The sequence below is a fragment of the Ursus americanus genome, chromosome 10, assembly GCF_024610735.1.
Source record: "Ursus americanus isolate L20-20 chromosome 10, mUrsAme1.1.p, whole genome shotgun sequence".
Taxonomy (NCBI): Eukaryota; Metazoa; Chordata; class Mammalia; order Carnivora; family Ursidae; genus Ursus; species Ursus americanus.
Window position 1 is genome coordinate 866,460 of NC_142136.1, and position 281,192 is coordinate 1,147,651.

The 281,192-nt window shown below is 59.1% G+C and overlaps 4 protein-coding genes across 34 annotated transcripts in view; all 4 read right to left on the minus strand.

Moving 5' to 3' along the window:
• Window positions 1-6,556: 6,556 nt before the first annotated feature.
• Window positions 6,557-19,422, minus strand: F10 (coagulation factor X). Its single transcript, XM_045772961.2, has 8 exons — window positions 19,291-19,422; window positions 17,392-17,552; window positions 13,956-13,980; window positions 12,942-13,055; window positions 11,225-11,356; window positions 10,195-10,448; window positions 7,983-8,100; window positions 6,557-7,164 (listed from the first exon to the last, which is right to left on the minus strand). The coding sequence occupies exons 1-8, from the start codon at window positions 19,358-19,360 to the stop codon at window positions 6,575-6,577; spliced, it is 1,464 nt and encodes a 487-aa protein (XP_045628917.2). The 5' UTR covers window positions 19,361-19,422; the 3' UTR covers window positions 6,557-6,574.
• Window positions 19,423-23,527: 4,105 nt separating this feature from the next.
• F7 (coagulation factor VII) lies at window positions 23,528-34,927 on the minus strand. The gene is made up of 8 exons (XM_045772963.2): window positions 34,810-34,927; window positions 31,943-32,103; window positions 29,474-29,498; window positions 29,277-29,390; window positions 27,455-27,595; window positions 26,543-26,652; window positions 24,633-24,756; window positions 23,528-24,175 (listed from the first exon to the last, which is right to left on the minus strand). Exons 1-8 carry the CDS (start codon window positions 34,877-34,879, stop codon window positions 23,580-23,582), a joined length of 1,341 nt encoding a protein of 446 aa, XP_045628919.2. The 5' UTR covers window positions 34,880-34,927; the 3' UTR covers window positions 23,528-23,579.
• A 2,479-nt stretch (window positions 34,928-37,406) lies between these two features.
• On the minus strand, window positions 37,407-176,973 carry MCF2L (MCF.2 cell line derived transforming sequence like). Of its 21 annotated transcripts, XM_087864963.1 has the most exons (33): window positions 176,917-176,973; window positions 171,180-171,352; window positions 92,424-92,507; window positions 89,470-89,584; window positions 73,290-73,380; window positions 65,436-65,555; window positions 62,941-63,057; window positions 62,316-62,465; window positions 61,316-61,440; window positions 60,123-60,237; window positions 57,047-57,166; window positions 56,588-56,779; window positions 55,986-56,177; window positions 55,329-55,488; window positions 54,619-54,689; window positions 54,344-54,420; window positions 53,780-53,846; window positions 52,605-52,720; window positions 50,987-51,056; window positions 49,904-49,996; window positions 49,712-49,804; window positions 48,718-48,843; window positions 47,639-47,860; window positions 47,287-47,379; window positions 46,240-46,318; window positions 46,020-46,086; window positions 45,147-45,265; window positions 44,841-44,933; window positions 43,755-43,829; window positions 40,451-40,572; window positions 39,352-39,464; window positions 39,162-39,265; window positions 38,495-39,050 (listed from the first exon to the last, which is right to left on the minus strand). In XM_087864963.1, exons 2-33 carry the CDS (start codon window positions 171,346-171,348, stop codon window positions 38,965-38,967), a joined length of 3,636 nt encoding a protein of 1,211 aa, XP_087721089.1. In that variant the 5' UTR covers window positions 171,349-171,352; window positions 176,917-176,973; the 3' UTR covers window positions 38,495-38,964. The 21 variants fall into 21 exon arrangements, with proteins under 21 accessions (XP_087721079.1, XP_087721082.1, XP_087721081.1 ...); XM_087864953.1 differs by lacking the exons at window positions 38,495-39,050; window positions 44,841-44,933 and adding an exon at window positions 37,407-37,867; XM_087864956.1 differs by lacking the exons at window positions 38,495-39,050; window positions 44,841-44,933; window positions 171,180-171,352; window positions 176,917-176,973 and adding exons at window positions 37,407-37,867; window positions 103,784-105,974; window positions 106,619-107,642.
• Window positions 176,974-183,421: 6,448 nt separating this feature from the next.
• Window positions 183,422-281,192, minus strand: part of ATP11A (ATPase phospholipid transporting 11A) — a 128,262-nt gene continuing 30,491 nt past the window's right edge. For 2 of the 11 annotated variants that reach the window (XM_045772943.2, XM_087864968.1), the window contains exons 2-29: window positions 250,526-250,648; window positions 243,832-243,921; window positions 242,995-243,075; window positions 239,669-239,776; window positions 237,348-237,476; window positions 235,102-235,205; window positions 234,559-234,609; window positions 231,766-231,830; window positions 231,042-231,123; window positions 229,814-229,964; window positions 227,046-227,243; window positions 224,057-224,230; window positions 222,546-222,709; window positions 221,194-221,265; window positions 219,875-219,948; window positions 216,374-216,477; window positions 209,589-209,770; window positions 207,255-207,506; window positions 205,998-206,172; window positions 204,293-204,395; window positions 203,999-204,144; window positions 203,191-203,250; window positions 202,326-202,453; window positions 200,737-200,872; window positions 195,080-195,145; window positions 194,303-194,406; window positions 192,517-192,682; window positions 183,422-187,463 (exon numbers count right to left, since the gene is read on the minus strand). In XM_045772943.2, coding sequence (XP_045628899.1) covers window positions 187,248-187,463; window positions 192,517-192,682; window positions 194,303-194,406; window positions 195,080-195,145; window positions 200,737-200,872; window positions 202,326-202,453; window positions 203,191-203,250; window positions 203,999-204,144; window positions 204,293-204,395; window positions 205,998-206,172; window positions 207,255-207,506; window positions 209,589-209,770; window positions 216,374-216,477; window positions 219,875-219,948; window positions 221,194-221,265; window positions 222,546-222,709; window positions 224,057-224,230; window positions 227,046-227,243; window positions 229,814-229,964; window positions 231,042-231,123; window positions 231,766-231,830; window positions 234,559-234,609; window positions 235,102-235,205; window positions 237,348-237,476; window positions 239,669-239,776; window positions 242,995-243,075; window positions 243,832-243,921; window positions 250,526-250,648 — 3,504 coding nt within the window. In that variant the 3' untranslated portion in view covers window positions 183,422-187,247. The other 9 variants (XM_045772950.2, XM_045772949.2, XM_045772947.2 and 6 more) reach the window with 9 other exon arrangements.

Genomic DNA, 281,192 nt, shown 5'->3' on the forward strand with positions numbered 1-281,192 from the left:
CTCGAAGCCGGCAACCGTGTTTGCTCGCGCATCCGCACTGTGCTCAGGGCCTGGTGGGAGGTGATGCCAGCTGGCCCCACGGGGCTGGTGACCACTGCAGGCGCACTGGCACTGGGCTCGGGCTCCCGGTTCCAGTCCAGGCGGGCCTCACCAGCCGCTGCTCCCCTCACGGCCTGGAACAGGTTCTAAGCAAGTGTCACAGGGGGACCAGCCAGCCTCCCAAGTCACATGGTGTCACCTCTGCCGTAGGCACATCCAGATTCCAGCTGAGGGACGAACGTGCCCTGGAGGGCATGTGCGGAGCGTGTGCCGTGGATTTACGGCCAGCAGGCTCTTGACTGCTGGGGCTGCCTCTCCCCGGGCAGTTCCCGGAGCAGGACAGTGTGGCCACCGGGAGGGCCCAGAATCACCGTGTGCTGGGGCTCACGTGGGGGCTGGGACCCTCCCGTCCTGTTCTGCAAGGCACCTTTCTCTCATGACAGGTGTGCGGCAGCTAGCTTAAGCGGGGTTCCCGTACCACCTGGCTGCTCCTTCAAGCCGTGAGTAGTGACCCCAAGAGTTCGGGGTTGGCTGTTACTGCCGCGATGGAAACAGACCTCAGGTTTGGTGCCTTTGTTTGGACGTGGCCTGTGTGCATAGTGAGGCCTCAGCACTCGTCCCTGCTGTTGGCCCGCAGGGCGTCAGAGGATCAGGCCTCGCCTCTGCCCCAGCGGGAGGCAGTCTGGCCCTTGTGAAAGTCCCCTCATCTTGAGTTGTGCTTGAGTGGTCCCAGAACCCTTCTAGGAAGTTCTGTGGGAGAGGAGGGCAGGGCTTTGGTTTCCTGGTGCCCCAGGTCGCAGCTGCAGGCACGCCGGTGGCACGTGAGGTTTGCACTCAGCAGAGCCAGGCTTGCCATGGGAACGGCGCTGCTGCACGAGGGCGGGGGCTGGGGGGTGCCACGGCGCTCCCCACGGGAACACTGCATCCCCCGTGCTCTGGTTTCTACACCAGCAGCCGTTGAAAGCCTTGCCTCCTGACCTCACGGTCGTCTGAAAACCCTGCTGCCCCCTCTGCCGAGACTTACTTCACTCCCCTCCTCGTGCCACCCTCCCTGGTTGCCTGTGTCACACGAGTACGTTGGTTTTTGCCAGGATCCTTTCCAGGGAATGGGCAGGCACATGTGCGGATTGGCCTCCAAATGTTTAGTTCTGGGGTTAAGGTAGACTGTCAGAAATGGAGAACGTACGTGGTATGTGTAAGGATCGCAACATTCCGAGTGCCTGGCTGGCTCGGGAGTGTGCGACTCTTGGATCTTGGGGTTGTGAGTTCGAGCCTCATGTGGGGCGCAGAGATTGCTTCAATAAAAAACAAGAAACATAACACTCAAAAATCTCAACTGTGTTTAAACTCTGTTTCACTCAAGAGAATATTTAAACCAACATTTTTAATCCCTTAAAAAAGTCCCTTGTCCGGCAGGCTGTGGCCACCCGGCGGCACTTGTGCGGTTAGAGCCACCCTCTGCCGCACGACGGGGCGCTTGGCGTGCAGCTGCTCCTGGCAGCCCTGGGGGACCGGCAGGACCGGCAGCCGCGTGCGCTGTCTGGGGAGCAGCCGTGCGCTTCCTCAAGGAAGAGTGAGGGGTCACTCCGAGGCACGCGTCATTTCCAGCTGTCTGCTCTCGTTGGGCCGTGGGACGGTTGGGGCCGGACCACGCTTCCATCTCTGCACGTGTGAGCCGCGCTGCACAAAGGTGGTGGGCAGTGACTGTGCTTCTGTGCTCTCTAGCTTCGCCTCGGACCTGCCTGGGAGAAGCTGCTCTTCCTGTTTAGAGACGGAGGCGCCCCGATGCTGACTGAGCCCCGAGGGCTGGCGGGCTGCTTCAGGAGCGGAGCAAAGAGGCGCAGCCATGAGCCAGCAGCTCCCAGGCCCGGCAGGCAGCTGCCCCGGGCCCAGCCCACGTGAGGCCTGGTGTCGTCTTCTGACCTCTCGTGCTCCTCTAGACGGTATTCCCCACGGGTTTAGGGGCCTGCAGCACCCCCCCCCATGCCCTCGGTGGCTGTGGTGTGGCCACGGGGGACTGGAGAAGCAGCCCCGCCGAGCAGGATCTTCCCAGCTGTCTTTGGCTCTGATGGCCAAGGGCGGGTCTGTGCTCTGTTGCAGAGCTACTCGGGGGAAGTGGCCAGTTTGGCTAAAGCCCTGGGCACAGGGGGAGGTGCGGTGGGACAGGAAGCTAACCCTGGGCGCAGGGGGAGGCGCGGTGGCACGGGAAGCTAACCCTGGGCGCAGGGGGAGGCGCGGTGGCACGGGAAGCTAACCCTGGGCGCAGGGGGAGGCGCGGTGGGGCGGGAAGCTAACCCTGGGCGCAGGGGGAGGCGCGGTGGGGCGGGAAGCTAACCCTGGGCGCAGGGGGAGGCGCGGTGGGGCGGGAAGCTAACCCTGGGTGCAGGGGGAGGCGCGGTGGGACGGGAAGCTGGACAGCTGGCTGGTGCGTGCTGAGCATCCTCCTTGCGCCAGGGTCTGGCCGGGCGCTGGGAGTTGAGCGGGCAGCCAGACAGACGGTCTCAGGCGGCTGGCCATGTGGCACCAGGACCTTGCCAGTCATCCCACACGATGAACCAGGATTCCAGTCAGAGCGCAAGTCAGGGAGCTGCAGAGAAGCCATCCGTCAGACACCAGGAGAACCAGATGCCACGGCGGCAGGGCCAGCGAGGGCATCCCCCTGAAGCTGCTTTCCTACCGAGGTCGGCGTCAGCTCAGGACCCGGAAGGGTGGGAAGTGGGAGCATTTCAGACGGAGGCAAAAGATGGCAGGGAGCAGCCTCACAGTTCTTCAGCCTGCACTGGGGGCACGAAGGGGGCAGAAGCGAGCTGGGCACCTGGTGCTGAGGGTGGCCGTGTGGCCAAGTGCTGGCCGTCAGGATGTGGACAGAAGAGCCAGGCTGCAGCTCTTGAAAGATGACTGGTGTGGCCCTGGGCTGTTTCTTTGACCCTCCCTCCATCCTTTTGCCTGGGACACAGGTGTAATGGCTGGAGCTCTAAGTGCCATTCTGGAATATGAGGTTAAGGGCCACTTTGCGGAAGACTGAGCAGTGATAGCTGAGGTCACGTTCACCTTTCTTTCATTTTATTTTTTTGCTCCTCTTGGTTTCTTGTCATTGTGCCAGCCCCGTGATGCATTTACCAAAAGTGATATATAATGTCCACTTTCCGCTTTTACTGAGGGGATTTCTGGCTGCCTGTCTGACCCACAGCCCTTCCAGAACTGAAATCCCACAGACCCCCTTTGGTTGAGGGTCCTGTGCCTGTTTTGTGTTGCATAAGATTGTGTACCGTGCCGCTAACGGTCTAATGTCACGTGTGGGCCTCTCTTACAAACCATGCTCTCGCTGGCACGACACGGTGAAGGTTCTGATCGGTGGAGGGACGGGACCTGCTGTGTGGACGGTGTGCTGGACGGGGCCGTCCAGGAGAGACAGGCGCATGCCCAGGGGTCAGAAGAGTGTCCCAGCACCACATTCAAAACATCAACAGGGAGAGGTTAAAATAATTTTAATAATGTACTTATCTAACACAGTAGACCCAAATACTATCATTTCAACATGCAATCTTTGCTTAAAGATCATAAATTGAGGTTTATATTCTTCTTTCTGTGTGTGCAGGAGGGTGGGGGCAGGGCAGAGGGGCTGGTGTGCAGAGCTAGTGGGGTGGTGGCGGTTGTCAGAACCTGCTGTCAGGCCGCTACTGGCTGGACCCTGCGCACCCATGGCCGTCTGGGCGTCACTCCAGGAGGACCCCCACGTGTCACTAATGAGAGAGATGGGAGGGTCCTTCCAGGCGAGCTCGGACCTCGCGGGTCACACTGGAGAAAGCCCTGCCTGCCCCAGTGGCCGTGGGAAAGGCCGAGTCAGGTGCAGCAGAACCTCCCCGAGGGCTCTGATGGGCAGGCGAGGAGGCCCAGGAGCAGCACCGCGCGGCCCGCCAGGCTGCCGGCCCGCCGCCGCCAAGAACAGGTCTGCAAATGCAGGCCTGAGGACGTGGGGCTGCTGAGAACCGCCACCGGCCCCACAGCAGGGCACAGATGGGGACTTTGTTGGCTCGATTCAGTGTCTTCACATCTGCTTTTCCTTTGTTTTCCTGTCCAAGGCAAAGAGCTGAGGCGAGGTGTCGAGAGTGCCAGAGCCGGCGGGCCTCGCAGGAGTGAGGTCCTGGGAAACGGGGGTGGCCAGTACGCTGCATGCAGTGCCCCGTGACAACACTCAGGCTGCGCATCGGCGGCTCTGGGCAGGGGACGCAGGCGGGGCGCAGCCGTCATCCGGAGCTCACCCGCCAGGTGCGTGGGGGACACCAACAAGCCCCACCGCCAGGAGAACAGGCAGCGTGATGGGGGCCCCATCGGGGGGAGAAACCTGAGCCCGGCAAGCAGCCTGTAGGGGCTCGGCCGACCCCATGGATACAGAGTGCCAGCCGAGGGCGGCGTTGCCTGGAGCCCAGTGCGGAGGCCAGAGTCGCGGGTGGGGTCCCCGAGGCAGCTTAGCAAGTGTTTCTGTAAAGGGACCGAGTGGACCACAGCCTGGGGCCTTGCACCATGTGACCAGTGCACCCAGGTGGCGTTTTTAAGAACCAAGTGTATCCCCCAACCTGGGAAGCGCTCTCAGCACCGCGGGGGCACCTCACAGCCCATTCTGGGTCCACCCACATGCTCCCCACGTGCACTGACTCCCAGGGGTGCTTTGGCTCCAGAGAAAGCCACCTGTCCTGTCTGTGATAAAAACGTCCTTTCTCAGCGATGCGCTGAGACTCTGAATATCGTGCTTCTCTAGGACATGTCCGCGAGGGTTTGGTGTCCTCGGTGACCTGCCTCGACCAGCAGTCCCTGTGGCGGCCTAGCTGTGAGGCTGCCCCCACACAGAACCCAAACCCACCCGCCCTCCCGACGAGGCAGCTCCATCCTGCCACCGACCTCGGGCTCTGCCTGCAGAAGCCTCTCCGTGCGTGAGGGCGACTGATCCTTCGCAGAATGGGTGGGTGTTACAGAGCAGACAGGCTCATTGGGATTGTCCTGTGACCCCTGCTTCTCTCTCAGGAGCAACACTCATGCCCTGTCTTCTCTCCCTGTGGCTCCTGGGCCCCACCCCAGCTGCTCCTACCCGTGTCCCCAAGGGACACCGACGCTTGGCTGTAGCAGACCAGCCTGGCTGGGTGCTGTGTTCACGAGGTGGCTCCGGGAGCTCCGTCCCCAGGCAGACAGTGACTTGGAGGGAGGTGAGTGGCACTGGGCATGGGGGGTGAGCAGATGAGCCCCATCCTGTCCCACCATCTCCTCCAGAACCTCACTGAACTGAGTCTACTTCTGGATGAGGGAATAAGCCAACCCGGGGAGGCGACAGGCCTCCCCTTTTTCTCTCTCCCACCTCGGTCTCCCCCTCGGATGCACACGTGAGCCCGGTCACCAATCAGTGGCCAACAGTGAGAGATGGGAGTGGTAGCAGCGAAGACATTTTTCACCTGTGGGTCTTCCGCCAGTCCTCTGGGCCCCAAACCACCTTTGGTGTCAGAACCCGTGCAGGGTGCACCGCCGCACAAAGAGCAAGGGGACTGCAGTCCGCGGCGGGCAAGCCTCTCTCCAGGAGGGCCTCTGATCCACGCGGCCCTCGGCTTTCTCTGCTTTCCTCAGACTGGCTCTGGGAAACTGCATAGCCGTTCACATTGATTTTCCGAACCTTGCGATATCTATTGTTTACAAAACACTCTGCCCAGCTTGTGACATTCGGGGGTCTTCGTCCTGGAACTTTGAAACTTTGCTTAGCGAAGTTGCGCAAAGCACACACTGCGGGGCGTTCAGAAAACGCCCTGGCGAGTCTGGTCTGAGGTGACCCGTCGTGTTTTCTAAAGCACTTTGCTTCTCGTGACCGCTTAGCTGGGGGCCCGGAGAGCTGCGCGCGGTGACGCGAAGGGCTTGCCGCGTCGAGGAGACGAGGTCCCTCCCACAGCCCCGTCAGCACACCATGTGGGGTCGCTGAGGGGCCGCGTCCACCCTGATGTAACGCTGGCGGCTGGGGGCAGCCGGCACCTGGGAGCACAGCTGAGTCCAGCGTGAGGCCAGGAGAAGCAGCCGCTAAGTCCACACAGAAGCGTCCCTGCCAGTGAGAGGCTCTTGGAGAGCCTTCCCGTGAGGACGCATTTCCACCCTGTCTCGGGGCTGGGACCCCCGCCCCACCCCAGGGTGAGGCTGCCCGATCCCTGCTCCCAGAACCTAGTTATTCCAAGTGTCCTGAGCCACACGGCAGCCTACGGCAATCAAAACCGGAAAAGCCCACTGTGCACAGGAACGGCCCATGATGGTTTTGGTCATCCCGGGGTCCAGACTCCTATCCTGCAAAGGATAGCATTTCCCTGAGAAGCACCCCCGACCTGGCGGGGGAGAGGCGGGACCTAGTGTTCCAAAGGAAAATTCTCGTCAGCAGAGTGAGAGAAAACCAGCCCAAGGAATCAACACAGATCTCATGACCGCAGGCAGGAGACGTGCTCCAGGCCGCGGCCGTGTGAACACAAATGAGACACGAGCGGCGACCAGCGGGTCTTGAGGGAGAATGCCTTTAATGGGGGTGAGGCGCAGGGTCCCCTGCCGACGCCGGGGCTGTGGACCGGCCTTTCATGGATTTGTCAATCCACTTGAGGAAGTTGGTGACCTTGGTGTAGACCCCATACTTCCCTTTCCGCGCACATCCTTCTCCCCAGCTGACGATGCCGGTGACGAAGTAGGTATCCTTGAACCGGGTGACGTGGGGGCCCCCGCTGTCGCCCTGGCAGGCGTCCTCGGGCTTGGAGTCGTAGCCGGCGCAGAACATGTTCGGGGTGATGCTGAAACTGCTGGACAGCTTGCAGGTGTTCCTGTCCACGTACGGCACCTCCATCATCTTGAGGGTTCTGGACGGCCGGCCCTTCTCGTGGGTCTTCCCGAAGCCGCTGACGATGCCCGTCTTCTGCGTCATGAGCGTGGACTCGGCCCAGTCCTTCTGGGGCAGGCAGGCGGGGGCCACGTTCATGCGGAAGGTGATGGGCGTCTTCAGCTTGACGACGGCGATGTCGAAGTCATAGGTCTCCCTGACGAACCTGTTGTGCCTGACGACCAGCTCCACCTCGTGGGCGACCTCATTGCCCTCCTCCTTGTCCGTGTCCCGTTCACCTGCAGAGTGGCGAGGACACGGTGGGGCTCGGCCCAGAGTGGGCCGGCACGCACGCGCACGCGGCTGTTCAGAGCAGCTATTCGTGGTGTTTATATAAAAAAGTGAAATACGGTCACTAGAAAATCTGAAAAACGAAGGAAAGCATAAAGCAAATAAAAATGACCTCCAATGTCGCTCGCTCTCTAGGGGTGACCCCCAGTCACACTTTATAGCTATGGCCAGCGCCTCAGGCAGATGTTTCCTGAGACTGTCACGCAGCACGGGTACCAGCTCTGGACCCGCCGTCCTCAGAGGGCGGCCGCCAGCTCGAAAGGCGGCCGGTCGGAACTGGGATGCGTGGAGCGTCAATTCTCAGGCAATGAAAACACAAACTCAAAATGTCTCATTAATACTTTTAAAGTTGATTACACATTGAGATAATAATACTTCAGATATATTGGATGAAGGTCTATTACTAAAATTAATTTCACCTGTTAACTCTAAAAACGTATCATAGAGAACTAGCGATCACACGTGTGGTTGCATTCGTGGCTTGCGCTGGGAGAGAAGGACAGACGTTACAAGATGTGACGGGCCACGCTCCGTGCTCAGACTGTTGAGGAGGAGCTCTGGAAGCCTTCCTGGAGGAAGGGACACTGAGGGGAGGCTCGTGGCCCTGGACCCGGACTGGAGCGCATCAGGGAGGACCCCCTGCTCCGTGACATCCCGACCTGCGCCCTCCAGGTTCCGTTGTGTCAGCTAGTGTTTCCAGCTAGCGCCCGAAGATAAGCAAGTGACAGAGTTCCCTGCAGGGCAGGGGGGTCGTGGCGCCACTTACCTACCCTCACCGTGAATTTCTTGGCTTGTTGGACACAGTGAGCCGCTGTGAGGATGTAGTACTCACTCAGGATGGTCCCTCCGCAAAACCCCTCGTTTTCCTCGTTGATGAGCAGAGCCTGCAAGGGGCACACCCGCGTCCGCCAGGTTGGGTCTGCCTTCGCGGAGAGGAGAGGGAGAGCCTCCCTCCCACCTCCCCGCCTGGTCAGGGCCTCCCGCTGCCGCCCTCCCCGTTGGGAACGGGCGCGTCTCCAGCCTGGAACCCGCGGACTCCCGCGTGTCCCACGGGCGTTCAGCCGCAAGGCCTCTCTCCCTGTGGGGCTTGCGGTCGGGCCCTGGCTGCTTCCCAGGTGCCCCCCAGCCACTGCCCGGACACCGCGGGCTCGGGCAGCTCCTGTGCGCGCAGCAGCGCACTCGCGGACCCCACAGACGTTCGCTGAGGCCCCACGGAGTGGCCGGTGCTGGCGCCCAGGGAGGTTGCTGCGGGGCTTCACCGGCTTTCTGCTCCCGGGCTGCAGGCTCCCAGGACAGGGAGCCCTCACACACCCTCCAGCTCTCTGCAGTGTCAGCCGTAGAAGCACGATTTTCACTGTGAAAACCTTTGCTGTGAGAGCAAGACCAGGCAGGCGCCAGTCCTTGGGGAGAAGCTTCCAGCGCCTGGGCAGGTCTTCCCCTTGGGGCCTCAGATGCCCCCATTCAAGGGCAGTGTCCTTGGAATCCACGTGGCTCCCCCCGGGGGTGACTTTCTCCCTGGTGGGATTTGGGAGGGAGGGAGGGAGCACTGGTGGTCGGCAGGCACCACCACTTTCCCACAAAGAGCGGGGCTTGCAAATCTGGAGACGGAGCGCTTTCTGCTTTTCCTGGAGACTTCCATGTCCAGTGAGCAGGGGTTCCTGGCGGGGGGTGTATGCTGGTCAAGGAACAGCCTCAAGTTCTGAAAGAGCCCTTGAAGACCACCGCGACCAGCGGGAAACGGCAATGCTGCTGCCTTTCTCTGCCTGATTGATTAACTCCTAAGCCAGCCTGGGTGACCAGCGAGGGAGAGTCAGTCTTCCCAAAGCTGGACCCCAACTCCTCGCCCTAACATGGAGGGAGGCCACTGGGCTGGGCTGGGGAGCAGGAGCCAGGAGTCCCCTGGACAGGACCCCGATGCCCAGGCGCATCTTCCCCATCCTCGTCGCCTGCAGACCACCGTCTGAAGCCACCGCCATGCCGCCCAGGGTGGGGAGGAGAATTCCTCCCGCGCATCCCATGGGGGCTGCATGTGCTCCCTCTGGGGCCGCCTCGGTGGCACGTGTCACACACCAGCTCCAGTTTGGGTGGCTCGGGTGGGCTCGCGGCTCTTCCTGGTTCTGGACGTGCACACGTCCCAGGACAGATCTGCGGATCTCACATCCTGCACTCGAGGCCCAGGGCCACGTCGGACCCACAACCATCCTCGTGAAGTGTGCTGCGGGCAAGGTGACCGCACGCTGAAGCGCTCCTCCCTGACCTGGTCATTTAGGCAAATGCACGCCTGTCGCGGAGCCCCAAGTTGGGGCAGGCTGAGCTCATTTCTAAAGGTTGTTGGAGTTTTTCTTGTAGGAGAAGATTTTGGCTTTGGGTACTAAACCCTAAAGCCCAAGTTAGGATGGCCAGATAAGACAGAGGACACCCTGTTAAACTTGAATCAGATCAACAGTAAACAGTTTTTAGCATAAATGTGTCCCGCGCAGTCTTCGGGACGCACTCACATTAGAAATTGTCCGTTGTTTATCTGAAGCTCCAAGCATAAGTCCTGTGTCGTTCTTTGCTAAATTGGGCAACCTTAGTCCAAATCAACAAGCGAAGAGGGATTTTTTGCCTTGGCAAACACACGGATACGCTCTTCTCCAAATTACTACCTGCCTTGTCAGGATTTACATGTTTGGTCAAAAATCTTTTTACCAAATTAGAGAATAAGCAAGGGGAGTGACTCTTTCTGCCGGTAGTTGGAGAGCAAGCCGAGGGCTCGGCCACACCGGGCAGCGCTCCCCCTGACGACCTGAGCCTGCGGCCTGAGCTGGGAGAGGTCGCGGACTACCTTCTCTTTCTTCTGTCCTTCACGGGCACACAGATGGGGTTGGACAGAGGGCGGGGAGCGACAGGGCCCACTTCTCATCTCAGGCACCGTCCGCCCCGGAGCCAGCGGGATGTGTCCACTGCCCACGCCCCCAGGCCCACTCCACGGTCACCTGCCAGGGGCACTCGCCGTCCTTGCAGTCCTGCCCGCCCACGATCCGGACCAGGCTGCTGGCATCCTCCTCGGGGCTGGGCTCTGTCTCGTTGAAGGGCAGCAGGAGCAGGGGGCTCTCGGTGGGGGGCAGGTCCCCAGGGTCGTACTGCTCCGGCAGGTCGGCTTCGGCTTCCGAGGGACCCTCGCCGCTGTGGGTGCTCTCCGCTGACCTCTTCCTGCGCCCCATCGTGGTTTTCCCGCAGGGGAAAGGCTCTGAAAGGACACGGGCTGGCTTCAGTAGAGTGAGACCCTCCCTGTCCCACACGCACAGTCTCCCGACCTGACCTGGGGGAGGAGGATGGGAGCAACAGAGGGGACCGCTGAGAGCCGGGGTTACACGATAGAGGCCGTTGTCACAGGCAGGGGGCACGCGCCCTGATCCTGGAGCGCCCGAGGCTCTGCAGCCCGACCAGAGCTGTGGGCCAGGCAGGGGACCAGGCTCTGAGGAGCACATGGGGCCACCGTGAGAAGCAGCTGAAGTTAAGAGAGAGAGGAGTGGCCCCTCAGAGCTCTGGCCCAGGTGGGCCCTGCAGGGGTGAGGACTCCCTGCTTATGTCCCCTCACTAGGCCATGCCGTCTGTGAGCCTACCCGGCCGAGTCAGGGCCCGGCTTTCATCACAGAGAAGGGAGCTGAAGCCCATCGCTTGGGGCTTGCACGACCTACTCATTCTTGGGGGTCCTTGGTTCCCCTTCCAGCTCCTGTCCCCGCCCCCCAGCATCCACGGCCCCGATAGGCAGGCTGCCCTGCACCTGTTCCGACTCCTGGCCTTCCAGGGCAACCGGACGTGCCCAGGTCACAAGCGTGTCATGGCTGTTCAGAGTTGGCTACGAGCCAGGCACTGCCCCATCCCCACAGGCACCGGGGAGTTAGGCAATCCTGCTGGCCCCATTCCTCAGACGGTTCCCAGAAACAGTGGGTCTATTATCCAACCCTGTGGCCCACCCGGGATGCAGGCGGGCCTGCGCACTCTGGCCCACGTGCCTCCTACCTGTGGAGATGCAGGACTTGCCGTTGTCCCCGAGGACGTACCCGCTGGCACAGGAGCACACCACGGAGCTCTGCTCCTCCCTGCAGAACTGCTCACAGTCCCCGTTATCCACACTGCAGAGTTTCCGCGTGGCTGCACGAGACGCATGGGGGCCCTCAGGACAGCCCAGGGAAGCTGAGGCTCCCTTGGCCGGGAGGAAGGACAGCAGCACCAGGGGCCCATCAACCCGCCCGCCAGCCCCACAGTGGACCCGCCAGCTGGAGCCGACGGCCAGAGCCACACAGCCGACGCACCTTCGCCGTGCCCACGCAAACAGCACAGGCACCAAGAGCAGGCTAGGGGGCCGGGGGACCACTCCCCTGTGTACACGCTTCTCCCGCCCCACTGCTCCCCAGACCCTGTGGGGACGGCATGGCGTCTGCAGGGCCCTGGGCGCCAGACTTCCAGAAGGTCCTGCAGAAACCCCAGCACGCCCCGGGAGGGCCCTGGAGGCCGGCGGGTCTCAGGTTCAGCCCTAAGAAGGGCACACGCTCCTCCCCAGAGCCGCGAGCTGGGTGTGCACAGGCCGCCTACACGAGGACGGGCTCTGGGGCTAGGTGCTCAGGCAGTGTGGCCACGGGCCGGTCCACTGAGGCTGGAGGATCCTCTGCAGCATAGAGGGGCCGGGGCACATCTCGGAGACTGGGGTCCGGGCTCCAGCGCAGCAGTGGGAGGGACGGGCGTGGGTGCGCGCTGGACTAAGGCCACCTGGCACGTCCCGGGACGCTCGTGACACCAAGAGGCCGTGGAGCTTCCGGGGGCTTCGAGGTTGGGCCGAGCGTGTCCCCTGGGGCACGGCGCTCTGACTAAGCCAGCGCTGCCGCTGTGGCGGGCACGCACTCCACACCCAGCCCCCAGGTCCCATCACTGACACCGCCACGGCAATTTACGTCACATTCCGCCATTTGGGCTTTGATGACGAAATAATTGCAGTGAGAAGATCAACGTTAGCGCGACTTTAGAAAACACGCACGGGAGCTCGGGGCGGAACCACGCGGTGAGCAGCACAGGCAGCTCTGGCCTCCGGGCGGCAGGATGCGGAACGGACGGTCCCAGCGGGGACCAGCCCAGAGGAATCCAAGCTCAGAGCACGTTCTGCGGATTAACAGGACGTAACCCCAGAGAAATGCGAGTCTTCCCCTTGGGGGGACTGGCTAATACGCATCTAATTTTTATTAAGTTAATCACCATATCAGGAAAACTCTCAGTGACTTTTCCATGTAGAATTCATTAAATGTATCACATTTTTGTAAGTGGACCATCCCGGCCTTTTGGAGTTGACGTTCGCACTCATGGAGGTGAGTGGAAGGTGGAGATTCAGAGCCGCTTCTGGGACCACAGGGATCGGTAGCTGGTGAGGGGGAGGCCACCCTGGGAGAGGAACGGCCCAAACTCGTCTCTGAGTTATGGGCCCTGCACGCCACGAATGTGCCACAGCCTCTCAGAGGAAGAGGCGAGGCTGCGTGTTTCTCGCCGTACCGTAAAACCCAGCAGAGCGTGGGACGCGCTGGGCTCTAACTTGGCTGCTGTCGCTGCTCCTACAGAGGCACAGTGTGCGAGAGCGCAGACTCGAAACCGGAAGGGACCCAGGATGGTCTCCCTAGAGGTCTGGCTCCTTCCCTTGCTCCTGAACCGCCAGGTAAGCCCGCACTGAAGGGACACTGGGAAGAGAACTCACACAATTCGCAGTTTTTGCCTTCATATCCTTCCAGGCAGGTGCACGTGTACTCCCCAAGGCCGTCTCTGCACTGGCCCTCGTTCTGGCAAGGACCGCTCTCACACTGGTCGCCATCTGCAGAGACAGAGTTCGGGAGCCCAAGCTTGCAGGCAGCTCCCATGACCGTGGAAATGGCTTCGCCGTGTTGATCTTGGCACGTGCTATTCAGATAACCTGAATAAACCCGAAATTCTTCCCGTCTCCCTGTAAACATTTCTCCCATCTGGACTTCATTTTACCCCCACCTTTTGTGGCTCTCTGTACGTGATGCTCTTATCTAACTGGGCCATTGATAAGCTTTTCTATTTCTGCTGAGATGTTGGACAGTGTGTTTTCAAGAGAGTGAGGAGCTCTGGGCTGGTGACCGTGTGGGAGGTCAGAGGGTGGGGGATTGCCCGACACTTGTTTCTAGGCTCGGCACTGACAAGACCCGTGTTCGGGGGCCTCTTCCCACATGGTCTGGAGGTAAAATCAGAACACAAAGATCACTGTCCAGGACTAACATGGGACTTCACATTTCTTGGTGTATTTGGACAACCTGATTTAGAGACATGTCCAATTGCCATTTTGAGAAATTTGAAAGGTGTTATCAGAATGAAACATGAGTCATGATTTATACCATTTCACAAGCTGTAAACATTCAGTTTTCTTAGAAGAACTAATCTTTCAGAATCTATTCTTTGTTTCTACCTAATACCTTGCATTAAGAAAATTAGCATCGAGTTGGGTACTTCTCAAGTGAAAGTGAACTAATCAAATCTACATTTAAGTAAGTAACAAAGCAAGAATTAGCATAAAGTTACAAAAAATGATTTCACAGTAACTAAGAAAACGCTCAGAGAGGAAAAGTCTTAGGTGGGTAAGAAGTAAGCAGGAGCAGAAAGGAAATTCAGGAAGAATTTTCAAAACTCAAAAGCGATCTTATTTCAGTGTCTGAATGAACCCCACTCAATATTAAAATAGAAAACATCTCACCTTTGTATTTATTCCAGAATTCAGTCTAAAAGGGGAAAGAAGATTTGAAAATACATTAGGGAAAACAGACATTTCACACAGCCACCACGCCCAGCCTGGACAGGGTGCTTCCCCAAGGGGAGCCTCTCCTGGCACCCTGCGCTCTAGCGACACTCAGTCTAAGAGGAAGATTTCCAGATCTGCCGCGTCTGTACTGGTGGGACTCTGGTCATCCTAGACGCACCAGCTCTGTTCAATGTTGAAACTCTATCTTCAAGTTAATCTCGGAGGGATTATACTGGATTATACTGGAAATGGTTTGCTCTGTTCGCTACACCCAAGCGGATCAATGAATGGTTTTGAGTTAAGATATCTGGGTCAAAATTCAATAAGGGATCAGACGCTTGGTGAATAATCATGTTAAATTGAAACAATGGTTATTGGTAATTAGGTTAAAATAGGGCACCAAAAACCTGTATTACACTAAAAATGTTGATAGTCTTAAAAATCATTTCTGCTGTGTTCCGTAGTTTGAACAGCATACCCACCCCCCCACTTCACGTGCAACTGCAGAGTGTGGTCTTAATGGAAATAGGGTGCGGACAGACGTGATTAAGGTTGGAGAGGAGACCACACGGGCTCAGGGCTGACCCCGAGTGCTCTCAGGAGAGATGCAAAGGGCACGGGAGCTGCACGTGGAGACAGAGCAGAGGTCTCAGGGATGCGTCCACCAGGCAAGGAGGGCCCAGGACCGCTGGCAGCGCCCGACGCTCAGAGAGGGGTGCGGCACTTGCTCTCCCGCAGACCTCCATAAACGAACATTTCCACTTTCACCGTTTGTGGGCCCTGCAGCTGGGCGCCCAGGGAGGCTACGCTTTCACAGGGATCAAGGTCGGAATGACTCAACAGAAGCTCGGGGCACGCGGCTGTTGCTGCCCCCAGCGCACATCGCATGTCTGCTTCATTAGTGGGTAACGGAAAAGAAACATTTCAAACTAAAGACAAGAGTAAAAGTTTCCCTGGGGCTCCTGGGCGGCTCAGTCGGTCAAGCCTCTGACTCTTGATCTCAGCTCAGAGCTTGATCTCAGCGTCCTGAGTTCAAGCCCCACGTTGAGCTCCATGCTTGGAGCCTACTTAAGAAAATATATACACGATTCAGAGTAAACGTCTTCCTAAGGTCCCATACCTCTGAAGTCTGCAACCTTGCACATACTAACAGCGTAAGATAAAGTTGGAATTTTCTGGAATGTTCTTCATGATGATTTGTAATTCTTGAGGTAGCGAGAAGCATATATAAACCGTATTAAACCTTCCTTCCCCGGAGCCCTCTCTTCTTCAGGAAGGTTGTGTATCCTGGGCAGCGGTCCTCACCTGGGCTTGAATAAGACTCGATTCCTTTGTATTTTTAAAGAAATTCTGAGAGGTTTGTTCATTTCGTGTTGATACCTGCTCACACCTTGATTTGGGCTTACGGCCTCCAGACCCGTGAGAGTGAATGCCGGTGGTTCTAAGGCACCCAGTCCAGTCTGTGGGGTTTTGCTACAGAACCCTCAGGAAACTCAGACACTGTCTCTTTAAAATTTCATTGAGAAGACAATCACACAGCAAAAACGACTATTTTGGTGTACGATTCTGTGAAATCCAACACATGCCCGGATTCATGCCACCACCACCACCACGGTCAAGACACAGAGCGGCTCCAGCCCCCCAACATTCACGGCCCGTAGCAGCCGCGTGCCCAGAACCACAAATCTGCTCCTTGTCCTGGCTGAGACTTCTGAGAGCCTCGCACAACCCGGGGAGACGAGCTCCTTCATTCGGCACGACGCCTCCGAAACTCATCCCAGCCACCGTGCGCACCAGTGAGCGGCTTGTCGCATCACTGGGTTGAACGCGGCCACCCAACCAAGGGCGCCGGCATCACTGCTAGTTTGGGGCGATTGTGACTAGATTGCTGTTCACACCCAGGTTTCCGTGTGAGCAAGTTTTCACTTCCCTAGGGTACACGCTCAGGAGTGGGGTTGTGGGGTCAGAGGGCAACAGCGTTGTGAGATGTGGTCCAGCAGCGTCCGGGCCGCTGCACCTGCCCAGCGAGGGTTCTGTCAGTGGTTTCCAGCCTGCAGGTGGGGTCCGCGCTCCTGTAAAGGCCCAGGAGCTCGCCTGTCTGCCGCGCGCACTTGCCCACGTGCGTCCGCCCTTATGACGTGTCTGTTCACGTCTTCTGTTCCGTGCGGCCGGGCGGTCGGTCATTGACATCCTTCTGCTCAGTTGTGCGAGTTCCTTATAGACTCTGCATACAGATCCTTTGTTGGGTGTGTGGTTGGCAAGCGTTTTCTTAGCTAATAGCTTAGATCTTTATTCTTTAAGACTTTTCACAGAGCAAGTCTTAAATTTTTTTTTTTAACGTTTTACTTATTTGAGAGAGAGAGAGCATGGGGAGGCGGGGAGAGGCAGGAGGCAGAGGGAGAGGGACAAGGAGACTCCCAGGACCCTGAGATCATGACCTGTGCCGAAGGCAGACGCTTAACGCTGGAGCCACCGAGGCGCCCCACAAGTCCTAAATCTTGAGTAAGTCTAATTTACCCATTTCCTCTTTAATGGGTTATGCTTTTGTGTTATGTCTAAGAACTTTTGTCTAACTCCATGTCATGACAATTTTCTCCCTGAAGTTTTATGTTTTACCCTTAGATTTATGATCATTTTGAGTCACTCTTTGTACAGTTGTGAGGTTTAGGTCAAAGTTGACCTTTTGTGTATGGAGATGGCAGTTGTCCCAATGCCGTCCCTGGAAATTCTTCCTTCGTTGAGTCGTTGATGAACCTTTGTCAAATGTCAATTGGCCATATTTTTGTGGGTCAATTTATGGACTTTCCAGTCTGTCCCATTGATCTCTGTATCTGTCCCTTTCCCGAAACGCACACCGATGCGTCTATGGCTACATAGCTTTGCAGGGAGTCTCTCAGTCACGTAGTCCGCTTCCTCTTCTTCCTCAGAATTATTTCTGCTACTCCGATTTCCAAGTGCAGAATCAGCTCGTCTCTGTCTGATGGGATGTTTGTTGGCGATGCCTTAACTCTGCCCGTGCAGCTCCTCAGGTGCTCGCGTCGAATTCGGCGGCGGCTGTGCGTGTGGGCACAGACCGCCAGGCTCCGTGTCCCTGTGTGTGGCCAGCCCAGGGAGGCGCCCCTGAGACCGGGAGTCATTTTTTAAATGAACACCTTACGTTTTAGAGTTGGTTTAACAAAACCTCCAGACGGCCTCATGACCCTCCTACCCGGGACCACACCCTGCCCTCAGTCCCCCCACGGCCCCCGCAGGACAGGTGGCGGAGAAGGACTCCCCTCTCCCCACCCCTCACACACGGGGGGCCTGGGGCTGCTCTCTGTCCCTGGCAGGTGCCCGGCCTGCCTCCACCCAGGGGAGCCCTGCTACACGGCACCCGCGCACCAGCCCTTACCGTCTTGGTGGTGTCCTCAAAGACTTCACGGGCCTCCTCGAAGGAGCACGTCTCCTCCATACACTCTCTTTCCAGGTTCCCTTTCTTCATCTCTTCCAAAAATGAGTTTGCCCTGCGGACGCGCCCCAGGACGCTGCTGGCGCGCTCTGGGCTGAGAAACACTGGCGGACAGGCGGGGACATGTTGCCCAGAGGGCCTCAGCGGCTGGCCTGCTCTCACCCCACAGGATCTGCTCACCCCCGAACTGCAAAAGGCCCCCCTTGCTTGCGCCCACCTCCCTCGTGACACCACGAGTGACCAGGCCCCAGACGCCCTTCTGTGCGGAAGTCAACACGCCCCATCCCGCTGCCCCTCAGCCCCTCCGCATGTCCCACAGAGCGTCACGTGGCCACCCAAGCCCTCCCTCACCTCTCCCTGCTCTGGGGGCCTGGGTCTGCTGCCTCCTGGCCCCGCACCTGTGCTGGTCCCACCATCCAGGGCTCCGCTCCCGTTCAGGGGGGAGCAGCGGTGCCCTTGTGAGCACACTTTTAGCAAGTCCCAGGACACACACACAAAACAGCACTTTCAAAAAACAGTACTTATTGCAACATTTTCTACTTGATTTCTGTTCCATTTCACTTAAAAACCCACTGAATTGGTCTGTGACTCTCAAATGAGCCGTGACCTGCCCGCTGAAATGTCTTGGATCCAAAGGCTCGGGGCCCTTCCTTGCTTGGGCTGCGTGTGAGGCTGTGTCTCTCACGCTCTCCCTGCTCCACGGAGGCCCCGAGGCCCCAGGGCACCCTTTCTCACCCTGCGCTCCCCTCTCCGCCTTCCTTCCCGCCCTCACGGAGGCAGCCCTCCAGACGCTCTTCCTGGTCGACCTGCGTCCTGAGCTCGGTCCTCCCCTCTCCGCAGGGCAGGTGGCATGCCTTTGCTCGGAACGCCAACTCCCCACGTGCAGGCTAGACCCCGGACCGGGAGCCAGGCAGCCGAGCTGCAGACACACCTCGCTCACCTACTACTTACGCTGGCAAACGGGGGGCCGCTACCTGCGCCTCAGAGTCACGTTCGTGTCGAGGTTTGTACACCCTAGGTGCTTAATACGCGTTAGCTTCAAGCCCACCTCAGATCGCTTTCCCTTCCAAGGCGACACCAAGCTCAAACTAGCTTGTAGGCCCCCCCATCACCCCAAAGGTCTGCCCCGCTACCAAGCACATGCGTCCCCCCCCCCCCCGCTCCATCTTCTCTCCCCTTCTCACTTCTCACCGCCTCCTTGTCCCCCACACACCGGTCCCCGCTGCCTGCCCTTCAGGCTCTGGCCCTCCCCTCCATCCAGGGCACGAACGGCCCCCGGCCCCCGCCTGCCCCCGGGCTGCTGCTCCCCTGCCCTCTCCTCTGCTTTGCTCTGCTTCCCCCCTTTCTGGGCCTCTTCTTTCGGGACAGCCCAGGGTCCTGGAAGGTGCAGAAGCCCCTCTCTGTCCAGCCTTGAACCAGGCACCAGCTTCCCCGGCCAAGCCAGCCTGAGGGTAGAGGCACCGGCTTCTCTCTCATTCTCTTTCCTCCATGGAACCTCCACTCAGCCTGGGACCCCCTGGCCCTCTCAGTTCGCTTCCCCCCCAGCTTGCTCTGGCTGTGGAGGGGACACGTCTCTCTGTCTCTCTTGGTCTCTCCCTCTTTCTCTGTCCACGAGCTTCTGTGTGTGACCGCCGGTCTGCCGTCTGACTCCCCACCCACAGGAGGGAGGCACGCCTGGCCCTGGGCTCCCCTTGGCTGAGGCCACCAGGCCCAGCCACGTCACACCACAGGGTGTGCACCGCTCTCCCCACCGTGGGGATTTGGGGGCATCACTCTGACCCCCACCATCCCTCCTCCTCCCCGGGGCCATCTCTGTAGTGTGCAGGGTGAGGGGGCGCTTACCACTGCCCCCCGGCAGCAGGAGGCCGGCCAGGGAGGTGCCGAGCAGGACGAGGCACAGTGGGCCCGCCATGGTGTGGCCAAGGACAGCGCGTCCGTCCCGCTGTGACAGGTCTCTGGGGCAAGGTTCAGTCACCCTGGCTCCAGGCAGCTGGTCGTCTTTCTCTTATCACTGCCTCCTGATTGGAGCATGGGCTGCGAGGGGGCCGGGGGCAGGTGACCACACGGGGCCATGGCTGCCTGCCGCTGCGGCCCTGCGGAGGTCCTGGAGAGCCTCGTCCTCGTCAGTGACTGCGTCCGGAGGGGCACATGGAGCGGTTAGGAGACAATGAAAGCGTCATTTCATAGTTTCCAGATGTTCTGTCAGCTCACTTTTCGTCCTTATGACTGTAATGAGAGCCAAGGGTCATTTCCCGACCGTCCTCCGGGAGCAGAGTGTCAGCCCACGGCCGTCTGACACACACGTGCGGCTCTAACCAGGACTGCGGGCCGCAGCTGTACTGCTTGTGGCCTCTGTCTCTAGGTGGTATCTGGCCATGCCACTGAGTGCCACCATCGCAGGGGTCCTGGGACCTGTGTTTCGCCCGTGCGTCAGGCTGGTACCCCCCCGCCAAAGTCCAGGGGCTCCAAGAGACAGGCGTTTCCTTCTGGGCTACTTCTGGGAGGACTGCGCCTGCCCAGCGTGGCCTGTGCCAGCCTGACAAATCAGCCCGAGGGCAGGAGGGGCTGTGCCCAGGCCATCCCTCTCAGTGCCGGGGCTAAGCCGTGCAGGAACCCTGTAGGCGCATATGCATGCCAGGGGCCCAGTGCCCCTGGCGGGGGCTTTGCCTCATGCACCCTACAGGGGCCTTGCGCACCCTACAGGGGCCTCACGCTGTGTCTGTCTCTCACACCAAGGCCAGTCTGGCCACCGGGAGAGGAGGTGAGGACCGGCCACCCCACGGCCAGTCCACAGCCCCTTGGGGGGCAGGGAAGTATGGGGGGCACCTGGCCAGCTCTCTGCCCACCACAAATGGGGGGGTTCACCTGCTTGGCTTTCACCGAGGGGAGGTCCCACAACCAGGGGCTGCGTCCCCTCAGGACAGACGACAGCACCAGGAATAGCTCAGGTCTGTGCCCACGGAAAGCAGCTCCCCCTGTGGCAGTCAGACCAGGGAGGGAGGCGTGCGGGCTGTGCAGTGGGCGCAGGGCCCCTCGATGGGGGGGGCAGAGACAGGGACAGAGAAGGACAGAGACAGACAGAGACAGGGACAGAGACAGAGACAGAGCAATACAGGGACAGAGAAGGACAGAGACAGGCAGAGACAGAGACAGGGACAGAGACAGGGACAGAGACAGAGAGGGACAGAGACAGAGAGGGACAGAGACAGGGACAGAAACAGAGACAGGTTCAGAGACAGAGAGAGACAGGGACAGAGACAGAGAGGGACAGGGACAGAGACAGGGACAGAGACAGAGAGACAGGGACAGGGACAGAGACAGAGAGACAGGGACAGAGGCAGGGACAGGGACAGAGAGAGACAGGGACAGAGACAGAGAGACAGGGACAGAGACAGAGAGGGACAGAGACAGAGAGGGACAGAGACAGGGACAGAGACAGGGACAGAGACAGGGACAGAGACAGAGACAGAGAGAGACAGGGACAGAGACAGAGAGGGACAGGGACAGAGACAGGGACAGAGACAGAGAGACAGGGACAGGAACAGAGACAGAGAGACAGGGACAGAGGCAGGGACAGGGACAGAGAGAGACAGGGACAGAGACAGAGAGACAGAGACAGGGACAGAGACAGGGAGACAGGGATAGAGACAGGGACAGAGACAGGGACAGAGACAGAGACAGGGACAGAGACAGAGACAGAGAGACAGGGACAGGGACAGAGACAGAGAGACAGGGACAGAGGCAGGGACAGGGACAGAGAGAGACAGGGACAGAGACAGAGAGACAGAGACAGGGACAGAGACAGGGAGACAGGGACAGAGACAGGGACAGAGACAGAGACAGGGACAGAGACAGAGACAGAGAGAGACAGGGACAGAGACAGAGACAGGGACAGAGACAGAGACAGAGAGAGACAGGGACAGAGACAGAGACACAGAGGGACAGGGACAGAGACAGGGACAGAGACAGAGCAAGACAGGGACAGATAGAGACAGAGACAGACACAGAGAGAGACAGAGACAGGGACATAGAGGGACAGAGAGACACTGTACCATGAGCCACAGCACCCACCACACCTGACGCATTCTGCAGGGGGCGAGTGACCACCGACGCTCCCGGTCGCCAGGACATCAGCCTCACCATGTCGAGCTTGCTGCTCTGTGTCGAGCGCCTCCAAACGTCTGGCACACAGCAGGTGCTCAGTAAAGCCTGACAGACTGAAGGCGCCAGGGCCAGGGTGGTCTTCTGCAGGGCGGGAGCTGTCACGTGCAGAGCTGGCCCCAGCGGAGGGCCTGCGGGGGGTGACACAGTCCGTCTCTGTGTGCGGTGTTGTCTCTGGCGCGATCAGCATGCTGGGGAGACCGGATCCGGGGTGAGCCCCTCCCTGTCCCAGGCCCCGGGGGTGGGAGAGGACATGAGAGCCATGAGCGGAAAGAGGAGGTGGTCGGTAGCCACCTGCGTACGGGCACGTCAGGTGTGCTGGCCTCTAGCAATTGTCCTGGCGTCGCCGGGCACCCGTGCTGGGGCAGCTCCGGGAAGCAGAGGCCTGCGTCTCCCACTGATGGCTGGGAAACTGAGGTAGAGCCAGCAACTCCAGGACTCCTTTTAGCCCCGTGTGCGTCTTGGTGGGCTCCCGCAGTAGCCCTTCCGCCCATCCTCCCCTTTTCTTTCCAGGAAGAGGGGTGAGCCAGCCCTGATTCTTGACGCGGGAACTCCCTCAGTGTCCGCAGCCTGAGCCGCGGAGCGGAGGACGCCAGAGGCTTGCAGACTGGCTTCCCCGGCCGTGACACGAAGCAGCCCTCCCAGGACTCTCCTATGCGCTCAAGACCCATCCTGGTGACCAGCGTCAAGGCTCCGTTTCGTAGACAAGGAGCCATGGCTCCGAGCGGGAAAGCAGCTTGGCCAAGGGCAGGAGGCAGAGCTGGTCTGGGACACCGTCGTGCACGCCCCCCAAATGCTGAGCCCCGGGCCAGCGGCAGGCTGGGTGGGCGGGTGGGTGGGCGGCCAGCCTCTTGAGTCAAGGCCCGGACGGCGGACACGTCTGCCTCTGGGGGCAGAGGATGGTCTCTGTCCGAACGGCTCTGTGCTGGGGTTCTGAGCGGCCGAGGATGCCGAGTAAGGAATGGGCATGTCCCAATAACCCCTCGACGAAACCAGGTGACGGACATGGTGGCGGAGAGTGTGGCCCCTGGTCCGCCCCGCACTGAACACGGCTTGACTGTTCAGCCCAGCAGGTCCCAGCGCCCAAACGCACCGGTGTGGAGCACTGTTGGCGCTCCAGGCACTGTCGGGGGGAGTGGGTCCCAAGAGGGGGTGAGGCGCCCACGGGATGTGCTCTTATCCACCTGGCTGGGTTCGGGGGCCCCATTTTCGCGTCAGCTCCCCCCGCGGACGGCTTGTTCCTCACTCCTCCGCGGCCTGTGGAATTGGGCTGAGCAGGTTCCACGCGCGCCTGAAGAGCCTGATAAAAATGTCACCGGGTCCTTCCCCCCATCTTGCTCACGGGGCAGGACCGAGGAACCTGGTGCTCCCGGGCCTCTCCTGGCGGACTGTCATCGACCACGGCCTTGGCAGGAAGAGAACACCCAGTTCTGTACGGTTTGGGGAACCCATCAAGGTGCTCCCGGTTTCGAGCACCGGCCTCCGCAGAGGAAGGCTCATCGCAGGGGCACTGTGCACCTGAGTGCCAGGTTGGCCCCGGGACAAGTGCCAGGGCCTCAGCGGGGTGAGCGTGGGCACGCCACGGATGGCGGGCAGTCCCTGATGTGCGCAGGGCATGTGCCATTACCATTTTATGGTAAAAGTGACATATACAGGAAGATCTGGAAGGATAGCCACCAAAGTGGATGGATGGTGCTTCCAGGGTACGTGAGATGAAGCCGACATGCTCGTAGGAAAGAGAGAGGCACGGAGCATAACAGGCGGCCGTCGGCAGCAGCCCACACCGACAGGTGCACGGTGAGGGCCGTCGGAGGAGCGCGAGCGCCCTCGGGAAGCAGCCCCTCCCTTCCCTGGCCGGCGCATGTTTCCCCCAACTCCCGTCCCCTCCCACCCCACCAAGTGCAGAGGTGTTTCCAGATTTGAGAGGGACAGGCAGCAGCTTTATTCCTGGGCCGGCGCTGGCCCTGGGGCTAGGGCAGCGGGGCCCGGAGGAGGCCTGTCAGGGTTGTGCGCGAGCCCATGAGCCTGCGCAGCCACTCGATGTACTGGGAGACCCTGGTGTACACCCCAAAGTGGCCTTCTGCCGCACAGCCCTCCCCCCAGCTGACGATGCCCGTCAGGTACCAGGTGCCCTGGAACTTGGTGGCATGCGGGCCCCCGCTGTCCCCCTGGCAGGCGTCCTTGCTCCCGTCCAGGTAGCCGGCACAGAACATATTCTCGGTGACGATGGGGGAGCCCTCCCGCCTGCGAGACTGCCGCTGGCAGTCCTGGGTCATCACGCGGGGCACGTCGATGGCCATGAGCTGGAGGGCCGTGGCGCCCCTGTCCAGCAGCTGGCCCCAGCCACTGACGGTTGAGAAGCGGACAGAGGCCAGCGTCCTCTCAGAGAAGGCCTTCTCAGGCAGACACAGGGGCACCACGTGGTCGGTGAAGGTCACGGGCCTGCTCAGGTGGAGCAGGGCGATGTCGTGGTTCGTCTTGCGGGGGATGTACTTGTTGGGGATGATGACCCGGGTCACATGCCTCTCCTGCTCCTCACCCTCATCCTCGCTGAGGTTGTGCTCGCCTGCAGGGGACCAGCACTGCTCACATCTTGCCCCACAGCCTCCTTTTGGGGCAGAGGGGCCCTGTGTCCAGCCCCAGGCTGGCGGGAGCAGCACCCCCAGGCAGCCACCCCTGGACTCTGTGCGGAGGGTGCCTGAGGGGGGGCTGTGGGTGGCTGAGGAGGGGTGCTTGATGACCCTCACCCGAGGGGTGCTTGATGACCCTCGCCCGGGGGCGCTCAGCATCCCGTAGTCCAGCAGCAGAGGGTGCCCGCCACAGCCATGGGGCTCTTGGCCCAAGTGAGATGCGAGCAGAGCATCAGCCCCGTGACTTCACGTGTGTGGGACAGAGGCGGGGGGACCGTGGCCACGGTGGGACCCGAGGGCACTGGGGGTCTGCCCGGACACTGCTCATCTGGTTGTGGAAGCTGGTCCTGTTTGCAAACGGCTCTCAGCGGGCAGAGGAACCGCAAAACCTACCCAATACCACGGTCAGGTTTTTCCAGTTACTGAGTTTTTCGAAGCAGTGCGCGGCAGAGACCACCCAGGAAGCGTCGAGCAGGGTGCCCCCGCACAACAGCGCCCCGTTCACCTTCAAGATCGCCTGCACGGGCACAACACGCAGAGGTCACGTCCCTGCCACGCTTCCCCGGGGACCCGCCTCCCCAGCTAGCGACGGCCACGGAGAGCTCACGGGCGCCAGCCTGACCACGGGACGCGGCTGCCGGTTCCCTGCGCCTGCCCAGCATCACCACCCAAGCTGGCCCCAGCATGCCCGGTCTGCGAAGGCCGGCCCAGTGCGGGAGACAGGCAGCGAGCCGCAGCGCCAAGCGCGATTCCCTGCACACAGCGAGCCCTCCCTAAGTGCCTCCGTTTCCTCTTCCTAAAAGCAAGGACGGTGCTGAGCAGGGCCTGAGCGGAGCTCACGGGGGACTTTCCCCTGAGGTGGCGTTTCCACGGCGATGGAAGGAGCTGGAGTCTCCAGCCTGCCGGCCTGCGGACAGACGGGGAGGAGCTGGAAGGCCAAAGGGAGGCCCGGAGAGGGTGAGGCAGGTCGCTGCGTGTTGTGGCGAGACGGATCCACCAGGGAGGACAGACACTGGACACAGGGTCAGTGTGTCGGAGGCCTCATGTCCCGAGCGTGGACAGCAGGACCAAGGGTGCCGAGAACGTGCGCCCTCCTCACCCGAGCCAGCACCTGCCGGGCCTCTAGGAGACCAGTCCTCCCGAGCTGTGAGCTGCGTGAGGGCAGCTGTGTGTGGCTCAGGCCACACCCCTGCCTGTTGAAGGCAGGACACAGGCGCCCGAAAATGCAGCCAGCCTGACTGACAGCGGCTCTGCGCCGCCCCCTGGAGGGGTGGCTGTTACAGCTGCATCTGGGCCTGAATCTCAGTGGGCCTCAGTTTCCCCCCTGGTAGCCTGGGTGAGGTGGCCCTCTCTCCTGGGGGTGGGGGTGAATGGTACAGAGAGGTCCTGGTGCGCGGGTGGGCGTGCGTGCTTGCTGCGGCCCCCCAGACAGCCCTCCCAGGTGCTCTCCGCTGTAAACACAGAAACCCACCCTCATCACCCCTCCCCTGCCTCTTGGAGGCACTGCCAGTTCCAGGCACTCTGTGGAACACGTCCAGCTTGCGTTACCCTTGAACACTGAAACGTGGGGTTCTGCCAGGCTGAGGAGTGGGCCCTAGACCACGCAGGCCCCACGCAGTCCCAGCGGCCCGCCCCCCCATGTGAGGTGGGATGGGGTGGGGGCGGGGCGGCGGGTGGGCGCCGAGGCTCCTGAGGCAGCAGCGAAGCTGGAGGACTGGGGCTGCCTGAACCCGCAACCAGGCCACGGGTGAGCGGTGAGCCTCCAATGTCCCCAACAAGGTTCTCATATGTTAGAAATTCTTTTAACCTCGGGTGTCCCCACATGAAGGGTCCCGAGGATCACTGGGCCGGGCTCAGAAACCCGAGTACGCACATCCCGCCTTGTGAGATGGAGGTTTTGGCCCAGTGGGTCTGGCGGCCTGAGGCTCTGCTTTTCCAACGGGAACCAGGCCCACGGGTGGCCCCACACCCCTGACTGCGCGCAGGGACGGCCTCCTCTGCCGGCAGGAAGACACGTCGTAGTGCAGGAGGCAGACAGCGATGGGGCTTGGGCTGGGCTCAAACCCTGCCTCTGCCATCTGTCCCTGGAGGCCTCTGTTCCCTCATCTGTGGAGGGGAGTGAGGCCAGCAGCACCGCGGGAGAGGTGGGAGGCCAGAGCTGAGCTGACATCCGGACGGACAGAGGGGAGTGGGCAGGCATGGGCTTCAGAACGAGGAATAAGTGCCCTGCGCCAGCCAGGGAGACGGGGCCAGGGCCCTGCGGCTGACCGCCCACTGTCCCTTCGGGGGCCCCGGAGCCTTACCTGCCAGGGACACTCCCCTTTGGGGCACACCTTGCCGCCCACAATTCGGCCTTGGGGGTCGCTGCCATTTCTCTTTTCCAGAATGGGTATTTTTCCACACGGATATTCCACTGTAGAAGACAAGTCATTGGGCCGGGGGTTCATGCCTGACCTTGAGCTCATGAGGGGTGTGCTCTGAGGGCTGCCCGGGCAGGGCCACCCGTGTGGGAGCTGCTGGGCCCACAGAGGCCCGGGGCTGCTCCTGCAGGAACGGAGGTCCCGCCCTCTGGAAGCTAGGCTCTGCTCATTTCCCAGGGGAATGACATGCTGCCTAAGGACACTGACCAGCCCGTGGACAACGGCGCTGCTGTCTGGAGCACACTCTGAACTTTTGTTCTCCCCAGTAGGGTCCCTGTGCCGAGGAGAGACCATTTAGTGGTGGCAGCTGAAATTCAGGCTCTAGCCTGGGTGGGGTCCACCTCGCTCTGGACAGAGAGGCCTCGGGTGTCCCTGCCGTTGGAACTGTAGTCGTTTGAGACTGGTTTGGGGAAATTTCCATTTTCCTAAAGTGCTTGCCTTTCAGACAGACTTGGACTCTGGACCGTGCCTCGGTCACTGCAGAGCTGGGTGCGGCGATGTGGCTCCCTGCAGAGGGACCAGCGGCGGGGCCGGCAGAGCCTCCCTCTGCGCCTCTGGGCCTGCCTCAAACAGGCAGGCGGCCTCAGACCCTCCAGGGAGCTGCTCACAGGCCTCTGTCCTGCCCACGGCCACTGTGGCCTATTCTCGAGTGGGCATGGAGTGGTCAGCACGTAGTAGATATAGCCCACCCTTCTCGTCTCTCACAGACGGCTGTGGCTGTGCAGGAATGGGTGGCTGCTCCTTGGGAAGGAAGCAGAGCACAGCCCCTGGAGCTGGCCCCTGAGGACCCATTACCTGTGGGCACGCAGGACACCCCATCGTCTTGGAGCGCGTACCCCTCGTGGCAGTGGCAGGAGCGCCCGGCCTCGGCATGGTCACTGCAGTACTGCTCACAGCCTCCATTCTCGTTCATACAGACCAGCAGGTCCTTCTTATCTGAGGACAGGAAGTGGAAAGACTGAGAGGGACCTCTGCCGGTCAGGGGGAGGCCAGCCCTTGCTCCGCACGACCGTTGTGCTTAGCCGCGGCTGCAGAGACAGCCAGGTACCAGCCGGCTCTGTGGTTTCATCCAGAAGGGTGACCTGGAGTTGGGTTTGGCCCCACGTCTGAGCAGCTTAGCCATCTGGGACCAAGGACTGGCACATGGGGCCTCCATGCCCCCCTCCCAGCACCTGGTGGGAGCCGGGGATGGCCCAGGGAAAGCAAAAGTGCCCCGGGGACAGAAGTGTCCGCTGGAAGTGGTGACCTGCTGGCAAGAGGCCAGGCAGATGAGATGGCTCTACAGCCAGGCCCTGCTGCCCCCATGAGCTGGCCGGGCCTGACCACTAGCTTGGACAGATGGAGATGGGGAACATTCCTCCTGACTCTGAATGGCAGTGGTACAGTGTGGGAGATGGGGTTAGCTCACTGTGTCTGTCCAGGACCCCAGCAGGAAGGCCTGGCCTGGAAGTGAGTTCACACCAGGGCTCCTGAACATCATGGTCCTGGAGGATTCACACTAGAGCTACTGAGCATGATGGTCCTGGGGGATTCACACCAGGGCTCCTGAAGATCATGGTCCTGGGGGATTCACACCAGGGCCCCTGAGCATCACGGTCCTGGAGGATTCACACCAGGGATCCTGAGCATAAAAGGCCAGGCAAGGACACCAAGGCTTTCCAGCCTCAGATAACTGGCAGAAGCCTCGTTCCTTAGTCTTGCCTTCCCTCTCCCTGGCCTCTGGTTTGCTTAGAGCAGAAGGTGGTTGTGGCCCAGAAGAGTGCTTTGGGTATAAAAATGTACATTTGTGTGGTAAAGGATTGAACTCACCCAAAGAGCTCCTAGGGGGTGACCTCTACACCCTGGCTGGTTAAGTTGGACACTTTTAATTTAATCTGCCTGATAAGAATGTTGTTTCCCTGAGGGCCTTGGGCCACACCGGATGGTCTAACAATGTGATTCATGGTGGGGTCTTGGGCCACATGGTGTCACCTCCACCTCTGGAGGGGCTGGAGACTAAGGTCAGCTACGTCTACATGAGTGAGCCCAATACAGTCTCTGGATGTGGAGGCTCAGTGTGCTTCCTGGGGTGGTGGTGACACTCCCTAAGTCTTGTCACATATTGTTCTTGGAGAACAGAGGATGTCTATGAGACTCCACTGGGAAAGGACAATGGGAGGCTCTTACCTGTCCCTCTGCTGACTTTATTCTGTATCCTTCCACTGTAATGAGCTGTAATTTTGAGTATATCAGCCTTGAGAGAGTTTTACGAGTCCTTCCAGCAAATTGGTGACCCTGAGATGGTCTGAGGAACCCCTGAACTTTGCAATACTTTAATATTTGAAAGGTGAAAAAAATACCTCACAGTTTTGTAATAGCAGGAAGGGAAGATACAATTTTCCCAGCTGTCTCGTCTGGAAGCTGGGCAGTCATGCAGAGCCCTCACTGGGCTCTTTCCAGGTGTATCTGAATCTCCCAGCACTGGGAACCCAAGGGCTTTCTATTTCCCGGAAGTGGATATGGGGCGACCAAGTTTGAGAACTAGCACCTTAGAACCAAGACTGTCATGTTGGCAGGGGACCAGGCCATGCCCGTGAGCTTGCTGGGGACTCTGTCTGCAAACTGTGGGGTTCCTCACTTGTCTCACAGTTCCGGCCCTGGAAATCGTCGAGGCAGAAGCAGATGTAGGACTGGAGCTGGTCCTCGCAGGAGCCTCCGTTCTGGCACGGGTTTGAGGCGCACTGGTCCCCATCTGTGGAGTGCTGCAGTGTTAGTATGCCGAGAAGAAGGGCTGAGGAGAAGGGTGGGATCAAAATGGGCCGTTTACCAACTCACCAGTGTAAGAAATCCAGAACTGCTTCTGAGGGAACAGAGAGGAAGCAGTGTTAGACACGTTCACCAGAAGCAAATACATATGGTATCTGCAGAATGAACTTGGGAGCTGGGGTGAACTGTGGTGGGTTGGGTGCTTCTGACCTGGGGCCCTTTGAAGTGGGCTCTGGAAGCCAGATTTTTTTCCTTTGGAGATGAGGTGAGTTCATCCAGGGGAAGGAAGTTTCTTCCTAATCCTATCCTCTCCACCTCAGATCGCTAAGCCCATCAGAGGTCACAAATTTCCCTCTCCCAATTCAGAATTCCTGAGTTTCTGCCCCAACTCTGCCACCTCCAAGATGTGAACTTGGGACAGGACATATGTGCTCTCTAAGCCTCCATTTCTTCCTCTGGTGATAAGGGGGTCATCCATACACGTGTGACTGGAGGAGAAGGCGGTAATGGATGCAAAGGTGTTCTATGAATGCAAAGGGCTCTGATAAAATTGGTTCCTGAGGAATCTTTTGGCCAAGCAAACTGAAACTCACAGGATCACTCTAAGGATAAAATGAGAACTGTAGGACATGCTTCGAAAAACTAAGTAGTGCCCAAATGCAAGGAGTGACCATCGTCAATGTACCTAGAAAGTGTCATGTTGGGGCGCCTGGGTGGCACAGCGGTTAAGCGTCTGCCTTCGGCTCAGGGCGTGATCCCGGCGTTATGGGATCGAGTCCCACATCAGGCTTCTCTGCTATGAGCCTGCTTCTTCCTCTCCCACTCCCCCTGCTTGTGTTCCCTCTCTCGCTGGCTGTCTATCTCTGTCAAATAAATAAATAAAATCTTTAAAAAAAAAAAAAGAAAGTGTCATGTTAGCCTCTGCCTCAAATAGCCTCACTTCCTGTTGAGTGTAAGGTATGTGTCCCATGACTGTGAGTTGTCCTGTGAGTGTGAGGTGGTGTCCCGTGAGGGTGCAATGTGTGTCCTGTGAGGTGAAGTGTCCTGTGAGTGTGAGGTATGTGTCCCCGTAGTGTGAGGTGTGTGTTTCATGAGCATGAGGTGTGTGTCCTGTGAGCACGAGGTGTGTGTTCTGTGAGTGTGAGTTGTGTGTCCCGTTAGCATGAGGTGTATGTCCTGTGAGTGTGTGACATATCCTCCCTCTGAGTGTGAGGTGTATGTCCCATGAGTGTGAGGTGTGTGTTCTGTGAGTGTGTGAGGTATCCTCTGTGAGGTGTGTGTCCCGTGAGTGTGAGATGTGTGTTCTATGAGTGTGAGGTATCCTGTGAGTGTGAGGTATGTGTCCTGTGAGTGCAAGATGAGTGTCCTGTGAGTGTGAGGTATCCCGTGAGTGTGAGGTATCCTGTATGAGATGTGTGTCCTCTGAGCATGAGGTGAGAGTCCTGTGAGTGTGAGATGTGTGTCCTGTGAACGTGAGGTTAGTGTCCTGTGAGCATGAGATGTGTGTCCTGTGTGAGGTGTGTGTCCAATGAGTGTGAATGTGAGGTATCCTGGGAGTGTGAGGTGTGTGTCCCGGGAGCATGAGGTGTGTGTCCTGTGAGTGTGAGATGTGTGTCCTGTGTGAGGTGTGTGTCCGTGAGTGTGAGGTGTGTGTCCTGTGAGTGTGTGAGGTATCCTCTGTGAGGTACGTGTCCCATGAGTGTGAGGTGTGTGTCCTGTGAGTGTGTGAGGTATCCTCTGTGAGGTGTGTGTCCCATGAGTGTGAGGTGTGTGTCCCATGAGTGTGAGGTGTGTGTGCTATGAGTGTGAATGTGAGGTATCCTGGCAGTGTGAGGTGTGTGTACTGTGAGTGTGACGTGAGTGTCCCACGAGTGTGAGATGTGTGTCCCGTGTGAGGTGAGAGTCCTGTGCGCATGAGACGTCCGGTGAGGGGAAGTGTGGTTTCGTGTCCTCACAATCTGAGGGGTGCTCCCGTTGAAGGGGCTGGAAGGGCTGTGGTACAGCTTGAATGCTCCTCTCTCAGAATGTGAGGAGAGCAACGAGACCACTCTCCGCATCGGGCCTCGGCATGTGGAGGCCGTGGTGGTTCCCTAAGTGTCTCCTCACACAAGTTTTCCTGAGGAGCCGTCCGCAGGCGGTGCTGCCGTGAGGCTCGCCCAGGCCTGGCTCTCCGAGGTCTGCTCTGTCCGCGGTGCCTCCCCAAATCACGGACAGTTTGGGGATCGGGGACCTTCCCTGGGAAGGCAAGGGACACATCGACTGCGGTTTTCACATTGTATTTTCTGATGCAAAGTTGGGGTGCCCGGTGTGGGAGAGGGAGATGCCTCTGGGAGGGGGCGCGGTGGCCAGGGTGTTGTAGGAGCGCCGACTGACCAGAGTGAAGCTGTCCTTCAGAGGGAGGGTGACCCGGACGCGGAGGGCTGTGACTGCCAGAGCCGCCCGTGCGCGCGCTCTGCAGGGAGAGACGCCTCCCCCAAGCCTGGGTGCAGACCTGCACGGCCCCCGGGGCGGGGGGCGCCCCCTGCAGGGCCAGCTCACCGTGCGGTCCGTGTCCTGGAAGATCTCCCTGGCCTCCTCGAAGGAGCACTGCTCCTCCCTGCACTCTCTCTCCAGGGAGCCGGACCTCAGCTCCTCCAGGAACGAGTTGGCGCGCCTTTGCCTGTGCAAGACTCCGTGGGCTTCCTCCTGGGTGAGGAAGACTGAGAGATGGGAGTCCCATGAGCACGGACACCACCCGCGCGTCGTGTGCCGCTGAGTCACGGCAGTCAGGGCTTCCCGGCCGGCACCGGCAGCATGGCACAAGCTTTGTGTGCAGGCGTGGGGAAATACCTTCGTTATATTCTAACCTAATGTACTCATCCCTCCGGCCCAGCCGCCTCCCTTCTAGGAATTTACGCTAAGGAAGCGCTCAGAGGCGGGCACACAGACCTCGCTGGAAGGAGAGCCTGGCCACAGCAGTCCGAGCCAGTCCACGACAGCGTCCCCCGCACCATGAGACACAACGTTTAAGAAGACGTACCATTAAATGAAATGAGAGATAATAAAATCACACATACTGTAAATAAAATGTAAAAATGCACATATATATGCAGATGTAACTTATTGAAAAAAATGTACATAAAAACTTTGGGGATTAAGTTATTCTGTTTCAAAACGTGTATAATCAACTTCTATAGTGCTGGGTCCTAGCAGCCGGACACTGCGTGGCGAGTGGTGGGATGAAGGAGCAGGGGTCCCTCCCGCGGGCTGAGAGAGGTGGAGCGGCAGGGGAGGGGTGGCTCAGGTGGAGGCAGGGCTGCTGTGGCCAGGGAAGGGCCAGGAGGGGCCTGCGGGCACGGTGGTGGGGAGAGGGGTCTCGCGTCTGCATAAAGCCTCATGTTCCTTTTGTGACCCCGGGCCTCCTCCTCAGCTCTCCTGGAGCTCCAGCCTGTCCCTGCGGCTGGCTGTCCCCCTCCCACCCACCCAGACCCTGGCTCTGCTTTGCTACAGCCTCTCCCTCTCGAAGGCATGTTCTTCACCTTCCGCGGACGTGCTTGCCCTGACTTTCAGACCCACTGTGAGCGAAGGCCACTCGGGGCCCTGCTTCGGAGCGGTGCAGGCTCCTCATGGGCCTTTCTTGGTGGCAGGAGGCCTGCTGACGCTGACCGCCCCAACGCTCCCTGTCTGGCCACAGGGGGCCTCCTTGGGTCCTCCTCCCCGAGTCCGAGGTCCCGCTCCTCGGCTGCCAGCCCTTGAGTTTTGGCCTCCTGCAGGTTTGCGTGTTCTGCTCCGAGCCAGCCACCCCACTCGCACGCCAGCTGTGCCCCCAACCACCCGAGCCTCGGGTCTCTGGAGGCCACCTCCCTGCAAACTGAGGGACCCGCACGCACAGTCACCCCCGCCTGGCCTCCCACCTCCGCCCCTCCGGGCCTGCTTTTCCCGTCCTCGCCCCGCCTCGGAGAACCGCTTTGCTGCCTCCCAAGAGTATCTGAGCTCTGGCACCAGCTCTGCCCCGAGCTCGGTGCATCTGCGCCTTCCTGCACCTGCCCCGAGACCCCCTCTCAGGGGCTGTGCGTCCTCGGGGCCCCTCCCCAGGCCCTGGTCTGCTGTGTCCTTCCAGCCTCTCTGGGGACCCCAGTAGCTTCTTGCACATAGCTGTCCCCCATTTTGCTTATGAGGAACAGGGGGTGAATGGGCTTTAGAGCTCACCCAGGGCCACCCAGTTGGGGGTAATGGGACCAGTCTGAACACCTTGGATTTGAGGCTTCTTCAGGACACCCAGGCAGACATGCAGACTGCGTCATCGTAAGAGAGGGCCGGGTGACAGAGACGAGGACATTGAGGTCAGTGACAACTGTAGGAAGCCGAGGCTGGGAAAGCCCATGGGGCCCGGGGAAAGCCACGCCCTGGGGCACGACTGCACCACTGGGGGTGGACTGTGCAGGAGCAGCTGGGCAGTGAGAGAGGCCGGGCAGGGCGGGAGAAAAGCCAAGACTGAGGGGCACGCGCAAGTGGGAAACTGAGTCCCAGAGGCGAGGTAAGTGCAGCCTGGAGACTCGCGGACTCCGCTTCTGGGAAGGAAGGGCTGTGTGGGTCCGATCAGGACCTCCAGCAGGTGGGGAGGCAGGAGGGGGAGGGGCAGCTCCCAGGCCACGTGGCTGAGGGAACCACCTCTCTTCTTTGCAATGACAGCGTTTTGCGAGTGTGTATTCCTAGGGAGCCCGCCTGGTCTGGAAGGAGGGATTAAGGGAAACTCAAGGTTACTGGGGGGGCTCACACCCGCCAGAGGCACCCAGAGAGGGGACGTCTACCCTCTCTACCCTCGGAGGACAGCAAATGTGCACCAGGAAGCCCAGGGAACCAGAGGCAAGTCTGATAACTGTGGGTTATCAGTGAAAGCTGGGCGGGGAGGGGGACGACCCTGGGAAGCACGGTTTTGCTGCCCCAAGGAAGGACAAAGGCAGCCCTGCCCTGCCTGGAGCGGAGGCGCTGTCCTTTGGGCACCTGCAGGTATCGGGTCGGTGCCCCGTCCCACCCAGGCTAGCTGCTGGCGTGGGACAGTGTCTGACCGTGTCGCCACCACAGCCGCCCTGCCGTACTGGCAAGTCTCCATGGGGACCGCTTATAAAGCACGTCCCTTTATCTCCGTATTTAAGCCCCTCGGCGCCATGGTGGCAGGGAGGGTATCTGTGGTCACCACAGTGTCCCCACCCTGTCCCTGGCACTGGCCGACCGAGAACCAGGAGAGCAGAGTGGGAGGGGGGCATCCCACCCTGCACCCCTGAGCTGGGATCCTGGGTGCAGACCACATGGGAGCCGTCGGCAACAGCCGTGTCCACCGTGAGGTGGGCAGTGGGAGGTACGGATGCCAGTGGCCCGGCAGCCCTTCCTACGGGGTTTACAGGGAACCCTCCGCCCTGACCTACCTGCAGCCAGAGACCCCTGCAGGCCGAGGAGAAGGCAGAGGAGGGCCAGCTCGCCCGCCTGGGAAACCATGGTGAGAGTCACACAGCTCTGTCGACATTCCAGGTGGGGGGGCGGGCAAAGTCCTGGCCTCCAAGCAGGGTAGCGGGGTGGGGGAGGGAGCGTTCGCTTCGAGTGGGGCGGCGCCAGATCCCTGCCGGGAAGCGGCAGTACCTCCAGCACAGCTGTGTTTGCGAAGCAGGGGCTCCGTGAGGAGACGTCGCTGTTGGGACGTGTATGGGCCACGTGCACCTCAAGTGCCGCGGGAACCCTGAGGCCCTCGGGACTTCGCACGGCAGCTGATCTCAGAATGAGCGTGGGTGGGAAGCCACGGCACGGCGGTAACTCCGGGAGAGGAGAGAGGGTCTCGGGAGACCACACCGACGCACAGCCTCCTGCACCGGGGCCTGGCTTCCTGGGTGCGCCAGAGAGCCACGTGGGGATGACCAGGGGGAGGGGCACCTGCTGTCCTGGGCCCAGGCCGCCAGCCGGGGCGACCCACCGTCCAGGGTTGGCAGGCGTGGGGGCGTTCTCAGGGTGCCAGTCTTCCCAAGCTGACCTGGACCGTCCTGGGCCCCCCGGCACCGTCGGTTACCCCAACAAGACTGACATGGGCGTCCAGCCTCCAGCGGGCTGGACCCTCTGCAAAATGGTGGAGGCCAGGGACGCCAGCTCTGCTTATCTCTGGCACACGGCCCAGCTGCTTCCCGCGGGGGCCCCGCTCTAAGCCCAAGTGGAAGCATTAGTCCCTAGGGGAGGACATGTTTTGCAGATCGCTTCTGGAATTTCTAATTGTTACTTTCGATAGCTGCTTGGGGGTTTGTTCTTGGTGGGGAGGGGCTTGGCGCGTTCTGCAGGCCCTGAGCGGGGGCCTTCTTGGGATTCCCCCCACGCCACGGATGTAGCAGCAGCTCTCGAATGAGACAGACCACTGGGCATCCGGGCTTCGTTTCCTTCCGGTGCGGGGAGATCCGGTTCACTCCTGAGCCTCCATTCCTGAATCGTGCTGACGTCTCCTCTGAGAGGTGGAGGTGCTGTTGGGCCTGTGGTGTGAGCTGGGCCCTCTAAGACGGCAGGGCCGCGGGCGGGCGGGTGGACAGAGCGCCCCAGGCGTGCTCGCCTGGCCCAGGAGCTGCCTCGTCTCACACTGAGCTCAGGGCCTTCCCAGACTCCAGGCAGCCCCTCCCCGGGGGCTGTTGTGACTCAGGGTTGCACGCCGGGGGCTTACAGCACCAGGAATCTATCCTCTGCCAGCTCTGGAGCCCACAGGTCCTGGAGCAAGGCATCTGTGGCAGGGCCTTGCTCTCTCCGGAGGCCTGGGGAGCACCTGCCTGCCTCTTCCCGCTGGGGGCTCTGGGGGGCCTGCCCGCACAGCACTCTGATCCCGGCCTCGGTAGGCGCATGGCCTCCCAGCGGTGTGTGACCCGTCTCCCTCTCCTTACAGACACAGTCTGTCCTTGGGTCGGGATGGCTTCCAGGCTTCCAGGCAGATGTGAATGTAGGGAATGCTGTCAGCTGGGGTCCGCGCTTCCTCTTGAGCGGAACTGGGGCTGGGGCTGTTCTCAGAGCAGCGTGAGCAGTGTCCGGTTGTGGACTCCGGGGCGCCCGGCTGGGAGGTGCAGGAAAGGGACGCTCCTTCTCTGACCCCCCAAATCTGCGGGGTCAGGTTTTTGGGGACAGCACCTGCCCGGTAGCAGACGTCAGCATGGATTTGGGACAGGTGCTGGACCCAGCCCTCAAGTCCAAGGGTGGCGTGGGTCCTCTAGGGAGGTGGGGGACAGCACAGGCCAGTGGGGGATGTGGCCTTCTGTCCGTGAAAGACGGCCGAGCACAGGCATAGAGCAGTCCTACCCCAGACCCCACGCCGGTGAGCGGAGGCGGAACAGGGCGGCTAGGTGGAGAGGGACCGTCCATGCAGCCCTGTGGGCATGCGGGTGTCAGCGGGCTGGGCTCAGGGAGCAGGAGTGTCTCCCAACCTGGACCCTTCGCTCACGGCCACATGGTCCATTGAGTGAGGCAGGCCCCAAGAGCAGGGCAGGGTTGGATCTTAGCCTGGGGCCGTGCCCGCGAGTCTGAGCGCGGAGGGGCTCCTGGGAGGTCAGTGTTTGCTACATCTCCGTTCTGGGCTTTATGTCCAACCCTTGTGGGATTTGGTTGTACGGTGTCGTTTAGCAATTATTGGTTGCATACGATTTGATCCCCTCCCAACGGGTCGGCATAGCAAGATGCCGGTGCTGTGTGGCCTCGGTGACTCCTCGCTGTGGGCCACGCTTCCCTCCCCACCGCCGTCCCTTCCGTCCCGGCCCTGCCTGGCTCAGGAGTCATCACTTGGACTCTTGTTCCAACATGGTGATTTCACATTTCTTTTGTTACCTTTGCACCGTTGGCACAATACGCGGGTTATTTTATTTCCATCATTCTTGGACAAAATGAAGCGCATGGGACATCCTCTGGGTCATGCTCAGGGCCTGCCCCGTTTCTCACGGGAGCTGCGCGGCCGAGAGCGCAACAAACACGCGGAGCGTGAGGAGTTCTGTGCTTTTACAGACGCAGGCAGACAGCAAGAGGGGCTGATATTTATTCAAACTCCATCCATACAATAAAGAACTCTGATTTTAAAATTTCATTTACATCAGCAGAAAAAAAATAAAGACCTGAAACCGAACAAGAAGAGTTGACGGGAACATGAGGGTTTAAAGTGCCTTAAGAAGAAGGGACCACCAGGGTGGTGATGCGGCCGAGGCGGCGGGGGCGGTCCCTGGACAAGCAGCGCACGGAGTAAACCGTTCTCACCGCTGGACACCGAGGAGAGCTGCTGAGACGCACTGCGCAGGTCGGCCGGCGGGGGCCTCGCGGGCGTGGGGCTCAGGGAGGGCTGTAAAGTGACAGTTTCCAGCATCGCGGAGGCCGCGGGGCGTCCCTGACACGGACACCGACGGACACACACCCACATATGCACACGGATACAAGTATCTGCGCCCACCAGACACAGACAGTGTTTCCAAAGAACAGAATTTGTGTCTGAAACACAAAAAGATAAAACAGAAGAGTTTTCTTTCTGGCTCTGCCTTGGTCTCAGTCACGAACTCCTTACTTCCCGAGGTCAGGGGGTTTTACTGAGCGCGGAGGCGGCCGCGGAGGCAGGCAGACACGCGTGATTTCACGGAGCCCCGTGTGGCTACTGTTTCAGACGGTACCCTGCAAAAACTGCTTGTTTATTCTTCAAAAACAATAAAAAATCTAATTCAGTGAAGCTAGTTAAAAAAATCAAGTTCCCCATTGTTTTGTAGAAAAGAAGCTGAATATTTTAAATTATAGCTTAAATTTTCTTTTGAAAATTAACCTACACAGGTAATGAGCTGTCCTTGGTTTCTACTGCTTCTGTTTGTAGAAACGCTGTTGGATTTGATGGAGGACGTATGTTCACCCTCCTGTTCCCAGGCGGGCCTTGGCGCGGGCTTCGGTCCCCACGAGAGCCCCCAAATCTCCCAGCTCTATAAACACCGTGCGGTAGTGTAAACCCCAGTAACAGAAAATAGTTTTATATCAAATACAGTATCAAATTGTCATTTCATGTAAACACAGTGATTCTTGGTAAAGATTAGCGGCCAAAGTACCACAAAAAATGGCCATGGAATTAATCCCTGCTTTAAAAAAAAACTTGTAAAAGACAAAACAGTCCCCCCACCAAGCTGCTGGGTCAGCGGACTTGTCACTCCCACAACATGCCTATTCCTGCAGGAAGCACCAGACTGGAAACACCCGGAACCAAGCAGAGCGGCTGGGACGGGTTCCTTGCGACGGCTGGCCGCCCTCCGTCCGTCCTGGTTTTCCCGGGAAGCTCAGTGTACCTCGGCCTTCCCATGGAACTGGCTTCTGCACCCTCGTTGGGGGTGGTCCTAGCGTGGAGGCCACAGGGCAGAATCTTCCAGAACCTTCCCTCTGCAGCCCCTGCGTCTGCACCTCGAAGTTCCGTGGGCAGCGGCGGCTCCTCGCTGGGGTCTTGCCAGGGTCCTCCTTCCCCAGGGTCTTAGAGCACCGTCCCCTCACCAAACTAAGCAAGCCCAAGCAAAGGAAAACTTAGAGGCTCGCAGGGTGCTGTCCTGCACGGCCTGGCGCTACCCCTGGAGGTCTGAGAGGGGGGCCCCACAGCTCTCGCTGCAACTGGAGGAGGCGCTCAGCAGGGTGGACCCCGCACTGGACTCTGCAGGAAAACCAGGCAAGAATGGGTGCGGCTTTGCATCTGGACACTCAAGCTCACGGCTGCGGAACCCCGCGGGCTCGGGGTGCGGCCCACACGGGGCAGGGGTCTTACCTGAGCTGCTCAGGCACTGAGCCGAGCCGGACGTGCTGAGGAGTGTGGACAGGCTGCTGGCCGGCACCCAGCTCTCCTTGCTGGAGGTGAGGTTCCTGACATACCTGAAAGGGGCGTGGGCTGGTCAGGGCTCCGGCTGCGTGCCCCCCCCCCGGGCGTCTTGGGTGTGAGCCCACCTCCGGTATCTTACCAAAGGCCCTCGTCACCCTCCTGGACCACCTCCACCACGTCCCCGCTTCTCACAGCAAGCGCCTCTGGGCTTCCCTTCTCGTCGCCCATCACCACCGTGTACCTTCCTGGAACCTGGTGGCGGGGGACGCGGCATATCAAACACAGCTCGGTCTGCCGCCCCAGGCACCGAGTGAGGCCACCGCGGCTGTCCGGCTGTCCGCTGCAAGCCACAGGAGAAGGACAACGAGCGCTTCGTCAGGGCCCTGCTGTTTGTGGGGCTTTTGACAGGACTGTCACCTTAACTGGGGAAGAGCTCCTGGTCGTGAGAAGAGGCCAAGTCTCTCACTGCAGCCGCGTTACAAACCCTAACCAACCCGCGAAGCGCTCCCGACTCACGCCTGGTGGTCCGGCCTCGCTGCAGCAGGCCTCTGCTCCGGCCGGCCTCACACGCTCCGAGACACAGCCCTCAGCCCCAGGGCCTCTGCACCTGCTGCTGCCTCTTCCCGGAACGACCTCCCCTCCTCGGCTCCCGCGTGAGACGGCCGCCGTCCTCACCTAACGTGCCCTGTATTTTACTACCTTTTACTTTGCCTCTTGTGAGAGTGGAGACTTTGTGTCTGGTGTCTAGACAGTGCCTGGCACCCAGCGTACGCACAGCACGTTCACGCGGACGAAGTTCTGTCGCGTGGAGCCCTGGAACTTGGACCAGGGTGGCGCCAGGCACGCACTAAGCATCTGTTGGTATAACCCTGACTCTGACGATTCATACGTGAACGGCTTCTCCTTGCGGCTTGTGTTAGAGAATGGGCCTGTTGAGAAGGCAAACCCGCACTCGAATGGTGGAGTTCTCTAAAGTGAGGGAGAGCCGTGCGCACAGCTTTGCGGACACTGCTGACAGCACTCCCCTTCCCTGGGGGGGTGTGCTCCGTCCCCTCTGCGGGAGAGCCCGTCTGGCAGGGCTCTGATGGTGGAGGCGGGTGGGCACACAGCCACAGCGAGACCCGGCACCCCCCCCCCACGGCCACGAGAGCCACGGCACCACCGTGGTCGCGCTCTGGAGCCCTCCCGCCCAGGGGCCAGCCGTGCCGGACTGACGGCCCGAGGGGACCCAAGGTTACCAGCTTCCTGGGGCCCACTCTGCCTTCCTCCTCTGCGTCCGAGGAATTAATCAGCTCTTCGGCACTGGACCAGCCGTCGTTGTCCTCAGGGGCCTCCAAGGGCTGAGACGTTTTGCTCCAACCTGAGAGGAAACAGGCTCCAGTGAGGACCACCCACTACCACAAGCCTGTCTGAAGGTGGTCTGCACAATGCCCATGACCCTGTAACGTGCCGCCCGGAGGGGCCTGCCCCCTCCCCCGGAGCTGGACACACAGCGGACCTCCGGAATGCCTGCTGACACGCGTGACCCCGCTGTGCACAGTACGGGGCTACAGGGCCCAGAGCACCCACTTCCGTTGCCAGGCCAGCCCAGGCGAAGCAATGACCCCAGCCCCTCAGGGAGGTGACCCTGCAGGCTCTGCCGCGACACCCCCGCCTGCGGTCCCGGGAGCACAGAGACCCCGAATAACCACTAGCTGGAGACGCCAGCGCCCACCCGCGCTGGAGCGAACCCCACCGGAGGGAAGGAGTTTGCCGTTCGCCCTGGAGCGGCAGCACGCATCAGGCCTCCTGGGGAACCCGTCCTCATGGCAGCCGCCCACGCCCCGCGGGCCCCGTACTGGCACCGTCCGGCCCGTGAGGTAAGGGCGCCGTGACCCTCACAGCACAGGCCCGCAGACACCGCATACAGACACAAATCCTGCCTCTGAGCTTCTGCGGCCACGCGGCGAGGCTGGGATTCCAGCCCAGGCCGCTGCCTGCGCGAGCTCCAGCCAGAGCGCGCTGGGCAGCACGTGTGGGGACAGAGCTTCCCGGGGACTTTATAAAATGCGCCCATAGCCCCTCGCTAGTGTTTCCACTGCAGGGCAGCCCTAAAGAATAACACCTATATTTCCCATCTGGAGGAAATTTTGGGGAGAATGCAAGCAAGTTGAGGGGAGACGGGAGATGATGGATTCCCGATTCTGAACACAGTGAGTACCAGCAGTAAAGAGACAGGCGGGAGCCACTCCTGTGGCCTGAGGACCACGGGCACCGCCTGGAGTCGGCGGCACTGTGGCGGGAGGCCAGCGGTTCTGGGAGGGAAGACTGCTCACCGGCTGTGGCCTGGAGGGAAGCGTGCTTTCCCCGAGAACGAAGGGCTCGCTCCCCTCTATGAGGCGGGGCCGCATAGGCACAAGCTGCTGGACAGGCCTGTCCCCGAGGCCTGTGGTGTTTCAAGTTGGCCATGAAACACTTGTGCTAAATGGGCGCCGGGAGTCTCATCATCACAGGAAGGGAGCTGAGGCCTAGAGCTCCCCTCAGCCAGCAGGGCTGAGCCCAGAAGGAAGAGCGTGAGAGCTGCAGAGGTGCCTGGAGCCGCACGAGCCCTGTCCACGCCAGCAGGCCCAGCGTCTGGAGAGCCCCTGAGCCCGGCTGTCTCAGGGCGAGTGGCAGTGGGCTGGCGCCTGTGCAGGGATGGGGCACCGGGGTTTTCCGCTGCAAGCCCCCAGCCATGCGCGCCCTGGCTCGTCTGGGGGTGTGTGTGGTGTGGAAAGGGCAGATGGGGCACAGGCAGTGGGGGGTCTTGGGGTCGTAGCACCAGGCAGCCTGTCTGAGGAGGTCTCCCCATGGCAGCCCACCGCCAGACATGGGGCTCCTGGCAACATAGAGGCAGATGTGTCTGAGAACCCTGAGCACAGAAAGACCACCCTGTTCTGCCTGGAGACTCCTACGGGCCGGACGGCAGCGCCGCCAACAGACCTCGCATGTGATGGGAAACTCCAACCGCTCTGCCCACAGATGCCGCAGAGAAAGGAGGGTGTCTAGGCGCAGAGCAGCCATGGGCCTGTGGTGCTCCCTTCCCTGGGGAAAGCTTCTTTACCAGGCTCGAGCAGCATCCCCGCGTTAAAACCGCGTGACAAGGGCGTCAGGAAGGTACCGAGGGCCAACGCGCCTCAGGCACCGACCGTGGGGCGAGGAGACACGTGTTTGGAACCATAAGTGTTACAAACCCAGACAGACGGCACCCCTTGATCTACGCAGATGTTAGGGCATTTGTAGGACATTACACCAAGGTGGCCATGAACACGCTCCCCTCTGTTCTCCACAAAATAGTCCCTGATATTGACATTGAGCAAAACGAAGGGCAGATGAAGCCTCTCAGGCGGCAAGCGAGGAAGCACTTGCGAGAGTGCCCAGGAGACAGCGGCTCACTGTCGTCTGCCATTCAGTGGGCAACGGGGAGGAGGGGAGCGGACGGGAGGGGGACTGGCCGGGGGCCCCAGGCACCAGGCTCAGGTCACATCTGTGGTGACCTTGCGAAGCCGCCTCATCTTCCAAACCCAGGCGTGGAGACACAAGTTGGCTGAAAGGCGGTAGGAACCGCGGGCAAGTGGCCACAGTGGGGCTCAAGCCCCTTCACCAGCGTCCTGTACAAAGGAAGTCAGCCAGGGCCATGCTCAAGGCCTTAAGTAGAAAACAAGGCTGTCAACGGAGAAGTGACCCCTGTCACAGGCCCCGGGACCCCAGCGGCGGCCTCCGGGCGCTGCCCGCCCACGTGAAGGCGTGGGAAGCTGCTGGCCTCGAGCTGTCACGGGGGGGCAGGTGGAGAGCTGCCGTCTGGGTCCCGGGCGCACAGCCTTGTGCTCGAGGCCGAGGGTGCTGGGTGACCCTGAGTGGTCCTGGGGGTTGTGAGGCCACCCGCACCCCTTGGGAACCTTCACAATTGTTGGAAAATTCACTTTGTGAATCCCTCCCTGCAAACTTCAAACCCTCAGCCTTGGCCAAGGAGGGTCTTTGGATTTTGGGGGGGGGGTGTGCTTTACCCTTGTGATATGAGGAGCAAAAGCTAGAAGCCTGAGGTCCAGTATGGAGCTTGGCTCCACCTGTCTGTACAGCCCGTCATCCTCCCATGAGATGGGGGGTCGGCACGGTCCCATTGACAGCTGTGCTCCCACCAAAAAGCTTCGGGACAACCGGTGACGCAGGGGAGGGGCCGGCGCTTCAGGGGCCTGAGGACGGGGTGCCCCGCAGCCTGCACAGTAGCTCTAACAGCCCACCCCAACCTGCATGCTGACCAGGCATCGGCAGCCTCTAACTGGTGGCCCCTGAGGGGTTCTGTAGGTTCTGGGCAGACCCGGCCAGAGTCCAGCTGAGAAGGGTGCTGTCATCACGGTGTCTGTCGCCAGAGCACCATGCTTTTGGAGAAAACAATGCATTTGCTCCTGGCTAGGAGAGACCTATTTTGTTTTGTGTCCTCGGTGGCGAGAAAAGACAAGGCAGTGTCCCTAACCGGATGGGTAGATGGAGGCCAGCTACGTTCAGAAGGTGGGGCCACTCTACCTCGTAAACCAAACGGCGTTGGGTCGCTCTTTACTTCGTGTCGCTTAGCTCTTTTGTCAGGGCTGGTGGGAGAAGCTGCAGAAGGAGGAAGAGGCAAGAATACAACAGGAGAAAGCGTGAGGAGCTGCACGCAGGGCGTGGAGGGAGCGTGAGGAGCAGAGATCGTGCTGGGATGGGACACAGACACCCACGGGCTCATCTCCACTGGTGCACACAGCAGCTTCCTGCGAACAGAATGAAGCTAGCGGAGGGGTCCCTTGTGCAGGTGACAGGAGAGCCCCGGAGAGCAGGAGGACGTGAGACGGTACCCTCGTTCTAGGGGCCACGCGTCGGTGCGTTTTCTTAATTCTGCACGAAAGTACACAGAGGGTGCATACTTGCTGCGCTCATTAGCCAAGTCTATAGCGCCAGAATGTGCCCTTCCTTTTTTTTTTTTTTTGAAGTTTGAGGCCAACTTAACACTATCTTATAAATTGAAACAAAACTGTCCAATTTTCTGGACCAGTGAAAACCGGCTTTTAGTCGCAGGTGGGGAGTCTTGTAACGATCTTCCGGGACCTTCAGCACGGGCTCCCTAAGCTACCTGCGTGCACTTCCCTCCACGCGGTTCACCGCCAAGCCGCACTGGAAGGCGGTCCCGCTTTTGGAGATTCCCATGCGAGGGAGTCTCTCTGCGCCCTGTGCACTAGCGACCGGCCCTGGAGACAGGCGACACCAGCACTGGAGTGCCGTGCAGAAGGGTGACACCCATGAGCACGAACAGGACCGAGCAGGAAAGGGGAGGGTGGTGCGGGAGGAGTTGCACCAAGAAAAGCAAGTGACAACTCCATTTTCTGAACAAGCCTTCGCTGGAAAAGCCAGCTTCCGCCTTTTTAAACCACAGGCCCCACCGACAGAACGTGGGCTGTGTGTGCCACGGACACGCCAGCGCCAGGAGGACACGCGGTTCAGTGGGGAGAGCTGGGCGGCTGCACGTGGTGATGCCACAGCCGTCTACACGAATGAGCACCACACGAATGGATGACAAACACGCCACCACGGTGAGGGACACGTCCACAGCACGGATGGCAGGCGGGTGCCTTTTACCTTTCTGACCTTTGAGGTTAGCAAAGCCCTGCAGAGTAAAGCGCTTTCTGGAAAGCGCGGAGCTTTCTGAGGTAGAGCTAGTGACCGTGTCATCTACAAAGGAAGAGAGAGGGACGGTGTGGGGGTGGCCGCAGCCCGCGGGGCTCGGAGACACACGTCAGGTCACTCGGGGTGTCCTCTGGGGCACCCCGGCTGCGAGGAAGAGGGCTTCTCTGTGAGGTCCCAGCATGCTGTGCAGGCAGAGGTCTGTGCGTCCCGGACACCTGCTCTGACACCCGTGACACAGATCCCGGCACAGCCACCCACCTCTGCCCTTCTCAGGGGCCTTCGGCAACGGCGTGGAGCTCACGTATCCTTCCAGACTCAGGGGGTCAGTCTTCCTTTCTTCCAACTTCTTGATGTTTCTCGTGTTCCCTTTTGAGGGACTAATGACGTCACACATACCAAAAAAAGAAGTAGAATGTTGCCTGTTAGTTTTGGAAGCCCTCCCTGCGCATGAGGCTGAGCCGTCCCTGGGTCCCACGGGTCCTTCAAGCACTTCTGGGCCACATGCTGGGTGTGGAGTAGGAGGTGGTGGTGGTTTCTCTGAGTTGGGGAGGGCAGTCTCTCTCTTTCCAAACTATCACTCTGCGGATTATGTGCTTAGACCATATCCTGTCCCACCAACGACTAGATGTGGCTTTCAGCAGAAACAGGAGAAATAAAGTAACAGAGCCGCGGAGAACGCATACAGTAACAAAGGAAAGCTAAGGGCAGAGAAGGTACGACGAAGCCAGCGTGAGGCCGGTGTGTCAGCGTGGCTCTGCGCCTCGGCCCCCGACGGTCCCTGTCCCTGAGGCGTGACCGTCACGGAAACATGGCGGCTGTCACCTTCACCAGCAGCACGTCCTGTGCTGACTGTAACAGGAAATAACCCGCAGACGGAAAACAATCAGAGATGGCCACAGCTGGCCTCTGCCAGGGGGTGGGGCCAGAGACACGGGTCCCTGAAGCCGGCCCGCGGGGACGGACCCCCCAGCACGCAACGCCAGAGGACTCTCCCGGGGCCTTCAGGCAAACCCAAAGTGACCCGAACCCCCAGTAAGGACATTCGGGTAACCGGCCGTGAGAACGTGGGGGGCGCGTGCGCACTCCCACTTGCCCACGTCCAGACTGGAGACGCGGGCGCGTTTCTCTCACCTGGTGCTGGACGGCGTGGGCAGAGGCAGGCTCTGGGACTGCTCCAACGCGCGGTGCTGGCTGGCTTCTGCGGGAAGGGACACACGGAGCCGGCTGACCCACTTTACCCCCCACGCGGCAGCACCACCCAGACCTCAGAATGTGGAGGTTGCTTTGGACGTTCGCAAAAATGTGCCTACAGCCAAAGCCAAGAGCAGCTCGTGGCCGCAGCGGCTCCTACCTCTGCAGGCTTGCAGCTGGCTGGTCAGCACTTTGCGGATCTCATTCACCCACGCGGCTTTAATTTCAGGGGTTGGTGCCTGAGGCCGGGAAGGAATGCCAGGAGGTGAGGACACACGTTCCCTAAAGACACCGCTTTACCTCTTACTCTGGAAGGTTCTGCGGAACTTCTTAGGAATGGACAACGAGAGAAAGGAGGCGGCGACAGACGGTCCCCTTGCTTTGAGACGGCCCCACAGGCACAGCACAACGCAGGCGGTGGGCTGACTGCCCGGCCTGCCCCTTCCCACCCTCACTGGCGTCTGACACAGTGGAAACCCTGGGGCACAAACTGCCCTTTGAGAACATGTTTCTCTGGGAAGTGGCTCATGGCATCTTTTTATGACAAGGAAGATGGGAGTCTGAAATTCTGAAGGCAGAGTCTAAACTCTGAGGACGTGAGACGAGCCGGCCGCCATCCTGCCTCAGTACAGCGTGTGCGGCCAGAGGTCAGTGACAGCCGGGCTCTGGAGATGGGGCCTGCAGAAGGCCAGAGTGCCAGCCGCCGTCCCGGCAGCTCCCACGGCCTGGTGCCCGAGCCGGAGCCGGGTGCCATTGCTGCGGGCCTGCCGTGCTGGTGTGCGTGCTGGGGCAGCACACCATGGCCATCGCATGTCCGAGCGTGGAGGCAACCGGAAGAGGCCTGTCCCGTGTGCTGGCCGACCCCATCACAGGGCCCCGGGGACAGGGGGTCACGTCCTCAGGGCTCACTCACAGCCCTACCACCCCCTGCCCTCACCAGCACGGTGGGGGCCATGAGGACAAGGACACACTGGTCATGTGCGTAACATGGCCCAGGCTAGCTGTGCCCCCAGAGCCTGTGTTCCTGGACCTGCCCTTCGTGTACCCTAACTGTGGTTCCCTGTACATCCTCCTGGGTCCAGCTCAGGGCGGTGCCCTTACACGGCCTCTGGGAGATTAAGCTCCACAGAAGCTTCCAGACGCCAGCCCTCGCTAGAGAGACCCGACGAGTCCCCGACGCCCGGCCCGGAAGAGAGTGGGGCCCTACCTGTACGATGTATACCTCCTCCCTGGCATTGTACCAGATCTCAAACTTCCTCACATCGCCCTTCACGGTCTCTGTTATGCCGACGGCTGCCATCTGACCACGCAAAGCAGGGAGACAGAGGTTTGCTAAGCGCGGGATGAAAGCACGCCCCCCCCCCCATCTTTCAAAGGGGTCGGTGCATCGTCAAAATGCTGGAAGCGGTTTTGGGGTGGGGGCTGAGGATGCCAGGGGTCCCAGACTCCCACACCTGAAGATATGAGTGGTGTGCGGCGTGGCCGCAGCTGCTAGAACCTCGACTGGTGGCCCTCTCCCCCCGTAGGGTCAGCAGCTGTGGGGAAGGAGCCTCACTCACGTTCAGGGACTGCTTGTAGCTGTAGGAAGGGGCCTTCTCGTACCCCTCCCCGTTCTCCTCCCTTTTCTTGCAGAAGAGCACGGCCTTCTCGTGCAGGAAGAGGTGCCTCTGCATGGGCTTGAACCTGGCCAGGTCCTTCACCTTGGTGTGGCCCTTCTTGTGGTCCGTCCAGACGCTGAAGGAGCCCTGCATCAGCAGCTTCCCCAGGTCACTCAGGTTCCCCTAAGCCCAGAACGAACGTGGGGCCTTATGTGCATGTCGCCGAGGAGAGGAAACCCGCCTCAGAGGGCTGCGTCCTGCAGGACCCCCGCTACCTAACGTATGGGCAAAGGCAGAACTGTGGAGGCAGGAAAGGGGTTGGGGGTGGCCGGGGGTTGGGGGAGGGTGACAGGCGGAGCACGGGGGCTTTTGAGGTGCGGAGCCCCTCTGTCCGACCCCGTACCGGTGGATACAGGGCACTCATTGCACACCTGCCAAACCCTCGGGTGCACACTCTGGACTCGGGGTGGAGAGGATGGGCCAGCCGAGGCTCACCCCTGTGAATAAGGTACCACCTGCTGGGTGTGGGGACCTGGGGGTGCATGGGGGTGCAGGGGCGTGTGGGAGGTCCTCGTGCCTTCCCCCGTTCTGCTCCAAGTCTAACACTGCTCTAAAAATAAAACCTATTAAATTCAAAAACACAGGGTGAGTGTGAATGGACCTACAGAGAGGCAACAAAGTGAGTGAGCTGACCTAATTCAGGTGCACGAGAAAAGGCAGAGTCTGACCTTCACGCCCGCTGGTCCCCTGTCCCCAGCCCACCAGCGGCGGCAAACACAGATCAGCCCTAGTACCGCCACCCTCGGGGCTTCTGGGCCAACGTGCAGCTTGGAGGGTGAAGGCTCCCTGGTGCTCTGCCGTCTGCGGCTCGCTCCGAGCTGGGGGTCCGTTTGCCCCGGGCCTGCCCCAGACGCCAGCCAGACCCGGGTTCCCGCCAGACTGCAGGGACGCGCATGCACATGGACACTCCCGGGCACAGCTCTGCACTGACGGCAGGAGGATCATCACCAGGCTCCGCAGGGGGACGGGGAGGCCCTTACGTCATAGCCGGTGATGGCAATCAGGTGCATGGAGTCGTTCACAGCCTTGAGGATGCCCAGGATGGAGCTCAGAGCCTCCTGCAGGTCCTCGGCCCCCTCGCAGCTCTTGCTGTATTTTAGCATCTCCTGGGGGACGAGGATGCGTTCACACACCCGCGGGACACGGGACCCTCCGCTCCGGCCCTGGGTGCCTTCGTGGACCCTCAGGACACGTAGCATGGCTTCCTGTGTGCTCGGCCCAGTGTGCAGGCCTCATGGCAGCTCAGAAAGCCACCCCCCATACCCTGCCTGTCCCAGCGGTCCTGCCAGGTGCTGCGGACAGGGATGCCCCCCGAGCCGGACACTCGGCCAGGCTTCCCCAGTGCGAGTGCCCCTCCTGTGGCTCACATCTTCCCGCTCCTAGACCCGTCACTCTTTCCTTTTGAACCCGACACCTCCAAACCCATGACAGCTAAGGGCATCCGTGTGTCCACTGGCTCGCTCACTCGGGACCGAAAAGGAGGCTGGACACAGGCGGCCTTGCAGGGAGGACCGCGTGTGGGCGCACAGCCCAGGGTGTGTGTGTGGAGACCCCTGGAGCATGTGCTCCACGGGGCAGGGTCTGCCCGACTGTTTGCGTCTGTGTCCGCGGCCCCCCGACAATGGCCGGCCCACAGTAGGCGCTCCACAAAGGTCTGCGACGAGCCAGGGCCCCCTCAGAGGGGGAAGGTGGCGCTGGTACGGTGGTGTTTGGGGGCGGCCACAGCGGTGGGCTGGGGAGGGTGCGAGGCTGGGAGGGCATGGTGGGGGCTGGGGGGGGCCAGGTGGGCATGGCAGCGGCACAGAGGGGCTGGCGGCCTGGCGGGCATGGTGGCGGGAGCAGGGGTGGGGGGCAGGCGGGGTGGGACGGGCACAGTGGGGGCGGGGGGTGCAAGGCCGGGAGGGCGTGGCGGCGGGGGGGGGCTGGCAGCGGGGCGGGGGGCTGGGGGGCCGGCCGGCCGGGCGGGCAGCCCACCTTGAGCAGCAGCTGGTACTTGGTGATTCTCTGCACCGGCTTGAGCAGGTAGGAGTCCAGGCTCAGCTTGTGGTCCAGCTTTCTCTGGCACTCCTGCAAGGCCAGAACGCCCACTGAGACCGCCTCACAGTCCCTGTGTGCGAGTGCACTGGGAGGGAGACCGCGCATTCCTCAGGAGGCCCCCAAACACACCTGGAAGAAGGGGCAGTCGGAGCACTGTCTCCACAGGCTCTCGGAGCGCGGCTTGTTCTGACAGTACTTCTCGTAGATCTGGAACTCCTCCATCTGCCCCGGGGACAGAGTGCGTCAGGGGCGCAGCCCATTCCTCTCCTCCATCTCCCACGCCGCGTAACAAACCCACAGGCTTCACTCTGGGGCTTCCTCAGTCCCCTCCTTTACACAGACCAGCACCACACCGCTGGCCTTTTGCCATGAGAATAACGGACTAAAATCAGTGCTAACTTTCTCAAGAAAGAGCTGGGTGCTCAAACGTGCGTGTGCACGGAGCTGCCCGAACGTTTGTTAAAACACAGAATGCCACTGGAGGTTCTGATTCGGCAGGTGTGGGCTGGGACCTGAGAACCTGCATTTCCAGTAAGATCCCAGGATGCTAATGCTGCCGGCCAGGGCACCCGCTTTGAGAACCACTGATCTCCAGCATGACTCCTCCCCCCAGCTCTCAAACAGCACCGAGAAGCATCACCAGCAACCAGACGGAGTCGGAGCAGAGATACGGCTCCTCCTCCTTCCTTCTGACTCTCGACCCCAAGTCATGCTGACGTGTCTTGACCGCCATCTATTACATTGTGAAAATGACTTCAGCTCAGCTACAGTTTCCATGTGGATCAGCTCGCAGCGCATGGAGATGGGCCTGAGAGGAGCGCCCCGTCCTGCTCCCACCGCTTCTCCCAGCCCCGGAAGGAGCTGGATGTCAGCCGTGTCAAGGAGGAAAGGGAGGCGACCCGACCCAGGCCCCCTCGTGCGGGAGGGCTGGTGATCGGGGCAAGGCCAGACGGAGGCAGCAGCTCGAGGAAGTTCGGCTAAGTTCAGCTGCAAGGTCTGACGTGTGCAATCAAGACAGATGCTTTCTAAGTCTGGCTCTTCTGAACCAGTGATGGGGCTTTAGATAAAACGGAGTCAGGCAGACCAGGAGCACGCACTTTGTGATTTCAGTGGGTTAGAAGGAGACCGTGATACGGTGTCACGTCATGATTGTTTTATGCAGTAATTTTAACAAGGAAGGCACGGCAAAGCGCACGTTGAGAAAACACATACCCGTTCCAGGAAACACCTTCCAACCAGCTCTGGGCAGTCTGTGTAGTCTTCCAGCTCCCTCAGGAATATTCTAGACAGAGCAAGTTCGCCTTAGGTCACATGAAGAGCAACCCGGAGGAAACACCAGTCACGTGAATAGACATGATTTCCCAGGTCACGTTTATTTCTAACTCTGGACGGTCAGGACACTGTGAGCAGGGCCCTGCAGCCCAGGCCAGGCACTCTTGGGGGCCCTGCTGCAGCAAACTCGGGTTGGAGCAGACCTGGCCCCTCCACGGGTCGCTTCAGGTCGCTGGTGTTCCCACAGAAGTTAGGACATAAGTCAAGCAGAGAAAGACAACTATCATATCGTTTCTCTCATCTATGGAACATAAGAACTAGGATGATCAGTAGGGGAAGAAAGGGATAAAGAAAGGGGGGGTAATCAGAAGGGGGAATGAAACATGAGAGACTATGGACTCTGAGAAACAAACTGAGGGCTTCAGAGGGGAGGGGGGTGGGGGAATGGGATAGACCGGTGATGGGTAGTAAGGAGGGCACGTATTGCATGGTGCACTGGGTGTTATACGCAACTAATGATTCATCGAACTTTACATCGGAAACCGGGGATGTACTGTATGGTGACTAACATAATATAATAAAAAAACATTAAAAAAAAAAAAAAGAAGTTAGGACAGGGACGAGGAGGCAGGTCCCACTGTGAGAGCCCCGCCCATACCCGGTGAGCTCTGCCCATGCTGTGTGCGCACTGTGGCGCCTGGGCTCGACCCCGCCTCCAGGGAGCGCTCCCCGGGGTCAGTTCACAAGTACTGTAGCTTCGAGCCGCCAGCGGCCCAGCACCGAGGCCTGGCCCGAGCCGAGGACGCTGAGGGACCGGGCCACCGGATCCGTGCCCCCTCCGTGGAGAGGGAGGGATCGGGGGCTCTGGTGGCAGACTGGTGCCTCGTCTATAAGCGAGTGGGTGACAGAGGCTAGTGACCAAGGCTGAGAGCATGTGGTCAGACAGAAGTCCCAATCGCCCCCACAAGCCCAGAAGAGGCTTTCTCAGGACACACGGGTGCGTGCTGTCTGTCCGACTGCCCCCCCGTGCATCCCGCATCACCTCCTCACGTCCTTCCCCACAATGAGGACCCAAGGGTGGGAGGCTGCAGGAGCACTGTTCCTACTTCCCCCAAAGCCATGGCAGCCGCAGACGCCTTTGCAAGGGGAGGAGAGGCAGGGCAGGAAGGTCTGCCGTTGCCTCCTTTTCAAGGACGAGCTTGGGAACAAAACGGGCCTTGCTGAGTGCTGTGGCTTTGGTGCCACCCCAAAGGGCCAAATGTACACACTGAGTGGGGCCAGCCGCTGCCAGCCGGGCAGAAGTGGGGGCCGCTCCTATGTCCTCAAAGCCCCAGTGCTTCCCGGTGGGGGGATGGGCCACCTGTAATGGCCCGGCGGGCGCCTCCCACCTGAGCCCACTGCTCCGCGGCAGCCCCTGAGAGCCTGTCCCCTGGGAGAAGGAAGATATGCTGTCCACCCGCAGGCCGCAGCCCAGGGCCTGTGCGTGGTCCAGCTCCCTGTGGGCGGTGGTCTCGGAGGCAGACCCCACCGCACAGGTGTGGTCAGAGGAGGGCCTGACCTGTTATGAAAGTGGTAAATCTCTTCCATGTTTCCAAACAAAACGTCCTTCTTGTTTTGGAGGCCTGGTGACACGAGGTGCGCCATGAGCGGGTTATCCAGCTCCGCTGCGTAGCCCTGCAGAGGAGGGGGGAGGTTGGGAGGGACGCCGGGCTCTGGGACGGGTGCTGTGGGCTGCGAGCAGGTAGGTGACACCACTCGGGGTTTAGAGAGTGAATCCCCCTTATCTATTCACCGGCCATTTCTGAGATGACAGCGCTGACAACGAGCACCACAGAACGTGAGTGAACCAAGACAGCGCGTCTTTCACGGGTTGTGGGGGTTCCATCCTTTGCCTTTCAACCTCTTAAAACTCATTTAATTGTTATGAAGGAGAGAAATCTTATGCGTGCTCCTTGAAGACTCATTTAAATGTCTACACTCCTGTAACCACCACCCAGACCAAGATCCAGAACATTCCAGTCCCCACAGGCCCCCTACCTTCCTGAACAGCCCCCAAGTCCTCCACTCTGCTCCTCCACCCAGACCAGGCGGCTCAGCTATTCCTTTACGGGAATCACACACAGTCCTGTTTGACTCCTCCTGCTCTTGCCACTCTCCCGGGTCAGCCACGCTCCCGAGTCAGCCACGCTCCCGGGTCAGCCACGCTCCCGGGGTCAGCCACGCTCCGGGGCCAGCCACGCTCCAAGGTCAGCCACGCTCCCAAGTCAGCCACGCTCCCGGGTCAGCCACGCTCCCGGGGTCAGCCACGCTCTGGGGCCAGCCACGCTCCGGGGGTCAGCCACGCTCCCGGGATCAGCCACGCTCCAGGGGTCAGCCACGCTCCCGGGGTCAGCCACGCTCCGGGGGTCAGCCACGCTCCCGGGGTCAGCCACGCTCTGGGGCCAGCCACGCTCCTGGGATCAGCCACGCTCCAGGGTCAGCCACGCTCCCGGGTCAGCCACGCTCCGGGGGTCAGCCACGCTCCAGGGTCAGCCATGCTCTGTTCCTCACTACTGGGAGCAGGTTCCGGAGCAGATGCAGCTGCGTCTCCTTGTCCCCGGTCCCACTGAGGGACACGTGAGTTGTTGCCAGCTTGCGGCCGTCTGAGTAAAGTTGCCACCCTCCTCTCTCTTTGTGTGTGAGGTGAGCTGGTAAATAGGCTCAAAGGGGCGCCGCCCCCCGGCAGAGACTCACCTCCAGGACACACAGCAGCTCCTCCACGTAGACGCGCTCCGTGTCCAAGAGCTCATTCATCACATGCCTGTGAGCAGAGATGCGTTAGAGCCAGAAGGGGCGCAGGCAGAAGACCCCCGGCGCGGGGTGGGTGTGGGAAGAGGAGGGGTCGAGAAAGGGAAGCGGCACCAGCCCGCGGGCGTGGCGCACAGAGGAGCCAGGGGGCCGGTCAGGGGCGGTGGGCACTGCTACACGGCAGTCTCCAGTGAATCCCACGGTCTCATCACCTGGGGCTTGAGCGGGGGGACACAAGCCATTTCAAATCACCAAAATCCTGCCTGAGGATCCAGGGACAAAAGGCTTTTCTAGAGAAAACCAGATTTTCTTGGCTCTGGACGTGGATGTGCCACAGGGACGGACGCACTGCACATCCTCACGCCGTGTGGAGCACGCCGAGTGTGCACTCCGTGACACCCGCGTGCAGCGGACGCGGACGGATCCGGGCCTGTTGATGTGCGGACTCCCCGTGGCCAAAGGCTGAGCTCTGAGGGGTGCGCTTGCCATGTCTGGACCAGAGCCACTCACCTCCTCAAGATGGCCAGGCTTTCCTCCTCCTCCCCCGCGGAGCTGCTCCGGCCCTGCCGGCCCTCGCTCATCTCACTCTGGGGAGGGGAGAGCACGTGGTGCATTAAGCTGAATGTGAGAAGGGCAGCCCTACGTCCCGACTTCAAGGAGCCCAACCTCACTCCCCACTGGGGAGGGATCTGAGGTCCCACGGCACGGGCGGGGCAGAGGGAGCCAGGCGGGGCTGGACCGTGAGGGGAGCAGCCGTGGCAGGGTGGCCTGGATGGCAGCCTCACCTTGGCCCTCCTGTAGGGCCCTCTCCGGAGCGCGCTGCTCTCAGAACTGTTCTCAGAGCCTCTCCGGCTGCCTGGTTTGGGAAGAAATGAAGAAGGAAGGCGTGGCTTCGTATCTCATGCCTGGAGGGGACAGACCGCACCTGGGAGCTGGGAGGCCTGGGACTGTTGCAGGAACCGGAGTGAGCCCCGCACCCCCAGGAGGGGAAGGAAAGCCGAGGAAACGAGGAGCAGAGGAGGGCGGGTGGGAGACAGGGCGGTAGGAAGATGGAGCCCGGGCTAGGCGGGTCAGTGCACACACGGGGCCCAGAGGCCACTGGGCTGGGGGTAAGGTCTCCTCTGACGGATGCTGCGTGCTGTGAAGGTGGCGGGTGGGAGCCAGCTCTCCAGGGTCTCACCAGCTTATGGCACATTCGCCAAAGCCCTGACACAGACGGCAGGCGGACACCTCCCCAGAAGGGGCTCTAGGGAATGGCGTGGCCACGCGCTCGGCCTCCGAGGAGGAGACCACGACAGGCCAGGGCCGCCGGGGGCTTTAGGCTGCAGTCGGAGAACTGTTTAGGCAACAGCACTGAGGACAGATTGGCTGGGGCAGAGACTGGAGTCAGGGAAGAGCCCCTTGATGGCCAGTGGACGGCACACACCGGCCGCGTGCTGATAAAACTTTATTTACAAGGCCGACAGTGGCCTGGAAGGATGGTGACGGCACACACCTGGGGAGGGGCAGGGCGATTTTGTGAGCGCCTCTGGCCGGGGTGCTACGGGCTGCACGGGCCGTGTCTGCTTGGCCGCCAGCTTCTTCAGGCTTGCCTGTCTGCGGTGGAACATTTCCTCCATTCCCTCTTGCTTCTGGAAGACCTTCTGCACGTGCTCCTGAGGGGACATGGTGTACGGACTCATCAGTAAGAGATGCCACCAATTTAAGCAGCATGCCCTCCCATGAACTTGGGACACCGTGCCACGGCTGCCGCACAGCAATCCTGCACGCGCACCCTGGCTGCGGACGGGAGAGGTGGGGCTCCTGTGGAATAGGGGACTTGAAGCTGGGAGGAGAGTCAGCTGGAAGGGAGGGACACGAGGCCACCACGGGTCTGCGGGCCCCTGGAGGAAGGGTGCGGACAGCTGGCTGGGCAGGAGTGGGGCCCCGGGGTCCGTGTCAGACACAGCAGGGCTCACAGGAAGCAGGGCCCCCAGCAGTGGCTGTTCCGTCAAGAACACGCTCCTCGTGGGGAAGGACCCTGTGAGGGAGACGCTGCAGGAGGGGGAGCTGAGCCCCCGACTGCCCAGGACGCTCTCAGAGCTCACGCCGGGATTCTTCCGTGCGCCCCGGAGTGACTCCCCGCCGTCCGCACAGGCCCGGCTCCACGTACCCTCAGGTCTTTGGTGAGGATGGGCTCGTAGTCCTGGTAAATTTTACTGAGCTCCTGGATCTTATTTTCTGCACCAGTCTCCAGGAATTTCTCGATTTCCTGCAGGGCCGCCTCCGCGCCGTCCTGGGACTGGCACTTGTCCACAGGCTGCGAGGCCAGCAGGTAGATCCCCTCGTCACACCACTTCATGGACTGGAGGCGCCAAGCGTTGCAGAGGGAGAGGAGGGCACCGTCAGCGGTGGTGTCTTGGCGTGTCTGGGAGGCATGCTGTGCCCGGGCCCTCCAGCCATCCCACCCACGGCGTGCCACGCTTCTGGGAACTTCTGCAGCGCACCCCAAAGCCACACACATGGCCCGGATGGGACTCGTTCACACAGAGAAAGTGCAGGGAATTTACCGCCGGCTGGCTTTGGGCCTTGGAAAGACTGTCAGTTGTGGCAAGGGAATTCTAGAAAACGGGCAGCCGTGACTGGCTGGGGCTTGAGAAAGGCCCACAGACAGCAGCGCGTGGGGCGCGTGGGGCCAGCTTCCAGCCCGGGGCTGCGGTCCACGGGGAAGGAGTGGGCCACCTGGGAGCAGGAGGGCGTGGGCGGGGGGCTTACTGCTTCCAGGAGGCTGTGCAGCTCCAGGGACTTGCCCAGTAGCCCCCGCCGCCTCTCCACCTCGGCTGCAAACTGGTCACAGAGGTGCTGGAGCTCGTGGCACTTGGGGCGGATGGAGTCCACGGCATAATGCTTGCTGTCGATGAGCTTCTCGCCCTCCAGGGACAGGGCGCGGGCCCTCTCTACGGAGGCCTGGGGAGACAGCCGCCCAGACACACAGCTCAGCTTGTGTTTGTGAAAGCAAGCCGCGTGCGACTTTCTGGGAGGGACCCGTGGGGGTGGGGGTAAGAGTGGGAGGGGGCAGTGGATGGGGCGTGCTGCCATCCCCCACTCGTGGACGTCCCCCACCTGATGGCGAGAGAGCCCTCTTCCCGTGCCTTCTCAAGTGACCCTGGTGGTGCCGTGAGCACCACCCCCAGGCCGTCCCCTGCCCGCACCAGCCCACATCCCAGTCCTCACGCTCGACTTCTCCTCAAAGCTGGCGAGGTCCTTCAGGAGGTGCTCTGCGTGCGCCAGGCTGTTGCCCACGTCCGTGAAGGTTGCTATCTTATGGGCCGCTGCATCTAAGGAGCCTTTGACCTGGAACACAGGAGGGGCAGGAGGCCCGGGCCCATGTCGGGTATGGAGGTACTGCCCAAAGCAGGATGGGCGGGTGCGGAGAGGAGCCAGGTGCTTCTCAGGAAACGGGCAGAGGGACACAGACTCAGAAGTCATACCGCCTACAGGACAGCTGTCAGGCTGGTGAGAACAACGCTTGCCTTCTAAGACTGGGAACAGGGCAAGGACGTCCACTCTCACTACTGTTAGCCAGTGCAAGACAGCAACATAACACAGACACACGGAAACAAGAATACAAACAACCAAAACCTTACAGATGGACGAGGGAAGAATCAAGCTGTCCCTGCTTACACATGACGTAATCTTCTACGTAGAAAACCCCCAAATCTCTACAACACAACTCACAGAATAAGTGAGCTCAGCAAGGCTCCAGGAGACTAGATAAACATACAGAAATCTGTTGTATTTGTACGCATAGGAATGCCTGAATGCCAAAGTTAACACCCTCGACACCTGCTTAAAGATGAGATACTCGAGTATGAATCAGACAGAACGCACACCAGACTGGCTTGCGGAAAACTGCTGAACCTTGTGTTCCTTGATTGCAAGACCCAACGCAGGAAAGACGTTGACTCTCCCCAAATACAGATTCACTACACTTCCTATCGAAACCCTGGGAAAACGTTGCAGATCTGGATAAATTGTTTTAAAATGTATGTGGAAAGGCAAAGGAACTGGAGGACCTAAAACGATTTGGGGAGAGGGAGGCGGTGCAAGGAATGGTCCACCTGATTTCAAGACTTAGTGCACAGCCAGAACCAGCAAGACTGGTGTCGACAGACGGACGGACGGATGGGATGCAGACCCGGGAGCAGACCCAGACGGATATGCCCCACCGATTTTTGACAAAAGGGGAAAACCAGTCCAATGGAGAACAGATAGCGTTTTTGACAAATGCTGCGAGAGCCCCTGGAAACCCAGGGACTAAAACTGAACCGTGACCTGATTCTCACCGTAGCCGAGAGGTAACTCACAATGGATCAGGGCTTCAATGTAGAACTATAAAACTTTTAGGAAGAAAAGCCTAGGAGAACATACTTGGGACCCAGGATTTTGGATGGATGCCAAAAGTATGATCCTTAAAAAAACCCTGATAAATCGGACTTCATCAAAGTGAGAGCCCTTGCCGTGTGGAAAGCCCTGTCAGAGGATGAAGAGATGAGGGGCGGACCGAAGAAGGGATTTTCCAGCCACACGTCCGACCAGGACTAGGACCCAAATCCCAGCAGTAAAAAACCCAAACCCAAACCAAGACTATCTGGTCAGAAAATGGGCAACAATGGGAGTAGAGACATTTCACCAAGAGGATAAACTGATGACCGGTGAGCCGGGAGGGCTGCTCCGTGTCACCAGCTGCGGGCGGGACGGTAAAGATGACGCCGCCGAGCCTCACGCGTGCCGCTGGGCACGGAGGTGCAGGTGCGGCGGGAACAGGCCAGCAGCTTCTCAGAAAGATAATATGCAGCAACCACGACCCACACCCGCACTCCGGAGCCCTTACCTCAGAGAAACGACAACTACGTTCACACAAAAAGCCGTACGTGAGTGTCTATAACAGATTTTTATGGTAGTAAAATCCTGGAAACAGCCCAGATGTCCTTCAACAGGTGAAGGGTGAAACCGTGGCTTCCCTGCACCCCAGGACTCAGCAGTAACAAGAGTGGACTTTCAACACCCTCGTCGATTCTGCCGCATGAAGACAGCCAGGCCCAGAAGGCTACCTATGTATGACCGCATTTCTAGAACATTCTTGAAATGACAGCATGTGGAAACAGCAGATCAGTGGTTGCCAGGGGTCCAGGAGAGGGTAGAGTAGGAGTGGACGTGGGTTCAGGAGGGCAGGGGTGGGTGGGGTGGGAGGGAGGCGTGTCTACAAGAAGGAAACCCAGGTCTGTGTTGGGGCGGGATGTTCCGTGTGCTAACCGCGTCAGCGTCAGTGTCTGCACTGAGATCCGGAGCGTGGTTTGGGAGACGTGGCTCTGGGGGAAGCCGGCTGGAGGGTACGTGAGGTCTGGCTCGTTATTTCACAGCTGCTCGCAAATCTACACCTATCCGTCAGTCTGTCTGTCGTTTGGCGAGCCTGCCTCCGCTCCCCGAAGGAGGAGACGAAGTTCTTTCTGCATGTGCTCCCACGGTGCTGTTCGCACTGGTGGGCTGCGGTTATCTCTCTGGTCCCAACCAGGGAGGCTGGTTCCCCGTGCGCCCCCGAGCTCCCGCACGTGCTCAGTGAGTGCTACTGAACCAATCCCATATTTCCCGAAAGGTGACATCTCAGGACTCTGGGGGGATCGGAACGCTTGGTTCTGCTCACCAGGCCGTTACCCGCGGCCTCTCGACAGCGTTAGCGCTGGAGTCCATGTCGTTACTTATTTCTCGCGCATTTGAGATCCGCCCACCCCCCTGACCAGAGGGACCAGGAGAAATGTTCTGTGGCAGGGTGAGAGCACGGGCACGGCTCTGCATGCTCCCTCACGTAAACACGTGACCAACGGCTTCCGTGGAGTCCCGTCGAGACGATCACCACCACGGCCGAGCGTCACTTCCGCGACCGCTGTGCTGCGGCATCCAGCGGACGGTCGCTCAGGTCTGTGTGCCCAGGGCCCCGTGCCAGGCACACAGCAGGCGCAGGACAAGTGCATGCTGGGTGAGGGAGCACGCAGGCAGCTCCTGGGCTCACCCACAAGGAACGCACGCCGGCGGCAGAGAGCGGAACCTGCTGTGGCAATGGCTCACCCGCCACACACTTCAAGGTCCGGTCCCACCGTGCGGCTCCGTGTGGCGGACAGAGACCACCGACTGCCACGGTCACCTGGGCAGCTTGGCCCGCAGCGGCAGGTGGATCTGGGCCACCTCTCCGGCTTCCTGCGGCTGGAGCGCCAGGTGCCCACCGCCAGCTACCCCTGCTCTGGCCACTCACCTCACGGAAGTTCTGCTCAAAATGCCGGAGCTGCAGACACTGCTGGAGTTTCTGCTGGTGCTTGGCCCAGAACTCATCGAAGGCGGCCTCGGTCTCATTCAGCTGGGCCAGGAGCCTACGAACGGGACAGGCTCGGAGTGGGTGTGCGACACGGGGCGTGGGCTCCGTCTCCAGTGGCCTCCTGTCTACACCCTCGCCACCACTCTCCGGCACTAGACGCAGGATTCGCAGGCCCAACTCTGCCCGCAGGAGAGGCCTTTCCGAGGCATGGCGAGGCGTTCCCTGCCGGGGCTGCTGTCCCACATCTGATTGCAGGGGCATGCCCGCGTCCACCAGGAGCCACACGGCGAAGGGCTGGGCTGAGCGTGTTACAAGCTGAGAGGTCAGCAGTCTGGGCTTCTCACTTCTAACGTCGGTCCGGGGAGGAAGGGTGCAGTGAGCCGCCACCATTCACTGACCCCGCTCCCAGGCCAGAGCCGTGCCAGACACCTTACGTGTTACCGCATCACACTGGGGTCAGCTCTAGCCTCCTCCATGCCTCACTGCACATCTGCATGGGGCCCGCATCCCTCTGGGGCCGCCCCCCCATCCCGGGCACAGAACACCTGCCCGGTGAGTCAACCGCGGCCTAGGGGGGACAGAGTTTAAGAATCTGCCTGGTCTGGGCCTGGGTCAGCCTGTGGTGGCTGGGTGTCGCCAGCAGGCCGTCCAGCTGCTGGGTTCCTGTGGGGGTGCCTCCTCCCCGAACAAGGACCTGGCCTACGCGTGGGGCTGTGGGCGTTCCGGGGCGCTGGGGTCAGTCTGCATGACTTTCAGGCAGCCGGAGCCCAAGGAGGACATGCACATTGTCCCCTGCCCACTGAAGGACAGCAGACCTGGGTCTCAAAGGCATAAGCCAGATGGGCACAGACCGGTGGGTGGGGAAGGGTGAGGGCCCCACAAAACTGCAGGACCCTGGTGCCACCAGTTCCCTTAAACATGCCCCATGCCTGCGGAAAAGAACCTTCGCTCTGAGACGGCTTCCTCTCCAGAAGAGCTGCTTTCTTTGGGGTTTGGAAGAAAAGCGTGTCAGCGGTAAGGACGCGTGGTCCCCTCGTTTCCCGTTAGGATGAGGTGATGGGGGCCCCTGGGTCACCCATTGCTCTGTCCTCAGCCCAGGGCCTACTGCTCCCACCCCTGGCCCAGGCCCTCACCTCTGCACGGTGGTCTGGTTATCCAGCTGGTCCTGGTTCAGGCTCTGCTCTCCACTCTTGGCCAGAGGCTCCCTGATGTTCTCCAAGATGCTCTTCCCCTCGTCCAATGCCAACCTCATGTCCTCCTGCAGGGACAGCGCAGTGCCTGGCACCCTGGGCTCACTCCCACGTTTCCCTTAGAGCTGCCAGAGGACAGCAGGCGTCTGGAGACTCCTCCGGCTGTGGCCAGGGCACAGCTAGGGCTACGGGTCACTTGGGGCAGCGGGAGGAGGTAAAAGACTAGGAGGAAACCAGACCTCTATGTGCCTGCTTCCGTGGCATCCTCACTGCCAGGAGCGAAGGGTGTGCGGGCTTCTGCGGGTGGGGCCAGCCCTGACCCAAAGCCACACCCCGCCCAGCACAGGCTCCCCGGGGGTGCTGGTGGGGACTTGAGGATGGGGGGCTGGCTTACGGATGCAGTCCCCCAGGTCAGCCCACTGTCCCCCACCTGCTGTCTGGGAGCCGTGGGCAGACGTCCTGCCTTGCTTGTGCTAAAAAGCAGAAGCGCCTGGCGAGCAGCCCGGCCATCTGGACAGTGAAGGAACCACTCAGAGGGAGGCTGCTAGCGCCTGACGGCTCTCAAACCCCATAGCACCCAGGCTGACGGACAACGAGCCACATTTTTAATATATATTTTTAAAGATTCTATTTATGTTTTTGAGAGCGAGAGAGCACAGAGGAGAGTGAGAGGGAGAAGCAGACTCCCCGCTGAACAGGGATTCTGATGCAGGACTCGATCCCAGGACCCCAGGATCATGATCTGAGCCGAAGGCAGCTGCTCAACGGACTGCGCCACCCAGGCGCCCCACGAGCCACTTTTAAGAAGCACGTTTCAGTTCTCCTTGGAGAGCTCAACAGCTCACAGGCACCAAAACGCCCCTTTGAAATGGCTCAGGTCGGTCTTGCCCGATGCCCACAGGGCCTCTTTCCCTTCCCCGTCTTGCACAGAAGCCACACGTACCTTCACTTTGTCCTTTTTCTCCGTGTGCGCGAAGAGCACCGAGCTCGTTGACTGCACGTCGTTGGGCAGCTCCGTTTCGGCCAGCTCGGTCCCGAAGGACTGCAGCATCTGAGCCGTCTGCTTAACCATGAGGGCGAAACTTTCGATCGCCTTGGGGAGAAGGAGAACACCATCACCAGGCTGTGCTCACATGCGCCCTCCTGCCGCCTGGAGAGCCAGCATCTGGCGCGGAGCGCACGGGCTCTCCGGGGAGGGGGCAGGGCCCGCATCGGCGGGTGGTCCCTGAGCCTCACGACCTCTCCAGAAACGTACCGGGCACTGTCTACACGGGTTCTCATCAGCCAGAGTCATTCTGCGCTCTGTCTCTCCCCCACCCGAGGGGCTTTCCTTTCTGTTCTGTTTCTGAGCCCAGAGAAAACCACTCCCGAACTTATTACTCATGTTGTTTCTTCAGATGACTGAGGTCCACTGAGACCATCTCCTCATTCTTGGGGAACAAAACTGAGGTTATTGGGAACATGTCTTTGGAAAAGGCAACACCGTCATGCAAAAGCTATTCAGCGGATCAAGTCAGAATGAGGGAGACCCACAGCCCAGCCTGCGTGCAGCAGCCGGAGGGACTCACCGTGCGGTGACACAACCACCTGGTGTGGCAGTAATCCAGGGTCCCGCCCAGGTCCTCCGTCAGCTGGGACTTGTCGATGTAACCGTGCAATTCTGGTACTGAGCTCAGCATTATGACCTAGAGGAGGAAAGATGCCGCCCCCATGAAGAGACCGCCGCAGACGGAGAGCGATGCTCTCCCGCCAGGCACTAACGGCGGCAGCGTGGACAGGAGGCATCTGGCTTTGGACCCGGGCTTAACTCCTGGCTCTGCCACTTCCGGGCTGCTTGACCTCTCTGTGTCTCAGTGTGAAATGGGCCTGTGATGACGGATCTCAGCATCGACGGCAGGCATCCGAGTCCCGACAAGAGCTGGGCACACAGCCGACCCCGGGTGTCCCACAGGTGCGCTCGGCCCCATGGCGGGGGGAGCCTCTGGCGGTACCTGAGCTGTACTCGGACCCGAAAGGACATCGTTTCATCCCTACGCCCACGGAAACCCAGTGGGGTCACCACAGGCACCAGCAGACCGTCAGGGCTGTGTCCTTCCGTGGGACCCGGGAAGCTCTTCCCACAGGACTTGTCTGTGTCTCTCGCCCTTTCTGGGACATTCTGCCCATGAGTTCTGGATAAAGATACAGCCCTTGCTTTGTAAGCTGTTGGACAGACGCTTGAGAGGTTTAGGCAAAACGGCATCGCACAGCATCTTGGGTACTACTGAACGCCGTATTAGTTCAAAGCACGGGTTCTCGCCCGGGCGGTTCTGTCCCCAGGGGACGCCTGACAACATCTGGAGACATTTCTGATTGTCACAATGCGGGGGTGTTGCTGAATCCCGCCCCCACGGGACAGCCCCACCACAGAGGATAACGCAGCCCAAACTGTCCATGCTGCCACTGAGATCCCGTGAGCCACGACCTTCACGCAGAAGAGGCTGAAACGCCCCTGGAGGTGGGCAGCGGTCGCGGCAGGGAGGACTGTCTGTCCCTCCAATGGAACTGTCATGTGCTTCCGGGTAGCCCTGTCTCTCCACCCACGTGAGCAGAGCCTGCCCCTTCCTCGTGACCTCCGCGTCTCGGCTAACGCTGCACGCGCTTCCCGTGTGTTTCATCACGACAGAGAAGCGTAGGGACCGTTTCTCTCAACATTTTCTGTCCACCACGAGGTCAGCACACAGCACCGAAACCAGACACTTTGCCAAAATGAACACATTTTAACAACAGCATTCTTGAGAGGATGTTTCCTACGATTTTAAAGAGTTATCTAAAATGGATCAGTGAACTAAAGACCCAGCAATGATTCTTGTGAAACCCGTTTTTGAGAACTCATGGATTTGGCCCAATAGTGCCATCTGCAGGGGAGGCCGCTGTCCTTAGGGCAGGCCCCCGTCTGGTTGCCTCCGACACGTCTGTGTCGAGCCTGTTGTTAGCAAGGTTCACTTGCCCCGCGTAGGGAAAAGCTGGACATGCGAGGGTCATGAGGCTGGAGGAGGCCAGGCACAGTGGCTTTCACGCTGGGACACTAGCGTCCAGCGGTGCCTCCGTGGTTCTGTCCTTACCCATCCCCAGGAAACGGGCCGTCAGAAATGAAGGCGTCCGGTGCTACCAAGGGTGAGTGCACCGGTCTTCCCAAGACCCCGAAGCCCGTGGTTCAGGGCTACTGAGTGCGACTTGCCCACGAGCTGGGGACGCCTCCCTCGTGGCCCCAACCACGCAGAGCGCCCGCCATCCTGTACACGGAGGAAGAGGTACAGATCTCACGGACAAGCACCCCCACCGACTCTCAGATTGGCAAACGTGATCTGGTAGGTACTATCGGGAGCTTACAAGGCGCCTGGGGCTGGCCCTGTATGTTCTGGTCCTCTTCACAGCAGAGAACAAGTGATTTCCTGGAGAACAAATGCACCCAGGGCGGGGGTGCGCTGCCTGGCGGCCCCCTGTCCCGTGCAGCTCCCAGAGGAGCTGGCGAGACCCCAGCAGGCTTTGCGGGAAACAGGCTTCCTGGGGGCACCGTGTAAGGGACCTTATGCAGCCTTGTGTTCTCAAGGACGGGAGCTGGTGGCAGGGAGTGCCCTCTCGGGGGCCACCCACCCCGCTGGCGGTTCCCTCTGCAAGCCTGGGGACACTGGACCCGTTCCCTGGCCCCTGTCTTGTCCCGGCAGCAGCAGAGCCTGGCTATTCCTCACTAGGAGGCTGATGATGGCGCTCTGCCTATGGACTGTCTTGTTTTCAGCCTGAGCCTCGTTCAGTAAGAATGTTCTGGACTCGTGGCTCTCCCACAGGCCTATTCCCCCACAGCGATCCATCTGAGGCACAGCGTGGACGTGCTCTCCCCAGGGAGCGGAAGGGAGGGAAGGACCGTGAGAGAGGACCAGCAGATCCCGACGGTCCGCGCGGCCAGTCCGCCCACCGTGCTGGGGGTGGGCCCCAACCGGGAACACCCATTACCGAGCGTGGGCCCAGAGAGCGGTGACACCCACGTAGTCCCGCCTGCAGAGCGGACGCGGGACATACTTACCGGCACCTTCATCTTGAAGTCATCTCTATTGAATTTGAACGCAAGGTCAGAGAGAGTCCTTTGGAAAAACCCCGTTGGGCGCAGAACCAGGACGAGCTGGAGGTTTGCTGGGAAGGACGCCTGCAAGAGAACAGAAGGGCCGTGGGCAGACGTGCAGCTGAGTCCAGGGTCCTCACGTGCCTGCTGCTGACGGCGCGGTCCGGGCGGGGAGGACATCACACGGGAACAGAAGTGGCTGCTGACACCAGGCTCTGTAGAGACAGCCCCCTTCTTAAAAGAAAAGGAGAAGGTCACACTGCTGGGGCAAACACGGGACGTGTGTTATCAACTGTGAGGTCTAAAGCCTTGTTTCAGGCTGAATGGTGTCCCCTCAAATTCACACATCAAGCCCAAACCCCAGTGCCTTGGGATGTGACTTTTTGGAGACAAGGTCTTTATAGAGCTGACCAAGTTTGCGTGAGGTCATTACTGTGGCCCCGAAGCCAATATTCCTGGTCCTTATGGAAGGGAGATACTTGGGCGTGGACACACAGGGAGACGCCGCGTGAAGTCGGGGGACACGTCTACCAGCCAAGGAGCTCCAGAGATCGCCAGAACCCTCCAGAACCTGGGAGAGGGACAGCTTCTCCCTCACAGCCCCAGGACCAACCTGCCGGCACCTTCACCGCGGACCTCGGGCTCCAGGCTGTGAGCCCGTGACTCTGCTGTTTCCAGCCCCCTCTCTGTGGGTGCTTTGCGAGGACAGTCCCAGGGAACTAAGACACTTGTCAAATGAGAGCAAAGCCATACAGACACATATATGCATTCCTAAGACCAAGACAGAGGTAAGCGCCCACCCCGTGCACACCCGTCTTCAGATTCAGTTACATGAATATGTTCTGCTACCGGCCCTGCTTCAAGGTGCGTGACCTCGGGCAACCTACTTGCCTCCCTGTGCCTCTGTTTCCCCATCTGTACCACAGGGACAAAACGTGCCTTCCCCGCGCACACTCCTAACGCACGCGCAGCGTACCGTGCTTGCACGAAGCCTCGGAAACGAGGCGCGACAGACATTTAGTAAAAGCCTATTCGAGGCGCCGGATGATTTCTAGACGCTGATTCCCGGGGAGACCCCATTACTAAAAGGAGACATTCTGAAGGAACTCAGTTTGATTTCTGGCTACCTGGGCCGAACGCAGCTGAGACATGATATGCAGCAAAGAACGGCACAGCCTGGAACAGACGAAGCAGCACGGAGTGCGACGGGAGACCCTGCTGTGCCCACGCGCTCTCTGCAGCTCACGCATCCATGTGCCTCAGCGTCTTCACCGTCCACCCGCCGACGGACGCTCAGGATGCGGCCACACCCCGGGGCTCCCTCACATCCACCCTGCTCTCGGCAGGACCAGGGCCAGGAGCCGGCGGTGGAGCTGCCCTGCCTTCTCCCCCCAGTCCGCCCCATCCCGTCCAGCAGGCGTCCCTGGGAGAGCCTCACTCGGGAACAGAGACACGCCCGTCAGTCTTCGTGAGGCCCTGGCAGCGGGACCTCAACAACATGTGTGCATGGGCGGGAAGGTGTCACTGCCTGGGTGTGGCCCCCCAACGCCCCGTGCCAGCGTTGCCCCTAGCAGGGGATGCCCCTGGACGGCCCTCAGGCCCCGGGGGCCCCTCGAGCGTTGGGTCCAGTGGGTCTCACAGGGGCTGGAGCTCCTGGGAGAAGCTGGTGCTGTAGGAGCAGGGACCCTGTGACAGCTGTGCTCCTGGCCCACAGGCCTCGGGGTCGCCCAGGTCAAAACAGCTGACAATGGGGTCCTGGCCTCACCCTCAAGGCCCCAAGGCTGGATCTGCACTGAATGAGCCCCCGGGCCCTCTGAGGCCGGGCCTGATCTCCACATGACAGCAAATCCGTGGAACAGAAAAAGAGCCAGAAGGGCCTTGACCAAGGTCTGGACCCGTGCGCACGGGGTGACCGATACTGGAGCCTTGCTGGTGACAGCGACTGGTCAGGGCTCGGCCCACACCCCGGGCTCTCCTGGTCGCCCCTTCCTCTCGGGCCCCGTGGCCAGTCCCAAAGCCTGTGCACTCTCCCTCCAGCTCCTGTCCCGGACTCCCCACCTCTCCCCTGAGCAAGCTCCGCATCCCCCCTCCCCGCCCCACAATGCTGCCCTGAGCCTATTTTCCTCGGAAGTGCCACTGTGACCCCTGTGAGTGTCAGCTGAGACATGACACCCTCCTGAGCAAACCTTCCAGAGATTTCCCCACTCGGCAAACAAACCAGAGGCCAGAGCCCGGCCCGCAGTGGCCTCCCTGACCTCAGCCCTGCCCCGCCCAACGCCCCTGGTCCCGAGGGCCTCACTCCACAAGGAAACCTACATGCCCCCTGCTTCTCTTCAGGTTCGCCCCCAACACGTGGCTCCCATCTCTGCGTCTCTGCTGCACGTGCCCCTGACCCAATGACCGGCGACTGTCCTGGGGGGGCCCGCCCGCCCCCGGCCACCACTCGGGGGCCACAGCAAGCGCCTCACCTTCCCTCGCGGTTTCTCTTGCATCTCCGGCCGCCTGCACACCAGAGCCCGCTGTGTCTGGGGATGGTCCGGCGCTGCCTTGTCGGGGTGTGAAGCCACCACCCGCACTGCTGACTTTGGCTGTCTCCGCCCCTGTGCCCTGGCCTTCTGGGGAGGGCCCCCCCACACCTGTGGGGGCCGTTGTCCCCAGATCCCCCAGGGCAGTGCTCACACTCGGCCATCCGCGGCACCTGGGTGGGCGGACAGTCGTGCCCTCCCCGGGGTCCCCGACACGTCTGCACTGCCACTGCAGTGCTGGGGGACAGGACATGGGCAGTGGGGCACGGGGGGCTGTGTTCCAGCACCAACCAGCCTGCTGCAGCCTCCACATTGGGCCACGTTCACCCGCTGGCCCACAGCCGGGCCGGGGCACCCCGAGGGCACCCATGTGCCAGCAAACTGGGCCAGGTGCCTGCAGCGCGGCCGGCAGGGGACTGAGACTGGAGCAGCCCCTCGAGCAGGGAGCCCATCCTCGCTCCCGTTCACGCGGGCGGCCCCCATGTGGTTTGGCTCCTTTGTGCAGAAAGGAAACGACTCAGAGAAGCAGCGGTGAAGGTCGGAGACCCTGCGGGCAGATTCTGGGTCACCTGTCCACGCGGAGGCTGCGAGAACCTCTCACCAACATCTGCGAAGCTGGCCACCACTATTTAAGGAAAGCTCCTTACGAAAGTCTCCCCCAGAGGCAACAATGAGTCATCTTCTCTAAATGTCAATATCGCTTTCATCACCCTCCTTCCCTCCTCTTGGCAGGTGCACCGCGAGGACAAGAGTGTGGACTTAGCGGAGGAAGCCAAGCTGTCCTGCCGAGATTTCACTTGGGTTAACCCCACGGGCAGTGGGGGCCGCACGTGGCCGGAGGTGGGAAACGCTCTCTCCCCACCTTCTCTCTGCTCTGGTCTTCCTGATGCCGTGTCTTCCTGAATCTTCCACGAAGGAGAGCGGCCGTAAGACCCCGGCCACGCGAGAAGCCGTTAACGTCCCACACAAACACGTACTCTGAGCACAAGAGCAGTGATCAAACTTTCTCTGGGTTGGACTCGAGTGTACGTACTAAGAGCTGGGGAAGCGCCAACAGTAACGTTTCACTGTACAAACAGGTAACGGGAAGGAGGATTTGGGATGAGGGCTACGAATTTCCTTAGTGATCGCGGAAGGGTTGTGACAGGTTCTGTAAGGTCGGATGATATTGTTTACTTTCCGACCTCGGAACGCTCACAGTGTGACGGCCATACAAAGCCATCTGGAGACAGAGTGAAGTGGTTTCTGGATAAACATCCTAGAGGCTCCTGTGCGTCCAGTGTCGCCTCCACCGGGAAGCCCTCCTGGTGCTCACACTGCTCCTGTCTTCACCTCCATCGGTGCTCGGCACTTTGTGCTTAGACTCTAGTAAGTGGCACATGGTAGGAGCTCACTCCCTTGTTTAATGCAAGGTTATTTTGCCACGTGTAGAATATTTACCAGACGACCTAAAGACCCTGCACCCCGGGACACTTCACGTTGCACCTTTTCTGCACACACGGATGGCACTGGCCTCACAGGCAGAAACCACAGTCCTGCCCCATGTGACTGAAAGTGCCTTCAGCTGGAACCTTCTTCAGCAGCGTGCTCTGGGACACGGATGGGCTTGAATCAGGCTAGCTCAAGACGGAAGTCCATATACTCCGTTACGAATGCCCATATACTCACACGCACGCTCGCACGCACAGGCGCAGGGCAGGTGGGCTAAAATGGGAAACGGAGCCCCAGGGGAGCATGCTTGGGTGTTTTCCAAAAGACACCTTCGTCCGCGGACGGTGCAGACTGAGCCAGCGCATCCTCGGCCCTGGGTCTCCCTGTTTGCCCCCCTGTCCGCCGGCTGTGACCACAACTGTGACAGACGAGCGTGCCCATCGCCCCCGACACCCCCACAGAGCTGACGCAGGAGACAGGGCAAGCCTGATTTTAGGGACTCTGGACTTTGGCTCCTTATTTTTCTATTCCAAGCCAAGCTGAAGGCTTCCAGACGGAAACAACACCTCGCAACGAGCAAGGCTCTGCTCAGGAGCTGGCACGCATGGTGGCTCAAAATAGCCCCAAATGATAGGCTGTTATCACATGCCGCGTCGCACTCGGGCGGCCAAACGCATCTGGAGATGCAGGCAGCCTCCGTACCAGTTTGCAGCAAACTGTGGCCCAGGCGCTCGGGGGGACCGTCCAGGGGGCAGCGCATAGAAACCCTGTCAAGGGTGCTGGCCGGGCTGGCGTTAGCTCGTGGCTTCCCCAGAGCCTCCCAGATGGAAGCACAGGCCCACCGAAGCTGGAGGTCCAGGTTCACAGCCCCGGCTGGCAGCGCCAGTGGGTTGACTCTGTCCCCACCCTGCTCTCCTGCATGGGGACAAGCGTGCCAGCTCCATCTCCCACCTCCTGTCCCCACTGCGGAGCCATGGTGGAGGTCCCACCCCCACACCCTGGCTCAGAGATGGACACACGCAGGGCAATGGGCCTGGCTCGCAGCCTCCCGACCTCCTGCAGGCCCGCTCGGCGCTGCCTCCAGCACCCCCTGTGTGTTTGCAGCTCTGCTCACAACCCATGTCACAGCATCTGTCAGCTGTCTGCACCCCACTTGGGTGCACACTTTTGCTCATTTCCCGCTTGTATCTCCAACACCCCAATCCCGCACAGTGCCGGGCACATAGCAGACTCTCAATAAACGTGCTCAAAGTACGAGCAGATGTTTGGGCATTCGTGGGGCCAGTGAATTCATGTAATAAAAAGAACTGGAGTTAAAGAGAAGTTTTGACAACTATGCTGGGAAAACGTTAACTTCTGGGGTTTCTAAACCAGTACTGGGGAACCCCAAGACTTATGGGAAAAAAGAAATTCTAAAAACTTTTATTTTTATGGTGTACAAATTTGTGCAAAAATATTAAAACTCAAACACCAACTTTTCAGTTTTGATTTTCACAAAACGAAGGTTCAAAGATGAGCCAGCATGCTTTAGAAATCTACCTGGTCGTGAAGTCAAGGACACAGGAAACCAGGACGGCTCTTGGCAGGTAGGGGCTCTGCACTCCTGGCCCAGGTCTGCTCCGGGCCACATGGCTCAATGGCAGTGGGCACCCACAGGCCACTTCAGTTCTTAAAAATAATTTGTCTTTCTTAAAAAACTATCCCGTATTTGGGGACACTCCTGTGTCTAACCAGGTGACAGACGGCCTCGAGAGACAGTCACGGAGAACCTATCTCATCTGGGGCCTGGGCGGGGTGCCTGCCCCACGAAGATGGGCTGGACTTCCAGGAACCCGTGACGCGTGGCAGGCGTGGCCGTGCCTTCCAGGGCAGGAGGCCGTGTGGAGCACTGTGCCGTGGGAGGCTGGGAGGACGGAGGAGAAAGAGGAGCGGAGGCTGCCTGCCGTGCTGGGACGAGGGCCCTCCGGGGACAAGCGTGGGTGCAGGGGGACAGGAAGGCAGTTTCTGGCACGGAGGAGATGCCCGTGACCGCCTCAGCAAAGAGCCTGATGCCTGAGACCGCCACATCATGACGCGCTTGAACGTGCGTTAGGTCAGGGCTGGATAAACGGAGAAGATCTGGAGAGATGATTTACAGTTGAAAAGCGTTATTATAACAGTGTTCCCTTCTGAAACGATGACACCCTTGACAGGGAAGGTCTTGGTATTCAACCCAGGACCAACGTACTGACTTGAGAAATACTTTTCTTAAGTCTATTGTGTATCTGACTGTGTTTCTTACAATTTAATTCTTAACTTGGCTGCCCTGTGACATCACATGCAAACTTCCTTTAAAATCTAAAATAATGAAATGGACACATTGGCTGTTAACTGCTGATGACATATCAAAAGGGTTTTGTAGGCTTCACAGGATTTTAAAACAAAATCTAATTTTATAACAAGTCTATTTCTCTTGAAACATTTCAAAATGTTTTCATTTGTTTCATAAATGATGGCACGGAAGTGTGTGGGGGTGGGGACGGGGAGCGGGACACCCTTGGGGGGATGGGGGGGAGACACGCGTGGGGGGTGGGGACTAGGGGGAGGAACATGTGTGGTGGTGGGGATGAGGGGAGGGACACGAGTGGGGGGTGGGGATGAGGGGAGGGACATGCATGGGGGTGGGGACGAGGAGCGGGACATGCTTGTGCGGGGTGAGGATGGGGACACGCGTGTAGGGGGTGGGGACGAAGGGAGGGACATGTGTGGGGGTGGGGACGGGGAGCAGGACATGTGTGTGGGGGGTGGGGACGGGGAGAGGGACGTGTACTGGGTGGTACAGGGAGACATTTTTTCAGTAAGAAAAAGGCGGGATCCCGAAGCCCGGGGTCAGGTTTGCAGGGAAGCCCTGCAGGTGTAAGAACAGACACCAAGGCCCTAATTGCCGTCAGGATGTGGAGTGAGGCAATCTGCGGGAAGGGAGTGGGTCTTCCATTCCACCCAGAACCGTAGCCCAGCTGCCTCTCAGGTCAGCAGCCAAGACAGTTTGAATGCAAGACCCAGAGCCAGAGGTTAGGAGGATTTTACTCCGTCAGGGGTTAGGGGTTTAGGAACTGCCTGGGAGCAGCAGAGCCGTCCCCGCCAACAACCCCGGCTCTGGCGCTCCGGTCCCCTGCTGCCGAGAGCGAGCGTGGGGGACGCGCTCCACATGGAGCTCGTGGGCAGGGCAGAAGCTGCTGACTTCACTCTTCCCTCCCGAACTGTTCCTGCGGCTAAAAACAGCCACAGAGCAGCCGCCACAGCAGCCGCCCTTCTGCGCGAGAAAGCTGGCAACGGGGTCCCTGCTGCAGGCTCGGGTACAGGAAGGATGAGGTGTCTGGGTTGTTGGAACACTACAGGGTAACAGCCCTTTTGGAAAGGAAAACGTCAGTTAGGAAAAGCTGATCTTTCAGACTTGCAGGCTGAAGACTCTGTACGACACTGGACGTCCTGTTAACTCAGGACCTTGAGCTCGATTTAAGGATGAACACACGTCCAGTCCTTAGAATTGCCCATACTGTATGGTCAGAACAAACCCGCTGGTGGAGCTGTTGTAAATGATAACAAGCCCCCTAAGAGTGAGCCCATCTGAGAACACACACACGTGTGCACACACACACACACGTGTGCACACACACGCTCCAGCGGCTCAAGCAGCCCCGGGGGGACGTGGGCTCCCAGGTGACCCCTGGCCCTGCCTCAGGCCGCTGGGGCTGGTGCAGCGTGGACTAGTAGGACACAAGCTGCCGCCAGGCAGACGCGTGGCTAGGACAGAAACAGTACCGTCACCCGGCCCCGGGGATGAGCAGAGGCAGGTGTCCCAGAGCCCGGCACCAACACTTACTGCTATTCGCAGGATCGATGCCTTCACCGAGGTCCATTTGTCCTGCCTCCGGTCTATGACCAGGATGAATCCGATGCCAGCATCCTGTAAGCTGAAACGAGCAGAGAGAGCTGCAGTTAGCGTGTGCAGCAGACTCAGGGCTTTCGCGAAGCGCCGAGAAAACCTTACATGGAGAGATTCCTCCTAGAATCCTGGGGCGGCTTCCGCACTGCACGGTAAAATGCATGCCAAGTAAGTGTCTGAGCAGACTGCAGCATTTCCACGAGCCTTGTCCACGCAACTTCCAGAACGTGCTCTTATCTAAAGATGGACAGATGCCTCCCATATGCTGCTCACACTCCCAGCCCCACGCCGGCCGTCTCACAGCACAAAGACCCCAGCAGACCCCCTCCTGGAGCTCCGTCACCTCTGCTCCACCCTAAGAGCCAATCATTTTTCTTTCCGGGTTGACCAGCTGGCTAAGCCCCCAAAACAAGTTTAATGATCCGTACATCACATCAGTCCTGGCCCGTGAGGTCCCTGCGTGTGTCCCCGTTATATAATCACTCTTGATGGCATGGCTACACTTTCGGGAGAAGATCCCCGAGGCATCCGCAGGCTCACAAGCATCTGTTGGGAACGGGAGGCAAGAAATGGCTCCTTCTAACAGCAACATCTGTGGTAGAGAGAATGCTGAGTCGCCGTGAAATGACAAGTCCGTCCTGCCTCAGCCCAACGCACGAGCCTGAGTCACCGCGGAGAACAGGGAGGTCCGCTTCCGCTGGGTAACTTCACTCCAAGCCAATGGTGCAGCGCCAGCCGCCACCGCCCGCCCATCCCCGCGGAGGGAAGATGGGCACGCCCAGGGGCTGGCTCGAATTGCCAATTCCCCAGAGTCTGTGAACGCATGTGAGGAAGCCACTTCTGGGTTTAAAGGAAAATCAGAATCCCACGGAGCACACGGGAAGATGCAGTCCGGAAAGGCTCTGCTGCCTGCACAATCACATAACAAGCCAGGGCGTCCACGTGTCCTTACTGAGGTGTCGGGGGCCACGGCGATGCACCGAGCAGTGTGCTGCCGGCTCCGTGGGCTCCCCCACGTCCAGCTGGCTACAGCTGCCTGGCTCAGTAACGGCAGAGGCCTTGCAGGTAAATGCACACAGACACCGCTTTCATCCGGAGCAGCCTTTCCGCGTGGAGACGAGAGCCCCCGCGTGCACACACGGCGAGAAGCCACGACCGCGTTTCACAGCTGCGTGGGGCGCCCCCCGTACAACTGTCTTCGGAGCTGGCTTAGCCCTCTTGCAGGGAAGGTCTGTTTGTCACTTGAGCGTCAGGGCCGGGAGCCAGGGCTCCACGGCGGTCTTGCTCCCCGCGCGGTGCCAGCCCGCTCGTCTGCTTCAGGCTGCGCAGGCCGGCGAGGAAGCTGCGAGGCGAGGGAAACGCCAGATCCCGGGCTCCATCCTGGGCCGGCCGCGGGAGCCCAGGGAGCCACGGCAGGGAGGACAGGAAAGAGCATCTCCGGGCGAGCTCCGCCCACAACAGGTGCTCTGCTGAGCCTCCCCCTCCCAACCAACCAGCCACCCACCCTTGTTGGAGGGGCTCTCACAGCCTCAGATGCGCTGAGCAGAGACTCACCTGGGCTCTCACCCTTCCTGACGTGGAAGAGAATGGAGGGCCCAGAGACGCTCGTTTCCACTGTGCACACCATGAACCACCAGCCCAAGAGAATGCACCCCCTTCTCTGGGAGAAGCAGTGCCAACGAGGCTGGGACGGGAGAGGGCTCGGGGCGGCTCCTCAGCGCACCACGGAGCATCTTGACTTCCTTTCCTCCAAAACGGGCACCCAAACAGTGCCCCCTCTTGGGGCCGCTGGGAGGGTTAATGGGCCGTTCCTGTAAACCCACCACGTGCTCGAGCACTGTGGATTCTCACTTGCTGCCCGACTCCGTGTCTCTCCTCTGTGGAGAAGAAGGTCCGACTCCGTGAACAAGGCATGATCCCTGCCTCCCCTTCTTGCTAAACCGGAGCTTTGATCCTGGTGGGGACTGCCTGTCGTCTGTGACGGGCAGGTCCCCTTCGTCATTCCACATCAGACCTCGGAACGCCACACCTCGTTTGAGCTCCCGAACCCAGAACATTCTCTCCCGTGGCCCAAACGCACCCATTTTCTGCCACAGAGCTCACCACGCTGGGCCCCATGCCGAGCCCCATGCCCTCAGCAGAGTGTTTGCGCTTATGCAACGCACGGCCACGTGGCAGGGCAGCCCCAGGGCCTCAGCCCCACTCCCCCACGTTGCTTCCACACTGCCACTGTCGTAATCGGAAGACCAGCCTCACAAACAGGCATTGATCAAAATACAGCAAGAAACCCGCCACCAACAGCCCAAATTCAAAAAAACAAATAAAATTACAGGTGAAATACAAGAGAGGGGGTAGTGCCTGGGGGGCTCAGTCAGTTAACTGTCTGACTCTTGGTTTCAGCTCAGATCTTGATTTCAGGGTCGTGAGTTCAAGCCCTAAAAAACGAACACACACACACACACACACACACACACACACACACACACACACAGAGTGTGTTACATTAACTTGTCCCCCAGGCCAGGCAGGGACCCTCTTGTCCCTCTTGTGCTTCGGGACTGCCAAGGGCAGATCTACTTCTTTTAATCCTCTTGATGGTCCCCTGAGGTAGGGACCACTATCTCTCCAGCCCAGAGCCGAGCAATGGAGGCTCAGAGAGGTTGAGTCACTTGCCTAAAGTCTCACAGCAGATGAGCACAGATGGGGTGAACCCCGTGGTCTGGCTCTGGGTGCTGTTGGTCACCTGCAAGCCACCTCCCAGGCCAAGTCTACCCTGTGGAACAGAGCAGCCCCCTCCTCCCTCCCATCCCCAGGCATACGTCCAGGGGACAGGGCGGCTCACGCTTCGATCTCTGAGAAGCCACCCCCCAGGGAGCTCGGTGCTCCAGGCCTTGGGCTGGTGGTGCTGAAGGGGGCGGCCGTGGGGGAAGCTGGCAGCCACAAGGAAGTGTTCCTAGTGTGCAGGACACACACAGCCCAGCGGACGCACAGACACCTGCCTCCAGCCCCTAAAGAGTCGGTGAGGCTGGTGAGCTCACTTCTGGCCCCAATAATCAAAAGAGGCACAGAGCTCTTGCAAAGTCTGTTTCTGGGACTCGGCCACACTGGTGCCCTCTCCCACACCTGGGTGGCCTTGGTGGCCCAGGCCCACAGCCCTGTCATGTGGGTGCACCCTCCCCATCCCCGGGCGGGAGCAGGGAGCAGCGTGAGAACAGTCTGGAAGCAAGGGCGGGGCGGTCCCCTGATGGTGACGTCTGTGGTCAGCTGCATCCCATTTGTCCTGCTCCTGGCTTAGCTGCATCTCGTTGCCCAGACCCGGCAGGGAGTGTGGGACTCGCCTGTTTACGCCAGGTCGTCACAGAGCCGGGCAGGTGGAGTCACAAATGGAAGCCAGGATCACAGGGCGAGAAAGCCTCAGCAGAGAGTGGCCGTGTTGGGCCAGCAGAGGGACGGAGCACCCATACAGGTCACAGCCTGCTGCTTCTCAAACGGCAGCGTGCACACAGGACTCCTAGGCTGCTATGTACGCAGACCTGGGTGCAGGAGGCCTCAGTGGGGCCACCTTTCTAACGAGATCCTGAACGCTCCTGCTGGTCCGGGGCCACACCTGCGTGGCCAGTCCTGCGGATGAGCCCTGAGGGCTTTCTATGACATAGAGATGCCGGCCCTGATCCAGCTTCTGTCCTAGGAGAGCCCGGAGCAGGTCCGGACACTGGGGAATGGGGGGCTGCTGCTGGACCTGGGGCCTGGGTGGGGTCAGCAGGCAAGTGAGGACGGGGCGGGGGGGGAGGGTGAGCAGCCTGGGAATCAACTGTCCCCAGACTCACGATGAGGTGACATCGGGGTGGAGTGGAGTTGGGGGGCCCAAGGACACAGTAGGGAGGTGTGGGGGGGTGGGCATCATGCTAGCAGGAGGGGGTAGAGGGGAGCACTCAGGTGGGGGCTGGCAGGGTGCACACGGTGACATCTAGAGGAAAGGCCGTTAAGAAGAAGTCTTGGGGCACCAGGACTTCCGGGAGCAGCAGAGGGCTGGGTGGGGTCCCGTCGACGCCCCTTCCACCCCGTGGCTGGTCCCCTTCCGTGGCTTGCACAGGGCGGCGGGGCTCTCAGGAGACAACTTGGGGGGCAGCTTCCCACAGCAGCTTGCAACCCACGCTGGCCACACGCATGGTTTGGGCACGTGGGGTGCCCGTCACAGGAACCTACAAAAGCCCATCACCAGGATTAAGGATGCTTTCTGACCAATGGTGCCCTCTTGCGGTCGGAAGTGAAGGCTGCCTGAGACCCAGGCAGGCCCGGGGTGCCGCACCAGGAATGTGGGGGACAGGCCAACTTCACAGGCTGCGCTAGTGGGCAAGTCTAGGAACCCCCCACCCTCTCTCCTCCCTAGGCATGGCCACGGGGTCCCAGCCACCTGCCGGGAGGGGATGTTTGGGAATCCTCCTTGCCCGGCTTTCTGAGGGGGTCAGAGCAGGGGAGCAAGTCCTGGTGCTTTTCTGGTCTTCTAGAAGCCGGGATGATGGGCCGGTCCTAAGAAAGCCCTGCTTCACGCAAACCCATCAATATTGGGACATCTGTCTTCCCATGAGCTCAGTCCAGACTTCAAGCACCATAGGGAGGGGAGCCTGGAGTTGTCCCCTGGACTCAAGGGAGGCTGTGGGCTGCACCTGCTTCCCTGCTGGGCACTCTGCATGCTTCCTGAGCCCCGGCCCCACTGGGAGAGCCCTCGCTGCCCCCCTAGCCAGAGCGTCACCCGAGGGTGCTTGACCCAGTTGTTTGAAGTTAGTGGGTGTGGGGGGAGGGGCGCATCGGGCTTGTTCCACACCGCCTCCTTCCCTGGGCAGACAAGCGGCTTCTTAGGAAAACAGCTGGCATTAAGCTGATGGTTTTGGACAAACCACGGGCTCACCTTTCTTGCTTCCTTTTAAACTGGGAATTAGTGACCCCACTGCTTGGAAGGGCTGGGACAGGATCACGTGACCCTCTCACTGGGCAGACCCAGAGGTGGGCCTTTCTGGGGCTCCGTAGCTAGGCTGGGGTACACCGGGAAGGACCCCTGTGACCCCAAGCTGCCTCTGTCCTTGTGTGCGTGAGGGAGAGCGTTTGGTCACATGCCATCTCTGGCGGCCGCTGTGGGTCGTTTGATGCCTCTCCTGGAACCTCTGATCTGACGCTGACTGACCACACACCACTCACGTGTGCCTCCTGCCCGTGTCCTTCCGTGCCTGGTCCCCCACCCGGCTCTCAGGTAGACACGGGGCTCCTGAACACGTCAGCCCCCCTCCAGTGCCAGCCCAGCTACAGGGGCCTTGAGTTCACCTCTGCCCTGCACTGGAGGCAGGGGCCACTGCTCCCCTCCCCACACCCCTCCAGCCCGCCGAGGGTCCCTGTCTCCTGCACCCAGTGCTGAGGACCTGAGGGTCCGCTGATCTGCACCAGTCCCTCACCTGCCAGGGCTCATTCCCTCGCTCCCATGTCCACACTCACACACCATCCACGGCCCCTCACCAATCCCACTGGCTTGCAACTTTCCTTCCACCAGCAGCAAAACGGTCTCCTTAACTGTGGCAACAAATCCCTTTACAGAAGTTAAACTTTTGCCTCGGAAAGATTGATATGCAGACGGACACAGTCAGGTGTGTCCTGACTGACCTGCAGCAACCAGCCCAGAAAACCAGCCCACAGACAGCCAGGCTGCCATCAAGAAGTCACCCCTGCAGGAAGGTCACTGCTGTCTCCAGCAGCAATCCTGGAAGCCAGACACCACCTCCCCCCTGCCCCAGGCCACCTGCCCCCGATGGCCGGGATGTGGTCAGTCACCGCCACTTCCCCAACTCTTGTCCTGAGTCCTGGGGCCAACCAGAGAAAGCCCAAGGTGCTTGCCTGACCATCCCACAGGTCCCGCTTCTGGTTAGCTATTCCGGTGTCCCGGCCAGCGCCTACGTCAGCCCCCGAGCTGTCCCCGGCCGGTGCCTATGTCAGGGCCCCCCCACCCCAGAGCCATCCCAGCCAGTGCCTAGACCAGGGCCCCCAACCCTGAACCGTTCCCGGCCAGAGCTCATGTCAGCCCCCCTCCCCCCACCAGCCATCCCTGTGCCGCCCTGAGCTCTCCCCGCCCCACCTGCCTGAGTCTCTGCCACACGCACGTGTCGGTGGCCTGGCCAACGCCCTGCTGCCGGGAGCTCTGATTCCACAGCCTCTGCTGTTCTCACCTGGGGGACTGCACATGTCTCCACCCGTCTAACTCAGAATAGATGCGTATGTATCAATCAGTGCCTCCAAAATGCGGTTGTGGTCATCTGGGCCCCAGGGTCAGGGTGCCCATGGGTGAGCATCGGGACATGCAGCTTCCCGGGCCTGTGAAGCCACGGTCTCCCCACCTTGGAGCAGAGGGCTCCTGAGGCCCTGGAGTATCACCCCAGACCTGCACCGTCCAGTCTGCTGGGGGTGCGGCAGCCGCTCCCCAGGGCAGGACCCCGGGCCTCAGGACGGATGTGGTCTGAGGGTCCCACACCACTAAGTCAGGTCTGTATCTCTGAGCGATGTTTCCTGGAATGCAAACACTTAAAGGTCATAGCAAGCCAGGCAGCCTCATGGTCTGTGTGGAAAGAGAAGGTGAAGGGTTTAAGGAGAGACAGCAGCCAGGCGGGGTGTTCAGAGCACCCACAGCTCCCGCTGGGCCTGGGGCTCACGGCCCGTAGCTGGAGAAGGGCGAGAAGGGACCACGGCTACACTGGATGCCTCACCAGCGTCAGGGCTGGGGTGACAGTGAGCATTTCCGAGCCCAGGAGGCTGGCTCAGTGCAGGCACCGCAGGAGACAAGGCCGGTGGTGGTGGGCAGGCCTGGCAGGAGGCGGAGTCACAGGCTGGCACGTGTCCCAGACCATCCCTGGCCGGTGGCAGGACAGCTGTCAGGCACGGCACAGCCCTCCATGGCAGGGCCCCAGGGTCCCTGAAGGCTGGGCCAGCCTGGGGGCCAGGCAGGTGTCTGGGTGTGGGCGGCAGGGCGGGAGCCCGGCCTCAGGCAGGAGCTGCCCCTCCCAGGCCTCACTGAATCACAGCAAGGCCTCTCTCTCTCTCCCCGTCACCCTACGGTCAGACACCAGTCTACAGATGTTAGCAGATGTCGAGAGACCTTGTCTTCCTCTGTAAGGAGATGTCGTGGGCACCTTTCTCTGCCCGTGTGACTCAGAGGCCCAGGTCTGAACACTGAGAACGTGATCGATCCCCTGAGCTCTGCATCCTGAACTTCCGGGCTGTTTTGTCTCTCTTCTTAGGATTCAAAAACTTGCCCTGTTATACCATTTTTGCAACATGTTTATCTAATACTGGTCAGTGTTTCATCCCAGAATGCAAAACAGAGAAAAAAACTCCAAGCGCCTTTTAAAAACCCTCCCGCACACGGTAACCTATTTGTTCCGAGTCACACGGGCTCCCGTCAGGGCTGCTGAGCCGCAGGGGGGCGTCGCGTGAGCTGCAGGTATGCGGGCGCCGGTCACAAAGCAATGACGTCACCTCTCCTTCACAGAGGAAGGAACAGCCCATTTCAAAAACCCCGCAGGAACTTCTCTGAAGAGCCTGAAACCTGGCATTTTTATGTTCTTTATATTCCAGCCCCCTCCCCCCATATCAATTTGTTTTTGACAAAAACAAACACAGAAAACCCAACTATGATATCAGTGAGTCACCCTGAATGTACCTGGAACGTAACTTGTGACGTGGGGCGGGAGCTGGAACACGCACGGGCCGCCAGCAGCTCCGCCGTCCTGGTTTACGCGAGCCCACACAGCGCGTGAGGGAGCCGGGCATTCTATCTATTTTCAGAGGCCGATTTCTAACCCAGCTCAGAAACATCGCTTCCTCCACCAACCGACGGATCAGCAGTGCGGTCTGTCCACATGGGCGCACCACAGACGGAGCTGGTGGGCGGGCCAGACACAGAAGGACACGCCCCGTAGGATCCCGCTTCCGTGCGGCTCCTGGAGTGTCGGATTCACGGTGTTGAACAGGACGGTATCACTTCGGGGAGCAAGAAGGTTCTAGAGACGCGTTGCACAACAACGGGAACATACTTAGCACTGCTGGCCGGTGCACGGAGAGATGGTTATGGTGGTAAGCTGTATGTTACGAATATCTACCATCATCTTTTTAATCGCTATTTAAAAAATCCTAAAAACCACATAAATCCCTTAAATACATTATAAAAAGGGGGGGCGCATACTGTCAGCCAGTTCTTTGCAATCATGGAGTGAACTGCTCCCCAGGGCCATAAGGTACCACCCTGGGAAGTCAGACGCATGCAGAGAACCTTCCGGAATCTCATTACCTGCCTCAGGCTCATGCTGCAGGCCTGGAACACAGCAGTCCAGGACCTGGGCCCTCTTCTTCCTTTCGCTGCTCGCAGCCCAGACTTTATCTACCCTGCGTCTGCCTCAGGCATCTCCTCTCCACCTGCAGCTGAAACCTGAGGGCCGCCTGTCCCCTGCGCCCCCTCCAGCCCTGTGGGGCGGACGTGCTGCAGGATGACAGCGGCCAAGGAGGGCTTCCCAACCCGCAGCCCATGCCTCAGCGTGGTTCCCTCCCAGCAAAACGTCTTTATTTCCAAGTAGGGCAAGAGCCGTGGTCTCCGCTCTTGGGCAGGAGCCAGCATACTAATCTCCTGCCCTTTTCTTCATAAATCAGGACGTGGCCGCTGGTGACCTGATCCCCTGTCATGGACGGAACCGGTCCACATCTGAGCTGCCCAGCGTGGCCACATGTGAACAAAAATATGGGGAGCATGACCAACTCCTGAATTTTCCCCTTCAGTCAGTTTTCATTTTTAAGTGTAAATGGCCACACGTGGCTATGGCTATCACACCAGGTGGCAGTGACAGAGAAGGGTCATCACAACAAAGAAGGGGGCTGCAGGGGACGGGCAGGAGCAGCGCATGGCCAGGAAGACAGAGAGACAGTGTGGAGGAGGCCAGCGCGGTGGGCTGTGGTCACTGAGCTCCCAGAGCTTCAGGCCACGTGGGATGACGGGCTGAACAAAGTCGTGGACAGCAAAACCCTTTTACTTGCTAGTCACGGAGCTGGGGGAAGGCCCTCCCCACCGTGGCGTCTGAGAGGCGTGACACACGGCCCACCCCCAGGCGTTCCATCTCAGAACCCAGAACCAGCTACACCCTGGACAGAGGCCTCTGAAGGGAGACGGGAGCACAGGCGAAGTCGTGTTCGGTGGGCAGGTTTGATGTGATTCAGCTACTAACGGCACGGGCTCCCCGGGGCTGCCCGGAAGGGTCCCCGTGACACGCTCTGGAGAGGAGCGGGGCCGTGCCGGGCGCGCCGTGCCTCCCAGCGTGGAGACGCGTGCGCCTGGATGCAACGAGGTTTCGACCGTACCAAACTCTGACCTACGTGGGGACGGAGGCCGGCGGTAGGTGGGACTTCCACTTCTCACGTGCACAGTGTGAACTGTTCAGTACATACCTACACACGCACACTATCCGTCTACACTCAGACGTCACGGCAAATCCAACCGGAAATCACACTGGCAGCAGGAAATAAGGTGCTTCCTGGGCACCTGCTTCTCCACTTCATCTCAGTGCACGCAAACCGTGTGCGGGCGCATGTCCGTGCCAGCATGTGCACACATGTGCGCATGCATGTGCGCACGCGTGCGTGTACTTGCATGTTTGTGCACACACGTGTGGGAGGGCTATATGTGCCCAGCACAGAGGCCAGCTGGGGCACAGGATCTCTCTCTCCCTAGCAGCTAGGAGATTTGAACCAGCCAAGGAAAGTCAAAGTCATTGTCAGCTTCAATGAACTCCAGAAGCTCCTGAATTATGATTTAATTGTGCTGAGGAGAGACCGTGGAGGAAAGTGATCTTCCAAACACTGGGGGGGAGGGGTGCATGAGGCCTCCGGGGCCCAGCACAGGTGGCGGGGGGGGGGGGGGCCCTGCGCGGTTCCTGTGTGGAAGGGCAAGTCCAGGGCTGCTAAATCGGTTTTTCAAAGAGAAGTCCGAAATCTCTCAATGTTGGCAATTCTATGCACATGTGACTCTGCATAAGTGTGCGTGTGTGTGCGAGCGTGTGTGTGCATGTGCACGTGTGAGTGTGTGCATATGTGTGAGTGTGCATGTGCATGTGTGAGTGTGCATGTGCGCGCGCATGTGCACGTGTGAGCATGTGCATATATGTGTGAGTGTGCATGTGCACGTGTGAGCGTGTGCATATGTGCACATGTGAGTGTGCATGTGTGTGCATGTGCACATGTGAGCGTGTGCATATGTGTGACTGTGCATGTGCACGTGTGAGCGTGTGCATATGTGCACGTGTGAGTGTGCATGCGTGTGTGCATGTGCACGTGTGAGCGTGTGCATATATGTGCGAGTGTGCATGTGCACGTGTGAGCGTGTGCATATGTGCACGTGTGTGCATGCGTGTGCACGTGTGTGCATGCGCAGGGTGAGCATGTGCATATATGTGTGAGTGTGCATGTGCACGTGTGAGCGTGTGCATGTGCGCACGTGTGAGTGTGCATGCGTGTGTGCATGTGCACGGGTGAGCATGTGCATATATGTGTGTGCACGTGCACGTGTGAGCGTGTGCATATATGTGTGTGCACGTGCACGTGTGAGCGTGTGCATATGTGCACGTGTGAGTGTGCATGCGTGCGTGCGTGTGTGCACGTGCAAGTGTGCATGTGTACGTGTGAGCGCGTGCATATGTGTGCGCGTGAGTGCGTGTGTGCACGAGTGTGCGTGTGCACGTGTAAGTGTGCATGTGCGAGCGTGTGCATATGTGCGTGCGTGAGTGTGCGTGTGTGTGTGCACGTGTGAGTGTGCATATGCACCTGCCTGTGTGAAGTAGCCTTGAGTGACTCTGTTTGTGGGGACGGATGGGATCACACTGAGTTTGGAAACTACTTTGGCCACAGGGTGGGTAGGACAAGACCAGCTCCACCACCAGGTGAGAGGAAAGAAGGAGGTGGCTTGGAAGGGGAAGGAGTCCAGGGTGTGGCATGCATGAGAGGGAGGGGGTCCAGGGTGTGGAAGCAGGAGGGGGAGGGGGGTCCAGGGTGTGGAATGCAGGAGGGGGAGGGGGTCAAGGGTGTGGAACACAGGAGGGGAAGGGGGGTCCCAGGTGTAGAACTGCAAGAGTGGGAGGGGGTCCAGGGTGTGGAATGCAGGAGGGGGAGGGGGTCAAGGGTGTGGAACACAGGAGGGGAAGGGGGGTCCCAGGTGTAGAACTGCAAGAGTGGGAGGGGGTCCAGGGTGTGGAATGCAGGAGGGGAAGGGGGTCAAGAGTGTGGAACACAGGAGGGGGAGGGGGGTCCCAGGTGTAGAACTGCAAGAGTGGGAGGGGGTCCAGTGTGTGGAACTGCGGGCGGGGGAAGGGGGAAGGGGTCCAGGGTCTGGAACTCAGGAGGGGGGGGTCCAGGGTATGGCATGCATGAGAGGGAGGGTGTCCAGGTTCTGGAAGGCAGGAGGGGGAGGGGGTCCCGGGTGTGGAACACAGAGGGGGATGATGTCCAGGTTTAGAACCACAGGAGCAGAGGGGCAGAGAGGTTCAGGGGCTGGAGCCTGGGGCAGCTGTACCCCCTGGCCGGGCTCTGTAATCCCTGTCCCGGTTTGCTTAGTAATGGACTAAAAGAACATGGTTAGACATAAGAGAAATCAAACTGGTGCCACTTTTGTTTCTATGGAGTAATTCCCAGCAGCGTAAATATGTCTTTATGTCTTTCATCTTAAACAAAACCTGGTCCTCGTCCCTCTCTCCAGCTGCCTGGCCCCTCTCTTTGCTTCCCTTGTCTCCGAGTCTTCTCTGCCAGTTTTTGTTAAATTTAGTCCATTCGATATATCGCTCCCAACCCTCCATCAAGACTGTTCTCGCCAGGGTCCCAGCGGCCTGCTGTCCTGAGACTCGTGCCGAGGTCCAGGCTCTGACGCTACTTCCCCACAAGGCGACCATACCGTGCCCGGCTGCAGCTGGGACACCTGGGAGGGAGGGGCCCCTAAGCAGCTGCAGGCCCCATGCAGGTGGTCGCCCCAGCTGGGACACCGGGGGGCTCCCCTCCTCGCCCCCACCTGACCCAGGGCCTCACCCCACGAATGCCCATGACTCCCAAACCTAGAGGCCGCTGGGACCGCGCATCCAGGTTCACATGCAGCTCCCGCCTCCTCCCGGCTCCTTCCCTGCTCGGGTGACCGCTCCCCCAGACCTTGGGGCCATGTGCCCTGCTGCCTCCTGGTGGGGACACCACGCTGCCCGGGGACTGCAGCCCCTCCCACAACATGCCTTTGCCCCCTTTCACTGACACGAACCCCTCTTGAGGGGGCCCCGAAGGCCAGGGTGCCAGCCACTCCCCCCACGACTGGGCCCCTCACCTCCCTTCTCTCTCTTTCCACAATTCACACCCCTGTGCACAACCGGCTTCATTCCCTGAGACATAAGTAGCGGGATTTTATTTTGTTCACCGTTGGATCCAAGTGTGCCCGGAACTGGATGTTTCTCACAGAGACAAGGTGACCGGCCCAGGGCACCTCTCTCTGGCTTCCTCTCTGCCTTGCACAGGTCTGCGCACAGGTCACAGAGACCACCCGGGCGGCCGGGCCTGGCAGACGGTGCTGAGTGAGCCCCAGGAGGAACGGCCAGCGTCCTAGGGATCTGGACGGCGAGACCCAGCCCTCAGCCCAGCCGAGAGCTCACCGGGCCGCCTGCACAGCGGCCACCACGGCCACCACGCTGCTGGACGCCGGCGGACTGCTGCCGAACGCTCCCGGCACCTTTCCACGTTCCCTCCACTGAGGTTTTCCGAAGACCGCGAAGGCATTTCCTGCTCACGTGCATGTGCTGCACGTGGACAAAGCCCGCCATGGTGCGAAGCGGGATTTCAACAGTAACTGCCAGTCGGCGTCGGAGCGGAAGCCGGGGCATTTGCACTAACGTGAGGACGACCAGTGCAACACCTGGTACCGCGTTTTCGAAGATGAAATTAAAGCTGGGTTTAAACACCGTGAGTTAACGTCTCAGAGAAGCAGTCTGTGTGTGAGCTCTGCGTTCGGCTGTCACCTCCATGGGAAAGCCCACGCCAGGCCGTCCTCCTGTCCTTCCAGCTGGCGGCAGCATCAGCCGCGCAGCCACAGTGCACACCAGCCCATGCGAGGGGCTCCTCCCTGAGTGCTTGAAGGGGCCCCGCCCAACTCCCCGACCCTTGGGTCAGGACAGAGAGCTGCACAGGGGAGCTGCACAGGGCCGAGCGATGGCCCCACTCGTGTGCCACGGTCTCCCGCCAGCACCGGCTGGCCCTCGCCCTGGAGACGTGGGCACAGGGCCTTGGCTTTCCCTGCGTGCATGGTTTCTGCCCCGTGGTTTTGGTGAGCACCGGGCTGTGCCGGAATGCAGCTGGTCCAGGCTCCGGAGGAAGCTCGCACTTTCCTTTTCCTTAGAGCTCTGCCCAAACAGTTCTCTCTTTCAGAGCCGGCCTCCTCAGCGGCACCTGGCACCCGGCAACGGCAACCGTAGGGGTCGGGATGGACAACCCGCTGGAGGAGGCGAGAGGCCGTGCATGCCCGCCTGGTGCCCGGATGGCACCCAGCACCCGATTCCTCTCCTTCTCTGGGCCCCTCGTGCCCTTGGGGGCCCTCAGCTGTCTTCTCAGATCACAGGCATGTGGGTCGGGCGGGCCCAGATCCGCCTCTCGGGCACTCGCACTATCACTCTCCTCCGGAAAGAAGGGAAACGTGAGTGAACCACACGCTGACCAACGCCCACTGCGCAGCCTTGTCTCTGGAAACGGAGCCTGGGGCTCCAGGCCTCAAATACGCAAGGCGGCCTCTCGGCCAGCTGGACAGCACCACGGAGCTGCAGAGCCGACGGCACTTCCTTCCCTCTGCCCTCGCACATGAGCCCTGCACGTGTTCTTGGAGACCAGGCTTCCGAAAAGGGCTCATTCTGCTGGGGATAAAAGAGGAGAGACAGAGGCTCTCTCCTAATCAAAGTGGGGAGCTCAGGGGCCTCTGAGTCAGGCAGCTTGTTCATTCATCTGCAAACTCAGGTCACTAGTCCAGCACACCTTTACCACGTGCCTGCCGTCCCCTGACCTCGGGCAGACGTGGACCAAAACCACGCTGTCATACCACCATATCAGGTAAGATCCGGGAAGCCGGGTGGGCAGGGGGCCCTGAGGATGGAGGGGCCTGTTTCTTTCTCTTGGTAGGTGTGATGGAGAATCTCCCCGAGGAGGGGCTCTGAAGCATGAAAAGGAGCCGCCTGAAGTGGCCCACCAAGGGGCAGCAAGTGCAAAGGTCCTGAGGCCAGACAGTCTGCCAAGACCAGTGGGGGGGGGGACTCCTGGGTAAGGAGATGTGCAAGCCTGGAAGGCCCGAGAGGACTAGCAGTCCAGATGTCCCCTCCCCAGCATCACACCTGCTTGTGGCCTGGGGAGAGGGCTCGCCTCTACATCAGACCTGGATCATCAGCTGTCAACATTTCCAGATATAACATGATTCTTTGACTTTCAAAACATCTAAGAGTGACCAGAAACAAAGTGCCCTGTGACCCCTATCCTGCCCTGAGCCGTCACTGCAGCCAAGCCACCACTGCCCGCTGTGTGCCCTGAGTCTTGAGCTGGCCACTGCCTCTCTTGGACTCAGGACGAAACCCACCCAGAAGACCAGGGACAGCACGGGTGTCCATGGTCAGCTGCCAACCCCAGCCGCCCCCCATTTTCTCTCTAAATCCCTTGAACGTGTTCTTCCTTAAAACCACTGCAAGTCATTTCACACTCAAGGGGCTGCCCTGTCTCGCGGGCAAGTCCCAACATGCCTGCCTCACATGCCTGCTGCCGTGCACACAGGGGGCCGGAGTTACCGTCCTGGGTCCCTGCCATGTCTTCGAACCCTGGCGTCCCGGCATCCCTTCCCCAAGGACCCTCCTCGGTGCCTCTCCACAGGGAGCCCACATCTTCCCACCAGCTCCTCCTGGTGAGCTTACACTCCCGCCTGGTGGCCTCGGGGGGAGGGTGGGCCTGAGATGCCGTCCTGTCTCTGATCCCGAGGCCCAAGGACAACGAAGGGAGACACTCTGAGGTATTGCGGCCCCACCAGGAAGCCCCTTGAGGGTGCACGGCCAGCCCAGGGGCCCCAGGAGACGCCTCCGTCGTCCCTGCTCCCAGGCTCAGCAGCCCGGAGCCCGGTGCTCGGATAGAAAGGACGGCAGACCCCACGCAACCCAGGCTGTGACCCCACCTTTCTCTTGCCAGATGACCCCTCAGCACCCACGTCCCTGAGGAGGGCTCACCACCCCCACCCCCCGGTTGCTAGAAGAATCTAGGTCCCCCCAACACTGACAGGTGATGGGTTGTCACTGGTTGGCAGTTTTCATTCAATAGGAACCAGCCAATTGAACTTGCTGTTTTGGTCTGTTTTCTGGATTAGATTAATTCACAGAGCTCTAAGTTTCACAAATTCAGAAACCTGTCGTTACGGACACTGAGGAATGAGGACGGCATCCTCGTGTCCTCGTCCTGCACTGCAGCTGACCGCCTCCTCGCCCTGATGTCACCAAAGGAGCGAGGTCACCCGCGAGGCGGTCCAGAGCCATGGTGTTCGTTCATTAGAGTGTGAGATCTACATCCTCACTTCTCGGGGTGCAGTGGGTGCCCCAGGCTGGCCCCAGGCGGTGTGGTGGGCGCCCCTCGGCTCGTGGATGTGTAGGACGCCCCTGTGCGGCCGGGGAGCTCATGAGGAAGTTTCCCTGCCTTTCTGGAAGATGGGCTCTGCTCTGCTCAATAAAGCAGGACCACAGCTGGGGGAGTCGTCTCTCGGGGCAGTTCTCCCCCCGTGAGGGCGTGAGGCCGAGCCCCAGAGGCTCTCAGAGCCACCTCTGCGCTGTGGCCTCCTTCCCGTGGAACGAAAGCCCCTGCCGCTCGCGGCGGCCCTGTCTGTCCAACGGAGCGAGGCGAGGTCCCCGGGCTCCGTCGGACCCCAGGTGGTGGGGCTGGAGCCGACCTCTCCCGAGGGGAGGGGCGGGACGCCTGCTCTGGACCCCACGGGTTCCGCGTGGGCCGTGAGCCCCTCAGCACCACCTCCTTCCCTGACAGAGCCCTGGGGCTCAGCGACACGCACCTGGGGATGCTGGTGAGGTAGGTCATGACATTCTGGAACTCCTTGTCGGGGACGTCGCCAAACGCCGGGTAGTCCGGGAAGGTGATGACGGGGCTGCCGTCCTGCCCGCGCCCACCTGGGGAGAGAGCGAGGCGGCACTTAGTGCGGGCGCCTTCCCCGAGCGCCAGCGTCCGCGGAGAATGGACGGCGTTTTGTCAAGGCTGTGCTCGCTTATTAGGAAAGAAGTGTGTGCTTTTCAAGGAACCCCTTGGTGTGGACAAGAGTGACATGCATTCCAACAATCCCCCATTATTCTGCCGCCACGGGGCAGCCGCCAGAACACGCAGTGCATTTCCTCCAGAATGTTCCCTATGCCTCCTTCCACACGATTGTGCCGCTCCCTTCCACGGCGTCCTGCTTGCTCGCCGGCGCTGAGAAGCACGGTTCTCTGTGCTGGGAGCTGCTTTCAACCCCGCACGACACCTGGTCTCCTGCCCGAGCGGACCTCCTAAGGCTCTGTGTGGGTCGACGACCCACCGCTTCAGACAGCTCAGGTCTGAAGGGGGCCGTCCCTTTGGCAGCGTGAGAGGGGAGAGCACCGGGTGGGCACGGCGAGCAGAGGACGTTGGCGGCGTCAGTGTGTGGCGCGGGGCCTGGGAAGAGGCGCTGGAAGAAGAGGCTGTTTGGTCTGGGGCTCATGTGCTCTCAACTGTCTCACAACGCTCCGGAGAGGGGCTGACAGTACGCAGCGGTTGCCAGGGCCCGGGCTCCGGGTCTGCCTGCTCGCCGGTGTCCGGGGCAGCGGGAGACGGCACCCTGGAGGGATGCGCCCATGTCTCCTGCCCCGGCCACCCGTCCTGGCCTGTCCGATGCCACGTAAGTGATGCCGTGTTAGTCTCCAGGCTGGGCTGCAAGACTCGGCAGCGTCTGCCCTCCCTGCTTGGAGCTCCCTCCTGGATGCTGACCACCCCAGGGCAGCAGCCCCGTGGCCTCCATGCAGAGGAAGCCCGCACTGCCAGGGAGGGAGCGGCCGGCTTCATGCAGGGGCCCCAAAACACCACGTGTGTGCGTGTAGCCCCCTGACGTTGCGGCCGGCCAGCGCCACACAGGGCAAGAGAACCACGCGGCCGGCCCTTCCTGAATTCCCACCCAGGGAGTTAACAATAAACCGGTAAAAGGGGTTGTTTCGAGCTCTCTAAGCTTTGGGGCAGCCTGAGCGGTGAGCATGGGCTCCCCACATCCTGGATCTCATGGAAGTGCACACGGGCAGCCCCCCGCCACGGCTGGGGCCACTGGGCACTCCTGGTGTTTCTCAGGCGTATCCTGCGCTATCCTGCTGAATTATGATGACGTCCAAAAGCAGCAAGTGTGACGGACGTTGATGGAATGATGCTGAAAAGCTGACTCTGTCTGGGAGATCCGGGGGAGGAGGAACTCCTCCTGATGAATGCAGGGCACACCAGGCAGGCGCTGGGAGGGGGGATGGGGTCAGGCGCACCCCGGACCAGTGCCGACATTCACCAAGGAAGGTGCCGGGTGCGGCATGAAAAGGGATGGTCCCCTGTCAGTGTCACTCAGCCAAATCCCTGGACTCAGACTCCTCATGTGGGAGGAGCCCGGCCCCCATGAGGCCCAGCCGGCTAGGTCAGGCCCACGGAGGACGATCTCACAGCCACCGAGGGGGAACCTTCGTCACGTCTGCACAGTCCCTCCCCAGCCGCTGGCGGAGTTGTGTCCGAAGGGGCCTCGGGGCCGGCCTGGGGCCTGCCTCCTCCCCAGATAATGCCAAGAGGTGGTGGTGGGATTATGACCTGGAGGAAGGTCGAAGTCATGAGCTGGTCACTGGCACACTATAGCCATGAGCCTTTGGGGTCCTGAAGGGGCGAGAACAGGTTGGGGAGATGGGGGGAGCTGGCAGAGGGCCCACAGCCTCTTGCCACTGGGCACCAAGACCCCCATACTGTCGAGGGGTTCTCACTTCTCTAAAGGACACCCCTCTCTCCTCCGCCCTTGGGGCAGCGCCCCTCGCAGTGACCGAGGCACCACATGAAACAACGCCGTGTTAATGTTGATGAGTCCCCCTAGAAACCCCCATCCTGCTGACAACCTCCAGTTCCCACGGGGCCCCTGAGCTCCAGGGTCACACGTCAGGACCCGGCCAGAGGAGCAGCTCCCAGCTCAGGAGATGGCAAGTGAGCTGGGGAAGGGCCAGGCCAGCCCTGGGGACACGGGGCTGGTCCGGGGGCTCAGGAGGGGAGAGGGCTGTCTGCGCGTAGTGCCACGTGCCTGAGAAGGGGAGGGCCTGACTGACGGCACAAGGAACCTGTGGCAGGTCGTCTTGTCCAGACGGGGGCCCCCCATGCAGCCATGAGGGCGGCCGCACAGGTGCAATCACACCCTTCGCCCCACGATGCGCCAGCACTGTCCAGTGGCTGGGGTCGTGCACCACAGCTAGCCAGCCAGGACGGCAGGTCGTCCCACAGGGTGGAGGCAAAACCTGGACCTGAGGGAAGGGCGGAGCCACACAGGGTCTGGGGATCCAGGGGGATCCCAGTATAGGCTGGGGGCGCAAGTAGGCTGCTCACACATGTCAGCTGCACTCCAGGCCTTCTCCACAGAAGCTGGACGTGCTCGGCCAGGGAGGCCCCCGGCCCCTGGACGCTGCGAGAATGAGGTCAGCTGTGCCCTATTCCTACGTCACCTGTCACGGGAACGTTCTGGAGTCTACAGGCAGGAGCGCTCAGGCTGCGTCCCTCTCAGGACCCCGAGGGACCTCGCGCCGGCTCTTCCTGTGGCCCCGAGCCGCCCTCCCCCGGGCACTGCGCAGCTTCTCCTGGCCCTCGGTGAAACCCAAAGCAGGCCATGTCCTGTGCTTTGTCCCCGGCTCCCAGCGCTCGGGGCCATGTAGTCACAGGAAACCAAGGGTGCCCACAGCCTGGCGCGGACCGTGCCCCCCTCCCCCGCCCGGCGCTCACCAGACAGATATGCAAAGCGCTTCTTCAGCTGGTCCTGGATGTCCGCGGCGCAGAGCGGGGTGATGTCCTGGTGCATGATTTCATCTGCAGGGAGAGCAGACAGACAGCACTGTCATTCGGTGGAAACCGCCTCACGCAGCCGTGCACGTCGGCAGACACCTGAGGCGACCCGCGGTCACGTGCTCGGAAAAAGGGATTTCTGTTTCCAGTGCACAGAAACCTTTGTTTCTCAGCACACAGAAAGCTGTGTGCCGGGCAGTTCATCAATATTGAAGATGTGGTGCATGTCAGAGGCACAGAGAAGAGGCGGGTGGGAGGGAGGAGGGACGGACGGACGTGCGGGCAGAAGGGCTCAGGGACGTGAGGGCTGGCAGTGAGCAGCACCGCCTCCGCCCAGCTCTGGAGGTGGCCTGGGCGCCCCCGGGGCCACTGCAGCCCGGCAGACACCTGCGGGTCGGCAAGGAGCCCTGGCCGCCACAGCGGGTCTACACTGTCCGCACACGCACAGAAACAGAGCTCTGTCCCGCGCCCGGGGCCTGCTGCCTGCCTGACGCAGACGTGGAGGGAGGGGTGCCCAGCGCTGAGCCAGATGCTGGCGGGAAAGGTGGCTTTGCCTGCGGGCTGCAGGTCCTAGATCAGGGGCCTGGGGTAGGGCTGTCGCCTGTCACCACGGAGCACGTGAGGCTGGGGTGCCGGCCTTGCTCTGGTGTCTGCCGGCCTCTGCATTTCTGAGTCAACGTCTCGCTAGCGATCGCGTAATTCATAGCCAGACCCCAGCTGAACGGCAGAATTTACATTCTGGGACATTAACACCATTTCTCCAAAGAGACTCAGGACCCCTGCTGATGACTCACGGGTCCTGCCACACGCAGTTTAAGACCCAGGCCGGGAACTGCCTGGAGATCCGGGCCAGGGAGCCTTTCCACCCTGAAAATCCCCACGGAGGCGGCAAAACGCTCCCTGCACAGACCAGCCTCGAAGCCTGCTCTTCCGGTCTTGCAAACAAGCCCGTGTAAACGGTGATACAGCTGCGCACAGGCAGGTCCCTCGTGGAGCCCCGCCCACCCCGCCGGCCTTGCCCTCCGACCCCGCCTGCGCTTGACGGGGGTGCCCGGCGCCTCTGAGCCCGCTCAGCCCCACAGCGCAGCGGTGGCGGTGGCTGGGGTCCGGAAGTGACAGCGCTGGTGCTCATCGCACCCCGAGTGTCGGGACCTGCACGGCCTCCCCAACAGGGAGCTGCCCGCGGGCAGCGCGGCGTCTCAGCGGCGGCTCTCCTTTGTGGGAGGAGAACAGGGCTGGGAACAACCGCTCCGAGAGAGCTTGGAAGGTGTTTCCAGATTCCAGACGAGGTGATTTGTGCTGTCTGTACACACTCGTGCACAGCGTGCAGCCTGGTCGGGGCGGGGGCGGGGGGACATTCAGATCTTCCTCCTCTCGGCAGGAAGGAGTAAGCGTGTGGTCAATACCACACCTGTGCCTCTGCTCCTTGCACTCGGCCTCCGTAAGCCCGGAGACACAAGACCTGGAGCACGAACCATGGAAGGCAAGGCCTCCGTAAGCCCGGAGACACAAGACCTGGAGCACGAACCATGGAAGGCAAGGCCTCCGGAAGTCTGGAGATGTGCCCGGGGTGGGGGAAGGCAGCAGACACCGGGCAGGCAAGTCCCTTAGCGGGGACCCAGCATCGGTGATGGGCGTAGACTGTGGTGTGGGCAGTTCCTCAGACCTCACCACCACCAGCACCTCAAGACTCCCGCCAGACTCCACCAGCCCAGGAGGAAAGACGACTACGGGCGTCCGGGCCTCTGACGGTGGACACTGCACGGTAGTCCACGGACCGAGCCCGCGCCGCAGAGTCTTCTGGGCAGCACCGCCTCCCCACGCTCCCAGATCCCTGAGCTCAGTACTGCACAGCACGGGCACTCTGCACTCTGTGCCCCGCTCACCGATGGCACAGGGCTTTCCCATGTGACAGAGACAGGCCTGCAGTTACCGACCATTCCTGTAGTCTGTGACAGAGGGACAGCCCACTGGCCGGATCGTGGTCAACATGAATTTGGTTCCTTGGAGAGACATCTTTGGGCCTCATCAACTACCCTCCTCTGTGGGTGCTGGCCACTCTCATGTTCCCAGAGCTCCTCCAATGGGTGGACCGAGGTCCCTCAGGCCTCAGGGCCTTTGCACGAGCTGCGTCCTGTAATGCATCTCCCATGTCTGCCAGCCAGTCCAATCTTACTCAACTCCTGACCAAGAGGACACATCTTCAGGGAGGCCTTTTTCCACCTCCTGGCCTGAGCTGGGCCTCCCAGCCCCCTGCACCCCCACCGGAGAGTCTTGGGGCCCACTACTCAAGCCCAGGGCCCAGCCCAGCACCTGCTGGGATAGGAGCTCAAAGAACTTGCGTCGAGGGGCGCCTGGGTGGTGCAGTCGTTAAGCGTCTGCCTTTGGCTCAGGGCGTGATCCCAGCGTTCTGGGATCGAGCCCCACGTCAGGCTCCTCCGCTATGAGCCTGCTTCTCCCTCTCCCACTCCCCCTGCGTGTGTTCCCTCTCTCGCTGGCTGTCTCTATCTCTGTCAAGTAAATAAATAAAAAATCTTTAAAAAAAAAAAAAAGAACTTGCGTCGAACAGAGAGAACGAGAGGCGCGTGACCTGGTGAGTTTCTGCGGCAGCATTTGGAATCCAGCTAGTTCGGCAAAGTTCTCTCTGACCTGCACACAGGGTGGTGCGGGAGTTCCAGAGCCCGTGGCCTGCGGACTGCGGGGGCGTGGTAGCCTGCGGCCTTGCTGTGGAGCCCACACTCGTGAGGTTTCTGGGGCAGAACGCATTGTCATGCTGGGCCTTAGGTCAAAGGCCCGGTTTCAGGTGTGGACGATAGAGTTCCTCCATGCACAGCCGGGCTGGAAACAGCACAGAGGCGGTGCGTGCAAGGACTCCATCTAGAGGTCACTCCATCTACAGCCACGGCGCGTGGTGCTTGTCTCCGTCCCCGGCTGCTTCTGCCCCCGGCTCCGGGGCTGCGGGCGCAGAGGGCAGCTCTTCCACGGGCAGCTGCAGCTTGAGGACGGGGCAGAGGACACCGCGACCGCCAGCTAGCAGGAAACGGAGGAGCCTGCGGGGGAACGGCAAGCCTCCCCCCGCACTCCAGGGTCAGAAGTCTGGACAGGAAGGGGGTCGCCCCGCCCGCTGGCTCTGTCAGAGGGTCAGGCGAGGTCCCGCGTCTCCACAGAACGGCTCTGTGTGAGCACAATGCCGCCCAGAGAAGCCCCGTCTCCAGCATTCCTGTCTCGAAGGGAGACCCCCAGGCGAGGAGCCCGTCCCAGAGTCACATCTGAGGGAGGGTAACAAGGGTCTGGTCGCGGAGAGGGCAGCCCTTCCCTTCCGCGCCCACAGGGGTGGGGCTGGGGGCCCAGCACATGGCAGGGGGCACACGGCCCTCTCACCTCTTCGGCGGGAACCACCCCTCGGCTCTCAGTTTAGCGGCCCTGGGACCAGGCTCAGCTCCAGACAAGTCCACCACCACCTGGGACCCTTTGGGACCAGAGTGGCCACTGGGTGCAGAAGATGACGTGCAGCCCCGAGCCCACGCCGCTCCTCAGAGCCCCACGCTGCATCTCCGAAGTCCACGCGGCCTCGCCTGGCAGGTCTGCAGCTCAGGCCTGTGTGGGAACCACCTGGACGCCTTGGCAAGGTGCGCACAGAACGGGTGCCCTGCATTTTCTATCCCGCCCGCCCCCCGCTGGCCACAAACACTGAGTGGACTACAGCCCAGCACAAGCTGCCCCAGCAGGGGACGCTGCGCTGAGGTCAGGCCCGTGTCCAGTGGGACGAACAGCAGGTCAGAGGGTGTGCTGATCGTGGCACACTCAGGGCGCCGGGAGGGTGTGTCTCCATCTGCCACCAAGCAAGCGTTTGCCCGTTCTTCAACACCCGTCTTACGTAGGGTGTCAGCCAGGTGGGCCGCGGGATGCACTGTCCAAACCCGCACCAGGCCAGGGACCACACGCAGAGCGCCCACACCTTACACCTGGGCTTGCGGAAACTCATAGCGCACAGTCCGTGGGCTCCGAGCGAGACACAACTCCCAGAGTAGCTCTGGGAACACTGTTGCACAGGAAGTTAGCTGCGTGACCCCTGCCCCGGGGGCTGCGTGAAGCCGGGACATGGCAGACGCCCGGCCTAGATGACACACACCTCTGTCTTTGCCACGGGCAGACAACCAGGCCCCGATGACCCTCAGAACCCTCCTTGACACAGGCTCCGGGCAGCTGCAGCCAGCACGCAGAGACGACACGAGCCAAGGCCAGTGCTGGCCCCTGAGCGTAAGCAGCACTCAGACATGCCTCCCACAGCATGACGTGTTTCTCCGGCCCGACTCCTGCTGTGGGGTCGCTGGGATCGGAGCCCCAGAAGGTTGTCTCTGCACTTGCTCCGCAGTCGGGGACAGCAGGGTCCCCTCCAGACCGAGTGGACCCCGGGCTCTGGGTGGCCGCTGGGGAGGGCCAGCAGCTCGGCCAGTAACACTCGGGGAATCGCCCCGCTTGTCCTCGCTAAAACGAAGACATGGCTTTCAGTGAAGTTCTACACGAGCCGCTGCTGGGCCAACAGCGCAGAGAAGGAACCACCTCCCCCAAACCGCCCAGGCCTTCAATCAGGCAAGAAAGCAAGCGTTTCTTGAACGTCTGCTCTACGAGCAGTTGGCGTAGTGGAAACACCGGAGAAGTGTAAGAACCTGCTGAACTCACAGGCTGGCGGAGCAGCCACGGGACTCTGCAGTCGGTGCCCACAGAACGCCTCCCGCGGTAGAGACGGCGGCAGTCACTGTCACCGAGGACTCCTCGCGTGTCCGTGCATCGGTCACAACCCCAGCAGGCGGGAGTATCCTATTCCATCTGTTGGATGAGCAGACTAAGGCACAGAGACGGCCAGTGACTTGCCTGAGGCCGCACAGCGGGGGCCGTGGAGATTCCAGGAGCAGCAGCTCAGAGGGAGGGACAAGGTACTGCCCATCAGAGGCTTGTCACGCGGGTGACTTTCAGGGACAGGTTAGTAAGCGGAGATGCTCCTTGGGGTGCCTGGCCAGTGAGCCGTGGCGAAGGGCTCAAAGGAGCAGAAGCAGGAGAGGTCAGACCTCTTGGTGAGCTTGGGCCACGGCGACCCTCGTGTCACAGGTCGAAGAAATGACATTCAGCCGTTCCCAGAGGCATTTAAAATCACCCCATAGCTCTGTACGCATTTTCCTTTGTTAGAGCCTGAATAGCATTCTGACTCGAGGTCGTAAACGCTCTCCCTGCTGCACGTGGAGGAGACCGCGGGGTGGCTGGGATCAGGCTGCTAAGCCCGCGGACGCGCTGCGGCCCTGGAGGCCCCGCTCAGGGAGCAGCCGCTACGCACTTTTGAACCTGAACCTGCCCAGGCCCCCAGGGACCCCGGTGTGCAGGGCTGCCGGTGCGTCCGGGCGGCCTTCTGGGAGTCGCTCTGATGAGGGGCTGGAGCCAGGGGGCTGCAGTCCGCATGCTGGCTCGCCTTTCCTGCTCAGGGATCCCTGGTTTCCGGCCATTCCTCCGCTCCTTAGTTTCCGTGGCATCCCGCTCGCAGGACGGCTGTGTGTGGTGCCTGGCGTGTGGACAGGTGTCCAGCTGTCACGAATGCTCAGGGACACACAGCCTGCACTGTGCCCTGGCCGGCACCTGGCTTTCTGAGCCACCGAGGGGGTGGGCCGCATTGAGCCCCCAGTTCTGACCACGGTGTTTTCTCCTTGGCCTCCGTTACCGAGAACGACACAACCACCGGAGACGGTGTTCGCTTCCACACGGCAGAGGACGCAGATGGCAGTTGTCACCACTGCCCACGGGGGGCTCTGCGGCAGGCACCGGGGGATGCCGAAGTCCCCCCAGAAGTGCAGCCTTGCACACGCACATGCACGCAGGTACAGGACGGGCATGTGCGGAGGGAACAGCTCACGGGACCGCGAGGGCAGCGCAAACACGTCAGAACAGACCTGAAAACACCTCCCCCCCACTTAAGGCAACGTTTCCTCAAGACCTTGTTTCAGAACCAGATCCGAAAACCGGAACCCCTATTAGAGGAGACGGTTCCTGACATGGGCTCCGGTCCCACCCTGAGAAGACAAAGACCCATGTGCCCCATGGGTGCACACGCTGGCACACGCCCCACACCCCGCACGGCGTGGCCCTGCACCGGGCTGCACACCGGCCCCTGCTCCCCCAAGTCCCCGTCACGCCCTGGATTCTGTTTTCAGGTGCTGCTGTCAGACCCACTTCCGTCCCAATCTGGGCGAGCCCATGCAAAGCCCTCCCTCGGCTCCAACAGGGAGCCCAGGCCCCCCAAGCACAGCAGAGCCCAGAGCACACGCCCTCCCTGCGTTCATGCCACTTTGGGCCATTCCGGACGGTTCCTTGGGCCTGCCCTGCTGGCCCAGGAAGTCCCTGTGTGGGTGAGAAACCTCTCATACCCTCGGTGCACATGGGTCATCGTGTCCGATCCTGGGCAGGGGCGGGCCCCACGTGGCCCCATGTGGCCCCGGGCTGTAGTTTCAACCCTGCCTTCGCCCGGCTCCAGCACTTGAAGTAGGAGGAACGGCTCCTGGAGTGGGTCCGGATTAAGGGAGGGAACAGCTGCGACACGCAGGGACAGAACAGAGGCCGCGCTCAGGGCAAGCGTGGCCACCCGGGGCGCATGGCACTCCTCCCTGCCCCTGGGGTCCCTGGACCTTCGCTCCTGTCCCTCTTCAGCAGCTTCGTTCCTCCTTCCCGTGCTCCAGTCCAACCCCAATCCCAGCCCCAGCTCCAGCCCGAGCTGCTAGAAACGGGCTCGTTCTCACAGGCGAAAATGGCAGTGGGGCTGGAAGCACCTCGGTGGGCCCCCTCCACCCTCCCGGGACCAAGGTGGAGGTCGAGGACCGCAGTGGCAGACTCCAGGCCTCCCGGTCAGCACCGGCCTGCAGGCCAGCCAACCACACCCCAAGGGAAGCCCACACCCTGCTGGCTGGGGGTCCATGTTGGTGGGCGCCTCTCCAGCTGCCAGGACAGGGCAGGGTCAGGGAGGGGGGCTGGCCGTACAGGGCAGCTTCCCACGGCTCTGGGGCTGCTGCGAGCGTGTGCGTGGCCCGACCCCTTTTGCCAAATCACCCCATTTATGGAAGTCTTCCCCGCAGGGTCATCACAACACAGCCTTCAGCCGGCGGCTACTTCCTGAGCACACGGGCTCTGGTTTCAGGGCCACAAAGGTGAGCCCGCCAACGGGCCCAGACACGGGGCCTGAGCAGGTGGAGGTCTGCGAGCCCGGCTCGGACCCTGCCCTGGCCACGGCCCGGGTGTCAGCCACATCGTAGATGAGAGGGTGCTGGGCTGGGGGCTGGCAGAGGGATGCCATGGCACTCTGTTCCGGGCTGCCGTGCGTGTCGTGGAGCTGGAGTCCCACGCAGGGCTCCGGTGGCCAGCCCCACCTCTGGGCTCGGGGCACATACTGACTGCAGCTGCGGCCACGGGACCTGGAGCCCCTGGAACCGAGAAGGGGCCTCCTGCCACAAGCGAGGGCATCCTTCACGCCCACACTGGGGTGGCCCCCCTGAGGCCGCCGTCACTCGCCTGTCCTTCCCAGAATGCTGACGGGGTTGGCCCCCACTTTTCCCCAGGACCTCCCTGCAGCCACGGGCCACGGCGCTCACAGTGGTCAGGTCGAGGATGGAGCACAGCCAGGAGCTCCCTTTGAACTTTTGGCTTCCTGTGAATTCTGAGTCACAATTCTGTTTCATTCAATGGAGCACCCAGTCGCCTCCCTGGCTCTGTGGCCACGCATGCACCTGCGTGGCTTTGGGAACCAGGGACGGGGCCCAGAGGGTTTCCAAAGTCCACGCCCACGGGGCTGGGATCAGGCCGGAGGCTGTCCTCCCCTATGGGCAGGGGCAGGTGCGCAGGCTCACGGCTGGCCCGGACGCCACACGGCCAGGGTGAGGCCGGCCCAGGGGCTTGGGAAGCTGCACCCCCCGCCCCCAAAAGAGCATCAGCACAAGGAGGCTTGACAGGAGTGACAGGGGCCTCTCAGACACGCTCTGTGGCCACGGCTCAGAAACCCGGCGGAAGCATGACTAACAGCAGACGGGTTTTAAGGCACAAATATCAGGGAAGAGGGTGTAGCCGTGACACGGAGAGCACTGTCTGCTGTGACGCCGCCAGACCACACCGGCCACGGGTGCCACAGTGAAGCCCCCAGTGCTCGGTGCACCTGGGAGCCCACGACCGCAGAGCAGGGACAGCGGCGCCAAGCTGAGCTCCCCGAGAAGTGGCACGGGAGGTGGGGCGGGCGTGGCAGGCCCAGCGAGGAGGCCTCGTGGCCACACTGCGGTCTGAGTTTATCACCTGTGGCTACATAGTGGGTTTTCAGTGCCCAGAACAGGAGGAAGGGGCAAGGGAAGCTCATGAAACCAGCCAGGCACTGGCCACGTCAGCCCGATGCAGGCGGACAGGTGGGCCAGGTGACGTGGACAGCAAGCCAGCACCACCCAGAGCTCGCTGACTGCAGCCTCCCTGCACCAAAGGTGAGGATCCGAACTCGGGCTTCGGCACGAGGTATCTGTGGACCTTTCATTCTTGGTGATGCTCCCACTGGCAAACTTTCTATGCTCTCAGGAACAGAGAGGCATCTGCTTGGGCAGCCTGGACGGGGCCCCAGGATGTGGCAGTGGCCATCTCTGGCTGGGGCTGTGACATCACAGGCAGAGCCACTGGGTCCATCCCGCACCAGAGCCAGCGCCTGTGGCCCCAGGAACGCTGAGCCCAGCGAGCTCCTGGAACAGCACTGGGTTAGCCCTCGGGAGGGGACTGCTGTGTGGACCAGCCCTGGAAGGTGAACAGACTGATGCCCGCGCATCTCTCCCTCCCGGCCCGGGAGGGAGAGAAAGCGAAAGAACCAGCCCCATCCCAAGTGTGTCCCACAACCAGCCGCACGCACATACCCACAGAGTCACTCCAACCTCTCCTGCGCCTCGGAAACCAAGACGCTGCGTTTGCAGCAAAAACAAAGACCGCCAGCCCCAGAGCAGCGGGGGTGACAGCACGCCGGCCACACATTCTGGCTTTGGGCTGAGCCTCGCGGGCGGGGGAGTCCCCCAGGTCCACGTTACCAGCCTCGGCATCTTGCTGGCTCTCAAGTAGCAGCTCCGGCCTACGCGCCTCACACCCGCCCCGGGACGCCCACACTCACACCCACACCGGCCACGCTGCTGGAAACTGAGGAAACATTTCTGACAGAGCCTTCTTATCTGTCAACATTAAAGAATCACAGATCAGGAAAATCACTGCGTCTCGTCCTTCGTCCGGATCTGCCCTCAGAAGGCGGCTCACAGACACGCGTGCGAGGAGGGCAGGCGTGGCGCGGCCCATCACAGACGCCAACAGCAAGCCCCTTCCAGGACCCCCAGAGGCTACCCAAGACTCTTCCCTGAACGGTAGATGTGGACTTCATTCCCGCTCTCTGAGCACCACAAACTCCACGTACCTTCAAGCACACAGACGCTGCACTAATCGTCCCCGAGACCTTGCACGTCTCGTCCACCCTGGGCCTCCCCGTGGCGGCCTGCGACACAGGCTGCTGCCTCTCTCCAGGTGGCCAGCAGGGCAGGGGTACAGGTGCTCCACAGACGCTGGCCCACCAGGAGCCGCCGCCCGGCGGAGCACACATACAGCTCAGCGCGCGGGAGGCAGGGACAGACGGGGAGGGCTGGAGGGTGTGGGGCAGGCGAGATGAAGAGGGAGCTGGCGGGTTAGGCTTTGGTGGGGAGGGGTCACGCACCGCCGTTGACCTCACTGATGTCACGAGGACAAGCCAGGAGGCACCTAAGCCTGTGATGGGATCGTGGCTCAAACCCACCATCCGGCTCTGCAGTGTGAGTCACCCTGGGACACAGCACACGCCCGTGGCCTCCCCTTGGTCTCCTGTTGACTCAGGGCAGGTACCGGCCTCTGCTAGCACAGACGGGAAGGGCGACGTGGGCATCCTTGCTGGTAAACGGCAGGCGCCAATCAAAGCCAGCATGCGGCGACCCAGGGTTCCAGGCACGCCCATCTGACGTGTTCCACCGCACCGGCAGGAGAAAGACCCACGCCACGCGCACCAACAGCGGCTTCCTCCTCAGGCAAACAAACACCCTTGTTTTTGGGAAACAGCAAATAGTTTGTGGAGACGGGAGACCCTCCAACCCTTCCTCCGACAACCCACATACCGTGAGAGTAACGTCCGCTGGAAGAGCGCACGTTACAAGAACCGGAACTAGTCCCCACTCAGGAAAACAAGCCGACGTCTGCAATGACTGGTGGCCGAAATGAAGAACCTCCCGGAACGGAATACACGTGTGGGGCGGCCGGGCTCGCGGCAGGCGCCCCGAGAGCACGGCACACCCGCAGCCGAAATGCGCGCAACACAGCGTCTGCCCCAGAGCCTCCCGCGTCCGCCCCGATGTGCTGACCCCAGACCCCCAGTACAGCACGGCTCGCCACGCGTGCGGCGCTGGCCTCCGACCCTTCCCCGCGGCCACCTCAGCCGTCGGCTCATTCACCACACGCCGGGGCCTTCGTCATCAAACTGGAAATTTCGGATGTTTGCTAAGGTTTGGCTGATTCATTCAAGTTGACAGAAATAGTTGACGAGCTACTTTGTCAACCTTTGGCAGAAGCACCTGCTAGAAACCACTTCAAAATGAGCTTCCTTCCTTCCTCGGAATGGCAACAAGGAGACGCAGGCCGTGCCCTCTCCTCTGGCCTGGGGTCTTTGTTCCTGGGCACCCTGGCTGGCCTCAGGAGTGCCCACCCTCCCCCCGGGGCAGGAACAGGTCCTACAGAGACCGGGGGGCTGGCACTGCCACAGGCTGGGGCCCCCAGGCCTGATCCTGCTGCTGGACAGCCCTCTGTCGGGGTGCGTGTGCACCCGCAGCCGTGGGGACAGCGCTGGCTGGAGTCTGCCAGGGACCGCAGCGCTGCCGGCCCCCAGGCCCTGGGGCTCCTGGCAAGCGCACCAAGCGCATATCCCGGAAAGCTCGAACAAAGGAGCCCCCGCGAGAGCTCCTTCCAGATTCCAGGGTGAGCACCTTGATTCCAGGGCGGGGGAAAGGTGGCCAGGGCCCCAACCCCGCAGCGGCGCCTGATACGCCCCCACCCCAGGAGCACTGCTCCTGCTCCCGCTCCTGCCGGCACCGCCCCAGCCTGGACCCCACTGTCAGGGCCGACCGGCCTCCGTCTCTGCAGCCCCTGCGTGGGCGACACATGCGGCGGCCCCAGAAGGCCCAGCCCACCCCCCATGCACCGTCCCCCAGCCCTGCCAGGGCCAGCGCACTGCCCACACGCACCTGTGCTGGTCCTCAGGGGGAGCCACAGCCCGGAGATGTCCTGAGACAGCAGGGAGATGAGGCTTAAGGTCATGCTGTCGCCTCCCTCAGCACGCGGCGTAAGGAGGTGGTGGCCTGCCTCCCGGCACGCCCGTCCTGGACGCACAAAGGAGGGCGGCAGGGCTCCATTTTGGGGTCGCCCGCCCGCTGGCCTGCCCCCCAGGGCCTTGGTGCTAGATCCACAGCTCGGGAGAGCGCTCGCGGTGGCGACTCCTAGATGTGCCTGCCAGGAACTGCCCAGCCCCCCGCAGCGAGGCTCTGCGGCCCCAGCTCCATCCCCGCCGCCCGTCAGCACCCTCCCTGTGGGGGCCCCGTGCCCAGCGCAGTCGTCCCCCAGCCCTCGGGAGGGGCAGGGTCTGCACGTCCTGGCCCAGGGGCACCTCGCCTGCCCCAGTCTGTCTGTCCCATCAGTCTGTACTCCTTGGAGAGCTGTGTGTGTGCACGGCTGTTCACGTGTGTAAACAGGTCCTGAGCAGCTGGGGCCTCAGACGCCCCCAAGGGCTAAGAACCTGGAAAATGCAAGGGGGAGGGGAACCCCTGGGGAGCTCGTTAAAATGCAGGTTTGATTTGGGCTGGGGGTGCGCCCGGCGCTAACAAGCTCCCAGGTGAGGGGAGGCTGCTAGTCTAGTCGAGGACCAGGTTGTGGGCAGAAAGAGCCCGAGGGGCTCGAGTGGCGCTGGAGCCCACGGCCGGAGAGCGCTGTCCTCAGCTGGACCAGGCTCCGGGCGGAAGCCTTCACGGAGCGTGCAGGTTTATCCACGGTTGGAATATCACGTCACAGACTCATGTTCCCACCCACCTGGGCCTCAGGGGGCTCACAGGGCCGCACACACTCACGCTGGTGGGGAGGGCACTCTCACTGCGGCGGCGGCTGCCCTGCATCTGCTCCACACCCCCCTTCACGTCTGTCACGTGGCCAGACTGACCTGCTGGACAATTCCAATCCCCTCCTTCCGGTCCGCTCCGCCCCAGCCTCCCCCACCGACGCTGGCGGGCACAACGCTTCACGCGCTGCTCCAGGGACGGGCCAGGGGACTTTCAAGCAGACCAGGCTGCAAGCCCCTGGAACAGTGGGCCAGGCCTTCAGAGCCGAGCCAGTCCAGCCTCTCCTGTGGCCACGCTCACCAGCATCGCCCCAACCCGAGGCCCCGGTTGCACCGCAGCGGGTCCACCAGATCCCAGACCCTGGCACAGCTCCCCCACAGCACTGGGCAGGCTCTGGGCCAGGGACACCTCCAAGTCAGCACACAGGGAGGCCCACCCGCACGAGTAACTAGCAACCGAAGCGGCTCTGGGAAAGAAGGTGTCGGAGCCAAGGCTCTGCCACCAGAAGGGACCTGGCTTTTCAGCAGGAGGACAGGGGCACACGGTGGAGGGAGGGGCTACAGTGATGCTCCTGCCCGCGCCCCCCACTCCCACACCACTGCAGGCTCTCGCGGCCAAGGTCTGGCTGTGCGGCCCAGGGCCTCCAGCAGCCTGCTGTGTTCTGAGGAAGGCAGCAGCCACGGCGGGCCGTGACCTCAGCCGGGGGCCGTCTGCACCTGGGCAGGGCAGGGCTGGCTCCTCTGCTGCCACCACGCCCGCTCACTCGTCCTGCATCCGGGAAGGACGGCCACGCCTGGCCTAGAGTTCCCCCACCGCCTGCTGGGTGGACAGTCCCAACAGCACGCCAGGCCTGGGCAGGAGAGGCGTCTCGCACCCGGGACCGCACAGCCCCCTTTCTGCCACCCGGTCAAGAGAACGGCCCCCTGGAGAGAGCAGAGCTCCAGCCCCAGCTCCTGACCATTGGACTCACTACTGACTACGTCCACTGCCGGCCCTCCAGCCCGGCAGCCCACACTTCTCAGGAAACACACGTGGTCAGGCCCGTGGTGCCTCTGTTTTCCTGGTTTGCCCAAAAGGAGGGGCTGACGCAGCGGCACAGGCCTCCAGGCCCCAGGCCCAGGGCTTGTGGGCTCCTAGTGACCCCCTGTGCCTCTGCGGAGCTTCCAGGACGCAGACCCTGGGGCTCACGCAAAGCCAGAAAACGCTGTCCTCTAAACCACGTCCCCTTCAGACCCATGACGTGGAGCTTACAGAGGAAGCTGCTGGTGGAAGGTCTTCCCTCTGCAGACACGGGATTCATTCATCCTAGAAACGTGCGGCAGCAGCCCTGGGGGGTGCGGGGGCAGGAAGTGAGTGGTCAGACACCACTGCCCCAGACGTGGGGCCGTGGTGCACACGCTACACCCCTAGCCCTGGCCACGGTCAGCGAAGGGCCAGGACAAATCCCACACTATTAATGGGATAGACTGGACTCTTTGCTCCGAACACCCACGGAGCTGATCCGTGGCCCATTTTGAGTTTTTCCCCACGTGTCGTTCTCGGAGGGACACCCCTCACCCACCCGCCCTGAACTGTGACCACCCTTATACCCTGCAGCCCCATGTCCGAGGCACTCACGCCCATCCCGTCCTGCCCTTGTGGCTTGTGTCTACTGCGCTCACACCTGCTCCAAGCAGGTCCTTGGGCAGCTGCCCCAGAGGCCTGCCCCAGGTGGGCTCTCCCTGCTTCTGGTCTTCAGCTCCCGCTGCAAGACCAGTGCCCAGAGCTGGCCCAGCACATGCGTGTTAAGTGGCTGTGGTCACAGGTGGGGGAGTCGAGAAGTAAGGAGGGTGCAGAGGCGCCAGGTACATGGGCATTTTCTCTGTAGCGCGTTGTCCAGGCCCGGGGGCCGCTCTGGAGGCCCTGGGGGTGCAGTTCCGGCTCCTAGGAGCAGGTGTGCCCCATGCCAGGGTCACTGCCCCACGTGCTCACCGTGCCTGGCCCTCCACTGCTGTGTCCACTGCTACTGTGCTCTTTCCTTGGTGCCCGCCAGGGCTTTCTTCTCATACACGAGCCGTCCAGGCGTCCGAGGACCTGAGGCTCTGTGTCTGGCTTCCCCCTGTTCCTGGAGCTGTGTTCTCTGGGGTGCAAACGTGTGGGGAGCCTGGGCTCCAAGGCAGGGCTGTGGGGCCTGAAGGACACGCGGGCCTTTCCGGCCAAGTCTCCAGGGTCAGAGGCCAGCTCTGGGAACTGGTCAGCCACCGGAGCCCTGCAGAGCCTCAGACGATGGCCTGGGGACGGCACTCCATACTGTGGGGACAGCTGAGCTTAGAGCCCGGAGTCAGGGCTGGGGACGCATTCGACACAGGGCTGGCGGGTGGGCGCACCGCTCTGGGGTTCCCGGACGTCCACCCTGATCAGCTGATCCAAGTTACTTTTCTCCGGAACACTGTCCCAGGGCCGTATTGTGTTCAGCTTCGTGTGACGGGCGGTGAAGCCACTGGGGCCAGAGCTCCGCGCACAGAGCCCGCTGTGGGGCCAAGAAGGTGTTCCCCTAAGATGGAAACATTGTTCGCTGGGTCGCTTTGGATAGTCAAACCTTTTTCGCTAACAAGGAAGACACCTTCAGTAGCTCTGCCCCACAGTCTGCCCCGGTAGGGGATGGGTAGGAGGCAGAGATCGCGGAGAATCGAGGAGGGTCAGGGCTCACAGGGTGGGGTGAGTGTGAGTTAAGCGCTACGGTGGCTGCCCCGTGGACTCCGGCCTTGTGGGGCAGTTTGCGTGACTGTATCCCATTGCCAGCATTCCTGGCTGTGAAGATGTTTTCCCTGAGAGGGGTTTTGGGGCCTCCGTCTATCTTCCCCGGGGAGAAGCCTGGTGACTGGGAGGCCCGGTCTCTCCGGGGCCAAGGGTACAACGACCCGCAGAGGCTGCCTCGGCCTGAAGTGACAGGCCCTGTACTTCACCAAACAGGGCTTGCTGACTTAAGGGAGGAAATGCAGCGGTATTGGTCAAATTCTTCACCCCTAGCCCCAAGGACCCCGCAGCCCCGAGCACCCGCTGCCCCGGGCACCCCCAGCCCCGAGCACCCCCAGCCCTAAGGACTCCATAGCCCCGGGCACCTTGCAGCCCCGGGCACCCCCAGCCACAAATAACCCCAGCCCCGAGCACCCCCAGCCCCAAGGACTCCTTGCAGCCCATCCCGGCTGCTGCACCTGACTGATACGGGGGCTTGGCACTAATCCGTTCTCACCCTGGGCTACAAGAAAAGCTGAGCCAGGCACGGTGCAATCTCATGGGCAGACCTATGTCCCTTAACCCTACAAAAATACTTGCATGACTTGAATATAGGGCCCAGGCCCTGATGACAGGGACGCAGAAGGCAGAGCCAGAGCCCACTCCAGCCAGTTTCTGCCAGAAGACGCGGTGGGAGGCCTGCTTCCTACACTGGGGCACCAGGCACGGCCCCTCCCAGCACCACTCGCCTTGTCTCATCACGGCAACCTGGGCAGGCAGGTGTCTGCTCTGCGGGCAGCAGGTGAAGCTGGACACAGTGGCTGCTGGGTCCTCGGGCCCCTGTGTTCCTCCTGCAGCCTCCCTCCCACCCTCCCACCCCTCCCCTGCACCACAGCCCTCCTCCGGATCCTTCCGCCGCCGCCGCTGCTTCTCCTCAGATGGTGCCGCCCCGGGTCAGGGCGTTCCTCCCTCTTCCCCTCAGGCTTCCTTCCCATCTGATTCCAAACCGGCCCAGCAGCCCAGCAGCTTGGGGAGCCCTGTCAGCACAGACCCAGCCTCCTCGTCAGACAGCGGGCACCCCGACCCCACCACCCTGACCTGCTCTCAGCTCCCCTTCCTCTTTCACATCAGCTTCGTACTTTCTCTGTACGTTTGTCAGGGCCCGGGGGAGGAGGCCAGTGAGAACCTGGTGACCTGGCTGCCCCCCCCTACTGAGCAGACACGCCCCCAGGGACCCCCTGCCCGGTCTCCATGAACTAAACAGAAAGGCTCTGTGTGCCTGATTAGAAAAACACATATGCTGCAGGAACCGTCACCCCACGATGAGCTGCTTCCTCCTCCAGGCAGGGCCTGGGACCCATCGCTCCCCTCCAGAGGGCACGAGCTGCGACCTGGCGTGACCTGGCAGGAGCCCCGTTCTCCTCCTGGATCAACAACTTCACGTCACACCCCTAACGAATCCAGGTGGGCGCTGGGGCTGGGCACATACGGCAGAGAGCAAACACAGCTGGAGCCTTCGGTTAATTAAAACGCCACCGCAGGCGTGGACGCCAGCAGGGTGAGGCTGATTCCCTCCATGGGACGCCCGTGGGTCCAGGAGCGAGTGGGCCTCACCCTGGGGAGCGGGCGGCAGGTGTCCAGGACCCAGACAGCGGCTCAGGGCTCTTCCCGGCCCGGAACGGCAGCAGTGGCCCCCCACTGTCAGGAGGGCCCAAGTGGCATTTTGTGTGCGGACTGAGCAAGGTGCAGAGAGGTGACCCATGTTTTTCAGGGCTGGACCACGGTGGCCTGGGTCTCAGGACCCACCGAGGCTCCCGATGAGAATTCTGGATTCCGAACCCAAACACCGAGCTGCATGTCAGTTTCCTCATTGGAGAGGTTCGGGACGGGGTGACTCCAGTGGCCCACGGAAGCCACAGCATGTCTGGAGGTCTGAGCGGGAGTTTCGTGGGGGTGGCGGGAGAGGGAGGAGCCGGCGACAGGCAGGCAGGGCCTCGCCCGCACCAGCCAGGAAACGGCGGGTGGCCGCAGCTGGGTGTTGGCGCACAGTGGAGCCTCGGAGCGGGCGCCAAGGGGCCTGTGCCCACAGGCCCTCAGATATGCATCTGAGGAAGAGGTCCACGGCCACGGAGAGCAGATGGAAGGATGGATGCGGCCTCAGGGGGACCCCTCAGGAGGGATACCGTGCACTCAAAGCTGTTCCCAAAATGAGTCCCGTCTCATGGGAAGGGCAGGACAATGGTGTCCCAGGGGCTCCGTGGGCTCCTGCGGGGTCCCACGGGCTCACGGCTCATCTGGACACACAAGGCAGTTCCAACGGCAGCACTGGGAGTGTCCTCGGCCGTGACCCACTGTCCCACGTGACCCCAGGGTGGGCGGGCAGTGCACACAGTTGGGGCTTTGGCCTCCCTGGGCCCCACCCTCCTTCCCTGCAGTCCCCCGGGGCACAGACGGCAGCTAGAGGCAGATCCCTCCCCCGACACCTCCAGCTCTCCCTCCTGGGGTCACCAGTGCAGGGACGGCCTCCCAGCCCAGGGGAGCGGCTGGCAGCTGGCCGCAGCCTTGCGGTGACCTCGAGGGAACGAGGGAACGAGTTAGGTCTTCGTGGGCAGAGTCTTAGACCACACAGGTGGCTGGTCTCCGCCACGGACAGTGAGAGGGACCGGGGTGCCGGTGGCCCCTGAGCCAGTGGTTCCCTCCCCACTGTTCCCAGCACTCACCCAACAAGCAGCGCCGTATACCGGCATGGACTGAGGCTGAGGGTCGCATGCTGGTGCCGGCTGCTCTGTGGGAACCCTACCCTTTGCCTCCCCGTCGTCAGAGGCTCCTGTAGACACTTTGGAGCCCTGGCGGCAGGGGGTGGGGTGCAGACCAACGGACGGGGACCTCTTGCATCAGAGGACGCAATGCGGCATGAGGAGGAGAGGTGAGGAGGGCGGGGCGTCCCTGACACTGACCTTGGGCAAACTGCAGGGGGCCCCACGGTTCTCCAAGAAATGTGCCATGGTGCCCATCTTATGGACGGAACGACTGAGCCCCTTTGCCTCAGTGCATGGCGAGGTGGGGGCCCACTGGGGATGGGAACCCAGCCAGCAGCCTCCAGACACCACCCAGGCACACTGAGCCCGTGCCAGCTGGTCTCAGATGGCGCAGGCTGTCTGTGGGGTGAGGAGGCCTTCAGAGTACCCCAGAGAACCCACAATGCCATTCTCAGGCCTGCCTTCATCCTGAGATGACCCTCAGGCAGGGGTCTGGCCACGGGACAGGGCCTCACCCACGTCCCCAAGCAGTGGGACGAGGAGAACAGCTCCCCAGAGCGAACAGAAGGCTTGAACCACAGTAAGGAGGCTCCAGCCTCAGGCGCGTCCCCCAGTGCCATCCACACTCCCGCTGAGGCACAAACCTTCACGTCAGATCTGCGGTGTCCAGGTGCACCCATGAGCTTCTTCCCTGCAGGGGAGGGGAGGTGGTGGGCAGCGCTCAGAGCGCGTCCCTGGGGGCCTGGCTGCCAGGGGCTACAGAGCCTCCCGCACTTCCGAGCGACCCCTCCAGGCTCTGGAATCCTGCCGTCCATTCTTGTCTGTGTCAGGACTCCTGTTTTGTCCTCACCTCCCCAGCCCCCAGGTCATAGTTCTGTTTTCTCTGCGTGTTGCGCTCTGCTGACCAACCATGAACTCTATCTTCATAGACCCGATTCAGCCCCTTAAAGACCACCCTAATCGGGACTCCAGACTTCCTTGTCCCCGTGCTGCTTTCACCAGGCCGGCTCGTCATTCCTGGGAAGCTGAGCTGCCCCCGGCTGCGGCCCCGGGACCACACCAGACTCCCCCGGGGGCTCCCTGGGACCTCGCCACCACCCAGCTCCGGTGGGACGTCTCCTGGCAGGCATGTCCCCGCCAGCGCGCCAGCCCGAGCGTGGACGCCCTGCAGACCTGCAGGAGGGCCGCTGCGCACATAGCTTCCACAGGCCGGCCACGTGTGGCCATGAAGGGACTGTGACCCCGGGAAGGACAGAGGGAACCTGAGAAGCGGTCACAACCAGAACCGCCAGCAGAAGCTTCTCCGGGTGGTGAACCACCAGACGATCCTTGTTTTACCCCAGAAATCGCCCGCGGTGCCCTGTCTCGCGTGAGGCACGGAACAGCCGCAGTCGGGTGGAGAGGCGGCCGGGGAGGGGCCCGCGGCGGTTCCCGCGGCAGGGCCGGACAGACGGAAGCTGGCCACGGCGCGGCATCTTCCGAAGGGTCTCTCATGGCTTTTGAACGAAGCTTCTACTTCGAGATCATGGTAGAGCCGCGTGCAGTCGTGGGAAGCAAGGCAGACCGATCCGTGGGGCTCGTTTCCCCGGTGGCAACGCAGGGCTTCAGGACCCGGCCACGCCACACCTGCTTTTCCTCTGTAAGTGAGGCGGTTTATGTGGCGGTTCCGTTTTACAGACGAGACTTGTCCACAGGCTGCGGCTCCCGTGTTCCCCGCTGCCTTACCCGCCCTCCGTTCCCGGTATTTGTGATGTCACCAGCGAGGCTGACCCGCCACCTTCAGACCTACGTTCCAGCTCTCACGGACACTTCCGGTCCTAAAATAGGGCTCCCTCACCCAACCTCCTGCTCTGATGTCCCTCTCCTTCCACCGCACCACTGCCCCCCAGTCCCCCAAATACACCCACACTCCGTCCCTTCTCCCAGCTGTCTCTCCCACGGCACCCGCCCCTCCGTGGCTACCGCTGTGGCTCAGAGCCCTGTGGCTCAGAGCCCGTGGCCCATGGCCTGCACTGTCCCCAGCTCCCGACCCAGTCTGTCCGGATGCCACCTGCTTCCACACGCACATCTCTGCCTGAAGCTCCCGTGTCTCCAGTGAGAAGTCGAGATCCTGGACCAAATCCTCATCTGCCTCTCTGACCCCTGTCAGGGCCACCCGGAACCCCGTCCGCACCTCGCTGCTCCCGTGTTCATATAACACGCGTGCTCCTTTACCCGATGCCCTGAGCTCGAGCATGACGCTCGGCATGTGCTGGTGCCGACGAAGCAAGGCCGGGTGGTGAGCGTTTTAGAATCTGTGCCGCCCTAAGCGCTCGGCAGACCCGCAGACGGGAGACGCGCACCAGCTGGGGACTCAGCATCTCCTTCTGTCTTGCTCAGAGCTCAAAGACAACGTCAAAGTCGTGCTCTTAACACCAGAGCGTAAGCGAGCTTTTGCTGTTTTGATGTTGTGTCGAAACGATAAAAAGAGACTGATTAACAGAGTGGCTGAGGGGGGGCTGAAGTTAAGTAAAGTGCCATGTGCCCCCCCAGAAACGCACACCAGAACGTTCCATGCCAGTTCCATGAAGAAGACCCGGCTGAGAAGCTATCTTACACCCCGTTCGGCTGGCTCCTGTCACAGGTCCTGCACATTCCCCAAAATCTGCCCTCAAGAAGCGACGACTGGACATTATCAGAGGGACGGACAGGCCTTGCGGCAACAGCTCGGCTTATTGTCAGGGGCACACGGGTTTCTAGTAATAAAAGTAATACTTTCCTTGTTTTAAATATGCCGAGATTACCAAAGAGTGTACAACATGAAACCCAACCAACCGTGCTCACGGCCTGAAACCCCAAACGTTGGCCAAGCACTGCCAAGGGGGCTCGTGGCTGGGACCAAGACAAGCTGGACCCCTCGGGCGGGCACCTCGGCGGGCGCGCGGGTGCCCCCAACGGCCACCTGCTGCCCCCCGCTCCCGCGGCCCCCGCAGCGCCCATGCAGCTGAAAGGCAAATGTCAACTGCATTTTAAGCTGTCCGTTTACGACGCCTTTTTCATCCAGTCCGTACACAACTGTCTGATAGATTTCTGGAATGTTTAACAACTTCTGGTCACATCCCAACATATTAATGAAGTTGTGCTTAAAAAAAACCCTCCCTTTCTTCCTGCACAGAATGGGAAATGCACCTGGAAAATGGGCTTGAAAGGTGTCCATGCCATTCAGGAAAATGCCCTAAGACCGGGGAATTAGGTCAGCCCCACGTGGAGCACAAGGTGCCGAAGAGGACGGCCGCCAGCCAGCTTTCCCTCGGGTGCTCACTGAGTCCTGCGCCGACGCCCGGCCCGCTGTCGGGTTTAGCTCAGACCGTGCCTCCTGGAGCAGGCACACCTCGGCTCCCGTCCCCATGGCCGCCAGGTGTGAGCAGCCGGCAGGTGCCACGGGCCCGGGTGCAGACCTCGTGGACTGTCATGTGGCTGCCAGGGGCCGCTTCTCCCAGGGCAAGCAGCAGGTTTCCAGGAGTCCCGTTTCAGTTTAGGAATCTCGTCCACGGACTTCTCAGTACCCCGGGCAGGCTGATGATGGCCCCTTTCCCTGCAGCACCAAGCCTGGGCCCGGCCCACAGCAGACGCTCTGTGTCCGCTGCCGAGAGATGCAGAGCAGCCCTTCTCAGGCCCCGGAATGTCTTACGAATTTGTTTGTTCTTAGCTTAATACAGAAACCCGTTTGTTTTTCTGAAAACTTGCTCCTACAGAGAAGTCCCGGAGAGTACTCTGAGCACCTCTTTCAAGCGATCTTGGAAACTAAAGATTTCTTCACACGAGTAAATTCCTCACGGGCATTTCGAACGGCAAACGGGCCGCATTGATGCCTTCCACCTCGACCAGCCCGGAGCCACATGCAGGACGAGCGTCTGCTGCTTCTTCTCAGCACGCTCTTTACTCTCTGTGTCTGAAAAACCTGCCTTCTCTAGAGATGTGGAAAAGCCATCTCCCTGCCTCCGGCCTACAGATGCCGCAGGATTTAGGGCGATGATTCCACGACGAGATTTACACTTGCGTTGCCGACGTGGTTCCTAAACCCTCTGGGTCTTCCAGCACAGGACGGTGACAAAGAGGAGCTCCGTCACTCACGCTGTTGCCGGGACGGCGAGGCTGACTACAGATCCCAACCACGGGGCTGACGGCCGCACCACAGGAAAACATCACCGAACTGAGTCCTTGCACCTCGCACAAAAGGCCCCAGACACTGATGCAGAAAGTCCTCCGCGGGGTCCCTGGGGCTAGCGGTCCGTCCGTGTGCCACCATGCCCACGGGCACGCACAGCCACGCAGGAGGGCTCACGCACGCCTGTTGGAGGCGCTAACTTGACCTCTCTGCCCGCCATATTAGGGAAAACGCGGAAGCAGCAGGGTTGAGAGTGCCCTGTGTCCCGGCAGAAGCAGCCACACCCAGAGCCCCAGCGCCTCCGTGACTGTGGCTCCGCGGATGTTGGGGCACGACCCCCCCCGCCCCGCAGCATCATGACGATGGTGACAAGGCTCACTGGGGAATCTTGTCCCAGCTCGACGGATGCCACACTTTCTAACACACTCGCGCGTCTCTGTCCTCAGAGCGCCCGCGTCCCTGGAAAGGTCCGGCTCTCACAGCACTCCCACCTGACAGCACCTTTGGGTGGCTGTCCGGTCAGGCGTGGGCTCCCACATGCTGCGCAGCCGCCCTGGGCCACCTCCTGGGGCCCTGCTCCCGGGTCAGCATGTGGGGCCGCCTGGTCCCGGGGCTCCAGGAGGGCGACCCCTGTCCCGCCACCCTGACTTCACTCCCATTTCCAGGAGAGAGCTCTGAGCCACGTGGGAAGAAAGGTACCCGCGTGGCCTCCCAGCCGCGAGGCTGCCGCTCTCAGTCTCAGGAGCCACAGCACAGAGGTGGCAGGAGCAGAATGTGGACACTGAGAGGAAAATGAAAGAGGAAAAGGACTGAGAATAAACCAAAATTCTGCTGCAGGTGAGCTAGGAGGCCCTGGGGGGCCGCAGCATCCACCCTGCGGCATGGAAGGGTGCCAACTGTTTGGATAGAGGAGCTTCCAGAAAGTGTGGCAGGGGTGGCGGGGACATGCTGCCCCCAGAGACTCCTGCCCACCTGGACCTGGAGCACCCAGAACGCCGCCCTGGCCACCAGCACCCCTCCGGGGACAGCCCCATGCCGTCGCCCTCGTCTGGGGAAGAGCGCAGGCCCACGATGTCCAGACCCTGGGCACCTGCCCATCACACCGCAGGCCAGGCAGCTCCGGGGACGGTCCTGCCGCGCGGGACAGTCTGGGGCTACGAGCGCCATATCCACAGGTCCTGAGCCGACTCACATGGAAGGCCCACACGGTTCTGTGACTTACTTTCTTGGCACAACACAAATGGAGACCCTGGCCACGAGCGGGCGGCTCCCATTCGCGGGGGCCCTCCATCCCTGGGGGGTGTGGCCGGGGCCGTGCAGGGCTGCTCTGGACACCAGGTGCGAAGCAAGGGACACCTCTGCCCGCTGTGCTGAAGGCTGTCTTGTCCACTCTGGGCTTGGCCCACTCACTGACTTCGGCCCTTAACCCCCCACGGACGCGCCCACCCTGAGTGAGCCTCAGTTTCCTTGCAGGGAGAAGCGCGTGATTATTGCACAAATGGACCCCTGGAGTCCAGGCTTCTGCCCCCACTCCACTCGGAGGCCAAGCCCCTCTCTGAGTTGAGCCATGCTGGCCCTCGTGGGGGCCCTCGGGGAGACCCTGCCAGGTCCATCACCTTTCTGTGCCCCCAGCTTAGTGCCCACCACCACCGTCACGTCACAGAAACAACAGCAATGGGGCCAACTGTGGGCCCCGAGGCAAACCCAAGGGCCTGCTCACATTGCCCGCCAGCGCCCACACTCCTGACGGCCCCCCAGACGAGCAATGTTTCTGACAACTACGACCCTGCCCTCCATGTCTGTGGGTTCAGATGAGACACCGAGGCACAACTTTAACCCTTGCAAAGCTCTCCATCCGCAAGGAGAACACAGCCCCCAGGCCCAATGAAGGACCTGTCCTCATGGGGCTGTGACTCCCCAGCCTGGTCACAGAGACCTAAGACGTCTCTCGCCACAGACGGGACGGCAGTCGGCCAGGAAAGACGCAGCATCCCTCACCACACCGCGGCAGGGTTTGTGAACCTCGGGGGTGAACGGAAAAGTCTGTCTGCAGACGGGAGACCTGCTCAGCCCCCGTGCATGGCCAGGGGCCCCAGGGGATTCGCTGGGCTCTGTGGCTCCCCAGAAAGCTGACCACAGAAGCACCTTTGTGTCACCAAACCATGCTTGACCTACAGTGCCACCGACCACCCGCTCAGGCACCTGTGTGTCCCTCTGTCAGGGGATCATCGATACCAAATAGCCGGCAGCTTCTGTTCTGTCTGCACGTTACGTGTAGACCTTTGCACGTGGAGCACGAGCGAGGTCGGCTCAGCTCCGATGGGCTCGGTGCTGGCCGAGCTCCCTGCTGTCCAGTTTGGGCCAGCCTGGGAGCGGACCCTCGCTAGCCTCAGGAACGTCCCTGGCTTTAGGCAGCCAATGGCGGGACTCGGAGTCACCAAATGATGACTTAGGATGAAGGCTCATCTGCCCCCACACCCATTCCCTGGGCTGCTCCCTGCTCCGAGGGGTACTGATCACAGGTGACTCACGAGGACGTCCTCCCTTCTGCAGGGCAGATGCGTAAGAACACGCTGCAGGAGGCACGGCTGGCACCGCGGGAGCCCTGTGACCCACCCACGGACGGCAGGTTCTGGGACCCGGGGACTCACCCTCCGCGACAGACAGCAGCCAGGAGCACCACTCGGAATAGACATAGTAGCTTTTCATCTCCGCCACGGAGATTCGGGCCGCGCATCTGTCCCCCATGGCCCGGCAGCACCAGGGAGACGCTCTCCCCTGCGCCCGGTCCTGCCGCCCTCTGTGCTTGCCCGCGAGCCTCTCCCACTGAACTTTGCTCCCTAAATCTGCGTGAGGGACCAGCTGAATTTTTACTTCCGTTTCACCCGGAGCGGAGACAAAGCCCTGGAAGGTGATTACCCTCCTGCCGCCGACATCTGCTGACCCCACCCCGCGTGTGTACACGAGGCCCGGCCGCCTGGCCAGCTCTGAGCGCCAGAGCAGAAAGGAGCGTCCGGACCCGCCTCGGCCTTCATTCAGGGGGAAGGGACACGTCTGCTGGTGCGACTCCCCACGCTGCTGTGACAGCGACGGGATGGTCAGATGCAGGCAGGTCCATGCCGCCTGCAGAGAGAGGCGTGCGTGCTGGAAGCCTCGAATCCGACATGTCCAAGGTAACCCCTCGTCCCCACCTGCTTCCATCTGATAAGGTCTGAAGCTCCAGACACAAGTGACTATGTTTGGGAACAAACAGAGGCGGAGACCGTATTTGCCGAGGAAGGTAAGCAGAGCCAAAACACAGGCACCTGTCCCAAGGCCCCTCCCACACCGTCCAGCTTGCTCGGTCTGTGGGTCTCTAACGAGTCTGCGATGCAACGCGTGAGCCCCACCTGGACACGCTCTCTCTCGGAGTCCAGCCAAGGCTTGAGCCGCCTTGTGCCACCATCACTGCCTGCCCTGCCCCGCCCACCACAGGGTCTGGCCTCCACAGGAACGGGGGAAGGGCGCCCCAGTCCCTGCCCAGGGGCCCAGCTAGTGGGCCAAGTCCAACACCCCAGTCAGCAGGTGCCCAGTGAGGCTCCCTGCTACGTGTTGCAGTCCAAGCCCTAGACAGTGGGTGCCTGGGACCAAGACCCCGCAAAGACCCAGATGCCTCAGCCCCGGACCCATCCCCAGGCCTAAGCCAAGCCCTCCCCAAGCAGGCCGGGGGCAGGTAGGTCAAAAGCAGTGACTTCAACCAAGTTGCCCCATATATAAAATGATGAAAACAACGATAATCAGCAGATTTCTCTAGAGCACGGAACCTCTCCTTACCAACACGTGTGAGCCCGTAAGCAAGACTCTCAGCACAAGACTTCCTTAAATAAACACACTTCAGATAAAGCAGGTCACTCTCCTCGCTCCTGCAGGTCTTAGCAGACCTCGCCTGAGTGTTCTGGAAAATCCGAGACAAAACCACGCTCTGCTTCCTGAAGTTCCCGAGAAGCGGAAAGCCAGGTTTGCAAATCTGGCTTTTCTGAGAGCCGCTATGGGCGAGACCCAATGGATCCAGTGGCCAAGTGTCACCGCACTTAGCCCCACACTCACGGTCCCTGAGAGCTCCCTCGCCTGCGGCTGTGGCCTCGCCTCCCACGCTCACCTGTGACCTGGCCGCTGGTCACATGGTCCCATGAGGTGTGGCCAGCGGCCCGTCTCACTGAGAGAGACGGTCTAAGTCACAGCCCAGACTCCAGCACAAAGCCCTCCGGGAACAGCAGGGAGGGACACACAGCTGTCTGGCCTAGTCCAGAAAGGGCCTCATCGCAATTTACTGTTACGTTTTCAACCTTTGAGGTGCACTGATTTTCTAAAAGAGAGGAAACATGGCGAAGACGTCACCTCTGAGTGCTCCAGTGTTTCCCGTGTGAACGGCTGACCTACTGGTTTCCTCTAGAACTCCTTCCAGAACAATTTTTTGTTTTTGCATATGACCTTGTGGTCATTTTTCCCCTTTTCGCATCAGCTAGCAGGAAGCTCAAAGGGAAATTTTGTGATCACTTGCTGTGATCGATTCACCCAGGTGCATCAAATGTATTTATTTGCTGCTTTTAAGTAATTCTGGCTCTGTTTAAATTCTCCATGCCAACCTGAAGCATGTTTCCATAGAGAATTTTTCACTTCTAAGTAAAACAATCTGTGTTCTCTGCTTGTTGACACTCAGCCGGAAGTGTCCCAGTGCAGAGTGCAGACAGGACGCCCCTCCGCAAGTGCTCAGGCGCCACCGTAGGTAGCATTCCGTGTCTGCAGCGTGGCAGCTCCCCGTGGGACAGCATGGAGGTGACATCCCAGAGGCTACCCCAACCACCACTCGATCAACAGCACATCTGTTTCTGGGGATCAGCGAAAGCTGTGACCTCACAATGACGCGCTGTCCCCACGTACTCCACTGTACCAGAAGTCTGGCCGGTGGTCAATCTCCCGGCCTGATGATGCTTCTTTCGGGGCTCGAACCACGGAATGTCGCTGGGCTGCCTGGTGAGGTCTGTCCACAGGGACGCAGAGGCCAGCCCAACCCAGATGCTCGCACACAGATGGGTTTTGAAGAAGGAACTGGGACAAACTTGCGGGCAGGAAGGAAAGCCAAGGCAGGACTGCTTCTCTGGGAGCAAGAAGTTACCCAGCAGGGACCCAGGGGTGTGGTGGCCACACCGGCAGCTCAAGGAGACTTAGCCGGGAGATGCCAGGGAGGCCAGGCTGGACAGTGAGGAAGGCCAGAGGGCAGGACCGTGAGGGAGGCCGGGGGGGCGGGTTGATGAGGGAGGCGGGGAGCAAGAGAGGAAGGAGGCCGGGGGGCAGGACGGTGAGGGAGGCTGAGAGGGCCGCATGGAGGCTCGCTGACCCAGGGCCTCACGAGGCACTTAGCACTTAGCTGCCCGTCACCCACATTGGTCTTAAATACCAGCACACGCAGCCTCAAAGGCTTCGAATGAGCACTAAGGAGTAAAGGAGAAGCCTGTCAGGTCGGCAGCCCCCCTTCCCTCTGAGAGGACACCACTGGGACTCTAAATCCACTGTCCAGGCCACAGGACTGACGTGTGGGACAGGCTCAGGCCCGAAGTCACCCTTCCCCATGCGGCCTCCGGGTGTCAGGACAATAATCCCGTCCTCCAGAGTCGGGGGTCCTCCGGGCCACCCTCCCGGAGACAGAGCACAGATCCCCCAAGGCCAGCGCAGGTCTGGTCAGACGAGTTAGGGAACCCCCACGTGTGTCCGCTGACCTCCAGACAGTGGGCTAGGGGTGGGGGGCAGGCCAGGAGGGGCTCAGATGCAGCGTCCACGCCCCCGGCGAGTGTGGGGCAGGGGTCCATATGGCCCATGGTGACAGCCCCACTCACTCCACAGAGTTGGCGGAATCCACGAGAGGGTTGAGGCCGTTATTTTAACCTGAACACGTGCACGGATGCAGGTGAGCACGGGACGACCGCCAAGACCCAGGAACTGTCAGGCTCTCAGGCCGTGGGCTCCATCCTCGCCCCAGAGGGAGCAGAGGGAGGCCTTCTGCCCACGGCTGAGTCCACCCCCGCCAGGGGCCGTCAGCCCCACCAGGCCACACGCTCAGCCCCGCAGCTTACGCACTCACTTCGCCCACCCTCTGGGGACGCTACGTGGCCAGCGCCACGCTCCACCTGCCTAACGGGGGGAGATGCTGGGCGATGCTGTTACTTCTGATGTCTCTCACCTTACAGACATCAAGGGCATCTGTGCGAAGGGTGCCGAGGTCACAGAGCCTGCTGCTGCCCCAAGGTCAACAGCAAACCTCCGGTGTCCAGGCCCCTGAAGGAGGGAGGGGTTCTCCCGGGAGAAAGGACAAAAATCAGGGTCAGGCTCTCGCCTCCAGTTCGAGCTGCTAGGGCACCCGGCTCCGTAGGAGGTCAATCCGTGAAGACACGACATCGAGCCCCATGAGAATTCCCACTCCTTCAGAGGGGCATGCGCTCCCCAGAGCCCGTGCTCCTGGCAGGGCACCGTTGCCCATGTCCGGCAGCGAGGAGGGAGGCCGGGAGGCCACCAGGGCCAGACGCTGGGGCAGGATGCCAGAGGCCCTGTGGCAGGCCCCCAACCCCCAGGACACCCCCAGGCAGCAAGGGCACCATGTGCGAGACCCCTCCTGCGCGTCTGCCCACGTCTGCCCACCCGCTGAATGGACCCCCCGGCCCCCGGTCCCACGCCCAGACAGCGCCACCGCGTCCCGCCTCACCTGGCTGTGGGTGCCTCGAGGCCCCCCAGCACTGCCGGGGCCGCAGCCGGAGCCGACGCTGGAGGCCCCTGAGAACCCCCCGAGGTGCTCCCCTCGCGGCCATCCTGTTGTCTTCCTCCAGGGACGTGCACGGCCAACAGGCTCTTGCAAGGGTCGAATGTGGCCCCGGAGCCAGAGCTGCACGGTTCCCACCGTCCTGCAGGCCTCCACCGGGGACAGTCGAAAACAGGCGGGTGCCGGCGGTGTGGGGGAGGGCGCCCCGCCCGGCGCTGCACGCTGAGCTGGGCACACGACCTCCAGTGACCTTGGGTTTACCAAGTCCTGAGGAAGAACAACAGAGCGTCCAACCAGCTCACAGAGTCCCTGGCCTCCACCTCCAGGCCTCGAGCTGCAATGACTGTGGGCTCGGACAGTCCACCCGGGAGCCCAGAAGCACCTGACGGCAAGGGCCCGTCCACAGAGGCTGCCGCCGGCTCCCTGCCTATCCCCTGCCAGGCAGGACGCAGGCCGCAGAGCGATCTATTTGCAGGTCTTGGGCGTTTCCTTCCTCGGAAGGGGGCTTGTGCGGCCGGGGCTCCCAGTGTCAGGGACCTGCTCCAACTGTGCCCGAGCCAAAAACACCTTCCGAGCTCAGGAAGTCTCAAGTTCAAACAAACAACTACAAGGCGGGAGGAAGGGAGGGGAAGCAGCCCCAGGCCTTCTTGAAATAAACTGGTAAATTCCTCCATCGGTGACCCCTGCCTGTGTCCCGCTTGGGAGAAAGGAAATGATAACACTGCTTTGCTTGGTGAGTGACACTTCCCAGCGATGCCCAACGCGCCCCTGGCCCGACGGCTCCAGACCCTGGTGCCCACACCGTGTCTGAGGTGGCGAGCACCCAGCACTGCCTGGACCGTCCCAGAGCGTCCTGCTGCGTGGGGGTCGCAGCGGGAACGTCTCCGATCCTCACCCCTCCCCTGCCGGGCAGCTCATTCAGTGCCACACAACAGGGGCTCCGAGGGCCTGAGTATTGTACGCTCAAGGTTGCAGGATAGAAACTGACAGAGGGTCAGCGCTCGGGTCTGTCTGAAAGGCCACGCTCGGCCCCACGCACCATGGGCACCCCTTTATCGGCCAACGCGGCTAGAGCAGGCATCGCTGGTTCACCGCAAGATAACGTGTTTGTTTCATTTTGGTCCCTTGGCGCCCACCCTCCTCCCATGAGCGTTCACAGGCTGGAACTGGAGACTGTGGGGCCAAGGGGACTGTGTCCGTCTCGGCCCGGACGGGGCAGCAGCCCCGGTGTTCACGTTCGCCTCCCCTTGGTCAGGAGCAGACTCACACCTCTGAGCAGGAAAGGTGCCGAGAGCACGAGGCAGGTGCTGGCACCCCTCACCTCCACTCCACCGGCATGCCCGTCTGGGCGGTCACCTGCCCCGCGCCGGCCTCCAAGTCCCCGGGAACACAGCTGGCGAAGCTGGCCCCAATGCCGCACCCGTGAGAAGCAGCAAGGAGGAACCAAGCTGGGGGCCTTCCCCCAGAAGCAAGGGAAAACCGTGATCCGGCCTCACTGCCGTCCATCTCGGCCCCTTCACGCTGGCTTCCTAGCAGAGGCCATCCCAGCGCGCATGCAGGAGGAAACAGATGCACGTTTGATGTGGCGCGTCCAGGACGCGAGCCCTCTTCCTGTGACCAGGGACCGGGCCCTCAGCTCCGTGCAGCCCACGGCGCCTCAGGAAGGACGTGTGGAAACATGGCTGCTCTGTGTCCACGGGAGCTGCCCCCACTAGCAATGCGTAACTGCGATGAGCTGCCCGTCTTGGGTTGTTCTGAGGCTGGCACCAAATTTCTCCCCGTGTCTGTCCTCTCCCCACAAGCGTGAAGGTGTGCATAGAAGAGCATGAGAACAGCAGCGTCAGCCCACTCACCCAGCGGCTATAAAGTCAGACACGCACGTGTGCACGCACGCAGACAGCCCATGGCTCAGCCTTCAGCACGTGGGTGCGGCTGACCCAGGGTCTCCTCCTTCTCCAAATATGTCTTAAAGATGTTGGCAATGAAAACCTTTTCCAAAAATCAGTTCTGAGACACAGACCTGCTCACAATCTCGTGGTCTCTCTGTCTTGTATGTTCACAGCCTAGGGTTTGGGAAATATCTTGAAACCACAGATCTTCCCAGGCTTCGGTGGGCATTTCCCCCCTTAAGCTCCCCGGTTCCAAAACGCAAAGCACCCAAGTTCTCGGTCCCAGGCCCCTGCCACCCAGGTGTGCTGAGCGCAGCCGGGGGAGGCTGCAGGCATCGGCAGGTCGCTTTAAAACTGGACTGACCCTCTGGGAACCCCGAGAGTCTATTTTACTCAACATGACCTCCAGCTACTGTCAAGAAATTCCTATCAATAACTGGCATGGTTTTTGGCAGTGAAGAGTTTTAAATTAATCACATCCAGGGAGCAGGGAGCTATCTAGTGCAGATCTTAAATGAGACACTGGGTGCATGGAAACTCAGCCCATGGAGGCGGACGCCTGGCTCACGGCTGCGTGAGGCTGCAGCCAGCCTTCAGGACTCAGGTACAACAGGCTCTTCTCTCTTTTTCTTTTTAAGACAGAGAGTAGAGAAAACAGCCCACATACACCCACCTGGGTCTGTGGATTTCCACCAGGCCAGCCCACACAGGGGCAGCCCGGCTGCGCCCGGGAGCCAGGGCCACCGAGCACGCTCCCTCTTCCCGCTCTGCCTTCTCCTCACTGCCTGGGTCCTTCCCGGGTTTTCCCCTCGACCTAGCGCCTGGCACCCCGGCCTGGCGCACAGACGGTTCCTTCTCCCTGCCGCAGACGCTCTCCCCGCAGTCGGGCCAGCACTGAGGTCCACAGGCACCCACACCCAGCAAGCCCTCCTCCTCTCAGCGCCGGGTCCCAGCCCCACCGGCCGGCACTGCTCCGGCCGCTGCTGGCAGCCCCACCGGACGACGATTCCCAGCAGAGCCCTGCTGCTGGTCAACACTAATTGTTCCCTGTTTAATGGGGGCTTTGTGTCCCTTCCACTGACAAAGACAGGAAGCTCTGGGAGCTGGGCAATCAAGATAACCCGTGAAACACGCTACAGCTCTGACCCGCCGAGGCCGCTGCAGCCCGGGAGGGACCACGTCGCCGGGCAGCGTGCGGAGCTGCTCACTCTCGAAAAGGAGCTTTTTGAATGACACGCTTAACTTTTTAAAGTAAAGGATACATCGCCGCTGACCAATCATGACAAAATCTAGAGACTGTGGCCAAGTTATACGAATTTAGAAACCAACTAACACCCAACAGGGGACAGGGCGGTAAGTGGTGTTTGCGGTAATTTTAAATAAACGTTTTCCCCGCTCTGGGAATGCCGCGTGGCGCGTGAGACGGGGGCCTGTACTTTCCGTGTGAAGTTCTGACGTTTGTCAGGTTACGCGGGGGTCTGTGTCTGGAGATTGTCCACAGAGAAGCTTCCGGATCGGGGAGGACCTCAGAGTCTTGTTCTGCTAGGGTGGACGTGCCGTGTCTTCCTGGCACGGCCAGAACAGAGCAGACGCTCCCTACGCACGGCCGGTGAATGCATGAACGAGGGATCCGCCCACACAGCGGAAAACAGGACAAGTTTTAGCCCTTTGAGGGTTGGTGGGAGCACAAAACTATACGACTGGTAAACCATGGAGACCTAGTATCTTCTGTTCAACAGCTTCCTATATTTTGTTACCGTTTAAACATCAACTGACGTGTTCTCCCTTCCTAACGAGTTAGACATCAAAATGCTTAAAAACTGCCTTTCAAGATTAAGTGGCATTACAAAGGCGAAGTCGTCCTCGGGGCATCGGTTCACCATTGGTTCACCTAAAATCTTGCTAAAAATATCACCGATGGGATTTAACACTAGTCCTTCCTTCTGCAAAGACAAAAAATTGTTTTTCACACTTCGGGGACTGGACTCACTTGGACGCGACTAAAAATTGAATGACAACAGGCCAGAACATTCGCTCAAAGTCCAACTTAGTTACACAAAAGCCACTTAGTCTCTAAAATCCAGAAAGAACGATCGGCTCTATTCTGTTTTCAAATTTACAATAAATTTTCTAGAAAGCCTCCTGCCAGGGTTGACCCTCTCGGTGTCTGTGTACCTTTGGGGACTGAAGCTGGAATAAATTTCCGCTGGGGGAGGGAAGGCGCTGCCCCTGGGAGGCCCCTCCACAAAGAGCGGGGTGCCAAGGCCCAGACCCGGTGTGTCCCCAAACCAGCACCGCCCTGGGGAGCCCACGTCCGCCCGCTCAGACGCTCCCCTTTCTTCCCCTCGCCCAGAGCACCCCCGACGCGTGATGACGGGGTCGCTAACGGAGTAATAGAGCAGCACCCCTGATGCGCGGCTGCGAGCCGGCCGCTGGTCGAGCAGGTGCTCACGTGACCACGAGCAGCCCTGCCGAGAGCTTCCCGCCTGCAGGCAGCCCTGAGTGCCCGCTCTTCACGTCAGCCCTGCACAGCCCCTGTCCTCACGGACCCACGGCGCAGACGACGACAGCTGGGCCCCGCAGTTCCCGTCAGTGACCTCCGCCTCCCCGAGCACAGGCTGGCTGCCCGGGGCGTCTGCAGGGCAGAGAAGCCCATGCACACTTCATCCAAAGAGAACCATGAGAACATGACGGCATTTCCGCTTTAGCACTTGATTAGAATCCGGATTCCAGAATTTTTGTGCGTGTATCAGCCGCTCGAGCTTGTTCACATTTGGGAAGAGACGACGATATTTCCAAAATCGGACGTATAAGATGAACGGGTCAGATACATTCTCAGGTGATCAGAGATGGAGTTCGAAATCCTATTCTAACGGCGTGAGTCCATCTGCAAGGATCACCGAGAAGCAGGTGCAGAGACGACAGTGCTGGTGCAGAAGCGCCTTCGGGCAGGAAGGAGGGGCCTCCAGCTGCGACGGCGCCGTGCGGGCCGCGGGGAGACGCGGCAGGTTCACCAAGGGCCGCCTCCCGCTCTGCAGCGGCTTCGGAACACTCATCTGGTTCAGCTGTGAGGCCGGGGGCCCGCAGGACCGGGAGAGCTGCTCTCCTCCACCGAAAACGTGTTCTTCAGGAACTAGAGCCTGCCTGACGAGTGGCTGCGTCTGGAAACCTGTGACTGCCACGTCTACGATTGTTATTAGAACCACACGAGGGTCTCTCGGGTCATGTTCTGTATGTTGACTGGCCCCTGAAAGTCTGATGCTGGATGGAATTCTCTTATTCGGCTGGCGCAGATGACAACACCAAAGGTTCTCTCGCCAGGAGCACCTGCCAGACGAGCAGCTGCGAACACGAGAACCCCCACCTGTGCCCACGGGAGGCCCGCATCCACGGCAGCAGCACCTGCGTCCACCCGGAGCGGCCTGTGTAGGCTCAGAACCCTGGGGCTCCCCGGGGTCTGCAACTGGCCGTTATTCTCAGGGAACCACTGACACAGTCGGGGTTCAGAGCTGATCCACGAAGCAGTGAGCAAATCGTGTGAACAGCACATCATGGAGTGCCACACGGGGGCTGCCTGGTAACGGGGGGGTGAGGTCCGGAGGCGGGAGGTCCAGGAACGGGTCCCAGGAGGAGGGAGGGCAGCAGCACGGTGACAGTCACCTGGACATGTTGGACACAGGCGGGCCCAGACGGACGCCCGACGACCAGAAGTGTGTTGAGTGCCCGGATCTGGTGTCCCCCAAGGCACACGCGCTGACGGGGAGCCAGCGTCACGTCCGTTGTCTGCTTCACTTACGCAAAGGATGATAGGGGACCGATGCAGGAGCATGAATGTGACTGATTCCTGCGAATCCAAGGTCGTCCTCTTCCAGACGCTAGAACCGTCTTTTGGGATTGCCTTCCGGGTCCCCTCACACCTTAGTGTGTAGTCAGGGTCTTCTAGACGCCCTCTCCGACCAAAGACCCATCAGCTGAACTTCACTGTTTGCAGCCATGTCCACTGAACGTGGACACCTCAGATACATTTACAAAATATTCTGAGCAGGGGAAGCGATTTGATAGCCGCTGGATCTGAGCGCTGTTGGGCCCGCTGTGGGTCCCCAGCTTGCCCGTCCAAGGCACTCGCCAGCTCCGCTCCGTGCCCAGGGCCACACCCACGGGGAGCTGTGTTTCGAGTCCTTAGGAGAAATATTCCCTTTTGGTTGAAATCTGCCTCCTGTAATTTCAACTTATTGATTCACCCGGAGGCCAAGAGAACACCTCCACCCCCTCCGAACGGTCAGAGCTTGCAAGGCTGGAGGGCAGGGCCGTGCTCCTGGGGGGCCCTCTGCTCTCCAACAACGGTCAAAGAGAACATTTCAGTATGTATCTTAAAAACGAAAAGGCAGTGGAGTCACCCTGAGGCTGCGTCTTTTCCCACTGGATGGCGGGTTGCTCAGACCACAGCAGGTGCCACGTTAATGCTGCATGACAACCCGCCCCCAATTCAGTGTCACGGACACGTTGTACCCCCTGCACACAGCTGAGGGGGGGCGGGCTCTGCTCCACCTGCCTCATTCTGGACCGAGGCCGAGGGGCAACGGCTGCCCCGGGCACGTCTCCCGAGGGATCGGCAGCAGCCGGAAGGGGCCGCTCACTGCAAGCACATCTGAGCACCAGATCTGCCAAAGCAGGTCCCACGGCCGAGTGCAAGTCACAGATCACAGACCTGTGTCCTGCCCCCCGGCGGAGGGGGCGGGAGGAAGCGGTCACTGGAAAAGACCCAAACAGTCTCATCAGCCCATCTCGCTCTCTCCCCCTCTGTCCACCGAGGACCGTGCAGGACACAAAGAGAAGCCTTCTCAACTTGCAGACGGCAGAGTAGGAAGTTCCTCTGACGTTCGCAGACACGGTCGGCTATGAAAGCAGCGTGTCCGCGGAGGCTGGAGATGACTGCGTCCCTCTGTGCTCTCCATGCCCTCCATCATTTCTGCTTCGTCCGAAGGTCAACGTAGCCAATGATAGTTTCTCGAGCGCACATTTTCTTTCCAAAAAATCAGGGAAGTAGTCACAATTCTCCGATCTTAGGGGTTTCATCTTTTGCCGCAGGCCCTCAATTCAGGCCGACACGTGCTGTCGCCCGTTGCTCCTTCAGCACGTACGGAGACAAGTGCCAGGCCCAGGACAAGAGGTCAGACAGGGCATCAGTGAGCCAGGGATGTGGCAACGCAGCCGGAAGACAGGCGGCACAGGGGGGACAGCGCCACGCCCAGGGGTGTGGGCAAGGCTCCTGGGAGCGGCCCTGGGGCTGGTGCCTGAGGGAGGGCCCCGAGTTAGCAGACAGGCAAGCAGGAACTCCAGGTGGGGCGGCACGGGCACACGGAGGTCCTTGTTTTCCATCTGATTCGTCTCCGGAGGCCACTGAAGTAGCGAGCTGCCTTGCTTCCGCTGGCCGCTGCCCTGCGCGGTGGTGCCCTCCCGCACCTGAGCCAACATCAGACCACCCAGCCGGGGCGGGCCCGAGCATCTGCATTTCCAACAAGTGTCTGGGTGACACCTGGTGGGAGACCACACCCTGAGAACCCCCGTCAGATGTGGGGAATCAGCAACAGCTCCAACAGACAATTCCCAAGAAGCATAAACCACTGATTTCACCCCGAGTTTCTCTCTCGGATCTCTACAACCCAGTCCTGACTCCCCGCTGCCGGAGACGCAGGCACTTCCGGTGGACGCGCTTTATTCACGGTTACCGGCAGTCCCCGAGGTCATTGTCACACCCACCCAATCACAGATCTGAACTACGTTACCGTCCCGTCTCTCCCTCCACACCCATTCCACCTGCCTGAGTGGCGGTCTTCCTGAAATGGCTCAGCACACTTGAAGCTGGATCCGAGTAAGCAGCTCCTACTAGATTCCAGCACTGAGGCAGAAGCCCACGGGCATGCGGGCGGCGTGAACGTGGCTGACAGAGACCGTGCTGGACGTTAGTTTGGCGGGAGGCCCCAGCCACTGCATGGAAAGGCCCCGGATTCAGCGTCCTGGGCAGTTCTGCGCGCCCAGGTTGGGTCACCCCGGGAGGACTGTTTCCTCGGACAGGTGCACCGGGGTGTCAGGCCACAGTGCTCTGAGGTCGTCCTGGGAAACTTCTGATCCCCTGAGAGCCCCGTCTTGTGGCTCTGGTCCCTTAGCTCCCAGCCCGCTGCCACGCTAACCCCGTCTCAGCCACATACCACCTTCCCAGGAGGGGCAGATGGCCCCAGAGCCGCAAGTGGCCAGGATGGCGCAGGTGGGGGCCGGCGGGCCACCCTGTGCGCCTCCTTCTCACCCCGCGTCCAGCTCGGTCAGCTCCACCTTCAGAACATGCCCAGGACCCCCCGTCCACACTGCCTGCCACCCACCCTCTCCCAGGCCAGGCGGTGGCCTCCTGGTCACACAGCAACTCCACCTTCCCAGCAAGCTGCTGGACCAGCCTTTAGAAACCACAGCTCTGCTTACGTGTCTCAGAGGCTCTGATTTCCCGGAGTCGAGCTGAGGATGGAGCCGTGGCCCAACCTCATATGCAATCTGGCTGTTAGGGGCTGAACTGTCCCCCCCTAACCCCCCACCATTCCACATGTCCACGTCCCAACCTTAGGACGTCAGAACATGACTCTATTGGGAGACGGCGACTTTAGAGGCTGAGATAAAATGAGGTCACCAGTGTGGCCCTACTCCCACGTGACCAGGTCCTTATAAGAAGATCAGACACAGCCACACAGAGGGACGACCGTGTGAGGACACGGCGGGCAGACGGCCATCTGCACACCTCAGGAGAGGCCTCGGGAGAGACCAGCCCTGCCAGTGCCTTGGCCCCAGACCTCCAGGGTCCAGACGGTGGGAAAGAAGCCTCCCACCTGTGGTTCGTTACGGCGGCCGGGGCTGACGAGTGCACGGGCCCAAGCCCTCTGCCCTCGCATCCTACTCTCCCAGCCCCGGCACCCCTGGCCTCCTTGCCATTCCAACCTCACACACCAAGGGCTCCCAGACCCCATAGTGCAAACACAAAAGCCACATTATGCCCAGAAGGCACTTGCCAAAACTAAATACCACACAAAAATTCTTAGGCTAAATTTGGCATTTCTGACTTAACTACTTATTTTCACATATTAAGCAAAGCAGACACCAGCTCCACACAACTTTGCATAAAGGGAAGCTGGGTGAGGACGTGCACACTACAGTTTCTCTCTGTGACGTGGGTCCTGCTCTGCCGTGTCACGGGCTGACTCTGTTCAGACAATTCACATTGGCTCAAGGTCACTAGGGACACGGACGGCCATCAGACAGCATCGGGGACCAAACCCTCGGCATTCCACCGGGAGGATTCTTGGTGACCGCAGCACGTGGTTCTGGTTTCCAGAAGCATTCTTGTGACACAGCCCAGGTGTGAAGCCCGCCAGGACGGCCACCTGCTCGCCAGGTAGCAGCTACAAGGACAGGCAAGGCAAGGCTCATTCCCAGCATGGACTGACGTGACCCAGGGAGAAGGGGACAGCAAACAGAGGGCTCCTCCAGGGCAGGCCTGGGGCGGCCGCATCGCACACACTCCGACACACGCCAGGAACTGGGGGCCATGCAAGCTTTCAAGTAGGTTTACCGTCTGTGTGCACCCACATCCGTGTCTCTGTCGGTCGGCCCCCACCCACCTGCCCGTCCACCCTCATCCCGCCGTCTGTCCGACGTGTCCTCATCCACCCACGACAAGAGCTAGTATCTTGCTCGAGGCCCGTGAGCACAGGAACTGGCCGCAGACTTTAACATCCTCCCCCCGCAGCTGCTCCCGAGTTTGCTTCCTGCACCAGCACCACCAGCATCGCCAGAGACCCGGAAACTGCAGCGTCTCAGGCTCCGCCACGCACACTTCCTGAACCAGGAATCTGCGACGATTCCTTCCAGAAGGTTCAGAGGCCCTGGCTGGACGACCACTGTTCTGCAGCCGGCTCCTGTTTATTTATTTATTTATTTTTAAAGATTTTATTTATCTGACAGATAGTGAGAGAGCACACACAAGCAGGGGGAGGGGGGCAGAGGGAGAAGCAGGCTCCCCGCGGAGCAGGGAGCCTGACGCAGGGCTCGATCCCAGGACCCCGGGATCACGACCTGAGACGAAGGCAGATGCTTCACCGACAGAGCCCCCCAGGCGCCCCCAGCCATGTTTAAACCAACTACAGATCCATCTCTCCCTCAAGTGTTTCTTGTTTTTTCCGCAATTACTGTGAATCTAAAGAGAAAACCAAAGTAACGAAACTGCTGGGAAGGGAGCCCTCACACAGCAGGGGAGCTCTGCAAACCGCTCCTGGCCTTGTGGTCAAAGATCAGATTCAAGAGCACGCCCCCCGTAAATTCTCAAGGTCAGCAGACACAGGTCCACGACCACGTGGCGGCTCCCCCCCAACCGGCAGACCTGCGCGGACCCGGGAGCAGCACATCAGTCTGAAGGACGGACGAGGCAGCCACCTGTCCAGGCCAGCGCACAAAGAGAAATGCCTGTCAGCTGGGGTGGAGCCGCAGAGGGAAACAGGCACGAAGCCTTGGAAAGGTCACTGAGTGCCAGCCCTGCCCTCTGACCTGGTCCTCAGGGGTCGGGCCCCAGCCCCGAGGCACTACACCAGCATACAGACCTGTGTCCTGCCGTCTGCCGCTAAGTGCCGGTGACCCTTGGGGCGCCACGCCGCTCTGACCTCTGCGGAACGGCGGTTCTGGACAGACCGGGAGCTCCTCTAAGGACAGGCGAGGGGTCTGGCCCGGGCTGGGGAGTAGGCTGACGTTGACCTAGATTCCGTCCCCATAAGGGAAGGTGTGCGTGCCCCACAGTCCGTGGACGGCACTGCGTCAGTGGCGCGGGATACACACCCGCTCCACGTCACAAAGCCTGCCCTTAGGGGCCTCGCACGTAGCCGGACGGAAAAGGAATTCATGCTGAAGGAGCCGAGGGTGTGAGTGGGACCCAGGCAGGGGTGCTGTCCTTCCCCCACTAAACAGTCCTAGGTATTCAAGCGGGTGTCTGTTGACCTGGATTTGAGAGCGACCTAGTGAAAGCCTCAGCTGTTGGGAGCCCAGACGTGACAGAGGACACACGTGTGGGACTTGCCACTCAGTGCGAGGCCGTGGCCAACAGGAACGCTCGGCTCACAGCACGATTCCATGAGCAGCCAGGGCCCTTCCTGCTCTTCTCAGCCTTTTCACAATTCGAAATGCACATGCGTCTTTCCGAGCTCGCTCGCTCGCAAAGAAACCTCCATCCCTAAAACCCAGGCAATGACATCACTCTTGGAGCTGTTCCTGCTCCGTCACTCCGACTCCAGAGCCTGAGCAGGGGCGTGAAGAGCAGGGCACGCAGGGGTGCTCTGCGGGTCTGCAAGCCACCGTGCCCTTCACCCCGTGACACAGGCCATACCCCACACCGAAGCAAAAGGCAACCGAGTTTCAGGAAAAGGGAGCTCTCTCTGGGAGTAAGAGGCCAGATGGCACACGATGGCTTTATTTTCTTTTGACCCATATGCAATAAATCCAGCAGCTTTAATTACAAAAATCACCATTAAACACGGAATGCGTCCAAGAATCTTGGTTAGACCATCACACGCAATGACGTTTAACCCCGGCTTTGCTCTCAAAACCCAGTGGGGTCTCCCACTTACGAGAGAGGGAGGAAGGGTACCACCCCTAAGCCAAGCAACAGACTCCCCTCTCTCAGGAAGCACCAGGCCGCGAGGGAATGACACGCAACACCGCATTCGGCAGCATCAGGCAAAAACTCGGCAACTTACTTTCACACGGCTATTTCCTCTTCATTTCAAGGGAACTAGTGAGTGCGGACGCCCTGCTCCCGCCCAGGGCAGCATGGAGACCCAGAGGTGGCCGATGGAAAGCGGAGAGCAACACCCGGCCGGCTCAGCCTTCTCTCAGGTCTAAAGGAATCCATTCAAATTGCTCCTCAAAGCTCATTTTAAGTAACCTTTTAATTAATACACAAAACGGAGGTCCGGTTAGGCTCCTCCCTCTTACCTACACCATTCCCAAGTGCTTGTCTTAGATTTTAATTTAATAGAAGCACCTGATTAATTCAGGTTTTTCCTCCTGAAAAGGAGCTGCCGACAGCCCCACCCCTGCTCCGGGCTCTAGAAGCCCTCGACCCGCAAATACGGGTGCGTTCTCCAAACGCCCTGACGTGCAGGCAGCAGAAGGGGGTCTCGGCCGGGCTCCGCGCACCGCGGGCGCTGCCCTGGGCAGCACGTTACCTAACCTAGGCGGAGCGAGCGCGGGCGGACCGGCCGCGGAGACCTGTCAGCCGCCGCCCGATGCCCCTCGCATCTGCTTCCTGCCGCCACTGCGGGGAACAACACGAAGGCTGTCATCCAGAAAAGAGACGCGTCCCCTACGACTCAGCACATGATGTCAGGCTCAAGAACACAGACCCAAGGCCAGCAGCTCCTCCTACCCGTGTGCCTGCAAACCGCATGGAGCCTCTGCACCATCTCTTCCAGAGCCATCTCTTCATTTCTCAGCCAAAACCTCATCCTCCGACCGAACAAGTGACCCTCCGCAGCTCGCTTCCCTCCGCGGCAGAAGGTGCCTGATGGGTGGGGTCGAGCGAGTGGGGAGGGGGCACGGCCGCGCCTCCCTTCCTGGGATTGGTTCCCGAGCCCCGCCAAGGGGGCGCGCCCTGCGGCAGGGGGGCTGCTGGGCGGAAGCGGAAGCGGCGCGCCTGCCCCGCGAGTCCCCACGGCCACCCGGGAACCGTGCGTGTGCGCCCCCGCGCTCGCCCGGGAACCGTGCGTGTGCACGGCCGAGGTCACCTGGAGCCCGGCTTTGCGCCCCCGCGCTCACCCGGGAACCCGCGTGTGCACGGCCGAGGTCACCTGGAGCCCGGCTTTGCGCCCCCGCGCTCACCCGGGAACCCGCGTGTGCACGGCCGAGGTCACCTGGAGCCCGGCTTTGCGCCCCCGCACCCACCTGGGAGCCCTGCGTGCACACACCCCCCGCGGCCACCTGGGAGCCCTCACAGTACCAAGTGTACTCCCCGCGCAAAGGCACAACCTGCCCCCTGTCCTAGCAGACCCGGTCTCTGCGCCTTCCCTCGGTTAGAAGGAGGAGCTGCCGGGCGCGAACAGAGGGTGAGGCGGCCGCCAAGGTGGCGCCGGAACCTGCTCCCCCCACTTTACCTCCGGCTGCCCTGGGGCAGGTGCAGAGGCCGCAGCAGCCGAGCGCACGCTCTCTGCGCCGCCGCATGACGCCCAGCTGCCGCAGCTCACTGGGTCCACAGCGGCTCTCCGGTGGGTCCGCGGGTGGCCGAAGTGGGCCGCCAGTTCCCCCAGGTAAGGCCACTGGCCTGGGGACACAGGGGCGGGGAGGGAAGTGCGCCGGGCACTCGCTGGGGCCCTCCGACCTCCCCACGGTTGGCACGAAGCCACTGGATCCATTTTACACCTCAGCGCCCTGTAGATGGGAGTCTCGGTGCACGGGGCTACGGCTGCCACCTCCGAGGACTGGGGAACAGGTGTGCGGGCATTATGGGCCCGGGGCGGGGCCTGTGGTTGGCATTACAGGTAGCATGCCCTTCCTTACAGAGTATTTCAGGAAGAAGCGCCCATTTCCACACATGGTTTAGGAAATGCAAGCATGGAGCGGCTGAGGGTTGCCCTGCAGCAACTGTCCACATGAGGACACCAAGGGGGGCCCCAGGGGTCAGCAGACGAAGGTGTAGCAGCATTTGCCCTCCGAGAGGGGTTTGGAGGGCAAGAAAGATCTGGAAACTGCTGCACCATGAAATGAAGGTGAAGAGCCCCAGGTGCCAGGTGCGGGTAAAAACACTTCTCTCTTTTTTCTTTGTTTTCCATCAAAACCACCAGCAGCTCCGTATGGTTCAAGCAGAGCCCGGTGAACGGAGGTGTCTAGAAAGGTGTCACCGCAGAGCGGACAGTGAGCCCTCCCCTAGTCCTGGGCTGCCCTCTCAGGAGCAGACCCCGCTGTGCCGGACCCACGCACCCTGCCTCCACTTCAGGGCAGAGCCTAAAATGTCTACAGGGCAGGCCCTCCCCTCCCCAAGTGCGGTGGGCGGCACCCGACGTCCTGCTGTCCCAAAGGCAACAACCGTTACTCGTATGCCCGACACCCCCCACTTTTCCTCCGCCCAAACCAGCCCCCCAGCCCCTCTCCTGGATGGGACACCCCTGCCCCCAGGCAGCTCCACCTCCTCCCTCGCCTGGTTCAACCCCTTTGGGGCACAGAAGAGTCCCCAGGCGGTGCTCAAACTTGAGATGCAGTGGGAGCCCCAGGGGCTTGCTGACCCCACATGGCTGGGCCCCCCACAGTGCTTCCCATCCAGTAGATGTGGGGTGGGGGCGGAATGTGCCTTTCCAGCAGGATCCCCGGCGGTGCTGACGCTGCCGCACAGGCTGAGAACCCCGGCGAGCCTCGCCCATCTTTAAACCAAAACTAAGTGGAGGGCTGGGAGACCCTCTGCCCCTGCTCTCGCCGACTCCTGTGCTGTTCGTGCAGGGGCCCCACTCACACTCAGCTTCCTTCCTCGACCCCGTGCCTTCCACCCTGTCCCCTGAAGTGCCTCTGGCTGGTGCCATCCCCGGACCAAGCCGCTCACTCCAGCCGGGCTTTGGGGCTGAGTCTGCTGCCCTCTGTGCTGGCTGCTGCTTATGGGTCCACGTGGCCAGGCCTCGATGCCCAGATGTTGGCTCAAACACCAGGCTGGATGTCATTTTGAGGTACTTTGTAGATGTGATGAACATGTAAGTCAAAGACTCTGAGCAAAGCAGATCTCTCTCTCTGGTGTGGGTGGGCCTCGTCGAATCAGTTGAAGGCTTTGGGAGACAAAGAATGACTTCCCCTGAGGAAGAGGGAATTCTGTCTCCAGACTGACGTCAGACCCCACCTGCGGCATCGGCTCTTCCTCGGGTCTCCAGCCCACACCTGTCCTGCAGATTTCAGATTTACCAGCCCCACTGCCATGAGAGCTAGTCACATAACAAATCCCTTTCTCCCTCCCTTCTCTTTCCCTCTCTCTTCTCATTCCTATCAAACCTTACTCTCTCCTTAAATTAGGGCACAAATGGTGCTTTCTGTGAAAATCATTTCATATTTGCCTGAAGTATAACAGTCATAACAATACCACCCAACATTTACTGAGCCCTTAGGGTCCTCCGGGGAGCCTCCTAACCTCTTCGAACTCAGTCTTCACAAAGAGGTGGGCACTGCTTTTATGCTGTTTTATAGACTACGGCACAGAGAGGTTAACTTGCCCAGGGTCACACAGCTGGTCGGTGGCAGAGGCAGGATTCAAACTCAGATGCAGATATAAACACAGACCTAGACAACCAGTGTTTGCTTCCGAGAAATGTCGTGCGCTTTCAGCTGGACTGCCGTCCCCAAAGTCCCTGATAGGAAATAAGGGACAGGAAGGTGTGTAAGGTCCCAAGCCCAAACTGGCCGGTGGGTCCGAAGGGCACAGACCTGCTTTCTATTGCTGTCTTGCCCCCTCCCAGAGAGGAAAAACAGGACATGACTGTTCTCCCACCCCACGAGGCCAGAAGGCACCCAGGTGGGAAGGCGGGCGTCATGTTACACCTGGATACCAAACACATCCTCTTAGCAACCATTACGGAAAGTTAGCCATGAAAGGAGGTGAGAAACAGGAGAGCTGGAAGGGTTCTGAGAGACCAGGCCCTGGGGAGCCTGCCCTCCTGAGACAGGTGCGGTGCTCTGGGGGGATGGGGAGACACTCTGGGCTGGAAGTACCGGCTGTCACCATGTCCGTCCTGCGCTGCCCTGCCCCACAGCAAGGGGGCAGCATGGGGAAGGGGGGACTTGGAAAGAATGCTCTGAAGAAATCCACACCCATTAACAGCTGGGGCGTGGGGCAGGTGCACCCTGGAGCAGGGACGGCCACAGGCCACTCCTGAACAACTGCACCCCAGGCAGAGCCAGGCTGAGCGAGGCAGGTGGGCTCCCTGCCCCTGAGGGGGCCACTCTCTGCATGGGGCTGGCCACTAACAAGGACACGCACCCCTATGGCTTGGTGGTGAACAAGCTGGTGAATGAGGCCCATCCAGGGGCAAAATCCCCTGTGGAATTGATGGGAAGCCACATGACAAGGTCCAAGACGTGGACAGCCTCCGTTCCTGCAGTGCGCTCTGGCACCCGCCACCACTGTTCACAGACACCAGTGTTTGTAGCAGTGTGGCTACAGTAGTGGGGCAGGGATAGGGTACTAAGGGAAGGGGAGGAGAAGGGAGGGGGCGGGAGTGGGGGGGAATACAGGAGAGAAGAAGGGAGGGGAAGAGGAGTGGGGGGGAGAAAGGGAAGAAAGGGAGAAGGGAAGGAGGTGCCAGGGAGGGGAGGGGAAAAGGAGAGGGGTGGGGGGAGGGGAAGGGGTGACAGGGAGGGGAGGGGGAGGGGTGGCAGGGTGGGAAGGAGGAGGGGAAGTGGGGTGGCCTGGAGAGGAGGGAAGGGGTAGGTCAGGGAGGGGAGGGGGAGAGGAGGGGGTGGCAGGGAGGGAGAGAGGAAGGGGGTGTCTGGGAGGGGAAGGGGAGAGGATGGGGTGGCAGGGTGGGGAGGGAAGGGGGAGAGGATGGGGTGGGGGCGAGGGGAAGGGAGGAGTGGCACAGAGGGGAAGGGAGGGGAGGGAGGGGATGGGGGGATGGCAGGGAGGGGAGGGGGGTGGCAGGGAGGAGAGGGAGGGGATGGCAGGGGGAGGGGGTGGCAGGGAGGGGAAGAGAGGGAGGGGGTGGCAGGGAGGGGATTCGAGGCTGAAAGCAGTCAAGCCGCTCACAGTAAATGGGTAACTAGCAGCTTTCCTGGTCACAACAGCAAACCACAGAGCGGTTGAACTACAGCAGCAAGTTGCAAATACCCAAACTCTGACTCCATTTATACCAAATTCAGAAACAGGTGCAACGAAGCTACTAGCACCAGAGACACACGGCGTGGCCCCCAGACCCTCAGCTGGGAGGCTGCAGAAGCAGGTGGCTGTCCCCGAACAAGCCTGGGGAACAGGGTGCAGTGCCGGAGATGCCCGCTGTCCAGCCTTACCCATCCCACAACAGGCTTCCCAGAAGGGGGGGCTGAAGGAAGCCGGTAGGGCCCCCAGAGAGGAGCAGCCAGGAGGGACTTCACAGATGGGCTGTGTCTGGAGGAAGGGGTGGGGGGGGGACGGGGAGGGGACCGAAGTCCTCAGGATGGGGCCCTGCCAGTAGACTCCTCTCAGACCAAGCCCCGGGCACTGCCCCACCCTGTTCCCGGCCCTCAGGGCCCAGCAGCATCCCCACCAGCACCCAGGATCCTCTCCCACCAGCTCCCTTTCCTCGAACCCTGGCCCAAACACAGGACAGAAGAGGCAGAGTACAGGGGCACCTGGGTGGCTTAGCGGTTGGGTGTCTGCCTTTGGTTCAGGTCATGATCCCAGGGTCCTGGGATCGAGCCCCGTGTCAGGCTCCCTGCTTGGCGGGAGGCCTGCTACTCCCTCTCCCACTCCCCCTGCTTATGTTCCCTCTCTCGCTGTCTCTCTCTGTCAAATAAATAAATAAAATCTTAAAAAAAAAAAAAAGAAAGAAAAGAAAAAGAAAAAGAGGCAGAGTACGAAAGGCAGGATTCCTGGGGGGGCCGAAGGAGATGCCACCCCACACTGTCAGAATGGCTTTGGTCAGGAAGACATGGGGTAACAGGCGTTGGCCAGGATGTGGAGAAAGGGGAGCCGTTGGGCATGGGTGGTGGGAACTCAAGCTGGGGCAGCCACTGTAGAAAACAGTATGGAGGGTCCTCAAAACGTCAAGATGAAACTATCATATAATCCAGCAGTTTTACTTCTGGAAACACACCCAGGGAAAAGCAAAGCACTAACTTAAAGAGACACCTGGGCAGTGCACCCAGTGGTTCTGCCATCTGTCTCTGGCTTTAACGGTGTTTGGATGGAACAGACCCAGGGACGCCCCTTCCACCAGCCTCTGACCACCCTCCAACCCTGGTTCCAGTCACAACCTTCGGAGCCATCTCCCCGCCACCCTCAGCCTCTGGGACCAGCCAGCACCCTCCTGTGAGCTCAGCTCCTTGTCGCCCATCACCCAGGAGCTTCCAGATCCGTCCAAATTCTTCCCCCCAGGTGGAGACCACCGTCAACTGCCTGGTCCACGTGCACCCGCCTCCCTCTGGACCCGTCCTTGGACCGCGATGACAGGGCTCTGCAGGGCGTGGGTCACTTCTTCCACCAGCAGGCTGAGGAGAAGAGCAAGGGCACCGAGTCTCTCTTGAAGGGCTGCTGCACCCTCCCCCAGGATGCGGAGAAGCCGTCCCCAGATGAGTGGGGTCAAACCCGGGACGCGTGGAAGCCACCCGGTTCTGCAGAAGAGCCTGCGCCGGGCCCTTGTGGGTCTGCACGTCGGGGTTCTGCCCGCACACAACCCATCTCTGTGACTCCCCAGACGAGGAGGTGAACTCATCAAGAAGACAGGAGAACCCAACTCATGTCCGCAGGCCGGCCGGCCCCCAGCTGGGCCGGGGGAGCATCTCTTCGACAGGCTCACCCTCAAGCACGACTGGGAGCCTCTGGAGCCCTGCAGTCTTTGGGGGGCCCCTGTGGTGTCCCCCTGGTGCCTGAGCCTCTCCCTGCCGCCACGAGACCACCCTTTAACCCCCCTGGAGCCTTCTCCCAAGCCGTGGACCACATGCAAACAATAAAGGTTTCTGCAGCAAAAAAAGGGGTACCTGTACCCCATGTTCATAGCAGCACAATTCGCAGTAGTGCAGACACGGGAACAGCCAGGGCACCGTGCATGCGCAGGGGGCCTCACTCAGCATCGAAAGGACCCTCTGCCATCGGCAACAACAGGGCCGGACCCTGAGGGCGTCTCGTGAAGTGAAGAAGTCCGAGGACAGACCCTGTGTCCCGTCACTCGTACATGGACTCGGGAAGCTGGACTCGTGGACACGGAGCGAGCAGCAGCGGTTCTCCGGGCGCCGGGCGGATGCCACGCACAGGCCACACACTCCCCGTGAGCAGGCGGAAGGCCTCGAGGCTCCCACGTGCAGAAGGGTGGCTACCGTCCACCACACGTGTCACATACTCGAGAACTGTTAAGGAAGTCCATCCTGAATGTTCTCACCACAGAACAGAAGTGGTGAGCATGCGACATGTCAGAAGCGTTAACTAACCTCGGATCGTGGCAAAATACACGCCTAGCCCACATCACCCCGTTGCACACCTTCCGCTCCCCCAGGCTGCGTGTCCACCGCATCTCTGCACCGCATGGGGAGAGCAGCAGCCGTGGGACCCGGTGAAATAGGGCAGCCACACGAAAGGACTTAGGAGCCCCACAGCCAAGGGCTGGAGAAGACGGGTCTACACCGGCGAGCAGGCGTGGAGGCACCGGGGAAGGCGGGCACCACGCAGGGTCAGCAGAAGGGGGGCCACGGTGGTGGGCCTGGTGCACGAGCACAGGCGGACCCCCCAGGACAGTGCAGACAGGACCCGGGGACAGCCTGGCAGGTCAGGGCACACGGGTGTGCAGCTGTGTGTGCGCGTGCCCACACGCCTCCCACCCTGCTCCCACGGGGCAGACTCCGGAGGGAGGGCAGAGGGGATGGAGGCTGAGTGTGCCCCGGGCAGGACGGAGCCCAGGGAACGAAACCGCAGCTGTGGTAGTGACCAAACACAACAGACGACCTGGGGGTCAGAATGAAGCGTCGCCAAGGCCCCCTCTGCTCCGCCCGGAGAGGGACCAGGATGCTGGGAGGGAGGGTGTCCTGCAAAGGAGGGCGGGGGCTCAGGAGGAAGGCCTGGAGGAAGGGAGGCTTCCCCACACTCACTTTTGTCTTGGGGAGCCCGTGCCCCGCTCTGAAACGCCATTCCCCTGGCCAGCAAAGAGCCCAGGTCCCTGAGGATGCGGGCTGGACGTGGCCGTGGGGTCATGAATTCTGAGAGGAGACGCGAAATTCGGTGTGTCTACGTCAGTCACACGGGAGCAAGGCTGGCTCGCGCTCTGTGTAACGCACTGGGGGAATCTCAGCCAGATCACCCCGCAGGCCATCAGTGGACGCTAACTGACCGGGGCAAGGACCTGTGACACAGGAGTGACCTTCTAGAAGGACCCTAACTGGAAGCTTCTGGAGGCTGAGCCCCCAAGTCAGCGAGATCCATGCGGGAGACGGGCTCCTTCCGGCTCATTCCACTCAACGCCGCAGGCTGGGGGCTGACGAACCACAGGGATTTCTCCCAGCCCCGAGGCTGGAAGTTCGCGGTCAAGGTGCCTGCGCGGTCAGGCTCCGTCAGGCTCCGCGAGGATCCTGTCCTGGGGTCATCCTGCTGTGTCCTCACAGGGGGCAGGCGAGGATGCCCTCGGGGTTCTCTGCTAGCAGGGCTCCACCACATGACCTCCCCAGCTCCCCACCTCCCCGAGACCCCGCCTCTAAATGCCGTCTCCTTGGGGATGAGGCTGTGCACCTGGATTCTGGGGACACGACATTCACAGCACACCTGCTTACGTGTGTTTTCTTCTCATGACGACGACACAGTAACGCAAAGTTGCTTCCTTCCTCTGACTTACAACTTTCAGCCCCATTTTACGTCAAACGTCTAACAGACCAGATCTTTAGAAGTGCCGTCACACGTGTCCCCTGGGCACACGTGGAGGGCAGTGGCGGCTCTGGCTCGCCAGAAGACCCCTTGCTGGGGACGCCAGGAGACTCAGGCTCCCCATTAGGGGAAGGGGAAGGGGCAGAGAGGACCATGCGCAGAAGAGCCCATGGGCCTCATCGCTGTAACCCAAACTGCAGGGGGATCCTTGGGGTCCCCGCCCGAGCTGCCGCCACAGCCTGGACATGGCAGGAGGGGCCCCCGAACACAGGCTGCAGAGAGCAGAACAAGGACCGTCCCTGTCCTCGTCCTCAGAACCTGTGGTCGTGTCACATGGCGTGGACACAGGGACTCGGGAGATGTGACGAGCTGAGAATCTCAAGACCGGGAGATTGTCCAGGATGCCTGGTGGGGCCCCACGTATCCCAGGGGCCTCACGGCCACAGGGGTCAGAGGCAGGGAGCGTGGCTTCTCCCGGAGCCTCCAGAAGGAACCCACCCTGCCCACACTTTGGTTCTGGACTTCCGAGCTCCCGAACTGGGGGTCACGAGGACGGTAAGCGTGTGGAGTCCGAGCCACTGCGTGTGGTCTTTTGTAACGGCAGCAGCAGGAAGGTGACGAGGCCATGCACACATACGCGTCTACAGAGCCGTGGCCGTCCCACCCCTCGGGGCAGAAGCCACCCCACCGCTGGGGTCCCCGAGGCCCCTCTGGACGGGCGACCACACACCGACCTCTTACAAACCCCACAGGGTCAGCAGGAAGAGCCCTCGTCTGTGCCCATGGACGCATCTGCCGTCCTGAGACACACACATGCGACACATGTGAATTGCTCCCCCGCCACCGTGTAGACATCTGTGATTACTCAGAAAACCGAGTGAGGCTGCCTGTCCCTGCTTCATATTTTAAATTCGATCTCACTGCCTCGTCGAGGAGTGTCAGGGTGACAGAGCCTGCGGGGAAGCGCGGGAGCTCCGAGCAGCTGGGCAGCTGTGCACCTTGCGGCCGCTGGAGTCCCTCCTGGCGCGTCCCTGTGTCCCCGCCAGCCCAGTGACGCATGCGCGCTCCCAGTGAGGAACCAGCACCGAGGGGGTGAACGCATGGACACCGAGGGAATGTTTTTAACGGCTGTGATTGAAGGAAGCAAGGCCAGTTTCCTTCTTCGTCTTGTTTCCTTCTGTTGTTCGGGGAGCCCGCCTCAGAAAGCCCCGCGGGACAGCTCGCCCAGCTCGGGAGAGCAGAGGACGGCTGTGCGCAGGGAAGAGCAGCCCTGGAAGGAGCTCGGGCCGGAGGCTCTGCCAGGAGTGGGAGCGCGTGCTCCTCCCAGCGCCACTGGCTCCGGGAATAAGGGACGCTCTGGCGTCAGACGTGCCCTGACCCCGGCTCACTCCTCCAGTTCTTTCCAAAGGAGATACTAGAGGAAAAAGAACCAGCAGATATTTAATTTTATAAAATTCTCCGAGTTTCCTTGTACTGCTAATACCTCCAGGTAGGAATGCAGTTGTCATATTTTTGGGAGGAGACACCCTGTGCTCAAGAGAAGCTTCTCACAGACCGCACGGGGCCACGGCAGCCTCCCCACTTCCTGCTGATGTCCCCGCCCCCCCCCACGCGGCCTTCATGTCTGACAAGACGGCAGGGGCCACTCCACCCTCTCACATTAGCGTTCCCGGCAGCGCTGCCCTCACGGCTCCGGGTCCACCCACACCTGCACGTGGCAGAGTCCAAGAACGTCCCCATGACCTGCAGGGCCCCACAAGCCCGGCGAGCAGATGCGGGCCCACGCGGTGGGGCACAGGTCCTCCGGGTGCACGAGCGGTGAGCCGCGTGTGAGAACACAGGAGGCAGCAGGCGGGCTGGGCCCCGGTGTAGGGGTGTGGCTGGCAGGAGCAGGAAAGGAGGACCACTGGCAGGGAAGGCGAGCGGAGACAGGACCGGGCCACGGGATGGTCAGGATGGTCGGTGCCTATGTCCGCTCGCAAGACTCTATTCCCATCACCCAGACCAACACTCATCTGGGGGCCACGGCGCAGGCCTTTGGAGGTGTGGTGACCAGACGTCTCTGAGGAAAGCAGATCGGCCGCCCCCCAGAATGTGATGGGCTACGTCCAATCAGTGGAAGCCCCAAGAGCAAAAAACCAGGTTTCCCCAAGGACAGGGAATTCTGCCTCAAGACCGCAATGTGAACACACTACCAGCATCTCCACCTGCCCTGCACACTTCAGACTCGCCAGGTCCCACCATTGCATAAGCCCATTCCTTGAAGCAAACCGTAAATGGATGCAGATTTATGTCTGTGCGTGTCCCAGGGGCCCATCTCTCTGAGCGCTGACTGGGACGGGCCTGGGGATGAGACCCAGGAGCAAACTGGTGTCCCAGGGAGACCCGCGGGGGAGGGCGCCGCACACACGTGCAGCCGTGAAGGGATTCAGGGGAGCTGGAGGCTGAATGTGAAGGAATTCTAGGAAAACCTCAGCCAACTTATCTTGCTACTGTTTTCCCTTCGTGTTTACGCAGCACGGATGACCTTCAGTCTTCCGAAGTCACAGGGGCTATTCAAGCACAAAATAAAAACTCCAAATGATAAGAAAAAACCTCGTTTGCACTCACGTTGGCAGGACATGTGTGGAAGCTGGAACGACCCATACCGGCGGGGGGGAGGGGGGGCATGGCCCCTGGGCGTGGGGACACCGCGTTCAGAAGTGTACGTAAGGCACAAGCCATAACCTGCCTCGTGGATGGAGAATGAACACCGGCGACAAGTGTGAGCACAGCCTGGAGATGGACAGGTTAGCGAGTCTGCGTCGGACAACAAGCTGCGCTCAGCACCGCTGGGCCTCTGCCCCCACCTGCAGTGGGACTCAGCCCGATCTCCCGGGTCCTAGACCACCTCGGTGCTGCATATGTAAAGAGCAGAGCCTCTCCAATCGGCAGGCCTCGTAGCTGGACTGCTGCTGATTCACGAACACGAGCGTTAGCTCCATTTCTGAAAACACATGTCCTCTGAGGAGAAAAGCGCCAGGGAACCCGGGAGCGCGCGGCGGTGCCGGGACTGCAGCTGCAGGAACACGGGCCGCCCGTCCGTGAGCAGCAGGGGCCCGGGGAGGACCTTGCACACGCACCGTTCTGCTCCAACGCCAGGGCCGCATTCCCCGGTAGCGCACCATTCAGCCTTGGCTTCTTGCTTTCTTTCTCTGGGAGGTCAGCCTGTGAATAAGGCTTCAAACCCACCCTCACGGAGCCGTCTGCCCTGGGCAGTGAGAGTAGGAACGGGCAGGGAGCACGGCTGCCTGGCAGCCTCCGAGGGCAGAGGAGCCCACACTGCGTCTACAGGGCACAGCGGGGGCGCGTGTGACCAGAGCCTCGGCTGTGAGGACCGAAGGGTCCGTGCACGGGGGGCTGGCAGACCGCACGGTCAGATCCGCACGGTCAGATCCACCAGCGAGCGCTACAAACATGTCAGCTGTTCCATCACAGCGGAAACCGAGGTTTCGGAGGTCACTACAGCTCAGTTCTGGAGGACGCAGCTTTCCCGCGCCCTCCGCCAGCGTGAATCTTGACGTCTGGCACCGCAAGCGTGGTCCTTGGACAGAAGACACGCAGGCTGAAATGACAGTATTTTTAAAAAGGCAAATGCTTAAAGCCGCCTCACAGTTTGACTCACAACATTCTCCCCGTATTCCCTGAAATAAGTTCGGGTTTTAGGTACAGAGCCGCGTCTCCTCGGAGCAGGACTCCCGGCGCTCCAGGCGGCCACGCGGGCCCAGCGCCAGCGCCACGCACTCACGGCTCCATTTGGCTAGTTTGGTTCCTTGGTAATCGTGCCCCCTGGGAAGCAGGAAAAATCAATCAATATACTGTGGCATCTGGACTTCATTCCTACATGTCACGTACTTTCTAAGAAACCAAATGAAACTAGAGTAAAACTACTGTTGGCCTTCAGGGGATCTGGCTTCCAGCCCTCGGGGGCTCGCGCCACATCCGACCTCAATTCTGGCAACTGGAGCTCGTTTTATTCTCCAAAGCGTCTGGGGATTTCTTGGATACACACCTCTCTTTCTCTCTTTCTTTCTTTCTTTCTTTCTTTCTTTCTTTCTTTCTTTCTTTTCTTTCTCTCTCTCTCTCTCTTTCTTTCTTTCTTTCTTTTTTTTAAGATTTTATTTCAGAGCGAGAAAAAGGGAGCGAGAGAGAGTGCGAGTGAGCGGGAGAACATGAGTGGGGGAGGGGCAGAGGGAGAAGCAGGCTCCCCGTGTGGGGCTGGATCCCAGAACCCCAAGATCATGACCTGAGCCGAAATCCAGAGTCAGACGCTTGGCTGCCTGGGCCCCCCGGCGCCCCCAGATCTATAAATGTAAGGCCCGCAGGGTCAGGATGTGTGTCTGCCCCAGCAGGGAGCCACTGATTCCGGGCGTTGAGGGTCACAGACACATCGCTGACGCTGGGTGCTGGAGACAGCTGTGTGTGGTGACGGGCACGTCCCTGCAGGAGACTCTGCCCGGGCTCCCGGGTGGGCTGGGGGGCCAGACCCCAGCCTGCGCACTGACCAGGCAGGCGGCCTGGAAGACGTTACTCAGTTTCCCCATCTGTAAAATGGGGATCACACGGCGCCTACGTCACTGTTGTTTGGAGATGAAGTGTGTGTATAAGTAATTAGAACAGCGCCCGACACACGCTGGCTACTAGAGCCTAGTAAGTATTAGCCACGACGTAACCGTCGGCGGTAAAACCCAGGGTGGACCCCAGGGAGAGCGCATGCCGGTACCCCTGCGGACCGTGTCCCTGTGTGTCAGAGCCTGTTTGTGACTTCCCGTGGCGGTCCACGCGGACCTGGCGCTCCCTCCCAGTCCCGACCCAGCACAGACCTGAGGTTTGCTGTTTCCGCTGTGCCGTGCACACTTCTCCGTTTACCCGTCACGGCTGGACCGCCACCAGGTGTCACAGGCCATGTGCTGGGAACACGGTGCTAGCAACGGACAGGATCCTCACCTTCACGGCGCATTCCCTGTCAGGAGGGCCAGCCGGCCCGTATCCTCGTTAACTCCCCCTGACTTCCGAGGCCCCGCCACGGCACTGGCCCAGGTCGGCACACAGGTTACCGTGTGCAGCTGTGACAGCACAGCGAGGGACTGTTTTTCTCCTAACCCAGCAAACCAGCAAAGACCGACACCTGCTGCTTACAGAGCAGTGCGCCCAGCCTGGCAAGGAGCACACAGAACACAGCATAGGCCCCTCAACGGCTTGTCCCCACGCGCAGCCCACCCCGAAGAACCCAGGTCCTGGGGCAGTCGCCCCGAGGGGCACGTCAAGGCTCCGCCAGAGGAAAGCAGTCATTCAGGGGCTCACCCTCCATTCAGCCCCGAGGACACCTGAGTCAGCAGGGGAAGGAGATGAAACCGGACAGAAAATAGAGGTGGGTACCAACACCTTTCTTTCTTTTAAAAAAATTATTTAAATTCAATTAATTAACATATAATGTATTATTAGGTTCAGAGGAAGAGCTCAGTGATTCATCACTTACAACACCCCGTGCTCACTTCATCACGTGCCCTCCTTAATGCCCATCCCCCAGTTGCCCCATCCCCCACCCCCCTCCCCTCCAGCAACCCTCAGTTTGTTTCCTATGATTGAGTCTCTTATGGTTTCTCTCCAATTTCATTGTTTTATTTTTCCTCTCGTCCCCTATGATCCTCTGTTTTGTTTCTTAAATTCCACATATGAGTGAGATCATATGATAACCGTCTTTCTCTGACCGACTTATTTCGCTCAGCATAGTACCCTCTAGTTCCATCCACATCGTTGCAAATACAAGATTTCATTCTTTCTGATGGCTGAGTACTAGTCCGTTGTACGTATGAACCACATCTCCTTTATCCATTCATGTGTCGATGGGCATCTGAGCTCTTTCCACAGTTTGGCTAGTGTGGACGTGGCTGCTGTGAACACTGGGGTGCAGGGGCCCCTTCGGATCACTATATTACTGTATCTTTGGGGTAAATACCCAGTAGTGCAATTGCTGGGTCATAGGGTAGCTCTATTTTTAACTTTTTGAAGACCCTCCCTACTGTTTTCCAGAGCGGCTGCACCAGCTTGCATTCCCACCAAGAGTGCACGAGAGTTCCCCTGTCTCCACATCCTCGCCAACACCTGTCGTTTTCCTGTCTTGTTGATTTTAGCCGTTCTGACTGGTGTGAGGTGGTGTCTCATTGTGGTTTTGTTTTTGTTTTTGGGTTTTTTCAAAGATTTTATTTATTTATTCGACAGAGAGAGACAGCCAGCGAGAGAGGGAACACAGGCAGGGGGAGTGGGAGAGGAAGAAGCAGGCTCCCAGCGGAGGAGCCTGATGTGGGGCTCGATCCCAGAACACCGGATCACGCCCTGAGCCGAAGGCAGACGCTTCACGACTGAGCCGCCCGGCGCCCCCATGTGGCTTTGATGTGTGCTTCCCAGACGCCGAGAGACGTGGAGCCTCTTTTCATCTGTCGGGCGTTGTGTGTCTTCTTTGGGGAAATGTCTGTTCATGCCTTCTGCCCACTTCTTGACTGGATTTTTTGGGTTTGGGTGTCGATTTTGGTAAGTTCTTCATAGATTTTGGATACTAACCCTTTCTCTGATACGTCATTTACAAACTTCTCCCTTTCTGTCGGCTTTTAGTTTTGTGGACTGTTTCCTTTGCTGTGCAGAAGCCTTTGATCTTGATGAAGTCCAGGAGTTCGTTTTTGCCCGTTCCTCTTGCCTCTGGAGACGTGTCTAGCCAGAAGTTGCTGTGGCTGAGGTCGAAGAGGCTGCTGCCTGGGTTCTCCTCTAGGGTTTTGATGGATTCCTGTCTCACATTTAGGTCTTTCATCCATTTTGAGTCTCTTTGTGTGTGTGGTGTAAGAGAATGGTCCAGTTTCATTCTGCATGTGGCTGTCCAGTTTTCCCAACATTGGATATTCTTTCCTGCTTTGTCGAAGATTAGTTGACCGCAGAGTAGAGGACCCGTTTCTGGGCTCTCTATTCTGTTTCACTGATCCATGTGTCTGTTTCTGTGCCAGCACCATACTGTCTTGATGATGACAGCTTTGTAATAGAGCTTGAAGTCAGGCATCGTGATACCCCCAGCTTTGGTTTTCTTTTTCACCTTTCCTTCAGCTATTCAGGGTCTTTTCTGGTTCCACAGAAATTTTAGGATTATTTGTTCCAACTCTGAAAAGTGCTGATGGTGTTTTGATAGGCGCTGCATTGAAAGTATAGATTGCTTTGGGCGGCATAGATATTTTAATGATATTTGTTCTTCTAATCCATGAGCATGGAACGTTTTTTCCATTCCTTTTGTCTTCCTCACCGACACCTTTTTTCTCGTTTGCATGTTTTAAACAGATGTACTGAGGTGTAAGCGGTACACAAACAACCGCACGTCTTGACTTCGTCCCTCCTGGGGCGTCGCCCTCAGTGGCGGTCACAGACACGCCGCGGCCTCCAGGGGTGTCCTGTGCCCTTGCGCTGCAGGCACCCTTCCGGGGACCAGCTTCCTTACACGCTTCTAGCTCTTACTGAAGGTGGCGCTGTCCAGCCGGCCTCTAGAACTCACCTCGGATCCAATGGCCGTGCCCTCCCCTCCTGGCCCCTGTGCCCACCTGCCTCCCCGACCACGTGACTGTTGGATATGTCTCCCAGCAGGAATCCCTGGCCACTGGTCCATCTCCATCTGCTTACTGCTCTCCGCCTGAGGCCCTCCAGGGTCTCCAGTGTGGCCGCAAGTGGCAGGATTTCCTTCTGCTCTGGGTCTGGACGGCTCAAGGAGGCATGGAGAGACTGACCCCAGGCATGAGAACGTGGCTGGTGGGGTGCCAGGGCGTCCCCAAGGTTGGGGAAAGGGCCACCCTCTGCAAGGAGCAGAGGCCCTGGCCACCTTTGCGCCTCTGGGAGGTGTCAGCTGGGGCATCGCAAGGGGACCCCGAGAACAGCAAGGGAGCCTAAAGAAGCCAGAAGGGAGGGGACTGGCAACGAGTCCTGGGCAAGCTGGGGGCACTGCGTTTCTTGGCGGCACGGTGTGAGGCCTGGGAAACAAGTGTGTGGAGGGTGGAATGTGGCCCCTGGCTCCGGGCACTCACGGTCTCACTGGGTGATGGGATGAATGCGGGAAAGCTGACTTCAGTGGGGACCTCACTTACGCTTAGAATCGCCAGGTGACCCCACAAACATGGCCAAACAAGGCACTGTTCGGAGCCAGAGCGTGTCAGGGAAGGGCACTCGAAGCCTCCGTCCCTCGGCTGCTGCCTGTTTCCGGCCCTGCTCTCCCAGCTCTGCCGGGCACTGGGTCTGACGTGCAGGCCTGACACCAGGGGCAGGGACCACGTCTGGCCCCAGCAGCCGGGCTCAGGCGGGGCGTGGACCCAAGACGGCACCAATCTCCCTCCAGGGGCTGTGGCAGGAGAGATCTGATGTCTAACTTTATGGCTCTGCCACGGCGAAGCCCTGAGTACAGCGCTCCCCCTCCACGCTGTGTGGTTGGTGGCACCGTGTGTGTCTGTTAGGGGCCACCTTCTCCGATGGACACGGACACCAATGGCTGAAACTTCTGTAGCTTCCAGTGTCCAATGGCCAACCCTCCATGTTCCTACAGGAGATCAGAGCTGAAAATATACCTTCCAGCTCACCAAGAACGCAACTGTAAGTACTGACTGCAAACAGGGCTCGCGGTGAAGCAGGTGTTCCAAGGTGAGCAGAGGGGCTCCGGCTATTGCCGAGAGGGGTACACCGGGGACGAGCCGAGGGCAGCCCGCCTGGACCGTCTAAGTGCCGGCTGCTGTTGGTTAAAACAGAATCTACTCCCCAAGCAAGCGTGTAGATGTCGTCTGCCTGGTTACTTTCTGCACGGAGCGCCCGTGTGCTCTCTGGCCGGTGGATTTGACATTTATTGGAAAGGAAACTGGTAACAATAGAGCCCAGTGATGGGAACGATAACGTGGCCTTGGGGACCCGCAGAACCGCGTCGTCCCAGCTCTGACGCAGATGACTGTGTATGTCCCCGCTCCGTGTGACTTCTGTCCAAAACGGTAAACACCGGAACACAACGATTCATAATTAGGAAGTCGGTTTATTACTTTGTTCAGAAAATTATTAGTAACAACTTTCAGTTTGATTTAATCTTACATTTTCAGATTTTTCCCCTCAAATGTGCACCCAAACAATCTATAAAATACTGAAAAAGGCCAGAGGGGAGGCAGGACGGTGTTGAGGACTCGAGCATTTTAAAGAAAGTGGAGACTCCTCTCCTTCCTCCCTTCGAGGGACGTGGTTAGCAGGGACTGCCGCCAACACGGCGCCTGCATCATCACGGACATCCCCAGAAAACCACCAGGGGGCCGGGCGTGCGTGTGAAACACCCACCAGCAGCAGGGGTGCCCACCGCCCAGGAGGGGGGCAGGCGGGTGTGTGTCTCGAGCTTACTCCACGCTGAGGCTCCGACCGAGGCTCCAAAAGGAAGAGGACGCGAAGCACGTGGCGGCCCAGCCGTCACCACGGGTTGGTCTGCTGCCTTCTGCCTTCCTTCCCACAGCGCTGATCTTTAAACAACGTGATTTAATTTTAGAAATGCCATTTACTCAAGCCTTAACTCAGTACTTTCCAAAGCTCAAGTCCAAGGTCACTGAAATTGAGTTACCCTACCTGACGTCTAAGCTTTCAGATCTGCACCTACAAAGCGGTAGCAAGTATTTACTTTTAGCCGGTCAAGGTGAGAGCTGGCTAGTCTCCTCACCTTCCACTTCAGATACGATCCTACGACTTGGTGAGACCCTTCCAGGGCAGCCCTGTGTGTGGGCTTGTTGGCAGGGCATGAATAGGGCTGCGGATGATGACTTCTTTTACATAATTGTTGATTCAAGTGCAGTTATAAGAAATAATCCAGACAGATCCTGTGTGCCCTTCCCCCATGACAGATGCAACGGGCAAAACTGCGTTGGATGTCACAGCACGGATACAACACAGATACAGTCAACAGAGCATCCCATCCGAGTCCCTACACGGTCACACCCGGCTCCTTCCCGTCCCACCCCTGCCGAGCCCCTGGCAACCACTGATCTGTTCTCCATTTCCATAATTTCGCCATTTCAAGAACGTTCTAGAAACGGAACCCTGCAGACAGGCACACCTGCTTTATTGTGCTCCACGGATACGGACTTTTTACAAATGGAGGGTTTGTGGAGACCCTGCACGGAGCACCTGCCAGCCCCGTTTTTCCAGCAGAACGTACTCACTTCGCGTCCCTGTCGCACTTTGGTGATTCTCACGATATTTCAGATTTTTCATTATATTTGTTACGGTGATCTGTGATCAGGGATTATAACTTGTCAGAAGTTCAGATGATGGTTAGCACCTTTTAGCAGTAAAATAGTTTTTAATTAAGGTATTTTTGGACATAATGCTATTGGACACCTGATGGAGCACAGCGTAGTGTGAACGTAACGTTTATGTGCACAGGAAACCAAAAAGTTCACCCGACGCACTTTTCCGTGGGATCGGCTGTACTGCGGCGTTCTGAGCCGGCCCGTGTGTCTCCGCGGAGAGCCTGTGCGCGATTCTGGGGACTGGCTCCCTTCACCAGCTTCATTCCATGGAGACTGATCCAGACTGTTGTGTCCACTTCCTTCTCGCTGCTACAGAGCAGATAATGTTCCGTGGTGTGGACAGACCACTGGGTGTTTCAGCCGCTCACTCACCGAAGGACATTCGCGTTCTTTCCAGGTTTGGGCTATTACAAACGACACCAACAAACATTCACGTGCATGAATCTGTGTAAAAGTCTTCATTTCTTGGGCTAAATGCCCAGGAGTGCAGTTGCTGGGTTGCAGGACAGCGGTGTGTTTTAACAGACACAGGCGAAAGCTCTGCAGAGTGGCCGCTCCATGCTGCATCCCCGCCAGCAGCGAAGGGGTGATCCCGCCTCTCAGCACCCCCCCTGCACTGGGGGTGCCACTACTTTCATTGCAGCCGTTCTGGTAGGTGCGTAGTGGTATCTCGTGTGGTTCTATGTGCATGTCTGTAAAGGCTAATGGTGATAAATATCCTTCCGTGGGCTCTCCTGACGTCTGTAATCTGCCCCAGTGACTGGGCAGGTCTGATGCCCATTTGCCAACTGGACTGCCAGTTGTGCCGGTGAGCTTGCAGACGCCCAGGCTCTCATCAGATTTGTGATCTGAAGATCTTTTCCCGCAGGCTGCAGCTAGTCTGGCTACCCTCTGAACAGAGCCCTTTGCAGAGTGTACGTTTCTAATTTTGACAAAGTCTAATTTGCCAATTTTTCCTTTTATGGATCATGTTTTTGGCATCAGGTCTAAGAACTCTGTGTATTCCTAAATCCCAAATATGATCTACTCTATTTTTCCCAAAAGTATAACAGTTGTACACTTTGTTTAAATCTGTAATCCACTCTGAGTTAATTTTTATGTGAGGCATGAAATTTAGGTCGATCTTTGTTTTTGCCTCTGGATCTCCAATCGCTCTAGCTCAATTTGTTGAAAAGCCAATCTTCCTGCACTGATTGATTTCCCACCTTTGCCAAAAATCAGTTGGTCCCACAGGTGCCGGTCTGCTTCTGAGTTTCCTATGGCATTCCAGGGTCTGTCCCCCTGCCGGGAAGCACCCTGCTGCCCCAGCACACACAGCAAATGATGTCTTGATAGCAAGTGCACTGGCTCCTCCTTTCTTCTCCCTTCTCAAGATTGTTGTAAGGATTTTAGCTCCTCTGACTTTCCATACAAATTTTAGGATCATCTTGTCCATGTCCATAAAAAACCTTTCTGGGATTTTGCTAGAAATGCAGTGAATCAGTGTGGCAAGAACAGACATGCTACGCTCATGTGAACACAGTGTGTCTCCCCTTCACTGAGGTCTTGAGTCCCTACATAAGCACCTGCGGGGGCGGCACACAGCCCCACACAGCTTTTGTTAGCTGTATCTCAGTGTTGCATTTTTTCGAGTAATGTAAATAATATTGCATTTTTACTTTTGGCATCCACGTGTCCACTGCTGCAAATAGAAACACAATCGACTTGAGTGTTTATCTTGTATCCAGCAGCCTTGCTACCTGCTCTTGTATAGTTCCAGCAGTATTTCTGTAGAGCCTTTGGGAATTTTATAATTGAATAATTGTGTCATCTGTGAACAGACTGCTGATTCCTCCTTGCCGAGCTCCATGACCTGTATTTCCTTCTCCTGCCCTCCGCGGCTGATGACGAGCAGTGACAGCGCATGCCTGACTGTCCCGCTCTGTGGGTACTCACTAACACATTAAGGAAGTTCCCCTGTATTCCTGTTTTTCTGAATGCGTGTTGAATTTTGTCACATACTCTTTCTGTACTGATTGAAATGATGGTGTGATTCTTCTTCTTTCATCCGCTGATGTGGTGGGTTCCACTGATAAATGCTGAAATACTGAACCGGCCCTGCACGCCTGCAATAAACCCACCTTGGTCACCATGAATAACTCTTTTTACGTATTGCTGACTTCTATTCATTAACATTTTGTTATGGACTTTTGTGTCCATATTCATGAGCAATATTGGTCCGTAGGTTTCTTTTCTTTGTCTGGCATCAATATAATATTAGCCTCATAAGACAAACTGGGAGGGGCCTCCTTTTTATTTTATGGAAGAGACAGCGTAGGACTGATGTTACTTCTTTGAATGCGTGTTGGAATTCTTGAGTGAAACCATTTAGGTCTGAAGATTTCTTTGTGGGGGGTTTTAAAACCACTAACTCAACGTCCTTACTCGCCAGCAGGCTATTCAAACAGTCTGTTTCCTACTGAGCGAGACGGGCTAGTTGTGCTTCTCAAGAGGTGTTTCTTAGTCTTCAGTTCAACCATGAGAGGTCTTGGTGTGATTTTGGGGAGATTTATTCTAACTGGGGTTCTACCAACTTCTCAAATGTTTGTGTTTGTGTCTTTGGCCACGTTTGGGTAGTTTTCCGTCTTCTCTCCTTCTGTGACTCCAGTGGCGTGAATGTCAGGTCTTTCTGACCTGGTGGTTAGAGTCCCACATGTCCCTGAGGCTCTGTCATTTTCTTCCCAGCCTACTGTCTCCCTGCTGTCCAGATTGGGCAAGCTCGGTTTTATCCTCACGTTTGCTGGTTTTTGGGGTCTTGAGCGCATTGGTTGATGGTTTTTACTTTGGTTATCATATTTCTCACTTCAAAAATTCCCATGTTTGGGGCACGTGGGTAGCTCAGTCAGTTGAGTGTCTGACTCTTGCTTTCGGCTCAGGTCATGATCTCAGGGTCGTGGGATTGAGCCCTGTGTTGGGCTCTGTGCTCGGCGGGATGTCTGCTTGAGATTCTCTCCCTCTGACCCTCCCCCCACTCATGCACAAGCACGTTATCTCTAAACAAAACCAACGAAACATTTAAATACAGTGAGACGAGCACCCACCATCAAAAACCAGAAACAGAAGAGCACCTTAAAACCAAAGTAAATGGATGGAAGTAACACAAGCAGAAGTCGGAGAACGAGAAAACGGGCAGATAGAGAAGACCCACAAAACTGACGGAACTCTAGCCAGACTGGTTGAAAGGAGGGGTTTCTGATTTCTAATGATGCTCACGATGTCACCGGCCGTCTGCTCCCCAGAGTGAAGGTGCACACAGGCCGCGGTGCAGAGCCTGGACACAGAACGCACTCCACCAGCACCCGCGAGTTCCCTGCACCCCCCCGGCCCAGGAGCTGCCAGGGCAGCCGCCACGCTGGGGTCTGCGGAGAGGAGCCCCTGAGGTGGGGGGTCTCCTGTTTTGCTGCTGGTGTTGAGAACAGCGTGGCCTCCACGTTGCTCTACAGCAGCTGGTGCCCCCGAGTCCTGCTCCCTGCTTTTCTACACAGCACACACCTTTACGCACGGCCCACAGCTCAGCTCCGTGGTCAGGAGCCTGGTGCCATTGGCCCCTACCCCTCCCCGGCCTCACTCCCCCTCCAGCGCCACCACAGCCAGCCCTGGGCAGGACCCCACACAGCCCTGGGCCCCGCTCCCGGGCTGATGGCGCACGCGCGTCACCAGCACCACGTCCTTCTTCCTGAAGGCCGCTTCCCATACAAAGTGATTTCCAGGTACCCACGAGGACGCCTCAGCGCCGACCCCGGCTCCGTGCAGAGCAGTCCACGGGCGGCTGCGTCCTCAGGGGCCGGATCCATGCGCGTGCAGTTCCCTGTGGGGCTGGCAGGTCGGGGCTGCCTCGAACACCGCGGTCCTGGCGGCACTGACATGAGCGGGAGGTGATTCGGGCCCGTGCCCTGGGGCCAGCATGAAGCAGACGGCTCTCGGCTTCTCCTGCTATTCGCCGGGGGCACACAGAGGTGCTCAGGTGGGGTGGGGCTCCCCAGAGCCTTCAGAGGCAGCCAGAGCCGGGCTGGGGCAGAACGCAGGGTCCAGGCAGCGCAGGCCGTGGGCGGAGGGCCCGGGAAGCGGGCACTGATGCCCCACCACTCAGACGGGACATGTTTGCTCAGCAGGAAGGGCATTTGCGTGAAGCGCCAAGGCTCCTCTATCCCGTTGCGACATTCCTACTAACTGTAAACACTGAACCTCTCGGGGCCTTGAAGGAGCGTGTGAGGTGCCTGCTGGCCACACTGCTCCCAACACCCGAGGCTGCCGTGGGCCACAGAGGTGGACGGAAAGTGCCCCCCCCCCCCGATGAACGAGGACCACGGGAAATCCCCTCTCTGTGTCCCCTCTCAGTCCCCATCTCCTGCACCAGAGCCGTAGGAAGAACCCAGGTCCACCCAGACAAACTCAGCTCACGCCAGCAACTCCACCGTGCTCGTGGGTAACTCCACGCTCTTGGAGAAGTCCTGATTGCCCCGCTCCTCTCCACGCAGGGTCTGGGGGAGGGGAGAGGGTGTCCATGCCCAGAGCTGGTGCTCAGTGGCTGGCACGGCCCAAGGGTCTCCCAGGCCCTGCTCTGGAAGGCTGGCCCCCCCCTCGATCCCCTCATTCCACACGGCATCCCACCAGGGTGCCCCTCAGAGGCCCATAGAAGCTTGCAGAAGGTGCACTCAGGCTCTCACTGCCTGACCCTTCCCAGAACCTCTCCGGCACACTGGACTGTTGAAGACACTGGGCCCCGACCCACTTGCCCTCCATGCCCCTCGCCCCGATCCCACCCAAAGCCTGCCCGGCGTGCCCCCCCACTCCTCGGGGCCTGCCTGGCATGCCCCCCTGTTCCCCGGGGCCCTGCTATGGACTGCAGCCTTGAGAAGCAGAAGCCCCTGATCCGGGGCACACGCTAGCCCCGCAAAGGTACCGCCCACCTTTCACGCCCTCCATGGAAAGGCCTCCCGAGCAAGCCCGCATTGGGTTCTATACGCCCAGGCGTACGTTACACAGACCCAGGGGCACGCACCTACTCGTGTGTGCAGGGGACGCGTCCACAGCAGAGGATGGACTGCTGCAGCATCTCGTGCAGGCCGACTCTGACCCCTAGGGGACAGCCTGGGCTGTCACAAGCAGCGGTACCACCGGCCTCTGCTGGGCAGAAACGGGGTGCAGGCTGGCCCCACAGCGACCCGCCATCCACCCAGAGCCCGTCAGGCTGGGGTGAGGCCCTGGGGCTGGAAGCTGAGGAGCACAGAAGGGGGCCAGGGACCTGGGCCCACCACGCGCAGGGCACTCCTCCCGCTCACACTGAAAAGACAAACACACGACTACAACATGGGCAAGAGAACTGAACAGATGTTTCCGTGAAGAACACGTAACATGGCCGGTAACCACGCGAAGGGGCTCCGCATGGCCCGCCGTCCAGGAGACACAAAGCCAAACCACAGCGAGACACCGCATCACACCCACCAGGACAGTAAAAGAACTAAATAAATAAGACGGCCAGAAGCAGGTGTTGGTGAGGATGTGGAGACACCGGAGCCTTGTGCGCTGCCGGTGGGAACAGAAGGTGCTGCAGGTGCGTGGGAGGCAGTCTGGCGGCTTCCGACGGCTAAACCTGGAGTCACAGCACACCCAGCACCTCCTCCCCGGGCGTGCACCCAAGAGCCGCGAAGACACGTCCGCACAGAAACTGCTCGTGAACGTTCATGGCGGCAGGATTGACGATGGCCCAACGCAGGAACAACCCACATGTCCACACCTGACCATCAGGAGACGCGCCACGGATCTGCGCAGTGGGATGTGGTTCAGCCACAGAAAGGGACAGAGCCCCGGACACAGGCCGCGCCAGGACGAACCTTGAAGACATCACGCTCCTGGAAGAAGCCAGACTCATAGGCCTCGCACGCTGCGCGTGAGCGTTTCCACACAACACCCAGAACAGGTAAATCCCCATGGACCGAGTGCAGAGCCATGGCTGTGGGGGATGGGGCGCGACTCCTCACGGGGTGGGGCTTCTTTCAGGGGTGTCGACAGTGTCCTCAAGTCCATGGCGACAGTGGCCAACTCCACCAACAGCCTGAAAACCACTCAGCTGTACGTTTTAAAGGGGGTAAAAGTACCCCACGACTGAGCAATTGCACCACTGGGCGTTCGCCCCAAAGATACAGTAATATAGTGATCCGAAGGGGCCCCTGCACCCCAGTGTTCACAGCAGCCACGTCCACACTAGCCAAACTGTGGAAAGAGCCCAGATGCCCATCGACACCTGAATGGATAAAGGAGATGTGGTTCATACGTACAACGGACTAGTACTCAGCCATCAGAAAGAATGAAATCTTACCATTTGCAACGATGTGGATGGAACTAGAGGGTACTATGCTGAGTGAAATAAGTCGGTCAGAGAAAGACAGTTATGTGATCTCGCTCATAACAGATGAACATAGGGGAAGAAAGGGAGACAAACCGTAAGAGACTCTTAATCATAGGAAACAAACAGGTTGCTGGAGGGGAGGAGGGTGGGGGATGGGGCAACTGGGGGATGGGCATTAAGGAGAGCACGTGATGGAGTGAGCACGGGGTGTTGTATGCAACTGATGAATCACTGAGCTCCACCTCTGAAACTAATAATACAGTATATGCTAATTAATCGAATTTAAATAAAACTAAATTTAATTTTAAAAAAATAAAGGGGGTGAAAGTCTAAGGTCTGTGAACTATGCCAAAATGAAACTGTTAGAAAAAGTGAAGTGAAGGACAGAGGAGGCAGTCTTCAGTCACGGACATGCACACACGCTGACACTCTCACACTCACCCACACGCACAGTCACACACATCACACACACACACGCACTCACACGCACACAGCCCCGTCTGGGAGACACTGAGCTGTCACACAGACCCCTTCAGCTACTTTCTCTGTGTGTCCGGAAGCCGGCCAAGCAGCACCGGATGAGGCCGTGCTCCCCGAGGCGTCCTCCCAGCGGGACGGGTGGCCTGTGGCCAGTGTCTCACCTGCAGGAATCCCTGAGCGGAAGCTGCCAGCACTCCGTTCCCCGGCGAGCCTGTGCCCTCAGCCTGGCTGGAGACCCGCAGGTCCCTGACGCCTGCCCAGACCCTGACCCCTGTCTCCTGCACATCTGCTCGTCTGACCACCCTCACCGTTCTGAGCCCAGCGGCATCCCAAATGTGGAAGGTGTGCGCCAGGCCCACCTGCTGGTGTGCGGCGGGGGCGGGGGGGGGGGCAACCCCGCCCACTCAGCTGCCTGGGGAAGGAGGGAATTTGGAGCTGTCCCTGATGGGGCACAGGCTGCTCAGGAACTGGATGGTCCAGTAGGTGAAAATCAGGTTACCTACCGCTGAGTCCAGAAACACTGCGTCCTACATGTGACCAAACAGCATCTGTGCCAGATTATTAATACAGACGGAAGCAGTCAGCAGCTCCAGCGCCAGCACAGTCCCCCGCGATGCCTGGCCGCACCCTCCCGTCACACGCCAGCCTCCAGGGCTGACGTTCACACACCCAGAGGGCCACGGGTCTGCAGGTCTGAACAGCCACATCCTACTCACACTATCGTTAAATACCCACAGCTGAAGAGGCTGTGGGTCAAACCGTATGTCAAACAAGCACTTGTTGCCTAGTTGCTAATAGCGAGAAAGTGAGAGCCTGTGTGCGGGTCCCTGCGCTGTGGCTGCACGCGCCCCCCACCCTGCACACTCCCGAGGTCATCCCCTCTCCTGGCTCGCCTGCACTTCTCCCTGGGACCCCCGGCCACGTTCCTTTCAGTGTGCATTGAGGTTCAGTCTCGGTGCTGTGCCGGGGGCGGCCGGACGTGGTCATGTGTCTGCCACCGTATCACGCAGAGTGGCTTCCCTGCCACGTGCTCTCCGTGCCCCTCTCTCTTTAGCGCCGGATTAAAGCACTAAATGTGCTGGATGCACAGCGGGGTTTGGCGCACTGGGCGATTCCGAGGACAGCTGCCAGAAATGGGCAGGTGCAGGGGTCCGTGTGGATGTAAATTTCGGGCTCTACTGGGGAGATAGCCAGGAGCGCGACTGCTGGGTCGCGTGGGAGAGCACGCTCAGTTGTGCAAGAAACGTTGCTTCACCATTCTGCATTCCCGCTGCAGTGACCGAGCTCCTGCTGCTCCTCACGGACCCCGGGGAGGATGGAGCCAAGAAGCAGGGCTCACGTGAGCGGAGGACGGGCTCACAACAGCAGGAAGCCAGGCAACGGGCTGCCAGCCCGAGGACCGGGCACAGGGACGGTGCCGGGCTCTCCACCCCCACGCCCATGCGTGACGCAGACTTCCTCACCCCCCAATTGTGGATGGGGGCACTCGGGGACGCCGAGCAGGGGCTGATGGTCAGAGCAGACCTCAGGGGCTTGTCTGCTGCCGGTTCTGACACCGTGTGCGTGAAGCCAAAAGGCAAAGATAAGCTCTGCCTACCTCACAGACTTCAGCAGGGGATCTACAGGGCTCACCTGAGTTTAAAATCAACTCCCTGCTGTCCTGTCCAGAGGGATTTTGCTAACACACCGCGGTGGGGGCCGGAGTGGCAGGCCCCCATACATGGCTTTGTCCCATTTCCTGGCCTGTGGGGGCAGAGCCCCAGCAGGATGAGACCCCCGACCGCACCCCACGGCAGGCTCCAGTCAGCACCCTGAACAGACAGCTCTGCTGCGGCGGGGGTACCAGGAAGGAGCACCAAGGACCCAGGAACAGACCTTGGCCACCGACGGGAAAAGCAGAATCAACTAACAGAACTCAATCTGGAGGCAAGGAAAGCGGATGTGGAAAGACTGCGCCTCCCAGTCTCCGGGCAGGACGCGGCCCGCGGACGTATCTCACGGGAAAGCAGAGAGACGCCCGAAGACCAGAGCCAGGTGAGCCTCTGGTGCGCACCTGCATGGAGAGTCGGCTGAGGCGATTCCCAACGCCGGCCTTCCGAGAGTCGGTCCCGGCGGAGGCTGGTTAGCGTCTCCCGGGTCTGCGTGCACAGGTCCCAACCTCAGACAGCCACCTGCGGGCCCAGAGAGCTGGCCGGAGGGTGGGGGTGGGGACCCTCATCCACTCACATGCCCAGACGAGCCGCTCGATACAGAACACTTCCTGACGGGTGCCTGACACACACACATGCCCGTTCCCAGTATGGGCCGGTGTCACAAAGCTTCCAGAGACTTCTCTAACATACGGTCCTCTCCTGGTGCAGGAACCACACCCATTTCATTTCAGGCACATCGTTGTCTGTGCGCCCCGGGCAACAGGACAGTCCACTCGAGCTATTAAAAGAACCTCGAAATGCCAACCCTCCCATAAAACAAACACTGGGAGCAGGAGAGTCATTGTGACTTTTTCTTTGGGGAGGGAGGGGCAGAGAGGGAGAGAACCTCAAACAGATGCCCCACATCATGACCTTTTAAGAGGGGGAGTCACCACTTCTGTTGGGAAGGTCTGGAAACAGTTCCCGTGCACTCCAGATTGCGTCTTTGTGAGCCACAAAGAACCGTGGCCTGCTTGATGGAAATCACGTCCGTGGAGAGTCTCAGGGAGGTAACGCGGTAACACAGAATTCCTTCCGACCCCGAGAGCGGCCGCACTCAGGAGACAGCGGAGCACAGTGGGCAGGGGTCTCCAGCACGTGGGCTACGTCACAGAAGAATGTTCCGTAAATCAGAGAAGTTCCAACATACGCAGAAACAGCGAACACGTGAGCTGCCACGGCGTCACCAGCACATGGCCCGGCTCTGTCCACGTCCCGCCACCTGCCGCGCACCTGGACGAGTCCACAGCAAAACCCGTACATCGGCTTATCTCCGTGTGCGCAGCCGCCAGTCTGCGTCCCTGAAACAGGGATCTCCGTACAACACAAGCACGACACAATCCATCACACGTGGCCACAGCGAGCTCACGGTTCTCCCCTACCAACCCCAGTGTGGGGCTGCTCCCCAGGTCGACAGCTCCCTGGACTCACATGACCCTCGTCAAATCCCGCCTGTCCCTGACATCTCCGCAGGCACCTGGCCCCATTCCACAAGAGGCTGTAAGTCCGCATGTGTATTTAACCACGGCTCAGGAATCCAGCTGGGCCCAGGAGACACACAGCGAGGTCACGTGGGCTTCTCTGCCGACCCTGTCCCCCAAATGCCTCGCTCTCCGGTATTGCAATAAGCTTCCTGCGTCCAGCCTCAGGACCCGAAAAAGTCCAAAGTGTATAAGGGACAGCTCCAGGAGGGGCGGGAGGACTCGGCACAGAAACTTCAGACGCTGGGAAATGTGGTATTTCGTGAGAAGGCACACCGCTACATGGTGTGTCTGTTTATTTAAGAAGAGAAAGACAGAAAGTCATTCCACTCACGTAACTCAGCCACACCGAAGCACCTGACCGAAGAGACGTGACACGGAGAAGTCGTACTGGCTCCCGGGACCCTCGAAGCACGAGGACACGTAAGCCCGCGTGTCGGTTACACGTCGTGGTCTACTTGGTGTAACGAGGACTTGCCCTCCAGGGTCCCAGCTGGAGGGAACTGAAAGCCGCTCGCTCAGCACCGAGAAGGGGTTTTAGACCAGCTACGGCAAGGCTGTGAAAAACCAACCTCTAGGAACAATGACAATCAGGATTTCCATAGTTCACATGCTTTCCGTGTTTTTCAAAGCATTTCAAAGTATTTTTTAAGACGGTATTTTTACGTGGTCTCTATACCTAACAGGGGCTCGAACTCACAACCCCGAGATCAAGAGTCGCATGGTCACGGACTGAGCCGGCCGGACGTCCGTCAAAGTATATTGTCAAAACATAACAGTGCTTCCTAACACTTTTGGTATGAAAATGTCATTTTTTTAAAAGATTTTATTTATTTATTTATTTGACAGAGAGAGAGACAGGCAGCGAGAGAGGGAACACAAGCAGGGGGAGTGGGAGAGGAAGAAGCAGGCTCATAGCGGAGGAGCCTGATGTGACTCGATCCCATAACGCCGGGATCACGCCCTGAGCCGAAGGCAGACGCTTAACCGCTGTGCCACCCAGGCGCCCCGAAAATGTCATTTTAATATAAAAACTGCCAACTCTTATCTTTTAGAATGCATAGCTGGGGAAAGGCCACAGACTAAAAGTTGTAATGTATAATTGTGTACCTTTAAATGAATCTGAATTAATCAACTAGTCTACACGCATCGAGAGAGGATAAAAGTACAGCACAGGCTACACTGAGTCCAAACACCAATGTCAGAGATCTGAGACCCCTTCCACAGAGCATGTGTCCAAGGATCAGGGGCCAGGAGTGCCAGGGGCAGGGCGCATGGCCGATGGGGGTGCACGTGGGGAGGACGGGGTGCACCTGGGAAGGGCCCATGGGGCAGGGCGGCAGGACCGGAGCTGGGGGGTTGGGCACTGGTGCCAGGACTGAGAACTCCGGTGACTGGGGGGGAGCTCAGCTCCTTCACTGGGAAGATGGGTCCCCATCATGAGGACCTGAGTCAGTGCTTCCGTTAGGTCTCTTACCTAGAAGGCTCTCGAGTCCCACTTTTGCTAAATGAATTAATATTGTCTAACTATCCAGAACACACCACCTGTCTTCGTAGTGTTTGCATCCGTAGTGCATCTCAAGGGAACTGACCAGAAGAAGCACAGCAGGTGAATGACAGGGTCACCGTCTCTCCTTATCTGGGTCTCCCTAGTCAGCTGACAGGAGAGGTTCCCCACGCCGCACGTGCCCCAGACTTGAGTTTTTCAAACCGGCCTTTTCCGGGGCTCGGCCCCCCTCACCCCTCTCCCAGATGTCTCACTGACAAAGATGTGCCCTCCACACGCAGCCCAGCAAGGACGAGGGTCTTGTGAGCCCTCAGCCTGCCGAGGGTGGGAGCCCCTTCAAGTGGACGGCCCTTGCGTCTTGCTCTCTTTCCAACGTCCCAGATTCCCAAACCCTAAACTTCAACGGAGCTGGTTTCCAAAAGTGATGTTCAGATAAACTCCTGCCGTCCCAAAGCCACTTGCTCAGCCTCTGGAGAGCTGCCGGCTTCCTGCCCTGGGCTGAAGTTTTAGGATGGAGGGGGGTGCTGTCTTAAGTACTTTTCCCATCCCTAACATACGTACTGGATGCACTCCTTGATCCAGCGTGTCTCCTTGATTTGTGATTGCTAAGAATTACGAGATGGATTCGGCCTTTGAGAGGTTGGTGCTCAAACGGGAAAAGTGACAAACACTCAAGTAATTATCTCATCAACAGAAAAGTGGCAAGTTCTCTGGACAGATGTGATTAGTGTCCCTGGGTCCTTCCACTAAAGGGCAGGAAACGGGGCACAGGAGAGGTTGTGTGAGCTTGACCTTGGTGGGGTGTTAGAAAAGATTTCCAGAACATATTACACTCAAACATCACGCTGCAGAGAAGAAAGAAATGGTAATTAGATAAAATCTACATCCTATTAGAAGAGTGATATTGTGGGGCACCTGGGGGGCTCAGTGGGTGAAGTGTCTGCCTTCAGCTCAGGTCATGATCTCAGGGTCCTGGGATTGAGCCCCACGTGGGGCTCCCAGCTCAGCAGGGAGTCTGCTTGTCCCTGTCCCTCTGCTCCCCTCACTTGTGCTCTCTTCCTCACTGTCAAATAAATTAATTAAAATCTTTTAAAAAAAACACAAAAACGGTCAGGTAAACCCTTGAAAGGAGCTATGAAGTGAAATGAACCAGATAAAAAGTTAAAATATGCCCCAGAGCCCCAGAAACTAAAGCTGAGGCACCAGAAATTGAAACGCAAACAGACCAATGATGCGGAACAGAAATTCCAGAAACTGAGTCAAATACACACGGAAGTTTAATATATTTTCATGGTGGCATCTCCGATCCGTGGAGTGAAGACAGAGAGTTTAATAAATGGTATCAGGACCACCAGGTTAGAAAAACAAAGTGGGATCCATACTTGAGACAACACAACAAAATAAACCCAAAGGGGTTAAAGGTTTAGATGTAAATAAAAGTCGTAGAGGGAAAATGGGTGAATTCCTTTACAACCTTGGAATGCCAATGCCTTTTAAACTATAACTCAACATCCAAAAGCCACAAAATACTGGAATTCAACTACATTTTTAAAATGGCAAAGAAAGTCAAGACAACGGCAGTCTGAGAAAAAGTACTTCCAACGCAATCACAAGGGCCAATCTCCCAAATTTATAAAGAGCTCCTAGAAACGGTCAGAGACAAGCAAGCCAGTGAGAAGATGGGCAGCAAGAGGCGTAAGCAAGTCTGAAACCAAGCAGGAGGCTCTCGGGGTCTCTGTGGGACAAGCGCAGGTCACACCTGCGCAGCGGGACGGCCCTTCTCTGCCCTCAGACTGGCCAACGCGGGATGGAGGACCAGCTCCCGGGAGCCGCTGCGGAGAGTGGACGGCTGCACAACGGGGTCCGAGCACAGCCGCCACTCGGAGCAAAACCAGGAAAGCACTTGCCCCCCCTCCGCCTTGGGAACCCGGAATCCACACACCAGCACACGTACAAAACACCATCACCCGAGGTCACTAACCGCAGCGGCGTTTGCAATAGCGGGAAAGGAGAAGATCCCAAGCGTCCGCCAAGGAGTACTTGGTCGCACAAATTCACGCAAACGTGAGCTGTTTGAGGTTGAAATGTGTTGTACGTCCTAGGCCCATCCCCTGGCGCGGCACTCGCCTGTGTTCCTCTCCGCGAGGACCTGCCAGGACGCGACGGCAGGTGCGGCGGATCTGAAGGCTGGCACGAAGAGGCTCCCAAGACCCCAAAGAGGACAATCTGACCCATTTGAGCAGCTGTGATGGATTAAAATATATCAAATATTTAATTTTCTTACTTCTGTTAGAAACAAGACAGCAGAACTAAAGCAGACGCTGGTGCTAAGCCCCTGTCACCAAACTGAGACTTAATTACAGCTTCGGTTCCCCTGGAAACAGGGTGACCAGCACCAGTCAGTTGGGGACCCGCCAGATGGACGCCTGAGCAGTGACCCTGCGATCACCACCCGATTTCCTCCCAGAGCAACTTCCTCGTCGCCTCTCCTGCTCCTAAGGAGTCTCTCACCTTGTCCACCTGCTCGAGCCCCTTTCCACCTGCTGGGTGGGACGCTGCCTGGTTCAGGACCCTCCAGCAAAGCCAACGAGATCTCTTAAACGTATTCACTTCCATTTTATTTTGTGAGAGTTTAAAGTGATAGTTTGAAAGCCCTTGGGAAGATGCTAAGCGGAAACTCACTGTCCTAGAAACCGGCAGATAGAAGGGAAAGATCCAGGCCCGTGTACCTCCCGTCCTGCAAACCGTGCCTCGTGGCAACGAGGACTTAAGGGGGACACTTCTGTGCATTAGGTGAATTCCAGCTGATAAGAAGGGAATTCTCGAGAGAACGAGGACACTGCAACTCTCGAGAGTTACTTGATAAATCCGAGCAACGCTCACCGCCGGCCGCTAACATCCCAAAAGACAGGCCAACACCACGTGCTCGTTGGAAGGGCATCGCCATGACGTCTAGTGGGCACCACTAGGGCACCCCAGCCCCAGGAGCTGGCTGAGGTTCCGATTTCTAAGAAGACACAGGTCAGTGCCGCTCTCAGGCACAACGGCGGGCGGGCGGGGGTGTCAGCGGGCTGGGGTGCGGGAGGGCGTCATCTAAACAACGGAGCCGCATCACCAGGCTCCTAACACCGTGATTTCACTTTTCCCCAATCCTTGTTGGTATAAATCATGACGGTCAGGAACCGTGTGGCCCCGGGATCACCTTAATCCTGCAGCCCACGTCCTAAAGCACATAATTACACAGAAAACCACTAACTTTCCGCAAAAATGCAGAATCAGTCCTGCTGCTGGCGCGTTACAGTGGAGGCGCTGCTGGGGGGTGGGTGCGTGGGGAGCGGGCCTCAGAAGTGAGCAGCCTCCCGGGCATCCCTGTCCCCGTGAGGGGCTTTTCCACCGGAGTCCTTCTTCCAGGTTCTGCGACCTGTCACGTCTGTCATAACTAACGCCAAGTCAATTCCACGCGGGAGAGTGTATCTGGGAGGTCCCAGGGGAGCAGAGAACCGCGAGGCTCCCAGGGCGTCGCGGGCCATCGGGGGCTCCTCTCGCCGGGTCCCGGGGGGCTGCCTGAGAGCCGCAGGCGTGCTTTCCACGGCGACGACCAGCGCACCAGCTGGCCCCGACATTTGTGGATCCGTGTGCAGCAAACACGCTCCCTGCAGACGTGAGACTCCGGCTAGCTTCCTCCATAACATGCGTCCAAGGGCCAAGACCAAGGACCAGGAAATGGTAGAAGCGCGGGCTTCGTCATTTAGCACATCACCTAAGTTCTGTTTCCACAAACACATTTTCTCCTGAGAACATGGCGCCTGGGACGCGAAACCACCAAGGCACGCGGCCTCCAGGCAGCTCCGCACAAGCAGCTCGCTCCGCGCCAGGCGCCCGCGGCTGGGGCCCACACGCCGGGAAGGGCAGTGACCGCCCCAGAAGATGGCATGAGGCTCGGGAGACACACTACAAGCATCCGTGTGACCAGGCACCGCGTGATTCACCTGCCCTCCACGCAGCGGAGGCCGCGGGCCACGCCGGAAATCATGGAGACCGACAGATGGCAGCTTCCTTCCCAGCATCGGGTTCCTGGGGTCATTTTCACTCTTCCCAAAGTGCATTTCACTGTCCCTGCGAAGTTGTGAGGGCCACGTCAGGCCGGCCCAGCCCCTCCTGCAGCTGGGCCGCCGCCTGCCGCGGGGACGCCCACACCTCCCACACCGCCTCACGCCCTCGGCACGTGCAGGGATCAGGTCCAGCCGCAGGAAAGCCCTGACGTTTCGAGGGCTTTGACGACACGACGGCAACTTCACGACTCAACCTCCTGTTGCCGACAGTAACCATTCGCTTTGCACCCCCGTCAAGAATCGGGTTTTATGGACTTTTATCCTCAAAACGTTGCCCAGTACCTGTTCCAGCATGATACTCCAAGGTTTGCTGGCGTCACTGCAGACCTGGCTAACACACCAGAGCAGATATCACTGTTGGAAGAGCACACCGCGGAGCAATGGCATCCAATGCCAGGGGGCTCGCGGGCACCAGCGGTCAAGCCTCGCAGACTCAGCACGTCCGCGGTGACGAGGAACTGCCACCCGTGACACGTGCACCTTCCCGTGCTCTCACACCCGAGGTTTCAGATGACAGAGGGCCTTCAAACCCACCCACCGTTCGCAGCCACGCCTTCCCCGCCGGACGCCCGCCTGTTCGCGGAGGCGCTCAGCACAGGCTGGAGTGGCAGGAAGGTCGGCGGGGAGTGACCACGGACGCTGGGGCTCCACCCATCCCTGCTGGCACGGAGTAGGCCGCGACACACAGAAGGCGGAGAGCAAGGACTCCAGAGCCGGACAAGCTCGGAACCTCCGCTTGCTGAGATGCACGTGTGCATGCGTGTTCCTGCGTGTGCGGGTCTGTAACACATCACCGGCACCTCTAAGACGCCTGCCTTCCCGGGAGCGCGGTGCCGGTTCATACGGTTTGTTCACCCCCCACCGCTCCCGCGAGGACACAGTCTCCCACCTCAGTCCCCGCCTCCTGCCTCTCAGTGTCCTAGCTGCTCACTGGGCTCCGTCCCATCCTGCGTCAGCCGTTTGGCCAGAACCGGACGGGGAGGGAAGGCCCGGGCCTCGTTACTCCCTGGAACACCAGTGCCCCCACTCTGGGACGGTCAGCCCGGTGCCCGGGTGCTTGACAAAGGCCAGCCCTGACCAGTCATGGACCAGGTTCGTTGGCAGAGACAGCAGCACCCACAGGGCATCGTTGGGGGGGGCTCCGAAAGGCTGGGCCGGAATGGAGAGGTTAGCAGAGACCCCTCGCCCGTATCCAGGGTCAGCGTGGGCCCCCAGAGAGACACCATGCAGAAGAGCATCGGCTGTTACTTGCTCCCGGAAAGACAGCTGTGGCCCCAGGGAAGGGGGGGAGGGACACACGGCTGGGGTCCATTCCAGACTCCAGCCAAGACTTGAGCCCGGGACTGGCCCAGGAAGGAGACCCTGGCACTGACCTGAGGTGCTTTCCCCTCCACCGAGCGGAGAGGCGGACTGACCCTCCATGGGGCCATCTCACAGCCACTGTGAGCAGTGGCTCATGGGCCCCCAGGCCAGGCCACAGGCGGCAGGCCTCCGGAGGCCATCAGCGGAGCGCTCCACAGAGGGAGGCCTTTCCCATGCGGCTGTGGCAGTCAGGGCAGGCTCTGGACCACCAGTGGGCACCCGGGAAATCTGAGACTGGACAGAGGGTTACAGACCCACTATGCGCACTGGAAAACAAGCTAATCAGGGTCTGCCCCACACTTGCCTCATCCCCTCGGCCACCAGCTCCCTGCTAGCTCCACAGGGAGCAGGGACAACGGGAAGGGCCTGGAAGCAGGCTACCTTCCCGTCCACTGGGAAGGGGCTGTGGGGCCCCAGCGGGCCTCGTCCATAGAGCAGGACCCACGGCGGCCGGGGAGGTCTGCAGCTTCGGGGACAGAGGAGGAAGCAACAGCAATGCCAGTGAGAGCGGAGCTGGCTGGGCATGGCTCTGACCCTGTCCCCCAAGCATGCGACACCCTGGGCTCCTCGCTGCTGCCCCTGGGCATGGTGCCACCATCACCACACCATGGGGAGCCTTCCCACTGCACGCTCCGGGCCGCTGAGCGACAACCAGAGTCCAGCCCCGGTGTCCCACTCTGGAGCCTCAGACACTGTGGCCCAGCTGAGCACGGAAAGACCAGATAACCTTCCATCCGTGAAAGTCAGAGCTCCCGTGTCCACGCCACGTAACCACGCTCTCACTAAAGCAGGAAGCACATGGCCTTCCCAAGTGCCCTTCCCAGGGCAGGCGTGCCGGGTGATGGGCAGTGCCGTCCCCAGTCCTGTCGCCAGCCCTCTCCTGCCCTCGCCTTCCCCGGAGGTGGCCGTCCCACCTCCCCGCTCCCAGTGCGTATAGCACCAGACAGCCGGGGACCGCATCCGGGCAGTGAATCAGGACACGCCCCGTCTCAGGGACACTGACTTCAGCCTCCCGCTCTCCAGAAGTCACGGACAAGGGAAGGGACAAAAATCAAGTTTCTAAACCGCAAGAGTAAACAGAGACGCTGGTGGGGCCACCACACCAGAAGGAACCACCCACCGGCCAAGTTCAAATGCCCGAACGTGTTCACACGTGCAAGGGTCCGTGATCGGAGCTGTGGCTCCGGACCGCTGGTCTGCGGTGAGCACGAGACACCGCCATCGGCAGGACAAACACACGCAGACACAGACTCGCAAATGCCGAGTTGCAGAGACGGCACAGCTACCCTGCTCACCTGGGGCACCCACAGCAGCGCGGAGACCCAGACCCGGCCCGCGAGGGACACAGCCCCTGATGGACCCGGCCCGCAAGGGACATGGCCCACGAGGGACACAGCCCCTGATGGACCCGGCCTGCGAGGGACACGGCCCACGAGGGACACAGCCCCTGATGGACCCGGCCCACGAGGGACACGGCCCATGAGGGACACAGCCCACGAGGGAGGCCAGGGACGCCTCTGCCCAGCAGTCCACTTACAGCAGAGGCCAACTCAGCGCAAGACCGAGGAAGTTCCGAATTCAGAGCAAGGGGGTGCGCTTCCTGTGCTCCCAGAAGCCTGCCTGGCTCCGGTCCAGCCCCGGGTGGACGTTTGCCATCCCATCCGTGCTGTCCCCCGGTGGTCAGGATGGGGAGCAGTGGCAACAAGAAACTGAGTGCAGACGGTCCTCACACCAGGGATCCAGCCTCTGGCTTCCGTTATGCGACGGCCAGGAGCTCGCGGGAAGGCACCCGGGCCTGGACCGGGGTCAGGCTGGGCCCTGAGGCACGCGGGGCTCTCAGCCCGTGTGGGTCACGCTCGCTCTGTCCTCCGGGCACCGGCCACTGACCTGCTGAGCGCTGAGAGCTGGGTCCCACCAAATCCGACAGCAGCTCCCATGGTTTTGAGAACCGAGGCCAAGCCTGCGGGCGGCTGCCCTCCAGCCGCCCTGTGCTCCATCTGTGACCCAGATGGACTTCTCTCCTCTCGTGTCAAACCGCTCATTGGAGCAACCCCCAGGACCAAGTGAGGAGCGTCTCAGGAGCCCCTCACCGGGCGTGGGCAGGTAATAGCCGCGGGCTTGCAGCCGGACGTCGCAGGGATGCCGCGGGGACACCACGGGGATGCCACGGGGACACCACGGGGACACTGTCCGCCCAAACCCAAAACACATTTGTCTACAAGGACAACAAGAGCTACGTGCAGGACGTTGAAACTCCGGGTCAAACGAGGGTTTAAAGCCGTCCCTACCTGGGGGTGAGTGTGACCCCTCCGCTGGGTCTCTGACAAGCCTGAGGACGTCAGGTACGTCGATCTGAGGGTCACCTTCTTCCTTTTCGGCCTCATCGGCTCGTCTCCGGGAAGAACGACGGTTGTGTCCGGTTTTCTTGCGCAGGACAAATCTCCAGCAGTCAAACATGAGTCTGCAGTGCGGGAAACAGATTTTCAAAGGAACATGAGCTCACCCTGCCCGAAGAGAGCGGACTCGTTTCTCACACGAAGCCCAGACAACCAGACACAGGCTCTGTAGCGTTTGTTCAGAAACGGAGGGAGTCTGTTTAAACGGAAATTCATTCTCCTCCATGAATTTCTACGGCCTCAGCGTTCAGTGAAACAAGCAACCTTCTTTTCTGACACTGACCCGGCATAAAGGTTTGCATAAACAAAAATATTACTTACTTCTGCTTAAGAAAAACAAAGACCTAGATTTCCCCCTTGACATTTAGGCTCTTGTTTCAAGGATATAAAAATCCCCGATTCCCTGGTTTCAAGGTCACGGTCTAATTCACAGAACTGGCAAACTTTCAAAACCCCTGCTGACGGCTTAGTCAGATTACCTAAAAGCATGTGAACCCCTCTGAGCAGAGAACGTCCTCCCGAGTTCCAGAACAAACATTAAGGTACGATCCATGAAAATCCAGCCAAAGAAACCAAAGTCAGGTGTTTGGGGGGCGGTCCTGAATGTGCACAGACAGTTGGTAAGGACACTTCAGACAGAAAGTGCCGGAAGTCACGTGCGGGCCCACGGCCCACCTTGCAGGTGGCTCCCACCCCGAGATCGGTGCTTGTGTTCGAGCACGTGTGTGGTCTGTTACGACTCCCCCCGTTGACTCGGTCCTGGCAGGCCCCGTCTTCAAGAAGAAAGATGGAAAAGATTGGACGTGAACAAGCCTCGTTTGGAGTTCCACAAACAGTATCACCTTTCCACCTCACGGTGTATGTTCTGCCGGATGCGGTCGTTGGGTGGGTTTGTCCCGGCCTCAAGCCACGCCCCACCAGGAGGAGGCCACCGCAGGGCCGCACACCACCCTCTTCCGTTCCTCCACCGAAGCCCCTCGGGGTCCCAGCTCAGGCCAGCCACTCTCCCCCTAAAGTCTCTGCCTGACCGCCTGGCGCCCCGGCGGCCAGCCCACCCTCCGCGCTGTTCCCAGGTCTGGCTGCCGTTCAGACCCCCGCGGCAGCTTCGGAAGCCCGCCAGTGCCCGCGCGCACCGAGGGAGGGGTTTGGACGAGCGGGGAGCCGAGGAGGAGCCTCTCCTGTCTTTGCAGGGAGTAAGGAGCCGCCACCAGACTGGGGGTGACTCTAGCTGGCAGACACACAGCCTGGTTCCCAAATGCAGCAGGCACCACCAACGCCACAGCCCTGCCCAACGAGCGCCCCCATTTCCGCCCCCTCTTCCTGCCAACGCACCCCGCTCAGGGTGCCTGTCCCACAGTGTGCACCTGCCCCTTTGTTTTTATTTCCACGCTGCTGCTCCCAACTTGCTTGTTACCTACGCGTGTCCTTCATGTCACTTCTCCGGGCATGTGCTTCGGGGCCCTGTGACGCTTTCTTGACCTCTCTGCCCAGCACCAGAGTGAGGAGCCTTCATGCCGAACCCGAGGGACAGGAGCCACTCTCCCCCGAAAGGCACTGGGGGCACTGCATTTGGGGCTCGTCCCCGGATACTGTGCCACTTTTCCAGGACAAATGAAACCGTGCTCTAGGAAGGGCGCAGACAGCGGCCGCAGTCAGACAGAATCTAATGATTTCCTATTGCCTCAGTCTGGCCGTCACATCAAAAAGTAGGAGGCACATTTCCCTGGTTAAAACAAAACAAAACCCAAAACCCTGTTTTTTCCTCCTTTCTTCCAAATTCTGCTCAGAGACTCTCAAACACCAGCAGGCTGATGGTAATCTTAAACCTCCGGACGGAAAAGAAAAGGCCCTGTGTGTGAGCCCACCTTTGTTCCCAACACCGGCCCAGGAGAGCTGGGCTCCAGCCCCTCCAGCCCGGCCTGCAACCCGCCCCCCTGTGGGACATTGCAAGTGTCACTCCTCGGTCTCCTGTCTTGAGACCCAAGTAAGATGAGCCAAGGTTTGCTTTTAATGAGTTTGTTCTCAAAAGCATGACCTCCGCCCCCCCTTGGCTGAAGGACGCATGAGGCCATCCCCACTTCCACTGGCAAGGCCCCGGCCACCCTCCTCTCCTGGTGGGTCAGCCCTGTGCACCCCGAGGACAGCTGGCGCCAGAGGCCTGGGGGGTGGGCTCCTGCCCCAGGACTGTAGTTCTCCAGCAGCTCTGGATACTGCCCCCCACAGGACGCTCCCAGGCAGAGAGGCACAGGACGGGGGGGGGGGGGGGGGGGCATCCAACAGTAGTTTCCCACAGCTAATGTCACCCCAAGGGCACAGAGCTCAAACCCAGATGGCAGGCCCGTTCACTTTAAAAATCTCCAGGCTGGAGGCGCCTGGGGGGCTCAGTCGGTTAAGCGTCCAACTCTTGGTTTTGTCTGAGGTCATGATCTCAGGGTCCTGGGATCGAGCCCTGTGTCAGGCTCCACACTCAGCAGGGAGTCTGCTTGAGATTCTCTCTCCCTCTCCCTCTGTCCCTCCTGTCTGGGCGTGCGTGCGCACTCTCTCTCTCTAGAATAGATCTTTTTAAAAAAATAATAAACAAACAAACAAGAACGTCCAGGCTGGCATAACCACCAAGCATCGAACGGTTGCTGCCCTCTGGCTCTTCTGTCTCCCGCTGAAAAGGCCCCGATAGGCAGCGAGGACCCGGAGCAGTGACAGCCACCAGGTCTGGTTCTGTCCCTCTCTGGAGTCCAGGCGTCCCCCTCACAGCACACAGGGGACTCAGGGGCTGGGTGGCAGGGATGTGGCCAAGTACAGCGGAAGATCCAAGCCAACCAGCGTCACCCGCTCCCCCTTCTGCTGGGCGACCTCCTTGCACACCTGCTCCGTGCCTCAGCTGAGGGCATCAGGCAACCCTGCCCTCCAGGAGCTCGGAGCCCGGGAGAGCGGCCCGTGCACCCGACATCTGGGCTCGGTATTGCTCGCACTCAGTGCCGTCACTGGACCCTGCGAGGGCCCCATGAAGGGACTGCGCATTCTCACTGACGAGACCGCTGCCTGCGGACAGGAAATCTGCCTCTGCCTCCCCCAACACCAGAGAAATGCACTGAAAATGCAAATATCACAGCCGGCAGCATTGCTGTCACTCATGACAATTGCACTGTCAGTTATAAGTTGCCATTGTTAAATACATAGTATCATAATTTAAAAGCAAAGAGGGTGGTTCTAGAAGACAGAAGTGGAAGGTGGAGGGGCATCGTCCTTCCCCCTCCCCTCCCCCCACTAGACCACAAAGTCGAGCTCTCCTAGCATTTCCTGGTAACCATGGAGTATCGGACATCCTACCGTGGGCTGAAAGTTCCGGAAGTTTCACTCAAGGAGGTCAGGAGGAAGCGGGGTTATGTCCCCATCTCAAATAGGAGCATGCCACAGACAGGCTACGCCAGCCTGGAGCCCATGGAGAGTCTACGAGCCCCTGGGCAGCCCACAAGAGGGGGCCACCCTGGCCTCTTCCAGTGGCCACGCCAGCCGCCTGCGAAGGCAGCGCCAGACTCCGCCCACTCCCTGGCCCTCCCACGAGCAGGTGCTTGGCCTGTGGCCGCTTGTGCAGGTGTTCTGCCGCATCTTCTCCCGCCGTCTCCAAGGGACGGGGCCCCACGAGTCTCCCGCCTGCAGAGCTCCGCTACCGTTCTCGTGAGCAAATCCAAGAGACGAGTGGAGCAAACGCTCGTAACTGCTTCTCCAGGAGCCTCGTCAAATCATACGAGGGCCACGAGGTCAGGGACCCCGTGCTGGTGGTCAGGCGCCTTCAGGGCCGGCTTGTTTGCGGCCCCCACACACTCTGCACTCCTCTGCTCCAACTGCAACGTTCTCTCCACGTCCCAGAAGTTCAACAGCCTGGCCGCCGAGAGCTCTCCTTCCACGGAGACTGTGATCTCACCTCGACACGCCCAGATGCTGCTTCCCCAGATACAGTCCCTAAACTGGGAAGCCTGAAGCTCAGAGGGCCAGAGGGTCATCTGCAGGCTGATGGTGCCGGCCGGTGAGCACCGGGGAGCCACAGCAGGGGCGGGAGAGCTGGAGACAGAGAGGGCTTTCCAGGGGCACAAAATCCTCCCCACTGTCAGGTGCTCCTGGCTCCACGCTCTGCAGGGCATCACCGTGACCCCTGCAGGGCGGCCTCCTTCCAGCTTCCTGTAAGTTCTCCTGTAAGAAAACCTTGTCTCTCTCTACCGCTCTGAGAAAGAGTCACCCCAGGGACCGAGCAGCGCAGAGGGCTGGGGCCAGCCTCCGGGCCCCAGGCCCCTCATCCCGGGCTGTGGGCCCTACGTGACAGCAGCTCTCTGCGCCAACCACTCCTTTGCACAACTGGGTCAGGAAGCCGGGGCAGATGTCACCCCATCTCATGTGAGGCAGAACTGATGCCCACAGAGGCAACACGAAGGCTCCCAGGAGCATCAGCCAGGCTCAGACTGTGACATCAGGGTGGGAGGGTGCGGGCCAGCCCAGGGGGTGGGGAGCAGAGTCCTGAAAAGCGAAGTCCTAAGATAGAACCGGATCACCCCAGCGAGGGGACCCTCCTCACCAGCCACCCAGGTGGGGCAGGACTGTCCCCTCCCCCGTGGTGGGAGCCGAGGGCATGGGGCCCAGGACGCTGGGCAGAGGAAGAACAGCCCGGGCGTGAATGCGGGTCTGGGAACCAGCTTGGGGACCATCTTCCCACGGATTTGCCCAGAAGGCCCTCTGGTGCAAGGGCTCCTTCCCCAGGGCCCGCACCCCCTCACCGACCTGCCAAGTGGGGTCCTCTGCCTGCCGCAGCGGGGCCTCGACACTCCACGGCCAGTAGCCCCTGGGGACGCACTTCTATTTTTGTGGTGCCCCTGAGGCTCCCGGCGCCACACATCCGGGGGCCTCCCACGGCATCCCCCACACATCCTGCTGTGATGCCCGGGTCACCTTAACCCCTTCCTGGTCCAGGGCTGGCGGGCAGCCTGCTAGGGGCAGCGGAGGCCTCTCGCCCCTGGACAGAGCTGTCTCCAGGAAGGACTGAAGCTGTGCTTGCTCGGGAGAAAGGTCTGCTGCTCCCCAAACTCCCTCTCCTAAGTGTGCAGAGCGGGTCAGGAGGAGACGAGGAGCAACAGGGCCCCTTTTCAGAAAGCGGTAGAACAGCCTTTGAAGTTGAACGAGAAAAGCCGCTCTTCTTTTTAAACCGTAGGAGTCTCTCTCGAGTAGCCCTTTTGAAAGGCCGCTAGACTGTGGGTCACCCGCCTTTCCCGCTGCTGGGCTGGGGGACCCAGGGAAGTAAAACGCCGGTGGGGGCCCTTCTCCTGCTGCCCCCATGCGGACCTGCCCGGTCACCGGTCCCAACAGCTGTCCTGACACCTGACCGATCAGCAGGTGTGGCTGGGAAGAGCTTGGGATGTGGCTCTTCAGGGTGCGGGGGGGGGGGGGCGTGGGTGACACCTGCCACGTGTGAGACGACCCCTGACAATGGGGAGGGGCGTCTGTGCACATGGAGCCCCTCGCCCTCCAGCCGGTGACTGCAGGGACACACTCCCAAGGAGACCAGGGTCGGCCCGCCCACCTCCGGTCGCTCACCAGCTTCCCCCCATCCACCCCTTCCACAGGCCCCCCCACCCCAGCGCACCTGCTGGCCTGGACAGTCCTCCTGTGTCCTCCACTGCAGGTGCCACGCCTGAGGCCCCAGGCCATGGGGGGGAAGGGAGGAGGAGGGGGAGGGGTGCAGGGGAGGAGGCCGGTGGAAAGAGGCGGGGAAAGGTGGGGGCGGGACGTGGTGGAGGGGGAGGAGGAGGGAAGGGAGGCGTGTGGGCGGAAGGAGAGGAGGAGGGGAGAAAGGGGTAAAGGTCTGGGGCAGGGGCGGGACCAGGAGGCAGGGGAGGGCTGCGGGAGGGGGAGGAAACATCCCAGCCCTCCCTTGCCTCTCCATACTTGTCAGGTGGTCAGGGATCCTGCCAAGGGGCTGGGCTGCTGCCCCTCCGCCTGGGGTCGCCTGGACCAGATGCAGATCGGGCATCCCAAGGGGACACAGCTGGACATGGAGCTCTGCCTGGAGGCTCTCCCCTGCGGACTCCAGTTCCCAGGCTCACCTGTAAGACAAGGGTCCCGCCAGCCTCCGAGGGAGCTGCTTAAATCAGCCAGAAGGGAGCTGGGCCTCATCCAAGACCCTCCACCCACTCTGGGATCCCCCGGCTCCCCAGGACCGGCTCAGGAGAAGGGGCGGTGACCACAAAGCCTGAGCTGTGGCCTCACCCGCGTGCAGTGCGCCAGGCCACCTGCGTGCTGTGCTTCTGCGGAGCAGGGCCTGCATGGGGCAGACCGCGGGGGAGCACAGCCAATAGCGGGGAGCCAGGACTCGGGCCCTGTTGGAAGCACTGCCCCTGGTCACGACCTAGGGCCCGGGGTGTGCAGGAGCTCCGTGCACCGCGCGATACTGAGCAGGCTGAGGGCATCCGGGCACCTGAAACCCACAAGCGGCTATGAGGATGAAACATGGAGAACGCCGACTCCAGATGAGCCTCGTTTCTGCCGAGGCTTTACAAGGGCTGTGTGTAGCGGGTCAGAGCAGGCAGCTGGTTTCAATAAAACCACGGCGTTTGCCAAGAGGCAGCTCTAAGTGTGGACACAGCGTCCTGGGGTGTGGGGGTGCTGCTTGAGACCCACAGGGCGGGGCGACCCGACCTGGAGGGAGGGTGCCCAGCCCTAACCCCCCAGGAGCTCTTTCCTCCTCCAGGTGTGGCCCTGGAACGTCGTGGGGCTTGCGGAGGGTCCGTGTGCACCCCGCGAGCTCCCTGGTGGCCAGTGCGCTGGGGCAGCTCCGCGGGACACGTGGCCTCCGCTGGCCTAGGATGCGGGCTCTGCAGGTGCACAGTCTCCTGGGAAGTCCCGGGGCACTGGGTGGGCACAGTGTGGGCCCGGACAGAGAAGGCAGGGCTCACACGGAAGGGGGCAGGCTGGCTCCGGAAGGAGGGGCTGCTTTGAGGGGACAGGAAATTAGACAAAGGGGAAACCCCTCTGCCGGTGGAGCTGAAGAGATGGGAGAGGCTGGTCCCCGGCAGCGCCCCAAGAACCTTTGGGAGTCAGGGACCAGATGGGTTCCTTTTCTCCGAGGGGCCACAGCGAGGTCACGGAGCTGCAGCGTGCCAACGCCTTGTCCCCCACGACTGCACGGCAGACTCTCCGGTAAGAGAGTCTCCCGGGCTGACTGTAGGAAGTATCATTTAACAGAGCCGTGAAGGTGCAAAGGGTTAGCTCAGCGGGATGTCCAAACAGACCGCACCACTGGTGCAGAAAAGGAGGGGAAACGGCTGGTGACCCGTGTGGTGACCCCGGTCGGAATGAGTGCAGGCTGCCGGCTCACATCCCACAGGCCAGCGGGGCGCGGCTGCAGACGACAGGCAGGGATTCCCAGCTAGGACCCTGCACCGTCATCTCCATTACGCGCACCAGCACGGGCTCAGACTGGCCCAGCAAACCCAGGACATCCTTCCTCCTCCATGAACGCGGTCTGCTCCGGCGCGTGGTCCCCAAGGCAGTGAAAACAGAGGACAAACCCGCAAGCTTTCTGTGCTGTTCAGAACATGTTAGGGCTAGTTCTAAAGTTGAGGTAATTCAAGAGGAAATGAATTCTCCCGAGTACAAAAGCCGGCCAGCTCATCCCTGGTGGGGGCAGCGCCCTGCTGGCGTCCTGCTCATTATGGCCAGATGAGCCCTTTGTGGCTTTCAAGCTCCCCAAGCCTGAAGGCCCGGAGGCACAAAGAAATCGCCATCACAAATGTGGCTCCAGAAAGTGCAGCACGGAGCGGAAACACGAGGGGTAACTGCACCGTGGGTGAGAGGAGATTGCAGGCCGCAGGGCACACGCCTGGGGCCCCATGTTCTGAGCTCCGGCGGCAGACGCTGGCTGGGTCTGAGGTGGGAGTTGACGTTTGCCGCATCTGGAATGCTGATTTACTGTTTGAAACTAGCACTTGAGATTAAATCGTTTATGTAAAAGCATTGCTCTCCCAAAATTCTCTATTTTTTTTAAAGATTTTATTCATTTATTTGAGAGAGCGAGAGCACGAGCAGGGGGAGCGGCAGAGGGAGAAGCAGGCTCCCCGCTGAGCAGGGAGCCCAAGGCGGGACTTGATCCCAGGACCCTGAGATCATGATCTCAGCTGAAGGCAGACGCTTCACCAACTGAGCCACCAGGCATCTCCCCCAAAAAATCTCTATTAAGAGAAAGTACTAACAGCTCAGGTGGTAAACACTCGGCTCTCCACGTCGGGCTAAGAAGAGGCACAGGACAGTCCTCGTCCCCCTCCAAGAAATGGGTTCCCCTTAGGGTGACTCTGCCCTCAGCACACTGGGTCCAGGGTGGGGAGGGGACAAGTGGGGACACGACCGCAGCAAATCGGGGGGCCTGTTGGCCATCCTTTGGGGAGCTGCCTAGCGTTTCAGAGAACCAACCTTGTAGCGGGGAGGATGGGGTGCGCTGGTCTCTTCTCCGGCCCCAAGTAGGCTGTGAGTCTGCCTGGACCCTCACAGCGGCTGATGTCCCTCCCTGGCTCGCTCCTCCTGAACTAAGGTGGCCTCGGGCAGACGTTCTTCACCGCGCCAGCTCCTGCCATGATGGGGGCCTTCCCGCACGTCCGTTTCTGGAAGCAAATGGTCAGGGCTGCTCTGCCCGACCACAGCCAGCAGCCACCCCGCAGCCCAGGAAGCCCTGCTCAGATGGGCAGGTGCGGCCATGAGCCCTGCAGGTGCAGGGATTAGTCGGGCAGCGGCGTTCTCACTGAGCCCTGCATCCGTCCCAGGCCCCGCGCAGGCCCCGGGCGTTCACGGGCGGCCAAGGTGCAGTCCCCAGGGCCAGACTGCTGTGAATACAGATACGGCAGGGGAGCACCCCTCCCCACCCTCTTCCCCTGCCCAACCCTCGGGGCCTGGAGTGCAGGGTGTCCCGGGCCATCCCAGGGGAGTGGGAGACGAGCCCAGTTCGGATGGGCCGAGAAGAGAATGGGGGTACAGAGCTGGCTAACGGAGACCCCTCCTGAGGGTGTTTAAAGGGGGACTGAGGAATGCACCCCAGCTGATGCCCACGGAAGCTTCGTGCGGAAGGGCCGCTCGGTGGACAGGGAGGCACCTTGGCCAGCCAAGGGGATGGCTCGCCCCGGGCCAGCTCTGCTCCCTTCGAGGAGGAGGAGGCCGGGCCCTGAGGGGCGGGTCGGACCTGAGTCCCACCCTTCCATGTCCCGGGCTCTTGCTCCCTTCCTCACTCGGGCTCTGCTTCAACCAGGGGCCCCGGGCTGGAGCCTGGCTTGGCCTGGGCTGCGTCCTCACAGCGGGGCTGTCGCCTCTTCGCACCCTCCCACTCTTGGCTGCTCGCTCACCTCTGCACGTGCCTGCACATGCAGCCTCTCTGCGTGCCCAGCCCTAAAGCCGACGAATCCCCCAGCAGGTCCCCCAAAGCAGGGTCTTATGGGTTGAATTTTGTCCCCTCAACAAGATACGTTGAGGCCCTAACTCCCAGGACCCCACAGTGTGAGCTTATCCGGAGACAGGGTCTTTACGGAGGCACTAGGCTAACGTAAGGACAGGCCCAGTCCCCAGTGCGACTGGTGTCCTTCTTTACGAGGGACGTTTGGACACAGACACACTCACAGGGAGAGGCCACGGGGAGACAAAGCATGGATTCAAGGGGACGTGTCTGCAGGTGGACGACGGCCAAGGGCCACGCCCTACGCCCACCAGCCGCAGGATGGAGCCTGGAAAAGACCCTCCCTCACGGCCTCAGGAGACCCACCCGGATCCAGACTGAGGGACAGTGACTCCTGTCCAAGCCGCAGCCCGCGCTGCTCCGTCCCGGCACCCCAGGAAGCAGGCCGCCAGCAAGCCGCTCACCAGCTGTCCCTTGAGTGCTTCTGGAGCCGGCTGGTTTCCAGGTAGAACGGCCACGTCCGTGCTGCCCGATTATCTTTCCACCCCGTCCTGTCCAGGTAGGACTTCCGCCCCCGGAACCACGTGCTCCGGCCACAGATGCTGACGGCGTGACGGGATGTCACCGGTCAGCATTTCAGCCTGCGTGGGCCCTCCCGGGACACAGATTCTTTCTGCTCCACTGGTTTCTAAAGATCGGGAACAGCATTCACAGCCTAAGCTAATTAAAACATTTATTTTGATATTTCATTTTTTGAGTCTCTAGTAGGTCTTTAAAAATTCTAAAGATATTATAACTGAGATTCCCAAGAGGATGTGTTTGTTATTAATTATCTTAAAACCTTTCTCCTCTCCTTGAATCTTGTAAAAACCAAGTGAACAAAACCACGGATGTGACTTTTTTCAAATTACGATTTTGTGTGACTAATTTTAAAGGTTAATCCATATTCTTCACAGGCAATACATCAAGGAATCCATATTTCTTATGAAAGTTTTAACAAAGAACTTGGGATAGCACCTGTACGTGGCCCCTCGAGTGTCGGGCACAGCAGTTCTGTGGCCCCGGGACACGGTGATCCCCGGTATCTTGCCGACGGGTCAACAGAGCAAACAAAATGATGTAAGGTACATGACAGGTCACCTCGAGTAATGTGCTGTGCGGCGCGAAGCATCCACTTCTCTGGACGTTGAGGTATCTTCCCAAGATTGGCTGCCATTAGTCATGACACCTGTCCACTCACTGTGGGGTTGGCGTCCTCAGTGTACACAAAATTCCTTCAATGATTCATAGTTGATGGGTTCTCGGGTAACAGGGTCAGTGAGGACAAGTGAGGGCAGCTCTGTGATGAGTTAGACATTTGGTAGTCGACTCATTGTTCCTGAATTATTCCAACGAGCGTCTGAATCCTAAAAATGTACAAAGGCGAGCGTTTTCCCTGGGGAATTAATAGATGGAGCATTTTAGTGGGATCCCCTTGATGCAGGAAAGAAACTGGGAAAGACTGTGTTCCCAAGATTTTGCATAAAGAGGGAGCTCCGTGGGGCGCCTGGGTGGCACAGCGGTTAAGCGTCTGCCTTCGGCTCAGGGCGTGATCCCGGCATTATGGGATCGAGCCCCACATCAGGCTCCTCCACTGGGAGCCTGCTTCTTCCTCTCCCACTCCCCCTGCTTGTGTTCCCTCTCTCGCTGGCTGTTTCTATCTCTGACGAATAAATGAATAAAATCTTAAAAAAAAAAAAAAGAGGGAGCTCTGTAGCATGTGGGTGCTGGTTGTCAGGGTGCGGCCGAGTAAACGTGTGTGTTCACGGGACACACGTGACTGGTGCTGGCTGCTAGACCCGCGAGCCTCCTGCCAGCAGCACAAGGCGCGACAGTCCCAGCCGCCAGGGTGGCCGAGGCCGGTGTGGACCCTGCACAACCATGACAGGTGCCAGAGGCATTCACTTCCTGTTGCCTCCACAGTCCCGTGTCGGCCGCTGGCGGCAGTGACAGCCACCTACTGGGCACGCTACTCGGCACGGCCTACGTGCTTGCGTCGTGCTGCACAAGGGCCGGGACCAGCCCCACACTTGGAGCCGCACGTGGTGGAGCCCTAGGTCCCTCCCAGAGGTGTGGCGAGGACTGGGAGGTAGCCGTAGCGTCCCCAGCCTGACTCCACCCTCGCCCCCTAACCGGCTCAGAATCCCAGGGTCTGGCGTCCGGTGGTGTGGGTCTGAGGTTGGTCCTCACACGGGGAGCTGGAGGGTCGGCAGCGGCCGGGGGGCAGGAGGCGAACCACCACCCGAGGGAGAGAGGGGCTGCCCCTGGGATCTGACTGGGCGGGGAGGGGACACACAGAACCAGCCCGCTGTCTGTCCTCCCGGAGCCGGGTGTGAGCACGGCTGCGGGGCCCCTCCCGGAGTCTGGACGGGAGGAGGGAAGAGCGGGAGCAGGGCAAGAGGGAGGCTGGGGGAGGCGTGTGGCCGCAGGCAGGATGGTCAGAGGAGCGGCAGGTGGCGACGGGCGGCTCAGCGGGCAATCCCATGATGCCCATCTCCCGTCCTGAGGGCCTGAGCCCACGCCGCGGCCTCGGTGAGTACAGGTGCCACCGGTCATCCAGGGGACGCCTGCCCACCTTCAGCCTGAACACAGGATGAGAGGTTCGCCCTGCAGCTTCTGGCCCCAGAGACTGAAGCCCAACTGCTGATTTGTTTGTTTATAAAGAAAACAAACCAGACATTTTTTCTTCTTTATTGCAAGCAGATTCAAATCTCCTACTTAAACGATCTGCAGAAAAGTCCAATATAATTAATTTTAAGTCATACTTTACAGAAAAAAAAGTTAAAAACAGTGGCATACAAAATAAACTTTATAGAAGTGTAAGATTTGGTTTAATCACAATTTAATTTTTCAAAGCGGGTTAATGAATCATTATCAATTAAACATTACTACCTGGAGGCTGATTTATTATCTTAACTGCACCTACTATGTTCAATAATTTAAAAATAAATTCCAGTATTTATGATGATGACAACTATAGCTACCATTCATGTTAAATACATTTTGAAGATTCTCTTTTATTCACTACATGATGGGCATTTTAAGTGACAATGCAGACACACATCATAATTTTAAGTCAGAGACAATATATGCATATTAAAATTCTGTGTATTTTGATAAGGTAAAAAATAAAGCTATATAAACTGATCTTTAGATTTTTTCTGCAAAAGTAGAATCACACTTTAGTAATACTTCCGACGCAATCTTCATTAAAGCTCTGTTTACAGACAGTATCAGAATGATTCTCAGTCCCGTTCACCTACCCTCTCACTTAAAACGATGCATTTGCCAACTGACACTTTTCCCGTTTTTAAATGGGAAGCTCCCAGAAGAAACGTAGGCGGCAAGAAAGTGCACGTGGAAATGTGACCCGGAGCTGTTCAATGAATAACGTGGACCTCGAAGGAAAGGAGGAGGTCAGGTTATTCCAGTCAGCGCAACACAGGCGAACTCAGTGGTTTTAAAGAAAACGGCCGGAAAACCCCCTTCAGGCCGCACTGGGCATTTGGTTGATGCGCGACAATTCGAGATTAATGAGAACAGCACGTAGGAGACGTTTTTTAAAGCTGCAAAATCTCACCAGGCCAAACTACAATTCTCTAAACCCGTCCTGCAAAAGCTGGGCAGTTGGGCCTCCTTCCCATGCGCAGGCACCGCCACCACGAGGGCCATCTGGTCTGCGCTCACCCTACGGAGTCAGGCACACAGAATAGTCGACCTGGGTTCTAACCGGACTTCCAAGAGGACGCCTCTTCCGCCCACTGCACGCGGCAGAGGGCCGGCCAGTGCTCCCGGAGGCTCGCAGAAGCCCCGCGGCTGGGAGGGTCCAGACGCCGCTCTCTGCCGCCTGTCTCGAGCGCAGGGCTGTCAGCCGGGGGCCTCGCAGGGAGGCGGCGTGCCACACTGTCCATCTGCTTAACACCCGGGGCTGCCGTGCCCACCCCCGGCTCCTGCCAGCACACGAAACTCGAGGTCCGAGGAGCCCTGTGTTCCCGGAGCTCCTGGCAGGGTCCCCTCAGGAAGGAGGCAGGATGGCCAGCGCCCAGGGCGCGTGTATGTGTGCGTACCATGTGGCCCTGAGCGGACACGGAGCTGAAAGCAGGAGATGGGGACGTGGTCGGGACCGCCTGTGCGTTAGTGTGACCTGCTCTGAAGGGGATGGTGTGTGGCTTCGGAACCACGTCGGGACCGGTGGGAAGTCACGGGTTAGTGATCCATTCCTGCGTGCAGTCCTGAACAAGACTTCTGAAACGAAGAACGCTCGAGGTTGACAGGACTTGCTCTCAGTCAGCGTAAGGCAAGTGAACAGGAGCTATCGTGGGTGAGGTCGACTGGGTCCCACGCGCGCACTCATCCCGGACGCTTGCCGCTCTGTCCCCCGCCCCGGGTCCACGTCCACCGATCGGGCGCAGTCATGGAGGGTTTCCTAACAACCTGACACAAGACATCTGGAGTGCATAAGGGGTTGGTGACTTTCCCAACGAGACCGCGCCATCAGAGGCAAATGGTGACCGTCTCGGTACAGGTGGAAAGAGGATACAGAACCACCCCTCAAGAAGCTTCTATTTTAAGGCCGAAGGATGGAAATCAAAAACAAAACAAAAAGCAGACGATAATCTCCATCGACTGTGAAGAATCGGGAGCGAAGTATTGTGCTGTAAACACACGTCCGCCAGCCACGGCAGCAGTGACAGACACAGGTGCGGAGAGTAAATCAGATCTGAGACCCCACACTCATCGGACGTGGACACATTCAGCCGAAACTCCCACCGGAATTTAAATGCAAAGTGGCCAAAAGTTCATCAACTTAAAAAATAAAAGCTTTAAAAACATACTTTAAAATCAGATGTGGTATGTTAACAAATGAACGAATAAAGAGATAGAAACAGCTATGAAAATACTTCGTGCAAAGGCAACTTTAAGATTTCTAAAAAAATACATTACAAAGAATTTGTTAACTAAACATACAGAGAATCTGTCCCCTACGGGTATGACGTTGATACCCATATGAGGTTCTTAAAAACAGCTGTAAAAACGCACACACCATCGTTCGCAGGGTCTAGCACGGACGGGCCGGCCAGCGCCACCCCACGCGGGAGGCCGGGCATGCGGGACGGAGACCCCGGCGCACTCTCCGTCCTTTCTCCTGGTCTTTGGTTTGCTGTTTCTACTTCCCCTGAACGTACCCCAGCTACTCTGTGTACGCAGTCAAGTCACCCCCTAGTTCAAATAAACATTTTATAGGCAAAACATCAAACTGTGCAATCTGGGCTTTGCAGAAGGCCTGGCGTGGGACGTGTTCTCTCACCAGTGTCCCTGGGGCACAGCCCGGGACCCCGCAGCGGGCAAGGGGCCCGCACGTCGTTCAGCCTCTGGGTGATGCTCTTTGAAGGCTTCCGTTTCCACACCCACACTTCGAACATCAGACTGAAACGTCTTCTCTGCAGACCGTTAAGGCTACGTCAAGGACGGTATTTCTAGAAACGAACAGCATACAGAGAAGGGACAGGGACCGTCAACGCGGCAGCCTCCCGAAGGTCCGCCCACCCTAAATGACGCCCTGGACAGCGGATGCAACAGCGCGGAGCTAACAGACAACGAGGGTTTGGTCCCGGGGTCGGCTGTGGGCAGCGATCCAGGGCGGCAATCCTGCTTCTCAGGGTTCAGACGCCGCCTCCCCGGCAGACCGGGGTGGGCCTGAAATAGGTTTTGGAAGATGGACGTGGCCCCTGGAGGCCCCCTCTCGAAGAGGACGGAGGCGTCTGCCCTGGGCTGCCGACCACAGCCTTGCCCTGAAACCAGTGAGAGGAAGCTCTCTGGACAAGAGCGCACGGGGAGGCTCGATTCGTGGGGGTGAGGAAACGATCTCAGATCTTGCACTGGGAAGGCCTGAGTGCAGCATGAGCTCTTCTTCCACACGATACTTCCTCCTTCTCCACAGGGGCAGCAGGGATGGGAAACGCTCCGAGATCCACACAGGGGATGCCAGCACTCCGTCAGAGGCACGGACTCCGTGTCGGACACGACCCCAGAAGGAAGCTTCGCTAGGCGGTGGGTTCAGACGGAAGCAAGGACGCGGTCTAGGACTCCAACAGGCTGCGGGAGCACGGGGACGCCGGGGTCTGGTCCGGCCAGTTCCAGAAGCATGAGGACCAGAGGACCCTGGACAAGGAGGCACAGAGGCAGCCCGTCCCATGGTGAGGACAAGGCCTCTGTGCTCGGGACGGTCGGCGGTATGGCCACGCCCGCTCAAGCCGGCGGCCCACCTCCACGCAGGTGTCCTTCCCCGGCGGCTCTGAGGCTGGAGGCCCTGGCCCGGGATGCAGCGGGCTGTGTGCACCCTTCTTCACAACCCAACCAGATGCCCGAGGGAAGCTGTGTGGGGCCACCAGACCCACGAGAGGTGATGACTGCCAGCCACACGCACCAGCCCTGCGCTCCAGACAAGTCCTGTTGTTCTCGTCCCTCCCTCGGGGGTGGGGAGAAGCACACACGTGTGGCTCTCAGAGGCCTGGACTGGTGGCCTGTCCACCAGTGGCCCCCCCATGGGGCGCAGGGCCGGGATGGCGATGGCTGTGCAGGAGACCGGCGAGGGGAGGCCACGTCAGCGTCACCCGTTTTGTGTGCGGGCCCGGCCACACGGCCCAGGGGCTGGGGCTCTGCGGATAGGCCAGGAGGGTGAGTTCTGGGAGGCGGTCCTGGCCGCGCACGCATGTGCTCTGTTGGAGAACAGAAAGGACAGCGTCAGTCCCGGGACCGTCCCCAAGAGCCCCGCCTAGCCTGCTCTGACGCTGCCCGTGGGGCCTCCCGTTCCAGACACGGGCCGGGCGCATGTGTTCCATCTGACTGAGGACACAGAGCCAGCATGCTCACTGCATTCTAGCCACGAACGGCTCCCCTGCTCGGCTCTATCTTCAGCTACAGACGATGTGTGTCCGTGCACAAAGTCTCTGCCAGGGGCCCCGGGGACTGGAGCTGGGGTCCACGGTCACCTCCACGCACGTGGACATGCGTGGTCTGTGCAGGTTCTTACGGCCCAAGGAAGCTGGCGACCTCAGCTACGGTCGTTAAATTTACCGGGCAGTGGGGACTGGCGAAGCCGTCCAGGAGAAATTGGTCTTAAAGGAAAAACCGTCCCTGGGCAGAGAAGGCGGTGTGCCTGTCGCACCTGAGACACCCAGCTCAGGGCGCGTTGTGAGCGTGGCTGCATTTCTGTGCCTTTCCAGGGCAGACACGGCTCCACGTGCCAGCTGGTGGACAACAGGAGACCTGGGCCAGACGTGGGCCTGCCAACGCTCCACGCCAATCACGCCATCTCCCACTGTTTTCTCAAATCTGGTCTTTCCTGAGAGACCTTTCAGGTGAAGCTCCCTCCACGTCCGAGGCTGAGGAATGAGCTCTGTTCTGGCAAAGATGCACTGAACGTGCTGGGTGGGAGGATCCCGAAAACGCGCGTGGAAGGGCGCTGGCCACGGCAGCACACGTGTGTGTGTGTGTGCGCGCGCGCAGTGCACGGCCATCTGCGGCCCAGACACACTCAGGCAGGTCACTTACCTGGGACAGAAATAGACATGTGTGTGTAAAAACCATTTTTTCATCATGAACCTGTTATCAAAACCGGCCAGCACAGCAAAGCTTTGGAGGAAAACCGGACAGTCTGAAGGGTCACGGCACACCCAGGAGCCCGCCGGGCGGCATGGCAGCACTGTTACCTATCCTTGGCTAATGGTGCCTCGGCCGTGGCAAGAGGTCCTTCACAAGTGGCGCGTCCGTGCCCGGCGCCGCGGCGACCGACGCTTTGAGCTTCGCGCTCTGCTGCAAGGCGAGGAGAAACACTGAGAGGGGCTGCGCCTGGCCCCGGAGTGCCTCCCGTCCGCGAGCACGACCTGCCTTGCCGCCGGACAAGGGGCCTGCGCCACGCCCGTGCCGGGCCCTCTGCGGGCAGTGGGCATGTGGTCTGCCGTGGAAGTCTCTGCGAGCTGGGGGCAGCAGGAGGGCGCCGCCAGGGAAGGAGCGGGTCTTCCTAACAGCCCTTCATGGGACAGAGACCAAGGGACGGGACCCGGTAAGGCGAGGAGGACCAGCCGGGGCAGCAGACCAGGGCCCAAGGAGCAGCCTCTGCCGGGAGGACCAGACCGGCTGCTCCAGCCCAGTGGCTTCTTCAGTGCTCACCCCAAAGGGGAGGGACTGCACCTGCCTGTCCCTCTGTCCCTGTCCTTCTCCCCGACCACAAGGCTAGACTCCTGAAGGGCTCAGGGGTCACAGTGCTGCAGGTCAATGCGGCCAGGCAGCCCAACACTGCTTTCTCGTCAAACCGTATTAATGCCTCAGGAACCAGCAAGGAGGGAATTTTAAGAGGTGAAGGAGTACGAGGTGTGAGATGCAGACTGTCTTCTGGCGAGAAGAAGGATGAGCTGATCAGGGGAGGGGGTGCTGCCCTTCGCAGGGATGGGATCGTACCCGGTAATGCAGAGAAACACGTGTACAAATATGTATACATGGGTCTCACATGTATACACACGAGACCTGGTGCCTGTGATGTGTTTCTTTTTAACAGAACAGACGGAAGGAAACAGCCATCGTCTGAAGTGCGGACTGGTCCAGGGTCTGTTCCTCCAAAGTTTTGCAGGCATCCGGGGGGGTTCCCAGAAGCACACGCACGCCCATGTGCGTGCCAGGTGCTCCGGGAGCTGCAGGTGTGGGCACACCTGCGGGACGCCTCATGTGGCCATGGACCCTGCAGGGCGTCCGGCAACAACCCGCCCCGAGCACCCAGAGGCGGGTTTCGAAGAGCGAGTCTTAGCAAACCTCATCCATCAACAGGGAAAGGGTGTATTTTTAGCTGAGAGTTGGCAAGATTTAATCAGTTTCATAAGCACATCCTGTGACTTCAATGTTCCTAATAATTGCAACCTAAATGTTTTCAAGTACATACCCAGTGAGATGAAATTATGTCATTTATTCTAGCAAATTCTGATGGCACCCGAGGAGAAAAATTTTGATTGCTGATGATTACCAGAAGTTAAAAAAATGCGCCATGCTGTTAAATAATAGTGTTTAAAATGTACAGAGGATGAACGGTCATTAAAAGAAAACAAAACCTTTTCTCGCTTAGGTATTTTCCTATGAACTCACTGCACTAGAAAACAGTTTCCAAGCATCACTATCTTGAGGCCTCTGTAAGGGTGTCATTTAGACACACGGACAAACAGCAGACACACGGACAGAAGCCATCCCTGGACAGCTGTGCTCTACACTGGACGCGGCTCCATGCTGCCGAGAAATAAGCCAGCGCGGCTGCTTACAGCAACAGAGGCTCTCTCTAAAAATCAGATTTTTAAAAAAAGTGAAAAGGGAATTTGGAAAAACACCTGACCCAAACACATCTCTCTTGGCTTTGTCCACGGTCTGAGTGGCTCAGCCCGAGCCTTGTCTTTTCTGCAGTGCCTTGTGGGGCCTGCACAACATTCTGTCGTGGGGGCCTCAGTTTCCCTGTCTGTGCAATGGGTACACAGAGCTGCCTGAGTGAGGAGGTCGTGCCATCAATCCGCCATTGGCTGCGGAGAGAGGGGTGGTGCTGCGTGGACTCTGCCCACATGGGCTCGAGCGACGTAGGAGCCGCCATGCCCACGCCTGTGTGCAGGGGCCACGGGTACCCACCAGCCAGTGCAATGCAGTGCAGCCCCGCACCCTGGCAGGGGGGACCCGGGACCTCCCACAGACACGGGCCACGCGCACTCCCCACACCTCAGACACGGGTCATGCCAGTAGCCCTCACGTGCGCTCACCCTGAGCAGACACGAGCCCGGGAGGGATGCTGGACGGCTCGGCGAGGAGCCAGCCCTCTGCCTCCTGCAACGAAACCCCACCATGCCAAACGACAGGAAAGCATCACCTTGTTCCGTTAGAAACTCAGACTGCTGGAGGTCTGAGAGAGCATAAAGATGGTGGACTGCTCGACAGAAAGGCACTGGCTCTTAGTCTGAAGTCCCAGAGGGGTCGAGGGGCCGCGCACATCGCGAGACAGGTGGGAGCGGTTATTTAGGCAAAGAGGTCGGAGACAAAGAGAAGGAGGAAGGGAAAAGAGAAACAAGTTAAGGCAGTCAAGCCCGTTAATCGCAGGAACCTCCCTCGCGCATCCCCGCCATCGCGCTAAGCGAACCGTGTCCTCCCTGGATGCTCCCCTTCTGGGGGGCTGCACAGGCCTCTCGTCCCCACTGTCTTTCTCCTCCTGCCCCGACACCTCCCGGCACGCCCGCCTGTTCAAGGCGGTCTCGTAAAGCTCAGAGCGAAGGCGTTCACGCACACTCACGAGCTGTCGTGCTGACGACAGACACACAGGCGTCAAGGAGGGAACCGCTAGGGATAGTGGCACTGGGCCCAGCACGCTAAAGTAGCACAGACTTCTGGGAAAGCTCACCCCCCGGGGTCCCGTTCAATCGTGGGGACTGGGGGAGGCGGGCGCACGCGGTGCCCAGACCTGGCTCCCCACAAACCCAGCGGCGGCCTGGCTGTTTCCCACCCCAGCACTTGGAGGCTGAGCACGGGGACCGTCTGAGCTTCCCAGAGGCCGTCCCTCAGGTCCTAAAGTGCGTGGACAGTCCTCCCACCTGCACGCCCACCTGTGCTCTGCAGGGAGAGCCCTGCTCGGCATTCCGCACACTCGGCAAGATCCTCCCTTCTTATGGGGGTCTGCACCTCCTCGGGCAAATCGCAGGGGTGAGGGGATGGGGGACGTCCCCCCCCCCCCCGCCAAGATCGCAGGGGTGAGGCGATGGGGGACGTGCCCTCCCTGAGATCCCAGGGGTGAGGGGATGGGGGACGTGCCCTCCCTGAGATCGCAGGGGTGATGGGATGGGAGACGTGCCCCCCCCCAAGATCGCAGGGGTGAGGGGATGGGGGACGTCCCCCCCCCCCCCGCCAAGATCGCAGGGGTGAGGCGATGGGGGACGTGCCCTCCCTGAGATCCCAGGGGTGAGGGGATGGGGGACGTGCCCTCCCTGAGATCGCAGGGGTGATGGGATGGGAGACGTGCCCCCCCCCGAGATCGCAGGGGTGAGGGGATGGGGGACGTGCCCTCCCTGAGATCGCAGGGGTGATGGGATGGGAGACGTGCCCCGCCCCGAGATCGCAGGGGTGAGGGGATGGGGGACGTGCCCTCCCTGAGATCACAGGGGTGAGCGGGGTGTCCTCCCTGAGATCGCAGGGGTGAGGGGATGAAGGGGGATGAGCCCTCCTGAGAACTCTGAGCAGCTCTGAGTGACCCCTGCTGCTGTCCTTAAGCCGGGGTGGGCATTTTGCACATCTCACTTCTCTCCTGAATCCAGAACTCACCTGTTGGCCTCAATTTGGGATTGTGGAAATTAAGTGACCCTAGTACTCACCAGAATTTCCTAATATAAATGCTAACATTTTGGGCCACATTCATCATCCCTAAAACTAATGCAATTTTACCTTTGAAGTAATGACTAATTTTAAAAGCTTTTTTAGATTTGCAAACAATAATTGTCCTGCATGGGCTCAGTCCTTCTCTCTCGACCTTTCTCCTGTTCCGGCTGACTAGCTTCTCGGGTCTGGACATAGATCACCTTGCACTTTACCTGCGTTCACGTTTCAAGCCTCAGCAGTAATACCTGGACTGACCACACCTCCCCCGCTTTCCTTCCAGCGGTCACAGCGCCTGCTCCGGCTGGGCCCCCGGGACAGTGCCCCGCGCCCCCACTGCGCCCGTGGCACGGCACCCCCAGCCCTGGAGCCCCGGCCCGCCCGTACCTGCACTCTCTCCGTGGCACTGGGCCACAGCTGCCTGCAGACGACCTTCTTGAGCACGTCGGGAAGGAGGCTGACAGTGATGAGCAGGACGATGACCAGCCAGGCAGGCCCGCTGGACAGCAGCTGGATGAACACGTAGTACATCCTCTGATAACTGAGGAACGGCCTAGAGAAGCGGCAGACGGGCTGGTCGGAGGTCAACCGGAGGACACCGTTCCCAGGAGGAGCCCGCCCGCTCCCTCCCCGACCCGCGCGGGCGTGTATGCGCCTCACGACTCAGGAACAGTGGGCTGCAGCACTTCCCACCAGGCCGGGCTGTGAGGACGGGACGGAGGGAGTTCTACAGACTCATCCCAAAGACTGAGGACGGCCCTGGAGCAGTTTCGGGACAGCAAAAAATGATTTTAAAAAATTAAAACAGATGTTTTTCTTTAACTTGGAATCGCAACCTGAGCAACGGCTACTAACAGGCAGAAGACGCCCGGGTCCGGTCAGCAGTGCTAGTCAACCAGCCAAGGCGCGTACGGTGAAAAACTGACATTGTCTTCTACGAAAACAGCACGAACGGCCTCCCTTCCAGACAAACCTATGGCTCAAGAAAGTATCTACACTGGGTTCCATGAGAGAAGCCGGAAGGGCCAATAGTGAACCTGAGTCGGTTCGGCCATTCTCACGCCCGAGGCTGAGGAGCAGGGCGCACAGGCGTCAGGATGAAAGGTGGACGAGCGCTGGGGGCAGAAGCCCACCTGGCTCAGCACCGGCAGGTCCCAAAGAACGTGCAGTGCACGGCACGGCCACTAGAGGTCAGCGATGCTCGGAGGCAGGGCAGAGCCGAGCTCACAGCTGACCAGCACAGTGGGGGGACTCCCAGGTCGCGGCATCCCGCACCTCCCCCGTCCCAGCCGCGCTCAGGAGATGCCCCGTCTCACGCGGAGGTGGGGGCACAGTGTGTGCTGTGACAGGAGCAGGCACGAAGGCTGAGGCCACCCTGACCAGGCGGGACCTCCCTGCCTGTGCGGGGCTTCAAGGGCAGCACCACGCAGGGCGCTGAAGCGTGGGGTTTTGAAGGGTACATAGGAGCTCACGGGGCAGGCTCGTCAGAAAGGACAGCCTGGGCAGAAGGAACAGCATGAGCCAAGGTGTGACGGTAAAAGCACCAGGAGGGGTACCACACACACGGCCACTTCTTGCCCTTGTTGGAGGCCACAGAGCCAGCACCACAGTTTTATCGTCCTGTTTGTTTTCCACCTGGCAGCCACCTGAACTTCCTACAGAGCACTGGGACTCTGCCGTCTCTCTGCGGAGGATCCCGGGTGGCCTCCCAGGAGCAGGGCTCGGTCTGCTGGCAGCCGGTGGGGCTCCAGGCCAGCCCCACCCACTACACCCGCTATGCCTGCTAAGCCCGGCTCATCCCCACTGTGGCAGGGAAGGCGGGCCGTGCCACGCCCGACAGGCACTTAGCCCGCGCCCCATTCCAGGACATGTGCATTTAGGACGCCAGGCCCACGACCAGGAGGGTGATGCCCGCCCAGGCCGCGGTGTGAACGACTTCTCTTGAGAAGACTCGTCTGACCTGGGATCTGAAGCAGGTCCCCTGCGGCAGCACCCGGCCTCCCCGGTCTCAGCTAGTCACCTGCCACACGGCGTGGCTCCCCACGGAGAGCGTGGGTCCAGGGAGCGGGGGCCCCTCGTCCTCGCTCCCCCACGGCCCGCGGCCCCACGCCTCGCCGCGGGATCGGCGGGAGCAGGAAGCTCCTGAGGGCCTGTGAGGGTCTCAGACTCGTACCAGATAATCCCTCCCCAGAGGAGGGAGAAGACGACGTAGAAGAGCAGGGACCCCCAGATGACAAAGTGGTTTATCCAAGTCCAGTAGTGCGTATCGAGCGCCAGCTGAAAGAGAGGCAGGCCGGGAGTCGGGGCCTCGTCTGGGCCAGAAGGAGCCACCGCAGCGTGGATCGGCAGCCGCGGGAGCGGGGGGCACAGCCCACCCTGACTCCGCAGCATCCCAAACGCCGACATAACCCAGCGGCGGAAGCACAGACTTGGAGCCTCCTGGAGGAGAGAGAAGGCAGCGCCCCCGCGCCCCGGGGACTGCGCCCCGGAGCGTCTCCCGCATGGGGAGGGCCCAGTGGCCCCGCGACCCTGACCCTGTCGGCTGTGTTCCCACCCTGGAGACTTGGGGCGACAGCCTGAGGACGCTCAGTGTGGCCCTGAATACAGAATCGGCCTTGACTTTCAAAAGAGCTAAATTTCCCACAATACATTCGTTTGTTTTAAAGTAGATTTTGACTCTGTTGGGGTGGGGCTGCTTGTCATTTTTAAAGGAATTCTAACCTGACTCCGTTCATAAAAAAGGCTCATTCCCTCATCCACCTTCTGTGTAATTCCAGAAGTTCACATATTGGGTCGCCCGGCGCCCACTAAGCTGAGTCCCCGCTTGACTTACTAAATGACCGAACGTGACCCTGGAGGGTGGCCCGGGGCACGGGGGGCTCCAGCCCGGGCACGGTTACAACGGACAGGGCGGCTGAGGAAGGGACATCAAGGGTGAGCGAGCGCTTACCTTGAGTGTGACTGTAAATACCATCACAGTGAACACCAGCGTCCCAAAGGTCCAGTTTCCAAAGATCTGTGGGGGGAACCATCCAGAGTCTGCAGTTACCGCACATCGCTCCCCTCCGCACTCAAGCCAAGACCACACACCTCACCGCTCTTGAGGGCCAGCACCCCAGGCCCCGAGGACACAGGGGCCGCGTCTGTTACTGACAGGAAGACGCCGGCTATCAACACCCCGGGCACCCCCAGACCCTCAGGTCCCCATGCCACCCCCGGGTGCCAGGTCAGCAATTCGGAGATGGGCTCAGGCCCTTCCTGCACTGACCCCTTGACCTCGGTCCCTGACCCTCCATAAACATCAACCCTAATGCGGCAGACGGAGAGGGGAACATCCCCGGGAGCCGGAACGCTAGTGTGCACGGTGCCGGCCGTGTCTCCCCCGCGTCGTGTTCCATGTGGAAGAGACACGACCCAGCTCTCCCCGCCTCCCTGGCTCTGCGCCTTCTGCATGCTCAAAGGAGACTCAGGGCCCTGGCTACCTCCTCTGAACCCAACTGGGACGCCTGCCTGCTCTGGAAGAAAACCGACAGCAGCAAGTTGATGGCAAGCAGCTAGATACGGGTCCCCCTGTGAGGATGGGCTTCCCTGGACAGTCCCGGGGGACAGGGAGATGGAGGCAGACGACACAGCGGCACAAAGGCCCTGGCAGCCAGTGTGAGGGCCAGAACCACAGACGCGCCAACAGCCCCGAGGAGGACGAGCCCGCCCGGCTGCCCGGCCCCCGACCCCCACCCCCCGTGGTGTTGCGCAGTCACACGTGGTGAAAACAGAGGGTCAAATCACAAGAACAAGACATTTCTCAACTACAGACACAGACACAGAAAACGAAATACCGACTCTTGGGGGAAAATCAGTCACTGGAGATTTTATTCTCTGGGAGATTTCTACGGAATCCCCTATGGACCGCCCCGCCCCCCTTCTGGTTTCTGAACCGTGTCTCTCAGAAAACGGTCCTAGTACTTCTTTACAAGCAACAGCTCTAGTTCACTAAGAATCAAGAAGCCGGAATACAAACAGCTTTCTGGTGAGTTTGCAGCAGAGAAATGGGCCTGCACGCAACTTCACGCAGGCGAACACGGAGGCCAAGTCTTGGCAAACGTTGGGCGAGATAGGGTTCTAGAACTCGCGCGAGGACACAGAGTCCCACGGACATCTGGATCTCCTTCCCCAGTCCATAGCTGTGATCAAACGGGGCTTCTGTCACTCAGACCCAGACACGGAGGCTGGTGTCTGGAGGCGACTCTCCCCCCAGGGGACCCCGGCAAAGTCCCAGGACGGTTCTGGCTGCCATGCTGGGGAGGGGGCTGCTACAGGCGTCTAGCAGGGAGGGCTGGGGTCTGCTGTCTGCACAGGGTGGCCCCATGACCAGCGACCAGAACTTCCCACCCCCAGAGGCACTCGTGCCCAGGCAAGAAACTCTGATCAAGAAGGGCTGTCTGGTCGGGGCTCCTGGGTGGCGCAGTCGTTAAGTGTCTGCCTTCGGCTCAGGGCGTGATCCCGGCGTTCTGGAATCAAGCCCCACATCAGGCTCCTCCGCTATGAGCCTGCTTCTTCCTCTCCCACTCCCCCTGCTTGTGTTCCCTCTCTCGCTGGCTGTCTCTCTCTCTTCAAATAAATAATAAAAATAAAATCTTTTTTAAAAAAAAGGAAGGGCTGTCTGGGAAACGTTTCACTTTTGGGGCAGGAAAAACTTTGAACTCTGAGACTGGAGGCAGCTTGGCAGCCATGGACAATGCTTGGCCAGCAGGGTGTCAGAAACTGCGCTGCGTTTAGTTATCACCGGAAGCTGATGCTTGCAGACAAAAGGACCGGGTGAGCCTACGTCAGGCTGGAGCAGTCTCGAATCCCACTCGCGCCCGTCAGCGGGATGTGGCAGGAAGGCCTGCCCCCGCCACTTCCCGACGCCGTGGGCCCCGTGGTCACCACCCCTGCTTGGCAGGGGACACGGAAATCTTTTTGAAGGGTCAGGTAACAGCAAGATACAGACGCGTGCGTAGCCCAGCAGACGGGTCTCACCAGCAGCACCAGGAACCGGCACATTTGTACACTGGTGACCACGGCAGACCCGGGTTATAGAGCAGTTCTCCGGATGCTCAGAGCAACGCACGGGCCTCAGCCGTGGTTCCTACAGGCACGTTGCAACGGCACACGACTGCTGTTGCTCCAGAACTGGAAATTCTGGTTGCGAGCCCCAGCAGTGAAGACGCATCTGCTCAACCTTCACCCGTGCCCTCGGCCGGCATTTCTGACCCACGGACGGCCAGTCAGGGTACCGCTCTGGGAACACCCTCTAAGTCCTCACTCGTGGCCCGGGGAGCCCTCGGGCTTTTGTTATTGGGTTGCTTGCCACTATCGCCACGGATTTTGGGGGTGGGAGGTGAAAGGGTGTCCAGAGGGTTTTGTTTTCTGAATGACATCGGTCTCCCCCGCGGCCCCGCACCTGATTCCGAACAGTGCACTGCCCTCGGCGGTGCTGACTTCCAGGGACTCCCGGCCTCATTCGGGGACAGCGGACACCTCGGGAGCGCCTGCGAGCGCCAGCTCCCCTCCCCCATCTGCCCACCCAGGAGCTTCTCATAGGAAACCGTCCTCCTAACAAGCCCTCAAACCCAGACCAACTTCATCTTCTTGAGTAAAAATATTCCACAACAAACACAACCGTGTTTTCTCAAGGTCATGGTCATAAAAACCCCACCCACGCTCCCTTCACACGGACTCCGCCGTCTGCCCTCGATGTTTGCTGACTTCCATTACCACGTCTGCAACAGAGCCTGCTGCCAACAAGGGGACGTCCATTACGACCTCCGTGTGCTCGTTTGCCCCTCGGAGGGAGAAGTAACTTTGGTGTCTGTGTAGAAAATACTCCATTAGTGAATTTCTTCTCAAGAAGTTGAGTGTTCCCTCAACACCACACGTGATCTATGCGCGTTCCTACAGGTGGCGTAGCGCTCAAGAAAAGGGGTCCTCACCTACCGACCATCGGTGGGGATGGGACTTCTGAGCCGTGACACCACGAGATACGTTCTGAGCAGGAAGGGTGGGGGTCCAGGGAGGGGTGGACATTACCGTCAGCAGACTCCTGCTGCCCATGAACCAAGGGCGTCATCGTTACCGGAGACTAGCCCTCGATGCACTCGGGTTTTGGGGTTTATCTGAATCTCTACAGAACCAGGCTACAACGCCAGCTCAGTTTTGTGGGTGACCGAACCCTCTTACCAACAAAGCAAACAAGAACGGCTCCATCTGGAGACAGGGAGGCATGGGGGGAGGTGGCTAGAGTGAGAACGCCAGATGTTTAACCCTGGCCTTGCCCTGGTGTAGTGGCCTTGGGCCACCCCAGCCTCCGGGGGCGCCTGTCCCCCCAGCGATACGGGACAGAGATGAGCACCGCTCAGGACTGGGGATCCCGCGTTTACCATTCACCGTGCCCTGACAGGCCCGGTCGTCGGGCTCCCGACCGCCTGCAGACACTACTGAGCTGCACGAGACTTCATGGCTCACACGCGTCACTGGACAAACCCTCCCATCACAGACCCTGCTCGGCACCAGCCGCCCCGTGCCTGGTTCACGGCACCACCAGGCTTCAGAGCGGCTTCTCACACGACAAGACGTGTGCTGTGTGTATTGAACCTCTGTCCGGACAGGCCAGCAAGCGGGGCCGAGGGCGGGCCCTGCAGGCTCTCAGCAAGGCACCTGCTGGCTGACTTAGACGTGGTGGTGCCGGCCGATGGTGCTTTCTCCGTCTGGTCTCTCTTTCTGCCCTTGTTTCAAAGTCTAACGAACAGTCCTGTGCACTAACAGCCCAGCAAAGGCATGCGTGCGTGCGCGGGGCTATCAGTGCTGTGGAGAAGCACCAGCCCCGAAGTCAGGATCCAGGCTCTGTGGAAGCTCAAGGCACCCTCAAGAAACAGGCCAGTCGGAGACACAGCAGCAGGCACCGGGGAACGGGCAGGAATCCCTGCATGCGCCGGAGGCGTCCAAAGCACCACGGCACCCTGACCCGCGGCAGCACGAGGAGCGGCTGGAGGGGGTCTGGCTGGGCACAGCAGGGCTCCGGGGATTTGAGCACAAGGACGAGACACTGCCTGGGCCTTGCGAGGGACCACACCGCGCCCGCCAGCTGGCACGACCACGTCCAGGGTGCACGGGCCACACGCATCTTCGTGTGCGTCCATTCCCCGCTGAAATCGGGCGGGACGGTCATCTCACTAAGTCCTGTCGAGACCGGGGCAACGAAGGAGCAGCACAGAGTAAAATCACGCCAGCGGCGTTGCACAAAAACCCCGCTGTGAGCGCTTACGCGTACGTGACTTCATCTGCGGGAACTCCAGCTGCCTCGGCGTTAACGCCAAGCAAAGGGTGACAGCTGCGTGAGGAGGCTTCTCGCAGTATTAACAAGCTAACTCGGTCCCCACGTCCCAGCTCCGGGAACCCGAAATCCTAGTTCTTCCTAAGACACATGCAAGACGCTCCCTCAGCCTCGCTGCAGGAAGTCCTGTAGGGACCCCGCAGGAGGAGGGTCCGGGGCGGGCTGGCGCCCAGGAACTATCCAAGCAAATGAAGACAAAGAATGTTCTAGAAAAACGTCAAGCTTTAGAAAAGTGAAATGAGATATTTAAAACATTTTTAATTTAGTAAAAGTTGATCTAAGCTACGATGAAAGAAAACAGCACCTCTTGGTAGTAAGGAGAAAGAAAAAGTTCGCCACGCACCAGCGAACGGCCGACCACCTGGCGGGGAAAGAGGCACCTCCGTCAGTGCAGCCGCTAAACTGGGGCGGGCGCCGGAGGGGACAGCGCCCACACGCCCCCGTGTGTCCCCAAGGCCGGGTCTGCCACAATCCCGTGCCTGGGACAGCACCTCGCGTGGAAGTTTAAGGGAAGTTCAAACGTATCAACTGAAAACCACCCCGGCCTGGGCCGGCGAGCCTGACACAGAACTCCAGAGAAGAAACACCAAGTACGAACGACCAGATGCAGACACACGCGTCTAAGGCAGCACCGGCCCCACGAGGGAGCCGGCGGCAGCTAGCGGTTTCTACCGACAAAGCACACAGAAGAAGTCACAGGTGAAAATATTTCGAGAAATATTTTATTTTTAAGGCACTCCAAAACATAAAGGACAAACCCACAGTTTTCTTACCATGTGTGTGTTGGTGGTCATTATCTGAGTGGGGAGGGAAGCCAGTGGCAAAAAGACAAAATTAAGATACGAGTAAAACACCCAGAGATGATGCAAACAAGCAGAGGGCTGCCTGGCTACAGCGAACTCTGCAATCTACTCACTGCAAAGGGAGCAAATACTTAGGTAAATACACGTGAGAAAATGCCTCAATGTGCTGAGCACGAAATTAATTCCCACAGGAAATGGGCTAGGCCTGAGCGATGGAACGGCACGGACCTGCCCGAGAGCAGCTCGAGGCGGCAGGAGTCCCGCCAGCCTGGGGCCCCGGGAAGGGTGCATCCGACAGGAGCAGAGGCGCCGTGGCCTCAGGGCGGTTTGGTGGCCAGATGCCCCAGGACCAGCCCCACAGGCTAACCGACCCACGCCCGTATGGGACCCCCACGAGGCCCAGCCCACGAGAAGTACAGGTTGCGTACTCACCTGTCCGTTGCTGGTCACCGTTGTGTTTTCAAACATGAAGTAAGCACCAAAGAAGAACACGAGGGCATCAAACACTCCCAGGAACGTCCAGTAGACGAACACCCGCCAGCGCAGCAGAGCGTTCTTGGCGATATCTCTGTGAGGACACGGGCGAGACCGCAGGTCAGGAACCCCAGACCCTCTGTGGCCGGGCCACCCCCACGCTCTGCAGGGACCATCCGTCCAGGAAGGCCCCCTCAGTCAAGCACCGTCCCAGGCTCTGCCACGCGATGGAAGTGGGTCGTGGAGAAAGGATCGTGGTCTGTCCGCTGTGGGTCACCCTGCCCGGCACGTCTATCCCCTGCCTGACCTCCGCCGCCTGCTGAACAGCCCTGTCCCTCACCCAGCGCACGCCTGGTTCCGCAAAGGCCTTGGGGCGGCCACAGCACCAGACTGCCGTTCCAAGGGCAGAGTCAGAGCACAGGGAACAGAGACATGCTTGGCAGGGGCCCGGGGCCCAGAGAGAGTCCCCGTGGGGTCAGATGCGACTCAGACATTCGGTTCTCTCCCTCCTGACGGACACGCCTGTGTCTAAAGGCAGACAGACGCGCACATCTCTGCTTGTGAACGGACCCAGGACACGAGGCCCACGCGCGTTCCCGTGTGACATGGGCTGTGGGCCACAGGGTCATGGTGCATCTCCTGGCGCAACTCTCACACCGGTTAGCGCACGGACACCGGCTGCAGGGGACCCTCCGGAGACGGGCCTAACCGCCGTCTCCCATCTCCTCAGACGCTTCCTCTACCACTGAATGTAAACACAGCGAGCTCCACGCTTGCCTGTCGCCCACGGATCACTGGGGCTGTGGCGCTTCCAGATCCCGCGTCACGGCGGACATGACGGGGCTGGGAGGCTGGCAGGTACTGTGCACTGTGTGGGCATGGGAATGCACACGCATGTGCACGCACACATATGTGCACACACACAGATGAATACCATTAACCTGGCGCGCGGGGGGATGGCGTTCCACCCTCCATGCGATGTTCTGTTGGGCATTAAGCAGCAGGGAAACTGGACAAAGGCTCACAGAACCCGTGTACCCTAAAACTACGTGACATGAGAAGTTAGCTTTCAGCAGCCACAAGAACAGTAACACGCTGAATCTGCCAGTCATCTCGTGGTACAATTCCAAAACAGCACAAAAACACCTTTTCCTCATTATTAAAAAACCCTTTTTAGCCAAAAAAGGGTCCTCTGCGATCAGATCTGTTAACTTTTCTTTTTATCTCACTGAATGGAACGTGCTTGGTTTTTAAACGATAATTTAGGCTCTAAATCCACTGGGGTCACCAGGGGACAGAAATGTGTATCCCGGGTCCTTCCATAACTACTGAAAAGCATGGCAAGACCCCAACTGGCTTAATAGGCACGTTTCAAAGGCAGCACAAATCCTCTCCCTAAATTTGAGGTCTGTTCACTTCAGCTGCGTCGCTTCCCCCGGAAGACTCTCCGGTGGCAGCGAGCGCACCGGCTGACACAGGCGCTTCTGGGTCTGAGCAGCCCGAGCGGGCACTCCTGCTCAGGGGCGGTATGCGGGGGCAGCGCGCACCTGTACAGGGAGGGGTCTCTCCGCAGCGTGTCGATGCTGACGTGCTGCTCCATGAGGCTGTACAGCAGGATCGGGAGGGAGGTGAAGCTGATGTTGTACAGGGTCAGATAGGCCGTGTCGTATAAGGTCTGCGGAGAGGACAAGCCCACCTGAAGCCCGCACCCGAGGACCGCCACAGCTGCTGTCACGCGGTGCACGTACACGCCGTTTCATCTGCAGAGCCCCACACACGCGAGCATTCCCAACTGCAGCTACAGATGGCAGGACATTTTTGACTCCTTCCTGGCGTCAACGGTCAGGGTTACGACCAGGACACACCCCAATCGGCCGCTGCAGACTCGCAACAGAAAGGGTGCTGGAAAGTCTGCAACCTTGATATGCCGCCTTCTAGCCTCCACATTCCCCAGTGTCAGCCCCTCGGACAGAAGCAGGGACGTTACGGGAAGGGGCTGCCCCGAGGGGCCGCTGCTCTCCCCGGCCGCTCGGCACCTGGGTGTGCCAGACGCCGGTGGTCAGGCACCCGGGAGAGGGTCTCAGATGCCCACTCAATCCTCTCCACTGGGGGCGGAAAGCCACCATAGCCTTTGTGGGCGGGTAAGCATGTGCTGGGAACCTCGCTGGTGGGCCACATGAGTAAGCCCACGGTAGCCACTGGGGCCTCCACGTCTGCTCCTGAACCTGCCTGTGGACCGGGCTGCACAGGGGTGCGAGGTAGAGGGCACCGCACCCCTGCAGCCTGCTCCCCCTTATAGCCTCCTCGCCCCTGCAGCCTGCTCCCTCCTGTATTCTCCCCTCCCCTTCAAGCACCCACAAGGGAAGGGAGGTAAGGCCCAGGGAGCTTCTGACCCCACACAGTAGGACGCACCTGTTGTGAAAATCCACAGAAGAACTGGTATAAAAACTGAGGGAAGATGAAGCAGACATTCTGAAAGGCAAGCCACACGCTCATTAGCTCAACAGCCTGCCGTGAGACGCGCCCACCCTCCTCAGCTGGCCCTGCCACACGCTGTATCTGCAGGAAGTGACCCCAGTGTCCTGTGTTCTCAGAAGGGCGGGCCATGAGCTGCAAAGTCTGCTCTTATTTTAACGCCACCAGCAGGCGCACGTTCCGGTCGTTCTGTGAGCGGCCAGCGTCCAGGGACGCTGCTTACAGAGGAACGAGGACGCAGGGGTGTGAGCATGGCCAGGAAAGCATCTGAGCGTGTGACGAATGAGGAGTCACCGTCAGGACGCACGGGAGAACGGCTTTCCCTCAGTCATGTGACGACAGCAAGGTTCCTTTTTTTTTTTTTTTTTTTAAAGATTTTATTTATCTATTTGACAGAGATAGAGACAGCCAGCGAGAGAGGGAACACAAGCAGGGGGAGTGGGAGAGGAAGAAGCAGGCTCATAGCGGAGGAGCCTGATATGGGGCTCGATCCCAGATCGCTAGGATCACGCCCTGGGCCGAAGGCAGACACTTAACCGCTGTGCCACCCAGGCGCCCCAACGACAGCGAGGTTCCTACTGGTTCCACGCCGAACCGACGTGCAGAGGCGTGTTGGGCCTCCCCCGTCAGGGGTAACGCGACACCCCCTCCCTCCCGGCCACTTCTGTCTCTTCCTGAGCCGCCCCTCGTAGCCCCGGAGCGGCACTCAGCACACCGTGCGGCCGCAGCACGGACGCCCTCCTACCTTATAGAAGAAATACTGCACAAGCTCGGATATCCTGATGTAATAGAGATGCCCGTGAACAAGCAGCATCTTCTTCAGGTGCTTAAATTTCGGGACCGCATAGTCGCTGTTCCTTGCGGCCTGACGACCTTCCTTCCCAATGACGCCTGCAGGAGGAGACCCGCTCTCAGCACCGGGCGAGGGCAATCAAGAAGCGAAACGAGGAGACGAGAATGTCTGGACCCACCCGTGCCCCTCGGTCCCGCCACCGGTCCCCCCTCCCCGCTCGTGGGCACCCAGATGCGGGCGGCTTACCGATGCCCACGTGCGCCTCCAGGATCATGCTGACGTCATTGGCACCATCGCCGATGGCTAAAGTAATAGGGTGCTCTTTTGAAAGTTTGATTAACTTAACAATCTGGAAAACAAACAAACGCAGAACTTATCTTCTCTGTTTTCTGTCTGCACAGATCGCTAACTAGGCGGAAAGAACACAGACGTCAATCAGTCAAGGAAGACGGAACAACGGTCAGCTTGGCGCGAACCTCCTCCGCTCAATGTGCTCTCTGCGCACAGGACGGATCCTCTCACGCTGGACGCACGGCAGAGCAAAGAGGAGCCCGCTGACGTGCGGTTACAAGGAAGTAAACTGGGAAAGGCTGGTGGGCAGCAGCTGCCCGTGACGGCTGCGCGCTAAGATTCAGCCGACGGGGTCCAGGCAAACCTCCGGGGACGGCACGTTCGGCTGGAAGACACCGCCATGCCAAGCTCCTTGCTATCGAGCATCTATTTTTTATAAATAAGCTGCCTGTCACGCTATTTTAATCCTCAAAGTCGTCACGTGTGCAAATCCAATCTGGAAATTCAATACAATTAATAATTACAAGTGTGTAATCCATTTCTTTGCAAACTTTTTCTCCATCTACGTGTCTAAGGGCCGCAGTTCAGGGTAGCAGACCGAGAAGACGAGCAGCCACGTGTGGACGCCTGCCGTTTCAAGATCAGAGTCCGAAACACTAGCGTGTGTAAATACTTGTGAAAGTCAGTCAGAAACAGATAAAAGGGACCATGTAACACATGAAAATCGAACATCGAGTCCTTAGGTTTGCCCTTCTGGATGGGATGACACAGGTTTACACGGAGCCCGACACAGAAGACGCGGGGGCGGGGGGCAGGGCAGGACCGCGGTCACGGGCGCCTGCGGGGAGGGGGTCCTGGTGCGTCTCTAGAGGCTCTGCTGAGCCCCACACACGCGGGATGCTAGAAATGCTAGAAACGACTCTTCACACGCGGCCTTCAGTGTTTTACCCTCACCCCTGCGTCAGTCGGAGAAGTGATGGGATTTCTCTCACAAATGGTTGAGGAGAAATGGGTCTCACGCATCTCAAACGCGGCTCGACACAGTGAGATGTGCTGTGGCGTTCCTGATACAGGAAGACACCCACGCTCACACGTCTTCTACAATGCTCCACAAATTACTGAAAAGAAACGTGTCAGGTGTGGGTCTCCAACAGATCACGTCAGGTGGGTAGGACAGGAGCGTGGAGCCCAACAGGCCAGAAGCTGTATTTGGGTGCCAGTTTCCAAATACATCCCTGTAGACAAGTTACCCGGTGCTCTGTGTCTCAGCGCTCCCGTGTACGGTCAGCAGGACATCGCTCATGCGACAGTGCCATTCTGCAGGGCTCGTAGCTCTGCCACTGCAACGGTGCCTCACGATGCCCTCGCACCCTCCCATCTTTCCTACGGAGTCTTACAAAGGAGGGGCCCTCTGCACGAGAGGTCGTACGGGGCCAGGCTTCCCGGCTCCGGTGGGAGACGTACCCCTCGGATTCAGCCAACTCTCAACTAATCACCACAAGCAAAGTAAAATCAGGATGGAAATTTCTACCGCGTGTGCTTCTATTTTAAAAAGGTGGTGACTTGCTAGATTAAAAAAAAAAAGTCAAGGTTGTAAGAACGAGCTGGTGGCTCTGGGTGCGCCCCCCCCCCCCCAGGGGCTGGCTGAGATGGGGCCAACCTGAGCTTTCTGCAGGGGCGCCATACGGCAGCACAGCACGGCGCTGCAGTTCCGGCAGATCTCCAGGAAGAGCTCTCGGTAGTTGCCGCAGCTCCCGTCCTCTCGGGGCTTCATGATCAGAGACAGCGCCGCCCCGTCGATGATCAGACCGTAGTCCTGCATGTCCGCGGAGAGCCTGCTCGGTCACACAAACCAGAGCCGTCACTCAGCAGCCAAGTCCGCAGACTGCCAGAGACCGCACCGGTTTTTTTTTTTGGGGGGGGGGGGGATATCTGCAGATGTTATAAATTGATGATCAAAGGGTTAAGAGACTGGTATTCCTTCTTTTATCAACACGGTCTTGGAGCGCTGCACAGAACGCCCTTGACCACGTGTAAAACTGAGTTTTAGCTACACATCTCATGCCGCCCAGGGAAAGCAAACCCTGAGCTCTCGCTGCGGTTCTGTGCGCACATTCCGCCACTTCTGCACAGAGGACAGAGCGCGCGGATCCTGCGGCCTGCAGAGGTCAGTCTTTACTCCTGAAGCCCGGCCACGGTGGCCAGCCTCAGGCTGCAGCCTCGCCGCTAACCTCCCCTGGACATCCCGCCTGGAGGACGTGAGCTGGAAAGACCACGGTCAGAGTTCGTCCCCCGGTCCCCCCGAGGAGTCCTGCACATCAGGTGAAGGGAGACATCCTCAAACCACTTATAAATGACTTAACATTTGCATATGATGAGAGAGCTGCTTTTGCCTTACTACATTAATGAAAATCTGAAACGATTCCCGTGAAATCTTAACCTTCGATCGTGGATCTGATACCAGCAAGGACAGCATTGATAAAATGTGAATACACTGCTGAATGTTCTTAGAGAAAACAACTCTTGGGCATATCCTGTTTTGTCTTAACAGGCAAATAAGCATGCATTTTTAATATTTCTCTCTCCACTCTGACAGATACCCCGAGGAATCCACAGGACAGCCCTTGGGCACCTTATAAGCAGATGAGAACGATCCCATTCCCAGTATTTTATAAACCCTCAAGCCTGCATCCTTGAGCAGCATTTAAAAGTTGAACACACACACGCTCACAAACACACATATGCTTTCTGCAAAAAACCGCATCACAACTGCTACAAAGAAATAGCTCTGACCGCATCCCACTGTTGCCCGCCAGCACCCCCCGCGACGGAACCACGCCACCCGCAGGGGCACTGAGGCCGCGCGGCCCTCCCGTGCTGCGCGGCCCTCCCGTGGCAGGCAAGGGGCACTGCCTACCCTGAGAAGCTGTCCCTGGTCAGGCTCCCACTGTGACGCAGGACGGTCTTGCTCAGCTCAAACAGGACGTCGTGCAGACTCTGCTCCTCGATCCTCTTGGTGGTGAGCTCCAGCAGCTGCGTGCTCCTCCGGAACAGCCTGCAGGCGTAGCAGGTGGCGGCGGCCGTCTCCATCTTGTCCCCGGTGAGAACCCACACTTTGATCCCGGCCTTCTGTAGGGCTTCTATGGTGTCAGCAGCTTTCTCCTGCAGCCTGAGCAAAGCCGAAGCGAGACAACAGCCTGAGTGTGGCACGGGCGAAGCAAAGCGTTTCCAAAATGTGTGACCTAGGCAACGATTTCCGTCCCCACGAGATACAAAGCACCGCGCCACGAGCTCGTGATATCACCACACAGGACACGAAGCTGCTTTTACACTCACGCCGTAACTTCTTCCAGGAAAGCACTTCCTAACTCCAAGCAGGGAAACACGCTAATAGGAAGAAGGAAAGCGTCGCTCTTGCATAATCAACATTTGGTGAGCGCGCGTTGCTGTCTAGCTGGGGCTCCCCGACTTGTGGAGGATTTTGGGCAATTACAGGAAGGACCGTAACTGCCAGCAAAGACAGCCTTAACCAGGGGAAAGTGGGACCAGGGAAAGAGGTCGTCAGTAGTATTCACTGCCGTTCTTTGGTGTGAACTGCTGTAATTCTGCCACTCACCACACGGGAGCCCAGGTACCCCTAAATACGGTAAAACACCGAGAAAGCCAGCAGTGGTTCCACGACTGGCTAACGCACACCACGAGCTGGGCGCGTGTCAGATGCCGTGGGAAGCATCTGCCTGCAATGCATCCCCTCCACCAGAGCTCAGGGGTGAGCCTCTGTTAGCGACCCCGTGCTAGGTGTGGAAAGCCCAGACTCGCGGGCAGTGGACAGACACATGCAAGGAGGAGCAGCTCGCACGCTGGTCAGGCTGTCGCGCTGTGCGTGGAAGCCTGGTATCAGACCACGTCTGCCTCATTTGGGACCTGCCATTCTTTCTAGATTTTATCGTCTGGGCTTTCAACGGCTGTGTGAAACAATGCGCCATGTTCCCGCCCAGCACTGACGGGTTCGAACCCTAACTGGGGTGACCCAATGAGTCTCTGGGCGAGCTTCCTCAGTAAATCCTTGAGCTCATATGACCTCAGCATTCCAGGGACACGGAAAACCTAATTTCATCAGTTTTTTTTGAAAATGGAAACCGAGGACCAGAAAGGTAGGTCTGAAAAGACATTGGTTTAGGGGTTTTAGGGAAATGACTGAATATCATCACGTCCAAGCTGCTGGCCCCCACCTGCCCCTGGGCACCTACTCTGTTTTCAAGGTCCCAACTCCCTGCCAAGTTGATCTGCTCCCTCAACCCTCAGGATGGTGTGCAGGCATGGCTCCCTGCCCAGACTCTCCCCTCCCTGCACCTCCTTCAAGGACGGTCCCCCTCTTCCCCAGGCAAACGCACCCCACTGCCCGTCCCTCCCTCCTAGCTCAGCGGACTCTCAGTGGCGTGTTCTAACGCCTGTCCCGAGTACAAGCTGCGCGTATTTTCTGCGTTGGTGCCCACATCCCCATCCGGCCTGAGGGATAGGAGGGCCTTAAGTCATGAAATCGAAGTCAAACATGTCACCTGACACCCTATTGAGATTGGGAAGCCATGGAGTGCTTGTTAAAGACACTGGAAAACTAGGTTTCTAGTAAAAAATGTCGGGCCCATTTACACCTTAAAGACTTTGAACGTTTATGGGAAATAAACTTTCAGTAAATGCCCTCAACTTTCTGCATCGTTCTGTTAAATTGGGTCATTTTTTCTTTTCCTTTCTGTCCACGCTCTCGAGTTGCAACAGCAACACGCCCGTGTCTCAGTGCGCGAGGCCTGAACTCACGTCCAGCCTCTTCGCAGAATGGTGGCAGACGAGCAGTCCCGTCTTCGGAGCGGGAGGACACCTGGTTGGTAATCCTAGCAGTTATCAGTAGCGGTTTTTACAGTATTCTACTTCACAGTTTTACATTTCTTCAACGAGAAATGACAAACACACGGAATACATTCCCATCTAAAATGCTACACCTGGGCTTGGAAAGGACCAGTGACAAATTTAGGAAGAGAATTACTGACATGGTGCGAATGTGCCAACCACTCTGGTCCCTCCGGCCTTATGCACGACCTCCCGGTGACGCCCCCCGAGGCCTGACTGTCCCGCTGCGGACGCACGAGCACGTGGGGACATCAGGTGCAGCGGCCGGTCCCCTGGGCGCCCACAGCCCCACGGCCGCAGAGCACCACCCCTTACTTCCAATGACAGGACGTGGCGCGTACTTCACCTGTCCTCCACGGCCGTGGCGCCGAGCAGGATGAGGTCTTTCTCTATGTGCTCGTACGCCTCCGCTAACTTCCTCTCTCGGTCCTGAAGAGCCACTTTGGCGGCCTGCAGCAGCGCACAAACACTTTCATATTCTTCCGGAACGAGCCTCTTGTAGGCAACGCACAAGGTTCGAAGCCCCTCCTGCAGGAAACAGCACGGTGTTTAATGTGAACTCAAGGGTCCCTCTGCTGAACTTTATCTTTCAAGAGCTTTCCCAATATCCCCTCGACTCAGAACGACTACAGAACTGTGAGCCAACCCACCCTCAAAGGGATCAGTCGTTACGCCTGAATTAGTTACATTCATGTGAAATACAGACAGTCCTTACAGATTACAAAATTCCACACAGGTAAGCATCGGGATAATACATATCGGGGCCGTGAAAACGTAAGACATTGTTCTTTTAATCTGACAAATGAAGAGTTGAGCTTTTTTTAGGATAGTAATTTGAAATTTTATTGTGACTATCAAGCGATGTTTGTAAAGTAACATTTTTTACACGGGAAGTTTGTAATATAGTTTGGTCTTACTTCTCAAGTAAGCAACCACTGAAGGAAAACCGCTCAGCTATTTTTCAAACCTACTGGGTCCACAGGACAGAGAAATAAGAATCCAAGAACTTTACTGTGATCGTGACTCTGGTGACACACAGGACGTGTGCCACCAGCCAGCAAGACACCGTAATGCCCGAGGGAAAGAGCCAGAGTCCTCCTACATAATCAGTGCAAATTCTGGGAGAATCCTGGTTTGTAAGATTTTTAAAAGATTTTCCAGTATATGCATTCCAACTTCCCGTAACTGCCAGGAAACCTGTGCGTTTCTCATGATTTCTCGGACCTCCAAATGCAACAGCAGGACACAACCACGGTGCGGCTAATCTCTCCTATTGTCCTCAAAGTTCTTCAAAGAGTTGGTGTGAATGGTAAGCAGAGCTTTGTGAAATAAAATGTTTGTTTTTAAAAGTAGATTTGGGGGGGCGCCTGGGTGGTGCAGTGGTTAAGCGTCTGCCTTCAGCTCAGGGAGTGATCCCGGCGATCTGGGATCGAGCCCCACATCAGACTCCTCCGCTGGGAGCCTGCTTCTTCCTCTCCCACTCCCCCTGCTTGTGTTCCCTCTCTCACTGGCTGTCTCTCTCTCTGTCAAATAAATAAATAAAATCTTTAAAAAAAAAAAAAAAAGTAGATTTGGGATTTCCGATTGTGGAGCCGGGGGTAGAAACTTCTCCTGATTCCTCTTGCTAAGTACTACCCACGCCCCAGACACTGTATATAAAACAACACTGACGTGCAAACAAAGCCAGACAGACACACTACAAAAAAGAAGATTAAAGAACAATATCCCTTCCAAATACAAGTGCAAAAGTCCTCAGCAAAGTACCAGCAATGGAATCCAAGAGCATATCGGAAGGCTGATGCACTGTGACCTGGAAGGCAAGGAGGACTTGGCAAGGGGTCAGTCCACGTGCTACATGGTCGTAGCAGAGTGAAGGGAAAGCCCCCAGGATCATCGCTGATGCAGGAAAAGCATCGCACAAAATCCGACACCTCTTTGTGATAAAAACCACCCGGTAAACTAGGAAGAGAAGGGAATTTCTGCAGGACCACAGAGGCACTAATGAAAACCCCACAGCTGACACCATACTGTGAAACGCGGAAGCACAGAGAGGCCCCCTCGATCAGACACACGACCAGCACGGCCACTTTGGCCACTTGTATGCAGCCCAGCCCTGGAATTCCTAAGCAGAGCAACTAAGCAAGAAAAAAAAAGGTATCCGAACTGTAAAGGAAGAGGTGATGTTACCTCTGTCCACACATATGATGAAAACCCTGAAGATCCCACAAAAAAACCACTGGAACTGACAAATTCAGGAAATTGTTTGACACACAAAAATCAGTCCTGTCAAGGAGCTGAAAGATCTGCAGGCTGGAAACTACAGCATGTCGCCGAGGGAAACTGCAAGAGACCAGGGGAAACGGAAAGGTGCCCCGACTGCGTGGACTGGAAGGCTTCCCAGTCCTATGACACCCCCGCAGCCATCCACGGTGCGGGTGCGACCCCAGCAGCTGCCCGATGGCCAAACACACCCGGACACCTGTGTGCAATCGCCAATTCTGAGATCAGCCAGCAGTTTCGTAAAAGAACAACAAAGCTGAAGGACCCACACTTCCTGATTTCAAAACTTACTGGAAAGGGACAGTCGTCAAAACTGTGCTCCTGGCAGTAAGACAGACAGAGAACAGAGCAGAAATGAGCCTCCCGTGCATGGTTGGGGGATTTTCGACACGGGCGCCAGGACCCTTCAACAGAGAAGGGCGTCTAACCCACAAATGGTGCTGGAAAACGGCACAGCCACCTGCGAAAGAATGAGGTTGGACCGTTCCTCACGACACTTAAAAACTCAGAACAGATCACAGGCCTCTGTGTAAGAGCTATCCCAGGAAACTCCTAGAAAAAAACACAGGAAAATCTTCATGACCTTGGGTTTGGCAATAGTTTTATTAACGCACAGGCAACAAAAGAAACAAGAGATGAATCGAACTTGGTTATAATTTAACATTTTTTTCACTGAAGGACACGATCAAGAGAGTGAGACCACAACCAACAGAATGGGCGAAAATACCACAAATAACGTACGTGTCTCCTGAGGCGTCAGGATTCAGAATATATAAAGGAGTCCTACCATCCAACAAGAAAAAAACAAACAGCCCAATTTAAAAACGGGCAAAGGGCCTGGATACGCACTTCTGCAAAGACCTTCCAGTGGTCAGGAAGCACCAGAAAACACAACCAGCACCCGTGGTCATTAAGGAAAGGCAGTCACAACCGTAACAAGATGCCACTGCATACCCAGCACGAGAACTATAATAAAAACACAGAAATGAACGCATGTCCGTGAGGACGCGGAGACACTGACCCTTTGTGCGCGTCTGGCAGGAATGTGCAATGGCGCAGCCCCTGTGGGAAACCGTCTGGTGTCACCAAGACTTAAACATACGGGAGTCCCCACAGGTCCCAGCAATTCCACCCCCAGGTGCGTGACCGCAGTACTGAAAGCAGGACCCCGAACATGGGCACCATGTGCATCAACAGATGGATGGGACAAACGTGGCCCATGCGGTTTATCCACAGGGCGGGATAGAACTCAGCCACAAAAGGCACGAAGCTCAGGGAAAGTTATGCCTGGAGGAACCTGGAGGACACGACGCTGAGCGAGGACAGGCAGTCACGAGCAGACAAAGACCGTACGAGCCCACCGCACGAAACACAGGAGAGCTAAGTGTGCGGGGACGGCAGGTAGAGCAGAGATTAGCAGGGACGGGGGGGGACACGGAAGGGGCAGATTTTGCTTTGTGGGTACAGTTTCTATTTGGGGTGCAGACCGTAGTTGATGCCACTGAATCACACGCCGACGGCGGCTGCCTGGCAGAATCTGTGACGTGTATTTACCGCAATAAGAAACGGAGCACAGACTTAAACGCGAAACCTGCAAAATACCCCGCTGAGAGGACAAGAGCAGCCGCTGGAAATAGAAGAAACTATTTGCGCATTGCAAATACGCAGAAGAATTAGCATCTTAAACTTTTAAAGGATTCTTAAAATTCAACCTAAACACAAATCAAAAAAATCCCACCGCGTGATCCTCTCACAAAGGGATGTTTTGCCACAGAGACGCCCGGACGGCGCCAGGGCGCGTGAGAGCTCCCTGGAGGCTGTGGCCTGGGCAGGCACGGCCGCCACCCGCCCGCGCGGGGCGCCGGCTGCAGACGGAGACGCGGGTGACTGAACGGTGCCCACGCCAGAAAACGGGTGGGAGTTTCTTGAAAAACTAGATGCACATTTACATCACGCTCCGGGGCGTTTACCCCAGAGAAATGAAAATTTATGTCCACACAACCTGAACACAAATTACAGGCAGGCTTATTTCTGGCGGCTTCATGCTGGGAACAACCCTAACGTCTTCCAACAGAAGGACAAGAAGCAGTATGCCCACACCGTGGACGCTGCTCGGCTCGCAGAGGAACCAATGTTGGCACCCTCTGCACCGTCGCGTTTCCATCGCGCTCTTGAACGACGAGCGCCTGCCAATGGCAGACCTACCGCGGCTGGCAGACCCGGGTGGGACGGGAAGGCGCGGCTCGGCTCTGCACCTGCATGTGGTGGGCCAGGACGCCACGCAAGTGACACAGTGACAGACTGCAGTTTGGGCCAACGCCTACCCCGGGCTCCGACGTGCACTCCGTGCAGGGAAGATGTGAGGAAACGGGGTCACCCCTCCGCACAATCCCTACAGCTTCCTGAGACTCCACAGTCACATCTCCATGCACGACTGCCCCCGCTCAGGCCTGGGGAGTCGGGGGGTTCCTGGCACGGTGACTGCGGCAGCCCCCAAGTGTGTGCAGAGGACCGGTGGGCATGGGAGGGGCTCCCCCGGCCAGGACAGAGAGGGGACGGTGCCGTCACAGGAGCCAGGCTGGAGGCCCCACGGTTCGCAGGGCCTTCCCCTCTGGACAGGAACACGGGGCTCCCCCACACCCTGCAGGGCGGTGTTCTCGGGCCGGTCCCATCCCAGGCCAGCAGCACGCAAGGAGCAGAGAGCGTTACCCACAGCGAGAACATGAACCACAGGTGAGGGCAGAACTGGGGGAAAAACACGTCCAACGGCCGCCTATGTTACATGAGTCCCAGAGTTAAATAAAGACGCGCAGGTGAGAGAAAGCCCCCAGCGCCTGCGGTGGGACGTACCCGGCTACGACTTGTGGCTGACAAGACACGGCACGTGGGAGGAGGGGACATGAAGACCAGGCGACAGAAAGTCCCCAAAACGAAACCGAGACGTTTTCAAAGGAAAAGACCGAGGGGGCCCCACGACGAGCAAGCACACTGTCCCACAGGGCCCTGGGGTTCCTGAAAAGGTGGGAGCAGAAGAAATATCTGAAGACATACTGGCTGAAAAACTTCCCAGCTTGACTAAAAACCAGAAACCCGCAGACCCAAGAGACCCAAGCAGCCTGAGTGGATGTGAAGGGGCCACGCCAGAGACCACCACAACCGGCGGCCCGAAAGCGGCCACCCAAGATGGCCATGGGACGCAGAGAACAAAGACGCGCTGACAGCCGGCCCCTCGAGTGAGGAGACGCGTGTCCGTCCCAGGACACACGCAGCTGCTTCTGCGACGGCCGCACACGGACACAAGCCTCAGATACGTCAAGCCGAGCAGCCGGGGACGGTGGTGGGCGAGCCGGCGCGGGAGGAGAGCACGGGTGCCGACGTGCCCCGACATGAAGCGCCAGCACTGCCACGGAGCGCCACGCGACCCGGAGCTGCTCTGAAGGTCACGAGCATGGGGGACCGAATGCCTGCAGCGAACTTTAGCGCCAGAGGCAAGGTTACTAAAAAGCGTGGAAGGGAGAGTTTAAACCCGGTTATGGTCGTCAGGCGCCTCAAGGATGGGAAGCCATGCCACCGGCTCCCCGTGCACAGATGAGGGAGGTGCCAGGATCATTCCCCAGGAATAAACACCGCCTCGACGGGCGGGGGGACTTCGGAGGCTCTCGCAGCGGCTGTTCTCAGGGAACACAGAGTCCAGTGTGGACCCCCCCGTCCTCCGAGAGAAGGGGTGGGGTGGATGGAGGAGCCCAGAGCAGCGGGGAGCATCCTCTCAGCATCCTGGGTACCGGCCTGGGGTCTGGGCAGTGGCCGGGGTCTGTGCAGATGGTAACCAGGCCCGGGCCTGACAGGTGTGGTGACCGGCGTGGCCAGCGTCCCAGCTGTCTGTCGTGGGTACAAGGCCGCCCGTCATTTCAGAGCCGATGCTGGAGTGACTCCCAGATGCGGCTGCCCCCCTGGGGTTGAGCGGGCACACCTGTGTCAACACTCAGTGCCTGGGGACGGCGGCATGTGAGCGTGTGCCCTCGGGCGCTGCGGAGAATCTCCGTTCCGCGAACAGGACCCGCGCCTCTGCGGACAGCGGGCTGAGGGACCGTGACTTTCCCCCACCAGGGCTCAACCACCCCAAAGCTGCGCTTCCTTCCAGGTCCCTGTGGCTCAGGTGTCAGCAGGCACCCGCACAGGGACCTGAAGCCAGGGCCCCGCACACCTGCCGGCACACCCGCCAGCACACCCCGCCACACCCCTGGTGCGGAGTCTGGAGTGCGGTTTGCACCAACACTCCCGTGGGCCCGTGGGCCGGCGCACGTAGGACGTTCACTCCCTTTGTGAGAGCACCGCTCAGGATTCCTGACCCGCATTCCAAGGTGAGCCTGGCCAAACCCTCCTTGGTTTGTAATGACGGCTACACGTGGAATTCTGTGGTTTGCAGCAGCGGGCAAGGCTAGGAGGGGCCACTGTCCCTGGCTTAGGGTCTGGTGGGGAGGGCAGGGTGCTCCGGGGTCAGAGATGCACGCGCCCTCTGGCACCTGCGGCGTTCCCGCGGGTGATGGGGCTGGAGCGCAGCCAGCGGGTCAACCGCCCTTCGGCACGAGACGTGCGGGGAATGCCATGGGAAGTGGCTTCACGATGATGAGGCGAATCACCAGAAATCCCTCAGGACCCCGACACAATCACCACAGACGCACTTCTGATTCTGACCCCCTCCACAATGAAAGCTCGCCATGGTCCGGGGAGTCGAGTACTGTGTGGGGCGCGTGGCCTTCAGACTGCATCCCTCAGGGGACAGAACGGGACGCTGCAGCCAGACCGCCCTCCCGGCAAGGGACACGCGGGCTGCCCTAAGCCCCATCTCACCACTGCATTGCGCTCCACTCGGGCCCGGATCTGGTCGACTTTGCCTTCAATCACTCGGGGAAATATTGAGGAATCTGCCCCTTTGCAGAACAGGTAGATTTCTCCTGTAAAAAGAGGGAAACGAAGATGTTTAAAGGGACTACAGGAAAGACCATTCTTCACATTATGCTTTTGCAAAGACACAAAACTAGGAAAGCCAGCGTTGAGACTATCGTGGAGATTTCCGGAAACCCGCTGCCAGCTGCAAGCAAGTCAAATCGTTACTCCCACAGCCTCAAATCTCATGGGAAGTTAGGCCCAGGAAGAAGACCCGTCACCACCGCCGCTGTCTGGCCACGGGGACGCGGGGGCGTGGCCGGCCCACGCAGCTCAGTGTCCGCCATCCTCACACTCACAAGACCCACAGAACGCCTGCTGTGAAACGTCCCGCACACCTCAAATACCGTCCCGATGGCTTTGCACGAGCTGGTGTGCAGACACACGCTGCCCCCCTCCAGACAGACCGATTTTCTTGTCCAGGTAAGCAGGGAAACTCCAGCCCAAGACCAAGAGGAAGAAGATGCCAGCTCTGGCCATCAGGCCCCACACGTGGAGGCTCCTTCTCTTCCAGCCTCGGATCTCCAGGCCCAAAAAGCCACGCGGCACTTCACCAGGCCAGCTTTGTTTGTTCACGGCTCCTGGACAGCGTGGAAACCTGGACAAGGGCGCCTGAACTCAGCCTTGGCATCCGGAGCCGAGTCCTGTGGCACAGACAGCGAAACACCCGAAACAGCACAACGGACGCTCACAGACGTCCTGAGACCAGACCAAGGCTCAGGTCAACCTGTGGCCAGAAAGCATGGTGTCCAGTGACGTCCGGGCCGCCAGTGCAGGGAGCCGGGCTGGGGCCCCGCAGGGCAGGGAGCCCGATCCCCAGGACACGCCTGGATTCTGGTCACGGGCCATGAAGAGTGGGGGCTTGGGCTGGCCCCACAAGCAGCCTGGGGGCAGAACCATTCCTGACTGTAGACCTAACTTCTGCAGATGCGGTTTACAGCAAGAAGGGCAGCTGAGACATCATGATGTGTTCTCCGCTTTTTTCTAGAAGAATCACAAGGATTTACAGTAACGGCTTGTGGGTGTCTTAAATTTCCCACTGTCTCAACTTGTGACTCCCTCATTCCAGGTAGAATGTGTTCGCCCCTGGGACCTGGTTATGGATAACCTGACAAAACACCCAGAGTGTAAATCAAGGTTTGCAAAAACCAGAGGGGACCGTAGGTGCCACCACCTCAGATCCTGCTCATCCGGTTCTGCACATGAGCAAGAAGCTACGAAGCGGCGGAGCGCCCACACGGGGCGTCACCTGCCGCAGGGCAAGCCGCGGCCGAGGCCCGCTCACGGCCTCAGAAGCAGCCACGCTGTTCACTGGCCAGAGGGGCTTGTGGTCTCCCGTGCCCTTCAGGCTGGAAAACCAGAGCAATTAGCCTCATCTCCGGGGACGCGTTACTACTTGAAGAACCACCTGTTGAATTATTCACACTTCTCCTGGAATCAATTGGTGCTGCGGCTGGTCCTCATGGCACGTGGTCTGTCCCGGTAAGCCTGCAGTTCTGCAGGGGAACTCTCGGGAATGGGCAGACGTCTCCCCGCCCAAGGGGCCCTGGACCGGCGTGACTGCCGTGGACAGGATTCCTATCGTGACCGCACCCCTTCTCGAGCTCAGCGATGCTCCTCCAAGGGAAAGTGGCGGTCGTTTCCGAGGGCTCCCCGCTGCAGGCGCCCAGCTCCACTCAGAGCACAGAGGGGGCAGGACTTGGTGAGTAACAGCTGCCTCACTTCCTGCAGTGCAGCCATGCCTGTGGTTCGTGAACTGTCTCCCAGACGTGACTCAGCTGCGAGATGGCACACCCATCCCCGCGGGGAACGCCAAGGCGAAGGGCCCATGAAGTCAAGTTCAAGTTTCTTCCGGGGCGCCGAGTAGCTGCAGCCCTGGGGCGGGCGCTTCGACCAGGCACGCCCTAGCCCACCTGCGCCTGTTTTTCAACATTCGGGGTGTTTCCCATGTCCTGCTGACCCGAGTGGCAGAACGTCTCCACGTGTTACAGGCTGCCTTTATACTGTATTAAGTCCCGCGACACTCGGTACAAGTCTCACTGGCTGAGCCACGCCAGTCCGCCACATTGACGACGGGCTCAAGATTGTGGGGGGACCATGCAGGGACAGCACCCACAGCTGCCACGTGCTTTCCCCGGGCTCATCCAGCACCCCGCAAAGTGACTCACGGGGTTCTGCCGAAAGACGTGCCCCAACAAACTCACACCGTTCTCTGCGGTCAGAGGAGGAAGACAAGCCATTGCCGGTCCCCCCAGAATACCGTCACAAGGACCCTGCTTAAGGGCATCCACCGACTTTGCCTCCTGTGGTAACGAAGGACACTGGCTGACACAAAATTCGCCAATGTGCCTCCAGGTGGAAATGCCCCTCCGGGAGGAAACCCCCCCCCACCAGGCAGAGGGCCTCCAGGTAGAAATATCCCTCCAGGCAGAGGACCTCCAGGTGGAAACACCCCCACCAGGTAGAGGCCTCCAGGTGGAAACACCCCCACCAGGTGGAGGGCTTCCAGGTGGAAATGTCCCTCCAGGCAGAGGACCTCCAAGTGGAAACGCCCCCACCAGGTAGAGGCCTCCAGGTAGAAATATCCCTCCAGGTAGAGGCCTCCAGGTGGAAAAGTCCCTCCAGACAGAGGCCTGCAGGTGGAAAAGTCCCCACCAGGTAGAGGCCTCCAGGTAGAAATATCCCTCCAGGCAGAGGCCTCCAGGTGGAAAAGTCCCTCCAGGTAGAGGCCTCCAGGTAGAAATATCCCTCCAGGCAGAGAGCCTTCGGGTGGAAACACCCCTATCAGGTAGAGGCCTCCAGTTGGAAACACCCCCACCAGGTAGAGGCCTCCAGGTAGAAATATCCCTCCAGGCAGAAGACCTCCAGGTGGAAACACCCCCACCAGGTAGAGGCCTCCAGGTGGAAAGTCCCCACCAGGTAGAGGCCTCCAGGTGGAAAAGTCCCCACCAGGTAGAGGCCTGCAGTGGAAAAGTCCTTCCAGGTCGAGGCCTCCAGTGGAAATGTGCACATTCGGGGCTGGCCTGGGGTGGAGAGCTGGGAAGGCAGCTCAGGGCGTCAGTGCTAGACACTGGAGAAATGTGTGCCCGACACAGCAGGTGCTCAGGGCGCCGGCAGGATCCTTAGGATGGACGCGGTGGCAGGAGCCCGGAAGGCTGCAGGTGGTGACCCAAGGCTGCAGTGTGTCGCAGCTACAGGGCGCGAGGGGAGACCCTGCAGGACCCACGGGCTGCACCTGCACCGGGTACAATGCTGAGAAGCCCTGGGACCTGCAGTGGGCTCACCTCATTTTTTTTTTTTAAGAGAATGAACGGTTAGACCCTAAAGCTGTCATAGAACGTAAGCATGAGAATAAAACCACCACCACGTATAATTCAAACACTCGAAGGAAAAAAATGTTCCTACCTGTAGCAGACTTTACAATCACACTCATTCTCCTTCTTACTGAGTCAAAACTCAAAATTTCCAGCAATTCAAACCTGAAAAACAGATCACCAATTGCTTTAAATCCCATCTGGCTCTCGAAGTCCTGGAACTGGGTAATCACAGCACTTCCCGCGGCAGAGCGTCTGGGGTGTCCTCTGCCCTGTGCACAGACAGCCCGCCCCGCCGGGATTCACGGGGGACTGTGCTCCTAGCGGCTGGCACCAGCACCCCCGGGGGAGGGGGAGGCTGAGGCCAGGTTCCCGCGGGCTCACCCCCAGCCCAATGGGCCCTGGAGTCTGTCCACCACACAAACTGCACGTTCACGTTCCTTGACTCTGAACACAGACTCACGGGCCGAATCAGAGCTTGCGGTCCCCGGCAATGCACCAGCGTCCTCCAAGTTCATAAAAATCATTTAAAAAAGTAAAGAACACTGCTATGTAGTCGGCTTGCACAGTCATTATCACAAGACCGTGATTTCTGCCGGCATTCGAAATACTGAAGTAGTTCAACCACCCCGGACAGACGCCTCTGGGAACTCCTCGGGGTCCAGAGACCCCAGCCGGCTCACAAGCTGTAGGAGGGCCTGTGCACCGCTGGGCAGCACCCCGAGGGGGCCTCCCCTCCGCGGGAGCCGCCAGCGCCCCAGGGACAAGCCCACTGCACCGACCTAGGACCAGCAGCCAGCTCTGGGGCAGGGGCTCCCCACTCCTGCCGACCTGGGAGTCCACGTTTCTTAAGGAAACATTAAAATCCAGGGCTTTTGAAGCCACAACCACCAACCCTTGCATTCTTTGCCACCTGTCTTTGCCTGTACCCATTATTGCAAGTTTATTTATAAAGGAGAGACAGAGTTCCAAGTCAAGACTCAAGATACACCCCCTCTCTGGGACCAGCCGTCTGACAGGCACGGTCACGAACACCGAACACGTGTGGTTCCTGGAGACAAACACAAACCATGAGCACCGGGAGCACCCTTGCTCCAACTGTCTGCAGGGCGTCCCACGACCGGGGAGCTGCTGCTCCCGGAACACAGCGTCTTGGGGCCACTCAGTGCCAGACATCCTAGACACTGCAGGGACCCCTGTCCTGTGTAAAGCCTCACCGGGATGGCTCTGAGCAAACGCTCCGGGTGGCGCGGCACCACCCGGCCGGCCTCCACCCGCCCACGGGCCTGTGGGCGACAGTCTGGGGCCGTCAGGAGAGGCAGGTGTGGGAGCGGGGCAGGGAATCTGGGTTTCCCCACGAAGACCGCTGTGAGCGTGAGTCTTTACGTCTTGTGAACGTGTGGGGCTCACCTTTCCACGTCGTTCTCCCTGTTTACGATCTCCATGTAGTTATCCTTCAGCCGCAGGTACGTGAAGCCAAGTCTGCAAAGGGGAGGGCAAGTCGAGCTTAATTTCCAGCTCTGAGGTTCCCCCTTCATACGTTATTTAAGTTTGGAGAGAGCTTTTTTGTCAAGAAAGAAACAGTTCTGGTAAAACAGAGGTTGTGAACTGAATTACAGACTAAGGAAATTAAAGCGGAGATTTATTCACCGTCTCAAAAAACCGTCCAAGAGCCAACAAAATTTCTGACCTGTCCCGCCCTCGGACTGGTCTGTGGACTGGCCCCTGCAGGGACCCTTCTTGCTTACTGAGCAGTGGGGCTTTTGGCCAGAGTGGCCACGTCACAATAACAAGGATCCTGAGAGGCTGCCGGTCAGTCTCCAGGACAACCCTCTCTTTTACCGAGGAGGGAACCATGATCCAGAGCCAACAGCTAGTCAACAACCATCCACAGAGCGTGGACCACGTAACACCCGCTCCTCCCCCAGCACAACTGAGCACTGCCCACACGCCACGTGCCATGGGGCAGAGAGACGAGGGCGTGGCTTCTGGACGCCAGGAGCTCAGAGGTGGGGAGGGGACGCAAGACCCCCGCACAGTGGTGGCCACAACGAGCAAGTGTGCCATGGGACTGTGGGGACGAGCCGGCAGGCTTCTTGGAGGTGAGTCTACTGTGGAGGGCAGGAACAGCCTGGCCTAACCTCTGACAACGGCTGCACTTCTGAGCGCTCATTAGGACGCACAAAGACTTGCCCTGAAGCGTATCTAAGACTGTTCGCATTTTTAAGAGAAGTTCGGAGGAGACGCCCATTTACGACCCCGATAGAGAACCCACAGCCCGGGATTTACTCCAAACATACAAGCAACATATCTGAACAAACATTCAGAACAACAATCATAAGAATACCAGCTGGGCCTGAAAAAAGCACAGAAGACACCAGAGAAACCCTGGCTGCACAGATGAAAGACTGAAAAACTAGTCAGGACAAAATAAAAAAATGTTTCAACCGAGCAGAAGCGACAGGATGTAATCACAGCGAGAGTGAAGAAGCAAAGGATAGAACAGGTGATACGAGACGAAATTATGGAAATAACAAAGCTGAAAAGACAGCGACAGAATCTGGCAGCAGGAACGGCTGCTTCTCAAGCCCGCAGCAGGCTGTGTGCGGGAGGGACCCTCGTCCACCAGCATGGAGGTGGGGGACATGGGGCACGAAGGCTCTGCCTGCCCTGCCCGCTCCCCAGCAAGCGTCCCAGCACAGGGGCCGCCTCCGGACACTCCAGGACGAGCCCTCGCGTGCCAGACCCGCCCAGAGACGCACCTCTGGACACCCTCGACGAGGGCCACCTCGTCGGGAGAAGACGAGATGTACACACAGGATTTCCCCGAGTCTGGTGACTTCCTGGGTCCGTCCACGTCATCGTCATCCTTCACCTGGATGGTGTGGCACAGACACAGGGCCCGGAAAAACAGCTCTTCTCGTTCCTGCAAAAGCACGGCACAAACCCCCCAAATCTATGCCGTATCGGCTCGAAGCACATAGCAAATACGCAGAAGACCGTGAACAATAAAGCAGGACACGCCACTTTCGGGGGTCCACAGCCATGAATTAGTCTCGTCTCTGGTGCTTACGGGGACGGGTGGAGGCGTGGCTTCTCCATTCTTCAGCACTTCTGAGTAAGGGAGGTGAGCACGTCGGTGCAAGTCAGAGGAGGTGAACTCGGCATCCGGGAGCCTGGATGCCCTGAGGATCCCTGACTGCCCTCCCAGGTGGGCCACAGACCACGGGCCCTCCCTCTGAGATTCTGCCGTGAAAGAGCAGTTTCCACGGGGAAACCGTCCAAAGCAGATGTGGCAGGGGATACGGTGCACCTGGTCACCAGGGTCTATCACCGCACTGCCTGCTAAGGTGAGCTGTCCTCAGTCTCCAGGGGACCCTGCACAGGGCTCTGCGGTCACCAAGGTTTTGGGAATGGTCTTCTCACTGACCATGGTGACCGCGGCGAGGCGTCACTGCACCTCCCAGAGATGCTGGGGTCTGCAGCACCTTGGAGGCACATGGGTGCATGTGCATGTGTGCCTTGTGTACACGCATGCACATGTGAGCACATGGGGCCTGTGTCTGTGTGCATGCGTGTGCGCCTGAGTGTAGTGCGTACACGTACACGTGAGGGTGTGTGCATGTGGGACATGTCTGTGCACACATATGTGAGCGTATGTGCACCTGTGGGGTATGTGTCTGTGTGCACGTGCGTATATACAATGCACATATGAGCACACAGGGCACATGTCTGTGTGCACATGTGAGGATGTGAGTGAGTATACATGCATGCTCGTGAGCGTGAGAGGCATTTGTGTACATCTGAGTGTAGTGTGTGTCTGTGTGTGCACGTGTGAGGGGGTGTGCACACAGGATGTGTCAGTGTGTGCGTGTGTATACACGCAATACACATGTGAGTGGGGGCATGTCTGTGTGCGTGTGTGCACATGGGAGCATGTGTCCATGTGTGCGCATCTCTGTGCATACACGTGTGCATATATGCTCGAGCCTGAGTGTGCACACGCGTGTGAGCACAGACACGTGCTGTGCACAGCCACTTTGCTCTCAGCCCGCCACGTGCCCTGCCTTCTGCATGCTACCGCTGCTTCTCACACAGCTGTGCTGGTGGACTCACGGGCAGGAAATGGCAGCGTCCCACAGTTCCTGATGCAGGTCGCTAGGGGATCCAGGAACAAGGGGTGGCGCCAGTCTGCCTCGTGCTCGGGGACCCGGGGACAGTGCGGCAGTGACGGCCCCCTGGGAACACATGTAGGGGGGGTGTGGCCACCTACCCTGGCCCCGGCGCCCGGGGAGGAGTCGATCATGTCGATGCCAGAGGCCCCGGGGAGCACCTGCCCGTTGCAGACGGCGTGTGGCACGTACACGTGGCCCTCGATGCAGCACTCCTTGAACTCCATGTTGTTCTCTGTGAGCGTGCCGGTTTTGTCCGTGAAGACGTACTCCACCTGCAGACACACGGCACCGCTACGTGGGGCTGGCAGGGCCGCGTGACTTCTCGGAGAAGGAGCCGCCCGCTGATTCAGGCCCTAGCGCAGCCTCGCTTCCTAACATCAACGTTCCCCACGGGAAGGGGCCTCTTGGGACGGTCCCCTAAACCCCGCCGGAGCAGGCGGAACCGCACGCGGGCCGGCTCGCCAGTCTCCTCCAGCGTCTGCCGGGGGTGAGCGGGGCCGACCGAGCCGGGCAGGAGGTACAGGCGAGGCCTTCACTCTCCCCAGAAAATGGTGGTTTCCCTGTTCTCTCTCGGTCTGCGGATGGAAGCACTGCGTGGAGCTGGCCTTCCGTTTCTCAGAAAGACAGACTCAGGCGGGGGAGTCTTGAATGTTCTCTAACGAGAAAATCAAGGATTTTCAGAGGATGCACCTGAACTTACTCTATACGGTCTGGGAGGTCAGTGCTCACAGTGCCGTTCAGGACACAGAAATCAGAACTCAAACAAAAGGGCAAAACAGACTTCAGACAGAAAGCTACACGCAGTGTTGAGCCCTGCGCTCGGATCAACTCCAGTTACGTGTGCAGCAGGAATAAACGTGGAATTCTGGACGACGGAACAGGGCGAGGATGCCCCCACCAGCTGAGACCTGCTCGCTGTCCCCGACACGTGCTCCAGGACACGCACCCCGGGACACGCGCCCCGGACACACACTGGAGGCAGACTGTAAGGGTCGTGAAGTGCAGGTGCCCAGGAAGCAGGAGAGACGGCGAACACACCGGCCAAGTGTTTCTGGTCTGCCTTCTTCACTTAGTCTCCACAAAATGTTCTCTTGTCTTAATCACTCTGCCGAAAATGCCTTTTCCCTGTGTGCCTGGTTCTACGGGTAAGCTGTGAGGACACAGCAGACGACCTGCTGTCCAGATGCCACCGGGCCTCTCCCTGAGCTCTGGACAATTAGGAGAGGGAAGGAAGCCTGTGTGGGACGGGTCCCCGGCACGATGGCTGTGTTGTTTGAAGTAACCGACACCTGAGTTTTCTCAGAGTGAGGATGGACAATGATAAGGAACACCTCAGGAAGCCCCGTCTTCTATTAATTTTTTAAGATTTTATTTATTTATCTGACAGAGAGAGAGCACACAAGCAGGGGGAGCGACAGGCAGAGGGAGAAGCAGACTCCCCGTGGAGTAGGGAGCCCACTGTGAGACTCGATCCCAGGATCTGGGGATCATGACCTGAGCCGAAGGCAGACGCTTCACCGACTGAGCCACCAGGATGCCCCTGGAGGCCCCGTCTTCTGAAACAACTTTCCAGAAACCCCCAGAGCGCCGGTGTTAGGAGATAATTTGAGTCAGATAAATTTGCTGTACTGAACACCGCTCCACACTCTTCTGGTTACAGAATGATGCTTTTCTCTACGAATTTCTCAGGAAGACACAGCATGTGCCGTGTACTGTTGCCCAGGATGTGAACTATGCAGACATAAAGCTATTCTAGGTCTGGGCGACCGAGCTGGGGCTTCCGTGCGGCTGTCTGGGACTCCAGCCCGCAGCTGCAGCAGGCGCCAGAGGGACGCCCTAAACACCGCGCTCGTCAGTAAGCAAGTTATCTCACGGTAACAAGTACCCGTGACCCAAGGGGGTGAAGGCAGGGGGTCCCCACCTGAGTCTGAGCGTCTATTTACAAACTGCTTCCCTGGGGCCACAAGGGGGCAGATTGCGGTGGCCAGGAGAAAACAGCCCTGTTTGCGGGGCAACCTGGGTGGGCCAGTGGGTTAAGCACAGGAGTCCTGATACCGCCTCAGGTCATGATCTCAAGGTCGTGAGGTCGAGCCCCACGTCAGGCTCCATGCTCAGTGAGGCATCTGCTGGAGATTCTCTGCCTCTGCCCCTCCACGTCCATGTGCACACTCTCTGTCTCTCAAATAAATAAGTAAATAAGATCTTTAAAATGGCCCTGTTTGCAAAAATCCTCCCCCAAATTTCTTCCTGGTTTTTTTTTTTTCCTTAATTTTTAAAAACGAGTGAACTACCGTTTCCCAAATGCTCTTTCCTGCAACATGAAGGCCAGGAAAGGGTCAGGCCAGAGGAGCCAGCCTTTCCAGAGCAGTGTCCCAGGGAAGAAGGAGCTGAAGTTTGGGTCTAGTGGACAGGTGTGCACAGGTCTGCCCGTCATCCAGGCAGCCCTGGGTGGACACCCCCCTGTGGCGGCACTGGTGGACACCACGCACTGACGCCCCACTCAGCACGCACTCTGGCAGGGCAGGTATATGGAATCGCGCCCATTCTACAGATTAAGGTGCTCAGGTGCAAAGAGCTCGGCCACCGCTGTCAGTGCACGGCAGGGCAGCAATGCAGTGTCTGCAATAGCGCAAGCCATGGAGCGCTGAGGCCTCGCTCTGCTCATCTTTACATCGAGGAAAATGCTCACTCTGAGTTCAGGGAAGGAAATCGGGCGTAAGAGCTGAGTGCGATGCCTGTGAAGCAGGGACTCAGCAAATTTACAGCATTAAAACCCAGAACGAGCACCACTTACCAGGGCCACGGGTGAGCTTGTAACAACCAGCTAGAGCCGCTGATTCCGCACAAACCGCGCACATAAAAGCACTACCGATCGTCATATAAAGCACAAAAACCCAGCGTTGCTACCGCATTCCACCAGTTGTGGGACGCATCTCTAGGAGTGAATCGAAGTGGAAGGCTCTTCACGTGACCATCGGGAAAACGTGCCCACACGACAGGGATCACTCAGAATCCAGACGCCTGGGGACAGACACGGAGGGGCGCGCTCACCCCCACACGCGGGAAAAGGACGCCGCAGGTACTGACCTGTCCTAATTCTTCATTTAAATCCGAGGTGTTGACCAGAGGCCCTTCCCCGGAGTCCTCGTCAAACATCTCTTCGTCCCAGGTGATGAAATACGAGCCCAGGAACTTCTGCATCTCCACCGTGACGTACATGGACACGGGGATGATGTAGTTGAAGAGGACCATGAAGGCCAGGAAGTCCGTGAACGCCCTGAGGAACTGAGAGAGCACCGCGTGATTTCCCGCGCCCCCCGCCAGGGGCACGGAGCTCTGCTCGGTCGCACTGGCGCTGTTTACAAATACAGGCTTCTATTTCAAATCCAAAGATAAGCATTATTTGGGGGTGGCCATTGGCTAAGCTGCCTATCACCTGATTTTAGCACCATGAAGGCCGCAGACCAGGAGCGAGCCTGCCCTGTGGGGGTGGGGTAAGAGGGTCACCTGATCTGCCTCAACACAAGAGAGGTGGGGACTCTAGTCCGGGCCTGCACACAGCCCGCTCTGCACTCACAGCATCCAGGTCCAGACCTGCACACGGCCCGCTCTGCACGCACAGCATCCGGGTCCAGACGTGCACACGGCCCGCTCTGCACTCACAGCATCCGGGTCCAGACCTGCACACGGCCCGCTCTGCACTCACAGCATCCGGGTCCAGACCTGCACACGGCCCGCTCTGCACTCACAGCATCCGGGTCCAGACGTGCACACGGCCCGCTCTGCACGCACAGCATCCGGGTCCAGACGTGCACACGGCCCGCTCTGCACGCACAGCATCCGGGTCCAGACGTGCACACGGCCCGCTCTGCACGCACAGCATCCGGGTCCAGACCTGCACACGGCCCGCTCTGCACTCACAGCATCCGGGTCCAGACGTGCACACGGCCCGCTCTGCACGCACAGCATCCGGGTCCAGACGTGCACACGGCCCGCTCTGCACGCACAGCATCCGGGTCCAGACGTGCACACGGCCCGCTCTGCACGCACAGCATCCGGGTCCAGACGTGCACACGGCCCGCTCTGCACTCACAGCATCCGGGTCCAGACCTGCACACGGCCCGCTCTGCACTCACAGCATCCGGGTCCAGACCTGCACACGGCCCGCTCTGCACTCACAGCATCCGGGTCCAGACGTGCACACGGCCCGCTCTGCACTCACAGCATCCGGGTCCAGACGTGCACACGGCCCGCTCTGCACTCACAGCATCCGGGTCCAGACGTGCACACGGCCCGCTCTGCACGCACAGCATCCGGGTCCAGACGTGCACACGGCCCGCTCTGCACGCACAGCATCCGGGTCCAGACCTGCACACGGCCCGCTCTGCACTCACAGCATCCGGGTCCAGACGTGCACACGGCCCGCTCTGCACGCACAGCATCCGGGTCCAGACGTGCACACGGCCCGCTCTGCACGCACAGCATCCGGGTCCAGACGTGCACACGGCCCGCTCTGCACGCACAGCATCCGGGTCCAGACGTGCACACGGCCCGCTCTGCACTCACAGCATCCGGGTCCAGACCTGCACACGGCCCGCTCTGCACTCACAGCATCCGGGTCCAGACCTGCACACGGCCCGCTCTGCACTCACAGCATCCGGGTCCAGACCTGCACACGGCCCGCTCTGCACTCACAGCATCCGGGTCCAGACGTGCACACGGCCCGCTCTGCACGCACAGCATCCGGGTCCAGACGTGCACACGGCCCGCTCTGCACGCACAGCATCCGGGTCCAGACCTGCACACGGCCCGCTCTGCACGCACAGCATCCGGGTCCAGACGTGCACACGGCCCGCTCTGCACGCACAGCATCCGGGTCCAGACCTGCACACGGCCCGCTCTGCACGCACAGCATCCGGGTCCAGACGTGCACACGGCCCGCTCTGCACGCACAGCATCCGGGTCCAGACGTGCACACGGCCCGCTCTGCACGCACAGCATCCGGGTCCAGACCTGCACACGGCCCGCTCTGCACGCACAGCATCCGGGTCCAGACGTGCACACGGCCCGCTCTGCACGCACAGCATCCGGGTCCAGACGTGCACACGGCCCGCTCTGCACTCACAGCATCCGGGTCCAGACCTGCACACGGCCCGCTCTGCACTCACAGCATCCGGGTCCAGACCTGCACACGGCCCGCTCTGCACGCACAGCATCCGGGTCCAGACGTGCACACGGCCCGCGCTGCACGCACAGCATCCGGGTCCAGACGTGCACACGGCCCGCTCTGCACTCACAGCATCCAGGTCCAGATGTGCACACAGCCAGCTCTGCATTCACTGTGCCCTATTCTGGAGGCACATAGCTCAGGTCTGGACTCTGGGAGCCTACTAGCAGAGAACTACTGTTTTGAGTACAGGAGATTCAGTCAAATTATTTGAACACACTGGCTTAGGGAAAAATCAGATTTGATAAAGATGAGCAACTGAACTGAAATCTCCCTAAGGAAAAATGAAGTCCATTCGTACCATAATTTTCCTATAGCTGAGATTCTCCTTTTCTCCTTTCCTTACCGTAAGTAGGTACCATTTGCCTCAGGATCCTGAATGAGCATTTGCTGAGCACTCTAAAGACGGGACACACCCTGGGTTCTAGAAGTAGCAGAAGGGCTCATGCTGCTGCCCTCACGAATTTACCGTGGAAGTCAATCCCTTTCCAGACCGCACACTCATATACCCAAATAAGGCAGGAGCAACCAGCATGCACGGGTAGGGAGGCAGGGGATGCAGCTGCCAATCAGTGACCATCTCCCACGGGGCGTCTCTGATCACTGCAGAGGTGGGCACGTCCCGTACCAGGTTCCTCTGTCTCTCCGACTCGGTCTTCTGGTTATACCACGGCTCGTCTCGGAAGGGCTCGCTCTGCCACACGTACTTGAGGACGGTGTTTATCAGCGCTTTACTGACCAGAATGCACAGGTACACGATGAGGAACACGTTCATCGATCTAGACACAAGACAGCAACGGCGCTCAGTGACCGCCTGATGAAGAGCCTTCCTCGCGCACCAGGCCAGACGCGCCGTCAAGACACAGACCACACGTTCTAAAGGAGCCCCCCATCCGCTGGCACCACACAAGTGAGAAGAGAAGCTCGCACGTATCTGAGCCCCTCCCGTGCCCTCAGGGGTGGGATTCTAGGGCCCACAGGGAAAGCTTCGGGAACTGGAGAGCAGCGCATGCAGCCACACTGCTGACCGCACGGTCTGGGAGTCTAAGACTTAGGACATCCGCCACGAAGTGTCAGCCAGGGAGTTCCACATTTAGAGATTATCACCAGGGAAGGAGGGAGGAAAAATACTGAATCCCTGGCCGACGTCTTAGCAGGGTGTGTGAAGAGGCTTGATTTTACAGCATCTATTTCTAAAAACCATTCGTCAACGTAGACATCTGGAAACGAAGCATGCCTGCTTACTGAGAGCCACATCTCCACTTTCACACTTGGGGTAGCTGTCGATGGACAGACAGACCCATGACCGCGCTGAGCCCCGCTTGCAAGAGCAGGCGGAAGACACCCTCCAGTCCTCCCAGAGATCTCCAAGTCCCACACAGCCCTATTAAATAGTTTATAACCACTTCCGGTCGGGGTGCACTCGCACAAAAGGCAAAGAAGACAAAGTTTCTCACAAATCCGACCCTACGCTTGGCTTGTCATCTAAGGGTTTTACTGTTTTGTGAAAAGAACACTGTTTTCTCTGCTCATGCTTTCCTCAGGAAAACACATGGTTTCCAACAACCCAAAGCTGAAAGTGACCCAGTTTTGACGTTTTCATGAATCCGTGAAAGGGGCTGCCGGGACTTCAGGCGTCCACACGAGGGAGCCTGCAGACGTGGGCTGAGGGTGTGTGGTCATTGGTGACCCTGCAGAACAAGACCGTCTGTCAAACGCCCAGCGCTCCCGGCTCCCTGGAGACCACGACGGGATTACTAATGACGCCAAGAGGGAAGTGCTTTCACGTCTTCAGGGGCTCGTGACAGCTTTAGGTCATGGAGCTTTACGCAATTCAGAGGGGTACTGAGACTCACTTTTCTACAGCAGATCGTTTCTGGGATTTCGACTGATAATTTAACGCCATCTTGGTTTCCATGCCCGTGTAAACAGCAACACCTGGAAAGCAGAAAAGCCAGCGTGAGGACAGTAACACAGGCGTATCTCACCTTTGCACAGGAGCTACACAGCAACGGTAAAACTGAACCGTGGACAAAACAAGTCATATTTTACATCTCACCAGGCAAGCTAGCTGTTCGTTCATAAGAAGAGTCCCACACCGGGATTCCTCAGACTAAAGGAATACTTTTTTTCCCCTGCGTAGAGATCAATCTCTACTTTTTCTTGAAGATCAGATTTTACTATCCTGGGTCTTTAGACAAAGAGCGCACATGTGTATTTTTAAGTTTTTTCAATTCAAAGACAGAAGTAACCCACAGAGACGGGAGATACTACCCGAGAAATGCGGCCATTGAAAGAAATCCCTGTGGAACTATATTGTGCGAGTTCTCTCGTGGGCATAAGTTTATGTTTCTGAGTCAGAAATTACAGGCACTTGATACGCAAGCAAGCGTCAGACGGCCCTGCCCCGTGGGCAGCGTGACCTGCCAGGCCGGGTTTTCTCGGACTGATGACCGCCGCCACCGAGTCCGCCCCGGAGCACGGAGAGATGCGCTCACGGCAGCATGGCGGACTTTCACTGGTCAACCCGCCCTTAACTTTAGAAGCTGTTAGTAATGATTCACCAACCGAGACACTGACCAAAGATCTTCTCGGTGTTCTTCAGCGTGGCTCCTCTGAGAAGCAAGTTCTCCGACCCCAGGGGCCTGCAACGATAGGAGGACCAGCGTAGGGCAAGGCAGCAGACGGGGGGGACGGGGGGGGGGGGCAGAGATCGAGGCCTGCGCCTCACAGACTCCGTTTCAAGGGAAATCGTTTAAACGTGGAGTAGCTTCTATCTGGATTACGAAAGTTAGTCCGGCTCCGTGGGAGCGTGCGGCCTCCCCCCGGGAGGTAAACCTGCTCTGTAGAAGGGCCCAGCGGGCGCCTGCTCTCTGACGGGGCCTCGTCAGGAATGCAGGCTCCCGGCCCACCCAGACCGACAGAGGGGCCCCAAATTTCCGAGAAGGTGGTGTCTGTGACTCGAGAGGATTCAGCCGTTCCCACCACATCCTCAGGGAGACTCCATGAGTCCTGTGGGATCCGGTCTTACTTTCAAACACGGAACACCACGGGCACTCACCCCCACAGCAGTCGAACCCACAAGGGCCGTCTGCGGGCAGGTGGCCTCCAAATCCGGACCCCTGCACCTTCTACTCCGGGGAAGCAACAACCGAGGAAGTTAAAAGTCACTCGTGAAGAACAAGCAGGCCCTAAGCACTCAAGGCTCCACGGTGAGCAACAGACCGAGTCTCTGCCTTTAGGGGGTTCCTGTTCTCAGGGCTCCCCTGTGGGTGGATCCTCATTGCTCTCACTTCCCATGAGCAGAAGAGAGTAAGGAGCAGAATGCAGTCTGTGAATGTTGCTGCTGTCAGCATTCTCCTGATCTCCCCTGCAGCGGGAAGGGACGTGTGCTCTTGATGTTTCAGTGCACGGAACGTCCCGTCACCACAGTAAGCGGAGAGCCTGCTGAACACCACGGACTTGGCGCCTTCTGTACATTCAGGTGACGCAGCTCGGGGTCCACAGCCGGCGGAGGATGAGGGCGGGAGGCTGCTGCCCGGGGCACGCCTGACCAGATGCATCTGCCCAGGGCAGCTCCGCGGTCTCGGCACTCGTGCTGGGCGTGACCGCCACGGACGCTCCGGGGCTGCACACTCGCTGTCTGGTCCTCTTACAAGGACCGTCAGCCTCTGCGAGCGGCACACATACGATGCCCGCCAAACGTGCTTAGGAAAACAAACGGCCCTTTTAAAAAGTGTCTCTGGGAGGTCAGAGAATAATTTAGTTTAAAAAGTACTTTTCTTTAAAAAAAAAAAAAAAAAGGGGGCGCCTGGGTGGCACAGCGGTTAAAGCGTCTGCCTTCGGCTCAGGGCGTGATCCCGGCGTTCCGGGTTCGAGCCCCACGTCAGGCTCCTCCTCTATGAGCCTGCTTCTTCCTCTCCCACTCCCCCTGCTTGTGTTCCCTCTCTCGCTGGCTGTCTCTATCTCTGTCGAATAAATAAATAAAAAATCTTTAAAAAAAAAAATTAAAAAAAATAAAAAGTACTTTGCTTCTAGACAGGGGAGGACAAAGAAGAACCACTCTGAGTGGATGAAGAACTGGGATATATCATTCATCACTGTTCACACCACGAATTTACAAATACCTGTAATACTCAAATATTGAAAGTCGGCTGAATAGTGTATGTACTGAAGCAGCAAAACGAGACTTAGTATCAACATGTGAAACACAGTCGTTATGACCTTCCCAAGCTACTGAGCGTTAAACCTCCTCTCAACGTGAGGCAGGAGAAGCCGGCAACGTTTCTTTCTTCTGATTCATCCCAGCAACAATCTGAATGAATCTCAGTCTGCTTCGTTCTTCAAACAGTACTTATGAGACAGAAATGCAGGTTGTTTCTTCCAGAAACTAGGAACGTCCCAGCACCTGTTTCGGGAAGACTGTGGCCGTGCCTCCACGACCTCTCAGAAGCACCGCGAACGTGCTGATGGACGCCGGCCACGACTCAAGAAGCCACAAACCATTTCCATGAAACAAACAACTTCGAGAGGGGCCCCACGGTCTCACATTTAGCTGCCATCAATTTCCCACTGAGATTATTTCTACTTCTAGGCAACTGTCTTCCCTGACACACAAGGTAACACCAGGACAGCGACAATCTGGAAACCACTTAAGTGGAAAGAAAAACAATTTCTCCAACACAGGGGAGGCAGGAGCTTACAGAAATGGTCAGCTCCAAATCCCACTCAAAGTCAACTTCCTACACGGTCCATCTTGATTACCACGACGGCAAAGACCCGTTAGACCTGGAAACCATGTCCAGATGACACACTGGCAGGCCTGGGGATGCGGAGAGCCGGTCCCGGAGGAGAGCGGATCACACGCATCCGGCCACTGGCTGGCTCCAGGGCACTGCCACCTGGTGGGTGTGGGTCCTTGTCCACAACCCGTGGGTGTGACCTACACGGTCCCCGGACGAGACACATCCCCTTACATCTAGACCGAATCTAGAGCCAAAACGGGTGCCAGTGATGGTGCCAAGTAGACACATACGTGCCAGTAAAATGGCCTCACGTCAGAAACTGATCATCTCCGAGACTAAAGACACACTCGTCTGTCAAGGCAAAGAGCACTTCTCAGAGGGCAGCGGCTCACTGTCCGATGGCTCCTAACACTGTGAGACAACGTTTCCCATGAACACCGTCAGCTTGTTGGCACGAACAGCTATACTCACAGGAGAAACCAGAGAAGACGGTGGGACCTGGACCTTTGGGAAAGCCGAATTCTACTTCCCAAACCCACCAGAGCAGCAACCATGAAAGCCTCTACCGGTAACAGAAGAATGCACCGTAACCTGACAGCACAGACGGAAACAGCGCGTCTGTCCTCACCTCACCACGGGGTCGTTCCGATCGTTGTAGACGTTGATGCGGCCGACGAACCTGGCAACAGAGAAGCCAGGTCAGTGCCGCACAGCTGGGGCGGGAGAGGCGGGCCGGGCGCCTGCCGTCCACACCGCCTCCTGCTTCCATTCCAGGACGGAAGCGCTCTCTGCTCGAGGGCTGCATTCCAGGCCAAAAGCTCATGGGCTTCCTCCCCCTTTCTTCTTTTACTTTCTTTTTCTATTAGCCTAGGACTCCAGGGATTTTCCTTAAAATCAGTTCCTCAAGTTACAGAAAATTACTTTTTCTCCAATAAACTTAGTTCCATTAAGCCAGCCCAAATGTTTGCATAAAAATAGCTACAGATTTTAATGTTGCTGGACTACGAAAATATTAAGTAAATTATTTTATTTCTGGCTTGATCTTGATTTTTAAGCAGGGGTTTACATTCTCTCTCCAGACAAGCACGGCGCCAGACGAGGCGGGGTGGGGAGCAAGAGCAGCGCGCGGGGGCGGGGGAGCGGGAACGACGGGGAACGCGGACGGACTTACTTGTACAGGTCGGGCTGGGGCTGCTCACACTCAATCGTGGCGTGCAAGCCGTCTATATCTTCTTCAGTATGAAACCCCTTCGTGTCTTGAACGGCATAGTGAGTCTGCGGATCGACAAGAAAGGTGAATTCACAACAGAACGAGGGACGCGCACCTGACGGCCGAGGCGGGGGTCGGCGTCCCGCGTGACCTGCCGTGCCTGTAACTTAGCCCCCGAGTACAGAGCCGCGGTGCCGAGTCAGAGAAAACGTGTGAGTAAACGCGTAAGTACTCTCAGTCAACGCGAACTCGTGTGCGGGTGCTAACAAGCTACGGAATCAGGGGCGCTGGCGGCATTCGTCTGCAAGGCGCCAGGGAACTCCTGCCTCGCCCACCGCCCTCAAGCGGGGGAGATCCTTCTTCAGAACGGACACTTCAATCTGTCCCTGTGATGGCTCCCTGTCAGCAAATAAATCAAGGAGTCAATGTTCCTTTTCCTCATAGGATGCCCTACTGTGTGCGCAGTGCGTCTCTGGCATCACAAACTGCTCAGGCCTGGCGCTCTCCCCGCACGGCCACGCACTCGACATCGACAGAGGGCTCTAGGAACATGAGCGCGCCTCGGACCCCAGCGGGCTTGCAGGACACCGAATGCCCGGCCGGCCCCTGGTTTCCGATGCAGTGGGTCTGGGGGAACCGAGAATGGCATTTCTAACATGACCCAGGCAATGCGGATGCACCGGCCCAGACGGCATCACTAACGTGAATGGGTGGGCTCGGAGCCGCGCGCGAGGGCCTGCTGCACACAGCGTGTCTCTGAATGTCCTCCCGTCCTCCCGGCCACCAAGCGCTGGGCGGGAAAGGGCGCCACAGATCAAGACAGGTGGGAGATAAATCACGGCAGCAGTCGCTTTTAGAACATCCTGGGACACCTACTGCGCACCTGGGACATCAGGAAAGTTTCTAAGCATATTCTCGTAAGAGTCCCTGGAAGACAGGTCTGTCCCCACGTCAGGATGTGAAAACTGCAAAGGTTAAAAATGCCTGCCCAAGGTCACACGGGCGGCAACGTGACCAGTGCGGGAGCCCCTGTGTCTTTCAAGTTACCCGAAGGACTTGGGTAACTGCAGCACCCAGGCCCAGTCAAATGTGCAGACGTGACGTCAGAGAGCACACGAACGGGACGCTGAGCCCAACTGCACAAAAGGTGCAGCGGAGCGCCTGCCTGTCCTGGATGGGGAAACGGCCATCACGTCTCGACAGCCACGGTCCCGCCGGACACCTGCTGCAGCCACTCACTAGCCATGCTGGGGCATCCCTCCCACAGGACGGGCGCGAGGGGCCGCCCGGTGCCAACAGCCAGGGTCCACGTGGCTCGCTGAGTGTCACGGACACGGGAACACGATCCCCACACTCCACACACCTGACTCCACAGTCACCCGACGCTCCCAGGGGCTCCCACCCTCCACAGACATGATCGATCGTGCCGGAATGGGAGCCCTCTCGGGATGTCTGCACAGGAAAGGGACCCCAGAAGTCCCGCAGGGTTTATACACAATGATCTGAATGATCCACAAAAGGAGGAAAATACCTCTTCCCACTGTAGAAATCCCACTATTAACTGCCATTTGCCAATGCCTCAGACATGGTGGGGTCCCTGAGCCTTGCTCACCTTCCTGAACCCCTTGGAAGCTCCCATTTTCTTAAAATAATGAAATCCTTAAATAGTGATATGCTCTATTCTTTCGTGATTGTTAATTAAAGTTTTGTAGCACCAACTGGCAGGACAGAATTCCATACCAAGTATAAGAAATTAATTATAAATTCAGAAAGTCCTTAAGATATTTTAACAAAAGGACATTCATTACAGTGACAGTCCTCAAAAGTCTAGACTTGTGTGACTTTTCACATAATTCCAGTCTAGTGAAGACACTAATTTGACTAGTAAAATGAAAATTTTCCAAATTCCTACAATCTACCCCTGGCATCCTGGTCCCTCCGCTTGATGACACAGCTAAGAAACAACAGGAAGTGACTTCTGTTAACCCGAGGTGGTTGGCGGTTATGGACTCTGAGGGGGGGACAGGAAATGGTGGGATGTGGGGAGAAGCAAAGCGAGGAGCCGTGTGGCCGGCCCAGCTGCCCAGGCTGCTCCTAACCCCTGGAAACACTGGGTTTGCAAGCACGGTGCTGCAGCGGCCGGCCACACAGCGTAGCGGGCACAGCGCCCCACGCGGAGCCCCACGCGGAGCCCCACGCGAAAGTACTTTGTGACTGGACTCTCCGTCTAAGCTGGCGGTTGTCACGTGGCACGTCCCATCTGCGCGGCTGCTGGAGAGGAAGATCAAGTCACAGGGGAAGGTCTCGTCCTCCTTGACCATGACGATGTCCCCAACCTGCAGGACAGACAGACAGCTTCGGTGTGGCGGCTCCGTGGGGCAGGGGCTTCTTCCTCTGCAGGAAGATGTGTGGATGTGAGGGCACTCCAGGGAAGGACTGTGTGCCGGGGAATTCTGCCCAAACCGTGGAAAGACCAGGTGGGGGTCTCGATGGACCAACTTTAGACCCAGGAAGGATCAAAGCATATTATGATGGAATATTCTGCAGTGAAAACACAAACCCCCATAACGGGATTATCCTTGACTGAGCCCAAGCTGGACAAGTTCAAGCGTTTGTTAATGAGTCTGAGTGGGGATTACTCCTGCAGGAATGTGTCGATCCAAAAAACTCCCTTAACCGGCAGGTGTGAGCAGCTGTGACGAGGGAGGAGGGGAAGTGCTTCTGATACACAGGAGGGGGTGGGACTCCCCACCAGTCCCCAGTCCCCACATGCAGCCCGTACGATTCCATTTACGCCCCGCCAGTCTTGAGATAACAGAATCTTAGAGACGGACCACTGCAGACTGTTCTCGAACGGCCTCAGGGCCCTCCGCAGGCCTGGCCCTGTGGCACCGGGTCCGTGCAGAGCCCTCTCGGCTCCAACTGGCCGGCCACAGAGCAGACATTTCCCGTAGGAGATCAAGGCATTAAAAATGCAACTTTCTGCGGGTTGATGCTATTTAGGTCTGTTTATTAAAAGTATGGAAGGCTTTGCAAAGGAAATACAGTCATTAAGGGAAGTGCATGAAGGGCCTGGGGTCTGAAGAGGTTTGTTAATATGTGCACAGGGCCGCACCAGCACTCTGTCCCAAACCCCGTGACAGCCAGGAAATCATCACCGGTCCAGGCGAAGTGAGGGGAGCTCAGTCAGAAGTTCTAAAACAGGGGCAGCTGGGTGGTGGGGGGGCTCAGTCGTTAAGCATCTGCCTTCAGCTCAGGTCATGATCCCAGGGTCCTGGGATCAAGCCCCGCATCGGGCTCCCTGCTCAGTGGGAAGCCTGCTTCTCCTTCTCCCACTCCCCCTGCTTGTGTTCCCTCTGTCACTGTGTCTCTCTCCGTCAAATAAATAAAATCTTTAAAAAAAAAAAAAAAAAGGTCCTAAAACACCTGGACAGGAAAATTTATGGAACAAAGAAGATGCAGGGGCACCTGGCTGGCTCAGTCGGTGGAGCATAAGACCCTTGATCTTGGGGTTGTGAGTTCAAGCCCCACGCTGGGCACAGAGATTACTTTAAAAAAAAAAAATCTTAAAAAAAAAAGAAAATGTTGCTTAAAATCTTCAAAATACACACAATAGTGTATATGATATGTGTTGGACTAGGTTCACAAAGGTGGGCCACGTGCTGGTGACACGTGAGCAGTCCTCCAGGTGGGTCCTGGGTTGGATGGAGTGGGGGGCATGGGGGGGGAGGGAGGGGGGGTGGGCACAGAGTAGGGAGATAGGAGATGAGGGTGGGGAGGGGGATGGGGGTAGGAAGGGGGGATGGGGGAATGGGGGATGGGCATGGGGAGGGGGCAGGGGAATGGGGTTGGGGAGGAGATGGGAGAATGGGATGGGAGGGGGATGGGGGAATGGGGTGAGGGGATGGCCATGGGGTAGAGGATGGGCACACAGGTAGGGGATGGGCGTGGGATACGGGGATGGGGGGGCTTTAGAGATGAGAGGCTGCCGTGCATGAGGAGGCGGCAGGAGGGCCCAGCCGGGCTCCGTCCCCGGGCTCACGGCTAACACTGCTCAGGGCCCAGCCTTAGAGACCACACCGCCGCCTGGCGCACACGCAGGTGACGTAAACAAACACGTCAGTTATGCTCACGGCTCACTGAGACAGGGACTGAAAACACAACCTTCAGCGAGCTTTCCGCCTAATCTCTCAGTTCCCAGCTAGCGGAACTCGCCGTGTTCCAGAACAATGTTCCAACAGCGTCCTGGAGCTTCCTCTATCCTGACTGGCTGGACAGCCCTGACCGGGTCTGCGAATTCGGCTGCTCTAAAAGAGAAGACTTATGACAACTTCAAGTAAGAACTGAGGTTAAGGGAAGAGTGGCAAGTGCTTAGCTTACTGAGAAGGGTCTGGGGACGCAGTCGGGCCTGTACCCAGTAACGCGGCGATCCTGGGCACGGGTCTGGCTGAAGTAAACCCCGCTACACTGAAGCTTTTTGGGTTCTAACTGTTCCCAGTTTTGGCGGAAGAAGCACCGTGTTGCTTACCCTCAGCCTTCGGCTCTGCTTCCGAACCAGCTTGCCGTGCTGGATGAAATGCACCGGGCACTGGTTCATGGCGTTGTCTGCCTTATGGCGAAGCCAGTCCTCGTAGCCCTGAAGGGGAGAGAAGCCTGTGAGCTGGAGCAGAAGGCGCAGAGGGCCCTCAGATGGGCCACACTGTGGGTACACGCATCCAGCCTCGGCCGTGGGACCAGCAGCGAGGCTGCAGTAAAACCAGAGGATACCTTTCTCACACCAACACCCCCCCCCCCGAGTCCTACATGTCAACCTTAAATGAACCCCCAATCTGCCCACATCTTCATCGCCCCCGCTGCCGTGCTGGCCCATCCATCCCTCTAGGCGGTTGCCCCCCGCACCTGGAGCCTGCAATGATGGGGACACATGAGCCCCGAGGCCCCTGGGAGCTCCACTTCCCCATCTGCTGTGGGGCTTCTGAACGTCCTCCTGTGGGACACGTGTCTACTGTCTGTGCTCGAGTCCACTGGGATGACCACACGTAGCTGCTGTCAGCACCCTGGCCAGGGCCTCACTCGGGCGGGAGGACCAGGATGGGGTCTCCTGTTCCCCTTCCTGCAGGCCCAGGTGTGAGCCTCACCTGGTTCTCTGACCCAGTGAGCATGTCACAGGCCCCACCGCTGGCACTCTGCACCCCTACAATGCAAATGCGTGCAAATGCACGTGCAGGAGGCTCAGAGGAGAGGGGTCTGAGCCGGCCCCCAGGGGATGCTCGGCACTTGCTCGGAAAGGAGGAGGTGATACCATGGGAAATGGCATGAAGGGGCAGGATCGGACGTGGGTGGGGACAGGGGCCAGGCCAGCCTGGAGGGTTGAGGTCAGTATGGGGCATGCAGAAAGCCAGGTAGAAAAGGCAGGTGGGCAGCCGGGGAGGGCTCTGGGCAACTGCCTGACTCACTGAAGTCACTGGAGATGTGAACAGAGGGGGTCAGATGCTTGTCAGGAGCACCCAGGTGGGAGGACGCACATCTGGGACTAGCAGACGCCAGGCTCCCCAAAGGGGGCTTCCTGAGCTGCAAGGAAGGGCATTGGATCCCCTGTACGTGTGGGCTGGAGTCACCAGGGAGCCAGGGCTGAGGACGGGAGGGCTGAGGGCCATCCAAGTCGTCCAGTGCAGCAGCCAGAGCAGGGAGGTGTCCGGAGATCTGGGGAGGTGAGGAGGAGAGGATGGGGGGCAGGTGGAGGGGTGGGAAGCCAGGAACCCCAAGAAGTGAGGTGAGGAGGCTCAGGAGGGGGAGAGGCCCCACAGGAGCTTGGGGCTCCTTCCACCCTGCTTCTGCCTGCCCACATTGACTGCCGGCGTTCGAGGGTCTCCTCCTCCACGCTCCTGCAGAGGCCCTCACACGGTGCTCTACGCCAGCCTCTCAGGGAGTGAGGGGGTTACCCTTCCAAAATTCAGAGACAAGAACCGGAAGCACCGAACTTTACTGAGCCCACCACTCAGAGATCTTTAAAGATGACCCACACACTCCACCCCTCCGTTCTGCTCACCATCCCCCTTCTCGCTCTTCCTCCTCAAAAAGGCCCCTCCTGCTCATGGTCTTATACTTTAATGACACATGCGTGTCACAAGCAAGAGAAGTGCTGCTTTCAGTGTTTACAAACGCGTGAGTACAACCTACTGAGTATTTCCGTTGTCACTCAACATGCCGTTTTCCATACAACGGGCTCACTCATTTGAACCACTGCACCGTAGCCCCCACACACGCAACAAACGTGCCGCCCACTGCCTCACTGAAGGACAACCCGTCCCTAGTTTTTCTTCCCCAAAAAAGCCTGCAATGAACACCCCAGGACACACCGCCGGGCCTCTGTGGTCTATCCTGGGATGCACATAATACGCACTAACTGCATTCACGGCCTCCACTCCATCAGTTATGCCAAACGGTCTTCCAAGATGGTGCTACCGTGCTCCCATCAGCGGCAGGTGCACGCACTTGACCACATTATCACCCCTGGCTGCTCTTCAGACTTCCACATTTAAAAGCCAATCCAATGCGTGTGAAGTAAAATCATTTGTTCAAATCTGTATTTCCAGATTACTGGTGTGTTGAGACATAAAACCCAAACTGAAAGGAAGACATCCTTCAACGCTCCTCACCGCTCCTCACACTGTCTTGTGTAGACACTCTCGCACTGAAGATGAGCGAGGCTGGCAGAAGGCAGCCCGGAGGGCTCCTGACACACACACTGGAAGGTAACCTGATTCCGTTCTACATTCTCCCTCAATCTAGAGAAAATACCACTCCGCGGTACTGACGTACCACTGTCGTCCAGTGGCTGTTCTCATGCGAATACACACTTCGTTTTACTTACAGACTAACACCAGAAAGGCATGGCGTGTCAGCAAGAATTGGACCATCAACAACTGCACTAGTAAAATTTCATTTTACAAATTATCCAGATCTCCCAATGAAAGGCTGACCTATCAACCCTGAAATATAAACACCATTAGGTTCAAAAGTCTGCAGCCGATAAGGGACTTGTTTCTGGAACATTTAACGAGTTCTTGCAACTCATCAATAAAAAGACAAAAAAACCAATTTTAAGATGCACAAAGGACTTGATGACGTGTTTCTGAAGAAATACACACAAAAGGCCAATAAGCACAGGAAAAGACGCTCAATATCATTAGTCACCCAGGGAAGGCAAACCAAAAGCACAAAGGGCTACTTTGCAGCCACACCGCGGGAGACGCCGCCCTGACAGACGCAGACCGGGGGCTCTCGGGGGCTCGGGAGGGGACGGCAGGGACTGCTCATGGGTACAGGGCCTCCGTCCGAGGGGATGGGAAATTTCTGGAACCAGACAGAGGTGATGGCTACAGCAATAAGATGGCCAGATGATCAGTGGACGTAACTGAGACTCATTCTTCTCACCGTCAGGGACCGGGACCATGGAGAAGAGCCCAAGGCGCACGGTGAGTCAGGAGTCCGTGCGCTCGCTTAGGAAACCGCAGCCCGGACTCTGCCCACAGCGGGTCCTTGTCGTTCAGACAGTCCAAAGTGTGGACAGGCTAAGAAACTCTTCTAATAATAGATTCCATCTCTGGTTGGTTCTGAACGTGAAAATCTTGGTTTCCTCCTCAGACTTATAGGACACCACCCTAGCTGCTACGTTACCTAATCTCTCTCATTTTAGCTCAAGTGTCAATCTAAGTTACCAAAATGAATGTCTAGAACTTAACTAAATTTCCTGTGGATTCACTGAATAAACCAGATCACTTTGCTTTGGATAAAAGGCGACATTACATAACAAGACGGCTCCGTCTCCCCTCTTCTCTGCAGGCGTCTTACCTGTTTGATAGCCGTGACGGTGATGACGAAGAACAGGGGAAGCCCGCTGGTTACGGGACTCGTGGGGGTGTCGATGATCAACTGTAATTAAAGCAGAATTAGAGCCAACCTCAAAGCTCGTCCTAGCGACTCTAGGCAGACCGGCTGGCCGGTAGCGCCAGCAAGAACGGTTGCTTTTGCTTATTGTAATCCCACTTTATCCCCCCACTGGAGATAAATGAGACTGGGGGCACATCACCATGTAAATATACCATGAAGCTGAGGCTGGTTTGCTCTAGACAGGGACCTGCTTAAGGAAGCCTCACTAACGGTGGCAAAGACGCAAGTCGGATTGCTATGTGCGTTTTAACTTACTGCTCTGCTTTTGGTCCCACACTTTAATGACATTATTTGAATAACTTGATGTTGGGGACATCTGAAAGTCCTTCCACTGTATTTTGCATGATTGAGAAAAATGAGGTTGCTCGTCTTAAAACACATCAGATCTTGCTCCCTCCTTCAGACCCCACTATGGTTTTCTCTCTTCTCGCTCTACCCCACGCGCACCGGGGACGAGGATCCACCCAACGGCGCTTAGCTTGGCTGCTGAGTTTCTCCTAAAGATCAGGGGCTCCTGATTCCCCCTCGAGGACTGGACACCAGCCCCAAGGCAGACTCTTCACGCGTCTGCTTCAGCTCAGACGCCTCCCTGAACCGACGCACTTGTCCGTGAAGAAACAGAGGAAGGGCTCCAGGTCCTGCTCTTTCTCGTTAGCAAACATAGCTAATCTCCTGAGAATAAAGGGTTGCTTACGTAGACTTTACACTAAGGGATCAAAAAAAAGACAGCGGCCTTACCTGTACCAGAAATATGATAAGAAAATAAAAGTTGGCTATTCTTCTGAATTGTTCAAATAAGTTCTTGGGTATGAAGTTCCAGAACGTGTACTGTATAAAAGGAAAACGAAAAAGTGCCATTTTGATCACATTCTACTTTTTATAGTGTCATCTACGACATGATGACAGCACTGGATTTCGAAGCACAAAATGTTTAGTTTTAGACAGAAAACTCAAAAGGCAACATCCAGCGTTCTGTAGACGCCTCATGCATTTGTCGACCACAAAAATGAACTGCTAACACAGAGCACGTTCTCCAGAAGAGCACACGCTACCCAACGCCAGGTAATTCCACGTCCTGCAAGTAGCCTTACGACAGTTTCACCGTTAAAACAGGTTTCTTAAGACGTAAACGTCCGACTGTTAACACATCCATGTTGGGCGTTCCTCCCTGACTACCTCCTTCTCTTCTGTCTTGTGACAGTGTCACCAGCTGGCCACAGAAAGCAGTCCCTCCAAGTCAGCATCGCGAGGCCGTGGTGTGCCGGCGTGGAGACGGCCCCACGCGCGCCTCCTCCGCGCAGGGAGTGGAGAGCAGTCCTGGCTGCCACCTCTCTCCAGACTTCCCATCTTTGCCTCAGGAGGAGTTCCCTTACCTTCTGCGTTGACGGATGTCATTACCCTCCTCCCCCGTAAACACTGTGTTGGTGTTTGTCTATGAGCCCTCCAAGTGCAGTCCAACCCCACCGCGTCCACCCCCCCAGCACCCCTCCCCTCCGCGTACTGCCCGACCCCACCCCGTCCGACCCCCCAGCACCCCTCCCCTCCACATACTGCCCGACCCACCCCGTCCGACCCGTCGAACCCCTCCGGCACCCCTCCCCTCCGCATACTGCCTGACCCCACCGCGACTGACCACCCAGCACCCCTCCCCTCCGCGTACTACCCAACCCCACCCCATCTGACCCCCCCAGCACCCCTCCCCTCCGCGTACTACCCGACCCCACCCGGTCCGACCCCTCTGGCACCCCTCCCCTCCGCATACTGCCTGACCCCACCACGACTGACCCCCCAGCACCCTCCCCTTCGCGTACTGCTGGACACCCGACCTCTACAGGCTATGGGTTTGGCCAACATTTCCTCAGTCAGTGGCTTGTCTTTCTCATTCTTAACAGTGTTTCTTGAAGAGCAGAAAATTTTAAGCTGTGAATTCAACTGTTTGCTGCTGGCCTTGCTCTGATCGTTCGTAAGTCCCACCAGGTTCTGCTGGGGGTTTTCTTTGGGATTTTCTTCACAGACATGTCACTTGCCCTGTTTCCTCCTGTCCAGTCTGCCATCCTTATCCCGTTCCCTCCTCACTGTATTAGCGACGACATCCAGTACAGCCACTGAACAGGATGGCGAGAGGGGAGTCTGCGTCATTCTCAGTCTTAGGGTGAAAGCATCTCAGTTTTCACCATCAGGAGCAGTGTTAGCTGTGGGTGTATTACAGATGCTCTTTATCAAGTTGAAATTCTCCTGAACATCAGGAATGGTGGTGGATTTTGTCAAATGCGCACGCGAGGCTTTCTTCATTTGAGTGCAAACAGACTGAGAACCAAACAGCAGGTCTCCTGGTCAGAAATGCAGCCAGACACGGAGGGTAGAGAACACTGCTTCACCTCGGGTTCTCAACCAGAAAAAAGCAAAAACAAACAAAAAACCCAACCCTGACTGCCCATTCTCCCAAAATATAGGCAATGCCTTCCCCTCCCCCCTCCGAGCCTCACAAAAAAACAAAAACAAAAAATCATGATCTGAATTTTTAGTTTGCTACCCTACCTCAGGGTGATCTGGCCACTCTCTGGAATTCAGAAAATATCCACTCTCGATTCCGCTGTGATACATAAGGCCTTCGTGGAGTCCTGACGCTTAAAAATCGAGTAAACCTTAGCCAATGATTTAGGGGCTGCGTTCTAGTTTTTCGTGTGTAAAGAAGTACACCACCGTGAGCCCGGGAGGCATGCGGCCGGGGTCAAAGTTCTGGCTCAAACTGGTACTAGAAACACAACGGAGACGTTAAAATTCTACAGCCCCACAAACAGCACAAACACAAGCAACCTTTTCAAAGGTTTAACAAAGCTAAGTATTTTTTCTCTTAAACGGGCCATAATGAAAATGTCTGTTACTTTTCACTAACTTTTAAAAGTAGATATTAAAAGAAAGCTAAGTTATCAGGCAGCCACAGCATTTATGTCTCATTTTTGTGTTTCTGTGACCAGCCTAAAATGATCCGTGAGCCTTCACAGACTTCCTGACCCCAAGACGGAACTGTCTTTAAAGCCCCACCCTGTGAAACTGGCCTTCCTGCCCAGCACCCACTAACCCATGATTCAAAAATGTCCCCAAGTACCTGTAGCACGTCACCCAGGACCAAAGTCACATTAACGGAGAAAGCCCCTACTTAAAACCCCATCTTCCGTCTCCGGAAGTGTCTACAGATGTTCAGGATCTGCTCACAACGCTGGCGGAAGACCGCGGAGGCGCCCGGAGGGAGCCGCTGGCGCTGGTGACAAGGACACAGGGACTCGTCAGGTCACTCTCTGACTTCTTACTTATTCTTGAACGTTTTCATGCTAGAAAGCCTTCGTCTCAAATGTGTAATGAAATAAAGCAGCATGTCATCTGCTTCCGAACGGAAGAGCCCTGGGACGCCACGAGAACATCCGCCGCCGTTTCTGGACCCCTCTGTCTCCCAGGTCCAGCATGCCCGGAGCCAGCTCGGATTTGGAACTGAAAGCCACCTGCGTGATTGCTTCTTCTAACCAGGCGCAGAGAGGCCACGCAGCTTCGACGGTACTCTGTAATCCCCTATTTCACAGGATAAATCACCGTAATAAGTCGTTACTGCTGATTGTTAACGTGGTCAGAAGACGTCTCTAATTCCGGATGGCGTCTGACAAGAAAAGTGAAAACCCAACGTGCTAACCGGAACACGTGTGAGCGTGTGGGCCGGCGGGATACAGTGAACGGGCACCAGGTGACGCACGAGAGCCCGCAAGCGGAGGACGGAGGGGCCACCGCACACGCTTCATCAACCTTATGTCCGGGGAGCTGAGTGCATGGACCCGGGGCCACGATGTCACACGCTCCGCAGACCCTGGCAGCAAGCAGCACTTGATCCTGGGGGTCCCTGGGCTCAGCCACACGCTCAGGACGAAGCCCGAGGCGGCTAGAGCACCTCCCTTCCCCCCGATGCGGACAGCTCGAGACAGTCGCTATTCCTCGCTTTTCTCTCACACTGCGAACACTTCACGCCGGAGTGTCCGCGACCGGGACACCTCACCAGCACCCGGCTCAGTTCTGTGGCGGTCGCTGTGGTTCTGTGGGTCACTGGGAGCATGGATCAGGACACACAACGCGGCCCACCTGGTCTGCCCCAGTCACGTGGTGGAAGGAAGCCAGAGATAAGCCCCTGGCACCGTTCTCTGCCGACTGCCAGGTCATCAAATGAGAACATGTGGGAAGCGGCCTCGGCTGTGCCGCACCTGAACACGGGCCGAGCACCATGGCCGTGCACGCAGCCCGATCTCCCCTGGAAGGTCGTCCGCGCACGCGGGGTTGAGCTTCCTTGTTCATGTACGACTGGGAGACCATGATGTAGAAAACAGAAAATGAGGCCCCATTCTGGATCCCTGCTGTTAGTAAAATGAGTGAGCATCACGATGGGCCAGGGAGAGGTAGTGCTGGTGCCACGGGGAAGGTGTGGGCGCAGGGGCAGACTCGCAGCTACAAGTCAGTCCACAGGCTTTGTTCTGAGCCTGTTCCTCCTGCAACGGGCCGGGCTTTGTAAGTAGCAGTGGCCCCACGGGGTTGTTCTGGAGCAGACGGGAGACACTCCGAAGTCCGCCCACATCTAATTGGTAAAGATAGTCTTCCCTTGCCCATAATCAAAAGTGACGCAGCTTTCTTGATGACATGACAGTGTAGCCTGAGCCTAATATTTAATTGTTGTGTCCTGAGGTCAGAGCTGGGAGCCACATGGATTCTGTGCCCCAAAGTACAACTTGGTGACAGTGATGAACCAGCGCCCGGTCCTCCTCTTGAACCTGGGATCTGCGTGCCCGTAGTGTGAGCAGCCACCGGGTACGAATCTGAGATGTGCGTGCCCATGGGCACAAGCAGGCGCTGGGTGCGAATGTGAGATGTGCGTGCCTGTGGGCAGGAGTAGCTGCTGGGTACGAATCTGGGATCTGCGTGCCCGTGAGCACGAGCAGGTGCTGGGTGTGAATCTGGGATCTGTGTGCCCGTGGTCGTGAGCAGGGGCTGGGTGCGGGGCTCTCACGTCGTCAGAGGCAAAGGGAAGGGGACACGCTGGGGGGTGGGCTCCTGTTTCTCCTTCATCCCAGACACCTGCCCAGGGTGTCTCCCCCAGAAAGGAAACCGAACTCTCATCAGTCACTGATCGCCAATATCGGCCCTTCCTTGGAACAGCTCAGAAGTCGAGCATGGTGGGAGTGGCTTTTTCGCCCCCTGGTGTGAAAGCTCTCTGATTCAACAGGACCAAGCTTGCAGAGTGAGGCTTCTGGGCATGCACATAGTCTAAGCTGGCGGTCTTTTAAGATGAATGCTTTCTTCCCAAGAAAACACAGATACGTTACAACACACGTTCTCCAGACCTGTTGTGGACCTAGGCTCTACTAATCCAGTAGTTTTTTCCATATACTCTGAGCTGTTTTTAAATGAAAGCAATTATGTGCTCTGACAGACGTCACGGCTACCGTCCACCCCGCTAACAGGGCTCGGGGCACCACCCTTGGCCTTCAGAGAGCCTCTTCCGTACAGACTCTGATTAGCAACAGAGGCTGTGCTTTCTCCTGAAATCACACACCATTATATCCCGTCGCCAGGCATTGAGCCACTGACCCCACCTCTCTAGGAAGGGCGCGTCCTCGGGAAGGAAGAGGAGTGCGGACACAGGGGCCCCCCCCGCTCTGAGCAGAGACACAGGCTCCCACCGTCTGTGGCCTCAGCCCGACCTGCCCCTTAAGGATGTTGACTCAGTTCTTCCTGCTCTGAAGGAGCTTTCCTGAGAAGGACCCACTGTGAAGCCCCCGGAGACACCGCAAGTCTGTCCCAGAGGCTCCTTCCTCCACCCCCGGCATACTGCTCCCTTCGTCAGAAACCGAGGCAGGGCTGGGGCCGGTGCGCGTCAGGCAGCTGGGGACGATGCACGCTACCCCAGGGAGAGAAAAGGTGGGAAGGCAACACGGCACCTCAACATCACTGTGGGAGTATTTGAAAGAAAAAAATGAAAATAATAAACTGGCTCTAAAATTTCAGGAATTCAATTTAGAAATCACTGCTTTTGGCTGTCTCCCCTAAAACACTGACAAGACTTTGTGCCCTAAATAAAGCATCGTTCAGCCTCTGGCTATATTCCACCAAATGCCTCAAGGCCCTCGGACCACCCCCGTCAACCAGGTCAACCTTCCAGAAGGTTCCTCCACACGGCCCTGTGCAGAACTTTCCACATCGACCCGAAGGCCCTGGGGGCTTTGTCCCTGGAGGGACAAACCAGCCGCAGCGGGAAGGCATCAGTGGCCGAAGGGCCTGACAAATGTCCTGCTGGCTGGACCCTGGGCAGCGGGGACGGCTTCAAGCCCCATCACCCGTCCCCGCTGTCTGCCCTGCCCAGCTCACGCGGCACCCGCGGCAGTGGCATCCAGCACACGTCCCTGATTCTCGAAGCATTTGAACTGCACAGGAGCTGATTTTTAAGAAATGTGTTTGAGATTCCTCTTCTGTGTCGGGCACACCGGTGACAGGGTCTTCAGCGCGCTCTGAGACCACGTCAGGCTGGTACAGGTCACCGCGGCAAAGAACCCCACTGCACCCCGGGGAAGGTCCCGCTCGGTCATGTGTCCCGGCGTGTATCTCACTTAGGGCAATCTTTGACAGTTTACAGAGGAATGCAATAGCCTAACCACACATATCTAGACATGTGGGACAGCCACGTGTGGATTTCGTGGGCCGCCACACAGGTGTGCACACCCGGGACACGCGGCCATGTGTGCACGCCTCCATGGGCACATGGGTGTGTACCACTAAAGGGAAGTTCTCCAAACTCTGGGACGCCGTCATTTACCTTTTTTGTTCAAAGCCAGTTCCCAAACGCCCCACCCATCCTGGAGAGCCATCGACCGGAGACTCTGCCGTGCGTGGAGTGTACCTCAGCGTTCCTGTGCTCCAGTCAAGGAGAACACGGGCTTCACTTGAGGGAGGACATTCCAATCACCGCACTCCTGTGGCACTTACGACACCAACTGCCTGGCAGACTGGGACACGTGCCCAGTGCCCCCATTCACAGGGGGCTACACGCACGTCCTGCACCAGGGACATTCAGTGTCGTCTCTACTTTACAGATGAGGGGACCCGGGTGGGGAGTGGCTTGGGATGGGCACGTGGTCAGATGGCAAATATGTCCATGGCAGAAGTGGGCCTCCTGTGTGTGTGGCATAATTAAAGAGACATGAAGGACAGGTGGTCTAACACACAGGATGCATGTCCCACCAGCTGTAGGACAAGCTGTGGGATGAGGGGCCAGCCCCACACAGATGTCAATAGCAGCATTCGGTGGGGTGGGCAGCCGCCACGGCGATGGCCCCAGGAGCAGGGCGGGTAACCGCCATCCCCATAGGGCCCACGGGAAACAAGGTCCCAGAAAGAAGCTCACCTTGGAGGAGACTATTCTGTTGTCGGGGTGCCTCTGCAGGATGTAGGCCTCAGCACCTGGGGGGGGCTCCCTGTGCCCCACGTAGATGGTCCGACTGTCCACCCAGTTCTCTTCTCCAGCACACTGTGGAAAACAGAGCGGTGTTAGCAGGGGTGACAGCTCTCCCTGGAGTGCTGGCTGGAACACGTGGCCTCACCCGCGCACCACCTGTGCCGGGCCCCACCTGCCAAGGCTGGAGCCACCCCCATCTCACTCAACCCCCACGGGCTACACTCCCCAAAGGACCCATCTGAGCGGGAGGTCTGAGCCGACGGGGAAGCCCTTCCAAGCTGGTCGTCAGGGGAAGAACACGGCTGGGCTCCCGCACAGAGGGCTCAGCGCGATCCTCAGGCGTCCAACAGAAGACGGCAGCTGTTGGACACGCGGGATCACGTCTTTACTGAGAGGCTAAGACTGTGAGTGCAGGACGGAGCTGTGAACCGTCGCCAGTCTCCCTGCTCAACGCTCTCCCGGGAAGAGCAGCGGCTGGGGTCTGACCCGTCTTCGTATTATTCAAAGGGTCGTGCCCACGAGGCACATGGCAAATATCTTCTGACCAGAAGAATCTTTACAACACTCATCCAACCCTATGCTGTCAGCATGGAGATGCCAAGACACCACAGCTACAGAGGAGAGACTAAGCTGCAGCCTGGCAGGCAGCCCGGCTCAGGGTCCTGGACCCCCAACCCCCAGGCCGGCGGCCCGGCTCAGGGTCCTGGACCCCCAACCCTCAGGCCGGCGGCCCGGCTCAGGGTCCTGGACCCCCAACCCCCAGGCCGGCGGCCCGGCTCAGGGTCCTGGCCCCCTCACTCCACAGGCTGGCAGCCCAACTCAGGTCCTGCATGTGCGCCCCCCAGGCTGGCGGTTCAGCTCAGGGTCCTGGCCTCACATCCAGGCAGCCTGCTGGGCTATGGGAAGCGGTGGGGAGGAGGAGGTCAGTGTGACAGGACAGGAAGAAGGTGGGTCAGATCAAAGCTTGGGCTCAGTTGTCACTGAGACACAAGCCTCATGCAGGTCCACAGCGCCTGAGGACAGCCCTGCACCCACAGCTGTCGACTACGGACAGAGCATGAAATGACGCGGGCAGCCACGCAGGAGCCCGGGCTCTTCTGCCTCCCTCTTGCGGTGCCCACCCTTTGTGGGTCAGGGAGCCCCCGCTCCTGAATCCACACAGACGGGTACTGTAAGCAGCGCCTCTGCTGGGTGAGCTCACGAGAGCCTCACGTCACTTCTCTGTTTTTGCTTATGTACCATGGGTTTGCCCATCGCCACCTTCTCGGGGTCAGGAGCCTACAGGTGCGCCCAGCGCACGCACACATTCCCTCCGCCAACGCCACCTCCGTGCCTCCTGTCAGGGACTAGCTTTCCAAGATGTCCCTGCAGACCAAGGGCAAAGACCAACCCGGGCTCCATAACTCCACCTGTGTTTCCGGACATGCTCAGCAGGGACGCGGGAAATGCACGATCCCTGGGAGAGAACGGGTGGCCCCTCACTGGCAGGAACTCAGGACGTGTCCCTGCCAGGAGTCCACTGCCCTACAGGAACCTGGTGCCGAGCCAGTGCGAGCCCTCCCCCACCGCCCCACATCCCTTCCTGCTGCCTTCCCGTTTTGGGGATGCTGACTCAAACGCCTCGTAAGAGCTTCATAGGCCAATCTGTGGGGGTGAGAGTTAAGAAAACACGAGCCCCTGATATCCCTTTATTTCTCGGGACACAGCCAGGGGACTTCTCATTCCTGCAGATTTGCGGACTTAGTTGAAAAAGAATACACAATAAAGGAACCATAGAAGGAAAAAAAAAGCATAAAAAGGTAACTTTTAATACAAATATGAAAATCCTGAGAACCTTTCTCCCACCACTGGCTTTCGGCCCGACACCGACTACGGACGCACCAACCCTCCTGCTAGGCAGGTGGAGGCGCCCACTGTGCCCGGAGACGGGTCCCCCGTCTCTAGGGAGGCAGAGTCGGAATGAACGTTATCAAGGCCAATTCACATCCCCCACACTGTCTAGTGGACACGCACTGTTTTAACGTGATCACGTGACTCCTCAAATATGACCACACGGGGCAGTGCCAATGTGCCGACTGCGCGTCAGGACCCTCTTCCTGCCTGCGGAACAAGACCAGAAAGACACCAAGCACCAACAAGCAGCAGGCCTCGCCTAAGTCATCGCAACAAAAAATCCACTTGGGAAGGAACCACGCACTTACTGGATGAGAGCTCGGCCCTGTGTGAGGACGCTACCTTCCCACCATTCCCTGAGGGATGGAAAGAAGCCATGAGCTTCTGGAAAGTCCCTTCCTCCTAAGAGCAGTTACAACTTGGTGGACTCGAAGGCCATCGGTGAACTTCCAGCTGGCTTTGCTCACCGCGTGGTCAGCATCACAGGGCCCAGGGAGGGACACCGAGGAAGGACATGTCCCGCGGTCAGGAACTTGCAGGGGATCTCACGCACAGCCCCTGACAGGCAGGCAGCGTCTCTGGGTTCAGATCAAGACCAAGGTGAGTTCCGCGTGCTGTTCTCTGCATCAGTGTTCAACTCTAAGAAGGCTAAAACCAGTGTGCAAACTGTGGAGAACCCAACCAACAAGACGCCCCCAGAGACAGCCTGGCTCCTGATCACACCCACATCCCGTGTGCGTCCCGCAGCAGACCGGCTACAGGACTGCAGACGCATCGCTCAACAGTTCTGTGTCCAATGTTGTCAGCAAGATTCTGCTTCTCTGTCCATGTAGCAGTGAAAACAAACTTATTAGCCTCAACTGTATAATTTCATAACCTAACCGGTCCTGAGCCAAACATCAATCACACGGTCCGCGGTCCAGCGGCAGCGCACACAGAAAGACATCACGTCGCTTGGAGCTCTGAGCACGATGATGTGGGTCTTCATGAAACCTCCTGAGGGCAGGAAGACAGAGACACCAGCCTCTTTTTTTAGGGATTCATCTGAGATGGGACCAGTGATGGCACCCAACACAGCCTCCATGACTTACTTACACCTTGGAGCGCTGGAGACGGCCAGGGACGCGCATCACAACGCAAGGCTGAAGCTGCCACCAACTGGCCTTTCTCAGCTCCCAGGCGGCACCAGAGGACGACTCCTGCACGCCCCCAAGGCTGGCGCCAAGTCCAATCTAAAGTGGCCACCTAACCTATGGGAACGCGCCCAAGTGCACTCCAGCCTCCGAGATGCAAACCCACCCCCATGCCCGCGCTGCTCCCAGAGCGCCCACCCGCAGCTCGCGAGGAGAGGCAGCCGCTGCCCGGCGAGTTCCCAAACCCCAGACTCACACAGAGGAGGAAGGAGTCTTTCTTCTTATTGCCACATGAACGAAATTGTCACATACAGAAACAAGGAGACAAACACAAAAAAGACAGCAGCTGACGGGGGAACGCGCAGCATCAGTGAGACTGTCAGAACCTTTTCCAGGAAGAACCACAAATAAGGAGGCTGCTTCAGGCAGCGAGTGAGATCAGTGGAGAGCAGACCCCACGTGCGCTGGGGGCTCTGCTCTCTTAACCTGACGTACCCACCCGCGGACCTGAGTGCGAACGATGCCATCCCCTGAAGTGGCGGCACAATTCCCTGCAGGTCACACACCTCAGAGGACTCAGTGCTTCTGTCCCAGCGAGCTGGGAATGAAACCTCCACTTCTGGTCTAGAGCACGGAAAACACTAGACAAATACCAGCATTTTGCTAACTCACGCGGTACCTTTCTGTCCAATCTGAAAAGATACAGATATGGTTCATGTTGACAGACCGTATGCTACTAATGAACTCTTAAAATACTAGTCACTGTGTAAACAGATTCCGTCACACAGAAACGGTGTTAAATTAAGAACAGGTGTAGATGTGACTCTGTCGACAAAAATCTTACGTTCACACAGCAAACCCTCTGTCCTCCACTTCCAATCTTGATAACGCAGCGACTCTGAAGCGGTTGAAGGTCCAGTCTGCTCAGATGACTGACTATTCAGGTAAACTGTTAGTCAACAGGGCACATCGACGTTCACCATCACCAGCTGGTGGAAAACACGCACGGAAACCACAAGGAGACACAACTTCATGTGTCACGGGCAGCGATGATGGGGACAAAGACATGTGGAGAGGGTGTGGGGAGCCGGGGCCTGTCACTGGTGGGAACGTGGACCGGTGCAGCCGCTGTAGGAGACAGTCACCATAACTGCACGCACACGTGTGTTCATAGGAGCACTGCTCGGAACACACGAGAGATGGAACAACTGGAACGTCAATGGACAGACAGACAAGGCTGGGGTCGCACTATGGGGTCACTACTCAGCCATGAGAAGGACGCATGTCACAGCATGGGTGAACCTGGAAAACATACGTAAGGGAGAGAAGCAGAGATAAGAGGCCATGTGTTGTAGGATTCCATGAAATGTCCAGGACGGGCAAATCTGCAGAGACCGTGCTTGCCAGGGGCCAGGAAAGTGACCGCTAATGGTTCTTCTGGGGTGAGGAAAATGTTCTGACTGGGGGTGTGATAGGTGCACAGCACCATGAACATGTTCCAACAGACGCAGACGCATCGCACACGTGCAAAGGCCCTGTGGTAGGCGAGTTACCCTCAGCAGCGATACAACAGATATTCCCGCTTTGCGAGTGGCTGTGTGGTCCGCATGCACACGAGATCACCACTTCTCACTTCAGGGACACATCAAAGGTCACCCAGCTCCCGTGCACACCGCCATCCGTCCTTGGCTCCCGCTTGCCCTTCTTCATTTTCTTGGAGGGAGAGGTCATTCCTGTGTTTGAACCACTTCCCCTTTCCAGTGTTCCACATAGACTCTAGAAACTGAGATGGAATCTCTCGCATAACCCTTTCAGGGAGTGAAAAATCCAGCGGGGGACGTGACGGGTAGGATCTGGGGCAAAACGCCCTGTGCCTGACGTACACAGTTGTTGTTCTGTATTCATCTGTGGGCAGGTGACCGGTCGCCTCAGTGAACGAGGAGGATGTGCGGCTGGCTGGCTCCGAGGCTCTCCGGTGTGCCGCTGAGAACAGCAGGCTCACACAGGGACCGGTCACCGTGGCTCACCTGGCGGACCTCGGTGCTGGCTCCAGTGGCAAGGGCTTCGGAAGCTACTAAGCTGGACCACCTCGTCTCAGGACCCTGCAGCGGCCAGAGCTCGCGTGACTCGGTCAATGAAAGGTCTCCTCGTGGCTCCGGGCGAGCTCGCCCCACGTCAGCACCTCCTCGCCTGTCCACTGCAAGCAGACCCGTCTGGGCAGGAGGAGGGGGCAGCACTTAGCGTGCCCCTCAGACTCATGTCCACGACGCCCACACGACTGTAGAGGAGCAACCAGGAAGGATGCCAAGGGTCAGGGTGGGGAGAGGGCCCGCAGAGCGCCTTGCAGGCGGCAGCCCCGGGGACCCTGGGGGGGGGGGCAGGACAGAGTCTCCTGGAAGGATCCGCGTGAGGCCGGAGGACACAGGCAGGCGCGGAGGGAGCGGCCAGGAGCCGGGAAGAGAACGGTGTGGCCGCCCCCACCCTCTGCCAGTCTAGGTGTGCCGCGGCAGACACCATCCCCGGAGACGGCCGCCGTTTTGAGAAAGGGTCGCTGCCAGGAGCCACGGAGAAAATGTCACCACACATCACACTGACCCGGCTCTCCGAGTGTCCTGCAGGACTCCTTCCCTTGATCCTTCTTTTCTAAAGATGGTTCTGACGTTTGGATCGCCGCCGGAGAAGACCAAACCTGTGTCGGTGGGTGTGGCGGCACCTTTCTGGCAGGACGGTGGGATCTGGGGTGCAGGCTCAAGTCCGTTCAGTGTGGGTCCTGCTCTCCTGGCCCTCTGGGCTATCCTTCAAGCGGACTTCGGTTGAACCTGCTGGTCGACGGGCAGCCATCCCAAACCAAGAGCCACCACCGTGGGGGCCTGGACCCCAACAGGAAGACGTCAGAAAGGGCAGCAAAATGGCTTCGACGGGGTTCAGCGTTCACTGGCATCTTGAAAATGAGCGACACTACTCCGACTGTGTGGTCTCACCCACAACGAAAAGTAAAGGACCAACCGAACAGGGCAGTGACTCTGAGGTCAGGCAGGGCCAGGGGCACCAAGGACTCCCCTGCAATTCAGTGCACGACCCAGGCTCCGTCCTGTCCTTCCACGGACTGTGCCGTGGGGATACACAAGGGGAAGGACGAGGAAGGACGACAACGTAGCCAGGGAGCCTGCCTTCACACAGACCCACGGATTTCAGGATGAACCCAGTGGAAGAAAGGAGAAAGGAGCGTTCATCCAGAGCAGGTGGGGTGGGCCCCGCAGTGTCGGGGGGGAGGGGGCAGCAGGACCTTAGCCTGAAGCACGACCACAGCTCCCTGGGTGCTTGGGGAACCGCCTGGCTCTCGGGCTGGCCCCTGTTGGAAGTGCGGCCCAGCATCAGCGGTCAGGGGCTGATCCTGAACCGTGCGGGCGGGGGGGTGAACAGCTGTGGGTCAGAGCCGCAGTGTCCGGGCTGGGCCGACCCCTGTGCCCCATCACTGAGGACCGTCGTGTGCTCCAAACGCTTCCACTCGTGTGGGGTGCCCCGTGAGGAATTCAAACATACAGAAAACCCCAGAGCAGACAAATAAACCACCAGATTGAAGGAGGGTTCACGTTTTTGCCATGTTTGTACCAGGTGAATTTTTTTCAGAAATTAATTAGAAATACAGATTTTTTTTTTTTTAAAGATTTTATTTATTTATTTGACAGAGATAGAGACAGCCAGCGAGAGAGGGAACAAGCAGGGGGAGTGGGAGAGGAAGAAGCAGGCTCATAGCAGAGGAGCCCGATGTGGGACTCGATCCCAGAACACCGGGATCACGCCCTGAGCCGAAGGCAGACGCTTAACCGCTGTGCCACCCAGGCGCCCCAGAAATACAGATTTTTAATAAGCCATTTGAAAGTACTCACCTCCTCCTCCTCCTTAAAATTTTGGACAGTGAGGGAGGGAGAAAATATCATGCAACCTGCTGCAGGGGCGGGCCCCCAGGGACACGGATGCCTCAAGGCTCCGCCAACCGGCCTGTCCCGCCGTCCCCCCAACGTACTTCTGTGTCAAGCAGTGGAGGGGAGGGAGTCCAGCACCCCAGCGGCCTGGGGGAGAGCGAGTCTCTGCAGCAGCCCCCCTCCCGCCGCGTCCGTCTCTGGGCGCTGGACGGCTGTGCCGTACGCGCTCCAGACTTCTCTCCCGGGCCAACACCAGCTCCAGGACCGCGTGCACACTGCCTGCGAACTGCCTCTACTCCACAGAAAAATGGGTTTTGACTTTTCCTTTGAACCGGTGATAGTGTGGTTCCCTCACAATGAGCAAAACACAATCTCACATTTGTATCTGCGTGAGAATCACGGTTCTACAGTTCTTTGAAAATTATCTTTCAACTGTGGGGGGCAGGGGATTCTGTAGTTTGGAACCCTGGCCCTAAATGGAGTTCGAGTAGGGTCCTGGGGCTTCAATCCCCAGATTCAGCCTCTGCCCAGCTCTCTCCAGCGCAGCCCATATAAGCAGGACCAGGAATGTTCCAGAAGAGAACAGAAGGATTGCAACAGCTGTCTTATCACGCTGACATAAAGAAACTGAGAAAAAAACAAGGACACAAGTCGGCATCTTCCTGACACTGCTGACGGCCCCCCTCACTGCGGCCCCAGACCTCAGGGTGGTGACGGCTGTGGCAGCAGGGAAGGCCCGGCTTCACGCCCTCAGCAGCTGTCAGAGGCCACACCATGACCAGCCCCCCAGGGCCAGCGAAATGCCCCCTCCCTTCTTTGTACGGGAACAGGAAGGCACAGCCACCCACCTGCTCCCAGGGAGCCCACCACTGGCTCTCCAGGCTCTCCCGGCTCTCCCGGGCAGAATTAACTCCCACTTCACGGGCTGCAGTCACAGAGCAAACACGGGTGGGGGGGGAGCCTTTGTGGGACCCCCGCGGCTGGTGGAGAAGGGGGTTAGTGACTGGCTGGGAGGGGCTTGGGCAGGGCTCTGGAGAAGAGGAGGAAATGCTCTAAACACACTCAGGGCAACACTTGCCACACGGACTTGGGATGCACACGGGTCACGGGGGCTCAGGCCAGGCTCTGGTTAAGGAGACTGGACAAGGGAAAAGGCCCTTTCTCATCAGTCTCCCCCCGGCTCTGGCACGTCCACACACCACCTTCCTCCGTCAGCCTCAAGGCTCAGGTGCTCCCAGCACTTTCAACAAGTAAGAATCAGCCAAACGCAAAGGCTGATACAGACCAGCCTCAAAGCCTGGCCGCTTCTCCACCAGACCTCCCGACAGCTAAGAAACGGGACACCTGTAAACACCAGCTCCCCCAACGCCTTTCTCTAGAAAGAAAAGACTCATAAAGAGGGAATAATCCCAATAGGGCCCAAACACAGTTGTGTCAAACTTGTTTCTCCCATGCATGAGATGTCGGGGGGCATCCCAGAACTCCAGAAGGGCCGGGGGGTCCACAGTGACAGCCACACGTGCCAGAGCGGGCATCTGGGAGCAGCCTGTGCTCGGCTCACTTCCAACGTGGCCCAACCACCGCGGCCCCTCCATTCCTGAGGGCAGATCCTCGTAGGTGTCCCTCAAAGTCCCCTAGCATGGTAACAGCCCTGAGTAACCACACCCCGCCAGCAAGGAGCTTGTCCCTGAATGTCTCCTGTCACCTTCACTTGAGAAATGAAACTCAGAAGTTCAGTGACCTGCCCGGAGCACTGAGCACGCCAGTCCAAACCTGGCCTGGAAGCAAGTCTGTAGACGAGAAACCAAGTCACAGAAACAGTTGCTTCAAGTCTCTGACTCCACAGTGAGCGACGACTCACCTTGAAGGGTCACTCACACCTGCTCAGAGATCTCATTCCCAGACATGCACGAGGACAAGCTAATCCCCAAATGCAGGATTGAACCCACCAGGCTCTGAAGTCCGGACCTCTGCAGTTCCTGACATGGGAGAGGTCGGACATGGCCCTCTGGGACCGTGACCGCGCCCGGCACATGCGTCAGGCTTCTCGAGAAGTCCGCAGAGTGGAACGCCGTCCGGCCAGCACAGGGCGAGACAAGAAAGGTTCACATGGAGAAAAGAACATTCACATAAACCTTACCAGAAACCCCATGGTTCTCAAACTCTTTGAGGTAAGAAATACATTTTAGTACATTCAATTTTATTTTGTTTTTTCAGATTTATTTATTTGAGAGAGAGCACATGAGCAGGAGAGGCAGAGGGAGAGGGCATCCCAAGCGGACTCCCCACTGAGCACAGAGCCCCACACGGGGCTCAATCCCACGACCTGAGCTGAAGCCGGGAGTCAGACGCTGAACCGCCTGAGCCACCAGGCACCCCATTCCAGGACATTCTAAATCAGCCATGACCGGTGTGCATACGTGAGCACAGGAGGAAGCGTCGGGCCCCAGTGCACTCGTGCTCCCGGTCTGTGCTGTACACGGGGACTTCCCGCTCACCGCACTGAGGCCTGGGATCCGGGAAGGGCTGCTTGCGCTGCCGCATGGCCTCAGCAGACCCCAGGCGTTCTGGGAGGGGCTCGCATGTCCTATGTCTGCAACCTGTGCGTCAGAATCCCAACCTCCCGAAGGGTCCCCGATTAACATAATCTGTGAACGGGGTCCGTTTCCTCCCATGGTGTCATCTTCCATCTCCCCAAAACACAATAAACGGAGACGCAGGGCAGCTCCTGATCTTAACGCATCGCCCAGGAAAAGAAGTCAGTTCCTTAGCGGCAGCCTCATCACCCCTGAGCCCGGCAGGACCCAAAGCCTCGACTTCAGGACATCTGACCTCGATGTTACAACAGGCAAGAGACGGAGACCTGTCAGGGCTCAGCAGTTTCCAAACGGAGGGAAAATCCCAGAACCAGGTCTAGTGAAATTAGCTTTCATGAAATTTCTGTTAGAAAACGGGTACGGTGAGGCCTGTGTACCCTGGGCTCCACGGCCCCGAGGAGCCCGCACAGCGGGAAGAAACGACCCGCGAGCACTGCCTCTCAGAGTCGGCTTTTCCTCGTTTTCACCCATCTAACTTGCAACGTGGAAAATCAGTCCTATCTTCCCAAGAGACATGGTTAACACTCTCACAAATCCCGGTATTTCAAGGGTATTTACATCCTGCTGCTGAGCCAAAGAGCAGATCATGTGTCCAAATTATAAACGCAGGGCTATTTCAGCGATTAATTTTAAATCTACAAAGTGTCAAGATAAATACAGCTACCGACCTCTTTCTCTTCACCGCAGTGTCCCTACACTGGCCGAAACCTCATGGCCATTCCTGTCCCGCCGGCTGACGGGTGCAGAGGAAGCGATCACAGGCAGGCCCGGTGGCGAGCGCCCTTCAGAAGGAACAAACACAGTCCCTCGCCGCCAGGTGGACCGCGGAGGGATCGGGCTCTACTCAGGCCTCGCCTCTTTCCCATTGCCTGCGTACCTCTTCGGGGATGGAGACAGAGGAGCTGAGCTGGGAGCGCGTGGGGTGGCCCGCAGAGGTTGCACTGGGCTGGTGCAGACCCCTCGCCCACACGCCGGCCACCCCAAGCCTCCGCTGACTTGGGAACACACACCGTGTGGCTGCAGTGCCCACCTCCCCTCGGGTCCCCGCTTCACCCAGAGCCGTGAAAGCCCTCCCTCGCCCCCAGACAGCAGGGCACAGGGTGGCGAGTGTGCCCCTCACGTGGGCCCTGCAGATATGGACGACAGACTTATGCACGGGGGCCGAATGTGCTGAGCCCCCGCAGACTTTAGTGCACAACAAGGACAAGCCCCCCACCCCGTGCTGCTGTCTTCCCAGGCCGGGCCTAGGACCCACGCTGACCAGCAGGCCTGCACAGAGCTAACCCCGCGAAGCTGAAGGGCACCGCTCGTCTGCAAGGAGGGAGGGGAAGCGGGCCGGAACCTGCTGGGCATGGAGCCAGTGGACCCACAAGGCTCTGGAAACAAAGGTTCTGGCAGGAGTCTGAAGGCACGACGGCGCGGGCTCAGTCACCCAGTAGTGCGAAGTTCGAAGTCAGAGCACCGTCTGCATACCCTCCGCCTCAGCAGCAAGGAAACCACAGAGCTGTGGTCACAACGCCCTCTTGCGACGGCCCATTCCAGAGGGCAGCTCTATGCCGGGGGTGGGGGGTGAGGCAGCCCCCCACCTCATCGCCTGGGAGTGAGAAACCGTGTCTGACACCCACTCGGGGGCACATGGAGGTGGGTGGGCCATGATCCAGAGGGCCCCACAGATCTCCCTGTTCCTGGGGGGCCACGAGACACAGGTGAATTACTCAAGCCCAAGGGTACGTGAAAGGTCCCTGTGGCCCCCCAACAAAAACACTCACAAACCGTAGCTAACAGCACATTTGTACCTGGGATGCACGAATGACCATCAAACTCAGTCCTAAAAAGACCAGTGACAAGGATTTAAACAGACATTTCTCCAAAGATCTTTGCCCAAATACCACAACTCTGTCTACACGGCACCACGTGAGACATGCCGGTCACAGAGGCCCAAACACCGCAAGTCCGTCTACACGGGGCCACGCGAGAGAGAAGCCAGTCACAGAGGCCCAAACGCTGTGACTCCATCTACACGGGGCCACGTGAGAAAAGCCAGTCACAGAGGCCCAAACACCGCGACTCTGTCTACACACGGGGCCACGGGAGAGACATGCCAGTCACAGAGGCTCCGTCTACACAGCGCGTCCGGAAGGCAAGTCCACAGACATGGAAGGCACACCAGTGGTGGCCAGGGGCTGGTGGGAGAGTGGGTGCTAATGGGAGCTGGGTGACAAAAACGGTGACGAAAATGTTTTCCAAATACACTGTGGTGGGGGGTGTACTAAAAACCACTGAACTGTACCCTTTAAGGAGCTGGGTTTTATGACATGTGAACTACATCCCAATAGAGCTGCTGGTTAGCTCTCCCCAGAAATCTGCAGGGTCACGGCTACACTCACCCCTGCGTCGGGTCTGCGCCCCTGCCCCCGTCAGAGTCGCCCCCACTGCCCTCTCACGGCAGAGACATGGATTCTACCAGAGTCACTCCAGTTTGGGGAAACCGGATCACGTTTTTAAGGTTCCGTTTTTAATAAGATGCATTTTCTAACGGATAAACCCGAGTTCAAGATATTTCCGAAGGAGCATATGCCTGACAGCTGGGGGACTCAGACGGAACTCGCTGCCGACGGAACGGGACGGACACCGCCAAGAGCAGGCACCGCCCGCTCCCACCGTGGACAGACCACGTGGGACCACGCACTTCCAGGGCACGACCATGGCTGCAGTGGCTGCTCCTCCCAGAAGGGAGAGGGGCTCCCCGCACGTCCACCCAGACCCCCTCTGCCGCCCCAAGGACAGCAAGAAGCCTCTGAACTCGGAATTCCATAAGAACACGGCCGAATGGCCACCCCCAGTGGCACTCAGGCCGTCCCCGACACGGCCGGAGCCCGGTTAGGACGCGGGGAGAGCAGCCTGGTGCCAGAGTAAGAAAGCACACGGGACACGACAGACTGTCAAGAATACGCCAAAGATCAATCTTAGCCCACATTAGTCACCTAATGGGAGTTTCGAATGTCCACTAAAACAAGCCAAGCTGATTAGCGGAATTATGCGGTGGGGCTGGAACAGAAGCGTGTAACCCGACCGCAGTCTCTTGGGTGGTCCTCCCGACAGCTGTCGTCCACGTTACAGGGTTCCAGTGACAAAGCCCGTCCCGATTCTTGTGCCTCCTCAGAGCTTTCAAAGGCACCGTTTCCTGTTCGATGGGTAAGAATCTAATACAGAGCTTAGGTGTTTCTAAAAATAGGCCCTATCTGGCTCCTTCTCCACAAGCTCCCGCGTCCCAGCGGAGATGGTGCACGGTTGGCGCCTGCCCCCCCAGCCCCCAGGCCCGGCGCTGTGCGCTCAGCTCCGCGGCCTGCGCCTGGTGGCTTCCACCCTGCTTCTGCAAGCCTCACACGGGCACAATAACCAAAATCACGCTGCTGCTGCTGCCTCCACTAGCCCAGCGTTCCCGGCCCTGCACCCAGCTGCTCGGCAGCCGGCGGGCAGGCCTGGACCTCGGAGCTCATGGCTCTTTGTCCCCGGCAGACCGGGGTCCGGCGTCTTTGCCAGCACCACGTCCCACCATAATCACACGTAACGCCAGGCCAGCATGGGTACTTTACTGCTCGGAACACGTCTAAACACAAAATCATTCGGATCACAAAAGCACCAGTGATACTCACATCATCTGAAAACACTGCCCATCTGGAAACTGAACGTCAGCTGACCTAAGCTGAAACTTACTGGGTCTAGACTGGAAATAAGAATTCTAACCACAAATGACTTTCGGCCTGCCCTGGCCTCACCTGACTCCGACAGTTCACGGTGGTGGAGACACAGAGCTCCGTGAAGAGCATGTGAACCAGGGCATGTCAAAGGCAGGAGAAGGGGACACCGCATCCAGAAGCTGAGGAGACGGGCAGCGCGAAAGCAAAACCCCCACCGAGGCATCCAACTCTCCCCGCCAGGTCGTGGCTTATGGACAAATGGCACGTGCAGTGTTAACATGAAAATGGTGGGGAAGTGGCCAAAACCAGCCCCCCACCCCAGCTCCCTACCTACCTCCCCATCCATCCCAGCTCCCCATCCCAGCTCCCCATCCCACCTCCCCATTCACCTCCCCATCCCACCTCCCCATCTCAGCTCCCCATCCCAGCTCCCCATCCCAACTCTGCATCCACCTCCCCATCCCAGCTCCCCAACTCCCCATTCACCTCCCCATCCCAGCTCCCCAACTCCCCATTCACCTCCCCATCCCAGCTTCCCATCTCAGCTCCCCATTCACCTCCCCATCCTAACTCCCCATTCACCTCCCCATCTCAGCTCCCCATCTCAGCTCCCCGCCCCAGCTCCCCACCATGGCTCTGAAGGACTCCCTTGCAGTGGGCCTTCCCGTGCATGTGCAAACAAGTCGAGGGCTCCCAGGTAAACTCATGCAGGTCCATCACCTTCCACCAGCTGCTTCTGTGTGTGCCGCAGAGGCTCCGGTCACTCAGACACAGGGACGACAGTGGATCCCCACACGCCGGCCCGCAGATGGGCACAGCATCGCAGGACAACACGGAGGACAAGGGTCATGTCCCCACTGGAAGGAGGGCAGCAGAGCCAGGCTCAGGGGCCAGCTGACAGCCAGGGTGGCCTCTGTGAAGGAAGCCAGGGCCCACTGTTGGTCAACAAGGACCAACACTGTTGACCAACAGCTGGAATCGAAGCTGACATCGGGGGGGGGGGGGAGGCATCAGGTGGCAGAACAGGACGAATTCTGAGAGGGGCTCTGCAGGTGCTGGGGGCCTCCGGGAAGGACCAGACACTGGTCAGGTAATCCAGCTGAGCCACGCTCGAGCCTGGCCCCCGTCTCCCAGGACGTCGGCCACACCTGCCCTGTCCGGTGGGCTCCTCCCCCGGCCAGCAAAGGCAGGGGTTGTGCCACTGTGAAATAATTACTGCCCTTCTGTGAGCCGGACACCAAGGACTCCCATGGCCCACAGCACACTGCCCGGTGTCCCCGAGCAGACACAGACATCGGATGCCCAGCAGTGTCTGAGCCTGCGGTCAGCAGTGTGCTGGCACCGGGAGGGCACGGACCCTAGGAAAGCAGACCAGATTCCTCGGGACACAGGGCAGCAGGGCTGGGCACCCAGGTCCAACCCCTACACCTGTCCCCAGGGCTGTGTCCCTCTTCTCCAGACGCGCCCTGGGCACAGCCACTCGCTGTGGCGGGAAGACGTCCAGTGTGTCCCTGGTTATTAACATCGCAGTGCAGCTTCAGTACCTCCCGGACAGTAAAACACACGTGAAGAGACCCGATCGCCCAAGCACACGGGTCACAGACAGCGGTGCCCTGAGGACAGTGGGGGACAGCCAACCAGCAGGAGAGATGCTCCAACAGTCAAGGGCCAACCCCGGGACACCACAGACCGCTGTGAAGACCGCCACCCAGGAGGCCGGCGTGAAGACCACACGATTCCGGTATTTACGTCCCACTACGGATTCTCTCCTTCCAGAGATGAATTAGCCAGAAAATGAAGCAAACGTACCAAATTCACAAACAAGAACATGTCGGGATGAAATCGCAGGCCTTCCGCTGCAGTGCAGACGTATCTTCTTAACACTGAGCCCACATGTGTGAAGGCACGCACAGGACCGCTGTGTAAACAGCACGGGGTGCGGGAATCCAGGCGCAGCAGGCGCCCCCCGTGTCCACGCAGCCTGCCTGAGTCTGGCAGGAGTCTCTGGAACCCCAGAGTACAGATTCTGTTTTGGGGAAAATAACCACATTAGAGCAACCTAAGCCCAGAGGTCAGGGAAGGTCAGGGAACCTGCTCAGGTCCGTGGCAAGCGCAGCCAAGAGGGGGCACGGTGGTGACCAGCACAGGGTCGCCTCTCACAGCGCGAGGCTCCTGACCCTGAGCTGTGGCCACTCCCTAGGGCGCCAAATAGGAAGCCCACGCTGGCTCTGAAGACTCAGTATGAAACTAAGAAGGGACAACACCCGCTAACAAGCTTCACGCTGATTTCCCGTTAATGACATTTCGGACAGTCCTGGGTGAATAAACGTACTCACTTTGCATGTGCCTAGGCAGTGTTCAGATGCCACATGTGGCACATCCGTGGGCTGCACAGGGAGCACCCCCCCCGCAGTGGACCAGGTGCCACTGCCCCGTCACCTGGAGTGGAGGCTGCTGGGGGCACACGCAAGCCCCTCGCTGGAAGGGGCCAGCCTGCCCGCCAGGGCACCGTCCACCACAAGCCCACAGATGAGGGCGAGAAGTCAGGCCCTGGCTGGACTGAGGCGTGGGCCCCTGGGGTGACTGACTGTTGCCCGACACGTCCCCTCACTTCCCGACAGCGGCCCCACATCAACGGTTCTTCATTTTAAGAGCTGGTGACTCATCCCGAGAGCTGCCGTGCTCAGAGAGACAGAACTGCTTCCTCTGCAACTGAGGTTCACTCAGAGAATGTCGCTATTTTCTTCTTCCTTCCTTGGGCTGTTTCCTAAGCACCTGTGTCACAGACACTCCAGAGGGGCCATGGTTGGACGCAGGCCCAGGGCCGGTCGGGCAGGCTGGACCAAGAGGAGAGGCCACAGGGTCAGTGAAAGAAGCTTCCAGAAGCCGGAGCCACAGGCCAGAGGAGGGAATGTCATTAGCGTCTGGGCCTCTGTGGGAGGTGGGCACTAATCAACAGGCCCCAGGCACCAGGTGATGGAGGGCAGGGAGCGCCTTCTCCCCAGCGGTACGCAGCGACTATCTGACCTGTCTGATGATCTTGGAGGGCAGCCGTCCAGGCCCCCTCCTCCCCAGCCACAGATGACAAGCAGGCAGAGCACAAGCAGGAGCAGGGCTCCCGGCTCTCAGCTCTGCCAGACCACAGGCCAGTCACAGAGCCTCCCTGAAGACAGCCGGTGGTGAAAGGCCATGGGGCAGTGGGACCACCCTGCTCCTGGTCAGCAGACCTGGCGGGGCCCCCAGCAGCAGGAGGGACACCTGGTGGGGCCCCCAGCAGCAGGAGGGACACCTGGGTGGGGGCCCCAGCAGCAGGAGGGACACCTGGCGGGGCCCCCAGCAGCAGGAGGGACACCTGGGGGAGGCCCCAGCAGCAGGAGGGACACCTGAGGGGCCTCCAGCAGCAGGAGGGACACCTGAGGGGCCTCCAGCAGCAGGAGGGATATGAAGCACCCTCACAGTAAGACTCTCCGCTGGGGGGAGGGCAGGGGGGGAGCCTGCATTCAGACCAAAGAGGAGGCTGCTGGGTAAAACGAGGCCTTCAGTGGTGCCATGGGGTTGTCAGCGACGGGTGGAGCCTACCACAGAGCCAGGGCTGTCCTCGGAGCGCGACCGTGGGGGTGGGGAGCTCCCCCAGGAGCCCATGCATCTGCCCACCCACCCGCAGCTCCAACGTTCAGCAAGCTGCATTTTCCACAAGGTGAGGTGCTACATGTTGCAGGGTGGGGAAGACAGGTAAGGGACCAGGGCTGGGATGGCTGCAGAAGGCTGAGGAGGGGAGGGAACGGGACATACTGACCAGACCCCGCCTCCACCAGCCGGGCCGTCTGCCGCCCTGCTCTGCTCTCGGCACACCAAGAGCAAGACGGTGCGAGCTCAGAGCCGTCACTGCAGCCAGACTCCACTGCACCCTGGCCGTACGAGGCCAGGTCCTGCGGATCGGGGCAGGGACCCCACGCTCCCACACCACAGCCCAGAGGCCCTAACCCGCCGCGGGGCAGTCACGAACACGCACCGACAGCGTCCTTGGACCCGATGATACAGGGTGGCCCGTCCAAGCGGGCTGTGGTAAAATTCCTGCTCTTCCGGGATGCAAGGCACCACATGAAAAACGCTCCTGGGAAGCAAAAGCATCATCACGCGGCCGGCCTTCTGATGCGGACACTGCTTCTCATACTCCATCCCGCGTCTGCGCCACCTCGCCCACCGCCAACACACAGACAAGCATATCGCGGGGGACGCGGAGCTCCCCCGATGATAGTGACTGAAGTCACATGGTCTGGCAGGGGGCTAAGGGTGTCACACGGCTTCCAGGGGTGTCTGCAGGGGGCGTGTGCGATGCCTGTCCCTGTGGCGGATTACCAGCCAACAGCCGAGTCCATGAGCTGCTCCAGGTGACCCGTCCGGTGTCTGCTGGTGGCAGGAGGGGTGGGAAGTGAGCCCACCCGCGCTCCAGCACCACCCACGGCACAGTCAGGCCCCGCTCCCTTCTGCTGACAAACACTTCCTAATGTCCCCCTCGCCACGCGGGTCCTGAGGAGTACGCCGCCACGAAGCTGTTTCTAAAGGAAGATGGGAGGGCCCACACCTGCATGTCAGCCCGCCCGGCACTGAAGCCTGTGGAGGGGCGTCCCAGGAACACACGGCTACCCCAGACTCCGGCACAACCCCGCACGGACACGCCTGCTTTCCACAGCGTTCCTACCATCAGTGCGACCGTCCAAAACGGCAGCAGGTCCTGGCAAAGCTCCCAAGAACATAAAGTAAAATGTCTCTACAATTTACGTTAACAGCTGATGCTTAAATATACCTGGTGTTTGTTGCAACAGACGTGCTAAGTCACGAAGAATCAGCAACGACCGTCACGAAGGACAGGGCTTTAATATCCCAGTTCTCTAGAAATAGGCGGCGACGGGGAGTGGTCTGTGCCCACACCGCGCGCAGCCCAGAGGTGGGCTGTGACCTAGGAAGACGGCAGGGCTCGCTGCTGAAGATGGGCTTGCACCCAGGTCTGCAGACGCGGCTCCGACATCAGAAGCGATTTTCATGCCGCGTGAGGGGGTTTCTTCATTTGCACTTGCACGCGGCTCGCTCCTAGACTCCTGGCCACTCTTCCGCTTGGACCGCGCCCCTCCGCTCGGTGCCTGGGAGACTGGCTGCAAGGGCAGCCCGGCCAGGAGCAGCAGGAACCCTCACGTGGACGAACACCGTGACATCCCAACAGCTCAGCCTCCGGGACGGAGCTCTGGGCAAGAAGTCACGTTCCGCCCTGGATGAACACACCGTCAGCTTCCTCCAGCGTGCAAATCCTAGGACACTGGGAGCATTCGTAAACAAACACTTTTTGTTTCTGATGTTTTGAACTTTATGATCCCGGATCAAATCATTCCAGAGACTGCCCTCTGAGCACACGTGGGTGTGGAGGTTGCTGCCACGCTGACAATAGCTGGGGGCAGGGAGTGAGGTGAGACTAGCCACTCGTGGACGCCCCGGTATGCTCTGCAGCTGTCACACCCCCCGGAGACCCCATCTGGGGCTTTCTCTTCTCCTTGCCTAACAAAATCAGTTTTTAGCACAAGCACTCCAGCCACCACTGGAGACTCAAGCCCCGGCCTCTCGGGGGTTGCCTTGCTGAATCGAGGCAGAGCAGTGTGCGATGGATGGAGCGGTTCGCCCCCCACGAAGACCATGCCCTGACGGCCTTCGGGTCACAGCCCCTGACCTCAGAGCCTGGCCTCCAGCTTGACAGCAGCAAGAGAAACACCCCACCACTTCTGCCGGGATCTGTGAAGCCAGAAACAGTAACAGGAAAGGCAAGGTGTTTTCCACACACTTAATGTCTATGCTTTTTTTTTTTAAGACTTCATTTAGGTATTTGAAAACATGAGGGAAGGAAGGAGGCAGAGGGAGAAGCAGACTCCCCGCCGAGCAGGGAGCCTGACATGGGGCTCGATTCCAGGACCCTGGGATCACACCCTGAGCTGAAGGCAGACGCTTCACCAACTGAGCCTCCCGGGCGTTCTCATGATAAGCAATTTAATAGGAAATGGAACAATTTACCAATCTTTCTGAAAACACTTCTTATCCCTAGATATTTTTAAAGGAGACATTCAGTGCCCAGGTGAAGCCCTCGAATTTGATGGCTAATTGTCCCAAGGAGGCGGCAATCCCGTTACCCAATCTGACGGATGAAGGAAGAGAAAGACCCAGCAGGACGAAGGAGCTTTACCAGATGGGGCAGGTCCAGGGTAAAATCTGGGGGTCTGGCCCCCTATGCATGACCCCGAGCCCAGCCAAGCCAAGGCAAAGGGCCCTGTGTGCTGTTCCGGCCGGTCGGGACCAGGAGCAGGGAGGTAAGATTCCAGGGACTCACGCTGCAGATGCGTGAATAATTAAGAGGAGAATAAAAAACTTGGAGGTGTTAGTTTCCAGGATCTTGATAAGATCCAAATGCCACAGTAACAGGAATCATATTTAATGTCGGTTCTATCTTCTATCAGGGTCAGAACTCAAAAACGGGGAGGCAAGCGAGGGAACTGGCAGGTGTGGGGCCGTCGTCCCAGGGACAGCCATGGGGATGCAGGAGAACGGGCTCCTGTCCCTGCTGCAGGGCCCCTGGCTGAGCCCGGGAGCTTCCAGGCCTTTTGAAAACAGCCACCAGCACAAGCCAGGACGTCTGCTGCGAAGGTGTGGCCACCCCACCACCACTGGCTGCGAAAAAAGCCTGTGCGATGAACACACAAAGCGTTTACTACGGAGAAAACTAACTCTCATCCCCCCCAGGCCATGGCATTTTCAATCCCAGCTTGATTCTGTCAAATTCGTATCAAAGCAATAAATACTGATTAGCTGCTGTGAGCTGTGCCATGCTAGCCGCCCTAACCAAACGCGACGCAGCGCCCAGGAGCCTCAGGTCTGGAACCACTCTGGCTTTGAATGTGTATTTAAAGTCAGCCGGACTGGCCGGGAGAAAATTAGCAGGTATGTTAGGACAGAACCTTTGTAGAAGCACAGCGGCCCTCCCGTGATACGACTCTCGTGAGCTCGGGTCCTGAGAGGAACCGCGTGACTCGTGCTCCCCATCGGCTCCGTGCACGGCGACTCCTGCTCTGATCACCGCCGTCGCCGGGACCCGGCCTGGCAGCAATGCTGCCATCGACACAGAGCTTCCGACTGGCCTTCCTCGCAAGCTGCCGAGCTGCGGCCGCCGCGGGGGCACGTGGACACAGGGTGCACACGACAGGCCCGTGTGCCGGCCACGTGACACCTTGTCGTCCACCGTGTGTGTGAAAGCAGCTCGTGCGGAAAATGCACGACTGTCACCGGGTGCTGACTGCAGCCCCCCGAGGATGAACGCACACAAGTCTGTTCTAACAAACACACAGCTCCTCACAGATTTGCCACTTCAGACTCGACGTCACTCTGGCAGAACAGGAGTAAAAGGAACTGGCTTATAAGAAAATGAAACAAAACAAAACAAAAGCTTCCAAGACAGGCTCCAGAGCCCTTCCAGACGCACTCAGAGCACCTGAAACCCAGCAAACGGAGAAAGAACCCAGACTCCTTTGACGTCAGAGTGAAAGTCCATTGGCGGAGCCGCCCGCGGAGACAGAAGTTTATTGGTGGTAAAGTTCAGTGAACCGGTAACGTAACCCAAGAGCAGGAGTCATGGCTAGCTTGGACGCCTGTGCTCTGTGAGTCAGGGGACCGCGTCCACACACCCGCGGGGGAGGAGCACCCAGGTCAGGGGTGCCTGCAGGGCAGGTCTGCTGGCCCAAGCACTGCAGATATGTGGGCCGCTGGTCCTGTGCGCTGGGCCCTGTGCACCCCACGCTCTGCCCACACGATGCCCACGGCACCCCTTCCTCATGCTGGTGACCAAAAATGTCTCCAGATGTCCCAAGTATCCTGGGGGCACAGGAGGTCGAGACAAAATCACTCCCAGTTGAGAAACTTGGCTGGAGTGAGACATACCTGACCTTAAACCCCAGCGCCAGTGCAGAGAGGACTGTATGGGGTTGGGTACCGGGGGGACAGGGGCTGAGTGAGGGGCTCGCTCCCTGAGCAGGGTCATAGCAAAGTGCTGTCCAGGGACAGGAGTAGATGCACCCCGTACCCACCTGGGCTTGCTCCTTCTAGAGAAACCTCTCCACCTTCTCCGCCCAAGGGTCCTAGGGCTGTGCTCCAGAGACCACAGTGTAATCCCACGTCTTGTACAAAACCCCATGCTTCCCCGGTGATTACACCCAACAATGATGATGTTTCTCATTCACACACGTTAACATTCTAATTTCAGCAGTTTTAATACCTTTCTGTTACCAGTTTACTGCAGGTCTTGGCTCAGTCATCAGAAGCGGCTGCCCCCACAGTGAGGTGCCCACCCCCAGGACAGCCATCACCAGAAAGGTCAAGGGTGTTGGCGAGGATGCGGGAGAGCTGGCATCGCCGTACGGTGGGGGTGTGACGTGGTGCAGCCGCTTTGGAAAACAGTTTAGTAGTTGCTTAAAAAGTTAAACACAAAACATAACCCATAAAAGTTACCACGTGACGCTGCAGAGCCACAGCCAGGAATGCGCCCAAAACAAGAGAAACACGTGGACACAGAACCTGTCAGTTTTGAGACTCAGAACACAGCGACGGCAGCCCAGTGTCCTCTGTGTCCCCCCTCGCTCCATGGAAGCTGCTGCCTGGGGGGAGGCCCACGTGGCCAGAGCCACGAGGACCCGAGGCCGCCACGGCTGTGACAGAGAGCTGGGAGGGGCTCTGCTGGTTGGGCCCGGGAGGCCGGGCGCCACCTGCGCTTGGACTGCTGACCCAGACACCGCGAATCGCCAGAGGTTTCGAGGTTCGGTGACTTGTGACTCAGCCAAGATAACTGGATAACAAACAGGTCACTGATGAAAGGTCACTGACGGGCACGCAGGTCGGGGCGTCAGCTCCATCACGGATCCTCAGAGGAACAGAACGGGGTGTCGGCACAAACGGGTGGAGCGTGCCCTCCGAGCGGCCCTGCTGCTGAGAGCCACACGCTAAGGGCCACGGGCTCAGCAGGACTCCGAGGGAGTGGCCCCAAAACACTGCGTAGGGCACGAGGGACTCCGGGGAAACACTGGTCAGAGCTGCCTGGCCAGCGCGGGGAGGCCCATTTCTTGACCCTTCCAATGGCAGAGTGTGACCGGCCAAGTCCCCTGCCTGCTGCCACAGCCCCCATGTGAGCACTGTCGTGACGGAGTGCGGGCCACCGCATGTGACTTGCCAGGAGCCACGACGCCCTGCACGTGCCGCAGCGGGAGCCAGAGCGCTGCCCTGGGGCCCATGCGGGGCCGCAGCCACGGCTGAAGGATTCACTTGGCAATCTTCATCATGCTTCAGTTAGACGCCCGTTTGCATGGGAAGCCAAAATTTTAGGCCCTGCCTACAATTTAACGTTTTATAGGTTAAGTTGTACTTGACTTGTAGTTTGGCTTTGGTTTTCTAGCATGAGCACGATCAAATGTCATCAGGACGTACTATACCGATTACAAGAGAAGAGTGGGTCTCTGGGAAGTTTGCACTGCTCTGAACAATGCCTGCGTGACGGGAAGTGGGATGTGGTGACTGACCACGGTCAGCCTCCAGGACCGCACACAGGAGGGTCACCTGCAAGGCAGGACGTGCAGCCTGTACTTTAATCCCTTGTGCGTAAAATAAAAAAGCCACGCAGCACAGGCACGTCGATTTGGCAAGGACACCAGGTGCGCAGGCGGCACGTGGTAGACGCCCAGTGACCCTGCCACCTCCGTGCCACGGTGGGGACAGAGCGTCTGAGACAGCAGGGGGTCTGATGCGGGTGTGAACCCTAGATCTGCCCGAGGGGTACTGACCACAGCATCGATGACGAGTGCCACCTTCACTGCACGCTGCCCGGCCTGCGTTCACGTGCGGGTCTGAACCTCACGACAGCCCCGGGAGAGAACATCTCACCCGCCAACCAAGAAGCTGAGAAACAGGCCAGGAAGACAGCCGACGACCTTTGTCCCCATAAAGTCGCACAGCCTCACAAATGACAGGAGGGCCAGGCACTGCCCTGGCGTCCACAGCAGGCCCACATGTTGACAACACGGCCATCCCAGCAGAGCTCTAACAACACGGCCCAAAATCTAACACAGTAACAACAGCTGCCACGTTGAGCGCCTGGTGGCAGAGACTTCGAATTCCAGCCTTTGCCACCATCCTGAGGGTCAGAGACGTCTTGTTCACCCCGCACACAAGAGCCTGCACGGGCCACGCCAGGAGCTGCAACATGCACAGTGTCCACGAGGACGTGGACGAAAGGAGAAATCCAGTCCCTTGTGAGTCGAGAGGAGACCGCTCAGGACCAGGGCGGAGTGTGTAGGGTCCCTGCGTCCGCAGCCCCACGGTGGTGCCCTGGAGAAGCAGGAGCTGGAGAACTGGGGCTGGCTGTTTTCTGTGCTGTCCGCGAATGAAGAAGGATTTTCACATTTCTAAATGGTTGGAAAAACTTAAAAAAAAAAACTTTATGGGGCACCTGGGTGGCACAGTGGTTAAGCGTCTGCCTTCGGCTCAGGGCGTGATCCCGGCGTTCTGGGATCGAGCCCCACATCAGGCTCCTCCGCTATAAGCCTGCTTCTTCCTCTCCCACTCCCCCTGCTTGTGTTCCCTCTCTCGCTGGCTGTCTCTCTCTCTGTTGAATAAATAAAAAAAAAAATGAAAAATAAAAAAATAAAAAAAACTTTATTATGGGCCGTGAGGTTTTACTTTCCTAGCATTGTCACAGGTCACGAGTAATTATTTGGGAATGGGTATGATTAGTTCAGAGCAGGTCATGGTGACGTGGGGTGGGTCTTACACGGGATGGCTCGTGTCCTGTGTGCAGGGGAGGGTGGAGTCGAAGACTCGGTGCCGATGCCGCCACCTCCTAGAGGTCCAAGGGCCCTGCCCAGCCTGTGGTTCCCAACACCTGGACTCCAGCTTGGAAAGGGCAGATTTCTGTCCTCTCGAGCCCCCGTGTGGGGTGGTTTGTACAGCCGCCCATCTGAGGTGCTCCAGTCTTATCCAAAGCAACCTCAAAGCACAAGACACACTTTGGCCGGGCAGGCTCTGTCGGGGGGGCATCCTGGGCACGGCGGGACATTAGCGGTGCCCCGGCCTCCACCCACTGGATGCCAGGAGATCCCCCAACTCTGACATCTGATGCCACATGTCCCCTTGGGGGACAGACTGTGCTAGTTTGTGAAAACTGTCCGATGACAGACCCTGGATCTACATGTTCGTCTGGTAAAATAATCCTACTCCCACTCAGGTTTCAAAATGTGGTTCAAAATTTCAGCACACAGGGGCGCCTGGGTGGCACAGCGGTTAAGCGTCTGCCGTCGGCTCAGGGCGTGATCCCGGCGTTATGGGATCAAGCCCCACATCAGGCTCCTCCGCTATGAGCCTGCTTCTTCCTCTCCCACTCCCCCTGCTTGTGTTCCCTCTCTTGCTGGCTGTCTCTATCTCTGTCAAATAAATAAATAAAATCTTTAAAAAAAAAAAAAAATTTCAGCACACAAGTCAGTCCTTCACCCCGAAGCGCCGTCCCTCCAGATCCATGCGTGATCCGTGGCAGCTCCATTTTGTGATTTGGTCCCCCGGTGTCTCTACTAGTCATCCAGCCTCGTGGTCCTCACTCAGCAAGTAAGAGGCTTGCCCACTGCTATCTACACCGCCTGCCACTCCCCACTGCACAAAGCTGGTTGGGCTGTTGGCGCCCTCTGCCCTCCTCCCGCGGTCTCGCCACGGCGGTCACTGCCCTTCACACGCCTGGTACGGCCTTCCCCCTAACACGTGTGGACGAAGTGAGTTAACTGTGAAGACAGAGTGCTGATAGCGTTAAATCACCAGTCCCGGCCAGACTGTGCTCCTCCGACGATCCATGGCCAAGACACATCCCACGCGAGCCACATGGATCCCGTGTCCTGATGCTCCCAGAGGGGAACACATCCCCTGGGCTGGCGGCTGACCCGGGCCAGACTTGCAGACGGCCTGGCGAGCGGCGGGAGCACACCTTGCTCCCGAGGAAACGGCCGACCGCCAGCCGTTCCTGGAAATTCCTGATGTCACCCTGGCGACTACCACACTTTCCTCAGCGGGTTCAGCCCAGACGCACCACGGCTACGCGTGATGGAAAGTTGACTGCTGGCACCATTTTCCGGGCTATTAAGTACATTCGGGAATTCTGTATGGTTTTCTTCCATTTAGGAGGGAATTAAGTTTGTGTGGTCCGAACATCTCTGCCCGCACTTGCTCATTAATTTCCTCACGTAGAAACCCAGGACCCGCGGCTGCAGAGGACGCTGCAGGGAGAGAGGGACGTGGGGGGAGGCCACGTCCCACACCCAGGCTCCGCGGCAGGGCCCATCTTCCCCCATTTCCTGCTTCCCGCTTCCCACTTCCCGATTCCCACTTCCCGCTTCCGCCTCCTGCCTCCCCGAGCACACAGACCCATCAACAGCAACACGGTGCCATCACGTGGGGCCTTATGACAGCCGGTCCCCAGCCCGCAAGTCGCAGGGCTGGCCTCTCCTCACTCCTCGGGCCCGAGCTCACGCTTCCCTTCTCCGTCCCACCTGCGCTGTGTACACAGGCTGCCCTCCCAGCGCTCGTCCCCGTGGATGTGGCCGCTGTGGTCCCTGGCTTGCTCCACTCCCACCTGACGGCCCTGAGCATGGAGGACCCAGTGGCTACACACGGCCGACCCAGTGGGCGCTCAGCAGTTCCTGTCGAGTGACACGTCCTCTCCACGTTCAGACTTTCCCAGACTTCTTCTCCATTGTACCCTGTTCGGGGGAAAGACCGGCACACCGGGCACCGACTCTTACACAAACTTCACAGGAAACCAGCAGCGTCTACACCGCCCCCTGCACATGAATCCAGAGCCCAATGAACGGCCTTCCGCCACACTGGCTGTGGGGAGTGCTGGACGGACAGCCAGCAAAAACCCCCTGCCCAGAGCCCCGCACCCGACGCCCCAGCGCCCTGTGGCCTCGCTACCCCTCCACCTGTCACCCATACCTTGAACATGAACCGCTGAAGGGAGGCCGACCTTTGGGGAGAGGATTAGACACAAGGCTCAGAGGGAAATGCCGTCGGGAAGGCAACACGGCCCAGACTTCCTAGGACGCGAGCAGCTACAGAACGCGGAAAGGGAAGGGGCCCTTAGAGACATGGGCACCCCGGGAGCCACGGGCACGGACCGCGTGGCTGCACATTTAGGGACGTGTGCACACGCAGATGTAAAGGCACAGAACACCGCCCGTCCCAGCCGGAGGGGAGGACCCCGCAGCGCCTTCTCTCTGAACCACCAGCAGCCTCCCCAAGGCAGCCTTCTTGTTCAGGGGCCTCGGTGCCGCCCGCTCACGGAGCGGTCAGGGACACGGGCGCAGATGAATCGCTAAGCGCTTGCTGGACAGGATGGGGTGGTAATGACCCCCCCATCCCCTAGTAAAGCTGCACAGCTGTGCTAGCAGAGGTCGGGCCTTGGCTCCCCAGCAGCGGCGTCCACCCTCCCCGCTCCAAGCTGAAAGCAGGCCTCGGCCTTCTCCCCACAGGAAACCCCGTCCACGAAACACCCGTCAGCAAAGCAGACTGCGGTGCTGAGAAGCTCAAGGGGCGGCCGCTGGCCCTGTCTCCTCGTCCCTGCGCAGGGAGGGGACGGAGGGTCTTCTTCGCCCGTTCCGTCTCCCAAAGGGTCCGCCCTCCCAGGAGCCCGTTGATTAGAATCCACGTTCAGTGTCTCCCCAACAGCACAACTGTATGTTCTCTTCTCGTCTGGTTCTATCTCCCCCGCCCGCTTTTATCTACAGAGCTCATACTTTCTCAACAAGCTGCGACCTTCCCATGAAAACCTTACTAAGCCTTTAACCGATGCCGGGTATACCTGACGTGAACACCGCGAACTCAAGAAACACTCACTCCGTGGTGAAGGTTTTGTGAGTGACTGTTATTAAGAACGCTACGGGAGGAGAAGGGCAGGAACGTGGTTCCGAAGGGCCCCCGGGAGCAGAAACGTACTGGTGATGAATGAGCCGGGTTACCTGTGCGGTTACTGACCTTTCACCCTGCATGCACATTACATACACTCATTAATATGCGCGACATACATCATAATAAATGGCCTACAACCCCTCCCCCCAAAAATCAAACACGTAGAAGTCTCCATTTCTTTAAGAAACGCACAGCATTGGAAACAGAGCTGGGGCCGGGGGTGGCGCACGGCTCCCCTGGTCTCCATGCTGATACCGCCAGGCCAAGGACAGGGACAGGAGCTGCTGGAGCCACGGCAGGAGCTTTCCACGGGGCCCGCCATGGAAGCTTCCAGGGGCTGGGGACCCAGGCATCAGCTTCTTCCCAGGGCCTCACCCGGGCCCCGGGCCCTGTGCGGACGTGCTCCCTCTGGGCGCTCTGAGATGCGGCCGCGGTTGGAGCGCACCGAGGCTGGGGGTAGGGGGGCAGTGACGCTGTGTCGAACAAACACCAGTGTGGTCTCGAAGCTCTCCCGGCAGTCAGGGCTGGCACGCAGGAAGTTTTAATAATGCAAACACTGAGGACAGCTGAGAGCCACACCTGCCTGATAACGCGGCTTTGAAACGTTCCTTGCGCCGTTGTCTGCAGCGGGCTGGTCGCACTCACAAGAAGCACCAGCTCCCGTAATTTACTGCACTTAGGATAACTTCTCAGGATAAATACAAATTACAAGGCGATAGAGACCCACCTTGGTTCGGGATCTCATGATGCATTTTACAAATTCGACCATCCTTTCCCTGCAGCTTATCCTTTCTTTTTGCAAACAATCCTATGTCCTTCTCCCCCCGCCCCCGCCCGAAAGCTACCAAAGTAGTTGTGAAACGTTCTCATAATGCACTCTCTAAGAAAAGCATTGTTTCTTTGAAACGCTGCCAGAAAAACGATTCTGCCTCTGCAGTGTCTCGGCATAACCAGCCCACACGCTGACAGGAGTGAATCCTTGCCCGTCGGGGTGCAGAGCCCCTGGGGGGCGGCATCAACATCTCCTAGTGTCTGCAGTCTGTGGACGACCTGCAGGATGGTGTCTCTGCCACCATCACCCTCCACGTCCACCGTCCTGCCGGGCCCCTCATCGGGCCCCTCATCGGGATCCAGAGTCCCTTCCCTTGCTCCTTCAGGGGTCCAATTATCCCAAGTCCACACGGGGCCCTGACTCTGAGCTGAGCATTTTCCTAGACATCTTGCGGTCGCCACGCACAGTGGTGACCCTGCTCCTGCCGTCTCCCATCCCTGCCCACTGTTCTGGGCACTCGGCATCTCATGGCACATAACCAGGACCCGACCCCGCAGCACGCAGTCCCACTCAGGACGTGTGACACAGCAACAGAGAATAAAGAACCCAAGCGAAACCAGGCAAAGGGCTTGAAAAGACATTTCGACAAGATGAGCACAGATGGCAGACAAGCCCACGAAGAGATGTCCAACGTTGCTGTCACCGGGAAGCGCAGGTCAAAGCTGTAGGGACACAGCACCTCGCATCCAGCAGGACAGCCACTAGCGGAAACCAGAAACTCGCAAGTGTCGAGGACGCACAGAAGCCGTGTGCAGCAGGCAGGGCGGATGACGGGGCCGCCACCAGGGAAGCAGAATGGAGGCTCCCCAGAAACCTAAACGTAGAACCGCCATATGATCCAGCGGTTCCACTCGGGGTAACATCAGGCAGAACTGAAAGCAGGGTCCCAAAGACAGATCTGTGCCCAGGTTCTTAGCGGCAGTCTAAGCAAGAGACAAGATCCGGAAGCCCAAACACACGTCGGTCGATGCCTGGGTAAGGAGAACGGGGTCTGGCAGAGGGGAGCTCATCTGCAGCGGCAGGGGCCTCATGCCTTCACCCAGGGCCTGGCACATCTCAAAAACGCTGGAGTGCGGCCAACGCCGGCTGAAGCCAGCGCCCCCCAAGGGCTCACTTCAGTTTTGGCTAAGGAGGATGGAATGAACCTGCAGAGACAATGCGTCTGCTCTGTGACCACCAGTGTGACCACATGAGGCAGCCGCTGTCCTGAAGGACCAGCAGATGTGGCCACAGCCACAGAGGGTGTGGTTCCAGAGGAAAGACGGTGACATGATGCCCCACGGACCGCTGACGTGTTCCAGGACCTCACTGCTGACCCCACGGTCCTGCGCGAGCTTGCTGGACAGCAGCCCACCCGCAGCTCCATGACACAGACCCCCGGGCTTCCGACCAGCCCATCTGACCACCCTCCCTCTGCCCTGAGCGCTACCTCCCCAGCTGAGCAAACCGTCGGCACAGCCTATGCACGCACTGACCCGCCGTGCAAGGGGGAGCTGGCGGTCCCAGGGAGCGGGGAGGAAACGGTACGGCTGCCATGCCCATGGGCCTCACCTCTTTCCCCACTAAACCTGCCACTTGGCCACCCCGCGAACAAGCACAGTTACAGTTTTAAATCACATTCCTTGCACTTGGTTTGAAATACTGCAACTTAGGGTGACTTTTTCAGACATAATTTTGCTTAGTTTAAGGAGTTTTCATTGAGACTGTACCTTGGGCTAAAGCTGATTTCATACACTGAAATTCATTTAAGGCGATTTACCAGACCAGACGTGTCCACAGCAGGAGCACAGACATGTGGAAAAGACAAGGCCTTCTGATTGCTGTGGTCCCAGCGTGCAGGATTTAAATCCAAGATGGTTCCTGACGCCTTCCTTCACGTAACAGGCACACCCCTCCCCACGGCACACGGCACCTTGCCCAGGACGAGGAAGCGAGGTCCTTGGGCAAGTGTGCGGTAAATGGGCCACGTTGAGAGGGGAGTGCAGTGACCTTCCCAGGGCATGGGCCGGCCGGTATGCAAACTGCTCATCACTTCCATATGGGAAAAATGGCCAAGTGGGGCTCCCCAAGGGGGGGGACTAAGATGTCCTTTATGTCAGAGACGAACTGAACAAAAATCACCCTGAAATCAGCATCTGAAGAAAAGCGCGGTAAGTCAACCCTGAGACGAAAGCACTCAGACCGCACCTTCCAGACAACCCCAAGTCAGGTGACAAGCAGTGACACTTCCCCCCTTTACTAACCTCCCGCCAACTCTGCCACAGAGAAGGTTCCCCCGTTCCGACGTGTGGTTCGAGGTCAGCAGACAGCGAGTAAGATGACCACTGTCCACAGCAGCCCCAGATGTTTCGAAACGTGAACACCGGCCTCACCCATCGTTGGCACCGTTGGGACAATCGTGAGCACGCACAGCGCAGACACCCCCCCCTCAGGTCCTGGTTAGAGTCCTCGGCAAATCCCCCATAAGAAACCCTCCGGGCGCTGAGGCTGTATTTTTAAACTCCAGGGGAGA

Coding starts and splice junctions, on each gene's coding strand:
- F10 (XM_045772961.2), bottom strand. CDS start 19,360: ATGGCGGGCCCACTGTGCCTCGTCCTGCTCGGCACCTCCCTGGCCGGC. Junction 13,056..13,955: donor ATTCTGGAATAAATACAAAG/GTGAGATGTTTT, acceptor CTGTCTCTGCAG/ATGGCGACCAGTGTGAGAGC. Junction 8,101..10,194: donor ACGGCGAGTGCCCCTGGCAG/GTGACCGTGGAG, acceptor TGCCCCTTGCAG/GCTCTGCTCATCAACGAGGA.
- F7 (XM_045772963.2), bottom strand. CDS start 34,879: ATGGTTTCCCAGGCGGGCGAGCTGGCCCTCCTCTGCCTTCTCCTCGGC. Junction 32,104..34,809: donor GCAGGGGTCTCTGGCTGCAG/GTAGGTCAGGGC, acceptor CCCATCTCTCAG/TCTTCCTCACCCAGGAGGAA. Junction 29,391..29,473: donor GTTCTGGATTTCTTACACTG/GTGAGTTGGTAA, acceptor AGCACTCCACAG/ATGGGGACCAGTGCGCCTCA.
- MCF2L (XM_045772991.2), bottom strand. CDS start 117,469: ATGGAAGCAGGTGGGGACGAGGGGTTACCTTGGACATGTCGGATTCGA. Junction 89,585..92,423: donor GCGCTTTGCATATCTGTCTG/GTGAGCGCCGGG, acceptor CTCTCTCCCCAG/GTGGGCGCGGGCAGGACGGC. Junction 49,805..49,903: donor CCGACTGCCCCTTCTTCCAG/GTGTGTTTGGGG, acceptor CTGGCCTTGCAG/GAGTGCCAGAGAAAGCTGGA.